Raw genomic sequence first — 288,358 nt, 5'->3', positions numbered from 1 at the left:
CTCATTGGTACGCCAATACCCTACATGTGGCTGTTATCAGCTGCCTAGGCACGCAGCAGGACTCAGAGGGGAAAGACGAGGGGGGGATAAGCTGTGCGGAGTGCATCAGGGTAAGTAAAACTGGGTTAGATTAAAAATCAAGGGATGTATGATACATTTTGAAGCACTCTTTCATACGGAACCTTAGTTTTTCGAGACACGTGTCACATTGATATATTGTGTCCTTCCTTATCCCCCTCTTATAGCAGACTTTGTACCTCTTTTGACATTTTCCTTTCTTGCCAGTTTGGGGAACTTCTCCTGGAAAGTGTTGCCCTGGTACGATGCGTGTGACCTCGCCTCCAGAAGTACTGGGTGCCCCCCTTTCTTGGTCCCTAAAAATTAGTTTCTTGATAACCACCTCTTGAAATTCCAGGAAAGTTCCCGTCTGGCCTGTACATCGATGTAGCACGTACGCGTTGTACAAAGCCATCTGTATGATGTGCCCGGCCAGCTTCTTATACCACACCGCATGGCACTGTAGGGCTTCAGGACTTGATCTGACAAGTCCACCCCTCCCATGTACCTATTGTAGTCCAGGATGCAGTCTGGTTTGGGGGTCTCTGTACTGGTACCTCGTACTGGTACATGGGTACTGGTGTGACATCTCTCTTGTCCTTGTACTTGACACATAATATGTTGCTGCTAGATTGTGCCCTACTCTCAACCCTTCTGAGTGTTTGCCCCAGCAGAGTCTTAGGGACGCCCCTCAGATTTCTTCTAGCAGTGCCGCATGCCGCAGGACTTCTGGGAGCGAGGCAGTTGAAGAGTGGGACGCTGGTATAAAAATGATCCAGGTAGAGGTGGTAACCCTGGTCCAGCAGTGGGTACACCAAATCCCCCACAATTTTTGCATTAACTCCCAGTAAGGGGGGGGGGGAATTCTGGGGGCTGAGCACTGGTGTTCTTCCCTTCATATATCCTAAATTTGTAGGTATACCCTAATGCACTCTCGCACAGGTTATACATCTTTACGCCATACCTTGCCCTCTTACCCGGCAGGTACTGGCGGAATTGAAGCCTCCCTTTAAAATCTAGTAAGGACTCATCAATAGAAATACACTTCTCGGGGGTGTATGCTTGGGAAAACCGGGCACTGAAACGGTCTAATAGGGGTCTCCATTTATACAAACGGTCAAAACTGGGGTCATCTCGGGATGGGCACGGCTCAGTATCAGTATAATGTAAGAAGTGAAGTATTGCCTAATTTATTTATTTTTTTAGGTTCCAGTTCAGTTCTGAAGTTGCTTTGAGGGGCCTATATATTAGAAACCCCTTATGAAACACCCCATTTTAGAAACTAGACCCCTCAAAGTATTCACAACAGCATTTAGAAAGTTTATGAACCCTTTAGGTGTTTCACGGGAATTTAGAGCAAAGTAGAGGTGAAATTTACATCATTTTTTGTCAGAAAATCCTTTTTATACCATTTTTTTTTATAACACAAAAGGTATTACCAGAGAAACACAACTTAATATTTATTGCCCAGATTCTGCAGTTTTGAGAAATATCCCACATGTAGCCCTAGTGCGGTAATGGACTGAAGCACCGGCCTCCGAAGCAAAGGAGCACCTAGTGGATTTTGAGCACTCCTTTTTATTAGGCACCATGTCCGGTTTGAAGAGGTCTTGTGGTGCCAAAACAATGTAAACCCCCCAAAAGTGACCCCATTTTGGAAACTAGACCCCTTGAGGAATCCATTGTAGTTTTCATGGGGTGCAAGAGACTTTTTGATCAGTTTTTATTCTATTTTTAAGTGGCGCGGTGACTAAAAAACAGCAATTCTACTATTGTTTTTTTATTCTATTTTTTTTACAGTGTTCACCATGCGCTATAAACTGCAAATTCACTTTATTCTGCGGGGCGATACGATTACGGTGATACGAGATGTTTATAGTTTTTTTTATGTCTTATGGCATTTGCACAATAAAATACGTTTTGTAAAAAATAATTTACTTTTTGTGTTACCTTATTCTAAGAGCCAGAACTTTTTTATTTTTCCATCAATAAAGCCGTGCGAGGATTTATTTTTTGCGTAACGAACTGTAGTTTCCATCAGTACCATTTGTAGGTACATGCGACTTTTTGATCTCTTTTTATTCCATTTTTTGTGAGGTGAAGTGACCAAAGAATTGTGATTGTGGTACGGTTTATTATTATTTTCTTTTACGGCGTTCACCGCGCGAGATAAATAATGAAATAATTTTGTAGTTCAGGCCGTTACGGACACGGCGATACCAATTATGTATAGTTTATTTGTTTGTTTATATTTTTTTATTAATAATAAAGGACTGATAAGGGAAAAGGGGGGAGTTTTACTTTTATTACTTTTAAATCTTTTATTTTCTTATTTTTACACATCTTTTTTTAACTTTTTTTTTTTGTTTTTACTTTGTCCCACTAGGGGACTTGAGGGCAGGAGTCCCTGATCGCTAATCTAATACACTGCACTACATGCGTAGTGCAGTGTATTAGAGCTGTCAGCTACTCACTGACAGCAAGCATAGTGGATCCTGACTTCGTCAGGACCCACTAGGCTTCCGTTGATGGCATAGCCGGACACCATTGTTTGATGTCCGGTTGCCATAGTCACCATCGCCAGCCGCTATCGTATAGCAGGCTGGCGATTGTAGATTAACCCCTAAAAAGCTGTGATCGCTATTGAACACAGCTTTTCAGGGGTTAATCAGTGGGGACAGAGCGATCGGTCCCCGATGTAGGAGCTGCGGCAGCTGCTGTACGAGACAGCAGCTGTCACAGCTCCTGCATGTGTCGGGAGGACGGCCGAAATGGCCGTTACTCCCGCGACGTTCTATTCCGTCGCTGAGCGCGAACGTATTGGTTAGCGCGATGGAATAGTACGTCGCTGAGCGCGAAGGGGTTAAACCTGTTGGAGTCGTGTTGTGCTACCGGTTCCTCCTGTTGTGTTATACCACATCTGCTGTAAAGGTTCCATCTGTGCCGTTGATACTGTCTGAACCACTACAGGTACCCTTGTGCTTGGACTATTTATATATTGACTTGGTACTCTGTTGGCCAGCTGCTATCCCGCTACGGCGGTACATTCCAGTGGGTCCAAATACCCACAGATCGTGACAAATGCCTAGGGATTTAGAATGGGATGTCATAAAAGCTTCTGTAGACGTAATGTGTAGGCGTCCCAATACTTTTGTCCATATAGTGTACCATGGGTTAGGGGCGTAACTAGGAAAGACTGGGCCCCATAGCAAACTTTTGACTGGGGCCACCCTCCCCTGGGTGTCACACAACCCCCCTCTTGTAGATAGTGCCTTTGTTCACACTGCACGTCAAAAAACACATGATTTAAAGAGGCTCTGTCACCAGATTTTCAAACCCTTATCTCCTATTGCAGCAGATCGGCGCTGCAATGTAGATAACAGTAACGTTGTTTTTTTTTTCAAAAACGAGCATTTTTGGCCAAGTTTTGACCATTTTTATATTTATGCAAATGAGCCTTTCTTAAGTACAACTGGGCGTGTTTAAAGTTAAGTCCAAGTGGGCGTGTATTGTGTGTGTACATCTGGGTGTGTTTACTTGTTTTACTAGCTGGGCGTTGTGAATAGAAGTGTATGATGCTGACGAATCAGCATCATCCACTTCTCTTCGTTACCACCCAGCTTCTGGTAGTTCAGACACACAGCGTGTCCTCGCTCATCCAACGCGATGAAGTTCCTGTGGGAGGAAGTGAGTGACGTCACAGCGTGATCTCGCGAGGACACGCTGTGTCTGTGAACTGCCAGAAGCTGGGTGGTAACTAAGAGAAGTGGATGATGCTGATTCGTCAGCATCATACACTTCCATTCACAACGCCCAGCTAGTAAAACAAGTAAACACACCAAGATGTACACACATAATACACGCCCACTTGGACTTAACTTTAAACAAGCCCAGTTGTACTTAAGAAAGGCTCATTTGCATAAATATAAAAATGGTCATAACTTGGCCAAAAATGCTCGTTTTTGAAAAAAAAAAACAACTTTACTGTTATCTACATTGCAGCGCCGATCTGCTGCAATAGGAGATAGGGGTTTGAATATCTGGTGACAGAGCCTCTTTAAGCTTCCCATTGACATCAATGGGAAAGTGCGCCGTTAATGCATACAACACGTTTTTTTCTGCGTGCGTACGCTTGCGTTTACACATAGGTTTTTTTCAGCGTCATGTCAACAAGGCCTATGGGAAAGGACCTTAAAAAGTAAAGTAATGGAGTACATATCATGCAGAATGCAGCGAGCTCAGGAACCTTTATTACACCACTGATAGTACTAGATTTTGGGGACTAGAACTGCAGTGTTGCCACACAAAACTCCTTATGAGTAGGTTAGATCTGATATTAATTGGTGGTCCTTAGGCCAGTATGGCCTGCCCTGGGCTTACATTGAGTTGCATGCAATCTTGTGAACTGCAGCTGTCACATTAGGGTATGTGCACACGTAGTGACCAAAAACGTCTGAAAATCCAGAGCTGTTTTCAAGGGAAAACAGATCCTGCTTTTCAGACGTTTTTTGACCAACTCGCATTTTTCGCGGCGTTTTTCGCGCCGTTTTCGCGGCGTTTTTTATGTCCGTTTTTGGAGCTGTTTTCATTGGAGTCTATGAGAAAACAGCTCCAAAAACGTCCAAACAAGTGTCCTGCACTTCTTTTGACGAGGCTGTATTTTTACGAGTCGTCGTTTGACAGCTGTCAAACGACGACGCGTAAATAACAGGTCGTCTGCACAGTACGTCGGAAAACCCATTCAAATGAATGGGCAGATGTTTGCCGACGTATTGTAGCCCTATTTTCAGACGTAAAACGAGGCATAAGGGCGGGTTCACACATAGCGGAATTTCACTTAAATTCCGCTGCGGACACTCCGCAGCGTTAATCCGCAGCGGAGCCGTTTCTCCATTGACTTTCACTTTAATTTAGCAGTGTTCGTTTACACGATGCGTACAATTCCGCTGCGGAGCATAGGCTGCGGAGCGGAATTTGGTGTCCGCAGCATGCTCTGTCTGTTGCGGAGCAGTGGCGGACTGGTTGCGGACTCATGGCGGAATTTCTCCATTGACTTCAATGGAGAGTCAAAATTCCGCAATGAAGTCCGCAGATCTTATGTGTGCTGCGGAGCGTATTGTTTTTACTACCATGACATTTCTTCATTCTGGCTGGACCTATGTATTTCTAGGTCTACAGCCAGACTGAGGAAGTCAATGGGGCTCCCGTAATGACGGGAGCGTTGCTAGGAGACGTCTGTAAATAGTCACTGTCCAGGGTGCTGAAAGAGTTACGCGATCGGCAGTAACTGTTTCTGCACCCGGGACAGTGACTACCGATCTCAATATACATGTATCTGTAAAAAAAAATATAAGTTCATACTTACCGAGAACTCCCTGCGTCTGTCTCCAGTCCGGCCTCCCAGGATGACGTTTCAGTGTAAGTGACGGCTGCAGCCAATCACAGGCCAAGCACAGGCTGCAGCGGTCACATGGACTGGAGCGTCATCCAGGGAGGTCGGGCCGGATGCCGAAAGAGGGACGCGTCACCAAGACAACGGGCGGTAAGTATGAATTTCTTTGACTTTCACTAGGGAAAGTGCTGTCCCTTCTCTCTATCCTGCACTGAATAGGGAGAAGAGAAGCACTTTTCCTGCAGTCCGCAGCGGCCAGTCCGCATCAATTTTCTGCACATTTTGTGCAGATCCGCTGCAGAATCTGCAACGCAGATTCTGTGCGGCATTGATGCGGACAGTTGCGGAGGAATTCCGCCATGTGTGGTCATGCCCTAATACGCCTCGTTTACGTCTGAAAATAGGTCGTGTGAACCCAGCCTTAAAATCAGTCAGTTGTGCTTTAAAAAGTCTCAGCGTAGCCAAATACTGATCTACTGCACAAATAGCAAATGGCTAGTGGCAAATAGCAAAACCAGAGCTGTCATCTTTACTGCCTGGCATGTAACTCTATCATTAGCGGGATCCACTATCTATATAATTGACATGACTGTTACTCTTATGGCGTGCTTGTGATCTGTGATGCCGCAGGGTCTTTTATGTGGTCACAACCAGACTAAAGTTGAAAGCAAAACTCGTAGGACACAGCCGCTTATTATTAAGTGAGCAGCGTGATCGGAGCTGCTGTTTCCTTGTTCTAATCATGTGGTTACCTGTTTTATTTGATCCTGTTACAAAGTGACATCCTCACTTATCCAGAAATTATAGCTTAGAAAGTATCAGATTAACAGCTAACTTCCAAGTTTTACTTAATTATTTAAGCTCAACTAATTATTTCTCATTCTAACAGCCCATAAAGTGAAATTACAGGAGTTTTATTGTAAACCCCCTCCTCCAAGACGGTCTTGTGCAATACCACCAATGCATATGCAGAAAACGTCACAATCCACACAAGCTTCAATGGACATCTGATAAGTGCCGTGTAGTTATGTGACCTGAAAAGAAACTAATTACACAAAATATAAAATCTCTTGGTTACTATTAGGATCCGACAGTTACCTGACATGAAACGGAAGCAGTGGCACCTTTGATCTCTATGGTGTTTTCATGCAAATTACCAGAGGCTTTTTGAAGGCTGATGCAGGAAAGGTCTGCAAAACAGAGATTTCCTTCTGATACATAAACCCTCAGCTTATTCTTCATTTATTTTAACCCCTTCCCTCTTTGGCCACTTTTCACCTTCCTGACAGAGCCTAATTTTTCAAATCTGACATGTTTCACTTTATGTGGTAAAAACTTCGGAATGCTTTTACCTATTCAAGCGATTCTGAGAATGTTTTCTCATGACACATTGGACTTTATGCTACTGGCAAAATTTGCTTGATACATTCAGTATTTAATTGTAAAAAACACCAACATTTTGTGAAAAATTGCAAAAATTTGCATTTTTCTAAATTTAAATATATCTGCTTGTAAGATAGGCAGTTATACCACACAAAATTGTTGCTATTTAACACCCCCATATGTCTACTTTAGATTGGCATCGTTTTTTGAACATCCTTTTATTTAAGAACGCCAACATTTGTAAAGCAATTTCTCCAGAATAATACCCCATACAGCAATACCCCATATGTGGTCATAAACTGCTGTTTGGACACACGGTAGGGCTCAGAAGGGAAGGAGCGGCATTTGACTTTCGAGTGCAGATTTTACTGGATTGGTTTCTGGTCGCTATGTTACATTTGCAAAGCCCCTGTGGGAACATAACAGTGGAAACCCCGCAGAAGTGACCCCATTTTGGAAATTACACCCCTCAAGGTATTCACCTAGTGTTGTAGTGAGCATGTTAACCCCACAGGTGTTTTGCAGAAATTAGTGTGCACTCGATGTTGCAGAGTGAAAATGGGATTTTTTTCCATAGATATGACAGTATGTGGTGCCCAGCTTGTGCCACCATAACAAGACAGCTCTCTTTATTATGCTGTGTTTCCCGGTTTTAGAAACACCCTACATGTGGCTCTAATCTTTTGCCTAGACATTTGACAGGGCTCAGGGTTGAAAGAGTACCATGTAAAATTGAGGCCTAATTTAGTGATTTACAAAGTATTGGTTCACAATTGTAGAGGCTCTGCTGTGAAATAATAAAAGAAACCCCTGAGAAGTGACCCCATTTTGGAAACTGCACCCCTCAAGGCATTTATTAAGGGATGTAGGGGGCATCTTCACCCCACTGGTCTTTTCCATAAATGATTGCACTGCGGATGTTGCAAAGTAAAAATTTCAAATTTTCCCTAGATATGCCATTTCAGTGGCTAATATATCGTGCTCTGCTTGTGCCACTGGAGACACACATCCCAAAAATTGTTAAAAGGATTCTCCCGGGTATGGCGATGCCATATATGTGGTAATAAACTGCTGTTCGGGCACGCTGTAGGGTTCAGAGGGGAGGGAGCACCATTTGGCTTTTGGAGCGTGGATTCGCTTGGTACATCAGGGGCATAGTCAGGTGGTATTTTAATTGGGTTATTAAAAAATAGTAAAATAATCCATAGACGTGTGTTACGCTGTGACACAATCCTTTCTACACAGGCCAGTGTTGCACTGATAAATGTCCTTCCTTATTCCCCTTTTATTCCACATAAAATAATCCATAAATATTTGTTACGCTGTGGAGCAATCCTTTCTGCACAGGCCGGTGTCGCAGTAATAAATTGTGTCCTTACTTATTTCCCATTTGGTTCACACTCCGCACCTTTGCAATTTGGGGAACTTCACTGAGAAGTGTTGTCCTGGTATAATACGGGCACCCTCGCTTCCAGCAGATATGTTTGAGCCCTGTTTCCCTAATTTTAGGGCCTTGATAATTTGCCTCTTGAAACAGAATAAATGTTCCCCTCAGCCTGCACAACTGCATATTTTTATTTCCTGACTTATGGAAGCCTTAACTAATTTTATTTTTTCATAGGTAGTAGTATGAGGGCTGTTTTTTTGCGGGACAAGCTATAGTTTTTATTGGTACCATTTTGGGGTACATGCGACTTTTTGATCACTTTTTATCCTATTTTTTGGGAGGCAAGGTGACAAAAGAACTGCAATTCTGGCATAGTTTTTTAGTTTTTTTAATACAGCGTTCACCATGCATTAGAAACTACATGTTAACTTTATTCTGTGGGTCAGTCCGATTCCGGCGATACCTAATTTATTGCACTTTTTTGTTTTACAACTTTTTGCACAATAAAATTGCTCTTGTAAAAAGAATGTATTTTTTCTGTCGCCAACTTGTGAGAACCATAATGTTTTAATTTTTTCATCGACGCAGCTGTATGAGGGCTTGTTTTTTAAGAAACGAGCTATAGTTTTTATAGGTACCATTTTTGGATACATGCGACTTTTTGATCACTTTTTATTCCATTATTTGTAAGGCAAAGTGACCAAAAAACAGAAATTCTGGTATAGTTGTTTACGTTTTATCTTACGCTGTTCACCGCGTGAAATAAATAACATATTTTTATAGCTCAGGCCATTACGGTCGTGGTGATACCAAATATGTAAGTTTTGTTTGTATTTTTCAATAATAAAGGACTTGATAAGGGCGATTGTGTTTGATTTTATTACTTGAAACTTTTATTATATGTTTTAAAACTTTTTTTCACACTTTTTTTATACACTTTATTACAAGTCCCACTAGGGGACTTGAAGGTCCAACTATCCGATTTATTTTTTCTAATACATTGCACTACCTACGTAGTGCAATGTATTAGATCTGTCAGTCATTCACTGACAGCAAGCCAATTAGGCTTCGCCTCCCGTCTGGGCCTAATCGGCTTCCGTAATGGCAGAGCAGGAGGCCATTGTTAGGCCTCCTGTTGCCATAGCAGCAGTCGGCAGCCCTGGTTGCATGGCAGGGCTGCCGATCTGCTAGCAACCTCTAGGATGCAGTGATCGCTTTCGATTGCTGCATCTAAGGGGTTACTTGCAGAGATCAGAGCTAGCTCTGGTTCCTGCTGTTACAGGTGGATGTCAGCTGTAACATACAGCTTACATCCACCGCTGATCTTGCCGTCGGCTATGGAAGCCTTTCAGGCTCTGCCTCTGGGCGGGGCCTAGAAGGCTTCCATGCTAGGCAGATCAAGAGACCAGTATTAGGCCTCCAGTTGCCATTGCTGCCACCGGAACCCCTGCAATTTCATTGCTGGTGTGTCGATGAGCTGCAAACAACTTAAATGCAGCGATCGCTTTTGACCGCTGCATTTAAGGGGTTAATGGTAGGGATCAAAGCTAATTTCGGTCCCTGCCATTGCAGTCGGATGTCAGCTGCAATACACAGCTGACATCCGGAGATGATGGCACCGACTCAGCTTCTGAGCCGGTGTCCACCATTTGTCGTATGGATACGGCAAAATGCGGGAAGCACTAGCTTTTAATGACGTATCCATACGGCAAATGTCGGGAAGCGGGTAAAGGTTTGACATTTTTCTCTAAAAATTGTCTCAAGGCCCCTTTACATGCAACCACTTTCAAACCAACGATGAACGATCAATGATTAGAAAAATCGTTGGCAAAGATCTGATGTAAATTTCCATTAGGATGATCCTTTCTGCCGGTGGGGAAGAATTTCCTCCCAGCCAGAAGAGAGGAATCATTATTGGCTAGCCATATGCCATCAGTGATGCCTATTTTTAAGACTGGCGTTTAGCTTGACATATCATACTGCTGACAATGATGATTTTTGCAGCGTCATAATCAAACAGTATTTTAGCGTTTAGCGTTGATCTTTTATTGCTTTAACACTGGCCATTGTTTTGATCGCTGATAATAATTGTCCAGTGTAAGTCCAAAATCTTAGATAAATGAAATCTCAACTTAAAAGGGTTGTCTGGGATCAGAAAAAAGGGAATGCTTCTCTTCCAGAAACCGTGCCACATCTAGCCATGAGCTGTATTTGGTTTTGCAGCTCATCTCTATTCATGGCTGGCAGACTTGGGTCCATTTCTGGAAGAAGAAAAAAAAGCAAACCCTATTTTCTAAACCTGGACAACCCCTTTAACTTCTCAGACTTAAATTTGAGAAAGCAATCATTTTCTCCTATCTGACACAGTAGAATAAGTTAAGATTAATTCTAAAAAACATATATGCAAAATATTCTGTAAGAATATGTAAAGATTCTCCACATATCATTGCAATGATCAAGGCCAGCATCAGCACAGTGTGAGCGAGTAAGGGAAATGAAGGGGAAGCAGCTCTCGTACGAGTGCTGCGGCCCCTTCAAAACAGCTGATTGGCCGGCTCCCGGGAGTCGGACCCCGGCACATCAGCTATAGATGGCCTATCCTGAGGATAGGCCATCAATGTTTAGGGACTGGACAACCCCTGCTACGATGTAGCAGGCTTAGTGTGCCCATGAGACAGGATCACAGTTTGTGTGATGCTGTCTGCTGGGCCCTGTATCTAAGCCAATAACATGGTAGGTTTAGATACAGGGTCCCAGCCCACAGTAATCTGATACTGTATAAGATTACTGTCTGCTGGACCCTGTATCTAAGCCTACCTTGTGGTAGGCTTAGATACAGGGTCCCACAGACAGTATCACACATGGGCCCTGTATCTAAGCCTAACACATGTGTTACTAATCGTTTTTTGTGTGTTTTCTTACAGGTTCGGTCGTTGGACTACGTCTACACTAACCCCCGCTATTACCCCGGTACCCACCGCCACCGGGGTTGCTGGGAAGAGCCGGGTACGATCCAGTACTTCAACATCTGTAGTGATGGTCGGGCAATGGGCCGGCCGCAGGCTGGTATCAGTATAGGAAAGCCCAGAAACAGCGGCCCTTCCACCCTGGTAATGCTAGGCTGCTGCTTTCTCGTAACTGGCTGGTTATGAAAAATGGGGGGACCCCACGTCATTTAAAAAAAAATAAAAAAAAAATAAGTGGAAAGAACGATGTGGGGTCCCACCGAATTTTCATAACCAGCCAGATACAACACAGCTGCAGCAGGCAGCATTGCCAGGGTGGAAAGGGCCACTGTTTTTGTCCTTCCCCAGACTAAGACTACCAGCCTGCGGCCGCCCCGGTGCCTGACCATCACTACAGATGGTCGGGTACTGGTTCGTACAAGGCTCTTCCCAGTACCCCTGGTGGAGGTGGGTATCGGGGTAATAATGGGGGTTAGTGTTAGCCTCTGCACCTGCTAACATTAAGCCCCACCTTAGTAATGGAGGTTGTCAATCAGCCAGCACAAAGAAAAAATATTTTATTGAAATAAAAAAACACAACCCCCATTAACCATTTTATTGAGAATAAAAAACCGCTGTCATTGAAGTAGTCCACGAATCAGAAGTAGTCCAACAACCGAACTTGTAAAAAAACACAAACACACGAAAATAAATCCAGTGCTGGAGTCGCAATGTCAGCGAGCTGGGCCCTATATCTAATCCAATCATGTGTGAGACTGTCTGCTGTGCCACTGTATCTAATCCTATCATGTGTGATACTGTCTGCTGAGCTACTGTATCTAATCCCATCATGTGTGATACTGTCTGCTGAGCCACTGTATCTAATCCAATCATGTGTGATACTGTCTGCTGGGCCACTGTATCTAATCCTATCATGTGTGATACTGTCTGCTGAGCCAATGTATCTAATCATATCCATAGTTGATAGGGTCGTAGTGCTATAGATATGCTGTCTCCTATACACACACACACATTTTTTTTGGGAGGACACATATGTATTGGGGCTATTTCCCCTGACAATTTAAGTCCTTAGTGACGCCCCTGGCTGCAAGTGCTGCATTGTTGGGTCACTTAGGAGACCCAGCGATGCAGCTGAAAGCTGCGGACCGTCGGCCATGAGAAGTTTGCGGGGGGAGGCCCAATAAGAAAGTTTGCATCGGTGCCCATGACCCTTTAGCTACACCCCTGCGCACACCTTATATACCCACCAAGCCAGCCCACGAGACATCACTTCCTTCATGGGCTACGCGCTGCCGACGTCGAAAGTAAGGGGTGGTCATAATAATGTGACTCGACTGTGTATATCTATGTAGGGGATTCGGCACTAAGTATCAGAAAAATGGAGCACAGACCGCTATGTGTATGTGTATATATATATATATATATATATATATATAGAGAAAAACACATAGACCACAGCAACTGCACCAGGACTTCAGAGTAGATGAAAGCAAAAAGTGGATTTATTCACCTCAATACAGCAACGTTTCGGTTCAACAGGAACCTTTCTCAAGCCATGATGGCTTGAGAAAGGTTCCTGTTGAACCGAAACGTTGCTGTATTGAGGTGAATAAATCCACTTTTTGCTTTCATCTACTCTGAAGTCCTGGTGCCGTTGCTGTGGTCTATGTGTTTTTCTCTATTTTATTGGGGAATTGATTCACCCCCAGGTAACGAGCACATGGCCTGATTTTTTGGAAACCATTGGAGTGCTGTGTTCATCTACCATTGGACTGTATATATATATATATATATATATATATATATATATATATATATATATATATTACGAAATTATTCAGTGCAGAATTTTGGACCTTTTTAGATAAAGAAAAACCATTGATATTCAAGGGTGAACATTCACTTCAAAGATAAATTCATTGTGTCCACCTTTCTCCCTGGGACATTTTCTCTAATCGTATTTACAATTCAATAGTGCGTACCACAGTGCAGTGAGACCCCATTACAGAAATGTAGTCAGCACCATGTAGGTACAATGTAAGGCTTCGTTCACATCTGCCCTAGGGCTCCATTCCGACGTTCCATCTAAGCTTTCCGTCGGAACGGAGCCTAGGGTAGTTGACTGCGCTATTGAATCCGTCAACCGAGACAAACGGAAACCGGATCCGTCAGCATTGAAATCAAGTTTCCGTTTGTGTCAGTCAGGGTCTCGTTCCGACGGAAAGCCCTGACGCAACGTCGGAACGGGACCCTGACGCAGATGTGAACGAAGCCTAAAGCAGAAGTTTCTCTGCCACGCAGACCTGTCATGTCAACAGGTATAAATTTTAATGTCTCCTAGGCATCTTGTGAAGAGTTTACACTAATCTTTTCTGTTTGAAAACTATACTTTGTGCTTTAGGGCAAGTTTCCTTAGTGACATGGAGCTAGTGTCGCAAAAAAAGATTCACGCTCCACCCAAACGCCATCTCCGTTAAAATAACAACTAGTATGGATGGCAAAAAGTGAAAATTTGTGTCTTGTTATGTGGTAAATGTGCGAATGTAAATAGTCATGCTAGTGACGACATTTCTAGTAATGTTAACCCTTTAGTAACAGCCTATTTTGGGCCTTAACGACATGGCGATTTTTTTGTCGTTTTTTTTTATCATTGCATTTCGAACACTACAACTTTTTTATTTTTCCGTAAACATAGCCATGTGAGGGCTTATTTATTGTATTTTTAATAGCACCATTTTGGGGTACATATAATTTATAGATTAAGTTTCATGTACTTTTTTGGGGGTCTTATATTTACACCGTTTACTGTGTAATATAAATAACGTAATAACTTTACTCTGTGAGTCGTTACAATTACTGCTTTAACAAATTTATATCATTTTTTTATTTTTTTTCTGCTTTTGAACAATAAAAACACTTTTTTAGATAAAAGTATTTGTTTTTGTATCGTCATATTCTAAGAGCCATAAAGATTTTCTGCTGATGTAGCTGTATGGGGGCTTATTTTTCTTTGTGGGATGACTTGTAGCTTTTTTTTAGTATTATTTTGGGGTACATACAACTTTTTGATCGCATATTTTGGAAGGCAGGATAAAGAGAAAACAGCAATTCTGGGATTGCTTTTTATTTTATTTTTACTTTATTCACCGTGCATGTTAAATAACAATAGTTTTATAGTTTTGATCACTACGGATGCAGCAATAGCAACTATATGTAGGGGTTTTTTTAAAAAAATAAAATATTTCATAATAAGTATTTCGTAATGGGAAAAAGTGTTTTTTTTACTTGTGATTTTTCATTTATTTATTAGTAATTATATTAAACAATTTTTCATTTTTTTTAGTCCCACTATAGGACTTCACTATGCGATTATTTTACCGCTTTTAAAATGCACTAATATACTTCTGTATTGCAGTGTATGATGCCTGTCAGTGTAAAACTCAGGGCTCGTTTACACGAACATGATATACGTCCGTGCAACGCGCATGATATTCACGCGTGTCGCACGGAGCTATATTAGTCTATGGGGCCGTGCAGACAGGTGCGTGATTTTTACGCAGCGTGAGTCCGCTGTGAAAAACTCACGACATGTCCTATATTTGTGCGTTGTTCGCGCATCACGCACCCATTGAAGTCAATGGGTGCGTAAAAATCACGCATGCCACACGGAAGCACTTCCGTGGGACGAGCGTGATTCGCGCAACAGCTGTCAAACTATGAATGTAAACAGAAAAGCACCACGTGCTTTTCTGTTTACAAACATCCAAACGGAGTGTCATAATGATGGCGGCTGCGTGAAAATCACGCAGCCGCGCATCATACGGGGCTGACACACGGAGCTGTTAAGTGCCTTTTGCGCACGCAAAACGCAGCGTTTTTTGCGTGCGCATAACGCACATGCTAGTGTAAATGAGCCCTTACAGTCAGTCATTCTATTAGGCCCTGCCTCTAAGAGGCATACACTGAAGGCAGGCCTGCGGCCCTTTGTTAGGCCCCCGACTGCCGTAAAAACCATCGGCACCCTGTGATTGTGTCGCGGGAGTGTCCATGGGTTGAAAGAGGGAGACCCCTCCCTCTGAAACCACTGAGATGCCGTGGTCGTTATGGACTACAGCATCAAAATGGCTAAGCGGCGGGATCGAAACTAACTTCAATCCTGCCGTTAGAGCAGGAGTCCGGCTGTCTTTAGAAAGCCCAACACCCTCTCTACCCAGCATGGGACATCCGTGCCAGGCTTGTGTCACAGCTGATCAGAAATAATCTGGGGGCGGATTTTAAAGTATGAAATACATATAATATTCATTAAAAGACATATGGTTGTCATGTAGTTATGCTGCATTTTTGTGATGTGGCAATAAAGTCTCTTTATCCCTTAAAGGGAAGGTGTCATGAACTTTTTTTTTTTTATCATATTGCTTTTAATATGATATTAACATAAATTTTATTTATTTGTGCTCTCATGTTCTACTTTTTACTTTGTTCTTACTTTTACTTCTCTATGGGGGCTGCCATTTTTTTTTCATCTGTGTATGTGTCGATTAACGACACATACAGAGATGGAATACGGCACATAGAACCCCATAGAGATTGCAAACGGGAGCCGTTCCATTCTCTGAAGTGTACGCCATCTGTGTGGGAACAGACCAAAACGAAGCTCGTTCGCAGAGCAAAATCCGGCGCCATTTTCATATGGACCGGAAGCTGCTGCCGGACAGTAAGATGACATGTGTATTATGTTCGTGTTATACTGTCTGCTGAGCCCTGTATCTAATCCTCCTACACTGTGCAGTCGCTCAGAAAATGGCGGCACACAGTGTAGGAGGTTTGAAGATTCAAACCCCTCCTTCTCCTGGCACTAGCCAGAAGAAGGGAGGGGGGATTGTGTGAGGACACTAGAGAGAGTGTGTCCACCCCAAATTTGCAGCATAAATCAATGACGTTGCTTTACCACATTGACCATGCTGCAATTTTGGGAACTGCTCCCTCTAGTGGCTAACACATGAAAATGTTATAAATTAGAATCTAATTTATATTATTTCCTGACTTGTGAAAAAATTAAAAAAATTAAAACAATGTGTAATCACTTAAATAATAATTGTTTAACTGAAAAAATAAATAAAATTCTAGCGACACATTCCCTTTAAGACAACATTTTTGTAAGATGAAACTGCAGATTTTTGAGCCAAAGCCGGAAGTGGCAGCAGATTCCAGATGGAAACTAGTGGAGAGCCGGCTGTGCATGCTCGCAGCTCCCTCCATTTTCCTTTATGAGAGTTAGGGAAACAGCTGAGCAAGCGCTGCTCGACTGTTTCTGTATCTCCCATAAAACAGACTCGGTGCAGTACAACTCCAATACCACATGACACTTTAGACCAGGATAACACGGGATACAGGTACAGGTAGCAGGAACAGGGAACACTGGGAACTGGAAGTGACCTAAGAGACCATTTGCATAGACAAACATAGGATAACGACAACAAGGCTCAGCCCAGGCAGGAAGGGGCTGGGTCCCTCTTATAGTCCAGGGTGCCCATGGGCTAATTTTGACTTTAACTCTGGTGCGCACGCTGGCCCTTTAAGAGCGGGCACAAGCGTGCGCGCACACTCTACGGGACCCGGCCGAGTTAAAAAGAAGTGAGTGCTGGCGTCTCCTGAGGAGGAGACTGGGGCCAGCGCTCGCAGATCCATGGCTGCGGCCGTCGTCATGACAGCATCTATCAGACATTTATGGCATATCCACAGGATATGCCATAAATGTCTAAGTTGGGAATACGCCTTTAATGTAACATCTGACGGCAATGAAAAAAAATGCAATAAAAAAAACAAACTTTAAAAACGCCAAGAAACCCCCCTCCCCACACACACACACACAAAAACACAGCAAAATGCTGTGTGTGCATCTAGTTTAACACGTCTTGTGGGTTTTAATGAAAGCTGTTTACCACGAGGCATGGTTCAATCTTTTCTTGAGAGGAACAGATTTGTCAGTAAGTAGGCTTTGTGTGCCTTTATATAATGGGCAAAGCACCTGTGATACCCACACTTCCAACCTCATCTCCTTAATTGTAAAACCTTTTACCAAATAGCTCTTGGTGAAGTCATTAAAGGGGTTGTCCACTTTTGAAGAACAATCCAGCAATACCTATTAAATATTTATGAAAGTATTTCTTAAATATACTTACCGTCTGAAAGTTGCAGATGTCTTCTAATTCCGTCTAGTGTCACGTGACTCCGCCATGGTCTGAACTTTTCTCTTCCGCTGACGTCTCGTTCTGTCTTCTTCAATCCTGACTTCCGGACGAGCTTCTCTTCCGGTCTTCTTGCTTCTTCTGAATGATGTCTTCTTCCCCTTGTGCCGACGCGTGTGCGCAGTAACCTACAATATTTTGCGCATGCGCATTGAAAGCTATTTCATTGCGCATGCGCATTAACAATAAGTTAATTGCGCCTGTGTTAGAGGCATCCTAAGCCCCGCCCCGTACTTTCTTATTTGCATTCATGGTATCCCTCAGTGCCCGTGCCCTGCAAAGATGGTATCTACAGTGATAATGGCACTGAGGAATAACATGAACGAAAATAAAATAGTGCTCACATTGAGACGTAATCTAAGAAACAACGGGGTGGGTATTGAGTAGGCTTAGGATGCCTCGAACACAGGCGCAATGTACAGACTATTAATGCGACTTGTGCAATAAAATTGCTTTCATTGCGCATGCACAAAATATTGTAAACAAACCACAATATAAACAATACAGTGTAAAGCCGATTTCAATAAATTAAATTGTTTAAACTATAGTCAGGGGACTAAATTACAAGGCAGCAGCATTGCAATGATTTAAAAAAAATAAAAAAATAAAAATAGTAGTGGAAAACCCCTTTAAACACCGGCGACGGGTCCCTCTCCTGCCGGTGGTCCCCGTTGCCTGCTAGAGTCTTCTGTTGGCCTCTGTTCGTGGCCGCAATATCCCTAGTTCGTGCTTGCCAGCCGCCTCTTAAACAGTCCAGTGCGCGAAATTCTAAAATCACTCCAGAAATCCTTGTTGCCCCCAGGATGAATTAAGGCACCTCCACTATCCAACTGGTGACTGAACAACATTGGAATGACTTAGTGTTATCCTGCGAAGGTTCCTGTGTGCATTGGATTCCAGTCCGCTATAGCTATTCTTTGTCAGCCTGTATCCAGTTATCCATTACCAGCCTGTATACATTCCGCTATTGCACACCCTAAACTTTATTTTTAGTAGGTTTTGTGTGTATTAGGCTCTGCTTTGGATCTACGTCTGTGTCAGAAATTTTCTGCCCATGGGGAACAATTTAAGTGGTGTTGTGATCTTGACTTTAGAACAATTAGTGCATCATTTTATGTTGCTGTGTAGCCCGAGCCTTAATTGCATAATAACATATTCTACATTCCTATGAATTGCAATGTGAGACAGAAGCATATCTAAAAGAGAAGATTTCATAGTAAATGCTGCAGTTTCATTTGTTTCGTTTTTATCGTTAGTGCCTCTTAGGGTAAGGGTATGTTCACACGTGGTCATTACGTCCGTAATTGACGGACGTATTTCGGCCGCAAGTACCGGACCGAATACAGTGCAGGGAGCCGGGCTCCAAGCATCATAGTTATGTACGACGCTAGGAGTCCCTGCCTCGCTGCCGGACAACTGTCTCGTACTGAAAACATGATTACAGTAAGGGACAGTTGTCCGGCAGCGAGGCAGGGACTCCTAGCGTCGTACATAACTATGATGCTAGGAGCCTGGCTCGCTGCACTGACACCGGTCAGTCATAAACTCTACGTACTTTGAAGATTTCATTTTCACATCGTCAGGGACCCTAAAGGGGGCTACCAGCTCTCTCCCCATGATTCCAGCCCAAAACATGACTTCGCCACCTCCTTGCTGATGTTGCAGCCTTGTTGGGAAATGGTGGCCATTCACCAACCATCCACTACTCCATCCATCTGGACCATCCAGGGTTGCACGGCACTCATCAGTAAACAACACGGTTTGAAAATTAGACTTCATGTATTTCTGAGCCCACTGCAACCGTTTCTGCTTGTGAGCATTGTTTAGGGGTGGCCGAATAATAGCTTTATGCACACTTGCAAACCTCTGGAGGATCATACACCTTGAGGTTCGCAGGACTCCAGAGGCACCAGCGGCTTCAAATACCTGTTTGCTGCTTTGCAATGGCATTTTAGCAGCTGCTCTCCTAATCCTATTAATTTGTCTGGCAGAAACCTTCCTCATTATGCCTTTATCTGAACGAACCCATCTGTGCTCTGAATCAGCCACAAATCTTTTCACAGTACGATGATCACGCTTAAAGGAAGGGTGACACGAAAAAAAATAATTTTTATATCAATTTGCTTTTAGTGTTTTATTAAAAAAATAATTATTTGTGTGTTTGTGTTTTACTTTTTTTTATTTTCTAACTTTTTCTTCTCTATGGGGCTGCCATTTTTTTTTTTTCATTTCTGTATGTGTCGATTAACGACACATACAGAGATGGAATACGGCATGCGCATGCCGTATTCCATCTCTGTATGTGTCGTTACTGTGTGATTACCACTGTATGCAAGCCTACTACACTGTGTATTCGCTCAAAAAATGGCGACACACAGTGTAGGAGGTTTGTACATTCAATCCCCTCCTTTCTCCTGGCACTAGCCAGGATAAAGGAGGGGGGATTGTTTGAGGACGCTAGAGCGAGTGTGTCTTCTCAAATTTTGCAGCATAAAGCAATGTGTTTGCTTTACCACATGCCAATGCTGCAATTTTGGGAATTGCTCCCTCTAACGACCAGCACAGGGAAATGTTATAAATTAGAATCTACTTTATAATATTTCCTGACTCGTGAAAACATTAAAAAAATTAGAACAATGTTTAATCACTTATATACTAACAGTTTAACTAAAAAAAAATAAAAAAAAATTCTAGCGACACATTCCCTTTAAGTTTTCTTGAAATATCCAATGTTTTCATACCTTGTCCAAGGTAATGCACTATTTCATACTTTTCGGCAGCAGAGAGATCCATTTTCTTTCCCATATTGCTTGAAACCTGTGGCCTGCTTAATAATGTGGAACGTCTTTCTTAAGTAGTTTTCCTTTGATTGGGCACACCTGGCAAACTAATTATCACAGGTGTCTGAGATTGATTACAATGATCCAAAGTGCCCTTAGGCTGGGTTCACACGACCTATTTTCAGGCGTAAACGAGGCGTATTATGCCTCGATTTACGCCTGAAAATAGGGCTACAATACGTCGGCAAACATCTGCCCATTCATTTGAATGGGTTTGCCAACGTACTGTGCAGACAACCTGTCATTTACGCGTCGTCGTTTGACAGCTGTCAAACAACGACGCGTAAAAATACAGCCTTGTCAAAAGAAGTGCAGGACACTTCTTTCAGACGTAATTTGAGCCGTTCTTCATTGAACTCAATGAAGCACAGCTCAAAATTTACAGCTGTCCGAGAAGCCTTGCAAAATGCGAGAAGGAGCATTTACGTCTGAAACGAGGCAGCTGTTTTCTCCTGAAAACAGTCTGCCTTTTCAGACGTAAATGCCTGCTATCGTGTGCACATACCCTAAGACACAATACCATCCATGAGTTTAATTGAAAAACTAATAATTAAAATGTTTATGACACTTAAATCCAATGTGCATAATAATTTGGAAAACGGTGTAGGTTTAGAAGGCATAGTTTGTAATTGGATTGAGAATTGGCTCAAGGACCGTATCCAGAGAGTTGTGGTAAATGATTCTTACTCTGAATGGTCCCTGGTTATAAGTGGTGTACCCAAGGGTTCAGTGCTGGGACCACTATTATTCAACTTATTAATTAATGATATAGAGGATGGGATTAATATCACTATTTCTATTTTTGCAGATGACACCAAGCTATGTAATATAGTTCATAATATAGACTGTGGAAGATGTTTGTGAATTGCAAGCGGATTTAAACAAACTGAGTGTTTGGACGTCCAGTTGGCAAATGAAGTTTAATGTAGATAAATGTAAAGTTATGCACCTGGGTATGAACAACCTGCATGCATCATATGTCCTAGGGGGAGCTACACTGGCGGATTCACTTGTTGAGAAGGATCTGGGTGTACTTGTAAATCATAAACTAAATAACAGCATGCAATGTCAATCAGCTGCTTCAAAGGCCAGCAAGATATTGCTGTGTATTAAAAGAGGCATGGACTCACGGGACAAGGATATAATATTACCACTTTACAAAGCATTAGTGAGGCCTCATGTAGAATATGCAGTTCAGTTCTGGGTTCCAGTTCATAGAAAGGATGCCCTGGAGTTGGAAAAAATACAAAGAAGAGCAACGAAGCTAATAAGGGGCATGGAGAATCTAAGTTATGAGGAAAGATTAAAAGAACTAAACCTATTTAGCCTAGAAAAAAGATGACTAAGGTGGGGACATGATTAACTTACATAAATATATGAATGGCACATACAAAAAATATGGTGAAATCCTGTTCCATGTAAAACCCCCTCAAAAAACAAGGGGGCACTCCCTCAGTCTGGAAAAAGAAAGGTTCAACCTGCAGAGGTGACAAGCCTTCTTTTCTGTGAGAATGGGGAATTTATGGAATAGTCACCGCAGGAGCTGGTCACAGCAGGGATAGTAGATGGCTTTAAAAAAGGCTTAGATAATTTCCTAGAACAAAAAAATATTAGCTCCTGTGTGTAGAATTTTTTTTACTTCCCCTTTCCCATCCTTTGGTTGAACTTGATGGACGTGTCTTTTTTCAACCGTACAAACTATGTAACGCCGAAAACGGCGCAAAATACACACTGGAACGTGGATCCATAAGACACCATGGTAAATAAACACATTTTTAACACAGGTGTATATTATAATGGTTTATTTCACTGATTAGCACTGTATGCACTTTATGACTATATTAAAAGCACTAGTACACTTTTGTATTTGTTCTAAATACTAGTTGATTACTGTGGACTACTATGTCTAGTTTTAAAACGTACCATAATTTGTAACATTACTGTATTTAAAAAAAAAATGTATTAAATCACTTTTAATAAGGACCAATTGCAATTTCCTTATTTAAACCACTGCTATGTACACATGAATTATGCTGGACAAAGGCTCCAGTGTTAGAGCCAAAACATCGCACCAGGGCGAGTAACGGAAACTTTTAATTGGAGTGCTGCCTATTTATGTATGTGTATATATATATATATATATATATATATATGTATACATACAGACATACATACTCACAGCACAATTACAGCTCAGTACAGAGATGATTTGCAAAGTTGGTTAATCCCTGCCATATAAATTTGTACAGAGTGAAACAACAGCTTCCAGTATGGCCTGAACAATGGTAAGCATATGCTGGGTGTTGCGGTTTCACAAAAAAATAATTATACCACCAATCATCTTGCTTCAGATCAAACAGCAAATACAGTACTGATCGGTCAGAATAAACATTTATATTAAGTGACTCACAGGCGACGTCTTCTTAGCTTGGAGTCATTCTATTTTCATTTCATCGCCATCTGGTCCAGATGGTTCCTGGATCTCCACCCTGCCATGCATGTGCACTTTCTTCTGCTGCTGTGTTGCTGGGTCTGCCCATAGGGCGGGCGCGCACTCACTTTGTGCATCTTATAGGGCCATCGCGCACACCCAAATCCTTCCCCAGCCTATTCCCGTCAATTACCAGGTATATTAGTCTGCTTTGCTGGACACATCCTGCTTGAGCAATAATGGAACAACCTAGAGCTATCCAGCAAAGGTTCTTGTATGCACCTGATCTTGTCTGCTATAGCTACCAGTTATCAGCCTGCATCCAGTAATTCACTACCAGTCTGCATCTAGTAATCCGCTACCAGTCTGCATCTAGTAATCCGCTACCAGCAATTCGCTACTAGCCTACATCTAGTCATCTGCCTGTGTCCGGTTATCCGCTGCCAGTCGCTACTCTTTCTGGTGGAGTAGCCAAGTGGGTCCACAACCCGCTGGTCATTCTATGCTTTACTGCCATGCTACTGCAGAGATGCTGCTTCTTCCTGACAACCAGGGAAGAAAGCTATATCTATTGGCTGCTCTGCAGTGAACGGAGGATCACTATGCAGGCGTAAGGGACAGTGACTGAGCATTCGTGTCCATTCAATGGGTGGTCAGAGGCGGAAACCACGACAAGGAAGGACATGCCACCTTTTTTTCCGGCGAGCGGCCAAAAGTTTGAAATCAATGGGATTCGATTTTGGCCATTTTTGGCACGGATTCCAAAAAACTCTGCGTGAACTGACCCTTAGGCAACACATATTTGCTTGGGCAACTTATAAGTTCCAATTTATACAGTTTTCTTTCTGAAGCCCAAAAAAATCTTCAGTCTTTTAAAATATTTGCCTGCCACAGTACATTTTGTTCAGACATTTTAAAGATAAAATATACGGATGAAAATGGTAAAAAGGAGGAATAAAGTACCAATAAAGCTGTCTACACAGTCATTTTAATGTTGTGATGTTCTGATTTTTACTAAGCTCATCTTCTGTTTCCTCCAGGTGTGCAATCATGGAACAAAGATCTTTCGATGCCTAATATCTACTATTTCTGGGCCCCTTTTTACTGCAGGGTGATTTAATAACGGAGCCTGAAGGAATAGGAATGGGTCATAAGTCTCAAGGCAGCATAGGACTCTGTGATGACAGAAGTTGCAAGAGGATACTACTTAGACATTCCAAGCTGGGAGAACTTGACAATAGACGCCTGTTAAATGCAGACCAGGTGGTGGGATGCATCTTCAAAAGACAGTAAGGTTATTGCTGTAGGGGTAAAAAAAAAAATGACATGGGCAGAGGGTACGATTAACCCTTCGATTGCATTGCATATACCTCTGGAAGCTAAGGTTCTAGAAAATGACATCCAAGGTAATGAAAGGAATGCAAAGATCATTATCTGAAACTTGAGTACACATGTCCAAAAACATTACCAATCACTTATAATATTGAGAAATAAAAAAGGGGGAAAGACCCGCGCCTGATAGAATAGAAGTTTTATGCAATTAGCCAGATAAAATGCCAGCACTTAGTACTTACACAATCCCATAAGGGAAAAACAGCTTGTCTGGTTCTCATGGACCTCGCTGTTTCACCTTCTCCTCTGTATGTGGTGGAGATAGAAGGAAATACCAAGTCTCTATACTCCCATATGGGAGGGAAAAAAAATGTTATTACTAAAAATAATAACAACACACCCAGCGCGGGTTACTCTATTTTTCTACTTGTAACATTAGCTGATGTTATGTATCAAAGTACCAAAATGTTTTAGGAGATATATTTTCTGGAAATAGAAAACATCATGCCATACTCTGAATTACTAAATTTGACATTCACACTTTATATGCTCCACTTTTTTCATGAGATTATAAACTGTGGACTAGGGAAAATATGTACTATTGGGAATTAGGTGGCCCAGGTGAGAAGAGAAGGCAGCTGGCATCAGCAGTCAATTGCCTCATCACCAGAAACAATCGTGGGTTGTCTCCTCATTGTTACAGAACTGCAAGCCTCCAGTGATGCCATAATATTACTGCTTCTGGGGCTAGACTTTTTTTAGCATGAGTTCTGACTAATTATGGTCACTGGAGGTAAGCATAAAGTCATGGGCAACATGGTGGCTCAGTGGTTAGCGGTGTTGCTTTGCAGTGCTGGTCTGCTGGATTTAGACCTGACCACGGGCAACATCTGCAATGAGTTTGTATTTTCGACTTGGATTTGCATGGGTTTCCTTCGGGTACCCTGCTTTCCTCCCACACTCAAAAACATATTGACCCTAGCATGTGCGTCTGAAATAAGATATATTAGATTGTGAGCCACAGTGGGGACAGTAACTGATGTGAATAGAGAAAATCTCTAGACAGCGCTCCAGAATATGTTGGCACTATATAAGCAACATTAATAAATATAGAGTGTTGTGTAAGTAAGAAGACCATTTTGATAGTAAATGATACTAAGTCTCTCTTCTTCCGTATCAGATTATTTTGTAGTGGTCACTATTCCTACTACAACATATACCGTATAACGCGTATGCTGCCTCCAAGCATAATGCAATCTTAAAACATAAACCTAGAAATTGATGGTAAAAGTAAACAGGAGATTATTTTGCTCACACTGTTCTGAATCTACAGTGTTATAGAAATCCTGCAGAGACACAGGTGTTCATTTCTTGCTGATCAGTTCCATTTTTGGCTAGTAAAGGGACGGGGCTTAATTATCTGTGTCTCCTACTGTAGACAGGGTGGGGAAGGCTCCTGAAGCAGCCAGTTGTCTTACAGTCAGACACATCATGCAAACGGTGTAAAATGTGTCGTTAAATCCAAGTTAATATTAGTGGAACATATTTCTTTTAGTGCAGAGTATGATTTGCCTATTTTGCGTACTGTGACTTTTAGTCCTTTGTTTCCGTAGCTTTCCTTTGCCAAATGACGTTTTCCAAGAAGCAAATGTATGTTTATGCACTAACGTTATCTTTTGTGGCAGGTGCATGAATGTAGATATGAAATGTCTTTATAAGTTATGTGGAATCTGTGCTAACTTGCTTTCTCCCCAGGTCTGGAGTGGAAAACATGTTCCTGCTGCTTAGTTTATATTCCACATGTTGATGTTGACATTTGTTGTGATGCTATGTTACTGCACTGTGTTATATGGTGCCAGGACCTGTGGTCACGTGATCATTCTCTGCTGGTCTTCAAGTCTGTGGTGTACATGACATGCTGCTGTTCTCAGACCAAAATGACAATAAAAGCTGCAATGTTTCAAAAAGACCCTTATGTGGGTTGAAACATTGGAGCTTTTTTTGTCATGCTGGAATAAATACCCTTTTGATATACTTCTACACTTGAATGGATGCGATCGTCTTCTTCCAAAAACTCTTTGTGTTTGGTCCCAAGGGATTCCTGGACATTGCGACTTTCTATCCCTATTTTAACCCCTTGAGAGGGAAGCCATTATGAAATGAAGTGTGCTGTGGACACCATTTGTTTTTTTTTATGCTGTTGTTCTCAGGCAGCGATGGTTGGCTTGGTGCAATGTCCAAATTGCTGGGCGCTGGGAGAAATAGCCCAGACTCCTTCCTGGTAGAGGTAACTGCATTCCAGAACAGTGGGGAGGCCTGGATCAGCATAGCTACACTGTGTCTTCACCTTTGGGTCAGGGCTTAGTTCATGAAAGGCCACTCTTCCTGATGTTTCAGGTTCAGTATGCAGGCAAATCCCAGGAAGAAGCAGACTGCGTACAAGTGTTGTGCTGGAGGAAAAACAAGCTTCTGTGCATGAGTGCGGGCCCTGAGAGTCTGTGTGTCCTGTAGCTGCTTGCAGGTGACAGGCAGGAGTATGTCTGTCGAGTATGCAGCGGGTGTGACGGGTAGGAGCCTCGTCACATGCGCAGCTATGGTTCGTGGGTTACAGGCAGGAGCCTTCCCACGTGAGGCAGTGTGACTGGAGCAGAAAGTAAGCAGCAAGCCAGATTGAGGCCTGATGCAAGGCCTGAGTATTTAAAGAGTACATGCCACTTTATCATGAAGGAGTGCCCCTGTCTTTGTCCTTAAAGGAACAGTGTCATCACAAATAATTTTTTCATATGTTAAAGATGTTAGTGCTTTATTAAAAACGTTTATATTTATTTGTGTGTTTGTGTTTTACTTTTTCTTATTTTTACACTTTTTCTTCCCTATGGGGGCTGCCATTTTTTGTTCCATTTCTGTATGTGTCGATTAACGACACATACAGACATGGAATACGGCAGCCACAGTCCCATAGGGACTGCGAACGGCTCCCGTCCCATCCACTTCAATGTACGCCGTCTGTGTGGGAACTGCGCATGCGCCGCTCCCACACAGTCCAATTTGAAATGCGCGCCGTCCGGCGCCATTTTCGTGTGGACCAGAAGTCGCGCCCGGACAGTAAGATTACTACTTCCGGTCGCGGCTTCCGGACTTGTGCACTTGGACCAGCGGCAGCAGACGGAGCGGACGGGCCGGAGGGAGCCGCGGCGGCAGGAGCAGGTAAGAGATTTATATGTATGTTCGTGTTTGTGTACGTTTACTACTGTATGTAAACCTACTACACTGTGTGTTAGCTCAAAAAATGGCGTCACACAGTGTAGGAGGTTAGACCGTTCAAACCCCTCGTTTATCCCGGCACTAGCCAGGATAAAGGAGGGGGGGATGCTGAGAGCTCACTAGAGCGAGGGCTTTTTACCCAATTTTGCAGCATAAAGCAATGTGGTTGCTTTACCACATGCAATGCGGCAATTTTGGGAATAGCTCCATCTAGTGACCAGCAATGGGAAATATTATAAATTAGAATTAATTTATAATATTTCCTGACTCGTGAAAAAAATAAAAAAAATTTGAACAATGTTTAATCACCTACACACTAAATGTTTAATTTAAAAAAAAACAAACATGTTTTTCTGGCAACACATTCCCTTTAAAGGGAATGTGTCGCAAATTAAACCTTTTTTTTTAGTAAGTTACTTATTTATATTATACTTTTTTGCTGTATTTTTTTTCTTCCACATGGTGGAAAGTATTACAAATTAAATAATAATTTGACCTGTTTTCCTATGTTGGCCACCAGAGGGAGCACTTCCCAGAATTACAGCAAGGTGAATAAGGCAAAGCAACCTGACTCATGTTCTGGAATGCAATTTTTGGTCCCCGGATAACCACTTTAAAATTACTTAGGGCTAATGATATCCCTCACCTGTAATGTTTGGGCATGCGCAAATAAGTTACTAGAACGCCTGGTGCCAGGGTTTGGCATGTGGTGGAACGGGTGGACAAATTGCTGGGAGGGGCTGGTGATGATGCAGCTGTCGTGGTCCATGTGGGTACCAACGACAGAATAAATGGTAGGTGGAAGAGCCTTAAGAATAATTTTAAAGAACTAGGCTACAAGCTGAAGGGAAGGACCTCCAAGGTTGTATTCTCAGGAATACTGCATGTGCCATGCGCATCACAGGAAAGACAGCGGGAGCTCAGGGAGTTAAATGCATGGCTTAAGTCTTGGTGTAGAGGAGAAGGCTTTAGATTCCTAGAGCATTGGGCTGACTTTTCATTGGGGTACAAACTGTATTCTGCAGATGATTTGCACCTAAATGGAAGGGGGTCCGCTGTGCTGGGGGAAAGAATTCTAGCTGGGGTGGTGGAGTATTTAAACTAGGACTGAGGAGGGAGGCCAATGTAGAAAATAAAGGGGTAGTCAGGTTAGAGTGGGGTCAGACTATATTGGTGTGGGGAGAGTACTAGGCAACAAGATAAGGAGATCCTTTTCGTTACAAAACAGCAGTGAAAATAAAAATGCCCAAATAATGTCAAATAATCACATTTTTGATGCTGAAAGTGAAACATTTAAAGGCAAGTTAAAGTGTATGTTCACAAATGCCAGAAGTCTAGCAAGCAAAATGGGGGAGGTGGAGGCCTTGGTACTGGAAGAAAATATAGATATAGTTCGTGTTGCTGAAACATGGCTGGACTCTTCACATGATTGGGTTGTAAATCGACAGGGTTTTACACTGTTTCGGAAAGACACGGCGAATAGGAAAGGTGGTGGTGTATGTCTGTATGTGAGAAGCGATATGAGTGTGAAAGAGAGAATAGTGGGTGAAGACTGTGAGGAGGTGGAAACCTTGTGGGTGGAATTACAAAGGGAGGTAAACACTGAAAAAATTACTTTTGGTGTAATCTATAGACCCCCAATATAACTGAGGAGATGGAATGTCAGCTATATAAACAGATGGAGCGGGCTGCACAGGCGGGTACTGTAGTGATAATGGGAGATTTTAATTTCCGGGATATTAATTGGTGGTATGGTTCGGCTTCAACTGCAAAGGGGAGACATTTCCTCAACCTGTTGCAGTAAAATTTTATTGGCCAGTTTGTGGAAGACCTGACTAGAGGTGAAGCTCTGTTGGATCTGGTCATTTCTAATAATGCAGAGCTTGTTGGGAACGTCAATGTTCGTGAAAACCTCGGTAACAGTGATCATATTATAGTTATATTTTACATATACTGTAAAAAACAAACGCAGGCTGGGAGGGCAAAAACACTTAATTTTAAGAAGGCCAATTTCCCCAGGATGATGGCTGCAATTCTGGATACAGACTGGGAAGAACTAATGTCAAATAATGGTACAAATGATAAATGGGAGATTTTCAAACCTACTTTGGGTAATTATAGTGCAAAATTTATTCCTATAGGTAACAAGTGTAAACGACTACAATTAAACCCCACATGGCTTACACCTTCTGTAAAAAGGGCAATACATGACAAAATAATGGCATTTGAAAAATACAAATCTGAGGGTACAGCTGTAGCCTTTGTAAAATATAAAGAGCTTAATAAAATCTGTAAAAAGGTAATAAAATCAGCAAAAATACAAAATGATAGGCAGGTGGCCAAGGATAGTAAAACAAATCCCAAAAAATTCTTCAAGTATATAATTGCAAAAAAGCCAAGGTCTGAACATGTAGGACCCCTAGATAGTGGTAATGGGAAGTTGGTCACATGGGATCAAGAGAAGGCAGAGTTACTAAATGGGTTCTTAAGCTCTGTATATACAACAGAAGAAAGAGCAGCTGATGTAGCTGGTGCCAGTGCTGTTAATATATCAGTTGATATACTGAATTGGATGAATGTAGATATGGTGCAAGCTAAATTAAACGTACATAAGACGCCGGGACCAGATGGGTTACAACCTAGAGTTCTTAAGGAGCTTAATTCAGTTATTTCTGTCCCCCTCTTCATAATATTTAGAGATTCTCTAGTGACTGGTATAGTGCCAAGGGACTGGCGCAGGGCAAATGTGGTGCCTATTTTCAAAAAGGGCTCAAGGTCTTCCCCAGGGTAATTATAGACCAGTAAGCTTAACATCCATTGTGGGGAAAATGTTTGAGGGGCTATTGAGAGACTATATACCGAATTATGTGACAATAAATAGTATTATAAGTGACAGCCAGCACAGTTTTACTAAGGACAGAAGCTGTCAAACAAATCTGATTTGTTTTTATGAAGAGGTGAGCAGAAGACAGAGGGGCCGCTGTCGATTTAGTGTTTTTGGACTTTGCAAAGGCATTTGACACTGTCCCTCATAGATGTCCAATGGGTAATTTAAGGACTATACACCGCATTCCAAATTATTATGCAAATGTTATTTTTCACTGATTTTCCTAAATAGTCGATGCAAATGACAGTCAGTATAATCTTCAAGCCATCAACCATTGGAGTATAATGTGAATTTTATTGAACAAATCGCCTAATGATAACAGATTTTTTTTTTAGAAGTAAAAAACTCAAAATGCACGGTTTCAAATTATTATGCACAACAGAGATCAAAACATTTTAAAGTTTATAAAGAGAACTAAAAATGGTAATTTGTTGAATTTGCAGCATCAGGAGGTCATATTTACAGAAATCAAAAGCTCTTTCAATCAAAAAAAAACGTAACAGGCCAAGTTACATGTTAACATAGGACCCCTTCTTTGCTATCACCTTCACAATTCTTGCATCCATTGAATTTGGACTGTTTCTGCTTGAATATCTTTGCAGGATGTCAGAATAGGCTCCCAGAGCTTCTGTTTTGATGTGAACTGCCTCCCACCCTCATAGATATTTTGCTTGAGGATGCTCCAAAGGTTCTCAATAGGGTTGAAGTCAGGGGAACATGGGAGCCACACCATGAGTTTCTCTCCTTTTATGCCCATAGCAGCCAATGACACAGAGGTATTCTTTGGAGCATGAGATGGTGCATTGTCATGCATGAAGGTAATTTTGCTACGGAAGGCACGGTTCTTCTTTTTGTACCACGGAAGAAACCGGTCAGTCATAAACTCTACGTACTTCATTTTCACATAGTCAGGGACCCTAAAGGGGGCTACCAGCTCTCTCCCCATGATTCCAGCCCAAAACATGACTTCGTCACCTCCTTGCTGATGTTGCAGCCTTGTTGGGAAATGGTGGCCATTCACCAACCATCCACTACTCCATCCATGTGGACCATCCAGGGTTGCACGGCACTCATCAGTAAACAACATGGTTTGAAAATTAGTCTTCATGTATTTCTGAGCCCACTGCAACCGTTTCTGCTTGTGAGCATTGTTTAGGGGTGGCCGAATAATAGCTTTATGCACACTTGCAAACCTCGGGAGGATCCTACACCTTGAGGTTTGCGGGACTCCAGAGGCACCAGCTGCTTCAAATACCTGTTTGCTGCTTTGCAATGGCATTTTAGCAGCTGCTCTCCTAATCCTATTAATTTGTCTGGCAGAAACCTTCCTCATTATGCCTTTATCTGAACGAACCCGTCTGTGCTCTGAATCAGCCACAAATCTTTTCACAGTACGATGATCACGCTTAAAGGAAGGGTGTCGTGAAAAAAAAAAAATTATATCAATTTGCTTTTAGTGTTTTATTAAAAAAATAAAAAAATATTTGTGTGTTTGTGTTTTACTTTTTTTTATTTTCTAACTTTTTCTTCTCTATGGGGCTGCCAGTTTTTTTTTTCATTTCTGTATGTGTCGATTAACGACACATACAGAGATGGAATACGGCATGCGCCGCTCCCACACAGTCCAAATGGAAGGTCTTCGGCCGAGCGACATCCGGCACCATTTTCTTGTGGACCATAAGATTACTATTTCCGGTCGCGGCTTCCGGACATGTGTTCTGAAGCAAGCACTAGGAGCGGAGGGAGCGGACGGACCGGAAGGAGCGGCGGCGGCAGGAGGAGGTAAGTTATGTCTGTGTTTGTTAGTGTTTTACTGTGTGATTACCACTGTATGCAAGCCTACTATTCGCTCAAAAAATGGCGACACACAGTGTAGGAGGTTTGTACATTCAATCCCCTCCTTTCTCCTGGCACTAGCCAGGATAAAGGAGGGGGGATTGTTTGAGGACGCTAGAGCGAGTGTGTCTTCTCAAATTTTGCAGCATAAAACAATGTGGTTGCTTTACCACATGCCAATCCTGCAATTTTGGGAATTGCTCCCTCTAGTGACCATCACAGGGAAATGTTATAAATTAGAATCTAATTTATAATATTTCCTGACTCGTGAAATTTTTTAAAAAATTAGAACAATGTTTAATCACTTATATACTAACAGTTTAACTAAAAAAAAATAAAAAAATTTCTACCGACACATTCCCTTTAAGTTTTCTTGAAATATCCAATGTTTTCATACCTTGTCCAAGGTAATGCACTATTTCACACTTTTCGGCAGCAGAGAGATCCATTTTCTTTCCCACATTGCTTGAAACCTGTGGCCTGCTTAATAATGTGGAACGTCCTTCTTACGTAGTTTTCCTTTGATTGGACACACCTGGCAAACTAATTATCACAGGTGTCTGAGATTGATTACAATGATCCAAAGAGCCCTAAGGGTATGTTCACACGGCCAAATTTCAGACGTATACGAGGCGTATTATGCCTCGTTTTACGTCTGAAAATACGGCTCCAATACGTCGGCAAACATCTGCCCATTCATTTGAATGGGTTTGCCGACGTACTGTGCAGACGACCTGTTATTTACGCGTCGTCGTTTGACAGCTGTCAAACGACGACTCGTAAAAATACAGCCTCGTCAAAAGAAGTGCAGGACACTTCTTTCAGACGTTTTTGGAGCTGTTTTCTCATAGACTCCAATGCAAACAGCTCCAAAAACGGACGTAAAAAACGCCGCGAAAACGGCGCGAAAAACGCCGCGAAAAATGCGAGTTGGTAAAAAAACGTCTGAAAAGCAGGGTCTGTTTTCCCTTGAAAACAGCTCTGGATTTTCAGACGTTTTGGTTGACTACGTGTGAACATACCCTAAGACACAATACCATCCATGAGTTTAATTGAAAAACTAATAATTAAATTTTTGGACACTTAAAACCAATGTGCATAATAATTTGGAACACGGTGTAGGTTTAGAAGGTATAGTTTGTAATTGGATTGAGAATTGGCTCAAGGACCGTATTCAGAGAGTTGTGGTAAATGATTCTTACTCTGAATGGTCACCGGTTATAAGTGGTGTACCCCAGGGTTCAGTGCTGGGACCACTATTATTCAACTTTTTAATTAATGATATAGAGGATGGGATTAATAGCACTATTTCTATTTTTGCAGATGACACCAAGCTATGTAATATAGTTCATAATATAGACTGTGGAAGATGTTCGTGAATTGCAAGCGGATTTAAACAAACTGAGTGTTTGGGCATCCAGTTGGCAAATGAAGTTTAATGTAGATAAATGTAAAGTTATGCATCTGGGTACGAACAACCCAGGGGCGGACATACCGCATGTGCAGCCGGTGCAGCTGCACAAGGGCCCCGCGTGGGAAGGGGGCCCGTTCAGTGGCGTAACTACCACAGTAGCAGCCGTAGCAGCTGCTACGGGGCCCGCGGCATGGGGGGGCCCGTGTCGCCCTGACAGGCACATTACATTTTATGTACCAGGCCTGGCGGCACGGGCCCCCTCATGCCTAGTAGCATCACAACACTAGGCATGAGGGGAGGGAGGGGGCGGGGGCCCGGTGATAGCCGCCACACTGCACTACCAATCGGGAGGGAGGGGGCGGGTGCCCGGGCCCGGTGATAGCCGCTACACTGCACTGCCAATCTGGCACAGATGAATAGGACAGGACGGCGATGCTGGTGGTAGGAGGAGCGCTCAGGCAGGGGAGAGGACAGGGGGCGGTGCGACGTAAGACTTCGGGCGGCTGGACAGTACAGTCAGGACTGCCGGAGAACTCATAGGATGAGCGGAGGACAGACACAGGACGAGTGGAGGACGTGCAGACTGCAGAGGACAGGTAGATGAAGTTAAAAAGTTCATGTCAGAAGGGAGAAGTTTTTATGTAGAAAAATCTGCCTCATAATTCCTTCCGGAATTTTGAGGCATATTTTGACCTGCCGGTAGAACACTTCCCGCGTTTTTCATTGCGTTTTTTTGTGGCGTTTTTCGGCCATCGGGCCGTGGGCAGGGAAACGCAGCAAAAAACGCATTTTCTGCCTGCCATTGTTGTCAATGGGAAGTCAGAGACAGAAACGCCCGAAGAAAGGGCATTGCGCTTCTTTTTCCCGCATGCGGTTTTTACTGCTCGCAGGAAAAATTTCATGGATTTCAATGGGAGGCACTTTCTGACGTTTTTCGCGAAAAAAACCTCAGTGTGAACTCCCCCTAACACAGGGGCGTAACTACTGCTATAGCAGCCGTAGCGGCTGCTACGGGGCCGCGGCATGAGGGGGCCCGCGTCACCTGCCGGCACGGGCCCCCACCTTGGCCGGAATCTCCGCTAGCTGCCGCTATGGCTGCTACAGCGCGATGCCACGGAACACTACGGCAGAGCAGGGAGTATCTCCCCGCTCTGCCATTAAACATAAGACATGTATCCCCTATCCACAGGATAGGGGATACGTGTGTGATCGCTGGCATTGATAGGGAGAACGGGGGACCGAAAGTCCCCTGAAGTTCTCCATCACAAACCTCGGACTTCCGGGGTCTGTGTCGGCAGCTCCGTAGAAATGAATGGAGCGCCGGTCACACTTGAGCTGCGCAGACACCGGAAGTCAGAGGTGAGTGATGGAGAACTTCGGGGGACTTTCGGTCCCCCGCTCTCCCTATCAATGCCAGCGATCACACATGTATCCCCTATCCTGTGGATAGGGGATACATGTCTTTTGTCTTTTCACACTGTAGGTCGCATTTTTTTGAGTGATTGGGGGTGTATGGCGTTCCCTACAGGGGGGGGGCTGTATAGCGTTCCCTACAGGGGGGGGCTGTAAGGCGTTCCCTACAGGGGGGGCTGTATAGCGTTCCCTACAGGGGGGGCTGTATAGCGTTCCCTACAGGGGGGTCTGTATGGCGTTCCCTAAAGGGGGGTCTGTATGGCGTTCCCTACAGGGGGGGGCTGTATGACTTTCCCTACAGACCCCCCCTGTAGGGAACGCCATACAGAACCCCTGTAGATAACGCCATACAGACCCCACTGTAGATAACGCCATAAAGTCCCCCCTGTAGATAACACCATACAGCCCCCTGTAGATAACGCCATACAGCCCCCCTGTAGATAACGCCATACAGCCCCCTCTGTAGATAGCGCCATACAGTCCCCCCTGTAGATAGCGCCATACAGTCCCCCCTGTAGATAGCGCCATACAGTCCCCCCTGTAGATAGCGCCATACAGTCCCCCCTGTAGATAGCGCCATACAGTCCCCCCTGTAGATAGCGCCATACAGACCCCCCTGTAGATAGCGCCATACAGACCCCTCTGTAGATAGCGCCATACAGTCCCCCCTGTAGATAACGCCATACAGCCCCCTCTGTTGATAGCGCCATACAGTCCCCCCTGTAGATAACGCCATACAGCCCCCTCTGTAGATATCTTGAGATTCAGTCCTGCTTGATAGGTAACAGTGCAGTAAGCTAAGCATGATAAGATCATCTAAATTATTGCATCTCAGTTGCATGAGTGCTTTGTGTTATATTCAATGATTCAATTTAACCTAAGTCTCTAAATGTGGGCAAAGAAAATAAAAAAACTATACTCACCTCCTCCCTCGCCTCCGTTCACCCGCCGCAGCCCCCATCCTCCTGTCTCGGTCTGTGTTACAAGTGTACAAGGCTGCACTGGTGACGCGCTGCCGATGGCACGTGACCGCTGCTGCCAATAACTCCTCATTGGTGTGCTGCTGAGGACAGTAGTTCCACAGCAAATCGCTGTTGAGGGCATTGATTGGCTGCAGCGGTCATGTGCCATCGACCGCGCGTCACCACAGCAGCTTTGTAAACACATAAAGGGATAGGGGCTGCGGAGGGGGAACGGAGGCGCCGGAGGAGGTGAGTATAGGTTTTTCATTTTCTTTGCCCACATTTAGGGACTTAGTTTAGATAAGAATTTAACCCGGAAAAAAATGTGTTACTTGTGTTCTAAACTGGTAATAAAATGTACAATATAAATCTTCCTTCATAATTTTTATTAGTAAGGTTTATTTTTATATGCATATATATGTTTAGGTAACTTTGTCGGTATTGGGGGGGGGGGGGGGCGGGGGGGCCCTGGCACATTATCTGCACAGGGGCCTTTTGCAGTCTGTGTCCGCCACTGGAACAACCTGCATGCATCATATGTCCTAGGGGGAGCTACACTGGGGGAGTCACTTGTTGAGAAGGATCTGGGTGTACTTGTAAATCATAAACTAAATAACAGCATGCAGTGTCAATCAGCTGCTTCAAGAGCCAGCAAGATATTGCTGTGTATTAAAAGAGGCATGGACTCACGGGACAGGGATGTAATATTACCACTTTACAAAGCATTAGTGAGGCTTCATCTAGAATATGCAGTTCAGTTCTGGCTTCGAGTTCATAGAAAGGATGCCCTAGAGTTAGAAAAAAATACAAAGAAGAGCATCGAAGCTAATAAGGGGCAAGGAGAATCTAAGTTATGAGGAAAGATTAAAAGAACTAAACCTATTTAGCCTTGAAAAAAGACGACTAAGGGGGGACATGATTAACTTATATAAATATATGAATGGCACATACAAAAAATATGGTGAAATCCTGTTCCATGTAAAACCCCCTCAAAAAACAAGGGGGCACTCCTTCCGTCTGGAAAAAGAAAGGTTCAACCTGCAGAGGTGACAAGCCTTCTTTTCTGTGAGAATGGGGAATTTATGGAATAGTCACAGCAGGGACAGTAGATGGCTGTAAAAAAAAATGGCTTATATAATTTCCTAGAACAAAAAAATATTAGCTCCTATGTGTAGAAATTTTTTTACTTCCCCGTTCCCATCCCTTGGTTGAACTTGATGGACGTGTCTTTTTTCAACCGTACAAACTATGTAACGCCGAAAACGGCGCAAAATACACACTGGAACGTGGATCCATAAGACACCATGGTAAATAAACACATTTTTAACACAGGTGTATATTATAATGGTTTATTTCACTGATTAGCACTGTATGCACTTTATGACTATATTAAAGCACTAGTACACTTTTGTATTTGTTCTAAATACTAGTTGATTACTGTGGACTACTATGTCTAGTTTTAAAACGTACCATAATTTTTAACATTACTGTATTTAAAAAAAAAATTATTAAATCACTTTTAATAAGGACCAATTGCTATTTCCTTATTTAAACCACTGCTATGTACACATGAATTATGCTGGACAAAGGGTCCAGTGTTAGAGCCAAAACGTCGCACCAGGGCGAGTAACGGAAACTACTTTTTTCACTTTCAATTGGAGTGCTGCCTATTTATGTATGTATGTATATATATATATATATATATATATATATATATATATATATATATATATATATATACACATACATACATATACATACTCACAGCACAAATACAGCTCAGTACAGAGATGATTTGCAAAGTTGGTTAATCCCTGCCATATAAATCTGTACAGAGTGAAACAACAGCTTCCAGTATGGCCTGAACAATGGTAAGCATATGCAGGGTGTTGCTGTTTCACAAAAAAAAAAGAATTATACCACCAATCATCTTGCTTCAGATCAAACAGCAAATACAGTACTGATCGGTCAGAATAAACATTTATATTAAGTGACTCACAGGCGACGTCTTCCCAGCTTGGAGTCATTCTCTTTTCATTTCATCGCCATCTGATCCAGATGGTTCCTGGATCTCCACCCTGCCATGCATGTGCACTTTCTTCTGTTGCTGTGTTGCTGGGTCTGCCCATAGGGTGGGCGCGCACTCACTTTGTGCATCTTATAGGGCCATCGCGCACACCCAAATCCGTCCCCAGCCTATTCCTGTCAATTACCAGGTATATTAGTCTGCTTTACTGGACACATCCTGCTTGAGCAATAATGGAACAACCTAGAGCTATCCAGCAAAGGTTCTTGTATGCACCTGATCTTGTCTGCTATAACTAAAAGTTATCAGCCTGCATCCAGTAATTCACTACCAGTCTGCATCTAGTAATCCGCTACCAGTCTGCATCTAGTAATCCGCTACCAGCAATTCGCTACTAGCCTACATCTAGTCATCTCCCTGTGTACTGCTATCCGCTGCCAGTCGCTACTCTTTCTGGTGGAGTAGCCAAGTGGGTCCACAACCCGCTGGTCATTAGAATCAGTACATAAATACAGTACCATAACCAAACTCAGTACATAAATACAGCACCAGAACTAAGCTCAGTACATAAATACAATAGCAGAACCAAGTTCAGTAAATATATACAGCACCAGAACCAAGCTCAGTACATAAATACAATACTAAAGCCAAGTTCAGTACCATACAGCACCAGAACCAAACTCAGCAGATAAATACAGTACCAGAACTGTGTTCCCTACATAAATACCACAAAATTAACTGATTTGCAATGAAGCAAAGAAATTCCCTTGTTTCCATCTAGCTAATTTGATGTAAGGTAAAATATAACTTTTATTTGAATATAATTAAATAGACCAAAACAAAAAAACACACTTATTAAAAATTAGCCAATGCTCACTGGCAATGAGAGATTTGCATGGCAGATTGCCAAGAATGCATTCAATCAGTGCATGTATTAGGACAGCACCGGAAAGTTAGCCGGAAACAAGGGCATTTTTTTGCTTCATTGTAAATCAGTTAATTTTGTGACATTGTAACGCCTGCTGGCTAACAGGGTCTCCTCTTGCTTAATACCCTACATAAATACAGCACCAGAACCAAGCTCAGTACATAAATACAGTAACAGAATCAAACTCAGTACATAGATACAGCACCAGAACCAAGTTACGTACATAAATACAGGACAAGAACCAAGCGCAGTACATACGGCACTAGAACCAAGCTCAGTACATATATACAGCACATGAACAAAGCCCAGTACATAATGACGAAAAGAGATCCAAGCAGCACATCCAAAAAGGAACAGGTTTTATTCACCCATATGACATTTAGCTCCTCAGGGCCTCTCTCAAGAATGGGCTCTGAGGAGCTGAATTGTTGCATGGGTGAATAAAATCTGTTCCTTTTTGGATGTGATGCCTGGGTCGCTTTTCTTCATCGTTGTTGGGGACGGTTGGATCCAGTCCCATTGGGCTTTGCACTTTTATTTTTTGCTATACCATTCTAGTGCTGTTATTGCTTATTTGGCAGTACATAAATATAGCACCAGAGCCAAGCTAAGTACATAAACACAACACCAGAACCATTCTCAGTACATAAATACAGCACCAAGACCAAGCTCAGTACATAAATACAGCAACAGAACCATGCTCAGTACATACTGGGAGTTGTTGTTTCACAAAAAAAGATTTATACCACCTATCATCTCGCTTCAGATCATACAGGAAATGAAGTACTGATCAGTCAGAAAAAAAAAAACATTCAGTGACTCACAGGTGATGTCTTCTCAAATTGGAGTCATTCTCTTTCCTTTTAGTCTCCAGACCTCCATGACGACTTTTCCCGAGCCACGACTTCTGTCTGAAGAGTTTGCCACTCAGATGTCTTCAACTCCTCACTATCTATAAACTAACACAAAATCCTCATAGTGTCACACACAGTGTCTCTGAACATAATAGCACCATACACTGTGCCTCTGAATATAATTCAGTCACACATTGTGCCCCCGATATACCACAGTATCACACACTGTGCCCGGTGTAAACCAAAAACCATATAAACATTGTCCAATACAAATATTGTCACAAGCAGTGCCTTATAAAAAATAGTGCCACAGACTGTGCCCCGTGAAAATATAGCACGACACACAGTAGATAGAGTAAAACACAGAGTGCAGCTTGTAAATAGTGCCACACAGTGCCCTCTGTAGAGAGCGTCGCACACAATGTTGCACACTGGGACCCCTATTGAAAGTGGCATACACTGCCCCTGTAAAGGATCTGCCAGGCACAACTTCTGTGTATACGCCCATAGATAATCAGTCTGCACCTGAGTCTATGTCTCTGAGACTGACTCCATCTTCCACCACTCAGGATGGCAGGCTTAGTAGTGGGAGAGCCTATCGCAGCCTGGCCAGACGGAGCTAGCTCCCGCCCTCTGTCTATTTATACCTGCCTTTCCTGTTCCTCCTTTGCTTGTGACTCTTCTCGTGTGGTTTCCTGGCCCAGCTACAGCTTCTACTATTTGATCCTGCTCCATACTGACCCTGGCTTACTGACTACTCTCCTGCTCTGCGTTTGGTACCTCGTTCTCTCCTGGTTTGACTCGGCTCGTTCACCACTCTGTTGCTCACGGTGTTGCCGTGGGCAACTGCCCCTTTTTCCCTTAGCTTTGTGTACCCTTGTCTGTTTGTCTCGTGCACTTACTGAGCGTAGGGACCGCCGCCCAGTTGTACCCCGTCGCCTAGGGCGGGTCGTTGCAAGTAGGCAGGGACAGAGTGGCGGGTAGATTAGGGCTCACTTGTCCGTTTCCCTACCCCCATCATTACATAATCACAAGCACATATACCTAGTCTACCCTGGTCCCTGACACTACTATGGACCCCCTTGAGACCCTGGCCCAGCAAATGCAGGGTCTCTCCCTACAGGTCCAGGTCCTGGCTCAGAGGGTCAACCAGCCTGACACTGCCATGGTAGTACCCCTCACCTCACCTCTTGAACCCCACCTCAAGTTGCCTGACCGGTTCTCAGGGAACCGGAGGACTTTTCTCTCCTTTCGGGAGAGTTCTAAGCTCTACTTTCGCTTAAAGCCCCACTCCTCAGGTTCTGAGAGCCAGCGGGTGGGTATAATTATGTCCCGGCTCCAGGATGGGCCCCAAGAATGGGCCTTCTCCCTGGCTCCTGACGCCCCTGAACTTTCCTCCGTTGACCGTTTCTTTTCTGCTCTCTGACTCATTTATGACGAGACTGACAGGACTGCCTTTGCCGAGAGTCAGCTGGTGACCTTATGTCAGGGTAAGAGACCTGTGGAGGAGTATTTCTCTGACTTTAGAAAGTGGTGCGTAGATTCTCGGTGGAATGACCCTGCCTTAAGGTGCCAGTTTAGGTTGGGTCTGTCGAACGCCCTGAAAGACCTGCTAGTTAGCTATCCCTGTTCTGACTCCTTAGACCAGGTTATGGCTTTAGCGGTACGACTTGACCGACGTCTCAGGGAACGACAACTTGAACGGTTTTGTGTTTTCCCCTCTGACTCCCCCATGATGCCTCCCGAGGTCCCGTTGCTTCGCTCCTCCACGGAAGACTCGGAGGTACCTATGCAACTCGGGGCCTCCGTGTCCCCCCGACAACGTAGAGAGTTCCGCAGGAAGAATGGTCTCTGCTTCTATTGTGGGGATGACAAACATCAAGTGAACACCTGTCCTAGGCTTAAGAATAAGCAGCCGAAAAACTTCCGCGCCTAAGTGATCATCGGGGAGGTCACTTGGGTGCACAGGTATTTCCCGTAAATATGAAACGTAATAAAATCTTGCTCCCATTTCAGGTCTCTTTTGGTGGTAGGTCTGCTACCGGCAGTGCCTTCGTGGATTCAGGGTCTTCTGCTAATATCATGTCTGTGGAATTTGCTATGTCTCTAGCCATGCCTTTGATTGATTTGCCTAAACCTGTCCCGGTAGTGGGTATCGACTCCACACCTCTTGCTAATGGTTATTTTACACAGCATACCCCTGTTTTTGAACTCCTTGTTGGCTCCATGCATTTGGAGCAGTGCTCTGTACTGTTGATGCAGGGATTATCGTCCGATTTGGTTTTAGGCCTTCCCTGGTTCCAGTTGCATAATCCCACGTTTGACTGGAATACTGGGGAGCTTACCAAATGGGGTAATGAATGCTTGACATCATGTTTTTCTGTTAATTCTATTTCTCCCCCTGAGGAGGTGAACACGCTACCTGAGTTTGTTCAGGACTTCGCTGATGTTTTCTCTAAGGAGGCCTCCGAAGTGTTACCTCCTCATAGAGAATACGATTGCGCTATCGAATTGGTACCAGGAGCTAAGCTCCCTAAGGGTAGGATATTTAATCATTCTTGTCGCGAACGTGAAGCCATCAGAGAGTATATCCAGGAAGGCCTGGCCAAGGGTTACATTCGCCCCTCTACTTCTCCAGTAGGTGCTGGCTTCTTCTTCGTAGGGAAGAAGGATGGTGGTCTTAGGCCATGCATTGACTACCGTAACTTGAATAAGGTCGCTGTAAGGAACCAGTATCCCCTTCCTTTGATTCCGGATCTCTTTAATCAGGTTCAGGGGGCCCAATGGTTCTCTAAGTTTGATCTACGGGGTGGCGTATAACCTTATCCGCATCAAAGAGGGGGATGAGTGGAAGACTGTGTTTAACACGCCCGAAGGTCACTTCGAATACCTCATCATGCCCTTTGGGTTGTGTAATGCTCCTGCGGTCTTCCAGAATTTCATTAATGAGATTTTAAGAGATTACCTGGGGGTATTTCTTGTAGTGTACCTTGATGACATACTGGTGTTTTCCAAGGACTGGTCCTCCCACATTGAGCATGTCAGGAAGGTGCTCCAGGTCCTTCGGGAAAACAAACTGTTTGCTAAAACCGAAAAATGTGTGTTTGGGGTACAGGAGATACCATTTTTGGGTCAAATCCTCACTCCTCATGAATTCCGCATGGACCACGCCAAGGTCCAGGCTGTGGCGGAATGGGTCCAACCTGCCTCCCTGAAGGCGTTACAGTGTTTCTTGGGGTTCGCTAATTATTACAGGAGATTTATTGCTAACTTCTCGGTCATCGCTAAGCCTCTTACGGACCTCACTCGCAAAGGTGCTGATCTCCTCCACTGGCCTCCTGAGGCTGTCCAGGCTTTTGAGGTCCTTAAGAAGTGTTTTATCTCGGCCCCGGTGCTGGTTCAGCCCAACCAAATGGAGCCATTTATCGTGGAAGTTGACGCATCCGAGGTGGGAGTGGGGGCTGTCTTGTCCCAGGGTACCAGGTCCCTCACCCATCTCCGCCCCTGTGCCTACTTCTCCAGGAAGTTTTCGCCCACTAAGAGTAACTATGATATTGGCAACCGCGAACTCTGAGCCATTAAATGGGCATTTGAAGAGTGGCGCCACTTCCTGGAGGGGGCTAGGCACCAGGTAACGGTCCTTACCGACCACAAGAATCTAATTTTCCTAGAATCTGCCCGGAGGCTAAACCCGAGACAAGCTCGATGGGCACTATTTTTTACCAGATTCAACTTTTTGGTTACCTATAGGGCTGGGTCTAAAAATATTAAGGCCGATGCACTGTCGCGTAGCTTCATGGCCAGCCCTCCTTCGGAGGAAGATCCTGCTTGTATTTTGCCTCCTGGTATAATAATTTCTTCTATTGATTCTGATTTAGTCTCTGAAATTGCGGCTGATCAAGGTTCAGCTCCCGGGAACCTTCCTGAGGACAAGCTGTTTGTTCCCCTGCAATTCCGGTTAAGGGTACTTAGGGAAAGTCATGACTCCGCACTATCTGGTCATCCAGGCGTCCTGGGTACCAAACACCTCATTGCAAGAAACTATTGGTGGCCTGGGTTGCCTAAAGACGTTAAGGCCTACGTCGCCGCTTGTGAGGTTTGTGCTAGGTCCAAGACTCCCAGGTCCTGACCAGCGGGCTTAGTACGTTCTTTTCCCATTCCCCAGAGACCTTGGACCCATATCTCCATGGATTTTATCACCGATTTGCCTCCATCTCAAGGCAAGTCGGTGGTGTGGGTTGTGGTAGACCGCTTCAGTAAGATGTGCCACTTTGTGCCCCTCAAGAAACTACCCAATGCCAAGACGTTAGCTACCTTGTTAGTCAAACACATCCTGCGTCTCCATGGGGTCCCTGTCAATATTGTTTCGGACAGAGGGGTACAATTTGTTTCATTGTTTTGGAGAGCCTTCTGTAAAAAGTTGTAGATTGATCTGTCCTTCTCCTCTGCCTTCCATCCTGAAACTAATTGCCAAACGGAGAGGACTAATCAATCTCTAGAACAATATTTAAGGTGTTTTATCTCTGACTGTCAATATGATTGGGTCTCATTCATTCCCCTCGCCGAATTTTCCCTTAATAACCGGGTCAGTAATTCGTCTGGGGTCCATTGGAGAGGATACGGGCCTGAGGAGAGGACTTGGGTACCCACCCGGGATGTTCACGCTGGGGTATTGGTCAGGAGGCTCCACCTTAGTTTCCCCAATAAACCAGGTCCACTTAGAAAGGGTCCGGTGGCCCCTCATAAAAGGGGGGGTACTGTAAAGGATCTGCCAGGCACAACTTCTGTATATACGCCCATAGATAATCAGTCTGCACCTGAGTCTATGTCTCTGAGACTGACTCCATCTTCCACCACTCAGGATGGCAGGCTTAGGAGTGGGAGAGCCTATCGCAGCCTGGCCAGACGGAGCTAGCTCCCGCCCTCTGTCTATTTATACCTGCCTTTCCTGTTCCTCCTTTGCTTGTGACTCTTCTCGTGTGGTTTCCTGGCCCAGCTACAGCTTCTACTATTTGATCCTGCTCCATACTGACCCTGGCTTACTGACTACTCTCCTGCTCTGCGTTTGGTACCTCGTTCTCTCCTGGTTTGACTCGGCTCGTTCACCACTCTGTTGCTCACGGTGTTGCCGTGGGCAACTGCCCCTTTTTCCCTTAGCTTTGTGTACCCTTGTCTGTTTGTCTCGTGAACTTACTGAGCGTAGGGACCGCCGCCCAGTTGTACCCCGTCGCCTAGTGCGGGTCGTTGCAAGTAGGCAGGGACAGAGTGGCGGGTAGATTAGGGCTCACTTGTCCGTTTCCCTACCCCCATCATTACAGCCCCCTTTAAAGAGAATCACACACTGTGCCCCCTATGGAGTGTCACACGTTTTCCCCTGTAGAGTGTGTCACACAGGGTGCCACCTATACATAGTGCCCCCTTTAGATAGTGTCACACTGTGACTTCTGTACATATTGTCCCACACAGTGCCCCCTGTGGATAGTGCCACATACACAATGCCCCCTGTAGATAGTGCCCCCTGTAGATAGTGTCACACAATTTCCCACCTGTAGAAAGTGCCCCCTGTGGATAGTGTCACAAAGTGCCTCCAGTAGATAGTGCCCTCTTTAGACAGTGTCACACAGTGCCCCCTGAATATAGTGCAATGTGATTTTAGGTAAACCTTCACTATGCACCTTCTGTAGTCTGCATAAAAATGCGGTAGATAAGCACTGAGAAGGCAACCAAAAAATAGAAAATATGTTTACAATGAAGTACAGTATTCAAGTTCGCAATAATGGTAACCTGTTATATGGTATCACACACACACACACAACCTTTTACCACCAAATGCCTCTTACAGCAACAGATCCTCAAGACACACAAAACTGTATATCCAGGTGTGTACTTCTGGTTGGGGCAAAGTCATGAAGTGGTAAGTAAATGGTGGTCTTCAGTTGGGAAGATATATGGTTTTACCAAAGAGGGTAAGAATAGATACAATATAATGGAACTGATAAATTGGTTACCGAAAAATCTGGTCTGGATGATAGAAGTCTTCTGAAAGAGGTGGTCGTTTCTAGAGGTTTTCCTGTATACACCAAAGAGGATTGGAGATCTGTTGAGTGATAGCCCCCGCTATGTCACTTCGATTAGAAGACTAGTAGATACCACTACCCATTCTAATTGCTGAATTTATTTAGTAAGTTTCTGTGAGCTACTGGCAATCAATTTATTTGCCACCATAATCTCATTTTAGGTCAATTAAACAAGTTTGGGATACAACAGAGCTTGCAGCTTACACACAATATACTAGCTATCCTGTAATACTTTTTAAAATGTACTGAGCTCCCTGATAAACAATTTGAGTGATCTCTGAGTATTTTTCTTGTGCCAATAGGTCTTGTACTTGCTTACATCTGTTTACAAATCTTGAAAAGTGCCAAGTAGTATAATCTTTCGGAATCGATAGTGAAATCTACTTTTCCTAGAATTGCTTGCAATTAAAATATAATCTTCATTTCAAAAAAAATTTGCTTACTGAAAATTATCTCTCATAATGCCTGTGAGGAAATAGGACAGATGAGTGTGGGTCAAGGGTTAAAAGGGTTGAAAAACCTAATGTGTCCGTATATGAGCTGTATAATTAGCACCAAGAACAGGATTTGATTCCGTTAGTAGAAAGCAGGGAATCCTTTCCTAAAGGTTTTGTTTCAGAGAGGTTTCCCACTTTCCCTGTTTTCTCGTGGCTTGCACCCAGACCTACCTACATTACAGCCATGTGGATGAAACCTACTGCATGAATACTACGCAGTCAGTAAGTTGCTGTTACAGTCTTCTTTCTGGCACAATCTGTTCTACCACATCCCACTACACATGTATTTCATGAAACCCTGATTCTAAATGTGTGTTTACTTTAGGAATCATGATCTTTTGTCTTAAATAGAAAGTCGAAACAAATGGAAAAAAATAAGAACACGATGTACAGAATGGCCATATTGCTATTGTTGTGGTTTATTTACATCCACAGCACATGAATATCTTATATTCACATATTCGATTGATGCTAAATCTACATTAGTTTTTAACCTCAAATTAGGTTTCAATCGTTCCACTTTAAAGGTCAATGTTAGCCTTTTCAGGCTAAGTACAGCTTTACATCCCCATACTGCACACCACCAGTTGTCACCTAGTACACACAATTAAATCAATCCCAGTGGGAGAATTTATCTGAACAAATAAAGCTTGTCCCGATAAGGAAAGTTTTAATACACAGTCTAAGGCTCCATGCACACGACCGTGCCCGTAATTACGGCCCGTAATTACGGGCACGACCGGCCGCGGACAGCCGGCTGTTTTTACGATCCGTGCTCCTATTATAAAGTATAGGAGCACGGTCTGTAAAATGAAAAAATAGGACATGTCCTATTTTTTTCGGCAGGTTTCTACGGCACAGACACTCTCCTGTAGACATACGGGAAGGTGTCCGTCGGCCATAGAAATGAATGTGCCCGTAATAATAATTACAGTAATAACCAATAATTATACAATAAGTCTGCATACTTGTTTTCTACTGAGTACAGTAAAGAATTTTAAAAAATGTATGCGGAGGATGCTCTTGCTAACCTTTTAGGAAACGGATCTCCTTTTGTTTCGAAAGTAGCCGGATCCGTAGGAGCGATTTTGCCTTTAAGCTATTTTAGCAACAAGAATGAAACATCCACTTTGTTAAAGTATAGAGGCTTCTGCAGCCAAGTAAGATGTCAGGTATGCGCTCAGGGCCGCCATCAGGAATTTCAGGGCCCCCTACAGCTAAATTTTCTGGGCCCCCCTACCGTGGCACCGCCTGTTAACGGTACTCCGTCCAGCACTATATCATGGTACCCAGGGCCGCCTTCAGGGGGGTATTATGGGTACTGATGTGAGAGGCCCGGCCAAACCTAATTGAAAGGGGGGCCCGGCAACTGCCGCGACTTGCCTTTGGTAGAAAAAAAACAGGCCCCTGCAATGGGGCCCGTTTTTTTCACCAAAAGAATGTCGTGAGCTGCGGGCCCCCCTTTCAATTATGTTTGGCCGGGCCTCTCACATCAGTACCCATAATACCCCCTCCTGATGGCGGCCCTGGGTAGCATGGGGGTCGTCATGGGGGCCGTCAAACACTGCCGCCCGTGCGACCGATCGCGCGCACCAGCAAACTCCCGCGCATGTGCACCCGCGACCGCCTGGAACCGCGCACCGAATTTTGAGGCAGATTTTGACCTGCCCACACTATCTTGCCGCGTTTTTTTGCGGCGATTGAAGACAGCAGACAAAAAACGCAGGGAAAAATGCATTTTCTGCCTCCCATTGATTTCGATGGCAGGTCAGAGGCAGAACCGCGGCAAGAAAGGACGTGCTGCTTTTTCTTTTTTCCGCGACTGGCTCCCATTGATTTCCAATTAAATCAATCGGAGGCGGTTTTGGAAGTTCTTTGGTGCTGATTCTGACGCAGTGTCCGAGTCAATATCAAGGGCCAAAAACTCTGTGAACTGGGCCTTATTGTTAGGGCTTATTCAGACTAACGTGTAATACATCCGTGCATCGTGCGTGATTTTCACGCGCCTCGCACGGACCTATGTTACTCTGGGGCTGTGCAGACTGTCAGTGATTTTCACGCAGCGTGTGTCCGTGTGTCCGCTGCGTAAAACTCAAGACATGTCCGATATTTGTGCATTGTTCGCGCATCACGCACCCATTGAAGTCAATGTTATGGACCTTTTGCATGTGCAAAACGCCACGTTTTTGCGCACACAAAAAGCACACGCTTGTGTGAATCCGGCCTTAGGGTAGGAACACACTAGGCATGAACACTGCGGATTTTATGCAACACATTTTATTGTGGAAAATCCGCAGCGTATTACAGTCGCAGCAGAGTGGATGAGATATGAACAAATGTCATCCACACGCTGCAAAAAAAATGGACCTGCAGTGTGGCTTTTTAAGTCGCAGCGTGTCAATGTATTCTGTGGAATCGCTGCTCCTCTGTTGCGGAAATGCTGCGGTTCTGCCGCAAAAATCACACATGAGAAAAAAAAAAGGCACTTTTTTAAATTTATAAAAAAGTTTAGACTTGCCCCGGCCGTAGTCCTGGTGACGCGATCCTCTATTCTTAGCGCAGCCCGGCCTCCTGTCACGACGTTTCATCCCATGTGACTGCTGCAGCGGTCACATGGTCTACAGCGTCATCCCAGGAGGCGGGGCTACGTTCATAAGAGAGAGATGCGTCACCTAAACTACGGCCGGGGCAAGTCGAAACTTTTTTTTCCCTGAAGGATTCCCGCAGCGGACATGCCTCACGAAACCTGCGCCACTATTTGGTGCGGTTTTGCTGGCGGAATTCCCTGCGGCTACCGGGGGCGGATAAGCTGTGTAGTTTTAGGGCATGACCACACGTGGCGGATTTCCTCCGCAACTGTCCGCATCAATGCCGCACAGAATCTGCGTTGCAGATTCTGCTGCGGATCTGCACAAAATGTGCAGTAAATTGATGCGGACTAGCTGCTGCGGACTGCGGGAAAAGTGCTTCCCTTCTCCCTATCAGTGCAGGATAGAGAGAAGGGACAGCACTTTCCCTAGTGAAAGTAAACAAATTTCATACTTACCGGCCGTTGTCTTGGTGACGCGTCCCTCTTTCGGCATCCAGCCCGACCTCCCTGGATGACGCGGCAGTCCATGTGACCGCTGCAGCCTGTTATTGGCCTGTGATTGGCTGCAGCCGTCACTTAGACTGAAACGTCATCCTGGGAAGCCGGACTGGAGACAGAAGCAGGGAGTTCTCGGTAAGTATGAACTTCTATTTTTTTACAGGTAGCTGTATATTGGGATCGGTAGTCACTGTCCAGGGTGCAGAAACAGTTACTGCCGATCGCTTAACTCTTTCAGCACCCTGGACAGTGACTATTTACAGACGTCTCCTAGCAACGCTCCCGTCATTACGGGAGCCCCATTGACTTCCTCAGTCTGGCTGTAGACCTAGAAATACATAGGTCCAGCCAGAATGAAGAAATGTCATGGCAAAAAAGCAAGACGCATCCGCAGCACACATAACATGTGCATGACAGCTGCGGACTTCATTGCGGAACTTAGAATCTCCATTGAAGTCAATGGAGAAATTCCGCCATGAGTCCGCCACTGCTCCGCAACAGACAGAGCATGCTGCGGACACCAAATTCCGCTCCGCAGCCTATGCTCCGCAGCGGAATGTTACGCATCGTCTAAACGAACACTTCTAAATAGAAGTGGAAGTCAATGCAGAAACGGCTCCGCTGCGGATTAACGCCACGTGTGAACCCAGCCTTACTCAGCATATCCGCCTAGTGTGTTCCTTATGATGTCGCTCCTGGAGCTGCTGCCGGTCTCTAAATAGGCAGTTGGTCCAGTAGAATTTGGAATTCTTTTTTTTTGTGAACCAGCTTAAAAAAATACAAAACTTTTGTGTTAGGGCCTGTTCACATCACCGTTCGCTTCCGTTCCGTCTGAGGTTTCCGTCGGGTGAACTCCGCAACGGAAAGTGAAAGTGACAGCTTCCGTTTCCGTCACCGTTAGCGCAGTCGACTACGCTATTGATTCCGTCCGAAAACCTGCCAGGATGGTGACGAACGGAAACCATTAGCGATGTTTCCGTCACCATTGAGATCAATGGTGACTGAAACGGAAGCTGTGCTGTCACTTTCACTTTCCGTTGCGGGGTTCACCCGACAGAAACCTCAGACGGAACCCCGGAGCGGAAGCGAACGGTGATGTGAACAGGCCCTAACACAAAAGTTTTGTATTTTTTTAAGCTGGTTCACAAAAAAAAATAATTCCAAATTCTACTGGACCAACTGCCTATTTAGAGACAGGCAGCAGCTCCAGGAGAGACATCATAAGGAACACACTAGGCGGATACGCTGAGTAAAACTACACAGCTTATCCGCCCCGGTAGCCGCAGGGAATTCCAACAGCAAAACCGCACCAAATAGTGGCGCAGGTTTCGTGAGGCATGTCCGCTGCGGGAATCCTGCAGGGAAAAAAAAGTTTAGACTTGCCCCGGCCGTAGTTTAGGTGACGCATCTCTCTCTTCTGAAAGTAGCCCCGCCTCCTGGGATGACGCTGTAGACCATGTGACCGCTGCAGCAGTCACATGGGATGAAACGTCATGACAGGAGGCCGGGCTGCGCTAAGAATAGAGGATCGCGTCACCAGGACTACGGCCGGGGCAAGTCTAAACTTTTTTATAAATGTAAAAAAGTACCTTTTTTTTTTCTCATGTGTGATTTTTGCGGCAGAACCGCAGCATTTCCGCAACAGAGGAGCAGCGATTCTGCAGCATAAATTGACATGCTGCGACTTAAAAAGCCACACTGCAGGTCCATTATTTTTTCAGCGTGCGGATGAGATTTGTTCATATCTCATCCACTCTGCTGCGACTGTAATACGCTGCGGATTTCCCACAATAAAATGTGTTGCATAAAATCTGCAGTGTTCATGCCTAGTGTGTTCCTACCCTAAGGCCGGATTTACACGAGCGTGTGCTATTTGCGCGCGCAAAAACGTGGCGTTTAGCGCATGCAAAAGGTCATAACCGCTCCGTGTGTCAGCAACGTATGATGCGCAGCTGCGTGATTTTCGCGCAGCAGCCATCATTATGACACTCTGTTTGTATGTTTGTAGCACGTGGTGCTTTTCTGTTTTCATTCATAGTTTATACTGCTGCGGAAGTGCTGGGCATGATTTTCACGCACCCATTGACTTCAATGGGTGCGTGATGCGCGAACAATGCACAAATATCGGACATGTCGTGAGTTTTACGCAGCGGACACACGGACACACGCTGCGTGAAAATCACTGACTGTCTGCACAGCCCCAGAGTAACATAGGTCTGTGCGAGGCGCGTGAAAATCACGCACGTTGCACGGACGTATTACACGTTCGTCTGAATAAGCCCTAACAATAAGGCCCAGTTCACAGAGTTTTTGGGCCTTGATATTGACTCGGACACTGCGTCAGAATCAGCACCAAAGAACTTCCAAAACTGCCTAAATCAATGGGAGCCAGTCGCGGAAAAAAGAAAAAGCAGCACGTCCTTTCTTGCCGCGGTTCTGCCTTTGACCTCCCATCGAAATCAATGGGAGGCAGAAAATGCATTTTTCGCCGCGTTTTTTGTCTGCTGTCCTCAATCGCAGCGGGCAAAAAACGCAGCAAAAAACGCGGCAAGATAGTATGGGCAGGTCAAAATCTGACTCAAAATTCTTTAAGGAATTTTGAGGCAGATTTTTTCGGCCTGCAAAATACTCTGTGTGAACAGGGCCATACATAAACAGCACTTTGAGACACTTTACTCCCGTGTCAGAAGAGCTGCTCCCACTCCAGTCCTCTTCAGGCGATGTCTTCGGTCCAGATGTCGTCCTTCACCTCCAGGCTCCAGAAAATGGCGGGGATCGTAGAACTGCCGCCGCGCAACAACTAGACTCCTCCCCCTCTCCTTACGCAGCCACGCTCTGGAGAAGAAGGAGGAGGAGGCGGAGTCGGACGAGGACGAGGAGGCGGAGTCGGAGGCGGACGATTTGGAGGCGGGCCAGCAGGTAAGTAGACTGCGCCGCTGCCCAGTGTGGCTGTCCTTCCCCCTAGATCTTGTGTTGCGGGCGCACCGCCTCCCTCTCGGCGGCGCGCCTGGTCATTCGCGCGTGGGCGCGCGCTTGCTTGCGGTCGTTCGCGCGCGGTCACGCGCTCGCTCGTACGCGCGCAAGCGGGCGGTGTTTCGCGGCGGTGATAAGAGGGGGGCCCGCAGCTCACGGCGGTGTTTCACGAGAGGGGGTCCCGCAGCTCACATTGTTTTGGTGAAAAAAACAGGCCCCATTGCAGGGGCCTGTTTTTTTCTACCAAAGGCAAGTCGCGGCAGTTGCCGGGCCCCCCTTTCAATTAAGTTTGGCTGGGCCCCCTACACTACTACCCCTAATACCCCCTGATGGCGGCCCTGTATGCGCTATATAAAAATCACCACCACTTTTTCCTTTTTAATAATATGTTCTCATAAAATCTTAAACGTCATAAATTGTAAAATCAAATATGCGTTTTATGTTATTGTGTACACTACCTGTCATTTAAAATATGTAGGATGCACTATCAGGAAACTTAACCCCTTCAGGACTGAGCCTGTTTTGGCCTTGTGGCACAGCCAATTTTTTCAAATCTGACATGTGTGATTTTATGTGGTAATAACTTGGGAATACTTTTACCTATCCAAGCGATTCTGAGAATGTTTCCTCGTGACATATTGTACTTTAGGATTTGGTCGATAAATTCAATATTTATTAGTGAAAAACACCAAAATTTAGAGAAAAATAGCAAAAATATGCATTTTTCTAAATTTAAATGTATCTGCTTGAAAAACAGAAAGTAAGGGTATGTTCACACGCAGTAGCAAATTACGTCTGAAATTACGGAGCTGTTTTCAGGTGAAAACAGCTCCTGAATTTCAGAAGTTTTTGCAAGTACTCGCAATTTTTGACGGTGTCTTTTAAGGATGTTATTGGAGCTGTTTTTCAATGGAGTCAATGAAAAACGGCTCCAAAAACGTGCCAAGAAGTGACATGCACTTCTTTGACGCGGGCGTCTTTTTACACGCCGTCTTTTGACAGCGACGCATAAAAATACACCTCGTCTGAACAGAACTTCGTAAAACCCATTGCAAGCAATGGGCAGATGTTTGCAGGCGTAATGGAGCGGTCTTTTCAGGCGTAATTGGAGGCGTAAAACGCCCGAATTACGCCTGAAAATAGGTTGTGTGCACATACCCCAATACCACACAAAATAGACACTAGTTAACATTTCCCATATGTCTACTTTATGTTTGCATCGTTTTTTTAACGTCCTTTTATTTTTCTAGGATGTTACAAGTCTTAAAAATTTAGCAGCAATTTCGCACATTTTCAAGAAAATATCAAAAGGCTATTTATACAGGTACCAGTTTAGTTCTGAAGTGCCCACATTTTGAAAACTGCACCCCTCAAAGTATTAAAAACAGCATTCAGAAAGTATCTTAACCCTTTAGGCGTTTCACAGGAATTAAAGCAAAATGTACAAATGTAATTTTTTTTGCCGAAAATAATTTGGAATATTTTTTTTATGCAACACAGAAGGTTTTACCAGAGAAACGCAACTCAATATTTATTGCCCAGATTCTCCAGTTTTTAGAAATCTCCCACATGTGGCCCTAGTATGCTACTGGACTGAAGCACAGGCCTCCGAAGCAAAAAAGCACCTAGTGGATTTCAGGTCCTCCTTTCTTTTAGAATATATTTTAGGTACCATGTCAGGTTTGAAGAGGTCTTGTGGTGCCTAAACAGGGGAAACCCCCCAAAAGTGGCCCCATTTTGGAGACTACACTCCTCAAGGAATTTTTCAAGGGGTATAAATAGCATTTTGTCCCCACAGTTTTTTTTTTGCAGAATTTTGTGGAATTAGTTTGTGAAGATGAAAATCTACTTTTTTTCGGAAAAAAAACATAGAATTTTTTCATTTTTACAAGGAATAAAGGAGAAAAAGCACCCCAATATTTATAAAGCAATTTCTCCCCATTACGGCAATACCCATATGTGGTCATAAACGGATGTTTGGACTCACAGCAGGGCTCAGAAGCGAAGGAACCCCCCAAAAATGGCCCCATTTTGGAAACTACACCACTCAAGGAATTTTTCTAGGGGTATAGTTAGCATTTTGTCCCCACAGGTTTTTTGCAGCTCCTGAGGTACCAGTACAGTGGAATCACCCAAGAAGTGACCCCATATTGGAAACTGCACCCCTCAAAGAATTTATCTAGGGGTGTGATCACTTTTATGACCCCATATTTTTTTGGGTTGAATTTAGTAGAAATCTGGCATTAAAAATAAAATGTAAAATTTTTCACAAATGCGTCATTTATAGGACAGATTTTTCAGACACAGCATGTAAGTGAAGGAAGACACCTCAATATTTATTGGGATTTTTCTTCTGACTTCAGAAATATCAGTGGTCTAAGTATGTTGTCTGGACACCTAGCAGTGCCTGGAAGTGAAGGAGCACCACAAGGATTTTCAGGCCTTATTTTTACTTAGATGATTTTTAGCCAAAAGCATAGGCCTAAAAAAAAATTGTGCAGGTCATACACATTTGTTAGAGTATTAGGTATTCATCTATGAGTATAATGAGGGTTTTTAGTTTTTTTTTTTTTTTTTTTTTTTTAGAGTGTCCAATTTTAAAAATGGGTAAAAGACCAGAATGATAAAGGGAGGGGTGGGGGTTTTAAAAGTGTAAAATTTTCAATCCAGGGAGGTGTGGTAGATTGCGGAAGCAGTCCTTTATGCACAGTCCGGGTTTAGATGGGCAAGTATCGCACTCATATGTGGTATCCTTACAGATACCCCTTTTTGTGCAGACACGGCACCTTTTTTGTGCCCTGCCTTTTTTTTCCTGTTCCAGGCACTTCACTAGGAGAGTGCTGCCCGGGAGCAATTCGGTAAACATTACTTGGAGCAGCAGACGTTTCCCCCACCTCGTCTCCAAGTAAAAGAAATGTTATAATTTTCTATTATAATTTTTCTTATAATTGGTACTCCATGTATAGTGAAGGAAATAAGTATTTGATCCCTTGCTGTTTTTGTAAGTTTGCCCACTGTCAAAGCCATGAACAGTCCAGAATTTTTAGGCTAGGTTAATTTTACCAATGAGAGATAGATTATATAAAAAAAAAAAAAAGAAAATCACATTGTCAAAATTATATATATTTATTTGCATTGTGCACAGAGAAATAAGTATTTGATCCCCTACCAACCATTAAGAGTTCAGCCTCCTCCAGACCAGTTACACGCTCCAAATCAACTTGGTGCCTGCATTAAAGACATCTGTCTTAAATGGTCACCTGTATAAAAGACTCCTGTCCACAGACTCAATTAATCAGTCTGACTCTAACCTCTACAACATGGGCAAGACCAAAGAGCTTTCTAAGGATGTCAGGGACAAGATCATAGACCTGCACAAGGCTGGAATGGGCTACAAAACCATAAGTAAGACGCTGGGTGAGAAGGAGACAACTGTTGGTGCAATAGTAAGAAAATGGAAGACATACAAAATGACTGTCAATCGACATCGATCTGGGGCTCCATGCAAAATCTCACCTCGTGGGGTATCCTTCATCCTGAGGAAGGTGAGAGCTCAGCCGAAAACTACACGGGGGGAACTTGTTAATGATCTCAAGGCAGCTGGGACCACAGTCACCATGAAAACCATTGGTAACACATTACGCCGTAATGGATTAAAATACTGCAGTGCCCGCAAGGTCTCCCTGCTCAAGAAGGCACATGTACAGGCCCGTCTGAAGTTTGCAAATGAACATTTGGATGATTCTGAGAGTGATTGGGAGAAGGTGCTGTGGTCAGATGAGACTAAAATTGAGCTCTTTGGCATTAACTCAACTCGCCGTGTTTGGAGGAAGAGAAATGCTGCCTATGACCCAAAGAACACCGTCCCCACTGTCAAGCATAGAGGTGGAAACATTATGTTTTGGGGGTGTTTCTCTGCTAAGGGCACAGGACTACTTCACCGCATCAATGGGAGAATGGATGGAGCAATGTACCGTCAAATCCTGAGTGACAACCTCCTTCCCTCCACCAGGACATTAAAAATGGCTCGTGGCTGGGTCTTCCAGCACGACAATGACCCGAAACATACAGCCAAGGCAACAAAGGAGTGGCTCCAAAAGAAGCACATTAAGGTCATGGAGTGGCCTAGCCAGTCTCCAGACCTTAATCGCATCGAAAACTTATGGAGGGAGCTGAAGATCCGAGTTGCCAAGCGACAGCCTCGAAATCTTAATGATTTACAGATGATCTGCAAAGAGGAGTGGGCCAAAATTCGATCTAACATGTGTGCAAACCTCATCATCAACTACAAAAAACGTCTGACTGCTGTGCTTGCCAACAAGGGTTTTGCCACCAAGTATTAAGTCTTGTTTGCCAAAGGGATCAAATACTTATTTCTCTGTGCACAATGCAAATAAATATATATAATTTTTACTATGATTTTCTTTTTTTTTTTTTATATAATCTATCTCTCACTGGTAAAAATTAACCTAGCCTAAAAATTCTAGACTGTTCATGTCTTTGACAGTGGGCAAACTTACAAAATCAGCAAGGGATCAAATACTTATTTCCTTCACTGTATGTACCCGGATGGCCAGCTTTCCTGAAAATTAAAAATGAATTATATAATGCCATCTGGACAAAGTATACTGCCAATTTCTTGTACCAGATTTTACACTTTCTCATGGCACTATATGGTTTCAACACCTGATCATTCAGGTCAACCCCCCCATGAATTTTTTACATGCCTGAATGCACACAGGCTTCATCATGGATGATGTGAATCCATGTGTGGGGACAGGGGTGCAGCTGGCGTCATATATAGATGTCAGCATACAGACCTCTTTTTTGTCTCTAAATTTGAGACACCGGATCCTATCCTGAAGCAATGCCCTGCTTTCGACAATTGATAGTGATTGGCCGATGAGGGTCTTGGGAAGGTGCCACTGATTTTTTCGCACCGTCCCACAAGCCACTGTGTTTTGTCTTTTAGACATTTGAACAGGGGTACACTCGTGTACCTGTTATCAAAGTACAAGTTGTACCACTGATCAAGCAGTGGGTGCAGGAGGTCCCACACTATCTTCCCTGTTGTGGACAGGACGAGGGGACAATTTGGGGGCTGTATTGTCCTGTCCTTCCCATCAAAAATCCGGAAAGAGTGTGTGTATCCGGTCTCTGATTCACACAGCTTGTACATTCTTATCCCGTACCTGGCACGCTTATTTGGTAGATATTGGTGAAACTTCAGCCTGCCCTTGAAGTGCACCAGAGATTCATCTATGGATATTTATTTTTGAGGGGTGTAGACTGGTGAAAAATGTTGTGATAAAATGTTAATGAGGGGCCTATTTTTAAAAAGGCTATCGAAATTGAGGTCATCCTGGGGGGGGGGGGGGCATTGGGAATTGTCACTAAAGTGCAGAAATTTATGGAGGGCCTCAAAGAGTCTGGTGATAGTATTGTAGTACAGTGGACAATGATAGAGAATGTCCGTGGACCAGTAGAATCTCACTTTGGGCTTTTTAGTGAAACCCATGTTGAGGACTAACCCCCAATACTTGTGCATTTCTTCACAATTAGTCAGTTGCCACTGATTGGGCTGGGCATGAAAGGCATTGGGGCGTTCTGAAATAAACTGCTGGGTGTAAATGTTAGTTTGATCCATGAGCTTGATCAAATTGTCTGTCAAGATGAATAAGAAAAATGCAATAATACGCAGCCCTTCTGTATGTACGTGAATGTCTGCTGCAGCAGTAAATTCTGGGATTTGGGGGTGTAATTGGTTGGGGTTGACCAATCACTGCTGGGTGTACCAGGGTCAGGCATAACGGCAGTTTCAGGGTCAGGAAGAACATGGGCACTAACCATCCGGCGACTACGAGGTTCCTCACGGTCACTGGAAGGGGAGGATGAGAGAAAGAACTGTGGTTCCTCATCGCTCGCCGAGTCCGTATCGGATGCGATCATGGAATACGCCTCTTCAGCGGTGTAAAGTCTCGCTGGCGTTTTATATGTGTGCGTGTGTGTATGTATGTATGTATGTATATATATATATGTAGTGTTTACACACACGCAGCTCAGAGAACTGTAACAGAGTATAACAAAGATTGTTTGTTTTTTTCACAAATAACACTAACGCTAACACTGAAACACTAAGTTTTTTGTCGCTTTTGACATTTTTCTCACGTAAACCACTAACACTGACAAACAATTATTTATTTTTTTATAACACTTAGTAAAACCTACTACACTTACTAACTGACACTGAGGGTGACTGATGCTGCCTGACAAGTGACGCGATTGACGCTGACTGACACGGATGCTACGGATTGACACTGACTAAGGCCTCATTCACACGGCAGGGTTTCCCGGCCGGGTGCCGGCCGTTCATAAATCAGCCGGCACCCGGCTGCATTAGGAATAATAGACCCCTAATGGGGCTATTCACACGACCGATTTTTTGACGGCCGGGAAAACCGGCCGTCAAAAAATAGGACATGCTCTATCTTCGCCCGGGTACCCGGCCGCCCGGCTCCCATAGAAGTCTATGGGGCCGGGTAATACACAGCCATCACCGGGATGTGTCCCGAGTGATGGCCGGGTTTTCCGGCGCTTGCGCTCTATCTCCTCTTCCTCACAGCGCAGAGTGCATGTGAGGAGGAGGAGTTGATGCCATTCTGACGAATGGCATCGCTGTACACTGTGTGGCAGGGCCGGGGTGTACAGCAGGTGGAAGGGAGCGCTGCGCTGGCTCCCTGCCCCTGCTTGTTTTAAAAGCACCCTGGCCTGGCGACACCTTCGATGGCGCCGCTAGCAGCTGCAGCTGCTGCGGCTGCTACTACTGTAGCGACGCCACTATAGCAGAGCGGGGAGGTATCTCCCCGCTCGGCTATGTGCTAGCCGCACTTTAGCTCCTTGAAGGAGCGGAATCCCCGTGTTTTCGGGGATTCCGATCCTGGACAGAGCGCTTGATGTCTCTGTCCATATCTGGGCAGTGACATCAGGGGAAACTCCTGAAGCGGAATCCCCGAACACATGGGGATTCCCCTTCAGGAGTTGCCGCTGATGTCACTGTCCGGATCTGCCCGGCCCGGCACGGATGCAAAACTTAATGCAAACCGGCCGGGCAAAATGGCCGATCTTACCGGCCGACACTCGGGCTCGGGAACGACACGGTCGTGTGAATCCCGCCTTACTGACTGTTTGACTGACACTTAGGGTATGTATGCACGACCTATTTTCGGTCGTTTCTCGGGCCGTATTTAACCTGTATTTACGGACCCGTGCCCGTAAATACGGGTCCATAGTTACCCGCATTTACGGACCCGTTTTCTCTGCTTCTCTTTATTCAAAAATTCAAATCAGGCATGAGCCTGCAGACAGGGGAATCCCCTGACATCACCTAACAACGCTTCCATAATTACGGGTGCGCACACCTAGCCATCCGTAGACTTCTATGGGCCTGCCCGTGCCGTAATTACGGCCTGAAATGGGACATGTTCTATATTTTTCAACGGCCCGGGCACCTTCCCTTAACCCTTTCAAGACCGAGCTCATTTTGACCTTCATGACCAGCCCCATTTTCTCAAATCTGACATGTGTCTCTTTATGTGGTAATAACTCCGGAATGCTTTTGCCTATCCAAGCGATTCTGAGATTGTTTTCTCGTGACATAGTGTACTTTATGTTAGTGGAAAAATTTGGTCAATAAATTCATTGCTTATTTGTGAAAAACACCAAAATTTAGAGAAAATTTGCAAAAATTATGATTTTTCTCATTTTAAATGTATCTGCTTGTAAAACAGATAGCAATACCACACAAAATAGTTACTATTTTATATATTCCATATGTCTACTTTATATTTGCATAGTTTTTTGAACATTATTTTATTTTTCTAGGAAGTTACAACGTTTAGAACTTTAGCAGCAATTTCTCACATTTTCAAGAAAATTTCAAAAGGCCATTTTTACAGGGACCAGTTCAGTTCTGAAGTGGCTTTGAGGGCCTTATGTACTAGATAGACCCCATAAATCACCCCATATTAAAAACTGCACCCCTCAAAGTATTCAAAATAGTATTCAGAAAGTTTCTTAACCCATTAGGCGCTTCACAGGAATTAAAGCAAAGTAGAGGTGAAATTTACAAATTTTATTTTTTTTGCTGAAATTAATTTGTAATACATTTTTTTCTGTAACACAGAAGGTTTTACCCGAGAAATGCAACTCAATATTTATTGCCCAGATTCTGCAGTTTTTAGAAATATCCCACATGTGGCTCTAGTGTGATAATGGACTGAAATACCGGCCTCAGAAGCAAAGGAGCACCTAGTGGATTTTGGGGCCTCCTTTTTTTAGAATATATTTTAGGCACCATGTCAGGTTTGAAGAGGTCTTGTGGTGCCAAAACAGTGGAAATCCCCCAAAAGTGAGACGGTTTTGGAAACTGCACCCCTCAAGGAATTTATCTAGGGGTATAGTTAGCATCTTGACCCCACAGGTATTTTGCTATATTTATTGGAGTTTGTCTGTGAAAGTGAAAATCTACTTTTTTTCTGAAAAAATATAAAAAAAAATTATATTTGCAAGGAATAAAGATTAAAAAGCACCCCAGAACTTGTAAAGCTACTTCTCCCGATTACGCCAATACCCCATATGTGGTACTAAACTGCTTTTTGGACCCACGGCAGAGCTCAGAAGTGAAGGAGCGCCATTTGGATTTTGAAGCGCAGATTTTGCTGGATTGGTTTTCAGTTCCATGTCGCGTTTGCAACGCCCTGGAGTAAGCAAAACTGTGGAATCCCCCCAAAACTGACCCCATTTTGAAGACTACACCCCTCAAGGAATTGTTCTAGGGGTATAGTTAGCATTTTGACCCCACAGTTTTTTTGCTGAATTTAGTGGAATTAGGCCGTGAAAATGAAAATCTTTTTTTCTGAAAAAACATAGAAATGTTTAATTTTTACAATGAATAAAGGAGAAAAATGACCCCAAAATTTGTAAAGCAATTTATTACAGCAATATGCCATATGTGGTAATAAACTGCTGTTTGGACTCAGGAGGGAAGGAACAATATTTGGCTTTTGGAGCTCAAATTTAGCTGGAATGGTTTTCGGGTGTCATGTCGCATATGCAAAGCCCCTGAGGTACCAAAACAGTGGAAACCTCCCAAAAGTCCCTTTAGGGGACTGGAACGAGCGATCATTAGGTTGCTGGTACAATACACTGCAATACTAATGTATTGCAGTATAATGTCATTTTACAGGCTCCTGTAACAGCGCGATCACTGTTCCTGTCCGTTAGTCCCGGGTGTCAGCTGTAATACACAGCGGACACCTGCAGAATATGGAGCGTGCACAGCGCATGAGCCCGCTCCATAAATAACCCCTCGCACCACGACATGCTATTAAGTCGTGGTGCGCCAAGGCGTTAATGCGCAGCGGATGGTGCAAAGTGAAAATTACAATTTTACATTGATGTGCCATTTTAATGCACAATATATTGTGCCCAGTTTGTGCCACTAAAGACAAATACCTCATACAATGTTGAACGGGTTCTCCCGGATATAAAATGTCATATATGTGGACGTAAGCTGGTGTTTGGGCACGCTGTGGGGCTCAGAAGGGAGGGAACGCCATTTGGCTTTTGGAGCGCAGAATTTGCTTGGTAACTGTTCTGTTTGGGGTTTTGCTGGTATTTCCGTTTATGATGTGGGGGTATATGGAATCTGTGCGGAGAACATCAGGGCATAATAAGAGGGTATAATAATGGTGTAAATAAATAATAATCCGCAGATATGTGGCCGGTGTCGCACTGATAAATGGCGCCCGATCTTATCCGCTTTTGGAACACTCTGCACATTTTGCATCGCCATATTCTGAGAGCCAGAACTTTTTTATTTTTTGTCCAACGGAGCTGTGTGAGGGCTTATTTGTTGCGGGACAATCTGTACTTTTCACTGGTACCATTTTAGGGTACATGTGATTTTTTTAAATCACTTTTTATTAGATTTTTTTGGAAGCAAAGTGACAAAGAAACATAAATTCTGACAATGTTTTTTGTATTTTTTTTTTCATAGTTTTCACCGTGCGGTATAAATGACATTTTACTTTATTCTGCGGGTCGGTACGATTACGGCGATACCATATGTATATAGGTTTTTTATGTTTTGTGGCGATTGCGCAATAAAATCACTTTGATAAAATAATTTATTTTCTGTGTCCCCATATTCTGAGAGCCATAACGTTTTTATTTTTCCGTCAAAAAAGCGGTGTAAGGGCTTGTTTTTTGCGGGACGGGTTGTAGTTTTTATTGGTACTATTTTGGGGTACATGCGACTTTTTGATCACTTTTTATTCTATATTTTGGGAGGGTTGATGACCAAAAAAAAGTGATTCTGATTTTTTTTGCGGTGTTCACCGTGCGGGAAAAATAATATTATAGTTTTGGAGTTTGGGTCGTTACGAACGCGGTGATACCAAATATGTGTACTTTTTTTAACATTTTCATTTTTTTCCTATAATAAAAGACTTATTATAGGAAAAAAAGCATTCTTTTTTTTTGTAACTTTTATAACTTGCTTTTACACTTTTATAAAACTTTTTTATTACTTTATTTTTTACTTTTTACTTGAAGACTGGCAGCACTGATCGCTGCTATAATACATTACACTACCTAGGTAGTGTAACATATTATAAACTGTCAGTGTGACGCTGAGAGTCACACTGACAGGAAGCTTATGAGGACCTGCCTCCGGCTGGTTCTCATAGGCTGCTGTGCATGGCAGACCCGGGAGCCGTTATATGGCCCCCGGTTCTGCCTTGTAACCGACTGCAGCACCAGCAATCGGTCCCCAGGAAAGTTTGTTGTAGCAACAAACTTTCCAGTTCGTTGCTACAACACACTTTCCCTGCGATCACATGACCGGGACCTGAACTAATCAGGTCCCGATCATATCTCCGGGACCAGAGGTAGGTGATAACAGCGCGATCCGGGTGTCAGCGCTACTCTGAGACACCCGGATCGCGCTTTTAACACCCACCGTGAATTCACGTCGGCACTGCACAGAGCCCAGCAAATGCCGACGTGAATATACAGTGGGCGGTCGGGAAGCGGTTAAGCAAACAGGAAGGTGCCCGTGGCCAATAGAAGTCTATGGGCCCGTAATTACGGGCATATTAAACGGTCGTGTGCATGGGGCCTAAGAGATCAGAGCTTGTATCCTGTATTTTTCACCCGCCCTGCAAGAAAACACACTGCGATTGGTAGGTCTGAACAGACCCATCAATCACAGCAATTGCCGGCAATCGACCAATAGCAGCGGTCCATTGCCGGTCACATGGGACATGGGGAATGGAGCACAGGAACAGTTTTTATAACTTTTAGAATAGTTTTTACAACTTTTAGGGAGGATCGGTGGATCTGTATAGATCCACCGATCACATCGATCGCCGGCATTGGACCACTTTTACGGGTCCGTTGCCGGTGACTGAGATGTGTCAGCTGTTGGGGGGGATTTTATAACCCGCCCCCGGCTAAAAGCGCACTGTGATTGGTGGGTCTGAACAGACCCTCCAATCACAGCCAAATCGCTGGCAATGGACCGCCGCTATTGGTCCATTGCCGGTCACATGGGGCAGGGAGGGTGACCTTTGTAATCGTTCCCGGACTTAACTACAAATCCCGGGAACAGTTTTTAAAACTTTTACAGTAAAAACAATGTGATCGGTGGATCTGTACAGATTCACCGATCACCGGCATCGGACCGCTAATCGGCTTCCATTGCCAGTGACTCAGGAGTGTTAGCTGTCAGGGACAGCTTCTCTCCCTCTTCCCGATGCACACAGTCACCGGCTGTGTACACCTGGAACAACTCAGTAACTATACGTGCTCATGCGGGAAGTAACCTCCCGCGACGAGGTATAGTTACTGACTCGTGCAGGTAGGGGTTAAGTAAACCACAGTGTAATGTCCGTGGCTGCGGGCTGTCAGCTCCGTTCCCCCGACAGCCGCAGCCACCAGTCGGCAAGCGCTGGCCCCAGCCTCCTCCTCAGGAGACGCCAGCGCTCGCGTCCACTCACCTCAGCCAGATCCCGTAGGTTGCTCTTAAAGGGGCAGCGCGCACACCGGACCTTGTTGATGAACTTTGACCCGTGAGTACCCTGGACTATAAGAGGGGTCCAGTCCCCTAGTTCTATGCCTGAGCATTGTTGTGTTCCCTAGTTTGTCTATGTGATGGCCTCCTAGTGTATTCCTATTCCTGTACCGGTTCCAGTTTCCTGTTCCTGTACCTGTTCCAGTTCCTGTTCCTTGCATTTCCACACCATCCTGGTAGAGCACTGTGCTGTGCCAAAGTCGTGTCGTGCTGTATCCACGTCTGACCTGCTTCACTTCGCCTGACGTCTACCTGCTGCCTAGTCCAAGCCGAGCCTGCCCTGCTGCTGTCTGAGCTGCCACAGGTACCTTTACGAACTATAGACTTTCACCTGCTCCCTGTTGGCTAGCTGCCTTACCGCCAAGGCGGTACGGTCCAGTGGGTCCACAGACCCTTCGTGAGTCACAATGGACATATAAACATGTTTACATAATACTGTTGTTATTTCAAATCTTAACCACTTAACAACCGGCGTATAGTGTTTTTACGTCGGTCGTTTAGGGTAGTTCTTCTGAAGTGTCGGCTTTTCACGTTGGCACTTCAGAAGAACTTTTCTGCCATTGTGCCGGGATCTCGTGAAGAGACAGCCTCGGGCTTCAGAGCAACGATCGGAGACCACTAGCAGTGGTCTCCGATCCTTTTTAACCCCTCAGATGCGATGCTGAATAGCAAGTGCTGCATCTGAGTGGTTTGGGAGGGAAGGGGCCGCATTGGAGCGGTTTCAGAGGGGATCTCCTGAAGTCCGGGCTGCTGGTAACAGCCTCGGGCTTCAGGGCAATGATCGGAGACCACTAGCAGTGGTCTCCGATCGTATGTAACCCCTCAGATGCGGTGCTGAATAGCAAGTGCCGGCCACATCTGAGTGGTTTGCGAGGGAGGGGGCCGCATCGGAGCGGTTTTCTCGGGGATCTCCTGAAGACCGGGCTGTTAGTAACAGCCTCGGGCTTCAGGGCAACGATCGGAGACCACTAGCAGTGGTCTCCGATCAGTTTAAACCCCTCAGATGCGGCACTCAATAGCAAGTGCCGCATCTGAGTGGTTTGGGAGGGAGCCGCATTGGAGCGGTTTTCCCGGTCATCGGGTAATCTGCTTTTGAAGCCAAGGCTGTTATAAATTCAGCTCTGGTGTAAAAAGGCCTCCAAAAGCCAAAATGGACTCCTATTATATGCCCTATAATGGGTCCATATAATAGATTAGACACACATATTTGGTATCGCCGTACATGGGAGGAGTAGCAGAATGTGGAAAGGTGTCACCAGTGGCGGATCCTCATATGGGCGGTTCGGGCGGCCGCGTGGGGCCCACGGCTCCCAGGGGGCCTATAGCTGCCCAAACCGCACACAAGTGAAAATAAACTCTCCAGGGCTGCTGCCGGCCGCATTCTAGCGGTCATCGGTCCCACGTGCTGATGAAGAGGAGGGGGGGGTGTGCAGGGGGAATCAATTGCGGCCAGGGAACAGCACATCAGCTGTAGAGAGCAGACTGTCAGAGATTGTGATGGGCAGGTGCTGGAGTCTCCCTGACAGTCAGCTCCTCTGTGCTGCTGTACACTGTCCCTCCTGTCTAAACCTCCAGCAGCTGCCTGATAACGGCAAAACTGAAACTAGAGGGTGAAGGACCTGTGGTGACGTCACAGTCACATGATTAAGGTCCTGGAGGCTGCCAGAGACAAGCACCGCAGAGGAAGAGACTCTGGTAAGTGTGTGTGTGTGTCATAATGTAAGTCTATATAGTGTGTGCTGTGTATATAGTGTGTGCTGTGTATATAGTCTATATAGTGTGTGCTGTGTATATAGTCTATATAGTGTGTGCTGTGTTTATAGTGTCTATAATGCAAGTCTATATAGTGTGTGCGCGTGTGGTTTGAATATATAGTGTGTGGTGTTAGTGTGAATTGTATATAGGGTGTTTAATTTCAAATTTTTTGTGTGCAAAATAATTTCCCACCCATAGAGCCCTCTGCAGTACGTCAGATGCTCAGAACCCCCCCCATGCAGTATAATCTCCCCCATAGAGCTCTCAGTAGTTATTATACTGCAGGGGGGGTCAGAGCGTTTGATTGACTGTTGAGGGTTCTATAGGGTAATAACTCCTTCCCCCCAGAGCCATAAGGGCGGGTTTACACGAACGTGTAATACGTCCGTGCAACGCGCGAGCTTTTCACGCGCGTCGCACGGACCTATGCAAGTCTATGGGGCAGTACAGACGGTCAGTGATTTTTGCGCAGTGTGAGTCCGCTGCGTAAAACTCACGACACGTCCTATATTTCTGCGTTTTTTGCGCATCACGCACCCATTGAAGTCAATGGGTGCGTAAAAATCACGCATGCCACACGGAGGCACCTCCGTGGGACGTGCGTGATTTGCGCAACAGCAGGCAAACTATGATTGCAAACAGAAAAGCACCAGGTGCTTTTCTGTTTACAAACATACAGAGTGTCATAATTATGGCGGCTGCGCAAAAATCACGCAGCCACGCATCATATGGTGATGACACACGGAGCTGTTAAGTGCCTTTTGAGCGCGCAAAACGGCGCATTTTTTGTGCGCGCAAAACACACACGCTCGTGTAAATCCGCCCTAAGTGTCAGACGTTTAGACCCTACCATAGAGCACTCAGCAGTCAGTCAGATGCACTGGGGAGGGGTGTCTGACTGCTTAAAGGGTAACTAACAAAACTTTTTTTTTTTTAATTACATGTCATAGTGACATGTCAAATGTTCTAATCGGTGGGGGTCCGGGCACTGAGACCCCACCAATCGCTGAAACAAAGTGGCAGAAGCGCTCAGGTGAGTGCTGTGCCACTTTGTTTCTGATCGTCTTTCCTCTGATAGCTGAGCATGCGGTGTATGGGCACAACAGAAAGTCTATGAGTCCGTACACCGCGCCGAGGAAAGACAATCAGAAATTAAGTGGAACAGCGCTCACCCGAGCACTCCTGCTGCTTTGTTTTAGTGATCGGTGGTGGTCTCAATGCTGGGACCCCAATCGATCAAAACTTCTGACATATCACTCTCACTATGACACACCAAATGTTTTTTAAAAGTTTAGTTACCCCTTGGGGACTGAATTTATTGGTTTGAGTTAATGTATGGGCCTGGGTCTTAATTTGCTTAGGGGTCTGGGGTATAAGACAATTTATAGTGTTTATTTCTGAATTTTTATGTTGCTATAGACGCTGAAAATGGCTACAGAATCAAGGGGAAAAGATTTCTCATCAGGAAACACTGCAGTCATCAGGAGAAGTCGCCATAACGGTTTGTGTCAGATGGAGAAGAAAAGAGAACGACCCATCAGTGAAGACATCTCCTGTGAGTCATTGCATTTATAGATCTGTCACCTCTCTTGACATTTCTGTTATCGGAAATCCTTGTATTCCACATAAAGTCTTTGTGTACCCAGGACTAATAGACAAATGCGTGTTACCATTCTCCTTGTCAGGAGGATGTGTACCTACACAGTGTGATACGGTCAGCGATGGTTGGAGACTGTCAGTATGTAGGGACACAGAACTTTGACAAGGGGAATGGTAGCACTCATTTGTCAATGCTCACACAGAAAGGTGGTGTTTAATATAGACATGACGTGGCAGGGCGGTGGTGGAGAAGGGGGCCCAAGCTTGTGGAACAGCCCAGGGCCCATGGTTTACTTAATCCGCCACTGGGTGTCACTTTTACCAGTATGTCATATGGTGTTTCGAAATGGCTTAAGAAAAGTGACACTTTTGTAAAAAAAAAAAAAGCAATTTACATTTTTTTGGCCCAAGTTTGGACAAATTCTGTAAAAAGTGTGAAGGGTTAAAACAGAAATTGAACTGCTAGAAATAGACTTTCGAGTGTCTAGTTTGTAGAACACAATGTTTTTTTTACCATTATTTATTGGACTTCAAGTCCATTACCCATACATTACTACCATGGTGTAAGAAACGAAATTGAGACATTTTAGTGCGCAATTGAAAAAAGGGGCACTTGTGTTTTATACTATATTTCTGGTCAAAAAAAATAAACTACACCTCCAAGTCAGGTGTCCTTATGATCAAGATAAATGAAAAAATATATTTCAATACATTTGTATGATACAATTACTTTTATTTTCAAACGGTTACATTTTAAATAATGAAAAATCAAAATTTTTCTTTTTTTTCTGTCTTTCCACGGCTATAAAAAAAAGTAACAAAAATATTACCTATACATACATACCACAAAAAGGAGGCACAACATGTCCCAAGAAAACAGTGCAAAATTCACATCGATACATAAAACACATACAGAGTTATACTACGTCGCATCTGTGAATAGCAAAACTGTGAAAATTGCTCTGGTCACTAAGGTTTAAAACACCTTCGGTATTAAGGGGTCAAATGCACAATTATACAATTGGTCACTAAAGGATCAAACCAAGCGAAGCTGAAATACACGAGGCATGTGCTGGATTTTCTACTATATATTTGGATATTACCATGGCCTGAGGTCAATTAGGCCCTCTGGGCACCCTCCAGCTATCCAGGAGCCAGTGCCATGTCTGTTTGGGTGGGCTAATAATAACTTGATTATATTTACATTATCCACAGCATATGGCCTAAATAAGGTTATCCTATTAGTTATAATCTATGCTTAACCCCTTCAGGACCCAGCCTGTTTTGGCCTTCAGGACACAGCCGATTTTTTCAAATCTGACGTGTTACTTTATGTGGTAATAATATTGGAATGTTTTTAACTATCCAAGCGATTCTGAGATTGTTTTATCGTGACATGTTGTACTTTAAGTTAGTGAAAAAATTTGGTCGATAATTTCGGTATTTATTTCTGAAAAACACCAAAATTTAGAAAGAATGTGCAAAAATTAGCATTTTCCTAAATTTAAATGTATGTGCTTGTAGAACAGATCAGAATACCGCACAAAATAACTAGTTAACATTTACCATATGTCTAGTTTATGTTTGCATCATTTTTTGAATGCTCTTATTTTTCTAGGACGTTACAAGGCTTAGAACTTTAGCAGCAATTTCTCATATTGTAAAGAAAATTTTAAAAGGCCATTTTTTCAGGGACCAGTTCAGTTCGGAAGTGGCTTTGAGGGCCTTCTATATTAGAAAATCCCCAGAAGTCACCCCATTTTGAAAACTGCACCCCTCAAGGTATTCGAATTAGCATTCACAGTGTTTTAAAACTTTAGGCGTTTCACAGGAATTAAAGCAAAGTAAAGGTGAAATGTACAAATTTTATTTTTTTTGCCGAAATTCATTTCTAATACATTTTTTTTTTTTTGTAATACAGAAGGTTTTACACAAGAAATGCAACTCAATATTTTATTGCCCAGATTCTGCAGTTTTTATAAATATCCCACATGTGGCCCTAGGGAGCTAATGGACTGAAACACAGGCCTCAGAAGCAAATGAGCACCCAGTGCATTTTGGGCCTCCTTTTTTTTTTTAGAATATATTTTATGTCACCTTGTCAGGTTTGAAGAGGTCCTGTTGTACCAAAACAGTGGAAATACCACAAAAGTTACCCCATTTTGGAACCTACACCCCTCAAGGAATTTATCTAGGGGTATAGTTAGCATTTTGACCACACAGGTTTTTCGCTAAATATATTGGAATTAGTCTGTAAAAATGAAAATCTACTTTTTTTCTGAAAAAAACATAGAAATTTTTAATATTTACAAGGAATAATGAAGAAAATGCACCCCAACATTTGTAAAGCAATGTCTCCTGATTACGGCAATACCCCATATGTGGTAATAAACTGCTGATTGGATCCATGGCAGTGCTCAGAAGGGAAGGAGCGCCATTTGGATTTTGGAGCACGGATTTTGCTGGATTGGTTTTCGGTGCCATGTTGCGTTTGCAACGCCTTGAGGGGACCAAAACAGTGGAAACACCCCAAAAGTGACCCCATTTTGGAAACTACACCTCTCAAGGAAATTATCTAGGGATATAGTTAGCATTTTGACCATACAGGTTTTTCGCTAAACATATTGGAATTAGTCTGTAAAATTGAAAATCTACTGTTTTTCTGAAAAAGCTAGAAATGTTAAAATTTTCAAGGTATAAAGGAAAAAAAGAACCGCAACATTTGTAAAGCATTTTCTCCCGATTACGGCAAAACCCCATATGTGGTAATAAACTGCTGATTGGACCCATGGCAGCGCTCAGAAGGGAAGGAGCGCCATTTGGATTTTGGAGCATGGATTTTGCTGGATTGGTTTTTGGTGCAATGTCGCGTTTGCAACACCCTGGAGGGACCAAAACAGTGGAAACCACCCAAGTTACCCCATTTCCGAAACACCCCTCAAGGAATTTTTCTAGGGGTATAGTGAGCATTTAGACCACACCGGTCTTTTGCAGAATTAATTTGAATTTTCTCATTTTCACAAGGGATAAAGAAGAAAAAACAACCAATTTTTGTAAAGCATTTTCTCCACGGAAATACCCCACATGTGGTCATGCATTTTTTTTTTCCATTAGAAATGAATTAACCCTTTCAGGACTGATCCATTTTTTACTTTCTTATTTTCGTTTTCCACTCCCTGCCTTCCAAGAGCCATAACTTTTTTATTTTTCCGTCAGTAGAGTGGTGTAAGGGTTTATTTAGTGCGGGAGGAGTTGTAGTTTCTACTGACACCATTTAAAGTGCCATAAAATGTACTGGGAAACTGAAAAAAAAAATATTTGCGGGCTGATACAGCAATAAAATCTGATTCCATTTTTTCGCCGTGCAGTAAAAACGAAAACTTTACTTTATTCTGCGGCTCAATACAATTACGGTGATACCAAATTTATATAGTTTTTTTCATATTATACTACTTTTACAAAGAAAAATCTATTTGTTAAAATAAAAACCATTTTTTGGTTCATAAAAAGTGATCAAAAAGTTGTATTAAATTTTTTTTTTGGACAAAAAAACTGCGATTTTGGCAGTTTAAATTATTTACGTTTTTTACGGTGTTCACCGTGTGAGTTAAATAATGGTATATTGTAATAGTTCGGCCTTTTACGGACGAAGTGATACCAATTTTGTTTTTTTTACATTACTTTAGAAGAAAAAGGGAAAAGAGGGGGTTTTTAACTTTAAACTTTTTTCTTTCCAACTACTAATAACTTTAATTCCTCTGCACATTTTATTAGTCCCCATATTTTTATTACTTACTTTTACTTTTTTTTACTAGTCCCACTAGGGGACATTTATACTTGCAGCTTTGATCGCTGCTAGAGTACTTTACACTACCTACGTAGTGTAATGTATTCTAACTGTCATTGTGACTTGACAGTCACACTAACAGGAAGCCTCGGAGGACCGGCCTCCAGCTGCTCCTCCGAGGCTTCCATACATGGCAACCTGGAGGTCATTGTTTGGCCGCCGATTGCCACGACAAGCATCGGCAGCCCCACAATCACTTCGTGGGACCTGCCGATGTACTTCAAACCCCTTAAATGCAGCGATCGCAATCGCATTTATGGGGTTAATTGCCAAAATCAGCTGCGATGGTCCGCTGACCGGCAAGACTAGAGTATCAGCTGTCGGGGACAGCTGATCTCCCGGTTACCGGACACTGTCTTTTAGGACAGTGTGCGCCGGGAACCGCTCCGCAATTGTACGTCCTGGTTGGGGAACCAAGCCCTCTGCAGGACGTACAGTTGCGGCGCAGCGCGTGAAGTGGTTAAAGGAGTTATATGGGGACCGAAAATTATGAGCAGTGTACTAACTCCAGTATGTGAGTACACTCGCTAAGATACATTCTGGTCCCTCGTCGCGCTGATTATGAGATTTTAATAGATTTTTATAGCGCTGGCCAGTGGATTGGAAGTCTAGTGGTACAGTCTTCCTTGATGACGACACGACTCTTCGTCATGTGACCGGCCCCGCTGCACTCTATGTACAAGCAATATAGCAGTAGTACAGCGATTGCATAGAGTACAGCGGGGCCGGTCACACCTGCTCATAGTAGGTGTAGATTTTCATTTCTGTCACACAGTCAAAGATGTGCCAAACATATTAAGAGGTGAGCACCTCTTAATATATTTGCCGCATTTTGTGCCAACATACATTAGTTTAAGACTGGCGTGTGACATATATATATTTCCTCCAGTGTGCGTACCCTCCTAGAGACATGGCATGTACCCCCTGGGCAGAGGCATAGCTCGGTTCTCCAGCACCCAGGGCAAAGATTCAGTTTGGCGCCCCCCCCTCCCCCGTCTTTCCCGACATCTCCTTCTCCCTCGCCATGTTTGTTTTCTCTACCAATCAATGACGTGTCATTTCTTTTCCAATTTTTTTTTTATGTAACTCGAGCATAAAACCATTTGTACATTTTACAAGCAATATAGTTCTATACACAACACGAGAACCAAGCTCATTACATATATACAGAACCAGAACCAAGCTCATTACATATATAAAAGCACCAGAACAAAGCTCTGTACATATTTACAGCACCAGAACAAAGATCAGAACAAAGCTAATTACATATATACAGCACCAGAACAAAGCTCAGTACATAAATACAGCTCCAGAACCAAGCTCAGTACATAAATACAGTCCCAGAACCAAGCTCAGTACATAAATACAGTCCCAGAACCAAGCTCAGTACATAAATACAGTCCCAGAACCAACCTCAGTACATAAATACAGTCCCAGAACCAAGCTCAGTACATAAATACAGCTCCAGAACAAAGCTCAGTACATAAATACAGCTCCAGAACAAAGCTCAGTACATAAATACAGCTCCAGAACCAATCTCAGTACATAAATACAGTCCCAGAACCAAGCTCAGTACATCAATACAGTCCCAGAACCAAGCTCAGTACATAAATACAGTCCCAGAACCAAGCTCAGTACATAAATACAGCTTCAGAACCAAGCTCAGTACATAAATACAGCTCCAGAACCAAGCTCAGTACATAAATACAGTCCCAGAACCAAGCTCAGTACATAAATACAGCTCCAGAACAAAGATCAGTAAATGTATACAGCACCAACACAAATACAGCTCAATTTAGTTTGCACGAAATTGTTTCCAGCTCCCAGCATGGCCCGAACAATAGTAAGGATATGCTGGGAGCTGCTGTTTCACAAAAAAAATCATATCATAATCATACCACCCATCATCTCGCTGCAAATCATACAGTGACTTCAGTACTGATTAGAGGCAGAATAAACATTTACATTAAGTTATTCACCGGTGACGTCTCAGATTCTTTTTCTCCATCTGGTCCAGATCTCTATGATGACTTCTCCCGGTCACAGTGCATTTCTGCAGTTTGCCGCTCAGATGTCTTCAGCTTCTCACTTTTCAAACATTTCTACACCTATAAACAAAGATAAAGTTCTCATTATACCACACACTATGCCCCTAAATATAATAGCGCCATACATTGCACCTCTAATTATAATAGCACCATACACTGTGTCCCACACACACACACACACAGTGCCCCCTCTAGATAGTGCCCCCCATAGTGCCGCCCATATAGCCAAGCCCTGTATATATTGTGTCCCACATAAAGCTCCCCCTATAGTGCTCCACAGATAGCCCACCGCTGTATATAGCCCCCTGTAGATATAGCCCACCCGTGTATATAGTGCTCCACATATAGCCCACCCCTGTATATAGTGCTCCACAAATAGCCCACCCCTGTATACAGCCTCCCTGTAGATATAGCCCACCCCTGTATATAGTGCTCCACATATAGCCCATCCCAGTATATAACCCCCCCGTATATAGAGCCCCCTGTAGATAAAGCCCACCCTGTAGATAAAGACACCCCCCATAGATAAAGCCACACACTTTTTTTATTAGGATAAAAAAACAAACTATACAAACTGACCTTAATCCCGTTCCCGCGCCGTCCGGCGGCAATGGAAACCTGCTCTCTTCTGCGCAGGTCTCCTGGGGATGAACGACGCAAGCAGCGCGATGACGTGATCGCACCGCTTGTGTCTATGAAAGGCGCTAATTGGCAGGGTAGAATGACTTTCCCTGTCAATCAGCGCATTTCAACGATGCAATCGGCACAAAGTATCGCGGCGCTTCACTCGTAGAAAGGCACTGAATCGCCGGGCACGGAATGTACCCGGCCATTCATTGCTTATAATTGTACCTGTGTCCTATAGAAGCAGGCACAATTATAATGCAGGAGGGGGTGGCGGCAGCTGGAGCTGGCTTCAGTGGCGCCGCCGACCCCTCAGAGTGGCAGCAGGCCGCCGTCATGGACGGTGCGGCCCCGCCTGCCCCCCCTAGCTACGCCCCTGCCCTGGGGTACACGTACCACAGGTTAAGAACCTAGGGTCTAGGATGTTTGGAAACGCAGTACTTATTGTGAACAAATGTATATGTATTAATATTCACACTTCAAGAACTCAAACCTGAACTGGTTCCATCTTGGAGATCACCCATCATTGTGTGAATAACTGTATAGTTTTACATAGGATGGCCTCGCATTCCAGCTAAGACTGTATTCACATAAGACTATGGAAGAGCTGCTTTCCTCTTCCCCTGTGACATGGAGAGAACATGGTGGTCACAAGTTGATCTCATTCCCTATCACAAAGTAATAACTCTACAGGAGTTGAAGCTGCAATGTCACTATTTTGTTAGTTAGCTCTCACACATACAGACCGTGAAGCAGCAAACAGAGTCCGTTGGAACATACAGCATCAAATAAAGCGTTCCACGAAAAAACCTCTGTATGAAATCAGAGGCATATGCAAAAACAGTAAGGTCCCATGCAGCTCTATGAAAAAGTAATATGGCCATGTGTATAAAGCCTTAGTTAAAGAAATGAATTAATTTAGCTTTTTACCTTTATGAGCTTCAGTGAAAAGACCCTGCAAACAGCAACATACATCCCGTCTTTTTGGAATCCTATAGGACTTTTAATCCTATAGGCTTTAAAATGCTCAGTATAGGTCGTGGCATCACTCTGTTTTCACAATTAATAGACAAAATTATATATTAAAAAAATTTAATTACTGCCATTTGAGGTTAAACAACAAAGTGCAATACATAAAACAAGCATCAAGATTAGGATTTAATGACGTATTAATCAGCCTTAATAGGTAATTGTACTATAAATAATTGTACTCAAACAGAAATGCTGTAAGAACGTTATAAAATACTTAAGCAGCTAGTTGATAAGGCCACAATTAAAAAGGGTAAAAATAATGAATAATTAACTTCCTCGGACTTGCAGAATGCAAATTTTTGGAAAACTACAGTTGGCTAGTCACCCCTCCGTTTTAATAACCCATTTTATCAGTCCAACTGATATGATAATCTTAAAGTTGACCGCTGCAGATTTATGGTTACACATACCACTAAATAAAAATACTGTAAAACCATAATTAATTTTTTTAAACAATAAACTTTAATATTTAACCTTAGGTCCAATAAGGTGAAGGTTTTTTATTAAGGCAAAGGTGTACAGGTGTAACAGCAAAATATAATAAGTTAGTACGTTCTGACATTGCTGGTAGGCCACACATAGGATAGGATATCTGACATTTGTTTTTAGTGTCTTGTCCAGCAACAAAATCGGCCGCGTGTGTATGCACCCTAAGGGTCAGTTCACATATTGAGTACATACTGCAAATTCGTTGCGGAAAATCCACAGCAAATACAGTAGCAGCAAAGTGGATGAGATAAAAACAAACCTCATCTACACGCTGCATAAATACGGAGTAGAAAAAACGCTCAGAAATTGACCTGAGGTGCGGAATTTTATTCTGCAGCATGTCAATTTTATTTGCATAAATGCTACTTATTTGTTGCAGGTTTTCCCCATTGAATTTAATAGGGAGGTGAAATCCGCAACTAATAAAAATGGTTGCGTTTTTGTGGCGGGTTCGCAGCGATTCCGAAAAAATGCAACTCAGAAAATAAATAATCTTATAATTACCCAAGAGTCTGTTTCTTCCTCCAGGCCGGCCTCTTGGGATGATGTTTCATCCCATGTGACCGCTGCAGCCAATCACAAGCTGTAGCGTTGGTCAAATTTTTCTGCTGCGGACATTCCGGGCAAAAACTGCACCACAGTTTGGTGCAGTTTTTCGCCCAGAATTCCCTGCCGCGCACAGGGCGGATACACTGCATATCCGCCCGTGTGAACTCAGCCTAATAGTTTGCCTGTAAATTTCACAGAGACAGGCAATAAAGCTTTGGAATATTAACCCCTTCACGACTGCCAAACGGCTATATACGTTCCAACTGCCGATGCCCTGCGCAGTTGCCACGTATATAAACGTTGACAGCCTTGAGGACTGATTCAGTGTGAGCAGCGCTGCATTCTCATGTCTGCCGGGGCTTTAAGGGCCCCGGACTAAACCCCCCACTGTAGATAGCGCAAAAAAAACCTGCAGATAGCGCTACCTAAACTCCCTCTAGGAGCGGAATCCCCGGTCAGCTCTCTGGCCGGGGATTCCCCTCCTAGAGTGAGCCCCTGACGTCTCTCCATCCCCGCTGTAAATAGTGCCCCCCCTGTAGATAGCAACCCCCCTGTAGATAGCGCCACCTAAACACTACTCACTAGGAGTGGAATCCCTGGTGTCAGATCGCTCTGTGCCTGGGATTCCACTTCTAGAGAAAGCCCCTGACGTCACCGTCCACTGTCAGGGGCTCTCTTGGAGCGGAATCCCTGGCCAACACTCTGACCGGGGATTCCGCTACTGTAGAAGACCCTGGGCTCACTATCCATATATGGAGAATGACGTCAGCGGTTCTCTCTAGGACCGGAATCCCCGGTGTCAGATCGCTCTGTGCCAGGGATTCCGCTCCTGGAGAAGCCCCTGGCGTCACTATCCATATATGGACAGTGATGCCAGGTGCTACTCCTGGAGCGGAGTCCCTGGCCACAGCGCTGCTGAAGCTGAGGCAGGGGATTCCGCTTTTAGAGTTAGCCCCTAACATCACTGTCCACATATGGACAGAGACATCAGGGGCTCCCTCTAGGAGCGGAATCCCCGGCCAGATGGATTCCGCTCCTACAGGGAGCTATTTACAGGAAGGGGGTGCCAATTACAGGGGGGGGGCTGATGATACATACAGGGGGAGTGGCACTATCTACAGGGGAAGTGGCGCTATCTACAGGGTGGGTGGTGCTCGCTACAGGGGAGATGGTGGAATCTGCAGGGGGAGGTGCTATCTGCAGGGGAGTGGCAATATCTGCAGGGGGTTGCGATCTGCAGGGGGTGGCACTATCTACAAGGGGTTTGGTGCTGTCTACTTTGGGTGCTATATACAGGGGGTGTGGCTCTATTTACATGGGCACTGTGGCATTATATGGGCACTACCTGCAGGGGACGCTGTGGCTCTATCTACATGGGCACAGGGGGTGTGGCACTATGTGGGCACTAGCTACAGTGGGAACTGTGGCACTATTTACAGTGGGCACTATCAATGTGGGCACTGGCACTATCTACAGTGGGCAGTGTGGCACTATCTACAGTGGTATTGTGTCACTATCTACATAGGCACTGTGGTGTTTTCAGGTGGCTGCGACAAAAAACCCCTAATGAATAAAATATATCCATTTATTTTTTTAACGTCCATAAAAAATGGATGGCAAATGTCGATGAAAAACGGTTAGACGGTCGGGAAATAGATTCAAATTTTGACACACATTGATGCAAAACAGCCATGAAAAACTGACAGTTGATCCGTTGTTAACTGACCTTTTTTTCACGTCGTGTGAATAAAGCCTTATAGCCCTCTTATCCGCTCACAGTGATACAGGGTGACAGAGTGTGCATATATATATACACACACACACACGCATATAATATAGAGAAATATATATATATATATATATATATATATATATATATTACAAAAAAGTGTTTTTTTTCACAATTAGTGATTTGTCTGCTCAGAATAATAATTTAATGGAATTAAACTAATCTAGAAAATGAAAGCCTCATAAGTCTTAGAAAAACAAAAGTAAAAATAGTTGTGATATTCGAAGCGGTTGCAAAGATATTATCGTTTAAAGAAGTTCATATCAGAAATGGAAAATTTTACCTGGACACAGGGGTATCAATGACCCTTGGTCATGGAAGGGTTAAGCATTCCAAAGCATTATGCAAGCGATAGTGAGAGCAAAAATGTTTAATTTTTTTAAATATATAACAATAAAAAAAGCACCCCTAAAATGAAACATTATTTAAACCGCACACATTGCACATGCAGTACAAAAACAAACAAAAAGCAATGGCGAAATTTCAGTTTTTGCCCCATTCCCCCCATAAAAGAAATTGTAAAAATCAAACAATAAATTATATGCACCCCAAAATGAGGCCAAAAAAATAAATACAACTGGTCACACAAAATGCAAAGAACTGAAAAGTTATTAATCTCGGAAAATGGAGCGCCAGAAATTATTTTTTACCAATAAATCATGCTTTTATTCAGAAAAAGAAGTAACCTAGAAAAAATATATATCAATTTGGTATCACCGTAACCATACAGACTTATAGAATGCCATATGGTTTGTCCATGGGTGGGCTTTAATGTTATACGCCAGAAAACGTGAACATAAAGGCTTATTTAAAGAGCAACTATATATGTTCTAGAAATGTGACATTGAACTGCTGAAGAACAGAGCATGACATATATTCTCTAACAATTTATTAAAGATAAAAGGCATCTGACATTTCTTGCTGTGCTACAAAGTATTAAAGGACTTCTACACTTTTCTCTAATTATTAAAGTTGTGATGTCAGAATAGGAAAGAAGTAATATACGCCTTATGCACAATATGACTGTTCTCTAAATGCAGCACAATGTAAACAATGGATTTGCTTGCCATGAATTTGTCCATATATGTACACTTTTGCCTTCCAGTTTATAGTAGATAAACAAATATTTTATAGTACGCTTGTGAATGTTTAGTAAGCATGCAGATGTTGCTTCTCTCAAAATGTAACTACATATATACATAACATATACATTGAAGGAAATAAGTATTTGATCCCTTGCTGATTTTGTAAGTTTGCCCACTGTCAAAGACATGAACAGTCTAGAATTTTTAGGCTAGGTTAATTTTACCACTGAGAGATAGATTATATTTAAAAAAAAACAACCAGAAAATCACATTGTCAAAATTATATATATTTATTTGCATTGTGCACAGAGAAATAAGTATTTGATCCCTTTGGCAAACAAGACTTAATACTTGGTGGCAAAACCCTTGTTGGCAAGCACAGCAGTCAGACGTTTTTTTGTAGTTGATGATGAGGTTTGCACACATGTTAGATGGAATTTTGGCCCACTCCTCTTTGCAGATCATCTGTAAATCATTAAGATTTCGAGGCTGTCGCTTGGCAACTCGGATCTTCAGCTCCCTCCATAAGTTTTCGATGGGATTAAGGTCTGGAGACTGGCTAGGCCACTCCATGACCTTAATGTGCTTCTTTTTGAGCCACTTATTTGTTGCCTTGGCTGTATGTTTCGGATCATTGTCGTGCTGGAAGACCCAGCCACGAGCCATTTTTAATGTCCTGGTGGAGGGAAGGAGGTTGTCACTCAGGATTTGACGGTATATGACTCCATCCATTCTCCCATTGATGCGGTGAAGTAGTCCTGTGCCCTTAGCAGAGAAACACCCCCAAAACATAATGTTTCCACCTCCATGCTTGACAGTGGGGACGGTGTTCTTTGGGTCATAGGCAGCATTTTTCTTCCTCCAAAAACGGCGAGTTGAGTTAATGCCAAAGAGCTAAATTTTAGTCTCATCTGACCACAGCACCTTCTCCCAATCACTCTCAGAATCATCCAGATGTTCATTTGCAAACTTCAGACGGGCCTGTACATGTGCCTTCTTGAGCAGGGGGACCTTGCGGGCACTGCAGGATTTTAATCCATTACGGCGTAATGTGTTACCAATGGTTTTCTTGGTGACTGTGGTCCCAGCTGCCATGAGATCATTAACAAGTTCCCCCCGTGTAGTTTTCGGCTGAGCTCTCACCTTCCTCAGGATGAAGGATACCCCACGAGGTGAGATTTTGCATGGAGCCCCAGATCGATGTCGATTGACAGTCATTTTGTAGGTCTTCCATTTTCTTACTATTGCACCAACAGTTGTCTCCTTCTCACCCAGCGTCTTACTTATGGTTTTGTAGCCTATTCCAGCCTTGTGCAGGTCTATGATCTTGTCCCTGATATCCTTAGAAAGCTCTTTGGTCTTGCCCATGTTGTAGAGGTTAGAGTCAGACTGATTAATTGAGTCTGTGGACAGGAGTCTTTTATACAGGTGACCATGTAAGACAGCTGTCTTTAATGCAGGCACCAAGTTGATTTGGAGCGTGTAACTGGTCTGGAGGAGGCTGAACTCTTAATGGTTGGTAGGGGATCAAATACTTATTTCTCTGTGCACAATGCAAATAAATATATATAATTTTGACAATGTGATTTTCTTTTTTATTTATATATATATATATATATATATATATATATATATAATATCTATCTCTCACTGGTAAAATTAACCTAGCCTAAAAATTCTAGACTGTTCATGTCTTTGACAGTGGGCAAACTTACAAAATCAGCAAGGGATCAAATACTTATTTCCTTCACTGTACATGTCCCTAGATGTATACATGGCATAGTAATAAGCCCAATATAAGACGGTAATGGCTTACAAAACCCCAACCCATCCTCTGTCAGGCTGGGAAGACGATACCTGTGGTGCATTCACTGTACTTAAACAGGTTTTTTTTCACAGACACCCAAATATTAAATTTAACCCAGACTTGTGATCAGCTGTGGGTCCAGCTTCAGAAATCCCCAGCGGTCAGGTGTGATTACCAAGGATTCTGCAGCCTGCCAAACATTTCCAAATAAATAGGCGATCATGTAATACATAGTTGGGGTAAGTCCGCAGGAGCCTCTATTCATGAGCGGCCTTTCTGCTCTGGCTCATATAGGGGATTCCACTTTGAGCAAGACAATTCGATATATACACAAGGGGTTGGGGTCTCACTTCTGACATTTTGCTGAATACTTATACAGCGTTTCTGGCAGCAGCTACTACTAGGATAAACTTAACATACCAACATACATGGGAGCTTTATAAATCCATAAGCAATAAGGCAGCCAACATTTTATCATTTAATGACTCTGGCTATGTAAAGGAATAAGGGAGCTTGGAGAGAGCTATGAAAGAAAGATTACAATATCTCAAAGACCTCTAAAGATAGATGTTCTACCCATTTACCACTTTGATGCCCAAGACCACCACATATTATATTCATACTCTCTGTTGGAACAATTGTGTACAAGAGATAGTGTGTTAGCATTGTTGTTAATGGAAGACACTCTGCTGGCTATATAAATGGGGGTATTCTGATGGTGCTGTCACGGGTACACGGACTATATGGTTATATGGGTGTGTTATTTGAGCATTGTATAGCATCATTATTTATTTATGGATACTGTATGGTAGCACAAGTCGTGTACGGCATGGCAGCATTATATACATACATTGCATGGTGACATTTGCTTTATTATGAGGGCATTGATTTGTGTCTATGAAGTGCTAATGCATCTATTTGTATTGTGTGAGCGCACCACATATGCATATCCCTACCTGTGAATCCCCCTTGACAAAATCCGGTGAATGTCCCTGAGGACAATACATTAGAATTTCTTAAGAGTCTTCATGAATCATGAAGATCTCAAGCCCATCAAGTGCTAGACTAAAAGCATCCACAGAAGACATCAAGAGCTTCTGAAATTGAATAAAGGGGTTCTATGAGATGAGCAAAAAAAAAAATCTGACTTTTTTCCAGAAACTGTGTCTCTCTTTTCCACAGCTTGGTTTGGCATGGATACAAATGGTAACGAAGATGTCAGGAAGCTACTGCCTAGAAATGACATGCACATTTGTCTTGGGGGAGGGGCAGGGGTGAAAATTGACACCCATCATCTATGACATGTGTGCGGGGAGCTTAGAGGAGTATCATTGTAGGTGTTTTGTGTGCTTAGTTAGCTCCTTTGATCTCATGTGTATAAGCCATTTGCCTACGTTTTCATTCCTATATATGTCGCTGAAATACAGATTTTTATCAAGCAATGAATTTTTGTGTGTACAGCAATGACCTCTTGCTTGTACACCCCAGCCTTGCTAGACTTTTATTCATTTCGCCTGTCAGGATATTATGTGTCCACAGTCCCGCTGCTTATTCTTCAAACCTGCAAATCTTCATTCTTGTGCAGGGCCCTTGTCACTATGGTCATATCAAATCCAATGTTTTGCAACGTTTCCTGAGCAAAGTGCACAGGATATTAGTGAAAAGACTGATATGTTGTCACCTGTATTTATACTTAGCAGGTAGTTAAAATGACAAGTTTTATGGCAGCTGATGAAATAAATCACAAAACTGGAGTCATGTGATTCAATGTAAACATTTCACACTAGTACAACAAAGTTCTGAAGCTGCAGAATAAGTGTCAAACTTTTAACCTTTTCGATATTTACATTATAAAGAACTCCACCCAGCAGTAAAACCTTCTATTGAATAGACTCCAATCTCCACACCAGGGCAGCTGCTTTCCTGAAAGGTACAAAGAGGTTTACACAGTAAATAGTCCTTTATGGTACATATCATCAAACAGCTTGAGAATATACACTATATGGACAAAAGTATTGCGTCTCGAACACATTACACCTACAGGAGCTTTTAGGACATCCTATTCTAAATCCATAGGCATTAATATGGAGTTGGTCCCCCCTTTGCGTCTAAAACAGCTTCCACTCTTCTGGGAAGGCTTTCTACAAGATTTTGAAACGTTTCTGTGGGAACTTTTGCACATTCATCCAGAAGAACATGTGTGGGGTCAGACACTGATGTTGGATGAGGGGGCCTGGCTTGTAATCTCCATTTTAGTTCACCCCAAAGGCAGAGGCGTAGCTAGGTTCTCATGCACCCGGTGCAAAGATTCAGATTGGCGCCCCCCCCCAACTTATTTCCCGACATCTCCTTCCCCCTCGCCATGTTTTCTTTCCCTACCAATCAATGAGATGTAATTTTTTGTTCACAATTTTTTTAATGTAACTTGAGTATAAAAGCATTTCTACATTTTACAAGCGATATAGTTCTATAATGTAATTAACATAAAAATAAATTAAAAGAAAATAAGTTAAAGAGGCCACACACAGCCCCCTGTAGATAGCGCCACACACAGACCCCTTGTAGATAGCGCCACACACAGACCCCTTGTAGATAGTGCCACACACAGACCCCCTGTAGAGTGCCACACACACAGCCCCCAGTAGATAGTGCCACACACAGCCCCCCTTGTAAATAGTGCCACACACAGCCCGCTGCCCCTTTGTAAATAGCGCCACACCCCCCCCCTTTTAAATAGCGCCACACTGTGAACAGACCGGTGAGCGGTAGCCATACCGCTACCACTCTCCGCTCTGCCTGGTGTGACTTACCGGAGGAGCCGAGGAGGTCATTCGGCGCAATCAGCGGCGGAGTTTCTTCTGACTAGGGTTGGTGACAGCCAGGGCCGGCCTTAGGTTGGATGGCGCCCTGTGTGGGACACTCTATTGCCGCCCCCTACACAAACCAAAAATTAACCACATATATAGACACGCTGGAACATATAGACTGTACATACATAAAGACAAATATTTAGACATACAGGCAAATATACATACACACATTCTGGAATATATACATACAGGTAAATATATAGACGTACAGACATATATACACACACACACACACACACACACACACACACACACACACACACACACTGGCAGATAAATACACAGACAGGGACATATGTACACAGCACAGATAATGTAGTAGATGTTACCTGCAGTCCTATGTAACAACACGGATAACACAGTGATAACTCTCTGAGTACAGATAATGTAGTAGATGTTACCTGCAGTCCTATGTAACAACACAGATAACACAGTGATAACTCTCTAAATACAGATAGTAGTGTTACCTGCAGTCCTATGTAGCACCACAGATAACACATTGTATCAGAGCTGAGATTGTAATTTAGCACAATGTGTTATCTGTGGTGTTACATAGGACTGCAGGTAACACTACTATCTGTATTTAGAAAGTTATCACTGTGTTATCTGTGGTATTACATAGGACTGCAGGTAACACTACTATCTGTATTTAGAGAGTTATCACTGTGTTATCTGTGGTGTTACATAGGACTGCAGGTAACATCTACTACATTATCTGTACTGTGTAGCAGAGCGGAGATTGTAATTTAGCACACAGTACAGATAATGTAGTAGATGTTACCTGCAGTCCTATGTAGCACCACAGATAACACATTGTAGCAGAGCTGAGATTGTAATTTAGCACAATGTGTTATCTGTGGTGTTACATAGGACTGCAGGCAACAGATACTACATTATCTGTAATCAGAGTTATCCCTGTGTTATCTGTGGTGTTACATAGGACTGCAGGCAACATCTACTACATTATCTGTATTGTGTAGCAGAGCTGAGATTGTAATTTAGCACACAGTACAGATAATGTAGTAGATGTTACCTGCAGTCCTATGTAACACCACAGATAACAGTCATATCTCTCTGAGTACAGATAATGTAGTAGTGTTATCTGCAGTCCTATGTAACACCACAGATAACACAGAGATAACTTTGAGTACAGATAATGTAGTAGATGTAAGAGACAAACACATGCAGAGACACACACACACACACACACACACACACACACACACACACACACACTGTAACATATACACATACAAACACAGAGACACACATTACACACAGACACTCACCATGTCTCCTTGCTGAAAGGTCAGGACGGGCTGTGGGCGGAGCTTCCTCTCCGCTTCTCGGCAGAGCACAGAGTAGAGGCAGATGCAGGGAGGCTGCAGCACGGGAGTGGACCTGTCCCCTGACCTGAGTCATCTGACCTCATGTCACTGACGTGAGGTCGGGTGACTGGACTGGTCCACTCCCTGGCCGTCACAGACCCCAGTCAGAACGCTGTAATGTCCTGGCTCTTCGTAAGCTGCTGCAGGTGTCCCACATACGGGGCGCCTGTCAGCAGCGATCAGCTGCTATTCGGCGCCCCCCTATCCGTATCCTCCAGGTTGCGCCCGGGGCACATGCCCCGCCTGCCCCCCCCCTAGCTACGCCCCTGCCCAAAGGTGTTGGATGGGGTTGAGGTCAGTGCTCTGTGCGGGCCAATCAAGTTCTTCTACACCAAACTCACCCAACCATTCCTTTATGAACCTTGATATGTGCACTGGGGCACAGTCATGCTGGAACAGAAAAGGGCCTTCTCCAAATTGTTCCCACAAAGTTGGAAGCATACAATTGTCCAAAATGTCTTGTTATGTTGTAGCATTAGGATTTCCCTTCACTGGAACTAAGGGACCTAGGCCAAAACCTGAAAAACAACCCCATAGCATTATCCATCCTCCACTTTACAGTTGGCACAGTGCAGTCAGGCAGGTAACGTTCTCCTGGCATCCATGAACTCCAGACTTGTTTATCTGACTGCCAGATAGGGAAGCGTGATTCGTCACTCCACAGAACACGTTTCCAATACTCCAAAGTCCAATGGCGATGTGCTTTAGGCTGTGTTCACACGACCTATTTTCAGGCGTAAACGAGGCGTATTATGCCTCGTTTTACGCCTGAAAATAGGGCTACAATACGTCGGCAAACATCTGCCCATTCATTTGAATGGGTTTGCCGACGTATTGTGCAGACGACCTGTAATTTACGCATCGTCGTTTGACAGCTGTCAAACGATGACGCGTAAATTGACTGCCTCGGCAAAGAAGTGCAGGGCACTTCTTTGCCACGTAATTTGAGCCGTTCTTCATTGAACTCAATGAAGAGCAGCTCAAGATATACGAGCGTCACAGATGCCTTGTATATTACAAGGAAGAGCATTTATGGCTGAAACGACGCAGCTGTTTTCTTCTGAAAACAGGCTGTCATTTCAGCCGTAAATGACAGCTAGCGTGTGAACATACCCTTACACCACTCCATCTGACACTAGGCATTATGCTTGGTGAATTAAGGCTTGAATTCAGCTGCTCGGCCATGGAAATCCATGCCATGAAGCTCCTGAGGCATAGTTTTTGTGTGGATGTTAATGACAGAGGAGGTTTGGCACTATGCTCTTCAGCACCCAGTGACCCAACTCTGTAACTTTATGTGGTCTCCCACTTTGTAGCCGAGTTGCTGTGGTTCCTAAACGCTTCTACTTTGTAATCATATCAATCACAGTTGCTCGTGGAATATCTAGGAGGGAGAAATTTCACAAACTAATCTATTGCAACGATGGGGTCCTACTACAGGACCACACTCTAATTCAGTGACCTCTTCTAAACGACTTTATAAAACACCTGAATTCAATGATTAACCCCTTCCCCCTGCCACTTTTGACATTCCTGACAGCCTTATTTTTCAAATCTGATGTGTCACTTTATGTGGTAAAACTTAGAATTGCTTGGATAGGTAAAAGAATTCCAGAGATTGTTTTCTCATGACACATTGTACTTTAAGTTAGTGGTAAAATTTAGTCGATACATTCAGTTTTTAATTGTGGAAAAACACCAAAATTGAAGGAAAAATGTTAAAAATTTCCATTTTTCTAAATTTAAATGTATCTGCTTGTAAGACCTATAGTAATACCACATAAAATATTTGCTCATTAACATTTACCATATGTCTACTTTATATTGGCATCGTTTTTTCAACATCCTTTTAATTTTTCTAGGACGTTACAAGGCTTAGAAGTTTAGCAGAAATTTCTCACATTCAAGAAAATGTCAACAGGCTGTTTTTACAGGGACCAGTTCAGTTGTGAAGTGGCTTTGAAGGGCTGAGACAATACAAACCCTCCATAACTGCACCCCTCAAAGTATTCGAAACAGCTTTTAGAAAGTTTCTTAACCCTTCAGGCGTTTCACATGGAAAACGGCTCCAAAAACGTCCAAAAGAAGTGTCCTGCACTTCTTTTTTGTGGCTGTTTTTTTACGCGTAAAAAAAATCAGCGAAAAATGCTCCATCGGAATAGAACGCCGTTTTCCCATTAAAATCAATGGGCAGATGTTTGGAGGCGTTCTGCTTCCGATTTTTCGGCCGTTTTTCGGGTGTTTACGGCCAGAAAAACTGCCGAAAATAGGTCGTGTGAACATACCCTTAGAATTTGGACTTTAAAATTAAAAATTTTTCCAATAAGATGTAGTTTTAGCTAACAAAAAAAAACACCAATGTCCACAGGGAATAAAGAAGAAAAAGCCCCCAAACATTTGTGTAGCAACTTCTCTGGAGTACGGAAATACCCCATATGTGGGAATAAATTGCTGTTTGGGCACACGGCAAAGCTCAGAAGAGAAGGAGCCCCATTTGGCTTTTGGAGCACAGATTTTGCTGGCTTGTTTTCTTGGGACAATGTAGCTTTTGCAAAGCCCTTATGGGACCAAAACAGTGGAAACTACCCAAAAGTGACTCCATTTGGGATAGTACACCCCTTGAGGAATTAATCTAGGGGTGTAGTGAGTATTTTGACCACTCAGGTGTTTCATAGATTTGATTAGAATTGGGCAGTGAAAATAAATTTTTTATTTTTTATCCAATAAGACGTAGTTTTAGCTCAAAATTTTTCATTTTCTCAACAAATAAAAGGAGAAAAAGCACCCTAACATTTGTAAAGCAATTTCTCCAGAGTACGGCAATACCCCATATGTGGTCACAAACTCCTGGGAGCGCCATTTGGATTCTGGAGTACAGATTTTGCTGGATTGGTTTCTGGGCGCGGTGTCACATTTGCAAAGCCCCTGTGGGACCAAAACAGTGGAAACTTAACAGAAGTGACACCATTTTGGAAACTACACCACTCAAGGAGTAGTGAGTATGTTAACCCTGCATGTGTTTTCCAGAAATTAGTGTGCACTCGATGTGGCAGAGTGAAAATGGGAATTTTTCCATAGATATGGCAATATGTGGTGCCCAGCTTGTGCCACTATAAAAAGACAGCTCTCTAATAATTCTTATGCTGTGTTTCCAGGTTTTAGAAACACCCTACATGTGGCTCTGATCTTTTGTCTGGACATTCGACCAGGCTCAGGAGTAAAATAGTACTATGCGAAATTGAGGCCTAATTTGGCGATTTACAAAGTATTGGTTCACAATTGCAGAGGCTCTGATGTAAAATAATAAAAGAAACACCCAAGAAGTGACACCATTTTGGAAACTACTCCCCTCTAGGCATTTATTAAGGGGTGTAGTGAGCATTTTCAACCCACAGGTCTTTTCCATAAATGAATGCACTGCGGATGGTACAAAGTAAAAATTTGAATTTTTCCCTCGATGTGCCATTTCAGTGTCCAGCTTGTGCCACTGGAGACACACACCCCAACAATTGTTAAAAGGGTTCTCCCAGGTATGGCGATGCCATATATGTGGAAGTAAACAGCTGTTTGGGCACAATGTAGGGCTCAGAAGTGAAGGTGCACCATTTGGCATTAGGAGCGTGGATTTTGCTTGGTAGTTTTGTTTGTGGGGTTATATGTAAGCCGGGCAGAGTACATCAGGGGCATAGTCAGGTGGTATAATAATGGGGTAAAAAAAACAATAAAATAATCAATAGATGTGTGTTACACTGTGGAGCAATCCTTTCTGCACAGGCCATTGTCGCACTGATAAATGGTGTCCTTTCTTATCCCCCTTCTTGTACATACTCCGCACCTTTGGAGTTTGGGGAATTTTGCTGGGAAAGTGTTGTCCTGGTATAATATGGGTGCCCCTGCTTCCAGCAGTTATGTTTGGGCCCTACCCTTCCTGGTTCCCTAATTTTAGGGCCTTGATAAATCACCTCTTCAGACAGAAGAAATGTTCCCCTCGGGCCGGCACAACAGCATATTTTTCTTTCCTGACTTATTGGAGCCTTAACTAATTTTATTTTTTCATAGACGTAGTGGTATGAGGGCTGTTTTTTTGCGGGACGATCTGCAGTTATTATTGGTACCATTTTGGGGTACATGAGACTTTTTGATCACTTTTTATCCTATTTTTTGGAAGGCAAAGTGACCAAAAAACAGCAATTCTGGCATAGGTTTTATATATATATATATATATATATATATATATATATATATATATATATATATACACACAGCGTTCACCATGTGTTATAAATTACATGTTAACTTTTTTATGTTTTACAACTTTTTGCACAATAAAATTACATTTGTAAAAAGATTGTATTTTTTCTGTCACCAAGTTGCTAGAACCATAACTATTGAAATTTTTTGTCGACCATGCTTGTTTTTTGCGATACGAGCTGTAGTTTTTATATGCAACTCTTTATTCCAAGTTTTGTAGGGCAAAGTGATCAAAAACAGAAATTGACAGTTTTTCATGTTTTTTTTTTTTTTACGACGTTCACCGCATGGAATAAACAACATGATATTTTTACAGTTCAGGCCGTTACGTGGCGATACCAAATATGTATGGTTTATTTATTTTTTCAATAATAAAGGACTTGATAAGGGAAAAAGGGCAATTGTGTTTTATTTTATTACTGGAAACTTTAATTATTTTTTACACCTTTTTTTACACTTTGTTTAAGTTCCACTAGGGGACTTGAAGGTCCAACTGTCTGATTTATTTTCTAATACATTGCACTACCTAAGTGCTACCTATTGCTACTAACCTTGCTACATTGCTACCAACCTCTAAGATGCAGCGATTGCTTTAGATCGCTGCTGTTACAGGAGGTTGTCAGCAGTAAGAAACAACTGACAACCATCGCTGATGACGCTGGCTCAACTACTGAGCTGGCGCCATCTTGCCGTCGGCTAGAGAGGCCTAGGAGGCTTCCGTACTGGTCAGTCCGGGAGGCCAGTATTAGGCCTCTGGTTGCTGTTGCAGCCACCGGCACCCCGGCAATTATATTGCAAACAACTTAAATGCACCGATCGCATTTGACCACTGCATTTAAGGGGTTAATGGTGGGGATCAGAGCTAAATTCGCCCCCCGCCATTACAGCAGGGTGTCAACTGTAACATACAGCTGACACCGGGGGATGGTGGCACCGACTCAGCTTCTGAGCCAGTGTCCACCATTTGTCATATGGATACGGCAAATTGCAGGAAGCACTAGCTTCCCATGACGTATACACATGACAAATGTCGGGAAGGGGTTATGTGTGTCCAAATACTTTTGTCCATATCGTTTATCTTGAATACATGTTTTATACACCACTGAGTTCTTAGATTACATGCATAAGACTGTTTTTATTTTGTAGCCCGTAAACAACAGATTCGTTGTCCGTTTTTGTGGTGCGTGTCTCATCAGTGTCCACCGCATCTGTTCTGTATTTCGGAAAACACAGTCCGTATTGCATCTGTATGTCATCTGTATTCACGGATCCGCAAAAAAAAATGGAAGGCAGTACATTATGTCAATAGCTTGCCACAATCCCCTGAGAAGGTCACATGATTTCTCAGGTGTCATTTTCTTTTGTATTTTTGCAGTTTCCTGAAGGCTCTTCTGTGTGGTGTAGGCCTCAGAACTTTTCTGAATAGGGAATTTCCTGTCGTCTAGCAACTCATCTGCAAAACACAGACGGCATACGGACAGCACACGGATAGCATCACTGTCTATATATGGACAGTGACATCAGTGGCTACTCCTTGAGTGGAATCCCCGTTGCCGATGATCTGGCCGAGGATTCCGCTACTAGAGGAAACTCCTTAGGTCACTGTCCATATATGGACATTGAAGTCAGGGGCTCCTCCTGGAGCGGAATCCCCAGCCAAAGTCAGCAACAGGGATTCCGCTCAAGGGGTAGCTACTGACGTCACTGTACATATATTCACGGGGACATCAGCGCTTCCCTCTAGGAGTGGAATCCCTGCCCTATGCTCTGACTGGGGATTCCACTTCTAGAGAGAGTCCCAAAGGCACTTTCTACAGGGGGGGCACTATCTTTTAGGGGTGTGTGGCAATTTCTACATGGAAACTGTGGCACTATATAGGGGTACCATCTACAGGGGACACTGTGGTGCTATCTACATGGGCAATATCTACATGGGCACAGTGTCACTATCTACAAGGGCACTGGCACTACGGACAGCTAAGGGGGCTGTATGCTGTATGGAGGTAGCTTTGGGGGCATTAAGTTGTATGGGGCATTATGCTGAATGGGGGAATTTGTTTGGGAATTATACTGCATGGGGGCATCTGTATGGGCATTATACTGCATGGGAGAATCTGTGTGGGCATTATACTGTATGGGGGCATCTGTGTGGGCATAATACAGTATGGGGCATCTGTGTTGGCTATATGCTGTATGGGTGCACCTATGGGGCAGTATACTGTATGGTGGCAGCTATGGGGGGGCATTATACTGTTTGGGGGCAGCCATTTGGTATTATATTGTGTGGGAGGCACTATGGGAGCATGATACTGTGTGGATTGAACCAGGTGTGTATGGGCGGGTTTTGGGTGGAATTAGAGGCATGGCTTAAAAGAAAGTTTGCTGCGACGCCCTACGCACGCCACATTGGTTGGCCCTCTCTGTGATACTTGAGAGTTGGGAGGTATGGTTCTATTACATGTGTTAAATGTCGGATGGGACTCTGAGATGACACTATTTTCGTACTGTATTTAAAGATGGTTAACTCCCTTTGTTACTATGTATTTGCCTGTTCGCATTGTAACTGTTCTTTGTTGTACAAACTTCAATAATTTTTCATTAAAGAGAAAAAGCACACTGACAAAAACAACGTGCATGTAGCCTTAGATTGTAATGATTTATTTTTATGGATGGGAACATTGGACAAAAGAGAAGCAGAACCAGATAAATATTTATGCCTTTGAACTTTGCGGTTGTGAAAACTTTAGAAACTATTTTATATTGAATATTTTAAATTGTAACTAAACCTTCTACAAACTTCAGACATGTAAGGCCTTGTTCACACAGAGTTTTTTGCAGGCAGAAAATTCTGCATTTTGAGGCAGATTTTGATCTGCCTGCACGCCATATGCAGGGATTTTTTTCTTGCAGCGATTGAGCGCCGCGGGCAAAAACGCCGCAAAATACGCTTTCTCTGCCTCTCATTGATGTCAATGGGAGGTCAGAGACGTAAGCGCCTGAAGATAGGGTATGTCGCTTCTTTTTTCCAGCGAGACGGTTTTTCCGCCCCCATTGAAAGGCCTCCGCCTCCCATTCAAATCAATGGGAGCCATTTTTGGCAGTTTTTTGGCGCGGTTTCCGCGTCAAAAAAACTCGGTGTGAACAGAGCCTTATAGTGACATGTCAGAAGTTTTGATCGGTGGGGCTCGAGCACTGAGACCCCCACCGATCGCTAAAACGAAGCAGGAGAAGCGCTCGTGTGAGCGCTGAGCCGTTTATGAGCCGCTTTCTATTGAACAAATAATAATCAAAATAGATATGTTCCATTATGAGAAGTATATCTCTCACGGACATACAGTAGCTGTAGTGGGTGCAGAGGTAGCAGTCACACCCTGGGCCTTGTTCCGGAGATGCCCAATGGCCCCTCTGCCACATAAAAGGCATCTGTATTACAAATGGCACGTGGCAGGTGAGGGATAGAATTAGCACTTTGGCCCAGGAGCTTTAATTATGCCTCTGATATCACTCATAGATTGCGGATGTTTTTATTAGGCTCTGTTCACACTGGTATCATGCATTTTGTTTTAACAGAATGAATGACAGATTTGATCCTATTTATAGGATCTCATTAATTTAAAATGGATCTTTCGGGTTTCAATTATAGCACGTCAGGGGCAATGGGAGCGTGACAAAACAGAACCTTAACGCCAGTATGACTGGAGCTCTACTCTTTATTAACTGCATTTTTCCTTAACTATCGTAGAAGGGACAGACATTATCGTTATAGGATAATGTCAGTAGACAGTCGAAAAATTCTGAGCACATTTTTCAATTGTTTTAGGTGCAGAGTTTAGATTCAGATTGCCGAATGAGTTCACAAATCGATAATCCATATTATATTTCTGCTGTGGCAGATAACCTGCATATATGGTTCCTAGCCATAGATTAAACAGTTTAAAATTATAATCTTCAGTAAATATATTCCCCTAAATTGCCTTGCTGCTCATAGCAAATAATCAGCGCTCAGTTTTTATTGATATAACGCCTGTAGTAAAAAAAAAGTTGAACTGTGAACGGTAGCTATGGGCGTAAAGTCAGTGTTTAAGTTTTGACCAATGAGATTCTTGTATCCACTCAATGTAAACGCTTGCATATACAACCATTACTGTAATCAAGGACGTTGTTATTTTTATTTACCAGTAACACGTACTATTTACGTGGAATATCCTTTTTTGTCCTCTCCCATTGACATACTGATACTGAATAAATATATAGGTTATGTCAATGAGAACCTAATATAATAGAAAATGATATTCCTGCTGTGATCCAAAGATTTAATCATATTGAGTAATGGTTACTTCATTCGGCTGTATTTAACTTCCATATTCCCAACAATATTTGTTGGGCCAAAAACAGGATGGAATCTCAGCAGAGAGGAGAATGAAAGCTTTTCTCTTGCTCTACACAGAAATCATAACGCCCCATTGCAAAACTCGGAATGAGTCCTACCCTCCACTGAGTGCTCTGCGAAATGCACTAATGCCCACCATCATTTTGTAAAATATCTTTGACGCGGTTGGAATTCTGGTTTTCACACATAGAGCTTTAAAATCCCCTGCTTCCCTTTATACAGTAAATTATTAAACTTTGGCCACTTGCAGCCATCACTAGGTGGAGCTCAGTGCATAAAGACTTATACAGCTACTATTGAACACAATGGGAGCTGTAAAAATTGCTATACAGTGAGCTACCCTAGTGGCAGCTGCAGGCAAATTCCATCATTGTGTGCTGGGAAGCAGAAATTCTGTGCCAGGACCACTCCAAAGGGTCCCATAGCAATTGCGTAGTCTGCCTCTATGCAAGGTACATCTCTGGCCCCATGAATAAGTCCTAAATAGTATTTGTAGTCCTTGCAAACACCTTCTAAAAGGTTTTGTTTTCCCTTCTTCTGGATCAACAAAGAACAAAAATGTTGGGTTGATCTTTAAGGTGAGTCAACAGTTGCACATCCAGACAATTGTACCATTAGATTTGCGGAGAACTGAAATCAGAGTTTAGTACATTACTGAGCTTGCCAGGGAAGGGCATTTAAATAGAAATATGCTTTTTATTTAGGTTTTATAATATTAGCTGAGAAACATATGGTCACCTAGTAATGTTGGGATAAAGTAATATATGTTCTAGACTTTAGTTAGTATAAAAAGCCCACGACCAGTTAATTTAGTTTAAGAGCTCAGAAAATGATACTGCTGTGTCAGGTCAGTGGCATACTACTGTGGTGCCTGGCCCTAAATTCTTGGCATATGTTGGGTGCACCGTTTTCCAGGATAATTAAGTTCATATGGAATGATTGAAGGCATTCTACTGAAGATTGAATTACAGGTCTGAAACCAGTTGGGTTGTCCTCATACAGCCTCCAGGAACAAATCTTCCATCTGACTCATATGTCATATTGTATTAGGAGGAACTAAATAATATACTTAAGATCTTAAGACTAACTTTGTGAACTTTTCTTTTTTAAAGAACTTGTGGAGTACATTTTCATCAGTTTCCTGCAGAAACTGACTAGCAGAGCAAATCTAACAGCACATAGATAATCTGAAATGGTCCTATACATTCCCCTATCTGACCCCACTGAGAGTTCATCAGCGGTTATGTTTTATTTCCCTACTTTCAGATAACTAGAGATTTATTATGCAAGTAAATTCATACATTCTTCTATAAAGTGTTTGGCTTTTGTATGGTTCAGAAATAGTCATAGACAAAATAATCTAGGTACAGGAGACTACAGAAGCGGAACAAAAAGTCCCTTACTGGTCCTACCCTTAGGCCTCCTGTTAAGCCATGTATTTATAAAAAAAAAAAGTTTCAAAAAATCTAGCATTGGATCATGGCCAACATTTTCACATACTTGGCACCTATGAGCACTTCATTGCTATGTGAGTGACAATGACAGACCTGCACAGACGCATGTGCATCTACTGTTGTCACTTACAGGCCACATCTGTTACTAGGAAGTGGTATGAACATTTCCAAATTATTTTTTTGTATATATTTCTCAAGTCGTCTGGATGATTTTCTAATAAATTATAATGGGTAACTACTTTGTAAAGGAGTTTCCCTTTAATTAAAATTGTAAGCACTTTGTAAACATACACCAAGAGTAAGTTCACACGTAACGTAAATACTGTGGATTTTCCGCAACGGATTTTGTTGAGGAAAACTATCAGCATTATACAGTAGCAGCAGAGTGGATGAGATTTGAACAAACTTCATCAATACGCTGCGTAAATGAGCGGAAAAAATGCTCAGAAATGTATCTGTTGTGCGCTTTAAACAGGGCAGAGCTTGGTAGGAGACGGGGCCACAAATGTAACACAATCAAATCAAATTAGTAACCTGGCTTAAATTATTGCGCAAATCTACACCAGCTAAGTGGAAGATGAGCCCAATTTATTACGAGGCATTAAAAAATACGCCAGTCTATTTAATTTTCCCAAGTTTTCTGCAATTGCATAAGTAGCAACTGCCTAGTATAGAATTATTAGAATCTCTTCTTTTGGAAGTGGGAACAATCCAGCAATCCAGAGCCAAAGCTAAACCCAAATTACAAACTTTTAAAAATCTCTTCGCAGAATCATAGAGAGTATGGGAATAAATTGAATCATCATTTATTTGATTCCCTTCTGCACAGCCGGGAGCAGACCTCAGTCTGAAGAGAGAAAATGACGCAGAACTTTCTGTTTGAGTTGGAACGGAAATCTCACTGGTTAGACAGAAAAGCCATTGATAGCGGAATAATAAATAAACAGTGCCCTCTAGTGGTTAAATCACAGAAATTTATGGTCATTATTTTTTGACTGGTGTAAAGCCAGTAATCCTGTTGCCAGTAAATGATGTAAAAGTCTGTGGTAAAGCAATGTCTGCTGACTATATTCCAAGACATCTTTCTGTTGTGTTTTAGCTGGGCTTTATCCGAAAATCTTAAAATGTCTGTTAAACATAGCATTACTGGGAGACAATACAAGGATAGAACGTTCTACATAATAAGGAAGTTGGTTACAAGGCAGCTTCTTGCTTATAAACGTTACACGTACCTGGAATTGCAACGTCGTCTATAGTGGGTTGATTTATATCCTGTCAACATTCTGGGGGGCATAAATATTACATTGCCACCAGGGCACCATAACTTTAACCCTAATGTCGGTCACACACTAAAAGGTCAAACTGCATATTGTATAATTATACGACACAAGGGAATTGTATTTATATGGCCTCAAGGTTCTGCAAACAGCTATTGTATCCGGTCAATCCTACAGCAATATACTAGACATAACACAAGGGTAATCATAAGAGTAATTCAATATATCCCATGTGGGGGCAAAACAACACAAGGAAGAAGGCAGCTACGTGTGACACGTGCAGCACTGATACAGACTAGTGTTCAGCTACAGGATGTCAAAGGTGGTCACAAAGGCCCCTGCTGCTTTGGTTTAAGGAGAATTTCCAGCTAATAAACTATTTAGTATAAAATAGAAGTCTAATTTATTTAAGGTCCTGAAATTCAAGATCATGAGGCTTTGTGCTGAGGTAATACAAACTTGCCTCCCCCTTAAAGAGATGGGGAGTGTTTAATCCACAGAGTTGCGGTTGTCACATCTACAGTGCCACCACACTACAGTTTATAGGGACTGTACACTAGCCAATGTTCCTTTTATTCCTCTGTGGCTAACCTCACAACCAGAACTATTGGTATATAGCATAGATATAGCTTCAAGGCTCGGGGAACCCGTTGTCATGAAGTTGCATACAAATGACAATAAAATTGTAGTCACAGTGCAACTTCAATGGTTCCAAATGAGAGGAAAATATAGTGAGTGACATTGCGACTATCTACAAAACTCTGACCTTGGACTTTTCTCCCATTGGGAACTACTGAAGTTGCATCGCTATTTGTTAGCCAGGATTCCTACCTATCCCCAGAATAAAGGGGCAACAGCGGTACTCCTGATGTGCAGGGAACTACAACACAGACCCACTCGGCTCCGTCACCAGATTATAAGTGCCCTATCCCCTACATAATCTGATCGGCGCTGTAATGTAGATAACTGGTTTTTATTTTGAAAAACTATAATTTTTGAGCAAGTAATGAGCAATTTTAGATTTATGCTAATTCGTTTCTTAATAGAAAACTGGGTGTGTTTTTACTTTTTACCAACTGGGCGTTGTACAGAGGAGTGTATGAGGGTGACCAATCAGTGACCAATCAGCATCATACACTTCTTATCGTTCCAGCCCAGCTTCTTTCACTTCACAATCACACTGTAACAATGGGCTGGAACAATGAAACAATGAGAAGTGTATGAAACTGATTGGTCAGCGTCATACACTCCTCTGTAAAACGCCCAGTTGGTAAAAAGTAAAAACAAGCCCAGTTGTATATTAATAAACTAATTAGCATAAATCTAAAATTGCTCATAACTTGCTCAAATATTATCGTTTTTCAAAATAAAAAACACTTCTGTTATTTACATTACAGCGCCAATCAGATTATGTAGCAGATAGGGCACTTATAAACTGGTGACAGAGCCTCTTTAAAGGGAACCTGTCACCAGCATTACAACTATTAAACTAGGAATACTTGGTGGTAGTGGATGAAAAATCATTTTTATGTAGCCTATAATAATCTTCTAAGTCGCCTCTGTACCTTTAGTATTCAGTTTTTTAGTGTTCCTGTGTCGTATGCTAATGACCATAAAAGAGTCATATCTTCGTTCGAAAAGAGTCATATCTTTATTCCTCAAGCCTTTCCGAGTTAACCCTGCCTTCTTACTTTTGATTGACAGCTCCTCGCCTCCCCCAGCACACATGAAATCCTGCGCTTGCGCATCGATGTCCTGGTGCATGTGCACAGCGGAACACCGTAGCTACGCATGCGCGGTAACTTTGAGGCCTGGACCAAGCAGGGAAAAGGCGTTAGACTATACATGATGGACGCATGCGCACTCAGCCGAGATTTTGGCATTCAGGGCGGGCCAGTTTTTGGCGGTGGGCTGCTTAAGAAGAGGAACAAATGAGAGTACCGTATTATTACAATAAAAGGCGCAAAATGTTTGCAGACCGTTATTTACGTGTCGGAGGAGTTTAGGAGCGGGGATAATGACAATGAACTTTTGACAGCAGCGGCCAGGGGTGAGTATAGGTTCAATAGGTGAAATGCTGGTGACAGGTTCCCTTTAAGGGGAAGTGCTGAATGGACCTTGTTCTCTTTATTCTCAGAATCGTGGGGGGTCACAAAGCTCAGACCCCCACCAATCAGAATGTTATGGCATATCCTAGCGATATGTCATAACATTAAAAGATAGGATTACGCTTTTAAGAATAGAGTCATTTACCTTACATTGCATACAGCTCTTTGTGCTTGTAAGCTTTCATCATCGCATGAGATGGAAATCTTGGCTCTATGGAGAAGCGCTTGAAAAGTAACATTACAGGATAGTTTGAAGTAAGAGGACATACAAGATTTGAAGAACTTCTTCAGAAATAACCAAGACCATATCATTTTGACAAATACTATTTATTGCAGGATGTCGGCTACACTTTCCAATACAGTTGAAAAAAGGTATACGGATGCAGAATGCCCAGGCATAAGACAAAATGACAACTATAATACACGTGAATAGAACGTTTCCACTAACCTGTATGTATACATTTGTATAAACATCATTCTAATATTAGAACCTGATGATTATACGAAGTTCCTTCTCCTGTGCCGACCACTCCTTGACACGCAATGCTTCCTCTTTCTGGAGTGCTGCAGTTTGTATTAAACAGTTCTGTGCCCCCAGCTGCTAAAAAACAGAATACAACTGCTGCAGACCTTCTTTATCAAAAGGATGAGGAGGTCTCAGATCAATTACTAAGGGGTGGAGAGAAAACAACTTTTTTCTCTTCACAATGAGGTTCTGCAGCAGATGAGGCGTGTATTATAAGTAATAATGTACTTCATACTATAGATTATAAAGAATACTATAAGTCACCCAGGATTTCTGTAACCTACAGTTTGTTTTTTTATGGTCACTTTACTCCTCAGTGACTACTTTTAATTAACAGGAGGGTAAACATTATCCCATATATAATTCATGTTCCAGTATAGACAATGGGCCTTATTTGCAAAAACTAGAGGTACAGCGGTTCTATCCTTAGTGCTAGTTAGAAGATTAAAGACCTTTTTGGATTATGTTATGCTCCACATTTTGTCTGCAGCCACTCTGAGCCATTTAACCACAATTTTGGCACAATTTGCGGAAAAACCACACCATTTTGCCGTGATTTTATAATAATTGCAGCAAAATGGCCTGGGTTTTGCCACAATTTGCAGCAAAAACGCATTTAAACTGCAACATGAGATCCCAGTCTTAAAGAGGCTCTGTCACCAGATTTTGCAACCCCTATCTGCTATTGCAGCAGATCGGCGCTGCAATGTAGATTAAAGTAACGTTTTTATTTTTTAAAAACGAGCATTTTTGGCCAAGTTATGACCATTTTTGTAGTTATGCAAATGAGGCTTGCAAAAGTCCAAGTGGGTGTGTTTAAAAGTAAAAGTCCAAGTGGGCGTGTATTATGTGCGTACATCGGGGCATTTTTAATACTTTTACTAGCTGGCCGTTCTGATGAGAAGTATCATCCACTTCTCTTCAGAACGCCCAGCTTCTGCCTGATCACGCTGTGACGTCACTCACAGTTCCTGCATCGTGTCAGATGAGCGAGGACACACCGGCACCAGAGGCTACAGTTGATTCTGCAGCAGCATCAGCATTTGCAGGTAAGTAGCTACATTGACTTACCTGCTAACGCCGAGGCTGCTGCAGAATCAACTGTAGCCTCTGGTGCCGATGTGTCCGACATGATGCAGGACCTGTGAGTGACGTCACAGATCTGCACTGCCAGAAGCTGGGCGTTCTGAAGAGAAGTGGATGATATTTCTCGTCAGAGCACCCAGCAAGTATTAAAAACGCCCCGATGTACACACATAATACACGCCCACTTGGACTTTTACTTTTAAACATGCCCAGTTGGACTTTTGCAAGCCTCATTTGCATAACTACAAAAATGGTCATAACTTGGCCAAAAATGCTCGTTTTTTAAAAATAAAAACGTTACTGTAATCTACATTGCAGCGCCTATCTGCTGCAATAGCAGATAGGGGCTGCAAAATCTGGTGACAGAGCCTCTTTAAGGCCCGTTTACACTAGGTCAAATTACCGTTACAATTCGCTTGTGACAATGATTTCTCAGAGAATGCGGAGGAAGAGCACCGATAAACAATAAAATAGTTTTTTCCGAGGCATTGTGAAACCCTATATAACTATGGCATACTTTTTTCTTTGTAGTTCCCCTTTTTCTGTACATCCTGAGAAAATTTGTAAAATACTGTTTAAACAAATATATTGTTTTTCCACTGTAAAAATTATAGTTTATCTGTGGCACGATTGGTAAACCTAAATGCTCTTTGTAGCAATATATACAACAGCTATTGCTGCCTAGCACATGGGTATCCTGAAAGCTACGCTACAATGAAACTCATTTGTCTCGATTTAAATGTCCATCAGATCCTCGGCACCAATTTTTATTCGTAGGAGTTTGGAGAATGGTTGCACGTTAAGGAGCCTTTATACATCAGGTCTGCCAAAGTTATTCAATTTCAATTACAATTTATAGTCCAAATCCATAGAATATGTCTTTTACTCTTGGATGTATTTGTCCTACTATTTTTCTTTTCTTTTCCATTTTTGTGATTCAGTCTCCTGCATTATTTTACATGCAAACACACAACACAAAATGTTGGGTTAAATAATGCAGAATTGTAACAGCCATCTTTTAATAACTTCTCCTAATTCTTTTCTGCTATTGCTAAAATTGTTCATTCCAAAAATTTGGAAATTTAAATATTCACTTCTGTAATTATATTTGTAAACAATTTAGTCATACACAGAAGTATTAAAATCTAATGCATTTCCCTTTTGTAGGTAGCCTGTTTCTGCAGGCTTCAGAATCTCTTGGGAATATTCTCAAAACTATTATCTTGGAAAGGGATTTTTCCGTGTTCCAGGAAAGGATTAAAGAAAGTAAATTTTTCTAGGAAATGATTCATCGGCCTCAGTCCAGTTATACAGTGGGAGGTGTGTGCAGGGACTTGCAATTACAGAATCAATGGGCCTTTGATGATGCAGGGCCAGCAAGCAAACACACTACACAAAGTTATATTGAGTAAACTGTTAGGTCAGAATTGCTTACAGATTTCCTTTTAATTGGGGGTTGGTTGTCAGAGAAGATCAAAGCTCTTGATGTGGCGCCTTAAATCACCCTCTGCAACACATGAAAGTGAAAATAGCTGAGAAAAGCAGCAACATAAAGGATTTCCATGTCACTGTTGGGGAGGATCTTATTTTTATCCATTTAAAAATCTCAGATTACAAACAAGGCTTTACATATTATTTTTTTAATTATTTATTTTAACATCATTGCAGTGATTCAATTTGAAAGTTTTTTTTTAAAGTAGGACTGTCCCAGTATATACTGTAAGCATATATCAGTTTGGCTTAAAGGGAATGTATGCAATTAGAAGAAAAAAAAAGTAATTTTTGTTCCCCAGAAACAGTGCCACTCTCGCCCATGGGCTGTGTGCAGTATTGCAGCTCAGCCCAATGAATAGCTGAACCTGTTTCCTAATCTCATAAAGCCCCTTTAATCTATCTGTGGAATTAGACTCTAATGCATATGACAGCATCTCTTGACTCTGTTGGGTTAATAGGATGAAGGGACTGAGAAAAGTCTTACAGTAAAGCTTACATCCAGATAGGGCGCAGTGACCTAGTCATTTTGTTTATACACAGATACTTTACACATCCGGGAAGTCTCAGTCCAGAATTGATTAATCTGTAGTCAAAGATAACGCTCCAGTGGAAAATTTGCACTGCACGCTATGATACACACTAAAGGCACGTCTCTTTAAAAGGGGTTTTTATAACAACATTGCAGCTTTTAACACAATCCAGCAGCCTCACTTAAGAAGCAATATTTCCCTCTCATATGTTTCTTCTGGTTAAAATAAAACAAAAGTCCAGACAGTTCTGAACATCTGTCAGACTCACAGAAACATGTCACAGCAGACCAAATGCTTGGCAGACTCTTCTTAGTTCGAGAATAAAAGGACTCAAAACACAATATAAAATGAGTCACAAAGCTGCACACAACAAAGGTAATTAAATGATGGTGGTATAGTGTATGTGTTGAGGTAGAGACAGAAAATCTGCAGCTCTCTGAGTGTATGTTAGGGAATTTTGATTTTGGGCCATACCATAGTTTCAGCATGCCTTATTCCTCAGTTTTCTTTTGGTAATGTTGTGTGTCCCCCCCCCCCCATTGACTTCAATGGGGAATAATGCAACTACTTGGCCCCTTCACACACAGTAATGCATGCAAATATGGCATGTGTTTTTTATGGCTTTTTTTTTAAATTTAGTCAGTTTCTACAGTTGTTTTTATTGCCGTTTTTTAGGTCTTATATGGAAGTCTATAGAAGAGCATGGATTCAAATACAAGGTGATCCAGCACTCAAGTGGTAAACACCTTATATTTTAGACAGGAATAATGAGCTAAAACCATCAGATGACTGCTGCCCTTAATCACAGAATCATTGGGAAATGTGTATGAGACAATGACCAATGAGACAATTATTTGTTCTTATATTCGTCACATTTAAATCTCAGTGAATAGAAATTGCTTACCATCACTTTTGGCACCATATATAGAAGTGTATTTGTCAAACTCTTTGCTCAAATACCACACCAAGATAGCCTATATAAAACCAAGCCGGGTATATGACATACACATTGAGTGGGTAGCCTACACCATCTACCGTCCAGTCTAGGAGGAAGTAAAGAGATGCGATGATTTATGTCTTCTCCTGCGCTATGCCAAATATTTCAATGAATCATAAATGTCATGTTTAAAATGTACCTGTACTTTCATAAAACGTTTGACATGTGATAGTGACTTGTCAGAAGTTTTGATCGGTGGGGGACCGAGCAGAGACCACCGCCGATCGCTAAAACGAAGCTGCAGCACTCAGGTGAGCGCTTAGCTGCTTAGTTTCTGATCGGCTCTGCTCGGCTTTCCTCGGACAGCCAGATGAGCAGTGTACGGACTCAAACTTTCTAGTGAGCCTATACACCGCTCGCCCAGAACTGACAGAATTGGCTGAAAGTGAACGATACAATTTCCATGTATACAAGAAATATCGAAGCTGTATTGTAAAAAGTTAATTTAAATTTTTTTTTAAGTCAATTAGAAAATTGTTTCAAAAAACAAACATTAATTTAATTTAAACAATTCCATTCAAAAGTGTAAGTAGCCTTTAACCCGTTAGTTGTTATCTGTAAAAAAAATGTAACAAAAAGGTGCCTCATGGTGCAGAAATCCCAAAAGTAATGGTGCTAACAGACATGGTGTTAGGCTGGGTTCACACGACCTATTTTCAGGCGTAAACGAGGCGTATAATGCCTCGATTTACGCCTGAAAATACGGCTACAATACGTCGGTAAACATCTGCCCATTCATTTGAATGGGTTTGCCGACGTACTGTGCCGACGACCAGTAATTTACGCGTCGTCGTTTGACAGCTGTCAAACGAAGACACGTAAAATGACTGCCTCGTCAAAGAAGTGCAGGACACTTCTTTGAAACGTAATTTGAGCCGTTTTTCATTGAAGTCAATGAAGAGCAGCTCAAGATATACGAGCGTCAGACGCCTCGCATAATGCGAGGAGCAATTACGTCTGAAACTATGGAGCTGTTTTCTCCTGAAAACAGTCTTTCTTTTAAGACGTAAAAGCCAGCTAGCGTGTGCACATACCCTTAGGCTGGGTTCACATGACCTATTTTCAGACGTAAACGAGGCGTATTAGGCCTCGTTTTACGTCTGAAAAGAGGGCTGCAATACGTCGGCAAACATCTGCCCATTCATTTGAATGGGTTTGCCGACGTACTGTGCCGACGACCAGTAATTTACGCGTCGTCGTTTGACAGCTGTCAAACGAAGACGCGTAAATTGACTGCCTCGGCAAAGAAGTGCAGGGCACTTCTTTGCAACGTAATTTGAGCCGTTCTTCATTGAACTCAATGAAGAGCAGCTCAAGATTACAGGCGTCAAAGACGCCTCGCATAATACGAGGAGCTGCTTTTACGGCTGAAACGAGGCAGCTGTTTTCTCCTGAAAACAGTCTGTCATTTCAGCCGTAAAAGCCAGCTAGCGTGTGAACATACCCTAAGAGTTGCTCTCACCTGGGAAAGTTGTGCAACATCCTGGCACAGCTCGGATTCAGCGCATAGAAGTGATGTGGTTGCAGCTGCTTCCTGGCCGGTAGATTAGCAAGACTCTATTGCATAGTTTTACATCAAAGAAGAAAAAGAACGACGCTAAGTAGCGCTACTTCACCCGCAGAGTCAAATACTCACCGTGCTTTTTAGTAATAATCCAGCCTTTATTAGGTGACGCGTTTGACACCGTACCGGTGTCTTCGTCAGACCATATACCATATATAAAAAGTTAAAGAAATGTGTGGTTTTATAAACACATAAAAACCGCCAAAAGAACATAAAATGATGGCAGTAGCATCAGCCACTAAAAAGACTTATGATAAGAGCTGCATGCAAATGTAAAAGCCATGTTATGCAAATTATACATTGTGAAGTTTAGAAGTGATAGATAAATGATATATTTTTATTATAATAAAAAACAGCGGTACTTAAAAGAAGAAATGTACACACACACACACACACACACACACACATATATCATAAGTGTGAAAACCCTCTTATAATTGGGGATGTGGTTGTGTTCAGAATTGGCCAATCACATTTAGGCCTTATTCACACGAACGTGTTTAACGTCCGTGATACGGACCTATGTTAGTGAATGGGGCCATTCAGACAGTCCGTGATTTTCAAGCAGCGTATGTCCTATACTTGGCAGTTTTTCACGCATCACGCACCCAAATTTTTTTTTTATAGCAGACAATTTTTATTTGTTTTATAGAAGTTAGTGATTGTTTTCAGGCGTATTTCTGGGCGTTGTCACTTCTTGAGCCATTTTTGGAGCCGTTTTCATTGATTCTATATAAAAACAGCTCCAAAAACGGTCGTAAAAAACGCGAGTATGATTAAAAAATGGCTGAAAATCAGGAGCGGTTTTCTCTTGAAACCAGCTCCGTATTTTGAGACGTTTTTAATTTGTGTGTGTGCACATACCATTACAAGTCAATACAAGTAATGCACAACATATCTGGTCAGTTATAAATTATTAAATTGAGGAGAGTAAGGGCATGTTCACACACAGTGTTTTCAGACGTTTTTCGGGCCGTAAACGTCCCGGAAAATGGCTGAAAAATTGGAAGCAGAACTCCTACAAACATCTGTCCATTTATTTCAATGGGAAATAAGGCGTCCTGTTCCGACGGGGAGTTTTTTTTAAGGCTCATTTTCGAAAAACGGCACGTAAAAAAACACCCGCGAAAAAGAAGTGCACGTCACATCTTGGGACGTTTTTGGAGCCATTTTTCATTGACTCTATAGAAAAACAGCTCCCAAAACGGCTGTAAAAAACGTCTGAAAATCAGGTGCGGTTTTCCCTTAAAAACAGCTCCGTATTTTCAGACAGTTTGGAGTTTGTGTGTGCACATACCCTAAGGGTATGTTCACACGGAGTGTTTTCAGCCGTTTTTCGGGCCATAAACGTCCAGAAAACGGCTGAAAAATCGGAAGCAGAATGCCTCCATACATCTGCCCATTGATTTCAATGGAAAAAACGGCATTCTGTTCCGACTGGGCTTTTTTTACGCGGCCGTTTTTCACAACGCCCGCGAAAAAGAAGTGCATGTTACTTCTTCAGCCATATTTGGAGCCATTTTTCATAGACTATAGAAAAACAGTTCCATAAACGGCCGTTAAAAATGCCGCGAAAAACATGACTTTCTTCACAAAAATTCTGAAAATCCCTTGATAACAGCTCCGTATTTTGAGACGCTTTTTATTTTGTGTGTGCATATACCCTAAAAAGGTACACATGCCAAAACACATGGAGAAAACAATTCCGATAGAACAAAAGAAGCAAAAAACTTGTAGCCTACAAAGAAATCCTAATCATAGGAAGTTTGTGTACACTTCTACGGAGTACAAATCAACTCACTTTAGTTATGAGTAAATGTATCTCCCAGAAGAATCATAAAAAGGGTTGTCCCAGTTGACATTCATGGAGTCTCCCAATAACCAGCTGAAAATTGGATCCAGTTATCACAACCAGAGAGAAATTTAGTGGTGTTGCCTAACCTTATCGCTATTTGCCTTTCCCTATTAAAGTTACGCTGTACTTTAGATATTATTTCCGGAATAGCCGGAATGGCACTACTTTTCCAATTACGAGCCACTGCAGCTCTAGTTAGTGAGTAGATGGGAGATAACCGTCAGATCAGACCTAGGTAGATCCTCTAAAGTTAATGACAGAAGAGCACCTACCAAGGAAAGGGGGTACGTAATATACTGCCTAATAGAGTCCTAATTTGTTTCCAGAAATCTCTTACCGCAACACCGTCCCACCATACATGTAATAAACAGCCAATTTCAGAGTTTTATATTCTTTTGCAGTAACAGACAAGTATCTCATTTCAAATATTAATGTTTCTTCAAAAATTAAACTACAGCCATCTGTTTTCATTCAGTTTTTAATACACATTAATATTTGTACGAAAAGTTACTTTCTTAAAAAAAACCAATAGTGCATCAATAAATGGGTGGCAGTGGGGCTCCATGGAATAATCTACACGCTGCTGTCACTTCCAGATACCTGGCTGTAACTCCTCTGCAGCCAGAACATTAGTGTACAAAATGTGGCCGTCAGTTCAAGCGTTACAGTCTCCCACATGACAAAACATGAGAAGAAACAGCTGGATACAGCAGTAATGTGGGAACCCGTTGAAGCTCACTGCTGAAAGTGCAGCGACACCACGAGCATGCATGTCTCCCAATCTTGACAAGGAGGGCGCGAGAGCTGCTCACATTCCCTGGAAGATGTTGCTTGCACCAAGTAAGCGCCTAACAGGCAGGGTGGTTTGATATAAGCCGTACGTTTACAAATAGCAAAACCAGTCTCTCTGTATAAAGATTTGCATTCCAGCGCAGCTAGTGCAAAGAATAAATGATCTTTTAAGTCTACATGGAAGCGTTCGTAAAGGCTATTGAAGTGAAGGAGTCCAGCAATAGCTGAGCAAATAGCTTAGAAACTAATAATAATCAAATCCTAACCCTCAGCCAAAGATAATAAGGTGGTCAGTTCATAACCCGAGATACAAATATATTTATATTGCATTTTAGTGTCATCACTAAAAATGGTTGAGATGATGAAATCTTGGATGCTTTCTGGAAAACATGGGCAGATAGAGAAAAGTTGTTCTTACAGGACACATCCTTCTGAACTTCCCTTCCCCTGTGCTACATTCACAGCGTAGGCACTACTTCTCACAATTTGCAGAACGTATCCTTACCAAACTTTCTCCAGGGACGTAGCTAGGGGGGCTACTGGGGCATGTACCCTGGGTTACGGCTGCCAGGGCAGGTGCTAACAAGCCACTTTTTTCCCCGGGTGCGGGAAAGCCTAGTTACGGCTCATTTTTGTTCTTCATAATGCACTGGATTCTTTGACGAAGAAAGAGAGGAAGCTGCCGTGAGATGCAAGGCTTGTGGGCAAAATATAGTTGAATTTTGTTTTATTATGCTACCTCCTCTTCCTCATGCAGGTCTCAAGTCTCCTCAGTTCATCAGCTGAATGATAGAAAATGTCAAACTCTGCAGCTCCCCATCCCCTCCAGACAGATAGACACCAACCCAGAGCTTCACTCTGCAGACAACAAACTACTGAATCCTTAGACACAGCCGCGGCCTCCACACAGACCCTAAAAAGACAACAGGAAATAGATTACTGAACCAGATCAAATACAATGCAGGGCTGCAGATCCATCATCGGACTGGAGGTAGCTCTTTATGGAAGCCAGTAGTCTTTGAATGCAGCAGATTGCAGACTGTCAGAAAAGGGAAGCGTATTATTTTAGTTCTATTTGCCAAACTCACACAGATTACTTTTATGCCTGATTGACATGACATAAAGGTCTTTTTTTTTGGGGGGGGGGGGGGGGGGGGGGAGGAGTCATAATGCAAATATAAAATATTATTACCAGTGACCCTTTTTAAAAACTGTCCATCTGTGAGGTTTGGCTGTTTATAACTATAAAATGATTGTCACCAAGTTCAAAACCAAAGCGGATCATCATTGAATGTGTTAAACCTTGTATACAGTTATCCTTCAACTTAAAGTACAAATGCAAAGAGAAGTACAGTGATAAAGCGGACCTCCAGATTGAGTTGTAGGATATGGCCTTGTATGTCCAGGATAAGCAGAATTTACAGGGTACCCGTCATTCTCCTAACCCCAGAATACGCAGAGATTCAGATAAAGAAAAGTTATACGGACTCTTTTCCCACAGAACTATATATTAATCTGCTCAGCTCCTTCTGCTTTATAACATGATGCCTGCAGATAGGACTGTTTATTCAACATCACAGGTTCCCTTTAACACATACAATCCCTTGAAAAACAGCAATACAGGAGGAAATGTGGTAAATTACTATTGTTTAAAAGGAATTTACCTCTGGGTGGAGGATACGCTGCACAAAGAAACGAGAGTTAAAAAATGTCCTTATGGGAAACCTTTATTGACCTGCTCCCACCCGGGATAAAACAGAAACTTAAAGGGAAGGTTGGAAGAAGTATTCGGCACACAGACGTCAAAATCAAGTTTCTTGAAATTTTTATTATTACGATAGATGCCAAGGGTTTGGTGCGTGCAACGTAACGTTTCGGTCAAACGACCTTCGTCGGGCACTGATTACCCTGGTTGCTGGAGTTTCCAGAAGGATGGCGCTGCTTGTAATGGCGGATTTCCGCTCGTTTTGGCGCCAAAACGAGCGGAAATCTGCCATTACAAGCAGCGCCATCCTTCTGGAAACTCCAGCAACCAGGGTAATCAGTGCCCGACGAAGGTCGTTTGACCGAAACGTTACGTTGCACGCACCAAACCCTTGGCATCTATCGTAATAATAAAAATTTCAAGAAACTTGATTTTGACGTCTGTGTGCCGAATACTTCTTCCAATATACGATTGGGTTGGGACCCTATTCGAGCACCTACTCTGATCTTGTGCATTCCGAACCTACCTCTACTCTTAAAGGGAAGGTGTCATGAATTTTTTTTTTTTTTTTATCATATTGCTTTTAATATGATATTAACATACATTTTATTTATTTGTGTTCTCATGTTCTACTTTTTACATTGTTCTTACTTTTACTTCTCTATGGGGGCTGCCATTTTTTTTTCATCTCTGTATGCATCAATTAACGACACATACAGAGATGGAATACGGCACATACAACCCCATAGAGAATACGAACGGGAGCTGTTTCATTCTCAGAAGCGTACGCCGTCTGTGTGGGAAGCTCGTTCGCAGAGTGAAATCCGGCGCCATTTTCATGTGGAAGCCGCTGCCGAACAGTCAGATGACGACTTTCGGCCACATGTTCAGGCGCAAGCAATAGGAGCGTAGACCAGCGGAGGCGGCAGGTAATTTATGTTCGTGTATGTGATGTGTGTATTATGTTCGTGTGATACTGTCTGCTGAGCCCTGTATCTAATCCTCCTACACTGTGCAGTCGCTCAGAAAATGGCGGCAAACCGTGTAGAAGGTTTGAAGATTCAAACCCTTTCTTCTCCTGGCACTAGCCAGAAGAAGGTAGGGGGGATTGTGTGAGGACACTAGAGAGAGTGTGCCCACCCCAAATTTGCAGCATAAATCAATGAGGTTGCTTTACCACATTGACCACGCTGCAATTTTGGGAACTGCTCCCTCTAGTGCCCAGCACATGGAAATGTTATAAATTAGAATCTATATTTATAATATTTCCTGACTGGTGAAAAAATTAAAAAAATTAAAACAATGTATAATCACCTAAATAATAATAGGTTTAACTGAAAAAAAAATTTTCTAGCGACACATTCCTTAAAGAGGCTCTGTCACCAGATTCTGAAATCCCTATCTCCTATTGCATGTGATCGGCGATGCAATGTAGATAACAGTAACGTTTTTTATTTTTATTTTAAAACGTTCATTTTTGGCCAAGTTATGAGATATTTGATATATGCAAATGAGGTTTGAAATGGACAACTGGGCGTTTTTTTTTCGTTATGTATTGTGTTTTTAACTGGGCGTGTTTACGTGTATGATGCTGACCAATCAGTGACCAGTCAGCATCATACACTCATCTCCATTGATTTACACAGCAGCGATGTGCAGCCATATAAACAGAGATTAAGTGTCCTGATAATGAATACACATGAAATCCAGCCTGGACGTTATGTGTATTCAGAATCCTGACACTTCTGAATCTTTTCTTTGAGATTTCTAGCACGGGAAACGAAATCTCGCGAGATTTCGGAGATAAACGAGATTTCGTTTCCCTTGCTGGAAATCTCAAAGAAAAGAGTCAGAAGTGTCAGGATTCTGAATACACAGGACGTCCAGGCTGGATTTCATGTGTAAACATTATCAGGACACTGTAGTAACGTTACTCTCTGTTTATGTGGCTGCACATCGCTGCTGTATAAATCAATGGAGATGAGTGTATGATGCTGACTGGTCACGTAAACACGCCCAGTTGAAAACACAATACACGCCCAGTTGGACATAACGAAAAAAAAACGCCCCGTTGTCCATTTCAAACCTCATTTGCATATATAGAAAATAGCTCATAACTTGGCCAAAAATGAACGTTTTCAAAAAAACAAAAATGTTACTGTTATCTACATTGCAGCGCCGATCACATGCAATAGGAGATAGGGATTTCAGAATCTGGTGACAGAGCCGTTTTAACACCTGCTTTGAGTATACCACATGGTATCTTGAAAAGTCGGTAGCCTTTGATGAACGGTTGTGTAGTTGCCTACACTATACTAATCTAATGATTGAGCCTTTCGCCTGACTCTAAGTGACTCGCGCATCTTCCTCTACTCTCTCCCGTTGTCAATATCTACCTTAATGACTTCTCATTTCTAGGTTGCATATGTTGAACGCATCTACATATATTTCTGATTAACTATTGTACTGCTTATATTTGGATCTTACGAATCTGCTGGTCTTTCTGCATGTGATGTCTGACTATGTATTGGATATGTAGATGTACAATACCAATGTTGATTTGTGTCTTCCCTCCTTCTCTGTTCCCCCTTCCCTCTTCTTGTTATATACCTTTATTCATGACTTATTCCTTTCTAACTCTCTCAAACTTCTGGCTCTTACAGAAACATGGCTACACCTGTCTGACACTGCTTCCCCTGCTGCTCTATCTTATGGTGGTCTCCAGTTCTCTCATGCCCCCAGAACTGAGAACAGGCAGGGTGGAGGAGTAGGTATACTTCTTTCCCCACACTGCACTTTCCAGGTCATTCCCCCGGTCCCCTCACTCACATTTCCCTCTTTTGAAGTCCACACCCTCAGACTCTTTCACCCTTTTCCCCTCCAAGTGGCAGTTGTCTACCGCCCCCCGGGCTCACCCCGCCAATTCCTGGATCATTTTGCTGCCTGGCTTCCACAATTTCTATCCTCTGAAACACCCACTCTCATCATGGGTGACTTCAACATCCCCATTGATAACCCAATCTCCTCATCTGCCTCCCAGTTTCTATCTTTAACCTCGTCCCTCGGTCTGTCACAACTTACTAACTCTCCTACACATGAAGACGGGCATTCACTTGACCTGGTCTTGTTCCGGCTCTGCTCAGTTTCTGACTTTATTAACTCTCCTCTCCCGCTTTCTGACCACAATCTTCTCTGCTTTACTATCAAATATTCTCTGCCTCCTCAGGTCATCCCTACATATCAGACATACAGAAATCTACATGCCATTAACACTGTGAAACTCATAGACAGTCTACAGTCCTCATTGTCCCCTATCTCTTCCCTCTCCTGTCCCAATCTGGCTGCCAAACTTTATAATAACACTCTCAAAAATGCATTGGATGAAGCAGCCCCCACTACACTCCGAACCACCCGACAAAGACGACGACAACCCTGGCACACGCCTCAATCCCGCTTTCTTCACCGGTGCTTGAGATGTGCCGAACGACTGTGGAGAAAATCGCATTTAGATGCAGATTTCCTCCATTACAAATTTATGCTCAAAACTTACAACTCTGCCCTTCACCGCGCCAAACAAGTCTACTTCACTTCTCTCATCTCCACACTATCTAATAATCCAAAACGCCTCTTTGATACTTTTCACTCCCTCCTTAGTCCTAAAGTGCAGACGCCAATCACAGATCTCAGTGCTGAAGACCTGGCCAATTATTTTAAAGTTAAAATTGACAACATCCGGCATGATATTATCTCCCAGTCCCCTAGTAACATCGATCCCCTTCCCCCCCGCACTCCCTCTTCTTCACTCTCAGCATTTGACCCAATAACTGAAGAAGAAGTCTCGAGGCTCCTCTCTTCTTCTCGTCCTACTACCTGCCCTAGTGATCCTGTCCCCTCACACCTCCTCCAGTCCCTCTCCCCAGCTGTCACTAGTCACCTGACTAAAATATTTAACCTCTCTCTTTCCTCTGGTATCTTTCCCTCCGCTTTTAAACATGCCATTATAAACCCATTATTGAAAAAACCAACACTTGACCCATCCAGCGCTGCCAACTACCGACCAGTCTCTAATCTGCCCTTCATCTCCAAACTCCTGGAACGCTTGGTCTACTCTCGCCTTATCCGCTATCTCTCTGCCAACTCCATTCTTGACCCCTTACAATCTGGTTTCCGCACTCTACACTCCACAGAAACTGCCCTTACTAAAGTCTCAAATGATCTCTTGGCGGCTAAATCGGACGGTAAATCCTCTCTCCTGATTCTTTTGGATCTCTCTGCAGCCTTTGACACTGTAGACCACAAACTCCTACTTAACATGCTCCACTCTATTGGCCTCAAGGACGCGGCTCTCTCTTGGTTTTCCTCCTATCTCTCTGACCGCTCATTCAGTGTGTCATTTGCTGGTTCCACCTCTTCTCCTCTTCCCCTTGATATCGGGGTTCCTCAGGGATCAGTCCTAGGTTCGCTCCTCTTTTCTCTCTACACAGCTCCTATTGGACAAACCATCAGCAGATTTGGCTTCCAGTACCATCTCTACGCTGATGACACCCAATTATATACCTCTTCCCGTGACATCACCCCTGCTCTAATACAGAACACCAGTGATTGTCTGTCCGCTGTCTCTAACATCATGTCCTCTCTCTATCTGAAACTGAATCTTTCTAAAACTGAGCTCCTTGTGTTCCCACCATCTACTAACCTCCCTAAACCTGATGTCTCCATCTCTGTGTGTGGCACTATCATAACTCCTAAGCAGCACGCCCGCTGTCTCGGGGTTATTTTTGACTCAGATCTTTCCTTTACTCCTCACATACAATCACTTTCACGCTCCTGTCATTTTCACCTCAAAAACATCTCCAGAATCCGCTCTTTTCTTACGGAGGAAACTGCCAAAACTCTCATTGTTGCTCTGATTCACTCTCGTCTTGACTACTGTAACTCATTACTAGTCGGTCTTCCCCTCACTAAACTCTCCCCTCTCCAATCTATCCTCAATGCAGCAGCCAGGCTCATCTTTATGACCAACCGCTACACCAACGCCTCTAATCTGTGCCAGTCACTGCACTGGTTGCCCATCCCCTTCCGAATAAAATTCAAACTTATTACTCTCACCCACAAAGCTCTCCACAGTGCTGCACCTCCTTACATCTCCTCCCTCATCTCTGTCTACCACCCTACTTGGGCTCTACGTTCTGCCAACGACCTTAGATTAAAATCCTCCATAATCCGAACCTCCCACTACCGTCTCCAGGATTTCTCTCGTGCTGCACCCGTCCTCTGGAATGTGCTACCCCAGACAATCAGATTAATTCCCAATATCCACAGTTTTAAACGTGCCCTGAAAACACATCTATTTAGACAGGCCTATAACATTCCCTAATCTGACTCCTTTCCATGGCCCTCCATTTAGATTAGTCATCAGAATAAGATTCCCTCACACTCCTTCTCTTCATGTACGTCATACACGGATAGTGGCTGGTGACCGGCTCATGCAGCTTTATGTTACCACCGCATGTGTATAAAAATGGCCGGACTATTGTACAGAACAAACACTGTTACACTTTGTGTCTCCCTTATGTCCTCATAGATTGTAAGCTCTTGCGAGCAGGGTCCTCACTCCCCAGGTTTGAATTGTAAATGAACTTTGTCACTATGTAATGTCTGATATTGTTTGTTTCATGTTCCCTCTAAATTGTAAAGTGCTGCGTAATATGTTGGCGCTATATAAATAAAGATTATTATTATTATATACTTAAAATTTGTTGAAACCAAACAAAAACATTTTCTGATTGTATATGTTTTTTCTGTTTTCTGTACACCTTGCCTGAGCTCCTGTTCTGAGCTGTGAACAGCAGTTCAGGGGTTTGTTTTACGGCAGCCATGTGGACATAAGAAACCTTATATTTGAATGATTGATTGTTATGGGCATGCTCTGTCACATGTACAGAGGTCACTGTGCAGAGAGGGGGGGGGGGAATGTCTGTCTCCAGTGTTAGGATAGACGTGTTACATTTCATTGTAATTCTGCCTGGGATGAGAATGAGCTGAATGCTCAAAAGTGATCTCTTTAAAGTAGGAAATGTCAGCATATTGTGACTGAGTGGCCAGTGTGGAAACTGCAAAATTTCAGGGATGTAAAAAAAACCAAACAGATAGATTCCCTTTTAAGTGCATGGATAAGAAAAATAAATCCCATGAGAGTAACTGTACTTTCAAATTTTTGTTATGTTAGAGAGACATATCAAAAGATTTGATCGTGGAGATACGGGTGCTGAGAAGCGCTCAGCACCTTCGGCGGTGATCGTACTCCTTGTTTGGCTGAAGACGAGATCACATAGAACGTCTAATGAGCCCGTCTTCAGCCTAACGAAAAGAGACGATCACAGCTGAGGATGCTGAGCGCTTCTGCCCTTTAGTTTCAGCGATGATGTGGGTCTCAGTACACGGGCCCCTACGATCAAACCTTCTGATACGGATGTCTCTCTGACATAAAAGTTTTGTGAAAGTGCAGTAGCTCTTTAAGAAGTTCACCATACAGATGTTTTGTTTTTTTTAAACGTACCCATCTTTTGCTAGTTCTTCAGATTGTAACACTGCAATGACTCGGCCTCTCTGTCCACCACACTCCTTCTCCAGTCCTATGATGATAATGTCGCCTCCACGTCTGAAAGAATTCAGAACCAATCTTGTTTTAATGTGTATCATAAATAAGAAAATAAAATCCCTCTAATTCCTGACAGGACATACAAATTGCCTTATTTATAAGAGGACATTTCTTCACTATTTTAGTGCTTAAAGCGGATCTATCACATATTTATGTGGCCCTGTCTGAGGGCAGTATAAAGAAGTGACAGCGGTGTGTCACTTAGTTAAGGTACCAGTTTCTCAGTATTAACTAGTTATACTTGCAGCAAGCTCTCTCTAAAGTAATAAGGAGAAAAGTGTCAATCAGTGGCTGGAGCAGCATGAATATACTTGGACTCAAACTTGCAGCGCTGGCCGCGTGCCACAAGTATATCTACTAAATAAGAGACTATGGCACATTACCTAATAAGTGACAGAATGCTGAAATCGGTGCGTCGGTCACTTTTTTATGCTGCCCTCAAACAGGGCAGCAGAAATATGTGAAAAATCCGCTTTATAACCCAATGTATCAGACAGGCATGTGCTTATAGGTGGCCCTGGGGGAATTTCTAAGATGTGGCCTACCTGATGGTTGCAGTGTATGGCGACAGACTATCTGTACCTAGAGACTCCTGAGATAAAAAATCCGGTACTGGTCCTAGAGCTTTCCGAAACAGCAACAACAATAGAGTACCATTTTGATGAGTCCAGACTTGTGCATGCCAAAAATGGATGAGATTCTGAAACTTTTGAATGTTTTTCCACAAAATTACTGTGCTAATGAACCATTGGAGGATGAGACATCGGATGAACCTGCATTCTTCTGCGCTTGACTCAAAATCTAGCCAAACATGGTAATATGACTACATCATAAGATATCCCACCCCTTAAAGTACTTCGTTTAGTTTGGTCTGTGGTTTAGATTAGTCACAGGAGTCAAGATGTTTCGCAACCACTTATATGTTTTTATATTTATGCTGGGTGAATCTGCTAATGTATCGAAGTAAAAGAGAGGAATATCCAGCAACTCCATGTGGTAAAAAAAAATCAATGGAAATGGAAACCCATGGTTTCCGTTGGTGTCTGTCAGGGCTCCAATCCGACGGAAAGCTCCGACAGAATGTCGGAACGGAGCCCGAGCGCAGATGTGAACGATGCCTCAGAGAGACGGACAAAACATATAGCTTACGTGTTTCGGATTACACTAACCCTTACTTATATAGATGCTATAAGTAAGGGTTAGTGTAACCTGAAATGCGTAAGCTACTTCTTTTGTTCGCCTGTCTGCAGGCATGTTTTCGGTCTGTACATTTTAAGAATAAAGACAGAGATTTTTTATCACATGGAGTTGCTGGATATTCCTCTTTTACTTGGATATCTTACTTAGATCCCCACCCTCCTGCATCTGTTCACCTGTGTGATCTTACAACCCATGGAGCTGGTTGGCAAGCGGGTTTACTTTGTTGGATCTGCTTATGTAAGGGTGCGTCTGTGCCCTTTTGCAAATTAATGCGTAATTTAGATTCCATTAAAGGGATTTTCCAGCCAATAAAAATGAATGGCCATCCATAGCTCAGGATAGGCCATCAATAGCTGATGGTTTAGGGTCTGACTCTCGGGACCCCTGCCGATCAGGCCACAGCGCTCGTATGAGGATAGGCCATTAATTTTTACTGGCTGGAAAACCCCTTTAATATTGAATGAATTCACAACATTGTGAAAAGGTATCATTTTAAGAGGAACACTAAACAAAAAAAATAGCAATTTCCCCTTTAGCTTCTCTAAGCATTACTTCCTATTTTGTTTTATATCGCAATTAAAAATGAGAAATTGTAAAGACAACTCTGTGTCCACTATTATGTGTCTGGATGGTAAGACAACTGGCTGCAGAAGGAACCTTCCCCAGCTGTTCTGTCTGTGAGGACACTAGGATCATTTAGCCCTGCCCAATTGCGAAGCCCTGCCCCCTGGCCATTTAGAAGTCGAAAATGGAAGCGATTAGCAGGAAATTAACCCAGAGTTTTCTGCAGGATTTTTATAAGACTGTTTGTTTCAGCAACATGCAGCAAGTACTACAGACTGGGCTAGATTATCTCCGGTTTACTTTTAGCATTCATTTCTAGGCTTCGTGTTCCTTTAGGCAGGTCTGTATATTGATATAGTGTAAAATATGATCTGATCATTGCCCTTATCATAGTCTGCAAAATAAAACTGTCTTTACACTACCAAGCAAATCTACGCGGTGTGCTACCAATGTGCATTCAATGCCTATCTCTAATATGCAAATGACACTATTTTGGCAATAAAAGACGTCAATTCAGGTAAATGTATACAATTAGACAAGAGGCAATGTGGAGAAAAAAATCCTCTCTCTATACTTTAAAGGGGTTGTCTCGTCATAGACAACCCCTTTTATATGGAAGTCCAAGACCCACGGTGAACACCTACACTTTCTGGAGGAAGATACAGTCAGATGACGATCGTCACAAGTTAGGCAGAGTGAAAATCTCGCTCATTCACGGGGGGGGGGGGGGGGTCCCAAGCCGGGGACCACACCCGGACTTCTTTTTTCCATAAAAAGAAAGTAATTTATTTCCAGAACAGGTGCTGTACCGATAGTTAAAACGTACTTTCCCCATGACTTTATTATTTATTGTGGAGGTTGCTCTTACTTGGGTCTGATTCATTTCCATTCAGCAGCATTTTACATATTGCAATTCAATTTCACTAATCTATGTACTTGGACATGTGTTGCGCCAATTTTCATGACTTGCAACTATGGTGGAATATACTGTAAACTGGTGGTACGTTTTACTTGAAAAGTATTAAATTCCAGAATATCTCTAATCCTGAAAATTCTATAATCTGGTATTAGCCTAATTCCAAAATTATTGGATCAGAAAGGTTCAACTTGCAGCAAGATTTGGTTGAGGAATATAGAGATTTAACTAAATTGTAAAAGGCCAATTCTCTCATGGTGTTACTTTTATAGATGTAATAAAGGGTGAAATGTAAAATAGAAGTTCATCTCATTGATAACCTGCAGTAAATCCCAGAGCTACATTCACAGTACTGCAGGTTGTAACTGGAAACAGTCGACAAGCTTGTCAGCAGACACAACCCTAGAAGCTTAGCTGAAATCCTATGGGGCAGAGGAACACTTAGTCTCTCCTACATCAGATACTGTATAAAGCCTGGTATAAAGACTACACTTTAAAGAATGCAAATTACCAAGGCATGCTATATGCAGACACTGCTCCGGCAGGGAGATTTCAACTCTAAAGCTAGCAGAATTGTGACTGCAGCTCTGGACTAGAAGATTGAAGGAGATAAGTAATGCTATGGATTTACGACTTTCTACTTACTATATCATGTTTGTCCTTTAGTCAGAATTTGCCTAGTTCGCAGAATTTTTTGACAGGCAGAAAAAAATCTGCCTCAAAATTCCTTCAGAAATTTTGAATTGCCTGTGTTGTGTGACGCTTTTTTCACATTTTTATGGCGTTTTGTGCCCACGGCTGTTGAACCGAATGCAAAAATCACCGGAAAAAAAACGATCCAAACGCAGGATTTTTCTGCCTATTGATTTCAATTGGAAGTCAGAGACTAAAACCACTTGAAGAAAGAGCATGCTGCTATTTTTTCCTGTGAGTGGCTAAAAGCCGTCTGGAAAAAATGCCTCTGCCTCCCATTGAGAACAATGGGGGGTGATTTGGGGCGTTTTTTGGCGCGGATTCCGACCGTTTTCCGTATGTGAAATGACGCTTTGTATGAAATAAGACTCACTGGGGGAGAAAATAGCCTATGGAAACTAATCAGGTTGTTGCTTTCATTTTCCAAATGTCCTCTCAAAAATAAGAGCTGGAATCCGATTGGTAAATATAAAACGGCTCCATTTTTCCTTTGCACTGATTTTGATACATCTCGGTTACACTTACTACTTTGACACTGGAACAAGGCTCACCTTGGAACCCAAAGCAAATCCTTAACGGCAAGGATCCGCACTGCCTGCAAGCGTAACTTCTCCTCTTCAGAGGGTGGGGCTCTGCTACCCCAGCTCTCACTAGGTATTCTGGGCCTTTGTTCACGTGACATCTCAGGTTCCTCACTGTCCGTGGAGAAAAGGACACTACTGTAACTGACTGGCGTACTGGGCAGGCTGGAGGAAGACTTTGCTGCCCCTTGAGGCACAGAAGAAGAGGACAATGATGACAAAGAACAATAGTCCGTTAATGAGTCCTGGTGGCTGATGAGCTGTGTCCCTCTATCCTGGCTGTAGAGGATATTAATATTTGCCTGGCACTGATTGTCACAATTTTCCTCGGGCAAGGTGATCGGTGCAAGTTCAGAATTAGCCTTTACTGTAAACATGTCTCTTAAAGGACTGAAGTCACCACAGAAGTATCGGGCACAGAACTGGTAACTGGCAGCATGATACATAACTAATGTGTTTGTCCTATCGTCTAAGCACCAAACAGTCTCCTCTCCTTTGCAATCTGAACTAGTCGCCATAGAGATTATGGACGATGGAGCATTGTAAGGCTCAAGCCTTTTAGTAATTTCCAGCGATGTACAATCCACTATCAATATACCCGGTCCATTGCTGTACCAGACCTCAGATCCTCCATTGGAGATTTCCATGGCCACTACTGAATATGGATTCTGTCTGGGGTCCTCATCTCCTATTTTGAACATGATATGGTTGGCTGTACGAGAACAGATATATGAGCAATCTGTGTTGGGAATGCCACCAGATATTGGGAATACAGAAATAAGGCTGTCTGCCAGGCCAGCAAATACCAAGGAGGAGCTCTGCATAAAAAAACAAAGAAAAAAAAAAGTGTACAGTAAATGGTGGTAAACAGGTTAACTCATGCTACAATCTCCTCCTTGCTGGATTCATATTTTATTGCAGTTTAAAAACTAAAGAGAAAATCAAGTAAATAGGTCTGTAAAATGCATAGTATTAAAGAGGATATATAATTGGGATAGAAAAATGTACCTCTTCTCCTTGTGCAAACCAGTTTATTGCTCTGGAATGTTTCACAGAGATGACGCCAGCATAGAGGGGTCAGTCTTGATACTTATTGTGCACTTGTGCAGGTAGTGTGCAACTTTACAATGGTACCTTAAAGGGTTTTATTCAAGGATATTTATGGTATATCCAAAGACATTTATGGCAAGAGGTTGCCGCACATGTCCACAGATCTCTCTCCATTTAAGTCTAAGGGAATAATGCAAACACCCAAACAAGGGCCCGAGTCAAAGCACCCCATTCTCCTAATGGACGAGGTCCCAGAGATACACTTGGATATGCTATAAACATCTTTGGTGGAAAAAATATTTAACTTACATATAGCCTTTTTAAAAGGTCTGAGGCTTCTCGCTCCGCACCCGATCAAAGATGCGTTGTGGGATCAGGTATTACCGAGTCCCAGTGATATTAGCTTTATTAAAGGAAGGGTGTCGCGAAAAAAATTTTTTTTAGATCAATTCGCTTTTAGTGTTTTATTACATTTTTTTTTTTAATTTATTTGTGTGTTTGTGTTTTACTTTTTTTTATTCTCTAACTTTTCCTAGTCTATGGGGGCTGCCATTTTTTTTACATCTCTGTATGTGTCGATTAACGACACATACAGACATGGAATACGGCACATAAATCCCCACAGAGAATGCGAACGGGAGCCGTTCCATTCACTATGGTGTACGACGTCTGTGTGGGAACGGCGCATGCGCCGCTCCCACACAGTCCAAAAGTAAGGTCTTCGGCCGAGCGACATCCGGCGCCATTTTCTTGTGGACCGGAAGCCGCACTAGGAGCGGAGGCAGCAGACGGAGCGTACGGACCAGAGGGAACGGTGGCGGCAAGAGCAGGTAAGTTATGTCTGTGTTTGTTCGTGATTTACTGTGTGATTACCACTGTATGTAAGCCTACTACACTGTGTATTCGCTCAAAAAATGGCGACACACAGTGTAGGAGGTTTGAACATTCAATCCCCTCCTTTCTCCTGGCACTAGCCAGGATAAAGGAGGGGCGATTGTTTGAGGACGCTAGAGCGAGTGTGTCTTCTCAAATTTTGCAGCATAAAGCAATGTGGTTGCTTTACCATATGCAAATGCTGCAATTTTGGGAATTACTCCCTCTAGTGACCAGCACAGGGAAATGTTATAAATTAGAATCTAATTTATAATATTTCCTGACTCGTGAAAAAATTAAAAAAAATTAGAACAATGTTTAATCATTTATACACTAACTGTTTAACTAAAAAAAAAAAAAAAAAATTCTAGCGACACATTCCCTTTAAACTTTACCTGTTATTTTATTAGTTTTATCTGTATTGGTATAATAATCTTAGTAAAAACAATTAGAAACATGGCACAAAAATATTTGTCCCTGTAACTACCTTTACCATAGTAAGTGTCAGGAAGCAGGTCACAATTGCTGGTGTGTCGATAACTTTCAGGGGAGCACTTAGTGGACACATGCCCTGCAGACTGTATATTGATATTCTTTGGTCCTGCAAAATTAGATAAATGGAAATTAGAATAACATTCCACGGTTTGTCTCCTTAAAATATATTTACTTGTTTGTTCTGTGGTGAATCAAATGACTAAAAATACTATATCCTTTACTGAATTGTTGTAGGGTTAAGTGTTTGTATAGTACAGCTGTTAAGACATGAGACATACATTTTTTTCTAAAATATAATTTTTCAAACTTAATTTTTGGAATTAGTCCTATCACACGTGTTGTGAGCTAGATTGCACATTAGTGTCTTGTTCTCACCTCAGTAGAAATCCACAATGTATTTTGGACTTTCAGCTGACTGCACATTCTCAGCCCAGGACTGCTCAGCCCCCGCACTTCCACCTGACCCTTCCCCACATCCACAACTGTGTAGTTCCTGCAGAAATAAAAAAAAGTAATTTTTGCACTTCCATTAATCAGTGATATTATTAGCCAAAGCTGGCGTGCAGGAGTAAAGGAATTACCGAATTAAAGGAATTTTACTGTAGATGCTGTTAGAATAATGAAACCTGATGCACGACCCACTGATCTGGTTGTAGAACGCTTACACATTGCATAATGAAAACACACACAACTTTCTCTTGCGTTTTAATTAATAACCATTTGTCAGATCTCACATTGCTAAAGTGGAAGATAAAGGCAGCACAACTATAAGCTAGCAGTTTATTGTGATTGTTTATGGGGCAGTTGCGAGACAGCTGTTAGCTAAAAGCTCAGCTATGTAATGTGTATGGCCAGCGTCACACTACACAAGTGTTGGTATGCTGTTCCTTTCCCAATCTTGCTGGCTGTTTATGAATGGGAAGATTCGAACAGTTAAAGATGAAAAATGCATACAAACATAATACTTTTCACAGCTAAAAGTTTGCTACGATTGTATCTAGTCTAGGCAATAGTCTGTGAGCTACCCGGACACCATGCGGATATACTGATTATAGCAAACTATCAGGAACAGGAGAAAGATTTGCGCTGCTGTGAAATTTAGCTCACAGAGGATTACCTACACTCGATACAATTGTATACACCTCACATTTTGTGTGAACTATCTGGTTTCCAATATAAATATTAAATATAGAATTTCCTGAGCTTATTCATACTAAAAAGATAGGAGATGCAATAAATAAACAGTGATCAGAGTTGAAATTGTTCTGTAGCCGGTAGGTACCTGGCTTCTCCACTTCCTGCCCATAACACCACGATGTTGTCTTGCTCTCTAGATGCACAAAAAGTCTCCTGCATTCCACACAAGACATGATACTTAAAAACGGAGAAACTCGGGTCATTCATACGTCGGACCACTGATGCAGCAAGAGGGCGCTATAAAATAACAGGCAACAAGGTCAGGGTTCATGTCTATATTCAATGGCAACAATAAAAAAAATTGTAAAGATTGAGCATGACAATAGTTATTTTTTTAAGTATTCAATCATACATGAATAGAACATTATATTATAAGAATTAAAAAGGAAAAAGCATCAAACCAACTATACATGTACTGGAGTATATAAATGCTCCAAAAAAAATAGATAAAAATGTGTCTATATAAGCAGAACTCCACACTACATGTCAAAAAGTTGCTGTGCGGACCACATATGAACCTATCCTTCCTTCCACATTGACAGTAAGCAATAGATTAGTTTGCAGTAGAACTGACTATTCTTGAAATTCGCCTAAAATTTCCTAAGGCCTCATTCACATCGCTTTTGTGCTATCTGCCAAGTGTATACGTTTTTAAACACTAAAAAAGTATTGAAAACGAATAGCTCGGCGAATTCATAGACTATAATGGGTCAAACCTAGACCAAAATAGCATCCGTTTGGTCTAGGTTTGTCATGGTTTATGTTGGGATACGGTTTTTTGAAATTACTGAAAAGCGTAGTTTGCTACACTATTCTGTACTTATAAAAAAAAAAAAAAGGTATACGCGATGTAATTTTTTTTTAGCATTAATCTCAATGGACGACGTATGCAAACGTAATGCTATACATTTGTATCAGTTTACATACGGTGAATCTATCAGTTTTTTTTTCTATCAGTGTTCACTTAAAAAAAACAACTTTTTTTTAAAGGAAAAAACGGACATGTATACGGACGTATGAGTATATGCTAAACGTACATGCTATAAAAACACACAGACGTAAACAGAAAATGGTACACGTTTGTATACGTTTTCAATGGTCCACGGTTTTATAAAAAAAAAACATATACGCTCGGCGAATAGCAAAAATGCGATGTGAATGGGGCCTTACTTCAACAATGTAAATGACAGTGCAATAAAAAAAAAATGTTACAAGAGCGAACATGGCTCCACACAAAATTGTTACTTTGTTATGAAGTGTTTTGTCAATGCTATGATTATTCATCTTTTAGTCTAAAGTACTTTGGTATTCATTTGTATGTTAGCATATGGTGCATGAAGATGTTAACATTCAGACGCTCTTCCCTCATGTGAACGTATATAATCATTTAGCAATATTATGTGAGGGTATGGAGGGCTAATCTCTAGCAGATGGTGACAACGAAAAGTGCAACAGTAAGTCAATATTAGGACACTAGCAGCTGTGCTATGAGGACATTACACATTACAATCCTTCCTAGGCTCATTACACCAGAATTAGGAAAATAAGATTTACAATATTGTCAGTATACAAACATGCCTTGGGAAGTTATACACAGAGCTGAATCACAGCTGATTCTTATATTCCAAATATGTACATTTTTATAGAGACAGAATATAAATTTGCAATGAGGGGCTATAAAGGGGCTACACTGCAGAAAATATCACCTAGTTACCTGAATACTAGGATTGATACCAGTATGGCAATATACCGGTGTTAAATTCAGTCGCAGGTTATGTGGACTGTTTGATAAGGCAGCATAAGATAATATGGTGTTCAGAGGAATGAAAACTGGACACATATCTAACCTTCTCTGGTTTTGTGTCCCAACACTCCATCATCAGCTCTTGCAGCCTGGAGAACTGGACCTCCTCTGGGCGCCCCAAGACAGGACGGATGCCTTTGGACAGCTTCTTGGAAATCTGCAGCTGATGCTGACCTAAAGATGGTCGCTGACCAGATAGCAGCTCATAGAGAACCATGCCGTAAGAGAACATGTCCACCTTAAAAAAAGCAATACAAAAGGATACACTTTATAGAAGACTAACCTTAAAATATTTATTACTTCGTAACATAACATTAGAGTTTAGAATTAATTCTACAATCTCATTTTGCCAACAGAATTGGAAGCACAAACAGACTGGGGCCAATTCTAGATATAACCAAGTCGACTTGCCAGTAGGTTCTTGAATATAGCAGGAACTTGACGGACATAGGACATCCGTATGGAGTAAAAAGTGAAGCTTGGTAAGTCTGGACCAAGGGCCCCAAATCAGCAAGGCATCAATTCTAACCAATGTATGATTATATGATACATTATTTGCTTCCAGAACCTTTAATTCAAAATTAGTAGAGCTATATACTGTCTTCAAGTGAGTTCTGCTGTGTGGTGGATTAACAGAACATTCTGAGTACTGGATGTTTATAACAAGCAACCAAAATTCAGGAAAATATAACTTAGAGGATGTCCGTCAGGGAGGTCTTTATCCTACGTCATCTATGGTCTGTCCAGAGATGTATTAACTGTGTTGAATGTGTTATCCAGTCTTATGTACATAAAATTAGTTCTGTATAATGAAAAGATGCGCAACTTTCTAATACAATGTGGACCTCATGCATAAAAACTGTTCTAACTAAACATGTAAATGTTGCCTATAGCAGCTGGACTCTTACTGGTTGCTGTGGGAAACACTAACATTTGGAACAGTTTTATGCATTAGGTAGCTTTTCTGCTTTAATTCTTCAACATTTTCAAGATCTCTGCTCTCTGAAAGTCAATGCAAACATTATATAATTTTTTTTCTTAAACCTATCCTGTCATTACTGCTCGAATTGTTATAATGTATTAATGTGGCCAATCTTCTGTCAACTACATGATTGCTCATACCTATGCTAATACATTGTAACAACCCTGCCAGCTGTGTGAGCCAGATTAGGTCAGGATGGGTTTTCAGCCTTCATTGAAAGAAAAGATTCTGAAGACAATAAAAGGCAGTAAAAGCTTTTCATTATACAATAATTACATCATTATGCATAAAAGGGGTTTTCCCACTGAGAACATTTATCAGCTATCCATAGCATAAGTGATAAATACGTGATCACTGGATTCTCCCAGAAGGAAGGACAGCCATCAGCTGCTTGCGTCAGCCCCATAGGAATTGAATGGAGCAGCAGTGCGCATGCGTGACTGCTTCTCCATTCAATCTCCTCCTCACTGCGATCGGGAAGTGAGGAGGAACAGGGGGTTCAGAACTAGTGTTCTAGTGATCAGTGAGGGTCCCAGTGCTGGGGCCAGCAGCGATCATACATTTATCGTCTACACTGTATAGGTGATAAATGTTCTTAGTGGGGAAATCCCCTTTAACTCCTCCCGCCCACCCCACATAACTCAGCAGGCTGCTGCTGCTACTACTTAGATTTCTAGGTTTTTTTATTCTCTTCTTTTGACAAACAGGCATCTTACAAATGTATAGGCACAAATTTAGTTCACGGATATACAAAAACAAATGTATTTTCCATATGGATAGCTAATTAATAGAAACAAAGCTGCATTAAATGAGCTGGTCCTAAATGCCATTATGTATTAAAGATCTACAAAAGAAACATACATGCCAGAATGGAATTTTATTGAAAGTTATCGGAATGTTTGGTAAATGAAGAGAAAAGACGGTATGAGAATAATAAACTAGGAAGGGAGACTGACTAATGGGACAATTAGAGATTGAAAATGTTAGATTATTCCTTAATTAAATTATAACTATGTCAAAAGAAGAGTATAATTTAAAATGGAATTCAAAACATGAAATTGTTGGAATAATGGACACGACTTAATATAAATTTCTTGCCAAAGATAGACAAAACAAATAGAATGTATATCATACAGCTGGCTGCAATAACAGCCATTCTGAAATCATTTATAGAGGATCTGTCACTAGTTTATTCATAGTCTATCTCCTAACTAATCTTATAGGCGCTATTATATATCACATATATAGAAGCAGCAGCAGAAGCATGGAGTAGATTATACAGCAGTAAGAAGTAGTGAACTGTGAATCCAGCACTGGGATACCGTTTGTGTAGTCTCATTCACTGTGCTCCCCTCCTCTTTCCATAGAATTCTACGGGCAGCATGTCTCCTTCCTACCAGAAGCTGCAGCACATCTGTGTAGTCTCATTCACTGTGCTCCCCCTCCTCTTTACAGACTTCTTTGGGCAGAATGTCTCCTCTCTGTTCCTGCTCCCTTCTCCTGCTTCCCCTCCCCTCTCCATAGACTTCTATGGGTAGGCAGTAAAGAGAGACATCCCCACTTCCTGTAGTCCATCTCCTCTGCTCTGGAACTAGATGAATTTTTCTTAACAGGGGGTGGACAGCAGATTACAGGAAGGGAGACACCTAGTGGCAGTAAATTCTCATAGAATTTGCCTGTATAAAACTACATTTTAACAGTAAGTAAATTACAAAGTTGATATATATCAGGTATACTATTAAATTAGCATGCATTGTTTAGAAAGTTAGTGTCCATTTAATATATGTGGTGAATGTCCAAACCTAGTCCGTTTAACTGCCTATACCTACCACTGAATAGTGGAGAACCTTCTTTTAGACAGCAGATGTCACTAAAAGATTTAGGAAGTGACCAGATCTTTCAATACACATGATTATAGCTGCCATGTGCATCCTACATTCCGTGATAATTTTACAGTAATTTTACCCTAATAATAATATCTTTTTGAGGGACATGTTTATTATTATTATTATTTATTTTTTTAAAGGAGGTCAATTATGCATAGAATAGAATACAATGAAAAATACACATAGTTATCATTTGAAATAACATGGATGACCTATCCCTAACCTTTTCATCATAGACGACCCGAGGACGGATTTCAGGTGCTTGGTATCCTGGTGTGCCCTCCACACCTAGAGCTCCTTCATGGAAAGAAAGACGCGAGATACCATAGTCTGAAAGTTTTATGTTCACAGTTTCTCGGATATCCAGGGACCAGACGAGGATGTTGTCTGACTTGAGGTCACAGAAAATGACGTTTTTCCTGTGTAGGTATGAGAGACCAGTAGCAATCTGATAGGACATACGCTGTGTGAGCATGTGACCTAAAGGCATGAACGAGGGGGACCCTGTGCCAGTATAAAAACAAAATATGTTTACATTCTCAAAAGGTATTAGATATACGTACTATACATAGGGCAGGACCTTGCCATGCATTAAAATCTAGTTTTATTATATCAATATATGACAAGAGAATGCAACAACTGATGCCAAAACATGGAAATATTACCAGTTTTAAATATTTGGCCATGAGTATCTTTCAACTCTAAGGCCTCATGCACACGACCATAGTTTTTATCTGCAATTACGGATCCGTAATTGCGAATAAAATACTGACACATTTATTTCTATCGGCCACGGACACCTTCCTGTGTATTTATGGGTGTGTGTGTCTGGGCCGTAGAAATGAGCCGCAAAAAATAGGACATGTCCTATTTTTTGCACTTACGAACCGTGCTCCTATACTTATCGCAGAGCATGGTCCGCAAATGCGCATGACACTCTGTAGCCTAAGTTTGTTTTTACTCTTATCACTTGACAGAAAAACGTCAATTGCTAATTGTCTGGTACAATTTATTGCATAGCACATTCAATTCTTATGTAACACCTAATAATAGTGTCTGAAATGTTCCCAGGCTTAGAGACACAAGCTAAGTGTCAAGTCCTTGTCGTCATATTGATCAGGAGATACGTTATTTAGACCTTAGGCCTCATGCACACTTCCATCACCATTTTCACAGCCGTTTCTCACGGATCCGTGTGTCAGTTATGGTTTCCGTGTGCACTCCTTGTCCGTTCCGTGTTTCCGCTTCAAACGGACGTTGTGCTTCCAGTTGGCTTCCATTAAAAAAACGGAAGGTATTGAACTTTATTTGAACTTATCACATGTCCCAGTTTGTGAACTTTGGCACACCCTGCCGTTGCTAGGGCAACAAATCCGTCAAAAATGGACGGCACACGGAAGTCTCCCGTGTGCCGTCCATTTTTTTGACGGACCCATTGACTTCTATGGGCCCCACGGTCACGGAATCACTGACCAAAGTAGGACATGCTCTACTTTTGACGGATTGGAACAACGGATCTGTCAAAAAATAACGGAAGTGTGCATAGGCTCATTGAAATAAACGGGTTCAGGGTGCCATCAGTGACAAAAACGGATAGCACCCTGAAGGAAAAAACTGAAGTGGGCATGAGGCCTTACGGGTCGTAATCACGACCCGTAATAACGGGCTCATAGACTTCTATTGGCGACGGGTGCCTTCCCGTTTTCTCACGGGAAGGTGCCCGTGCCGTTGAAAAAGATAGAACATGTCCTATTTCAGGCCATAGAAGTCTATGGAGCTCTCGTAATGACGGGTGGCTACATGTGTGCACCCGTCATTACGGCAGCGTTGCTAAGCGACGTCAGTAAATAGTCACTGTCCAGGGAGCTGAAAGAGTTAACTGATCGGCAGTAACTCTTTCAGCACCCTGGACAGTGACTACCGATCAGTATAAACCTGTAAAAAATAAAAATAAAAGACTTTCATACTTACCAACAACTTCCTGCTTCCTCCAGTCCGGTCTCCCGCCCGTTGCCTTGGTGACGCGTCCCTCTCGACATCCTGGATGACGTTTCAGGCCATGTGACCGCTGCAGCCAATCACAGGTCAATCACAGGCTGCAGCGGTCACATGGACTGCCGCGTCATCCAGGGATGTCGGGCTGGATGTGAAGAGAGGGACGCGTCACCAAGACAACGGCCGGGTAAGTATGAATTTCTTTAACTTTTATTACAGAAAAGGCTGTCCCTTCTCTCTATCCTGCACTGATAGAGAGAAGGGGCTGCCAATTAGTGCAGCGCTATTTTGCCGCCAAAAACGTGCCCGTAAATACGGGTGGAATACGGGTGACACCGGACCCATATTTACGGGCACGGGTTCGTAAATACTGGTGCAAAACGGGTGGAATACGTGTGACACCGGACCCGTATTTACGCCAGTATTTACGGGTGGGAAAAAATACGGTCGTGTGCATGAGGCCTTAGTCTGCTGGAACTCACAGGAAGAATAAAAAATATGAATGGAGATTACTCTTCCTACCTCTAGTGTACGGTGATAAAGTTAATGACTACAGAGAGTGTAAGCTCTTCAGACATAAGGCTCTTATCATTACGGACGGTTTATAATGTGGATGAAAAAGTAAAGCAGTAGGTTACCTTGGCTGTTTTCCGTGAGAACAGTATTCAGGCTGCCCAGTGGAGCCAGCTCTAGTGCAAAGCATAGAGGATGGATGCGGATACCAATTAGGGACACTATGCAGGGGTGCTGCAATGAGTGGAGCATGCTGGCCTCCTGACGAAATTCTGAAAAGTTTCTCATAGCATCCATAGCCTGCAAGTGCTTGAACATTGTATCTGTGTGTGAAGATGAAACAGAAGGTGAGCTGAATGATGAAGACCAAGTCAGACCCCTCAGATTAGAAAAGACTCATACACCGAGTTCAGTGACATATTAAACTAAACAAATATTAATAATTATATTACCCCTCTATAAATCCATTGTAAGGTCACATCTTGAATATGGAATTCAGATTTGGGCTCCAAATTCTAAAAAGTATATAGGAGAACTGGAGAGGGTTCAGAGGTGGGCGACTAGATTATTAAAATGGGATGAGAGGTGTCCTTTACAATGAAAGGCTAGAGAAATTAGACTTGTTCAGCTTGGAAAAAAAGATTCCTTAGAGATCATCTTATTACTATGTAAAAGTATATGTGTGGTCAATACAGAGAACTAGCACATGATTTATTATTTCTAAAGACTTTACAAACTACTGTCCCGTACTGTAATCAGGTTTTCAGTACGGGACAGTTGTCCTGTAGCGAGGCAGGGACTCCTAGCGTTGTACATAACTATGATGCTAGGAGCCCGGCTCCCTGCAGTGTGTTCGGTCCGGGACTTGCGGCCGAAATACGTTCCGTCCTTTACGGACCGAACATGCTCGTGTGAACCCAGCCTAAGGGCAAAGGCCCACTAGTAACCCATCCTTTCGCTAATAGGCCAATAAAATACAACTTTTATTAAAGCAACATTAAAATAAATATATGGTCAATGGGTTCATAATACAGTAAATGTCAAAACTTAACAGTGTGCCTGGTGTTTATATTGTACCTTCATTATACCTGAATAGTATCACAAATGATATTGGAAACAAGGAAATGGATTGTCTGGACTACACTTCTTAGTATATATTATCAATTGCACCAAACACATGGTGTCTTAGAATACATCTGATATTTCCCCTAGGGGATCCAATTTTCTAAGGACCTGTTCGCACAGTGTTTTTTTTGCAGGCAGAAAAAAAAAAAAAAAAAAAAAAAAAATCGGCCTCAAAATTCCTTCAGGAATTTTGAGGCAGATTTTGACCTGTCTGCAAATTCTTGCCGCGATCTTTGCAACGTTTTTCAGCTGCAGCCATTGAGCGTTGCAGGCAAAAAATGCCGCAAAACATGCTCTCTTTGCCTCCCATTGATTTCAATGGGAGGTCAGAGGCGGAAAATACAACAACTCCGCCTCCCATTGAAATCAATGGAATGCGGTTTCTGCCGTTTCTTTGCCGCTGATTCAGACGCGGTTTCTGGATCAAAATCAGCGTTAAAAAAAACTCTGTGTGAACTGAGCCTTATAGAATTTGTAATACGAATACAGTTCACTATGCACAATGTACAGGGCCGCCATCAGGTCAGTACCACTGGTACTGCCGTCAGGGGCCCAGCCACAATAATGAAAAAATAGAGGCACGTCCGCTTCTCAGCTGTTTTACACATTTGAATGGGGGCCCCAGAGTCACTTGGAGAAAGGAACGGACCCTGCAATGCAATGTATTGCAATGTAGCCCGTTCCTTACGCTGAAGTAACTAATGCTGGGGCCCTGAGAGGACTTACAGAAGCGGAATGTGCAGAATGAGAAGCAGAAGCTACATGTGGAGAGATCCCGCTCCCCAGACACGTCCTTCTCTACGCAGCCAACTGGACCTGCAGGCTGATGAGTGCCCCCCCCCCCCCTCTCCATCCTGCTTCCCATTCCTCCTGACCCACTAGCAGAATATATAAAGTGTGTTAAAATGGTTTTTTTTTTTAGTTTCCCTGGCGTAGTTTTGTCGCGATTATATAAAAATTGCGGCAAAACCGCGTGATTTGTGCCACAATTATGAAAATTGCATAAAAAAAAGGATACAAAACATGAAAAAAATAGTGCTGTTAGGCTATATTCTCACAGTGCGGTCAAATCATGTTTTTGCCACCATTTTGTAAAAATGGTGGCAAAAAAATGGGATTTGACCGTACTGCGTAACTAGACTAAAGCCTTTTTTAGACGGTTGTGTTCGGTCTGTGATATACGGAGCGTGTAATGGCCGTATTTCCCAGGCCGACCACAATTCAGGGAGCCGGACTCCTAGCATCATAGTTATCTCTGCCTCTCGGCAGGAATACTGCCCCATACTGTAACAATGTTTTCAATATGGGACCAGGGATAGTATTCCCACAGGACGGGAGGGACTCCTATGATTATAGATAACGGTGATGCTAGAAACCCGACTCCCTGAACTGTGGTCGGTCTGGGAAATATGGCCGAAGCACGGTCCATATATCACAGACCGAACATGGACATCTGAATAAGGCCACTTGTCTCCTATTTTTGGTGAGGACTGCGCACTGAAAATTCACTACAAATTACAATATAAGGCAATATTCAGACGAACGTGTGTGAAATCAGCCGTGAATAACAGACGTTTTTCACGTCCGATTTGCACCCGCGCAGGACCCGTTTTCACAGATCCCTCATAGACTTGAATCTATTGAGGGATCCGTGAAAATGGACAAAAATAGGACATGTCCTATTTTTTTCACAGGCCCCTAACACGGTCCGTTAAAGCAACGACTATGTGAATAACCCAATAGAAATACATGCAGCCGTGTGACAGCCATTAAAAAAAAAACGTCCTTCACAAGGACGATTAACACGTTGGTCTGAATAAGCCCTAACTCATGTGAACAAGGTTTTCAAAACCCTATTCACATGCACAGAAAAGAAATCTGCATGGAATTTAGGACATGCTGATTTTGAAATCAGCTAAATGGCTATTATGTTGCAGAATTGTAACATATTTCATCCTTTACAACGCAAAGGGTTAATTTGCTGTAAATCCCTAGCAAATTCACGCACACACTGAGGAATTTGGTGCACAAAATTCACATCAAAACCGAAGGTAAAATCTGCACCTAACAGTACGGTTTTTTTTTTATACGTTTTTACATTTTGATGTGGAAATAGGTGCAGGTTTTATGCTGCAGATTATTATTTTTTGGTAATTAGTCAGAAACAAGTGGAAAAGCAAGATAAATTGACATATTTTCAAATACGAACTGCAGGTCAATTTTTGTGCAGAAAAAATCTGCGACATGTAGATGAGATTTCTTGATCTCATTTACTTTGCTGGTACTGTATTACACTGCCGATTTGCTGCACGAAAATACCCGTGCACGTAATAAGTGTGCATTTGACCTAACAGAGGCCCCGTTCACACATGTTGAATTTGATACGGATTCCGATGATTCTAAATCTCATGCATATGAGGTGTAAAGTATCTGCCAGACACAGCTTCTGTGTCGACGCCCGTGGGTAATCAGTCTGCACCTGCTCCTAAGTCTGAGAGAGTGACACGATCTTCTACCAGTCAGGCTGGGAGGATGAGGAGTGGGAGAGCCTATCACAGACTGGCCAAACGGAGATAGCTCCCGCCCTCTGTCTATTTATACCTGCATTTCCTGCTCCTCCTTTGCCTGCGATTCTTTTGTTTCCTGGCTCTGCTGCTCCTGCTATGATTATTGACCTTGCTTCATTTTTGACCCTGGCTTTACTGACTACGCTCCTGCTCTGCGATTTGTACCTCGTGCACTCCTGGTTTGACTCGGCTCGTTCACTACACTTGTTGCTCACTGTGTTGCCGTGGGCAACTGCCCCATTTCCCTTAGCTTCTGTGTACCATTGTCTGTTTGTCTGTCGTGCACTTATTGAGCGTAGGGAACGTCGCCCAGTTGTACGCCGTTGCCTAGGACGGGCCGTTGCAAGTAGGCAGGGACTGAGTGGCGGGTAGATTAGGACTCACCTGTCTGTCTCCCTACCCCGTCATTACATGAGGTTTCCGCAACCCAGTTCACATGCAAAAAAATTTTTCCACGTGTATTTTTGTCCGCACAATGAAAGGAAATCCACCGCAGCAATAAGTAGCATGCGACTTATATTACATGGAAAAGCCGGGAAGCAACTTCGAATGACAATGAGCCTTGTTCACACAGTTTTTTGCAGGCAGAAAAATCTGCCTCAAAATTCCTTCAAGCTTTCTGTGCCTCCCATTGATGTCAAAGGGAGGTCAGAGACGGAAATGCCCAAAGAAGGGCATGTCGCTTCTTTTTCCCCGCGAGTGTTTTTCCCACTTGCGGGAAAAAACACGCCTTCGCCTCCCATTGAAATCAATAGGAGGCGATTTTGGCCGTTTTTCGCCGCAGTGTCCAATGCGGTTTCCACTGCAAAAATCTCTGTGTGAACAGGGCCTTATTCTCGTGCCGATCTGCTACACACTTGTGGCACATCTGTGTCAGAAATCAAAGGGAAAGCCTCCGATTTTTGCTGTTGAAAAACACATTGAACTTTAATGGCAACATAAGAATAGAGCATTAGTTCTCCTTACATCCTCACAAGCGCTTTCCCCCCCTTAAGCCTCCCTTCACATCACGTTATCGCCCTAAGTTTATCGTGTACGTCAGGAAATCTCCTAACGTACACTATAAACAACGTAGACTATAATTCACAGGGCACCATTATGTCCTTTTAGACTCTGTTGGACTGGTAGCCGTCGGTATACCTTATTTTTGAAGGATGGAATAGCGTAGTAGACTTTGCTATACCATCCTGAGAGATTCCACAAAAAAGCGTATACCGCTCCTGACATTACTATATGGACAGTGACGTCAGGAGCTTCCCAATGTCGGAGTCCCCAGGCAGAACATCACATGTGCTCTACCTGTGGACTTTGTCCCTGGGAAAGCTCCTGACATCACTGTCCATATATGTAAAGTGACATCAGGGGATTCTCCAGGGCCAGAATCCCTGGCCAGAGAGTTGCTGACTCTCCGGCCATGTACTCAGGCTTTGCAAAGCTTGTGACGTCACTTTATGTATAGGGACAGCAGGAACAGCACCATAGTCCCTGGGCAGAGCGCTAGTAGAAAGCTCCAGCCCTGGGAAAGCTCCAGACGTCACTACCATTCATGGACTGTTACTTAAGAGTTTCCCCATGGCCATTCCCCGGGCGACGTATCCCTCGTTATGCCATACAGTCGGATAAGTTTTGGCTAAATAGATCAAAATTCAGGGCATTAACCAGTCACTGCCTGCTCCATGGTTTCGTTCACTGTAATGGACATCAGCACCAAAATTAGTTAATACGTATAACGTACAAACGTGAGTGCCACACTTTCCGTTGCCCACCTCCGGTAATGGAGGGGTGGGGCCCAGAGATGTTGGCTGTATGGGGTCCAGAAATTCCTGACAAAGGAGGCACAGTATAATAACCAGGTACACTGTTAAGTTTTAACATTCACTGTATTATGGACCCATTCACAATACAGTATATTTATTTTAAAGATGCTTTAATAAAAATTGTGTTTTATTGACCTGTTAGCGAAAGGCAGGATCATTAATGGGGCTTTGCTCTTAGGGTATGTTCACATGCACTAGTAAAAACGGCTGAAATTTACGGTGTTCTTTTCAGAGAAAACAGCCTCTGATTTTCAGCCATCTTTGAAGCTGAAAACTTTTTTGGAGGAGTTTTCTCTAGACACAATGAAAAACAGCTCAAGAAGTGACAGAGACCTTCTTTTTACGGGGTGTCTTTTTACATGCCGTTTTTTAAAACAGCGGCGTAAAAAACAAATTGTCAGCAAATAACGCAGTTTTTCCCATTGAATTCAACGGACAAATGTTAGTAGGCGTTCAGCTACCATTTTGTCAGGCGTATTTCGAGACATTTTTGCCACAAAATTACCCCTGAAAACCCTGCGTGTGAACATACCCTTATAGTATTTTTTGTGCTTTTTATACAAGGTAATTAAATACCTTTGATGACATCTGCAGAGGTCCGATACTTCTTAATTTGGAACATCTTCAATGCCACTGGCTTGTGTTTGTACACGGCTCGGTAAATAATGGTTCCACTCCCTCCCTGGCCCAGGATATTAGTGTGCTCTTCTGAATATTCCAGGTCCACAATGTCAAGAAAGAGCCTGAGTAGGGAAACCAAAAATACTCTTTTAATACACAAATTAAAAACAGATAAGGTAAAAAAAAATATATATATATATATACACATAAACATACACATATTTAAAACATTAGAGTTCCTTTAACTGGTTGCTGACACAGGACGAGTATGCTCGTCCTGAGCGGCGAGCACTTCGCGCATTAGGACGAGCATACTCGTCCTGTGTGACAGCCGTCCCTGCGCGCGATCGAGAGCGGGGCAACGGCTGTAATACACAGCCACGGCCCCGCTCTGACAGCGGAGAGGAGAGAAACATCTTCTCTCCGCTGTTAACCCTTTGAACGCCGCGATGACAGCTGATCGCGGCGTTCAAGGAGAGGGGACTGCACATTGATCGCGTCACAGAAGATAACTGTGACGCGATCAAAGCCCACAACTTGTATGGCCAGACAGCCCAGGGTCCAGTGAAGGACCCCAGGGCTGTCTGAACATATTTCCTGTTGTTAGGGCATACTGAGGTCTTCCCTAACAACTGCCTGTGTACAATCACTACACAGGCTAATGTACTGGCATATAGATCTATGCCAGTACATTACAGCTACAAAATCAAAATGCTAAATTCCTTTATGGGATTAAAAAAAAAAGTTAAATGAATGTAAAAAAATAATAATGGTAAATAAATAAATAAATAGTAAATAAAATACACAGAAATACAAATTTTTTATAATAAAATCAACTTTTTAAAATAGAAGTCCCAAAACATGAAATAATATAGACATATTTGGTATCGCCACGACTGTAACAACCTGTACTACAAATGTATACCATTATTTATTATGATCGGTGTATGGTGTAAAAAAATATTAAAACTGCTGCACAACTGCTTTTTTTCTGCATTTTAATATAATTAAAAATTTATAGAAATTAAACGATAATGTATTTGTACCAAAAAATGGTACGTACATAAAGTACAACTCGTCCCGCAAAAAACAAAGTCTCATACAACTACGTCGTACAAAAAATAAAAGCGTTATGAGCGTCGGAATGCAAAGAGGGAAATGTAAAAAAAATTGCTCTGTCCTCAAGGCCAAAATTGGCCGTGTCCTTAAAGGAACAGTGTCATCACAATTTTTTTTTAAATATGTTAAAGATGTTAGTGCTTTATTAAAAACGTTTATATTTATTTGTGTTTTACTTTTTCTTATTTTTACACTTTTTCTTCTCTATGCGGGCTGCCATTTTTTGTTCCATTTCTGTATGTGTCGATTAACGACACATACAGACATGGAATACGGCAGCCACAGTCCCATAGAGACTGCGAACGGGTCCCGTCCCATCCACTTCTGTGTACGCCGTCTGTGTGGGAACTGCGCATGCGCCGCTCCCACACAGTCCAACTTGAAATTAGCGCCGTCCGGCGCCATTTTCCTGTGGACCGGAAGTCGCGGCCGGACAGTAATATTACTACTTCCGGTCGCGGCTTCCGGACTTGTGCACTTGGACCAGCGGCAGCAGACGGAGCGGACGGGCCGGAGGGAGCCGCGGCGGCAGGAGCAGGTAAGAGATTTCAATGTATGTTCGTGTTTGAGTACGTTTACTACTGTATGTAAACCTACTACACTGTGTGTTAGCTCAAAAAATGGCGACACACAGTGTAGGAGGTTAGACCGTTCAAACCCCTCGTTCAAACCCCCACTAGCCAGGATAAAGGAGGGGGGGGATGCTGAGAGCTCACTAGAGCGAGGGCTTTTTACCCAATTTTGCAATGCTGCAATTTTGGGAATAGCTCCATCTAGTGAGCAGCAATGGGAAATATTATAAATTAGAATTAATTTATAATATTTCCTGACTCGTGAAAAAAATAAAAAAAATTTGAACAATGTTTAACCACCTACACACTAAATGTTTAATTAAAAAAAAAAAACAACATGTTTTTCTGGCAACACATTACCTTTAAGGGGTTAAAAGGCAAGTATTCCAATCATCAAAACAATCTAAATAGTATTATATATCCATTTTATAAAGCATAAATTCTACCACCGATTAGAAGGTCTAGAATTTTTAGGCTAGGTTAATTTTACCAGTGAGAGATAGATTATATAAAAAAAAAACCCAGAATATCACAGTCAAAATTATATAGATTTATTTGCATTGTGCACAGAGAAATAAGTATTTGATCCCCTACCAACTATTAAGAGGTCAGCCTCCTCCAGACCAGTTACACGCTCCAAATCAACTTGGTGCCTGCATTAAAGACTGTCTTACATGGTCACCTGTATAAAAGACTCCTGTCCACAGACTCAATTAATCAGTCTGACTCTAACCTCTACAACATGGGCAAGACCAAAGAGCTTTCTAAGGATGTCAGGGACAAGATCATAGACCTGCACAAGGTCACATTCAGGGTATGTTCACACGGCCTGTTTCAGACTTTTTTTGAGGCATAAACGGCCCGAAAAACGGCCAAAAATTCGGAAGCAAAATGGCTACAATCATCTGCCCATTGAATTCAATGGAAAATACGGCATTCTGTTCTGACGGGCCGTTATTTTACGCCTCATTTTCAAATAACGGCGCGTAAAAAGACGCCCCGTAAAAAGAAGTGCATGTCACTTCTTGAGCCGTTTTTCATTGACTCAATAGAAAAACAGCTCCAAAAACGCCAGTCAAAAAAGCTTTCCCTTGAAAACAGCTACATATTTTTAGCCCTTTTTTGTTAACCGTGTGAACATAAACTTATAGAAATTGTGGTTTTACCTGGAGGGAAAATCTGTCATAAAAATCTCCGGGACAAGTTCCTGCAGGGGAACAGGGTCCTCAGGGTGATTGGGACAGTCCAAATAGTCCTTGTCTACAGCAGCCAGCACGCAATCCTCCATGTTGAAGTAGTAAGGCTCCTTTCCATCTTGTTCACCTTCCTGATTAGGTAATAGAGCAGCACATGAGTTGCAAGGGACATACTGTTCCATCAAAAGGGTCCCATCACTTTCTGTAGCAGTCAGGGCTGGAAAGAAGGTGAACGTAGTAAAAAAAACAACACTACACAATTACAAAGTTATAGCCTTTATTAACGAATCTTGACAACAGCGAATAATTAATTCTTCTCACTTTTACCGATCCAGTAATATTCCCAGTTTTCCTGTAATGCATTATAGGTAACGGTCATCAAGTTTGCCCTAAAAGTGACTATTTTTTTCCACTTTCAAACATAGTCAGCGTTATAAATTTTTTTTTACAGACTGTCCCTGTTATGGGTATACCTAGTGACGTTGTTAGGCCTAGGAACCAGTTCCGTCTTTTTGGTGCCCCAGGGCAGTAATCACCACTTTAAATTGCATCCCGATGCGTCAAACCCCCGGGAAAACCAGTGCCAACAAAGTGCCTCAGGTGTTTTCAGTTTAGCAATACTCCTATGTATAACGGTCATCATAACCATAGACATATACTGGCAATTACCGCTCAGATTTCATTAGTCCCCAGTACAGTGAGCATCTAATATCATGCTTAAAGATGTATAGTCATACAACATTACAGCACGTGCAGTCACAGTTGGGCAGTTGTTTTTTTTTTACCTTACACACACAATACAATACATTTTGTATTTTTTAGCTTCTAATTTATTTTATAATTTTTTTTAAAGACTTGAATTACTCCATAAAGATAAATTACCTGGAAACCACTGATCAATCAGGGAGTTGACATGGTCTGTAATGAATGCCATTGCAGAGAAATCTCTGACTTCCGACTGGCAAATGATCTTTATGCCGCCACTCTTCTTCTTCTTCCAGTTAACATCTGATGATTCCACACTGAGGGGCATGGAATACAGACATTTCACAGAACAAGGCAGTATCTTGATGATATGATCTGGTTTTATTACTTTTTTTTTATCCATATTAGTGAGGTTTTTTTATGGTTATTTTTAATTTAAAAAAAACTGTTATTGTAAATTACGATTTTATTTTCCACATGCAACTAAAGAAGTGTTTTTTTTTATTCAAATCTATTCAATTTTATTTAAAAATAAAAAGTTTAGTTGGAATAAAAAAAACGCTATCAGTACTGCTGAAATGAAGCTTAATGCGGTCTTCACTGTTGTATCTGTTGTCTCATACCTTAGGTAACCACCCTCAAAAGTGACCATCAGCCCCTCCTGCCAGTAGATGGTTTGGTTCCGTTTCACCCGGAAGGTACTACACCGGTTTCGCTGGTTGCCCGTGAAGCTGTACACTGCAGATTTCCTGTTCCGTGGCTTTGCATTTTTCTTGTTCTCAAACAGCTAGTAAAAGAAAAGTGAACTAAATAGTTATTCCCATATCCCTAGTAAATTTTTGTTGTTTAGAATATTACGGAATAGAAAAAATTATATATTACACAACACCATGCGTTTCTCCTACCATGATCTTCTTGGCATCCATGCACTTTGTTGCTTCTCATTCCTCTTCAGCTTCAAAATTGTGGTTGTGAGACTTACCTTTCCTTAGCGTCACCAGCAAGTGGCACCATGATAACCTCACAGAACCGCTTTCCTTTGCATGCACACTGCTAATGCTACGATCTAAAATACTTGTAGCAGCATCGGGCGTACAAACACCCTACATACATGCCGCAGTGAGAAAGTCAGACTCTGTGTCTGCTCCAAAATCCACAATGTTATCTCTATATCTGCATATAAAGAGAACATTATAATCGGAGAAAACACAGTGTCTCTTCCCTGATAAGTGCCCTGCTATGCTTAAAGGGACTGTCACCAGTTTATCAATTACCCATCTTAACTAATCTAATATGATAATGTGGCTCTAAAAGCCAAATAGGAGGTGACTTTCTTTTCACTCTGGGCTTCATGCTGATAGGACGGCGTCAGAGGCTGTGAGGTAGCTCCACCTCAGGAGAATCGCTGCGGTTACCTCCCACTTGTCTAATAAAGGCTTATTTACATATTTAGAAAAATGCTCATAACTTTAGAAATAATAAACGTTTTTTTAAAACAAATCACACAGTAGTTATCAGCATCATATCGCCTATTAGATTAGTTAGGAGATAGGGAATTAATGAACTGGTGACAGAGTCCTTTTAATAAGTGGAAAGTGAGCCAATGGGTCCAGGGCTAGTATGCATACCCTGGATCCGTCCTATTGATTTAAATAGAAAGAGCTAGAGAAGAAGAGTCAATAAAATAGAGGTATCTGTGCAAGCGAGGCCACCGCTGCTGGACTGCGGCGGTGGCCATATCCATAGGTGATGGCAATAAAACAGAGCAGGGGACAAGGGTGTAGAGCATAGAACATCTGGATAATTTAGGTATTTACAAAGATGATTATGTTTACATTAGGGATGACATGGACATTGATCATTAAGTTGCGAATATCCCCTAATAAGTTAAATCTTCTAGAAGATAACTGTAATACATCCTTTATACACAATATAAGGCAGTGAGGTGACCATAAACCAGACCAATTCAATTCAGTCTATAAAAGTAATGCAACCCTGGGTTGCCGTGAGAACCTCCTCTGAACCACTGCCACTCTTTCTCTCCTCTACCCCAGAGTGCGAAGTGCCGCGACTCTACTCTGAACCACTGCCACGGCCGTGCTTTCTCTCCTCCTCCTCCTCACAGCACGAAGTGCAGCCCCCTTGTAGATAGCACCCTCCCCCCGGCCTATACATTGCGCCACTGTAGCTCCTTGAATGAGCGGAATTCCCCTGTGGCCTTCTTGATCTCATTCATCTGCTGATTGTATCGTTTATGCTGCCAGAAATATTATCGTTGTTGGCAGCATATCTCCCTGTGTAAATAGAAAGATGTGCTGCCAATATGATATAAATGTATGGGGACGAGAAATCGTAGGAAGGTGCGCTCGTCCCCATGCACTGCTCCTTGCAAAAGGAGCAAACGAGCACTGATCTACGAGCTGTCTCGCTGATCGGCGCTTGTTTATATGGCCCATGTTGGGTCGTTTAAAAGGACCCTAAGTCACTTACATGCAGGAATTATTGCTAGAAGTAACTGGACATAGTCCAATCACAATCTTTTTATTTTTTATATTCATTAATTTATAGAATAGGAAATCATACAGATTTCGAATATACATTTAAAAACTCTGCTCACATACCTTTCTTATATCAGTGCAGTTGTCTCCGTCTAAAAATAAAACAAAATGGTATAGGCCACAGATTTGTCCATAAAAACACACCCATATGATAACTGAATGGACAGTCATGTGACCCACATCATGTGACCACTGGCATTCAAGTAACACTGTCCAGGTATCCAACAGGTAAATAGTAGATTATTATAGGAGGAGAAGTTATAAAGTATTTCTACCTCCAGCAGAATCTTGTCATCATGTCTGTCGGTGTCTGTGAGGAGCAGCTCTTACATTCTTCTCCCTGTCTCCTCTGTGTGTTGTGTGTTTTTAATTTAACTTTATTAACAACATAATAACATCCACTAGAGACGGGCAGTTATTCTATAAATCATCTAGAGACAGTGAATACACACCATTAGTCCTATTCACATAGTCCATGTTGCCACATTGTGGGGGGGGGGGGGGGGTGTCACACGACTGATGCCATGTGTAGTTATATTCCGTTACCCTGTGGATGCATTACACAGGACTAATCTGTGGGCTATACCATTCCACTGTGACAGGGGCCTCATGCACTATAAGAAATGTATGTGAGCAGAATTTATAATACATGTATATTAGAAAACTGGGATTTCCTATTCTACAAATAAATACAAAATATTTCAAAACTGGACAACCCTTTAATCTAAACTAACCTAAGACATACACTCTTGTAAAAAGGCATCTGCCAGTCTTTTGTAATGAAAACAGAATGAGGAAGAAAGACAAGCGATCGCACAAATGATCGCAGTTATGAAAAAACAACAACCGATTATTGTAAAATAATGCAAATCTTGGGAATGTTAATGACTTGCTAATATCGGTAATTGGCGTTTTTTTTTTTTTAGCATTCCTGCTCATCTGGCTGGTCTCTGTACAGCCGGCTTTCTGGGATGTTGTTTCATCCAATGTGACCACTGCAGCCTGATACACTGCAGCGATCAAATGGGACGAAACGTCATCCCAGGAGACCAGCCGGGGTTAGCAGGGATGCGTCGCTATGGGAACGCCAGGGGAGAAAAGTCTGGTCTTTTTAAAGTGGAAATAGGATTTTATTTTTTTTCTACGTAACATTTTTTCTGCATATATATGCGGCTATTCCACAGCAAAGAAAATTCAACATTTGCCATTTGTTTCAGATTTTCACTTCCCCATTGGATCTAAAGGGGAAAATCTGCAACAAATCTGCAACCATTCTGCAGCATAAATGGAAATGAACCGCAGGTCAATTTCTGCATAGAAATTTTCTGTAGCGCGTGGATACGATTTGTTCTGATTGCGCAAATCCAGATGTAAAATCTGCAGCAATTGCGCTGAGTGTGAGCTTAACCATATCGTTTTAGTACAAACAAATATAATATAAATAAGATGCATGTACCAAGATATAGCATAGAAATAACAGACAGCCTGCTCCATATTGCTTCTAGTTTTTAGAGCACAACGATATTCTCACCTGAAGGTCCATCTCAGACAAACTGATTAACATCCGAGCTATGAATCTCTGCCAGAATCCTACAGGAACAAAACTCATCTTGAACACCCTCTGGACAGTGTTACCAGTAGACTGCTGCAAAGAGTGGATATCAAGCCCTGGCTTGGCTGGCAGGAGGTGAGGTAAGAGGTAGCTGCAGGGAACAAAGCAACACACATAATTAATCGATCACATAACAAACCTTGATTTAGCTGAAGTATGTTATTACACAAATTACTTCTTGGATGGAGGAAATACTTTTATTAGTACGTCAAATAAAACTGGCCTAAAAGTCCTCTTACACCAGACCATTTTGGTTGGTGCAACGAGTGCCGATTAACGAGACAGCTCGTTGATCGGCGCTCGTTTGCTCCTGTCACACGGAGCTATGGATGGGGACGAGCGGTCATTACTCCGATCGTTCATCCCCATACGTTACCATCACGTCTCCCTGTTTACACAGGGAGATGTGCTGCCGACAACATTTTTCATTTATAAAATCATATCAGCAGATGAACGAGCGTTTTGCTCGTTCATCGACGGATCGCTGCCCTCTTTACACAGGACAATTATCGGCAACGAGTGTTCTATGAAAGCTTGTTTGCCTGATAATTGGCCAGTGTAAAAGGGCTTTTAGACATGAGCTTTAAACAAGCTATCATACGACTAATTGGTCTTCAAACTGTTTTTGAATGATAGTAGAACAAACATTTAAAACAACAATCTGCTCCATCCATCTTACAAGTGACTACAGTTAGAAAAAAAACTATCAGGGCAGTTTAAGGCTGGGTTCACACAGAGTTTTTTTGCACACCGATTTTCGACCGCGGCCATTGAGTGCCGTGGGCAAAAAAACGCAGCGAAATACGCTTTTGTCTGCCTCCCATTGTCAATGAGAGGTCAGAGACATAAACGCCCAAAGATAGGGCATGTCGCTTCTTTTTCCCACGAGCCGTTTTTGTCCGCTCGTGGGAAAAAACGTCTCCGCCTCCCATTGAAATCAATAGGAGGCATTTTCGGCCGTTTTTTGGCACCTTTTCCCTATGCGATTTCCGCGTAAAAAACACTCTGTGTGAACTGACCATAACACTTCGACAAATTGTCTCTCACAACTGCTCATTTGAAAGAAATGTGACCAGTTAATGGCCAATAAACGGGTAAACAGTCTAAATTGGCAATTTTAACCAACATTTTTCTCACATACAGTGAAGGAAATAAGTATTTGATCCCTTGCTGATTTTGTAAGTTTGCCCACTGTCAAAGACATGAACAGTCTAGCATTTTTAGGCTAGGTTAATTTTACCAGTGAGAGATAGATTATATTTAAAAAAAAAAAACAGAAAATCACATAGTCAAAATTATATATATTTATTTGCATTGTGCACAGAGAAATAAGTATTTGATCCCCTACCAACCATTAAGAGTTCAGCCTCCTCCAGACCAGTTACACGCTCCAAATCAACTTGGTGCCTGCATTAAAGACAGCTGTCTTACATGGTCACCTGTATAAAAGACTCCTGTCCACAGACTCAATTAATCAGTCTGGTCTTGCCCATGTTGTAGAGGTTAGAGTCAAAGAGCTTTCTAAGGATGTCAGGGACAAGATCATAGACCTGCACAAGGCTGGAATGGGCTACAAAACCATAAGTAAGACGCTGGGTGAGAAGGAGACAACTGTTGGTGCAATAGTAAGAAAATGGAAGACATACAAAATGACTGTCAATCGACATCGATCTGGGGCTCCATGCAAAATCTCACCTCGTGGGGTATCCTTGATCCTGAGGAAGGTGAGAGGTCAGCCGAAAACTACATGGGGGGAACTTGTTAATGATCTCAAGGCAGCTGGGACCACAGTCACCAAGAAAACCATTGGTAACACATTACGCCGTAATGGATTAAAATACTGCAGTGCCCGCAAGGTCCCCCTGCTCAAGACGGCACATTTACAGGCCCGTCTGAAGTTTGCAAATGAACATCTGGATGATTCTGAGAGTGATTGGGAGAAGGTGCTGTGGTCAGATGAGACTAAAATTGAGCTCTTTGGCAGTAACTCAACTCGCCGTGTTTGGAGGAAGAGAAATGCTGCCTATGACCCAAAGAACACCGTCCCCACTGTCAAGCATGGAGGTGGAAACATTATGTTTTGGGGGTGTTTCTCTGCTAAGGGCACATGACTACTTCACCGCATCAATGGGAGAATGGATGGAGCCATGTACCCTCAAATCCTGAGTGACAACCTCCTTCCCTCCACCAGGACATTAAAAATGGCTCGTGGCTGGGTCTTCCAGCACGACAATGACCCGAAACATACAGCCAAGGCAACAAAGGAGTGGCTCAAAAAGAAGCACATTAAGGTCATGGAGTGGCCTAGCCAGTCTCCAGACCTTAATCCCATCGAAAACTTATGGAGGGAGCTGAAGATCCGAGTTGCCAAGCGACAGCCTCGAAATCTTAATGATTTACAAATGATCTGCAAAGAGGAGTGGGCCAAAATTCCATCTAACATGTGTGCAAACCTCATTATCAACTACAAAAACCCGTCTGACTGCTGTGCTTGCCAATAAGGGTTTTGCCACCAAGTATTAAGTCTTGTTTGCCAAAGGGATCAAATACTTATTTCTCTGTGCACAATGCAAACAAATATATATAAATTTTGACAATGTTATTTTCAGTTTTTTTTTTTTTTAAATATAATCTCTCTCTCACTGGTACAATTAACCTAGCCTAAAAATTCTAGACTGTTCATGTCTTTGACAGTGGGCAAACTTACAAAATCAGCAAGGGATCAAATACTCATTTCCTTCACTGTATATGGCCAATGTAAAGAGAGTGTATAATCAGAAAATGTCATAGTATTTAAGGTCAGGTTTTTGTTATAAAAATATTTGTTAAAACATTTTTAGTGTTTTGTTTTTTTTAATATACAGTGAAGGAAATAAGTATTTGATCCGTTGCTGATTTTGTAAGTTTGCCCACTGTCAAAGACATGAACAGTCTAGAATTTCTAGGCTAGGTTAATTTTACCAGTGAGAGATAGATTATATTTAAAAAAAAAACAAAAACTGAAAATCACATTGTCAAAATTATATATATTTATTTGCATTGTGCACAGAGAAATAAGTATTTGATCCCTTTGGCAAACAAGACTTAATACTTGGTGGCAACTCGGATCTTCAGCTCTCTTACTTATGGTTTTGTAGCCCATTCCAGCCTTGTGCAGGTCTATGATCTTGTCCCTGACATCCTTAGAAAGCTCTTTGGTCTTGCCCATGTTGTAGAGGTTAGAGTCGGACTGATTCATTGAGTCTGTGGACAGGAGAGTCTGTGACCTTAATGCGCTTCTTTTTGAGCCACTCCTTTGTTGCCTTGGCTGTATGTTTCGGGTCATTGTCGTGCTGGAAGACCCAGCCACGAGCCATTTTTAATGTCCTGGTGGAGGGAAGGAGGTTGTCACTCAGGATTTGACGGTACATGGCTCCATCCATTCTCCCATTGATGCGGTGAAGTAGTCATGTGCCCTTAGCAGAGAAACACCCCCAAAACATAATGTTTCCACCTCCATGCTTGACAGTGGGGACGGTGTTCTTTGGGTCATAGGCAGCATTTCTCTTCCTCCAAACACGGCGAGTTGAGTTAATGCCAAAGAGCTCAATTTTAGTCTCATCTGACCACAGCACCTTCTCCCAATCACTCTCAGAATCATCCAGATGTTCATTTGCAAACTTCAGACGGGCCTGTACATGTGCCTTCTTGAGCAGGGGGACCTTGCGGGCACTGCAGGATTTTAATCCATAACGGCGTAATGTTTTACCAATGGTTTTCTTGGTGACTGTGGTCCCAGCTGCCTTGAGATCATTAACAAGTTCCCTCCGTGTAGTTTTCGGCTGAGCTCTCACCTTCCTCAGGATCAAGGATACCCCACGAGGTGAGATTTTGCATGGAGCCCCAGATCGATGTCGATTGACAGTCATTTTGTATGTCTTCCATTTTCTTACTATTGCAGCAACAGTTGTCTCCTTCTCACCCAGCGTCTTACTTATGGTTTTGTAGCCTATTCCAGCCTTGTGCAGGTCTATGATCTTGTCCCTGACATCCTTAGAAAGCTCTTTGGTCTTGCCCATGTTGTAGAGGTTAGAGTGAGTCAGACTGATTAATTGAGTCTGTGGACAGGAGTCTTTTATACAGGTGACCATGTAAGACAGCTGTCTTTAATGCAGGCACCAAGTTGATTTGGAGCGTGTAACTGGTCTGGAGGAGGCTGAACTCTTAATGGTTGGTAGGGGATCAAATACTTATTTCTCTGTGCACAATGCAAATAAATATATATAATTTTGACTATGTGATTTTCTGTTTTTTTTTAAATATAATCTGTCACCGGTAAAATTAACCTAGCCTAAAAATTCTAGACTGTTCATGACTTTGACAGTAGGCAAACTTACAAAATCAGCAAGGGATCAAATACTTATTTCCTTCACTGTAACTATCCACACAAAAAAACAACTTCAAATATTTCAGTTTTCACACTAATCACTAGAGCAGATTCAATAGGCTGATGCTTTCTGTTTTCTATAGCTGACTTGGCAGTTTTGCGGTGTAGACTGGGACGTTATGAACAGAGTCATCTCACTACGTTTAGAGGCTGGGGGATTTAATGATGGTATATTGTTCTATTAGAAAGGGCATAGATAAGGCAGGATAGAAACACTATACACACTCTGTATTCATCTCCCCTGTCACTCCTTGGTCTCTGGGGAAGAGACATGTACATGTCTAGGTCAATTGATTCTCATTAAGTTCAGTTGACATAAGGCAGACACACCCTGCAGTACTGTCTACACAGATAATACAGGAAGGAAGTGTGTGTCTCCAATACAGTCACCCCCCATTATTTTATTTTTTTAAAATAAATAGCTACAAAAAAGGATAAACACATTATCTTGTAGATGTTCTTAAAGGGGAATATTTATGTTGGTCCGAGGGGAGATTGCAATCTGACATTCTAACATGAGATCACGTATACCGAACAAGGCCAATTGTTTAAGGATATGATGTCTGGGCTTAACTATAGCAGCGAAATAGCCAAAGCAATAATGCAGCATTTTCCCCTGGTTAGGACTCGCATTTAACGTCCTATTTGAAATAAGATGCTCATCAAAATCTATTCCAGTGAATTGAGCCGTACTGCAGTTTTCAGCACAGCCGGTGGCCGGGAGCACCACTGTGCAGGGAATAACTCAGAAAAAGATGCAGCGCTAAAATTAGCACTGCGGCCCCATCAATCCCAGGGATGGCGAGGGTCCCGTAGTTGTACCCCCACCGAATATCGCATATGCCATCACTTTGTGTGATGAGGATACCCCTTTAATCATTTTTAACAATGGTTATTCCTTTGAAGCCTGGAAAATTGTTAAATTGGACATATGTCCTTTGTTAGAATTCCAACTTCAATAAAAGTTATAAGCAACATCACAAAACACAGTTGCCCTCAGCTGAGGACTTTTCTTTTCCAGAGCATACAATTTCCATCGTCCTTAAATGTCACTAATTTCAAAAGGAGTTCCAGTTACGTGATAAAGATGAAAACAGGCCACCAAATTTATCAGATTACATTTTCCATCTGTTTTCTTCAAGACCAAGCAGAAAAAGGACTCAAATGCAAATATACATTCATAATAGTAGAAATAATTCCTCCTGGTCTCCTTATACAGCGTTTGGCCATAGAATTGGACTTACCCAACAGAGATAAAAGTCTCTCAGCTGACATTGACAATCAATTTAAGGCCTTATTCACACGAACGTGTCCGTTTTTCGTCCACGAAAAACGGACATGCTTGCCATGTGCTGCAGTTCCATGTGGCATCCGTGTGTGTTCCGTGTGGCAGTTGTTGTCTTTATGCGCACACTTGTTTATTTTTTTTCTTCTTTCATTTCTATGATCTTGTGCATAAATCACGGACCGCACTCAGATGTGCGTCCGTGTGCTGTCTGTGATTTTCACACACCAATTGATTTCAATGACTGCGTGATGCGCTAAAAAACGCACAAGAATAGGACATGCAGTGAGTTTCACGCAACGGAAACACGCTGCATGTCTAAATGGCCCCATTGAATTGCACAGGTCCGTGTGACGTCCATTGTTTTAACAGCCATCACGCGAACTTCTTACACGTTCCAGTGAATAAGGCCTTTATTCTTATACAACAGATTTCAGTTGAATCTAACCAGACAGATCTTTCTTGTAGAGAATTAGTTGAAATCAGCACTTGGAAAATAAAACTTTACATTTTATTGAAACGTATTAAAAGTAAGAAGCGTAAAGGTTCCCAAGTCTTGCGCGTTTCCAGTGCTAAAACGCTCTTAGTCGTAGCAGTATGAAGGGAACACCCCGTAGGTTTAAAAACGTATAACCCCGCCTGATGACAGATGAAACAATCAAACCAGGGGCAAACAAACGCACCTGGTAGGTGTTACAGTACACGTCATACAAAGAAAATCACGAAAATTTTATAGAAAAAAAGAACACATCAAATGGGAAAAGTGAAATATATTGTTATACAAGAGGTTTACCAAATATTCACTTCTGATAAACAAATAAGATCCAAAAAATAATAGAGACAAATAAATGAAAACGGTTGCCACAGGATGCCTACATCGCTTCCTTGCAATAAAATGAAAAAATACATAATGTGTATGTTTATAAAATGGTGAATATATAGGCTATATGATTGCCCAATCATATATGAACTATAAAAAATAAAATAAAAATGTGAGTGATTTACATATGCCTAAAGAAAATTAGAAACTTTCAATTTTCATGATTTTCTTTGTATGACGTGTACTGTAAAACCTACCCGGTGCATTTGTTTGCCCCTGGTTTGATTGTTTCATCTGTCATCAGGCGGGGTTTATGTTTTTAAACCTACGGGGCGTTCCTTTCATACTGCTACGACTAAGAGCGTTTTAGAATAAGACTTGGGAACCCCCTGCTTCTGACTTTCAATAAAATTTTAAGTTTTATTGTTCAAGTGCTGGATTCAACAATTTCTCTATTGAAATTACCCTACACCAGCCAGTCCAGCTGGTTCATCTGTGCTCTGAACTCCCGCAGTCTCCACAATACCTTGATGTTGTCTGTGTGAATTGTTCAAGTACTCTATTTTGTTAGATCATTTTTTGTGACTACTACGGATATTGTTATGCAAATTCTTCAGTCACCATTAAGACTCCCCAGTTTTTCTACCCTGTCTTTATGATAAGTGCGATGTTCTGTGAAATACTAAGGTGTCTGTTGATGACTACAATATGAACTATCCTTCTTGCAAACAAGTGCCCAAAGCTGATGTGCCATATGAAGAGATACTAGTGGTTCATGAAGAAATACAAATGATTAAGACAATCATTAGACCTATATTTCATCTCTGTTAAATAACGAAAGGAGGTGAAGGATGTAGGGTCTTATCAGAAGTGATGATACTTGGGATAAGTTCTGATCATGGACTTGAAATATTAGAACTAGATATAGCAGAAGATCTGTCAGAATTCCCATTGTATAATAATGTGCCTTTTCATGGCATGAAATTACTGACAGAAATTTGTGACAAAGTAAAATTTAAGGGGTTAACTAGGATTTTTCGCTTTAAAGTGTTGTCTGGGATTAGAAAAAAGGACAGTCCCCCGTCCCCCCCCCCCCCCTCCAGAAACAGCACCACTCGTGTCCATGGGCTGTGTCATGTATGGAAGTTCATTCTTATTCAAGTGAACACAGTCCATGGACAAGATTGGTGCTGTTCCTGGGGGAAATCTTTTTTGTCTAATCCAGACAACCCCTTTAACTGGCACTACTAATGGTTTCCGTTTGTCACTGTTGTCTAAGGGTTACGTCGTTTTGACGGAATCAATACCGTAGTCGACTGCGCTATTCATTCTGTCAAAACGACGGAACCCCTGCACAACGGTGACAAACGGAAACCATTTGCACCTGGTCAGTCACCATTGAAATCAATGGTGATGCAAACGGAAACCTGTGGTTTCCGTGTTGATTCCGTCCATGGGTTCCCCAGACAGAAAGGTCCGACGGAACCCATGAATGGAGTCCTGACGCAGATGTGAACGAAGCCTTATATAAATACAATGAGAAATATACCAAGCTCTTATACTACATGGAATGTTTTATACAGAGATGAGGCTGATAAAGGCTATCATATTAATATTATGGTAATGTTACAATCAGACTGAGAAGTGGACGAAATATGTTGAACTATTGGGTGTTTTGACAATCTGAAGGACTTGATACAGCACAAAACCTTCTTGTGATTAGGTCATGCTTTCTATTAGAGAACGAAAGATCAGACCTCTATTTTGCTGCTAATGTATACTGCCTGCCATTAAAGTAAGTGATGGTCACATCTGTATTGTAAAAGGAGGCTTTAAAACAGGCTGGTATCTCACATTTGTCACCGAAACATGCAGTTTCACTAAGCAAAACATTAGTAGTATAGTGCTGTACAGTGCGAGGTAGGTTTAGATAGCACCAGGCGATGAAGTGTAGTGTTGTACAGTGTTAGGCTCTGTTCACATCTGCGTTGGGTCCCGTTCTGATGTTCTGTCGGAGGTTTCTGTCAGAACGGGACCCTGAGCAGACACAAACTGACACCGACGGAAACCAGAGGTTTCCATCACCATTGATTTCAATGGTGACGGAGCCGGTGCTCGTGGTTTCCGTTTGCCTCTTTTGTGCACCGGACCCGTAGTCGACTACGCTATTGCTTCCGTCAAAACTACGGGTTCGGTGCACAGAAGAGGCAAACTGAAACCACAGGCACCGGCTCCGTCACCATTGCAATCTATGGTGATGGAAATGGAAACCTCTGGTTTCCGTCTGTGTCAGTTTGTGTCTGCTCAGGGTCCCGTTCTGACGGAAACCTCCGACAGAACGGGACCTCATCGCAGATGTAAACAGAGCCTAAGTCATCCATAGAGACAAGAATTGTAGTTGTATGATACCTATTTTATTGGCTGAGTAGATTACAGATCCAAGCTTTCGAAAGCCTAGATCTCATCATCAGGCATTCTGTGGTCAGAATGCCAAGCTGCCTCAAAGGCTTGACCCTAAGCTGACTCGAAAGCCTGAATTTTTTAATCTTCATACAATTGTTAAGTCCAATATGTATTTGTATCTGTATAATAATTTTTTGCATTGTAATAAGTGATCACATTTAGTTGCACGGTGAGGTTTAGAGTAACATAATCAGATAACCAGTTACAGAGCTAAATGCCTGGTTTAAAATTTGTGTTTAAAAGGCCAAATGCAAAACGGTTTGATCGTACATGCTTTTATACCTGTGGGCAACAAGGTAGCAAGTTATAGACCAAAGCACACCCATATTTTTTATTACAAAAAGAAAAAGGATAACTGTATAACTAAAACTGGAAATACTCACGCACGCTGTATGTGAGACAGCCATCAATAAGTAAAGGGTGGGTGGAAGGTGGCTTCCCAGTGCCCCTTCCTGTATTACCTGATACCTGCATATAGGGGAGTATGCAGAAATATCCACCTTAATAGCTATGTATACATTTTCAAACAAACATTTTCTTATTTCTCCAAAGCATCTAAAATAAAAAACAAAGCAAATTTGCAAATAATTTTTATTAAAAATGTCCTATCACTTTGTGTCTACGGCTTCTATGCTGACCTACCAAATGTATATTAGCAGAAAGTAGAGGATGGATGGAAGGGAGTATGACTGAAGAGTCAGACTACACACCGCTTGATGTAGTCTGTTACCATGGAGACTCATAGGCCTGTAGGAACTGTGTACACGAAATAGAAGGACATCTTTAATCCAGTCCATTTGCTAAGTTTCTTTAACTCTTATTATAGATGCATTAGGACAATAAAACATTTAGTTGCGAAGGTGTACATAGCCTTTAAGATTGAGCACCTTATTATGAGAAAACAAAACAAATTGTAATAATTAGTGTTTCCTATGGATGACCTTGTTCCTGTCCTTTTCTCCACCTGTATGCAAAGCTGTAGACAAAGCCATGTGGTATTTACCTATTGTTGGCAACAGGAAGGGCAATCTCAAACTTTGCCAAAAACTGAAAGTACTGTTCTTCTGTCTGCATGGTGAACCCAGTGCCAACTAGCAGCATCCGGAGGTCCTCCGCTTTGATGACCCCATTTCTGGCCACAGACTTGGAGCTTTTAATGTTGATGATCCTCTCCAGACATTCAGAGAGCCAGACAGGGTCCAGGAAATAGAGGTTCCGTAGTCCATGGCTAGTGTCTGGAAAGTGAAGCAAGGTGCCAGTCTCTATAAGAAATCCCATCGCTGTAAAGATCAGAAATGATTTAATGAGAGTGATATATATTAACTGCTTCTATATAATGACACCAATATTACCTCTTAAGCTGGCCATAGACATGAAATATTTATCTGCCGATCATTGGCACATCCAGCTTATTTTAGTACCATCTGCTGCTAATATGTGTATGACCACTATAAACACCACATTGTGAGCAGATCTCAACAAATTTAAGGTGTAGCTAGTCTTTGAGATTACTTTTCAGAATAAGCGGTCATATATATGTGTACATGATGGATAACATTATTTCTGGCCATTATATGACTTGTATTCTGCATTTTTTTTTTACCAGTTTTCCCCTCTGCAGGCTCTAAGGCCTTATTCACACGAGCGTGTCAGTTTTGAACGCAACGAAAAGCTGCGTTTTGCACGCGCAATAGTTCAGTGTGACGTGTATATGGTGCGTGGCTGCGTGATTTTCGCGCAGCTGGCATCATTATGACACTCCCTTTTTATGTGACGACACAGTAAAGAAGGAGGGGATTTTATATTTCCCTTCTCTTCTTTACCAGCTGTAGCGCGAATCACACGCGTCGCCCGGAAGTGCTTCCGTGTGCCATGCGCGATTTGCACGCACCCATTGACTTCAATGGGTGCGTGCTGCGCGAAACAAGGACGTCGTGAATTTTACGCAGCGCACATACGCTGCGTGAAAATCAGACAGTCTGAACGGCCCCATTCACTAACATAGGTCCTTGCGCATCACTGACGTATAACACGTTCGTGTGAATAAGGCCTAATTCTCAGTAGTCTCAAAGCTAGTGGGCGGAGCCTAACTGCTATCATGTCTTCTATACAATGCATACATAGAAGAGGAGAATCCTGCTCTCCTATCTATCTAGCCGAGAGTCAGTCTTGTCTTTTTGCTTATGTTGCGTTTTTAACATTCATTTTTTTTTGGGTTTTGGTTGATGAACTCCCAATGAGAGACATGATTATTATGTTTATTAACCAAAACAAAAAAATGCAAGTTAAAAACACAACAAATACGCACACAGTGTGAACCCAGCCTGAGGCCTCATGCACACGAACGTAAAAACGCCCGGAATTACGGCTCGTAATTAAGGGCCCATAGACTTCTATTGGCCACATGTACCTTTCCGTATGCTTACGTGAAGTTGCCCGTGCTGTTGAAAAATATAAATAAATATAAAAATATATGCTGTTGAAAATATGTCCTTTTTCAGGCCGTAATAACGGCACGGGCAGACCCATAGAAGTCATTACGGGTGGCTACGTGTGTGCACCCGTAATTACGGGAGCGTTGCTAGGCGACGTCAGGGGATAGTCACTGTCCAGGGTGCTGAAAGAGTTAACTGATTGGCAGTAACTCTTTCAGCACCCGGGACAGTGACTACCGCTGGAGTTAATAGTATTAAAAGTTAACTTACCTGCTTGTTCCTCCAGTCCGGCCTCCCGGGATGACGTTTCATCCCATGTGACCGCTGCAGCCAATCACAGGCTGCAGCAGTTACATGGACTGCCACGTCATCCAGGGAGGTCGGACTGGATGTCAAAAGAGGGACATGCCAGACTAAACTGACAGATCAAGAAAAAAAAAAAGTGTAATACATCAAAATGCGCTTTTGGCATAATTGGCTGATCATGCCGTACGTGCCTATTTTTAGCAGACGGACGAAAAAGTCCAACACCATAGATCACTTTTTTGCAGGCAATTGCCTGCTGTCGCCCATCGTGAGCGGTCGCTTATAATTTTTAAATGATGATTGGTCAAAATCTACCGACTTTCATCTTATGTGTATGGTCATACTTAAAGAGGCTCTGTCACCAGATTTTGCAACCCCTATCTGCTATTGCAGCAGATCGGCGCTGCAATGTAGATTACAGTAACGTTTTTATTTTTAAAAAACGAGCATTTTTGGCCAAGTTATGACCATTTTCGTATTTATGCAAATGAGGCTTGCAAAAGTACAACTGGGCGTGTTGAAAAGTAAAAGTACAACTGGGCGTGTATTATGTGCGTACATCGGGGCGTGTTTACTACTTTTACTAGCTAGGCGTTCTGATGAGAAGTATCATCCACTTCTCTTCAGAACGCCCAGCTTCTGGCAGTGCAGACACAGCCGTGTTCTCGAGAGATCACGCTGTGTCGTCACTCACAGGTCCTGCATCGTGTCAGACGAGCGAGGACACATCGACACCAGAGGCTACAGATGATTCTGCAGCAGCATCGGCGTTTGCAGGTAAGTCGATGTAGCTACTTACCTGCAAATGCTGATGCTGCTGCAGAATCAACTGTAGCCTCTGGTGCCGACACGATGCAGGACCTGTGAGTGACGTCACAGATCTGCACTGCCAGAAGCTGGGCGTTGTGAAGAGAAGTGGATGACACTTCTATACACAACGCCCAGCTAGTAAAAGTAGTAAACACGCCCCGATGTACGCACATAATACACGCCCACTTGGACTTTTACTTTTAAACACGCCCAGTTGTACTTTTGCAAGCCTCATTTGCATAAATACGAAAATGGTCATAACTTGGCCAAAAACGCTCGTTTTTTAAAAATAAAAAAGTTACTGTAATCTACATTGCAGCGCCGATCTGCTGCAATAGCAGATAGGGGTTGCAAAATCTGGTGACAGAGCCTCTTTAAGCTGGGGCTGTAGATACATATCTCCTGCCTATGGCCAACTTTACTCCAGTTGATCTTCAAACCTGCTTGCATGTCCTCATAGCCTCGGATGTCGTTCCCAGGACTTTGTTCTATGATCTGCTCTATCTGCTCATCCGTCAGATATTGTACCTCATCCTCATGAGCTCTTATGTGCTGTTCTCGCACTACTGCTTCTTGCAGGTTCAGGTAGCTTTTGGGAATCTGCATCAAGAAGATGTGTATCAGACTCTTACATAGCATGCCCCATCTTAAAAGTAAATAAATAGTGCTCCATAAGGTACCCAAGTATAGATTGTAACAGTGGCCTCCTGTTAAGTGGAAATGCCTTAGCAACGAAGACATGAATATGCCTTATAAAACATATAGACAAAGGATATAGACAAGGGATTTTTAATGACAAGTCACTATTATATTGACTTCTGTTATTATATACCAGAAAGTGAATATAATGTCATGGACATTTACAGAACCTCTCAAATTGTCAGCTTGGTTATGAATAGTAAATTCATAACTAAATGGATAGGACCATCCTGGTACCAAGTAGATTTAGGTAATAACCTGGCTGCAGGTATAAGAATACAAATATTAGCTGTAAAAAAACAAAAAAAAACACCCTCAGGTGCAGGTACAGACAGGTACAGGGTGATTTAGTGTACTAAAAAGAATGACATAAGAGGCAGAAGTAAAAACATTCAAAGATGAAATATTAAAACGGATTTGCCACCTTACCAGTCTCCCAACCAGTTTCTGGGACCCAATAGTGCTGCCCACATCTTTCATATTGCAGGCAGCATAGAATATCAGCTGTCGTAAGCCTTCTAGGCCTTCCAATGTCTTGCAGGAGAGTTCGCTGTGAACAAAATATAGTTACAAGCCTTATATGCTGTTGAAAGAGAACAAAAGATAACCAACAAGCCATTTTAATTGGGCATCTGGGATGTATACACTACCAGAAGCGGTTTTCTATATATAGGCTACCTTATTAATAAAACATACATCACACAAAACCATTGTACCAATATGGATGTTCCGATACAAGATGCTCAGCAGAAGAAAACACATTTTATGGGTTTTTGCAAGGTCAATCAGGAACATATCTAATATGTCGTGAATATTTTATTCAGCCTTGTAAGCCTAACTTAATCAACTATTAAAGTATTGCGGTCAATTCAGCTAAAAGATATGGATTAGAATATAAGAGAGCAATGATTGTCTCAGCAGCGTGCCGAATATACTCACTGCAGGTGCTTGATGGTAATATCTGGGAATCCCGTGGCTCTAGACCCAGAAGGAGAGCGGCAGAGAGCCAATACATAGGCACGTAGAGTGGCAATTCTTTCTAAACGGAATTTGGTTTCAATGAAGTCCAGATGTGTTCCCACTACTAAAACCACAGAATTTGGTGCTTTGGCCTGAAAAAAACGCAAAAATTAAAACTAAAATATAAGAATTTAAAGGAGCTTTTGGTAGAACTCCTAGTATCCTGACCTTCAGAGTATGTTTACATGGAGAAAAATTGAGGCGGAATCCGCCACAAATTTCCACCTCCCATTCATTCTGTTTACCCACTAGCTGATTTTTTACAGCTAGAACGAAAAAGTAGCGTCCTGCTTGATCTTCGTGCGGATTCCGCCCCAATTCTCCCATTGGAGTCAATGGGAGGAATCTTCCTGCCAACAGCAGGAATAGTTCAGGAACATATTTTGCAGTGGGGCCCGCCCCGCAAAATCCAACGTGTGAACATGCCCTTATAGTAGAATAATTTCTCCTCACCTCAATGTTTAGAAGCCAGAACTGAAGATTAGATACAGCCTCCTCCCCCAGAGCCAGGTTCCACACCACTATGTACAAGGCCTTGTCGGTAAAGAAGCACTGGTTCACTGCTGACATTGTAGAAGAACCTCCCATGTCCCATACATGAAAGTGCACAGAATCAACCTACTTAAACAAAAAAGGAAATAAAAGAAAGAATAAAGCAATCAGTGCATCTATTAATAACAACACTTTCTATAAGCACAAGAATTTGGTGGCTGTAGGACAAGCCTCAGAACACTTCACCATAATCCGCTGTCATGACTCCAGAACTGGATCAAACGTCATTTATTTTTTGTCTAAAAACAAAGCGATCCAGGTTTAAAGATATATCCGCATAGTCCCTGCCCTTCTCTATTATATCCTTCCATACTTAACATGGTAATTGTTTTGTATCAGATAGTCTTCCCATATATGATAAAATACATATGGAAAAATGCTCATTAACCCCTTCAGGATGCAGCTATTTTTGGGCATTGAGGATGCAGCGATGCATCTTGGTTTTTTCATCACTGTGATCTGGGAGCCATAACGTTTTAAATTTTCCCTTGACGTAGCCGTATGAGGGATGTTTTCTGAGAGACAAAATTTTATTTTTGAATAGCTTTCTTGTGGAGTACACAATAAGCTATTTTTTTGGGAGGAGATGGAGCAATTGCCATTGTTTTTTTGGTTTTGTTTTTTCGGCATTCACCATGTGGTAAAAATGACGTTAACTTTATTGTACACTTATTGACACTGTCTTTTGCGTTTTACGTTGTTCATCCTTTCAACATAAACAATGCGTTACCTTTATTCTATGCGTTGGTCAGATGACGGCGGTACGAAATACGTGTAGTTTTTTCATGTTTTACTGCTTTTGCACAATAATAGCACATTTCATGGGAATTATTTTTTATGGCGCTGCATTCTAAGACCTATAACATTTTTATTTTTCCGTATATGTAGCGGTATGTGGGCTTTTTTTTTTTTTGCGAGACAAGTCATATTTTTTAAAATAACCATTCTGGAGTACAGATACAAATTTTATTACATCTTATGAATTTTATTTTGAGCCGGGAATGGTAGTGCAAAACCAAAACAAGAGACAAAAGCATAATTATGTGTGAGCTGAGGTTAGGGCTCAATCTATGCACAGGTTAGGCAGCAAACAGATGGAAAGCCAGAGATCAAGACAAGTCACACGAGAGAGACAAAGCACAAATAAAAACACCTTTGTAGAAGTAATGGTACCAGAAAGACCTATTGTTCAGACACAGGGAAGAGTCACAAGGGGGCTCATATAGACAGAAGTGCATAGCCATAGGCTGACCACTATATGAATTTCATGCATGCTGGCCCTTTAGGAGACAGTGTGCAGCATGAACTGCCCCCAGCAGAAGCCTGGTGACAACAAGAAGGCCAGCCACTGGGATGACGTAAGCAGCCAGTGTCCTGTTATACAAGTATTCAGATGTGACCAATGCCTGACAAATGGTTACCTTTGCCTTAATCCCCACAGGTTTCTGTAGCTCCCATCGAGTAGTTCGAATAGTACTTTCTCCTTGCATTTGCTGGGACATTTTCCCGGTCTGTAGAACCTCAAAAAGAGACGATTTTCCTTGGCGTGGTGGACCAACAATGATCATCTTGACAAGTGGACACCTCTCTGCTTTCCTCAGCTGGGCACGCAGGTATGCCAAGATTGTCACAGGTCCTTGACATAACAAGGTGTAAATATACATACCACATTTATATTGATTTTGTCATTAAACATGTAACCTTAAATGACTAACCCTCTTTCCTGATCTCCGCAGGTAAGTTTGTGATGTTCAGGTCTTCAAGGTCCAGCTGCCATAAAGATGCAAGCTGGCCAAGTTCAGGGGGAAGCTCTCTTATTCCAGGATTACTATATAACGAAATATGAGGTCAATAAGATTGAGAGGAATATACTTTGGAATATGCAGATGTATTTCTCATGATTGGTCCTATAAACAGAACCACTCACTTTGGTCTCATAGACTACTTTAGACTTAACATATGGATAATCCAGATTCCAGTGTGATATGTACTTCGATTGCTTCTGCAAGTTGGTGCATATCAAATAATTAATTATATATATATATATATATATATATATATATATATAATTATTATATTTTTATTTTCTTTGCTATAGTCCTGCCAACCCAAATTCTGCTCCAATGACTCGTGCAGATTGAAATAAGTAGTGACATCGTTGCAAAGGAACACTTTCAGCCACCTCTGGACACATCTATCCAAGTCGTATTAAAAAGCCTGGTATATAGGATATTAAGATAACTATGCAATATCCTGACACTATATCATTTTACTTACTTCCCCAGGTAGAGTTCCGTAAGACCCTTCAGCTGGCACACTGACTGTGGAAAGGCATCTAGTTGATTATCATTGAGGTATAAAACTTCTAGAGAATCTTTCATACAAGAAGGAAACTCCACAGAAAAGCCTAGAATACAAGAACATAACACATGCATCTGTCTGTTTCTATATGTTATTTAGACCTTCTATGTTACCAAATTTACCCGAATCGGTTCCTGCTCGTGTTCTATACTTGGTTGAAAAAAATGGAACCCGTCTGGTCTTGATTCCCTCCTCATTTCTGCAAAGTAATTGAGCAACATTTCATTTATAAAAACATAAATAAAGGTGGCTATATGAAATAGATTAGTGGAGTTAATAAAAGAAGAAGACATACATTTACATTAACTATACCTATAAAATATAATAGAAAGTAGTGTTTCAGACTGTAATAAAGACATGACTGACCTTCCTAGCTGATTCCTGGATAAATCCAAACACTTAAGATACTTGCAGTTCCAGGTGTCAGGAGGTGGCAGTAAAGTCAGCTGGTTTCCGGACAGCTTCAAACACTGCAAAGCCTGGGGGAATCAACAAGCAACAACTCAGGTACAAATTTTTTTTGCAGGTTCTAACTACTGTGAATTGGGATAATCCCCCCCACCTTTTTAAACGATATGACGAATTGACAGGGCTCTTCATAATTCTAGGTCTAGGATTATTTTGCAATGCGATTGGTAAACTATATATACTTAGATCACCTCCTTGTGGTGACATTAGTGTGCTACAACTATAAAATGACTAGACTGGGAAAATGTGTCAGCCCTTCTTGAGGAGCAGCATGCTGCAATAACCAGTATAACAGTAATGGATCATAAACGATAGAATCCATTATTTCAGCATCCAAATATTATGTGCTCGCCTCACTAGGTTTCCACAAAACATTTTGGTTTAATAAGAACTACAACTTTCATGTTTAAAAGTGTATTTTATATATAAAATATCTGTTTTAGAAATCACCACACTAGTGCAATGGCAGGTCAGAAATTCAGATTTATAGCTTGAGAATAAGTAACACATTTTTCCATGTTGTCGAGTGAAAAACATAGGGGGAATTTATTACTCAGTAATTGAGTGACTTTTGCATTTTTACACGACCTCTTCCACTTTCTAAAAAGGTGGTCTGGCTTAGTGAGAGGGGGCGTAGTCAACTGCGGCCTGATACATTCCCTAAAATTTATACCAGAAACTGGGGTAAATTATAGCAGAAATCTACTCCAGCTTATAGCTCGCATAGATTTCCCTTATGACAAACGGACAGCCAGAGAAGCAGCTAATTTATTAAAAGGCGTGCACCTCTTAAACAGATTTTGAATAAGCCTAATTTTATTATTATGTTTTTTCATTTAGAAATACAAAACAATTAACCAAGCCAACAAATGGTGGCGATTGTACTGGTACATCAAATAAAAGAGATTCAGAGAGATGGTAGTAATTTCACGTATGCTTGGGAAAATAAAACGTCACATCATTAAAGAGGTGCAATGCACCACAAATAGGGACGGTGGGGATCAAAGGAACCATCATATAGTATATTAGTGATTATACATGCACAGTAACATATCGGTCCATAATGTCCAAAGAGTATTGCCAAAAACCTGAGAGAGAACAAGGTTAACACAACAATAAGCTGATAGAAGGGGGTCACCCACCAGTTCCCTTTCTAGGTACCATGTGGTCCAGCAGAAACGTTGTTTGATTTTAGTTTGTATTGAGGATGGCAATGTCTTAATAAAGGATGTCTAAATATTAAAGAAATGTCATACCTTCTTGTCCTTACATATATATGTTTCCACCCAGTTAATTTGAAAAAGGAAGAACAGTTTCTCTAAGAATAATTTCATGGGGGGGGGGGTTATATCCTAAAATATAGGATGGATTTTTATGTCGCAGGTGCAATACAATATTATAATTTCCTAACCACCTTAGAACATTGGTGTTTAGATGGGTCTGTCCAACCAAATGATGGGTCAGATGGTACAAAATCTGTTAGATGTTTGCGTGTAAAAAACAATTGGAGCAGAGTCCAAAATGTCTGAATTGGACCGCCAATCTTAATAAATTCCCACTATAATCTATATTAGTGAAACCAATTTTTAACCCCTTCCCGCTTTGGCCACTTTTGACCTTCCTGACAGAGCCTCATTTTTCAAATCTGACATGTGTCACTTTATGTGGTAATAACTCCGGAATGCTTTCATCTATCCAAGCGATTCTGAGATTGTTTTCTCGTGACACATTGAAGGTTATGTGACTGGCAAAATTAGCATTTTTCTCATTTTAAATGTATCTGCTTGTAAGACAGATAGTTATACCACACAAAATAGTTACTAGTTAACATTTCCCATATGTCTACTTTATGTTTGCATCCTTTTTTGAACATCCTTTTATTTTTCTAGGACGTTACAAGGCTTAGAACTTTAGCAGAAATGTCTCAAATTTTCAAGAAAATTTCAAAAGGCTATTTTTACAGGGGCCAGTTCAGTTGTGAAGTGGCTTTTAGGGCCTTATATATTAGAAACCCCTAATAAGTCACCCCATTTTAAAAACTTCACCCCTCAAAGTATTCAAAACAGCATTTAGAAAGCTTCTTAACCCTTTAGACCTTTCACAGGAATTAAAGCAAAGTAGATGTGAAATGTCCAAATTTCATTATTTTTAGCAGAAATTCATATTTAATCCATTTTTTTTTGTAACACAAAGTTTTACTAGAGAATTGCAATGCCATATTTATTGCCCAGATTCTGCAGTTTTTAGAAATATCCCACATGTGGTCCTAGTGTGATAATGGACTGAAGTACACGCCTCAGAAGCACCAAGTGAATTTTGGGGTCTCCTTTTTATTAGAACATATTTTAGGCAACATGTCCGGTTTGAAGGGCTCTTGTGGTTCCAAAACAGTGGAAATACCCCAAAAGTGACACAATTTGGGTAACTAGACCTTTCAAGAAAATTATCTAGGGGTATAGTGAGCATTTTGACACCGCAGGTTTTTTTGCAGAAATTATTAGAAGTAGGCCGTGAAAATTAAAATCTACATTCTTTCAAAGAAAATGTAGGTTTAGTTTTTTTTTTCTAATTTCCACAAGGACTAAAGGAGAAAAGGCACTTACAAGCTGAGATCTCTATTGAACGCAGCATCTGAGGGGTTAATCAGCCGGATTGGAGGCTAGCTCTGGTCCTGGCCGTTACATCAAGGGGCCAGCTGTAACATACAGCTGGCACCCGGCGGTGATGGTGCAGGCTCAGCTCCTGAGCCCGCACTATCACTGTGAAGTAGTGGTACTGCGCTTTGCGGGAAGCCCTACCCGACAGCACCGTAGATATACGGCGGATGTCGGGAAGGGGTTAATGTTATGTTATTTACACATATTTAACAACACAGTGCCAGAGAATAATAAACCCCTGGCCAGAGAATAACAACATCAGTGTTTACCTCCACCTGAAACAAGTCCCTGGGAACATCCCTCAGGGCATTGTCTGAAAAGTCCACTTCTAGCAAGTGATTCCTCCAAAAGACGGCCAGGTTATCTGGGATAATTTCAATGCAATTTCTAGAAGCTTTACAGTATTTCTGAAAAAGAAAGGGTTACAAGAAAATCATATAAAAAAAATAAATAAAAAATTATATATATATATATATATATATATATATATATATATATATATATATATATACATACATACATACATACATACATACATATACATACACATATATATATGACCAGTGTCCCTAGATACTTAAGGAACTCCAAAATACGAGACAGCACTCCACAGTTAGTGAAAAAGTGGATTTATTCACCACATGCGACTTTGCAGCCCTACTCCATGGGGCCTTTCTCAAGCATTTTGAGAAAGGCCCCATGGATTAGGGTTGAAACGTTGCATATGCTGAATAAATCCACTTTTTTACTAACTGTGGAGTGCTGTCTCGTATTTTGGAGTTCTTACATACACATTATATATATATATATATATATATATATATATATATATATATATATAAACCATTGGACAAAATAACGGCACCAGGACTTCCTGGTGCCGTTATTTTGTCCTATGGTTCTTATGTATTCAAGTTGGGGAACTGATTCACCCTCTGGTAACGTGCACATGGCCTAATATATAGCTGCGTGGAGTGCGGTGTTCATCTATAATTATATATATATATACACACACACACACACACACACACACACACACACTGCATATTATATGCTGAAAATATCATTACAATGAGCATTAAAAAAAAGAAAAAAATAGCAGAACATGTGATATGTTAGAATATCCTTTGAAGTCATAACATAATAATATGAAATAATATAATATACACATGTATTGGCTTCCGCTCTCACTTACAAGTGGGCAGGCCCAGGGCTCCGGGAAGATTTTGAGCTTATTGCCAGAGACATTCAAACTCCTCAAAGACTTGAGACTATGCAGGAAAGAGGATGGGAGCTCCGAGAGCTTGTTATCCGACACCTCTAGATCCTGTAACCTCCGCAGACCAATCCAATTGATTCCTACGGATGAAACTTTTTTTAGATGATGAATAATATTCTACAATCCAGTAAGTGAACACCTATATAAGAAATCACACATGAACCATTATTAGCGAAAAATAGACAATATTTCATTGAAAGACAAAATCTTTAAAAATACGCCATAATCCATTAAGTGTTGAATGTGGTTAAAGGTGCAATGTTACTTCATACGACTCCTAAATTGCAAAGTATTCTCTGGGACTCAAACAATATTACTAAGACACTATATAGCAAACTCAGTACGCACAGTTTGCCATATAGTGTAAGCATCAACTCAGGCATTGAGAGCAAATCTAGGGAATTGTAGCTATACGCACTGCTCTGGAGTAACTGTAATGGCAATTCTCTAGATCTGCTCTCAGGGACCAAATATCTTTTTTTTTTTCTGCTGATGCTTCTCGAGTTAATGCTATAGGAACTCTTTATCTAGGATGAGTATTGTAAACTTCCAGATCCTTTGCAAACTTAAAGAGGCTCTGTCACCAGATTTTGCAGCCCCTATCTGCTATTGCAGCAGATCGGCGCTGCAATGTAGATTACAGTAACGTTTTTATTTTTAAAAAACAAGCAATTTTGGCCATGTTATGACCATTTTTGTAGTTATGCAAATGAGGCTTGCAAAAGTCCAAGTGGGTGTGTTTAAAAGTAAAAGTCCAACTGGGCGTGTATTATGTGCGTACATCGGGGCGTTTTTACTACTTTTCCTAGCTGGGCGTTCTGATGAGAAGTATCATCCACTTATCTTCAGAACACCCAGCTTCTGGCAGATCACGCTGTGACGTCACTTCCCCAGGTCCTGCATCGTGTCAGACGAGCGAGGACACATCGGCACCAGAGGCTACAGTTGATTCTGCAGCAGCATCAGCGTTTGCAGGTAAGTAGCTACATCGACTTACCTGCAAACGCCGATGCTGCTGCAGAATCATCTGTAGCCTCTGGTGCCGATGTGTCCTCGCTCGTCTGACACGATGCAGGACCTGTGAGTGACGACACAGCGTGATCTCTCGAGAACACGCTGTGTCTGCACTGCCAGAAGCTGGGCGTTCTGAAGAGAAGTGGATGATACTTCTCATCAGAACGCCCAGCTAGTAAAAGTATTAAAAACGCCCCGATGTACGCACATAATACACGCCCACTTGGACTTTTACTTTTAAACACGCCCACTTGGACTTTTGCAAGCCTCATTTGCATAAATACAAAAATGGTCATAACTTGGCCAAAAATGCTCGTTTTTTAAAAATAAAAATGTTACTGTAATCTACATTGCAGCGCCTATCTGCTGCAATAGCAGATAGGGGCTACAAAATCTGGTGACAGAGCCTCTTTAAGCATTTTCTCTCATGTGGAAATTACAGAATATGTCAAATAATAGGGAGCCAGGACTTAAGAGACTTGGTAAAAACATTCGACTTTGTACTAGTATAAGGACAATGCGGTTTCTCTAATTCAAGCCTCTTTCCTAAATGAAACCTTATATAATTTTATAAATAATCATTACTTTATATTGTAATTACTTTCTCCAGTAAACTTTAAACTGGAGTGGGGAGAGCTCTCATATACGCTCCTAATTCGGACGTAAATAGTATTTGTATAAACATCACATACTGAAGTCAGAGCCTGACAATTATACAGAAATATGTGGTGCTACATAGGCGCTAATCACTTTTGCAGGAAGTTCCTTTTCCTGTGTCAATCACTGATTGACTGACATGAAGCGCTTCCTCCGTGTTTAAGAAGGGGTTCTTCAGCAGCTGCTGCTGTGTATTATGCAGTTCTGTGTTTCCCTGCTGCTGCAAAACAATATAAGGCTACATTCAGACGTAGAGGAAATGCCAAATGTTGCTGCGGATTGAAAACCGCAAGTAGAATTTTTTTTCCACTTTAAAATAAAAAGACTATGCTCACCTCCCCTAGAGACGCGTCCCTGCTCCCCCAGCTGGTCTAATTGCAGCTGGCCTCCTGCGATGATGTTTCCAAACACAGCGGGTCTCATCTGACGAAACGTCTTCACCGGAGAAACCAGCCAGGGGAGCAGGGACAGCAAGTATAGGTTTTTTTTCAGATGCTGATTTCCGCAGCGTTAAAGGTTTGTTTCCCGAGGACTTAAGAAATGGGGAGAAATACCATAAAACAATAAAAAAGAGAGTCATCACTCGCCTGAACCTGGTGTTCCACATCAGCCGGTCCAGTGCTCCCCGCCACCCTGCAGCCATGACAAACCCATATACCCACGTGATCGCTGAGGCCAGTGATTTGCTGCAGCGGTCTCGTTCCATATACCACTGAGGCCAGTGATGGTCTGCAGCAATCATGTGGGTATACAGGCACGTCATCACTGCAGCAAAGAGCGGAGTTGGAATCTTTTATATTACTTCTGGATAAATGTTAAGAGAATAAAGCTGCCCTCTGCTACTAATACAAGTGTATGAAGACATAATTGTATATAGGCGCATGTGTAAAGATATAGTAGGTCCGTACCATCTTCTCTAACAAGATTCTCCAAGAAGTTCTTGGATGCACAGAGTTTCTGAAGCCGACTCAGATGAAGGAACCCGGTAGGCAGACATATCAGCTTGTTACTAGAGACATCAACTTCAAGCAATCTAAAGACAACAGGGACACAGAGATAAGTCCCAAAGCCAATTACAAAATGTGTCATATCCAGCATGTAATGACATACAGACCCTGAGCAGATGATTTCATCTGAGCTTTGGACACTGGGTAGATCACATAACTGGTTGTCACTTAAATTCAGCTTTTGTAAGTTGAGAAGCCCCCAAGGAACAACTGATGGAAGGGAAGCCAAGCAATTAGAAGAGATATCCAGCTCTCTTATCTGGCAGGAAATATCTATAAACCAGTCAAAATCTACCCAAGGCAAGCGAAGGCTGGACCACTTCACACAGACGCTCTGCAGAGAGACCAGAGTATTGTTCCATTATTATCAGATAAATACCAGGTGAACAATAAAGAAAACCATCTGTTTATTACCTTCTTTACCTTTAGCACAGTTTTCCACATATTAAAAAATACGGTTAATGATTTTTCGTGTGACATTTTGCATAAACAATAAGGGTGTGTTCACATCAGCATCCATTTCCGTTGAGGGGTTCCATCTGAGGTTTCCATCGGGTTAACCCCTTAGCGGAAAGAAAAACGGAAACCTCAGCTTCCGTTTCCCTCACCATTGAACTCAGGGGTGACGGAAACCTAGCTAATGGTTTCCACCTATCACCGTTTTGACAGGGTTCCGTCGTTGCAGTTGACTGCGCTATTGGTTCCGTCAAGAACAACATATATAATCCCACTAAGCAGAGTACTATTTTCCTAGGAAACATCTTTTTTTTTTTTCTTTTAAACGGATGGACACATGATTACCAACCCTGTCTATTTACCCTATTACGGTCAGTGGGTGTCATAGATGGGGGACCCCCACTCCAGATTCTCATATGAGCCAAAATGGCAAGCGAGTCACAAACAGTGGCTGTCGCGGTCTCAGCGTGTCCATGTCTTACATGGTAAGCCATTAATTTCAATGATTGCATGTAATACTACAATTCCACTGCAACGGTCACTGCAGGGGAAATGCATGACCAAACGTGGCCTCCCTGGGCAATAACAGTTGATCGCCATGGGTTACATAAGGTGGACAGAACTGGTTAACCCTCCACATATTGGATCACCCCTTTCCCGTAATGTTCCGATTGATTATAATAGTTGTGGAGTAAGGCCTCTGTATCAAATATGGGAGCCTGAGGCCATGTTCACATGTGGTGTATTTGTTGCAAATTTTGAAAGCAGATTCTGCACCAAAAATCCACAGGAGTGATCAATACAATGCAAGTGAATGGGGTTTTAGAAAACCTCATTTACATGCTGCAGAAAAAAAATTTGTGCGGATTTTAGGACATGTGTATTCCATAAGAGGAACTTTCAATTTTTTTAATTTTAAATTAAACAGGAATTAGACTTTAAGGCATTGTCAGTCTTACATGAGAACATTTTCTTTTGTCCATTTAAAGGTTCTGTTCACAATAGGGATAGTGATGCAGTGTATAATGGACACCAGCTTCTTTATTTCTGTTTATAAATAATGTCCATTATTTTTGCCTAGTCTTGTTCATTTTAACTGTAACAGACACACATTGATACGACTCAAGGAATCTTTACACCATGCTGTGAAAATGCAAAAAGTCCCTGTTGTAAATGAACGGTTAACATTAAGGAAGTGAACTTCTGCACTGTCTGGGACTTTCCTTACTTTTAATGTAAATTTCATATTCGACAACCCCACTTTTATTTTATGCATTAGATCCCTGATCGGAGGTCCTAAATGGATTCTCTGGAACGGTCTATAAAATGTTTTTATTTTTTTTATTTTAACAGTGCTTAGATTTTGTAATACACAAAATGTTTAAAAATTTGAAGCTATAGGAGTTGCTGTGTTCATCTACATAAAGGGCATTGATGGATAAATGGAAGACAATACATAACTCACCCAAAACAACAGATAATGCAGATTTACTAAGATTGGCGCTCCATATGCCAGTCCTAATCTCAAGCCCGTAAGAGTAAAAGGGGTTTTACACAGGGCGATTATCAGGCAGACAAGCGTTCATAGAACGCTGGTTGCCAATAATTGCCCTGTGTAAAATGGGCAGCGATCAGCAAATGAACGAGCAAACGCTCCATCATCTACGGAACGGTTCGTTTTAAAAAAGTAAAAATTTTATCGTTGTTCGCAGCACATCTAACTGTGTAAACAGGGAGACGCGCTGCCAACATAACGTATGGGGATGAGCGATCGGAGTAAAGACCGCTCATCCCCATCCATAGCTCCGTTTGACAGGAGCAAACGAGCACCGATCAGCGATGTCTGGTTGATCGGTGCTCGCTGCACTGACCAATTATCAGCCAGTGTAATGGGGCCTTAAGATGCAACAGATTTATTAAAGGAGTTGTCCAGGCTGGCGGCGGTTTTTCGTACTGATGACCTATCCACAGGATAGGTCATCAGTATATGATCGGTGGGGGGACCCGGTACTGATCAGCTGTTCCGTCTGCCTTTGGCACCGTTTATGCAGCGGTGGGTACCAGAAGCAGATGGCTCCGACCACCATATAGTGGCCATGCTGCAACACTGCAGCTCTGCTCCTCTATAAGTGAACAGGAGCAGAGCTGCAGTACTGCAGTTATACAGTGTACAGAGCTTTCTGCTTCCGGCACTCACCACTGCGTAACTAAGGGTGCTGGAGGCAGACGGAACAGCTGATAGGTGCGGGGTCCGGGTGTTGGACCCCCACCGATCATATACTAATGACCTATCCTGTGGATAGGTCATCAGTATAAAAAACCGCCCCCTACCCGGACAACCTCTTTAAGGGGTGCACGCCTCTTAATAAATTTGTCACATCTTGTGCTGTCCGGGCACCACAGCATTAAACCTATTTAATCTACTTTTGTACAAATTACGACTTTTCTGTACCAGACAACTGGTGTAGATCATTTGATAAATTCCCCCCTATAAGTATTCGTGAAAAACGGGCAGTAGATTTATCAGACATGTTACAAAACACTTCTCCAGTTGTTAGGAAATTCTGTTGTTGCGAGTTTAACCTTGTAAATGGTAATTGAGCCAACAACACCTTGAGCAGGGAAATTCAAAGGCAAATTTCTTCCAAAAATTGTAAGCAAAAAAACCCCACACATCTACTGCAAGATTTAGAAAAAGTTTAGTGATCTGGGCAGCACAGTGGCTCAGATAGATGGTTAGAATTGTTGCTGTATTTGAATCCAGTATTGAATATGGTGTTTTTATGTTCTCCCAGTTTTAGCGTGGGTTTCCACCCACACTCTAAAAACATACTGATTCTGTAGGCCTTTGTTTCCTATGAAATTGGCCCTAGTATTTAATTGAAATAGGGATTATTATATTGTGAGCCCCATTGGAAACAGGAGCTGATGTAAGTGATGACATCTCTATACGTTGTAGTTACATAAGCAACAGGAAATAAATTTAACTGCTTTACAAAGGGATCCATCAATTGTCAGATACATATATCAGGTACAGGGCGAAACAAGCTAAATGTGTCAAAGTCAACGGATTTGAATTTGCATTAATAATCTATGTATCTATGGTAAACATTGGTCAGATGATCAGATTTGTGACGCTCTTTAAATATATATCTTTCAAACACTCGCTGCAAAAACAGGATGTACCTGAGCGTGAAAAAGCTAGAGACAACTATTCATGTCATGTGCCCTAAGCCATTATAGAAGAAGAAAACAATTTTATCCGCCGCACCCACATTCAAAGCAAATGTAATTTAATATTTTATTACAATGGTGAGGAAGACTAACTCTTAATGCCTCTAATAATACTTACGGATGCAGCCTGGTCCTTGGGTACAGAGGAGTCAGTAAGGCTTCTCTTCCTCAAAAGTTTTTTGGTCAGCTCTGGGTTGTCCATCAATATGTACGAACAGAAACCAGCTCCATTCTGAAGTAAGAACTCGGCAATGTCTTCATGTCCTGGAACAACCACCAAAATAACAAAGCTATAACTATAAGCAGCGATCCTTCCTTTTCACAGATGTGCACAATCGAAAAGGGAACAATAGCAGCTTCATTTCTTCCCATAAAACAAACCTGCAGGGAGGTGGCTGTACTACGCTCCTGACAATCTGCTCTCTATTTCATTCTCTCTCCATAGATAATACAGGTAGAAAGTGCAGACAGATCGGTCTAGTTATCTCTTATAACAGAGCATATACACTAAGTCAAGAGACCACTATGATGTTGTCCACTGCAACAGTCTGTCCATAAATATAAAAAAAAAACTCTACAATAAGCACAGAACGATAATGTGTGGGGATAGAATTGAGGCAATAACTGTAGAGAAATGTTTTTGGATACCATCAATAGATTATACGAATAACTTAGAGTTGAGCCAGATGGTATGTTTCTGAGAATTGAGAATCAAGTGGGAGGGATGTGTTGTTTTTTTAACATTTTATCCTTCTTTGGTTTTGGGGGGAGGGGAATTCTGAGTTGGATTGGTGTGAAAAGATGATACATAAATATCTGAGCTTGTAATTGCTTAAAACAAAAATAATCAGGTGGAAAAACGTATATACATCTGCACCCATAGCACTTCCGCGCACAAAGAAACCCACTGGGTAACTGATTCACTCAATTGAATCTGATCTTATGCATATTACTTATAGAAGGAGATTTGTCACTACTTTATTAATAGCCATTAGATATGGCTATTTGCAGTGATCCCTCTTCCCTCTAGCCACTCACACTGCGTGAAGCAGCTTCATACTGATAGGACAGAATCAGAGGCTGTGAGGTAGCTCCACCCCAGAAGAATCGCTGGTGTTGAAGCAGACTTGTCTAGTATAGCCTCATTTTCATATTTAGAATAAAAAAAAGCTCATAACTCTTAAAATAATAAAACTTTTTCAGACCCAATTTTCACTAGCATGTTCAGTGTGACCACGCCTATTAGATTAGCTAGGAGATTGGGCATTACTAAACTAGTGACACATCTCTTTAACTGGTTGCCGACACAGGACGAGAATGCTCGTCCCGAGTAGCGGGTACTTTGCGCATTAGGACGAGCATTCTCGTCCTGTGTGACAGCCAGTGTCCGCGCGCAATCAGGAGCACGACAACAGCTGTAATAAATAGCCGAAGCCCCGCTTGAAGGTCGGAGAGAAGAGAAACCTCTTCTCTCCACCGTTAACCCCTTGAATGCCACGATCAAAGTTGACCGCGGCGTTCAGAGGAGGGGGTACTGCCCTTTGATCGCGTCACAGAAAATCCCTGTGATGCGATCAAAGCCCATAACTTGTATGGCCAGACAGCCCAGAGTCCTTTGAGGGACCCCAGGGCTGTCTGAACATATTTCCTGTTAGGGCATACTGAGGTATGCCCTAAAAACTGCCAGTGTAAAATCAGTTCACAGTATAATGTACTGGCATATAGATCTATGCCAGTACATTACAGTTAACAAAAAAAATATGAAATGAAAAAAAAAAAAAAAAAAGGAAAAAATAATGTTAAATAAAAACAATTTAAAAAAAAAGTAAAAAAAATTAATACAAAATGTTTACAAGTCCCAAAACATGAAATAATAGACATATTTGGTATCACCACGACCGTAACAGCCTGAACAACAAATGTGTAACATTATTTATGATGATCAGTGGATAGTGTAAAAAAAAAAAAATATTAAGACTGTAGCAGAACTGCTTTTTTTCTGGATTTTCGCCAAAAATAAAAATGTAAACGATAATGTATTTGTACCTACATAAAGTACAACTCGTCCCGCAAAAAACAAAGTCTCATACAACTACGTCACACAAAAAATAAAAAAAGTTATGAACGTCGGGATGCAAAGAGGGAAATATAAAATATAAAAAAATTGTTCTGTCTTCAAGGCCAAAATTGGCAGTGTCCTTAAGGGGTTAAAGCTTATTTGCGGATATCTGCTAGTTCAGTAGTGAAACAAATACCCTTCCTCTTATTGTATCACACCCAATCCTTGTAGATTGTACCTGGTTATAGTTGTATGCCACTGTATCCAGTAACTTATTGTACAGCACTGGGAAAAAGTTGGACTATATTAATAGTATATAGCATTTCCTTATCATAATCAGAAAAGAGGCAGATAAAGTTCAATGGATTTGGCAGTTTCAGCAAATATAGCTTATTCATCATAAAACGTTATGCAATTTTCTAATATAGTTTGTTCATCGATTACTTTGGTTTTCCAAACGTCTGATTGAAGTTACACTATATTCACACAACAGTGAAAGACAGGCATGTGACGGCCGTTTTCAGAATAATGAAGTTAGATGGGTATTCACACGGCCGCTTTTTTTTAACCGACTGCGAATACTTGCCGTAGAGAACATGTTCTATTTTTGCCCGTTTTCACTGCCTGACGACCCCCATAGAACTCAGTGGAGCAGTTTTTATCAGACTATTTGAGAAAGCAATCCATGTGACTGCAATTAAAAACTGATCGATTGCTAAAAATGGCTGAAACTCCCCTTCTGAGTCCCCTCACAAGAGGACACACTTGCATCCGCATCATTAGGACACAGATACATTTGAGAGCGCAGACGAGGCAAGGGAACCATTGGTTCCCTTCCCCACCATTCAACACTTCTTTTGTTGGGTTGCAGACATCATCGCGCCACCTGCGTCGTTCCGCTAGAGCAGGCCTGGTCAGAAGAGATCAGTGCTGCATTCCTGGAAGAGAGCACAGCGCAGCAACGGGGACACGTGAGTGTGGCATTATGTACAGGAGGCAATTTGGCGATATCTACTGGTGGGTACAGCAATATCTAAAGGGGGTAGTGTGGCACTATCCACAGTAGACAAGGTGGCGCTATCCACATGGGCACTGTGCATGGCACTATATATTAGCACTGTAGCACTGCCTAAATAGGGCAGTGTGTGGCACTATCCACATGGGCACTATCTACAGTGGGCACTGTGGCGCTATCAACATGGGCACTGTGGTGTTTTCAGGGGGTTTGGACAAAAAAACTCTGACAAATGAAATTCATCAGTTTTCTTAACGGAAATGAAAAACGGATGACAAAACAGCCATTAAAATGGTCAGGGCCGGGAAATAGATGAAAAATTTGAGATACATTGATGCAAAACGTCCATTAAAAACAGCCAGTTTGACCTTTTTTTACACTGTCGTGGACATGTGATGATAACCCAGTTGCACGGCTTGTCACAAGACACAGATGCACGTTTTGTTACAGTACAGCCATCAGTCTGTCCAACACATGACCGAAACAGTTTATCAGCCTTTAGATGTAAACAATGACAATTTCCATTCAGTGACTACAAGCAGGGCCGTGTTTTCCACTAGGAACTGGGGGTCCGACAGTGCCTAGGCCGGTCACTTTCTCACATTGTGAATCAGTAAGGAAAATGAAGGGGAAGCAGCGCTAGTACAAGTGCTGCACCCCCTTCAAAACAGCTGATTGGCGAGGGTCCCGGTAGTCGGACCCCGACCGATCAGCTCCAGCAGAAAAGGAAAATTAAGGGGAAGCAGCGCTAGTACGAGCGCTGCACCCCCTTCAAAACAGCTGATTGTCGGGGATCCCGGGAGTCAGACCCCGACCCATAAGCTATTGATGGCCTATCCTGAGGATAGGTAATCAATGTTTGGAAACTGGACAACCCCTTTTAAGCCTACCATGTGTTAGGCTTAGATACAGGGCCCCAGCAGAAAGTAATCTTATACAGCTTTGAGGGAAATACAGTGCAGAGAACTGCCTGGTTTCCCGGCACCAGCAGGGGGTTGACTAGGTTTTAAACAGGCTGACAACCCACCTGCAGCTAAAAGATAGAAAATAAATAAAATTATAAATTATATAAATTATATTAGATTAAAAAAAATAGCAGCAGGCTTGAGTATATCTACGGACACTAGGCAAATACTGATTAAGCCAGTGTCTGTGGGAAGGGAATGGCTTGCCTGGGCGGAGCTAGGACTTTCCCTACCTAGTGTCAGCCTCCTAGTGGCACGGGCCCATACCCATGGTGCTGTATCCCCCCAATGATATAAACAAGAAATAACCATATAATGACTCTCTGTGAGATGTTACAGCAGATGGAGAAGTATGGACTTTACATTACCTGCCATACAGGTGGCATAAAGTGGCAGCTTGCGGAGAACCGGGAACTCGTTATTTCTTGTTGCATAACAATCCGGGTCAGCGTGATATGTGAGGATCAGAAGTTTTACCAGGCTAAGATGACCCTGTTCACAGCAGGTGACAAGAATCCAGTTCAAGAGAGGGTTAAAACTGGATGCATCTGCAAAGTAAGAAAATTAATATCAAGATCATCATTTACAGAATGCTAACCTTTAAAAAGGCTATGCACACCTTTATAAAAGGAAATATTTTTTTTACTAAAATCTATTTTTATGTGATTTTAAACAAAATTTTAAATAGACTTTTATTGAAAAAAAAAATTATATCTTCTATGTATCCTGAATACTTAAAAGCTTTATCGTTCCGTCAAAGCGGATTCCGTCAGTTCAGCTGAATTGATGGCTCAGTTGATAGCTGGTCCTGCGTGTCCCTACAAGACAGGATCCAGCTAATAAACGATCACATCTAAGTTATTAAGTTAGATGTGAATGTTATTGGCTGGATTAAAAATGTAATTTGGATTTTGTGCCTACAGCTCCTATGCAGACATGTGTCTCCATGAAAACGGACAACAAACGAACTCTGTGTAGCCTGATCCTGCAGTGATACTCCCTTCTGTGCCCTACTTTTCTTTAAAGGCCTTTGATCGGGCAAACGAGCGTTCATATGAATGCTCATTCCAGTTTATTGTCCTGTATAAGCAGCGCAACGATCAGCCCATGAAAGAGCAAATACTCGTTCATCAGCTGATCATATCATTTATGGTGCAGAAAATATTATCGTTGTTGGCAGCACATCTTATGTAAACAGGGAGATGTGCTACCAACATGATGGAAATGTATGGGGATTAACGATCATAGTACTGCTTGAACTTCCCCATACATTACTTATCATTGCTCCTTGTGAAAGGAGCAAACGAGCGCCGATAGGTTGTTACATCCAAAATTGGCCTGTGTAAAAAGGACCCTAAGTTACATTTGGTGTGTTAGCAAGAAGTATGGAACAGATGGAAGAGCATATCACTGAAGCATCACACTACACAGGATTTATTTTTATTTATTTTTATCGGTTTATGGAGATGCCTAGGTCTGCATAGGAGCTGTAGACACAAAATGGAAGGACATTTTTAATTGACTATTTACAAAGTTGCTTAATTTTTCATTTCAGATGAATTAGGACAATGAAAAAACTGAAAGCCATGGGAATGCCTAATGTCTTATGTGAAACCACACAACAGAAAGATATTTACCACAAGCTGTCCTTCACACAGGAAATGGTGAAGACATCTGATGATCTTTTTCAGATTGAACCAATCCAAAAATGATTCAGTACCTGTGTTCTTGCAGAATATCCAATATTGCATTCATACTATGACAATGTCAATGCAATGAATATTTAGCAACTAAATAGGGCTGAGATCACATGTGCTGGTAACAGGGCCAGTACACAAATTAGATTATATTTCTTAAGTAAGGAATATATCAGGCACCCGCTTACTCTATACATTGCTCCAGTACAGCAGAATGTTCACCATTAATTAGCTATGCAGATTTGGAATACATAAATGTACAGTATGACATTCTAAGAAGCCAGGAATAGTAACAGCGCTGTGGTATTTCAAGCTCTCACTTCCTGAACATCTGCGCTTTAAACAACTTTTTTTTCTTCATTTATATCCCCAAATAATACAACAATCTATAAATTGCAAAAGCAAAACACATTCCTGTTGCATTCTGTAGTAATTTAAAAATCAGTACATAAATTCAAATAAATAATAAAAATAATAATATGGTCCTTAAAAAAATATTTTATTTGCACCTGGCAAGGAATCAAGCAACAAAGTTACAGTCTCTCCGTGACCAAAATGAGCCGCCATAACAACTGGATTGTCGTCGCTGGGGTCAGTTGGTAAAACCACTTTGGCTTCATGAAGCAGATACCGAACCGAAGGCACATCCCCATAAGCAGCTGTGATTCGCAGGAGGTGGAGCTGTGCAAAAAGACAAAATAAATATTTTCACTTTAACCGACTTTGCAATATATTTTATTAGGTGCTGAAGCCCAGTTATGATTTCTTAGAACTACTGGGGCTCATTACCCCTCACAAGAAGCATAATTTTGGTGGCTAAGGGACTGATCTGTATTCAATTTCCTACCATTTTGTGTCTACAGATCCTATGCAGAACTATGTGTCTCCATAGTAACAGACTACAAACACGGTGCAGTCTGATCCTGCAGTCATTCTCCTTTCCGTGTGTCCCCTTCTTCTTGGTGGCATAACAAATGTAAGGATGGGCTTATTCAGATGAGCGTTGTTAAACTCGTCCGAGTTCTGTCAGTTAAAAACGGACGGGTTTGCAGCAATTTTTTCTGCAATTGCCTTCAGTTTGTCGTTTTTTTCCTGCCCTGATGGCATTAGAGTGCAGTGCTATCCATTTTTCAAGTCAGTGAAAAGAGACGAAGAATGTCCTTGATCGTTCCAAGCCACTGAAAACCCCATATTCCATTACTTATGGCATTGAGAATTGTGAGATTTTTCTCATTTGTATTTTTGTCTTCTGCCCAGGTCTTATATTCAGGACCACACTGTTCTTGCTCTACTTGCTGGTTTCACTTGTCAAGCGTCTCCAGGCATCCATCCATGAAAAATGGAAAGCATGGCATCCGTGTGACAAAGATAGAGCACAATAAGACCTTATTCACACGACAGGGTTTCCCGGCCGTGCGACGGCCGTTCATAAAGCGGCCGTCACACGGCCACAGTAGGAACAATAGATCCCTAATGGGGCTATTCACACGACCGATTTTTTGATGGGCCGGGAAACCCGGCAGTCAAAAAATGGGACATGCCCTATTTTCGGCCGTTCTCCCGGCCCCCATAGAAGTCTATGGGGCCGGGTAATACACGGCCATCACTGGAATGTGTCCCAAGTGACGGCCGTGTCTTCCGTCGCTCGCTCTCTCTCCTTCTCCTCCTCACAGTGCGAAGTGCATGTGAGGAGGAGGGTATTTTTTTTTGCTCGCTTTAGGAGCGGAATCCCCGGCCACAGCTTCGGCAACGCTGTGGCCGGGGATTGGGGATTCCGCTTCAGAAGTGCCTGACTTCACTGCGTCCATATATGGACACAGTGAAGTCAGGGACTTCTCCTGGAGCGGAAACACCGGCCACAGGTTCGGGGATTCCGCTTCAGAAGTGCCTGATGTCACTGTGTCAGGGATTTCTCCTGGAGTGGAAACACCGGCCACAGGGTCGGGGATTCTGCTTCAGAAGTGCCTGACGTCACTGTGTCCAGTGACGTCAGGCACTTCTGAAGCAGAATCCCCGACCCTGTGGCCGGTGTTTCTGCTCCAGGAGAAGTCCCTGACTTCACTGTGTCCATATATAGACACAGTGACGTCAAGCACTTCTGAAGCGGAATCCCCGGCCACAGCGTTGCCGAAGCTATGGCCAGCGGATTGGAAATTCCGCTCTTACAGGGACCAAAAAAATACCCTCCTACTCCTCCTCCTCCTCACATGCACTTCACACTGTGAGGAGGAGAAGGAGAGCGAGCGAGCGACGGAAGACATGGCCGTCACTCGGAACACATTCCAGTGATGGCCGTGTATTACCCGGCCCTATAGACTTCATGTCCCATTTTTTGACGGCCAGGTTTCCCGGGCCATCAAAAAAAAATTGGTCGTGTGAATAGCCCCATTAGGGGTCTATTATTCTTACTGCGGCCGCGTGACGGGCATTTTATGAACGGCCGTCACACGGCCAGGAAACCCTGCTGTGGCTAGGGATTGGGGATTCCGCTTCAGAAGTGTTTGACGTCGCTGTGTCCATATATGGACACAGTGAAGTCAGGGACTTCTCCTGGAGCGGAAACACATATATGGACACAGTGACGTCAGGCACTTCTGAAGCGGAATCCCCGACTCTATGGCTGGGGATTCCACTACAGGAGAAGTGAGTGACTACACTGTCCATATATGGACACAGCGACGTCACTCACTTCTGAAGTGGAAACCCGACCCCGTGGCCGGGGATTCCGCTACAGGAGAAGTGAGTGACTACACTGTCCATGTATGGACACAGCGACGTCACTCACTTCTGAAGCGGAATCCCCGACCCCGTGGCCGGGGATTCCGCTACAGAAGAAGTGAGTGACCAAACTGTCCATATATGGACACAGTGACGTCACTCACTTCTGAAGCGGAATTCCCGACCTGTGGCAGGGAATTCCTATCCAGGAGAAGTCAGTGACTACACTGTCCATATATGGACATCGAAGTCCGTTAATTCTCCTGGAAAAGGGGGGGGATGGGTGAAACCTACAGGGGACTTGGTGGCATTACATACAGGGAGCTGGGTGGCATTACCTGCAGGGGGCTGGGTGGCATTATCTACAGAGGGCTGTGTGTGGCAACAAATTTAAATGAAATTCATCCGATTTTAAAACGGACAGGGAAAAAAACGGATGCAAAACGGGTCAAAATCGGCCGTTAAAAACGGCAACACGGCTTGGAACGGAACGGATGCAAAACGGATGCAAACCGGCCGGGAAAAACGACCGTTTTGGGCCGTTTTTATCAGGCGACACTTGGACCCTGTCGTGTGAATGAGGCTTAATTTTTTGCAAAACACTTCCCTCTGTAGATGCCACACACTACCCTCTGTAGATACTGCCACAGCCCCCCTGTAGTTAGTGCCACACAGCCCCCTGTAGGCAACGCCACACAGCCCCCCCTGTAGGCAATGCCACACAGCCCCCCCTGTAGGCAATGCCACATAGCCCCCCCTGTAGGCAATGCCACATAGCCCCCCCTGTAGGCAATGCCACATAGCCCCCCCCTGTAGGTAGTGCTGCACAGACCCCTTGTACACAGTCACCCCCCCATAAATGGCACCCCCCCCTACTTTCCTGTAGGGGACGGCTCCAGAAGTCCCTCACTTCACTGTCCATATATGGACAGTGAAGGCAGGGACTTCTCCTGGAGCAGAATCCCCGGCCACATCGCCGGGGATTCCGCTTCAGAAGTCCCTGACGTCACTGTGTCCATATATGGACAGTGAAGCCAGGGACTTCTCCTGGAACGGAATCCCCGGGGATTACGCTTCAGAAGTCCCCGACATCACTGTGTCCATATATGGACACCGTGAAGTCAGGGACTTCTGCTGGAGCGGAAGAGAATCGCCGAAAATAGGGTATGTCCCATTTTTTGATGGCTGGATTTCCCGGGCCGTCAAAAAAAAAAAATCGGCCGTGTGAATAGCCCCATTTCGGGTCTATTGTTCCTACTGCAGCCGTGTGACGGCCGTTTTTTGATTGGCCGTCACACGGCCGGGAAACCCTGTCGTGTGCATAAGGGTTCAGGCCAGGTGATGCCCGTTCCACACTCAGACAGCCCACTGCTGTGAAAATCGTTCATCTGAATGAGCTCTAGGCATTAGTTTGTGGAGGAGACAGGAGAAATGGATACACATTGGATACATTTATAAACTAGAGGAAAAAAAAAAAAGTGAATCCGAAAATGTCAAATATTAGGAAAATAGAAAATCTTTATTGATCAAAACATGAGAATCTAAAACAAGTAAATAACTGGAACAATGAATGAACATGAATTCAAAGTTATATACAAACAGTATATGGCATAAGTAAACACTTATTTATTTGTATCCCTATAAGGAAATTATCCATATAGGTAGGTGTATGTCAGGACAGGACAGAGGAAAGAAAAGTGAAGAGTTTTTTTTAAAAGAAGGCTTACACCTGGTAAGCATGAACAGTACAGTGACTGTATGTAAAGCCTGACAGGACCGCAACTATGTGCTTACCCATATTCAATAGCGTAGTAATTTCACCCAGTAGATAAAGTGGCGCCCCGACGCGCGTTTCGCGTGCTGATTCCCTTTGAGGAAGCAACACGCGAAACGCGTGTCGGGGCGCCACTTTATCCACTGGGTCAAATAACTACGCTATTGAATATGGGTAAGCACATAGTTGCGGTCCTGTCAGGCTTTACATACAGTCACTGTACTGTTCATGCTTACCAGGTGTAAGCCTTCTTTTAAAAAAAACTCTTCACTTTTCTTTCCTCTGTCCTGTCCTGACATACACCTACCTATATGGATAATTTCCTTATAGGGATACAAATAAATAAGTGTTTACTTATGCCATATACTGTTTGTATATAACTTTGAATTCATGTTCATTCATTGTTCGTTATTTACTTGTTTTAGATTCTCATGTTTTGATCAATAAAGATTTTCTATTTTCCTAATATTTGACATTTTCTCTAGTTTATATATCAATGTTTGGAGTTCTTGTCTTTGATAAATGTAGCGGGTGGTTGAGACTCTTTGCATCCCACCCTGATATTTCTGTGTCCTGTGAGACTCTCTGTCAAATTACATTGGATACATATGTAGTTTCTACAAAATACAGCAAACATGCATTAAAGTTGGGGATCTGATCCACACAAAAGAAGGCCAAGTAGCACTCACTGAATGCCAGCTCCCATTGGTTTTCAAAGCATTGACTTGAATAGTTTATTGAGCTACTTTTCAATGATTTAAAAATGGTTGTCCTGTCTGACGTAAGTTAAAGCTTTATTACTGTATAATGAAAATACATTCAAGTTTTTTCATTTTCTCACAATTTGAAAGATCACTAATTGCTTTCTATGAATCAAAACATACTTGTTCACATCCAGAGGCTAAAAACATATCTAGTACTGCTCGAATAGTTGAATATATTAGAATAAAACCTCAGCTGTGTGCGCAGGACTAGGTCAGGACCTTTTCTGCTACAACATAGAAAGGTGGGAAAAAGAAACACAAATCATATTAGATTATAGCATAAATTCATCATACCTTGATGAAGATTTACTCAGGACTGGACAACCTATTTAAGGGAATATTAAATGTATACAATACACAGAAAATTATTTTGAAAATCCCAGCAATTCCTCCCTTGATATCCTCCCTTCCTTGAATCCTATTCGATCTCATACAGAAAAATAATCTGGGAGAAACATATAAAGAATTGTTCTGTCCGTCTTTGGAGATCAGCCATTTTCCCCTCATCCTTCTAACAAGCCTGTGTGTGTGTATGTAAGGCTTCGTTCACATCTGCGTCAGGGTCCCGTTCTGACGTTCCGTCGGACCTTCCTGTCAGTACGGAACCCTGACTGAAACAAAGGGAAACAATAGGTTTCAGTTTACATCACCATTGATTTCAATGGCGACGGATCACGTGCAAATGGTTTCCGTTTGTCTTAGTTGTGCAAGGGTTGTCGTTTTAACGGAATGAATAGCGCAGTCGACTACGGTATTGATTCCGTCAAAACTACGGAACCCTTGCACAATTGGAACAAACTGAAACCATTTGCACCGGATCCGTCACCATTGAAATCAATGGTGATGCAAACGGAAAACCTATGGTTTCCGTTTGCTTCAGTGAGGGTTCCATTCTGACGGAAAGCTCAGAGGGAACGCCAGAACGGAACCCTGACACAGATGTGAACAAAGCCTAATCTGCGCATAAACTGTGAGTATGTAAATACCACCAATAAACAGAGAAGACATGCCAATTCCCTAATATACCCTATTTTATAATCTAGTCCAAGGGAGCTGGGGCTACAGGTTTGTTGAGCATATATGTTTTTTATTAATGCCTTGTCCATGGAGTACCAGGTATACTAAAGCCATGCACATTTGATAGCGGTCAACTATCTCCCCCCAGTAAGGCCAAACGTACATGTTCATTTAATGGCAAGATAAAAAAATAAGCCATAGACAGACCACTCTGGTATCATTTATCTCCTATGGGGAACAGAAGATCAGGCATGTTAAATACCAACATGCCCAATCCTTCTTTCTCCCGATGGCAGATGTTGAATAACTGTTGAGATGCCTCCCATTCACATTAGATTTTTGGTGAGCAATGCCAACTTTATTCTAATGTGAATGTCCATCCTAAACCCACTAACAAGATGTAAGTAAACAAATAATCAATCCAGATATCAGTTCTTGTGGAATGAAGAGTAACCAAGAGTATGTCCTCTATGCCCATTATAATTTATGTATATTGCCTGGTTCCAGTCACATAAATCATACAATATAAGTTGAACTCAATTCATCTCACAGTTAATATCACTTAACCTCTAATTTGTTTATATCTAAAATATACAAACTGATACTTCCTGTTGTACCTTGTTCTGTTACACAGAGTTTAACCCCTTAATGACCGGGCATGTTTGTACCTTAATGACCAAGCCAGATTTGTCAAATCTGGTATGTCTGACTTTATCAGAGAATAACTCTGTGAAAGTTTTGAATATCCAAGTAATTCTGACATTGTTTTTTCGTCACATGTTGTACGTTATTTTAGTGGTAAAAGTAGACTGATACGATTTGCGGAAATTAATTAAAAAATAGAAAAATTGAAGAAATTTTGTAAAAATTACCATTTTCCCCTATTTTTAACTGCAATATGTCACATATGTACACACATACTGTACAATTTTTTTAATTAAATATATATTTCTATCTCTTTACTCCATTTTGGCAGCACTTTTGAAAAAATAAAATAAATTTTCAGCAATTTAGAGGACTTACAAATTAAATAATAATTTTATCAATTTTGAAGTACATTTTGTTTTCCGGCACCAAGCCAGGTTTTCAGAGGCTCATAGGTCTCAGAGTGATGGAGACCCCCACAAATGACCCCATTTAGAAAACTAGACCCCTTAAGGTATTTACCTAAGGGTATAGTAAGTATTTTGACCCCACAGTTTTTTGCTAAATTTAATACATAGCAGGTAAAAAAAAAAAAATTTCACTTTTTTTCATAAAAGTATCAGTTTGAAGACCAATCTCTTTGTAAAGCGACCATGAGAATGAAGAAACACACCACAAAATCTATCACCCTCTTTCTCCTGTTTTCAAAAATGCCCCCATTGTGACCATAATGCGCTGCCTGGACACACGGCAGGACCCAAAATGAAGGGAGCACCCGGAGGCTTTCAGGACTCTTATTTTGCTTGAAAATGTTTTAGGCCCCACTGTACATTTGGAGAGGCTTTGAGCTGCCAGAACGATAGAAACTCCCCATAAACGACCCCATTTAGAAAACTAGACCCCATAAGGTATTTATTTAGGGGTATAGTAATTATTTTGACCCCACAGTTCTTTGCTAAATTTAATGCATATCAGGTGAAAAAAATAATAATTTCACTTTTTTCATAAAAGTATTTGTTTGAAGACCGATTTCTTTGTAAAGCGACCATGAAAATGAAGAAACACACCCCAAAATCTATCACCCTCTTTCTCCTGTTTTCAAAAATACCCACATTGTGGCCCTAATGCGTTGTTTGGACACACGGCAGGGCCCCAAAGGAAGGGAACACCCGGAGGCTTTCAGGACTCATATTTTGCTTGAAAATGTTTTAGGCCCCAATGTACATTTGGAGAGGCTTTGAGCTGCCAGAATGATAGAAACTCCCCATAAACGACCCCATTTCGAAAACTAGACCCCTTAAGGTATTTATCTAGGGGTATAGTTAGCATTTTGACCACACAGGTTTTTCACTAAATATATTGAAATTAGTCTGTAAGAATTAAAATGTACTTTTTTTCTGAAACAACATAGAAATTTTTATTATTTACAAGGAATAACGAAGAAAATGCACCCCAACATTTGTAAAGCAATGTCTCCCGATTACGACAATACCCCATATGTGGTAATAAACTGCTGTTTGGACCCACAGCAGGGCTCAGAAGGGAAGGAGCGCCATATGGATTTATGATTTTGCTGGAATGGTTTTCGGTGCCATGTCGCATTTGCAATGCACTGGAGGGACCAAAACAGTGGAAACCCCCCAAAAGTCACCCCATTTTGGAAAAACCTTCAAGGAATTTTTCTAGGGGTATAGTGAGCATTTAGACCCCACGGGTCTTTTGCAGAGTTTATTAGAATTAGGGCGCGAAAATTAATATCAAAATTTTTTCCACTAAAATGTTGCATTTTCTCATTTTCACAAGGGATAAAGGAGGAAAAAAACAACCATTTTTTTATAAAGCAATTTCTCCCGAGTACGGAAATACCCCACATGTGGTCATACGTTTTTTCATTAGAAATGAATTAACCCTTTCAGGACTGATCCATTTTTTGCTTTCATATTTTAGATTTTCACTCCCCGCTTTCCAAGAGCCATAACTTTTTTATTTTTCCATCAATAGAGTGGTGTGAAGGCTTATTTGTTGCGGGACAATCTGTAGTTTTCATTGGTACCATTTTGGGGTACATGCGATTTTTTTTTATCACTTTTTATTCAATTTTTTTGCAATCCTGAGCAAAAAACAGGAATTCTGACACCGTTTTTTTAGGTTTTTTTTTTGCGGCGCTCACCGTACGCAATAAATGACATTTTTAATTTATTCTGCGGGTTGGTACGGTTACGGCGATACCATATGTATATAGGTTTGGTCCTTTTTTTTAGCGTTTGCGCAATAAAATGACTTATTTATAAAAAAAAAAATTTCTGTGTCACCATATTCTGAGAGCCATAATTTTGTAATTTTTTAGTCAAAAAAGCTGTGTAAGGGCTTGTTTTTTGCGGGACGGATAGAAGTTTTTATTGGTACTATTTTCGGGTACATGCGACTTTTTGATCACTTTTTATTCTTTATTTAGGGAGCGGTGGTGACCCAAAAAATTGCGATTCTGTCGTAGTTTTTTATTGATTTTTTTTGGGGTGTTCATCGTGCGGGAAAAATAACATCGTTTTATAGTTGGGTTCGTTACGAACGCGGTGATACCAGATATGTGTACTTTTTTAACGTGTTCATTTTTTTTCTATAATAAAAGTCTTATTATATGAAAAAAAGCATTTAGTTTTTATAGAACTTATAACTTTTATTTTTACACTTTTTTTAAAACATTTTTATTACTTTTTTAACTTGTCCCACTAGGGGACACTTAGACTTGCAGCTTTGATCGGTGCTAGAGTACATTACACTACACACGTAGTGTAATGTACTCTAACTGTCATTGTGACGTGACTGTCACACTGACAGGAAGCAGAGGAGGAACGGCCGGAGGCTGTTCCTCCGAGGCTTCCGTGCATGGCAACCCGGAGGTCATTATCTGACCTCCGATTGCCGTGACAAGCATCGGTAGCCCCCACGATCACTTCGTGGGGGCTGCTGATGTGCTTCAAACCACTTAAATGCGGCGACGGCAATCCGTCGCCGCACTTAAGGGGTTAACTGCCGAAATCAGCGGCGATGGTCCGCTGTCCGGCAAGACTGATGTCTCAGCTGTCGGGGACAACTGTCAGCGCGGGTCTGTCACTCTGTGTTTACACAGAGTGACAGTTTGAAATGCGGACGAAAATGTACGTCATGGTGCGGGAACTAGCAGCCGACCATGACGTACATTTTCGTCCTTGGTCGTTAAGGGGTTAAACTGTGTTATTGTAAATATACTAAAATATTTATTGTGAAATAACCAAACCTAAAAAAACACTTACAACCTTCTTCTCCGTGCTAATTCAGTAAGTCCAAACTGTCCAGAACAACTTCCTTTTAGTTCTTCTAAACTTACAGTACATTTAGAATTTGTGTGTGTTTATGGTCAAAATTACCTGCTCATATTTTTGTTCATTGTTATTTCTACCGCCATGTAGAATGTGGATGTAGAGAGTAAAAGGTGACATAAAAGTCAGATTAAAGGGAATAGCAAGATATTATTTTGCTTTAAAAGCTCATCAATGTACCTACGTGTAAATGGCCATAGAAGATGGTTGCGCCAACAATTAATTATTGGTACTTCAGTCTCATTTGGGGCATAAACAACACATGGAAACTGAGCAAAAGGACATATCACCCTATACATAGTTATCACATATAAGGTATCCTACAATAGAATGACACAATACTTGCGAGCACACCAACAATTGGAAGATTATATATAAAGGGACACCAAACCTAGCATTGAATGATCAAACTAAAACAGAAAACACATTTGCCCACAGTGTTTTTTCACACTGACCACTAGAGCACACACAATAAGTGGACACGTCCTGTTTTCTGCAGCTCACTTGACAACCTTGGTGTGTACATGAGGAAGAGATCAGTCCAACCCTGTGAAGCATAGTCAAAAAAATAACACCATTGATGTCCTTCTAAACTGGTTGAGGGCCCAAGAAAACCCTCCATTGTTATTGATCCACATACGCAGTCAGTACTCTACACGTATTTTGTTTAGAAGGAGCGGGGTTGGAGCAGCCACCTGGACCTACATTCTACAATTACAACAGTGGTGTGTCCATTACAACACAACAAGGTCAGGAATATTCCCCCTTCCTTTTAGCCAATAAAGAATACCTCAGTGTGGAACTACTACCCTAGTGGTGTGCGGCTTCTGTGTTTTATATTTCTTAGCTTTGGTGTGCAGACTGCGACAGCATGAGAGGAGTCATCTCATTATCGTTAGAAGGTGGGCAAGTTAATGACAACTTTATTGTACTCCTGGAGTCCTAGGTAAGACAGTAAAGAAGGATATAATGCTACACATTATACACACAAACAAGCCTCACTGTTCTCTGAGAGGGGGCTGTACATCACTTCCCAGAGACTGTAATGACATTTGTCTGTCAATTATCTCCCATTCATTGCTGCGACCATAAAGCACACACACCCTGCTACACTGTCTACACAGACAGCAGGAACAAAGTATGTGTTGCCTATATGGAAATATAAAAAAAAGAAACTAAAATTAAATTTATAAAACATTCCCTTTAATTTCTTCCTGATTCGATCCATTTATTTGCTGGCAGATGGTAGAGGAGACAGCCTTAATATCCTTGGTCTCCTACTGCAGACAGAGATGGGGGGGGGGGGCTTTCTCTGTGGCCAGTTGTCTTAAAGTCAGACACATTGTAGGATGGAGAAAGAGGTAAAATGTCTGATCTCCTAGAACACATATGAAAGCTCTATAATTGCTTAGTTTTAATGAAACGTGAGACAAAATAGAATCTAAGGAGAAAATATCTTTTATTTTAGGCGTATATTCTGGGTTTATTGTTCCTTTAAAATACCACCCTAATTCTTACGGTTATGTTCACAAATGAACGCACAAATCTGCACCTTTTCTGGCCGTGGAAGGTTTTCCTCACAGGCGGTTTTTACCAGGTCCTTTGCTTTGGCTCTCTCTCCTTCAGAGTATGCAGCCTGAATCTCTGCTATCGCTGGGCTCTGGTTCACCACTAGCTCCCCAGGAATGGACTGCTTGTTTCCCATACCTGTGGAGCCTAAAGCAAAAAACAAAAAAAAAAACATATTAATGTAAGTAAAAGTCCACTACTTAACTGCCTGAAGACCATCAATATAACAATGGATCTTATTCATTTCTAAACCCTTTAGAACCAGCCTATTTTGGGCCTCTAGGACGAAGCATCTTTAGTCGATTTTTCATCGTTGCATTCCAAGAGCCATAACTTTTTTTGTTTTTTGCAGGACGAGTCATATTTTTTAATAGCACCATTTTGGGGTACATATAAAATTATTTATTAACTTTTATTCACATTTCTTTGGAAGGGATAAAAAAAAACAAAAACAATTCCGCCATTGGTTTTTGCTCCGTTCACTACATAAAAAATTAACGCGCTACCTTTATTATATGCGTTAGTACGACTACAGCTATACCAAAAACGTATATGTTTTTTATGTTGTACTACTTTTGCACAATAGCACTTTTTTTTATGGGGAAAACAATAGTTTTTAGGTCGTCGCATTCCAAGAACCATAATTTTTTTTTCAATCGATGTAGACAATATATGGGCTTGTTTTTTGAGAGACGAGTCATATTTTTTTAATAGAACCATTTTGGTGTACATATAAAAGTTAATGATTAACATTTATTCATTTTTATTTATTTTGTTAAGAAAATAAGGCCTTATTCTCAAGACTGGGTTCGTGTGTGGGCTGATAAAAACAGCCGTTTTTCATCCGTTCCCGGCTGTGTTGCCATTTTTAACGGCCGATTTTGACCCGTTTTGCATCCGTTATTTCACTGTCCTTTTTAAAAATCGGATGAATTTAATTTGTACATTTTTTCCCACACTTCCCTCTGTAGATACTGCCACAGCCCCCCTGTAGGTAGTGCCACACAGCCCCCCTGTAGGTAATGCCACACAGCCCCCCTGTAGGCAATGCCACACAGCCCCACTGTAGGTAATGCCACACAGCCCCACTGTAGGCAATGCCACACAGCCCCCCTGTAAGCAATGCCACACAGCCCCCCTGTAAGCAATGCCACACAGCCCCCCTGTAGGTAGTGCCACACAGACCCCTTGTACATAGTGACACCCCATAAATGGCACCCCCCTACTTTCCTGTAGGGGACGGCTCCAGGAGAAGTCCCTCACTTCACTGTACATATATGGACAGTGAGGTGAGGGACTTCTACTGGATCGGAATCCCCAGCCACAGGGGTGGGGATTCCGCTTCAGAAGTCCCTGACGTCAGTGTCCATATATGGACAGTGAAGGCAGGGACTTCTCCTGGAGTGGAATCCCCGGCCACATTGCCGGGGATTCAGCTTCAGAAGTCCCTGATGTCACTGTGTCCATATATGGACACCCTGAAGTCAGGGACTTCTGCCGGAGCGGAATCCCCAATCCCCGCCCACAGCATTGCCGAAGTTGTGGCCGGGGATTGGGGATTCCGCTCCTACAGGGAGCAAAAAAATACCCTCCTCCTCCTATGCACTTCGCACTGTGAGGAGGAGACGGAGAGAGCGTGATCAACGGAAGACACTTGGAGCACATTCAAGTGATGGCCGTGTATTACCCGGCCCCATAGACCTCTATGGGAGCCGGGCAAACGGCCGAAAATAGGGCATGTCCCATTTTTTGACGGGCGGGTTTCCCGGGCCGTCAAAAAATCGGTCGTGTAAATAGCCCCATTAGGGGTCTATTGTTGCTACTGCAGCCATGTGATGGACGTTTTTTTGAACGGCCGTCACACGGCCGGGAAACCCTGTCGTGTGCATAAGGGCTAAAGCAATTCCATTTCTTTATGTTATTTTTTTATGCCGTTCGCATACGTTTCAAATAATGTCTTTACTTTATTAGATTATTTTATATATATGGTTTTTTTTCAGTTTTTTGTAACACTTTTGAAGTTGGCCATTTTGTATCCAACTTTAGTTTTTTCAATGGGAAGAGGGTCATGTGACATCAAACTTATAGAGAATTTCACAAGAAAAACAATGATGTGCTTGGTTTTAACGTTACTTTATTCTTTCATGAGTTATTTACAAGTTTCTGACCACTTATAAAATGTGTTCAAAGTGCTGCCCATTGTGTTGGATTGTCAATGCAACCCTCTTCTCCCACTCTTCACACACTGATAGCAACACCGCAGAAGAAATGCTAGCACAGGCTTCCAGTATCCGTCGTTTCAGTTGCTGCACATCTCGTATCTTCACAGCATAGACAATTGCCTTCAGATGACCCCATAGATAAAAGTCTAAGGGGGTCAGATCGGGAGGTATTTCTTCTGCGGTGTTGCTATCAGTGTGTGAAGAGTGGGAGAAGAGGGTTGCATTGACAATCCAACACAATGGGCAGCACTTTGAACACATTTTATAAGTGGTCAGAAACTTGTAAATAACTCATGAAATAATAAAGTAACTTTAAAACCAAGCACACCATTGTTTTTCTTGTGAAATTCTTGATAAGTTTGATGTGTGACATGACCCTCTTCCCATTGAAAAAACTAAAGTTGGATACAAAATGGCCGACTTCAAAATGGCCGCCATGGTCAACACCCCCCTCCCATATACTAATGTGCCACAAACAGGAAGTTAATATCACCAACCATTCCCATTTTATTTAGGTGTATCCATATAAATGGCCCACCCTGTATAATTTTTAAGAATTTTTTAGTCTTACTACAAGAATTTACAATGTGATTGTTTGATAGTATACCAAGGTATTCTTGCCCGTCACTGTACAATTGTAAGGCAATGTATTAGGCTGTGCCATGGCACAGCCTAATAGGCATACAGACATGGCTGGCCTGGGAGTCTTTGCCAGGCCTCCAGCTGCCAAACAGCCAGCACTCGCAGATGATGGCGTGGTCCCAGCTTCTGTGCCCACAGTATCACCACAACGTAACTGTACATCGAGGTGCAGGTAGTTAGTCTCCACCACAACAGCTGCGTCCTGGTGACGGTATGGGTTAATAGCAATCTATACACATACTTTTTTTCAGCATGGCAATTATATTAGTCCAGAACAGTACTCAAAAAAGCCTATGAGTTCTGCTTCTTCTGCCCACATAGAGTGACGGACATCTGACCCTGCATACAAACGCATACATGAAAAGCTGTCAATCACAGTGTGTGGGCGGGGGAAGAAAGACTCACAGGCTTTACTAGTCCTGGCAGCATTTAAATAGCTTTTTACATGAAAATACTGAAAACTATAAATCCCTGAGCTCAGTATCTCCCCCTCCATCCTAGTAATTCTGCAGGTAGGGTAACATAGGTGACTGCAACGGAATCATTACCATTGAAAATAATAGTAATGCAAACGGAAGCTATAATTTCCGTTTATCTGTTCCGCTGACGGAATAGATGAATGAAAACCCCAAACGGAAACCGATGCTTATGTGAACAGGTACTAACAGATAAAATATTTCTACTGCAAGGTTGATAAACACGGCGATGGCAGAATTAACATAAGGAGGGATCTTTGGGGCATGTTTTCAGTTTTTGTTCAAGTTCAATACTATAGCATAAAAAAAGACAGCAAATAACGTGACATAATGTTGGGGTGACCTTGGCACAGCTACAAGCTGAGGATATAAACAACTTTTGTAGAAAATAAAGATTCTGACAGATGGAGTTCTTCTTAGTACCCATTATGGAAGCTTTTGAGTGCAGATAATAAACCACAGGAATTTGATATCACACTATGTATTTCTGGTTATCTTACAAGAAAAGAGCCAACTGAAAATACTGACAAAACAGACAGGGATTTGTTATAGAAAGGACGGTACTTTTATGTAACTAAACGTTGTGGATTCAGGCTAAGTTCACACTAGCGTTACTATATGTTTACCTCTCTTCCGTCAAAGGAAAAAAAAACAGAAACCTAGCGAACGGAGACAAACGGAAAGCAACTGAAACAAAATTACCAATAGTACCAATCAATAGTAATTCTAACGGAACCGTTGCTTTCCGTTTAATCTTTCGATCCTCTCTTTATCTGACGGAAGAGAGGTAAAGGTATAGTAACGGTAGTGTGAAAGAAGCCTAAGAAGGGTCCCAGGATTGCTAGTACGGGAACAGTCACTGCTGAAATTTCAACAGAAGGGGAACAGAAGCTTTCCTCTAGTTTTAGGCTTACATAATGCAGACATATCTGGTTAATTATTCAGCAAGTCCCTGAGACATCTGAGAGGACTCCTGAGGTTTATATCAACAACAGCAGCTTCTGAGCCTCTAATATCAGTTCTGAAGGACAAATTCATTCTTAACTCTTGACACCCCAGAAGAGAACATTTGTTCTGCCAATTCATTTCTCATGAGAATCTAAGACTTAGTGGAATTCGAATATCATCAATAGATTCATATAAATTATATGAAATAATAGTAATGAAAATAAAATAAAAAAATGAATATTTTATTATCATTATTTCTATTATTAATATGGCTTCAATGTCTTGGGTAGCTCTATACATTGTAACAATTTACAAGCAATGCAATGTTAGTGAAGGGCAATTGCTGGAATTTTAGTGACAATTGAGATTCCAATTCTAATCTACTAGGAATGTTGACGTATAATAAAAAATACCCTGCAAATATCATGAATACATTTTTGGGTGATATTGATGCAATTTTCACCAGATTACCTATGGTTGACGGTGTATAAACAAGGCCTTGCAGGGGTACAGAAATTACAACGACTGGGGAGAAAAAGAATATTAAGAGAGATAAAATCACCCCGAGCCCTAATGCACACACACAGGCATATTACGGCTCTATCCAACCTTCAAGTTGTATGGAGCCATAATACAATACCCAGACTTCAATGCGGCCCTACTGCCCAATTTCAAACAGAGGTATAGAGTTTTTTTGCTAGATTTCTATAGAATACCTCCATAAATAGCATAGTGAGGCACACGGCAGGTCTATAGCTCCATAGTAAGGACTTCATGTGCCTCCATACTAAAAAATTGTTGAATAAAATAAAAACACACAACACAGAACACATTGTACTCACCCACAAAATCTCATGTTATCATGAGAATAATAATCCATTTCTCATACCACGTCCAGAGCTGCATTTAATATCAACAACTTAATTTTATTATGGATTTATAGTGGATGCCCCTATCCACGACCTTCAGCGCAAAGGGGAGAAGATATTTCGGACGTGCATACATGGAATATTATGATGAGATTATTCAGAACAACTCTGTGTTCTCCACGGCAACGCATGGGAATAAATGGAGTGGAATTACACAGATTACATAGCGTTCATGCAGAAATCCTCTGCTTCTTGCACAACAAGCACATGTGATGAATACCATGTAATACAGGTAGGATCAAAACACAGGAAAACAACTGACCTTTTCATCATTCAGAAGCATCAGCTGGTTGAATGGAACCGACTACATGAAGACAAGCATCTTCCATAGAGCACATGAGTCATTCTCAGTATGGATGTAAATGACCTTCCTGCAATGAAAGCATCTTTGGATACAAGGACCTTGTGCTGAGGCTCGCTCACCTCAGACAGGCGGAGATAACAGAGAAGGAGGGGGAGACAGCTTCGTCTGAAATCTTCCTGGCAATTTTCAATTCCCTGTCCCATTATAGTGTGACATAAGCTTCCGACCCTTCAGAGGGATTTTAGGAAGAAAAGATAGGTTAGTGCTGCTGGTGTTCTCCCGTTATGTCAACATTGTTTTCTTCTGCTGAAATGGAATGCTCAATTCCACATATTTTGCCGGAAAAGGGTCGATTCTTCCCAATGTTATACCTCTTTGGCAAAACCGGCATGCTGATTCTCTGCAGTCATGCAAGAGCAGCTCTCAGGCACCTGTACAATTCACTCCCACAATATGAGATGTCAGGCAAGGGGCTGACAGTCTCCAAAGAGTAATATAAGATTGTCGACAGGATCTGCTATGTCCATGGACAAAAAAAAAAGACCTTTAACGTTACCCCTACCTTGACCCATCAACGGTTCCTTTCTGTATAATTCTCCAGCATTTCACTTCTATTTCTTTCTATTAGATTATCTTGTAATGATAAACACAGGAAAAATAAGATGCTAATTTAATGAAAGTAGTCTTCTGGATTTCTACTTGTCAGCAGTGTATAGGTATATGCCCTTAGGAATGTGTTAGGATGTTCATGTCCACCTTCAACTCAATCAAGGTGTAAAAAAGAAAAAGAAAAGTATTCTTCCACATTTCCATAGTTCCCCCACATACCGGTCATTAACAGGACCCACTAACTCCAGCCGATACCCCCTAGCCCAGACATGGGCAAACTACGGCCCGCGGGCCACATACGGCCCGTTAGGCTTTTTAATCCGGCCCGCCGAACTTGTCCAAATTATAGTAAAAACCTCCTTTTTTTTCCCCTTTCCCTGCAATGCCCACGTTTTCCCAATAGATGGCGCACTCAAAACACATTGACCGTTGTTAATGTGGCGCGTATTTCTCTTTATTTCACTTTAATTTTCACTTCGTTTCACGTCACCATTAAGCCCTTCAGCTGCAGGTAGGATATTTAATACAGCCTATGTCTGTGTGCTTGGCAACGATACACGTGTACTGTTTGCGCGTGAAGGCGAGGGTGTCCGTGGCGAGTTTGTAGAGCGTGCGGTCAGGACAATCCATCCATGATTTTGCGGAGTTTAACACAAGTAGATATTATTGAGCTTGAGTATTTCGTTGTGTAATAATATGTTTTGAATGTTGAAAGTGATTCCATTTTTCAATAAATGTTGATTTCTTTAACTTTGCACCTTCGATTGAAACTTATTAAAAACAGACGCAATCTTGATAAATCACAGTGCGTATGTTATTTTAATCTATTTACATTTCCTCCTCCCAGTATCTGCGAAATAGTATGTAAATGCCATATCTTGCATATTCCTTGAGACAAATTTATTAACTGATAAGGGCTATTTTTCACATTTGAAAGACAGTTAATAAATTGGGTTGTAGTGTTCTTACTGTGCTATGAGGTTTGCACACACTACATTTAATGCTTTAGTATATCCGGCCCAAACACTCCCTCCAAATGCTCCTGGCCCGGCCCCTCTGTCAAATTTTAGAACCCATTGTGGCCCGCGAGTCAAAAAGTTTGCCCACCCCTGCCCTAGCCAATGTACAATTAAAGGGGTTTGGCCACGTTGCATTGTCAGACCAAAACCTTCCAATAATATTTCAGAGACAAAATCTACACTAACCAAGTCATTTGTACCTGTACGAGTTCATATTTCATTTATTTTCAGCCCTCCGTATCTACCCCTTCGTCTCACCGAAGGAGCGAAGCAGGGCAGGCAGGCAGATGATACGGCACATGTGACTGCAGCTCAGGCACTTTAAGTAGGACTCACATTTTTTATTCTATAATGCTAACTCTCCAGCAATATTCCAGCAGTGTCATTTGTTTATTTCCAGCTCAGTTGCATCTATACAATTTGAACCCTTTCATTATGGGCGGCTGTGTCACGCGTTCTTAGTCTGACCACCAGAATAGACCATGCTCTCACGTGTAGACAGTAGGTCACTCTCCCCTTTGTGGTTGACTTCCGGTGAACTACAGGATTACATGATCACCAATCAAATCTCTCCTGGCAGCTCTGAGACTCCTCCCCTTCCCACTCTCCTGTATGTCTCTCCATACATATAGTGCTACTGAAGAGATTATTTCTGCCCTAAAGGAGCAGGAATGAAGTGATATAATAGGTGAGTCCATACAATGATTAGCTGCAGAGAGATTATACTCCTATGACTCACTCTGTTTATACCAACGGTGAGTACTGTGCGCAGAATCCCAGTGAATTTCTATGAGACGCTGCTCCTCACTGCCTCTCGTGTAAAAAGTGACGGAGAGAAATACTGTATATCGCAAGCAGGAGATAGGAGAGACAGGCTGACCTACATAGGATACACTGAGACTGCAGTGTGAGGACAAATATCACTTGCTGCACTTATTTAGGAGCAAGTGCAGTGTTATGAAACTCCGCCCCCTCTGCAAAGCCAGATGCATTATAGGAAATTAGGTATGCATTAGAGGAACAATTTTAGAGGGGAAGAAGGAATCAAGATGGCAGACAACCCATAAATGGTACATCAAATTAACAAGTATACACAAGGAATACACCAGAGCCTTTACGTTTTTCTTTAATAATAGCCTATGCTGCACTATATAGGCAAAATCCTACAATTCTCAGCATGCATTAGCAGTCGTCCCCCCCCACCTCCCCTGCGGCCAGCATTCCTGTGTTCTTCTACCTTATATTATAGTCCATCCAGATAGGTCCCAGCATGTACTATTCAGTAAATAAACAAAAACACACGTCTGCCTGCAGGAACTATACTATGCACATGACATGCCTCTTCTCCAGCTGCCAGACAGCCAGCAAGAAAGACGATTTGCTCAAGTGGGAATCCTTGTGCCGTGGAACAAAACGTAGCATCAACGGTGTATGTGTAACCGGACCGATAGACATCATATCTGTTACGTCTATGGCCGCGGCCCGTCGTTCTGACTTACCCCCCTACGGCCGCGGCCATGGACACTAGAGTTCTCTGCGGCGTCTCCCTCCTGTGAGACGCTGACACTCACTTCCTGGATCTGAGACGGTCTCCCGCAGGGAGCGCGCACGCCCGGCCTTAAAGGGCCAAGGCGTGCACAATTGCAGGAAGTCTGCAATCAGTCCAGAATGCTGCTTGACTATAAAAAGGGCTCTGCCCTCTTGATCATTGCTTGAGCTTTGTTGTGTACCTAAAGTTTATCTTGCAAATGGTCTCCTAGTGTTTTCCAATTCCCAGTGTTCCTGCTGCCTGTACCCTGTATCCCGTGCCTCTGTGCCATCTAGAGTTGAAGTCAAGTTGTGTCTTCCGCTTCATCTACTGTGTCACACCCCGCCAGGTGTCTGTTTACTGGCGGAGCCTTATCTTCAGCCTGAATCACCGCTACTGTCTACATTGCCTCAGGTACCCTTTCTGGACTATAGACTCTGTACTGTACCTGTTTGGCCAGCTGCTATCCCGCTACACGGTACGGCCCAGTGGGTCCACACCCCGCGCCGTGACAATATCATTATTTGACAAAAGGTGGCAAATAAGGAAAAAACTTTTTTAATAACTGTAATCTACATGTTATTTGATTTTGCATTTCTAGTTTGCTTATGGGCATTTCTGATAATGGGATAATCACATTAATACTGTGAGTATTTATCGGCTTTGCTATAATGAATTACTTTTGGAATATCGTTAGTTATTATTTAGACAGCAATTTTCCTTTTTTCAAGCTGCCTCAAGAATCGTAAAGAGTAAGAGGATGACATTACAGTGGTACCTTGTCAGTGCACTATGCTGTCAAATCAGGAGAAAGAAGGGCATTAGAAGAGGGAATTCTTTGCTATATTAACAGCTTCTAGCTTTATGGATGGAGCCCACATGCTTATTTATCTCCCTGGATCCTATTTGAAACAGAGGAAGTCAGGCAGTACTCTCCCCAATAGTTTGTTTTATGTTTAACAGAGTGCACAAACACAAGTGGCTGAACCTTTTAGCCAGTAGAACATGTAAACCGGTGTTAAAGAAATGGTCAACACTTCAATATAGGTGTGATCCTGCACAAATTAGTTTATAAAAGACATCCATGTCAGGCAACACGCCACTGTGTAACATTAAAATGTGTTAACAACGTTTCATGTGAAAAGGCTACCAAACACAAAAAAAAAAAAAACTATAACAAAATATGTATTACAGTAGAGGTTTTATAGCAATCATTATACATGCATAAAATAATGTACAGTAATCTACAGAGGCGCATCATAAGTTATAGAGAAATGCATATCCTGGCTAGGGATGTCACGATACCAGAATTTGGACTTCGATACCGATACTTCGTGTAGTATTGCGATTTCGATACCAAAACAATACTTTGCCAACAGTAATAAAAAAATAAAAAAAAATGTTCAATTTTCTGGTGTGATGAATTTTGACTGTGCCTCACAATAGTAATTAACCCCATCATGTTTCTCAGTCATAATGGGTTAATGGATAAGGTACATGATGGGGTTAATTACTATTAATGTGAGGCACACATAGGTTAAATTCATCACACCTCGTGCCCCCCAATAAGTGAAAGAAAGTCGTTTTCATTCAATTTTTTTTACAGCGTACACATCATAAATGATGCAAAAAAATTGTTGCGAAGGTTATTACGTCCGCGCCATATATATATTTTATTTTTATTGTAAAAAATGTGTATGTATTTTTTTAAATGTAATATTACTTTGTTTTTACTTTATTTTTAAACTTTAATGTACTGGCATATATCTATATACTGATAGTACACAGGCAGTTGTTAGTACATACCTAAGTATGCCTTAACAACAGGAAATATGGTAAGACAGCCCTGGGCTGTCTGCCCATATATAGTATGCCCCTCAATCGAGTCACAGGGATTCCTGTCATGCGATCCAAGGGGCATCCCCCCTTCTCATTTTCTCCTGAATGCTGCAGTCAGCTTTGATCGCAGCATTCAGGGGAATAATGGCGGAGATGAGAGGTTTCTCTGATCTCTGCCGTTATAGAGCAGGAGTGTGGCTGTGTAATACAGCCATTGCCCCGTTCCGGACAACAAGTGCACGCGGTCAGCATGAGGTAATGCGGCCGGCACTGCACTAATGAGCGGCGGCGCAGGAACTGAAGACAGAATGTGGGGGGTGTTTTGCAGTGCGCCCGCCATATTCTGTCTTTAGTGCAGCCCCTCATTTGCGCAACGCTGGCCGCATCACATCATCCTGACGGCGCACACATCTCAGGACTCCTGAGAGGGGCAATGACTATCACATAGCCGCAGTCCCGCTCTCACAACATTCATGTGTTACTATACTTAGCTGTGCAGCCGCACAGCTAAGTGTCGAAATACATGAAATAACGGTATCGAACCGTGTGCGGGTACACGGTATCGTAGTTTCGATGCACCGTGCATCCCTAATCCTGGCATCATAAGTAAATGCTTAAATGGGACCATTCACCTCTTCTGAAATGTCTATTCTAGTAAATACCTGTATTCCCCATAAAATACAATTTCTTGAACATATTATCTTACTACTCTGGGCTGTTTCTGTTATTCCTTTTAGCAATTTATAAATAAATTAAAACTGGATGCTACCATTCCCCTTGTCAAAGAGGCGTGTACCTACAGTCTCACTCCGTCGGCATTGATTGGACAGTGTCAGACTGTGTAGGGACACCCCCCCCCCCCAACTAGTAGCACCCTGTTGTCAATTTATTCATAAAATTCTAGGAGGAATAATAGAGGAACGCCATAACTTAGAATTCTAAGAAAATATATTCCAGAATTGTTATTATATGGGGAATACAATTATTTACTAGAACAGACATGACAGGAGAGGTGACATGTCCTCTTTAAAAAAGTGTAATTGCTTAGTAGGTACTTAATATAAACAATAGGGGGTATACCAAAATGTATAGGTGTATAAGTAGAGATCCCCAATGTGTAGTAGACCAGACTTTAAGCAAAAAGTGGAATATCTTTTTGTCATTCAGTGCATCAGAGAGAGAAAAAATTGGGTAATTTCACTGCTTCCACGGAGTGTAAAGAAGTCAGGATTAGAATACGGAATTCTTTGAGTGTAAAAAAGAAATAGGCGAAGTGCTGGCAAAAATCCCCAATTCTTTCTCTCTCTGATAAACACATGTAGATCGGTTCCTGCACCGAATCCCGGGAAGGAGAAGCCAGGCTGCAGCCCACCTTCTGGAACGAAACCAAGAAGGGATTGATTACAGGAGTTGCACCCGCCAACACAACCACCATAGGGGAGTATACTTCTCTATTCAGACCTTCCTGTTGGGAGTATTTTAAACAGTTTTTATCATAATTTCACTCACGCTTGGTTGACCAATAGTGTTAATGAATGGGTCAAAAAATGAGAAACAATGAAATAAATATATGCTTGTATTCTGGATCATGTTCTATCCTGTGAACATTTCATTGACCTAGTTTTCTGTGTATTCCAGAATCAAAAATATACGTTTCATTTGCAATAACATCTATTGCTCTGGAAAAAAAATGGCATTCTATAACAACGTCCCAGTGTTACACAAACAGACCATTAATATCAATGTGAACTGCGTAATCTTTAATTTCTTCCCTCACAAATTGCAACTAAATATTGAGGGTCCAAGGAGTGGGCACCCTATCATTGTCACAGGACACTAACAAAAAGGGATTGTCAAGAGCTGCCAGCCACTTAAAATAGTAACACCGCCTGTTACTTTAACAAGTTGAAAGAAAAATAGAAGATATTGGCATAGCAACTATAGAATAATAAGCCTTAAAGGGGTTGTCCACCTTCTGACAACTGATGACCTATCCACCGGATAGGTCATCAGAATATCATCACTGTGGGTCAGACACCCGGACTCCGCACCGATAAGCCGCTCCGGCACTGCAGTTCAGCCGCTATTCCGTGGCCGGAGCCAACTGCTTCCGGCATGAACGTCCGGTGCACGTAGGCACCAGACCAGCAGATATGTGCGGGGCCCGCGTGTCTGACCCCCACAGATCATGTACTGATGACCTATCCAGGGGATAGGTAATCAGTTGTCAGAAGGTGGAACACCCCTTTAATCCTCATAAGAGAGATTATCAATCTAGACATGTATATAATTCAGTAAATGTCTCTGTAAACCAATTGTGTTGCAAAAACTATACAAATAAAGTATAAAAGGCAAGTATGTGTAAGGGTGTTGCTTCTTCTGAAACATTAACTATTTGGCTGAGCTGTATAACTGACATCTATGCCGACGGACTTAATACAGTATAGTGACAGCCAGCATGATGGCCGCATATCCATATATAATGTTCTACTACAGATTCAGGTTAGTTTTTTTATACTAACCCCATTCATTAAAACAAATAAAAGACAAGGACAATGTAAAATTATATCTGCGTTGTGTGTGTGGACTGCATAGGTTAAGTTGAATTGAATTGTTGAGTTTAAGTGTCACAGTGTAAGGCTCTATTCACTTCTGCGTTGGAGCCTACGTCACATTTGACGGAAAAAATAGCGGAGAATGCAGACTTTTTTTCTTGGCAAACGACAGGCACCATTACAGAACCTGATGGACACTATTATAAGTCAATGGGGTCGGTTGGGCACCATGCTGTCCATCACGAGACGGTTCATCTACAGCTTGAATTCACTTTTTCTGCTCCTATGAAAGAACAGAAAAGCGGAATTCACACTGCAGATCTGAACTCAGCCCTACAAGTTAAACCAGGTTACAGCAAAGAACAAATGCTCCAGTATAATGAAGGGGTGGACCTTGGCTGGCATGGAAACTTTCCTTTGTAAGTGGTAGTTGACACCACAGAATGTTCCTCATATCCTGGAATTGAAATCAACTGAATAAGGCTTCGTGCACATCTGCGTTGGGGTCCCGTTCTGACGTTCCGTCTGAGGTTTCCATCAGAACGGGACCCTGAACAGACACAAACGGAAACCAGAGGTTTCCGTTTCCATCACCATTGATTTCAATGGTGACGGATCCGGTGCCCATGGTTTCCGTTTGTGTCTGTTGTGCACCGGACCTGTAGTTTTGCCGGAAGCAATAGCGTAGTCGACTACCACAACGCAGATGTGAACGAAGCCTAAAATGTTCCCTGTATTGTTAGAAATGTTCCCTGTACGGTTTTTCAGTTTGCTCTGGGAGCGAAAACTTGTAACATTTTCCCTTCCCAGATGTTTATATTAGGTAGTCATAATAATGTTGCACTCCAGCACAGTTTCCACCAAGCAGCCTCAGGCTCTGTTTCTAAAAGAGCCATGACAGATAAGGCTCTGTTCACATTTGTATTGTGGCTTCCTTTAACCCATTAGTAACCGACCCATCGTGTTTCTACGTCGGTCACTAACGGGCCTTATTCCGATGCCATAGACTTTTTACGTCGCGGCATCGGAATAAGTAAACAGAGCAGGGAGCTGTCAAATCTCCCTGCTCTCAGCTGCCAGAGGCAGCTGAGGGCTGGGAGCGTCCCTGCTCTGCCGGGTGAGATCGATATTAGTATCGATCTCACCCGTTTAACCCCTCAGATGCGGTGCTCAATAGCGAGCTCCCTCTCTCTCCCACCGACACCCGGCGATACGATCGCCGATTGTCTGTGTCTCTAATGGCAGCCGGTGGCCTAATAAAGGCCCCCAGGTCTGCCTGTAATGAATGCCTGCTAGATCATGCCGCAGGCATGACCTAGCAGATGCCTGTCCGTTTTAAACGGACAGGCATAATACACTGCAATACAGAAGTATTGCAGTGTATAATAATAGCGATCGCAGAATCGCATATTATAGTCCCCTAATGGGACTAGTAAAAAAGTAAAAAAAAAAGTTTAATAAAGTTAATAAAAAAAAAAAAGTGTAAAAAAAAAATGAAAAACCCACTTTTTCCCCTTACAAACTGCTTTAGTATTAAAAAAACAAAATAAAAAGTAAAAAAGTTACACATATTTGGTATTGCTGCGTCCGTAACGACCCCGACTATAAAGCTGTTACATTACTTAACCCGCACGTGAACGCCGTAAAAAATGAAATAAAAAAAAAAGACAGAAAAATTGCTGTTTTCTGTGAATCCTGACTTTAAAAAAATGTGATTAAAAAGTGATCAAAGTCGCATCTACTCCAAAATGGTACCAATAAAAACTACAAGTCGTCCCACAAAAAAAAAGCCCTCATACAACCGCATAGGCGAAAAAATAAAAACGTTACGGCTCTTCAAATATGGAGACACAAATCATTTAGAAAAAAAAAGCGTTTTTACTGTGTAAAAGTAGTAAAACATACAAAAACTATACAAATTAGGTATCGTTGCAATCGTAACAACCCGCTGAATAAAGTTATTGTGTTATTTATACCACACGGTAAACGGCATAGATTTAGGACGTAAAAAAGAGTGGCGAAATTTCAGATTTTTTTCTATTCCCCCCCCAAAAAAAGTTAATATGTACCTCAAAATGGTGCTATTAAAAAGTACAGAGTTATAGCTCTTGGAATGCGACGATTGAAAAACGTAAAAAATAGCTTGGTCGTTAAGGTCTAAAATAGGCTGGTCATTAAGGGGTTAATAATACCGTGGGGTATAGTGTTTATTGTATACAAGTGTATTGCACTTTTGGACACAGCTGGAGTTGCATATTGTCATACGTTTGCCCATTAAAGTCTTGCGCACGTCAGCGTATATGGTGGTATGAATTGAGCCTTACATTTGTCCTTTAATTTGCAGACACACTTTACATGTTACCTGGACCTGTCCGCCAGCTTTGTTAGTTTTGCCAGACCTGATGACTGTAGTTTAACTGGTTGCCGACACAGGACGAGTATGCTCGTCCTGAGCGGAGAGTACTTTGCGCATTAGGACGAGCATTCTCGTTCCTGTGTGACAGCCGTCTCTGCGCGCGATCGAGAGCGGGGCAACGGCTGTAATACACAGCCACGGCCCCGCTCTGACAGCGGAGAGGAGAGAAACATCTTCTCTCCGCCGTTAACCCTTTGAACGCCGCGATGAAAGCTGATCGCGGCGTTCAAAGAGGGGGGACTGAACATTGATCGCGTCACAGAAGAAAACTGACGCGATCAAAGCCCATAACTTGTACAGCCAGACAGCCCAGGGAAGGACCCCAGGGCTGTCTGAACATATTTCCTGTTGTTAGGGCATACTGAGGTTACAATAAGTACACAGGCTAATGTACTGGCATATAGATCTATGCCAGTACATTATAGTTACAAAATAAAAATAAATCCCTTTATGGGATTAAAAAAAAAAATGAATGATAAATAAATAAAAAGGAAAGAAAATACACAAAAACACAATTTTTTATAATAAATGAACTTTTTAAAATATAAGTCCCAAAACATGAAATAATAGACATATTTGGTATCGCCACGACCGTAACAACTTGTACAACAAATGTATAACATTATTTATGATGATCGGTGTATGGTGTAAAAAAAAAAAAATATTAAAACTGCTGCGCAACTGCTTTTTTTCTGCATTTTCGTCAAAATAAAAATTTATAGAAATTAAACGATAATGTATTTGTACCAAAAAATGGTACCTACATAAAGTACAACTCGTCCCGCAAAAAACAAAGTCTCATACAACTACGTCGTACAAAAAATAAAAGCGTTATGAGCGTCGGGATGCAAAGAGGGAAATTTAAAAAAAATTGCTCTGTCCTTAAAGGAACAGTGTCACCCAAATTTTTTTTTTAATATCAGTTTGATGTTAGTGTTTTATTAAAAAAGTTTGTATTAATTTGTGTGTTACTTTTTTTTATTTTTACACTTTTTCTTCCCTATGGGGGCTGCCATTTTTTTTTCCATTTCTGTATGTGTCGATTAACGACACATACAGACATGGAATACGGCAGCTCAGTCCATAGGAGTCAATGAACGGGACCCGTCCCATTGACTTTGCACTATGGCTCTGTCCTGCGCAGACGCAGGTCAGAGTCAGACAGAGCAGAGCAGCTGTTTGCAGGGAGAGAGCAGGCGCCATCTTGAAGACCAGCTGCACTGCAGGTAAGATGTGTCTCTGCATGTCCCACTCTCTACCTCACAGACCCCCGCTCTCGTGACCCCCGACGGGCAACCCCACCCGACGCCCCCCTCCCCCGAAACGCCCCCCCCCCCGACGGCCCCCCCTCCCTTGTGTGAAGCCCGTCCATTCAGCCCTTTCCTGGTTATATCTGCGTCTGGGAAAGCTGGGTGACCACCATTACCCCTCATACTGGAGTGTTTAGGGATGTGACTAATGAACCTCTCACACTCCAGTAGGAGGGGTAATGGTGGTCACCCAGCTTTCCCAGACCCCTGAACGGTAAATCCCTCTAGTTGTTCTGAGACTGTTTGGGGATGTGACTAATGAACCTCTCAGTCTCAGCACAATTAGACAGATTTACCGTTCAGGGGTCTGGGAAAGGGGACGACCCCTTTAAGACTTTTCCCGTGTGTGTGTGGCAGAGTGGAGTGTGCACGGGCGCCGCTGATACTTCATAGCCACTTATCAGCTGTTTTGAAGAATTAGCGGCGAGAACACACACACACACATCCCCCAAACACACAAAATCAAGTGTAATCAAGCGTTTTTTATGTGTTTTTTTTGCACGTAAAATGTGCAAAAAAAAAAAAAAAATGTCAAATACACGGCGTGTGAACCGGTCAACTGAAAAGTCATTCACTTCACTTTCATCATTCTAAGGCTGGGTTCACACGACCTATTTTCAGGCGTAAACGAGGCGTTTTACGCCTCGATTTACGCCTGAAAAGACGGCTCCAATACGTCGGCAAACATCTGACCATTCATTTGAATGGGTTTGCCGACGTACTGTGCCGACGACCTGTAATTTTACGCGTCGCTGTCAAAAGACGGCACGTAAAATAACAGCCTCGGCAAAGAAGTGCAGGACATTTATATACATTATATGCAGGACACTTCTTGGGACGTAATTTGAGCCGTTTTTCATTGAATTCAATGAAGAACAGCTCCAAATTACGGCCGTAATTGACGCCTTGCAAAACGCAAGTACGAGCAATTACATCTGAAATGACGGAGCTGTTATCTCCTGAAAACAGCTCCGTCATTTCAGACGTAAATGCAGTTAGCGTGTGCACATACCCTAGGGGTATGTTCACACACAATGTTTTCAGCTGAAAAATCGGAAGCAGAACGCCTACAAGCATCTGCCCATTGGTTTCAATGGGAAATACGGCGTTCTGTTCCGACAGGGCGTTTTTTACGTGGTAGTTTTCCAAAAACGGCACGTAAAAAGACGCCCGACCAACATGAAGTGCACATCACTTCTTGGGACGTTTTTGGAGCTGTTTTTCATTGACTTAATAGAAAAACAGCTCCAAAAACGGACGTTAAAAAGCGTGTGAACATACACTTAGCTTTTTGGTGTGTCCTATAAGGCCTCATTAACACGAGCGTGGCGTTTTTGCGCACGCAAAAACGCTGCGCTTTGTGTGCGCAAAAACCAATTAACAGCTCCGTGGGGCAGCAGCATATGATGCGCGGCTGCGTGCTTTTCGCGCAGCCGCCATCATTATGACATTCCATTTGGATGTTTGTAAACAGAAAAGCACGTGGTGCTTTTCTGTTTTCATTCATCCTTTTGACAGCTGTTGCGCGAATCACGCTGTTCGCACGGAAGTGCTTCCGTGCGACATGCGTGGTTTTCACGCACCCATTGACTTCAATGGGTGCGTGGTGCGCGAAAAACGCCCAAAGAACGGACATGTTGTGACTTTTTTTCAGCGGACTCACGCTGAGTAAAAATCACGGACATGTCAGCACGGCCCCATAGACTAATATATGTCCGTGCAACGCGCGTGCAAATCACGCGCGTTGCACGGACGTAATTCACGTTCGTCTGAATAAAGCCTAACTTCTTCCAGCTGCAGAATCACACCCAATATGGCTGCCAGACACTGCTTAGCAATTTGAAGACACCTTTACCTGGCTTGTGAGAGGGGGGGTGAGGTTCCCTCCCACATTTACAGCAGCTGTGAGTCAGGTTGCTTTGCCTTATTCACCTTGCTGTAATTCTGGGAAGGGCTCCCTCCCTCTGGTGGCCAACATTGGAAAAAATGTCAAATTATTATTTAATTTTTAATACTTTCCACCATACGGAAAAAAAAAAAAAAATACAGCAAAAAACGTAAAAAATATAATAGAAATAAGTAACGACACTTAAAAAAAAAAAAAGTTTCATTTGCGACACATACCCTTTAAGGCCAAAATTGGCCGTGTCCTTAAGGGGTTAATGCTCAGCGTTCCATCTTCCAAGAGCTGCCTGACATTTCTTCTGACCTGTGAGCTGGTCTCTATTTTATTGATATAAAAAGTGTTAAACCAAGAATTAAAAGGACAGTGTGTTTACCATTGTGTGAATCCATGCTTCCAGCGCGACTTCCAGCACATGCTTCTGCCCCAACACACCAATACATCTTTAATAAGCTTGTTGGGAGTGTCACCGGTTCAATTCCAGTTGGAAATGTCCATCTGTTAGAAAAAAAAAGAGATTATCTATTAACATGTCCTGTTTTTTGATAAAGAGTATATAAGGCAGGGTGGTCCCCTAGATTACAACAATCATGCAGTCAAGGTAGTCCGGATGATGCAAAGAATAACCAATATTTCTGGTTTTTGCTGCAAATCAGTACTCTGCTCACAATTCATAGCCAAACATTAATTTGATATTGTCGAATAGAACATGCTGAAGGCCATCATGACAGCCCATCTTCATCGGCAGAGCACAGGGGTCGTACTGGACCCACATTCTACCGACAGCACCAAGATAAGCAGCTGCATAGAGATTGATTTCCCCACAGCAGCTCGGTCATAATACATGAATACAGAAATGTGAGTATCTACTGGATAGTGGCCTCTTGTCTTCAGCTTGTAGTTACATTAGCTACAAGAAAGGATGACACAGCCTGAAATAATCAAAAAACACGCAAAGATGGCAAGAAGTGGGAATAATGGAACAGTAATGTATCATGAAGCATGTACAATAACTCTAGTTTACAAACACGACAAATCAAATTATTAGGAGGGAATACGCCTAATGGGTATAGATTGCTGCTGCTAGGAGCACTCAGATTAATTATTCATGCTTGTAGTTCTTGTTGGTTAGGAACTGGGTAAGCTTGTCACATTCAAGGCTAAGTGGTGCCATCACCTAGATTTACCCCATTGTGAACTCAGGTAATAGCTGTTTATTACATTTCACAATTAAAACTAAAACCAAAAATGAAGGTTTTGATGCAAAATTGGTCAGAAGTGGCTCCCCCTCCTTGTAGTGGATACATTACACTATCCGTTACTGGCACACAGCTCATGTAGCTTCCTGAGGATAAAGTGAAAAATCAGATCCTTTTTTCTGGCGCCACTTGATAAACAATATTCTGTTTTTGAACAGATTAACAAATTGTTCAGAAACAATTAGTCTCAGAGGTTTATTGTATAATATAAAACAACGCGTTTCGGGGCCGGAACGGCCTCTTCATCAGGTAAGATACAAATACAGTACTAAAAGAAATTACATCGTCTATATAGGGTAAAAGATGGAAGAAACAGGGATTATCGAGTGAGGGTCAGAGGTCTCAGACCTTGCAATCAAAACTGGATCTGAGCAATGCATCACTTGTAACAAATTGTAAGTACAAAAGCTACATATTCTATAATATATATATATACACACACACATATACAATTTATCAATATCATCTCTTGTGGTATTTAAATAACATGGATATATTGGAAAAGAATATATTAAAAAGGTAAAAAATAATTTGTATATACTGATCTGTATGAGTCCCATCTTAGATTGCAATCTCGGGTGTAGGTATTGTTAAAACTTATTTCTGCTGATAAAACATCTTTATTTCTATATGGTGGTAATGTAAAATTATGGATTTAACGAAATCTAAAAAAATGGATTGAATTATAGTATGAAAATGTAGTTTTATAGAATCAGCGGGACAGCGGCAGATAAGATCAACAGAATGAACGGTCGTCATAGTGATCTGACGCTTCGGAGTGGTATATTGCAGTTCAGCCTCTAATTTTTACTAATCTTACGTAGTCTCAGTAGTGTTGTATAAAGAATTAATCCAATTTATTTTAGATTTTGCTTATTTTACATTGTAAGATTGATTTTCAAAAACAAACGTGATCGCGGTAGGCGAGGTAGGCAGAAACAGTGGTCGCCACAGTATCCGGACGCTTCAGGGCAGTATATTGCAGCTTAGTCTAGAATTTTTACTAATCATACGTAGTGTCAACAATAAGTAGTTAGGAGATCAAAAAGTTGTTCAGAAACATTGAGACCAAGTGGGTTAGGATTTAATTATCTAGGATCATTTATCTCACTAGGTTTATGCAACTGGAGGAGCAGCTGCAGACTGGAGGGACTAGTATAAAAAGCCGGCATATTGACCGAACGAGATCTGACTGTACCATATATATCAGTGCATATGAACAGGCAAAAATGGGGAGTATAAAGATTTCTGTAGTTAGTCACTTGTATTATGTTGGTTTAGTATATATTTCGACACTAAGAGGATATAGGCTACTTATTAATTTGACAGCGTACAAGCATCCACAAATCCATATCTTCAAAAACTTTCTTCTTATCAATATACTAAAACCTTACAACCCTTTATTAGGTCTAAAACTTAAAATTAAAATAAATCTAGTTAAAAAATGGTCTCTGTAACTTCATTCAGGCCTGATGGTACCAATGTATTTAATTTATACATCCAAAAAATCTCACGTGTACACAAGAAATTGAACCGGTCTGGGTGTTTTTTAGCTATCTGTTCTATAGGTAGATTGGAATAACAATTAAAGTTCCCTTCGGGCATAATTGTACAATGTTTTGAGACGCTGTGTAAAATAAATGTATTATGGCAATTTGACCTATGCTTGTTGAGACGACAATGAAGTGGCTGGTTAGTTTTACCCACGTTCCATATGCCGCAGTTGCAATTTATTAAATAGATCACAAACTGTGATTGACCGTTTCTTTTTTTTCTTGATTTCAAAACTTTTTCCTGTTCTTTGGGAGTGAAAACTGGATACATTGTTAGCAATAGCCTGACAGCATAGGCATCTTTTTGTCCCACATTTGAAACTCCATACTTTCTCAAGATTTGGGATCTCACTCCTATGGTGGGGTTGTTGTTGAGATGTTGTAGGAAACTTTAACCTACTTGGGGCCAAGATATTTTTAATCGTTTAAACTCTTAACTGTGGTTTACAAGGGATTATGGATAGAAGGAATGGATCGTTTAGTAGAATATGCCAATGTTTATATAGACATTTTCTGATCCTTTGGTGAACAGAACAATATTTTGTGACAAAAAATTGAAAATAAAATTGGTACTATTCTTTTCAACAATAGAATCCTGTACTTCCGCAGTGTTTTGGCCAGCAGTTTTACTAGTGTTACGTAGATATTCCTCTTGTGTAAAATTTATGATTCTTTTGTATGCCCCGGATCAACGTTTACTAGGATAACCCCTTTCTTTGAATATTTTGTATGTATCCTGCTTTGATGTTTGAAATCTGTCTGTAGAGGGCAGTTTTTCCGTATTCTCTTATATTGGCTAAATGGAATGTTTGTTAGCCCTTTAGGTTAGAGATGTCACGATACCGATACTTCGTTTAGTATTGCGATTTCGATACCAATTCGATACTTTGCCAACAGTAATAAAAAATAAGTTCTTCCATTTTCTGGTGAGACGCATGGTGTGATGATGAATTTAACCTCCACGTGCCTCACATTAATAGTAATTCACCCCATCATGTTTCTCAGTCACAATGGGTTAATGTGTGAGGTACATAATGGGGTTAATTACTATTAATGTGAGGCACATGGAGGTTAAATTAATCATCACACCTCGTATCCCACAACAAGAGAAAGAAAGCAGTTTTTCTTTTCTTTTTTTTTACAGTGTACACATCATAAATTATGCAAAAAAAAATTGTTGTGCACGTTATTACGGCCGCGCCGATAGCTAATATGTGTATATTTTATGTATTGAGACTTATTTTAATGTTTATTGTAAAAAAGGAGAAGGTGTATTTTTTTTTAAATGTAACATTGCTTTAGGTTTTTACTTTATTTTTTAAACTTTAATGTACTGGCATATATCTATATGCCAGTACATTAGCCTGTGTACGGATAGTACACAGGCAGTTGTTAGGACATACCTAAGTATGCCCTAACAACAGGAAATATGGTAAGACAGCCCTGGGGTCCCTCAATGGACCCTGGGCTGTCTGCCCATATATGGTATGTCCCTCAATCGCGTCACAGGAATTCCCTGTGACGCAATCCGAGGGGCATCCCCCCCTTCTCATTTTCCCCTGAATGCTGCAGTCCACTGTGATCGCAGCATTCACAGGAATAACGGCGGAGAGGAGAGGTTTCTCTGATCTCCGCCAGCAGGGCTGCGGCTGTGTAATACAGTCATTGCCCCGCTCCTGACAGTAAGTGCGTGCGCGGTCCGCATGAGGTGATGCAGCCGGCTTCCCCCTCTGAGTCACAGTTCAGGCACTGAAGACAGAACATGGGGGTGTTTTGTAGTGCGCCCGCCATGTTCTGTCTTCAGTGCCACTGCTCATTCGTGCAGCGCCGACCGCGTCGCATCATCCGGACTCCGCGCACTTGTTATCAGGACTCCGGAGCGTGGCAATGACTGTATCACACAGCCGCAGCCCCGCTCCCATACATTCATGTGTTACAATACTCAGCTGTGCGGCCGCACAGCTAAGTATCAGAATACATGAAATAACGGTATCAAACCGTTTGGGGATGCAGAGTATCGAAACAGTATCGGAGTTTCGATGCATCGTGCATCTCTACTTTAGGTAATTATACGGGTCTACTTTTTTTAAATGTGTGCGTGCACTACATTTTTTGGGCAGTTATAGATATTGTGAGATCCAAGAAATCTATCTCTTTGTTTCTTATATTAAAAGTGAAATGAATCCCCCAGGTGTTTTCATTTAGGGAGTGGCAAAAATTGGTGGCACTAGTGAGATAATCATCCCAGATGATGAATAAACTCTTATATATATATATATATATATATATATCTTTTGAATAGACGAATATGGCCATGGTTGGTTCCATACGTATGAAGATGTTTGCATAACTAGGTGCCACTCATGTAGCTTCCGGGTCTTGTGCACCCATTAGCTTACAAGAAGAGACGAAGCTAGGTCCGCTGCTGGGCACACCACTGGATAGCAGGGATAACATCTAAAGTGAGTCTTGCATTATCCTCAATGGACAGTCAGGAAATACAAGGCTTCTGTAAGGGTCTTCACCAGAGATAATACTGCTGACTATGAAGTGCCAGACGCTGACTGTACCTTGAACCATTCTGCACTGTTCAGCATCTGCTACCAAATACTAACACAGATAACACGTAGTCTCCTAGAAGTAGGTGGCTAAACATCCAGATGCACTGCTCAGCAGACCCCTACAGAACATAATACTGCACCCATATAGATCTACCACATCCTCAGAGTGGCATTCATTTTCATTGGCAGCGCAGGTGACCTTAAAACTTAGGCCCTGTACACAGAGGATTTTGCATGGCAGGTCCCGCCACGAAATCACTGCGGAACTATTTTTGCCGTCAGCAGGAATATTCCTCCTCCCATTGACTTGAGGATCTGGCGGAATCCACCTGAAAATCAAGCAGGACACTTCTTCTTCCCACTAGCTTAAAAAAAAATCAGTTTGCAGGAAAAAGAAGCATCCGACTCCCATTGAAATGAATAGGATGTGGAATTTTGCATCGGAATCCGCCTCCGTGTGAACATACCCTAAAGGAGGTTGCTAGGATCCAGAAGGGTAAATATAAGACTGCTTCGTAAATTTGTAATACACTCGCCTAACATTTTAGCATTGTAACTGGAGAATTTCTTTAGGCTGCATTAGAATCAAATGGAAGTATACGAAGAAAATAATAAAATGGAATGTATGTATTGTACTTCTTTTGCTTACTAATTAAAATAAATACTGAAAAATATTAGGGAGATTTATCAATACCTGCGTACCATGTGACAGGTACCTGGATGTAAGAACATTTACTCAGAAAATTGCCTATTTGACTTAAATTACAGGAAAAAAGTGTCGTGGGCATGCTCTCTGACATGTGAAAAGGTAACGGTCTAGGGAGGGGGTGGAGAGAGTAGTGACGTGTCCCCATCACCTATTCTCAATGGTATGATCCTGTGTATTATAAAGCCTCCAGCTTTAGAATACACACATCACCTTTCATTACAACTCCGCCCTCAAATAATAATGAGATAACTGTTAACCCTTCCCCAAGTGCACACATAACAAGATGATCTCTACAAAACAGGAAGGGTCAGCCTATAGTGGTCAGTGTAAAAGCTTCAAGATTTTAGAAGCAGGTAATTTTCTGATAATAGATTCTATTTATAGTGAGTGATCGATGGTGCAACTTATAAAAAAAAAAAATACGTTTCCTTGATGCTTTTTTATAAATGTGTTTTGCAATTGTTACATAAAAGTTCTCCCCATACTATTATATCCATTCTAGACAATGCTCTGTGAGCTAAATACACCAGCAGCAGATGAAGAAAACTCTCTGATAGTTTGCTACAATGCACCGTTCTGCAGTCCAGGCTGTTTAGCGCACAGAGCATTATCTAAACAAGAGGTCTCGAACACTCGGCCCGCATGCGGCCCCTGAAGCAGTTGTCTGCGGCCCGTTGACAGTGGGAGAGAGCAAGCCAAAGGAGTAGCGCCGCACACACCCCCCTGTATATAGTGCCACGCCACACACCCCACCCTGTGGACAGCGCTTCACCCCCCTCTCTATAGATAGCTTTATTGGGGCTCCCTCTAGGAGTCGAATCCCCAGCCAGAGCCCTCTGCTCGGGGATTCCGCTGATAGATGAGACCTCTCACTATGGACAGTGAGGTCAGGGGCTCCTCCAGTAGAGGAATCGCCGGCCAAAGTGCCAGCAAAGCTTTGACTGGGGATTCCACTCCTAGGGGGAGCCCCAATGGATCTATCTATAGGGGGATATGTGTGGCCTTACCTGCAGAGAGCACTGTGGCCTTACCTGCAGAGAGCACTGTGGCCTTATCTATGGGGGTGGCAGTATTTACAATGGGCACTCTGGCACGGTCTAAAAAGGGGCTGTCCAAATTTGACATTTGTGTGTCTGCCAAACGCTGCCAATTGAACTGCCAGACTGAATTTAGCGACACAAACGGAAAACCTGGATTGATCAAATAAGCACGTGGAGTAAACTCGCAAATTTTAATGTAGTATTATTATAGTAATGTAGTACCGTTATAGTAATGTAGCACTATTATAGTAACGTAGTGTTATTATAGTAGTCTTGTATTATTATAGTAATGCAGCACTGTTATAGTAATGTAGTATTATAGCAATGTAGTATTATTATAGTAATGTAGTATTATTATAGTAATGTAGTATAGTAATGTAGTATTTTTATAGTAACGTAGTATCATTATAGTAATGAAGCATCATTAATGTAGTATCGTTATAGTAATATTATAGTAATGTAGTATTGTTATAGTAATGTAGCATTATTATTATTATAGTAATTAGTATTATAGCAATGTAGTATTGTTATGGTAATGTAGTATTATAGTAATGTAGTATTATTACAGTAATGTAGTATTGTTAGGCTGGGTTCACACGACCTATTTTCAGACGTAAACGAGGCGTATTATGCCTCGTTTTACGCCTGAAAATATGGCTACAATACGTCGGCAAACATCTGCCCATTCATTTGAATGGGTTTGCCAACGTACTGTGCAGACAACCTGTCATTTACGCGTCGTCGTTTGACAGCTGTCAAACGTCGACGCGTAAAAATACAGCCTCGTCAAAAGAAGTGCAGGACACTTCTTTCAGACGTAATTTGAGCCGTTCTTCATTGAACTCAATGAAGAGCAGCTCAAAATTTACGGCTGTCAGAGAAGCCTCTCAAAATGCGAGGAGGAGCATTTACGACTGAAACGAGGCAGCTGTTTTCTCCTGAAAACAGTCTGTCTTTTCAGACGTAAAAGCCTGCTACAGTGTGCACATACCCTTATAGTAATATAGTAGTTTTATAGTAATGTAGTATTATTATTGTAATGTAACACTGTTCTAGTAATGTAGTATTATTATAGTAATTTGTATTATAGCAATGTAGTATTTATATGATAATATAGTATTATTGTCATGTATTATTGTTATAGTAATGTAGAATTCTAGTAATATAGTAGTATTATAAGAATGTAGGATTGTTATAGTATTGTAGCAGTAGTAGTATTATAGTAATGTAGTATTGTTATAGTAATGTAATATTGTTATAGTAGTTCAAATAATGAATTGATTAAAAATAATTTGGTATTTTATCAAATTTTAAAGTAGGCGTTGTACAGAGGAGTGTGTGACGCTGACCAATCAGCGTCATGCACTTCTCTCCATTCATTTATTCAGCGTATAGGGATCCTGCTAGATCATTATGTGCTGTCTTATACTGACACATTAACGTTACTGAAGTCTTTAGACAGTAAAACATTCCTTCCAGCCAGGACGGGATGTCTATTCGCAATCCCGACACTTCGGTAACGTTTGTGTTGTACTTGTAGCAGAGCAACTGTAATCTCGCAAGATCACACTGTAAATTACAGGTTAGAGCGAGATTACGCTTGCTCTGCATAAAATTATCTCTAGGTGGTATCGGGTCCCTACTGCCCTTCATAAATGGTACCCATCCGTACCAGAAAATTATTACTGCTGTGGAGCCACAGGTGGCTCCATGTCTCACATTTTGTGGAGTTGCCTCTCCTTGCGTAGCTTTTGGGGTGTAGTACTCAAAATCATATCAGAAGTCACCGAGGTGTTGGTCCCCAGTTCCCCCGAGGCGGCTCTTCTATTCGTGTTTCCTATGTAATTATCCATATATAAACGATCCCGAACTAGACACCCCCTCCAGGCTGCCAAGTCAGTCATACCACGTAAATGGAAAACAGTGGCTCCTCCAACGCTGGACGAGTGGTTCCAGGAGGTGGCCATGATGGAATACCTGATGTCACAATCCCCAGCTGCCTCTACACGATACATGTCCACATGGTCCCACTCGACTACATTTCTCTCCTCTCCCACATATCTCGCTCTAGTGACTTGAGACTCAATCCTCCCTCATATCAATCTACGTTAGACTAGGGAGACCTCGATCGCCACTTTGTGTGGATGTGCCCTTATCAACCATGCCCATGCCATACTAATAACTGCTCTCATCTTTCTTTAGCTCGGATTATCATGAGTAGAGTCCAGGGTCACCACGACCTTTGCCCTATCATATCCCTCTTCCACCCTTGTTTGTCCTCCTCCTGTTTTATCCTTCCCCCTCCTAAAGCAGTTCTGCAAAGTAGAGTGGGCCAAATGGTGACACAACGAGATATTATGTTTGGGGGGGGACAATTCTTTTTCACACAGGGCCAGTTGATATTGGGTAACCTTTTTTCCTTCGAAAAATTAAATGATCCTTTCATTACTGTATTTTATTCAGTTTGTCTTACTTAAAATTTTGTTTGAAGATCTGAAACAATTAGGTATGACAAATATGCAAAAATAGAAGAAATCAGGAAGGGGGGAGATGTTCAGTGCTCCGGGCTCTCCCTACTGACTGCTGCCAGCTCCTCCGCTCTGAGTGACGACTCTACATCCAATCAGGAGTCCACTAGAGTAGTCATGCAACTTGCGTGACCAACAACATAAGTATGGTTACGCTGCACCCAGTTTATAGCGCGGTCAGGAATTTAGATGGCTCAAAACAGCTGACCGTTTCCCTGTCATCCAGCCACAATGGCGTTTTTATCAGGATTAATTTCAATCACTACTGCTCATTTACATACAGTTATCTGTAAGGGATCTCTGACACCGTATATACATAGGGGTGCTGTGGTTGGAAGTGTGACAAAGGCCATTCATTTTACCAATCGTTGGGGTGCCAGTAATCAGATCACCAATGATCTGACATTATGGCATATTGATATTTGGTGGGAAAACTCTTATAATTTGAATCTACTGCATGGCGGAAGTCACTGACAAGGTGAAAGCCATAAAAAAAAAAAATATGAACCATTTTACTTGGTTAAGCTTTAAATACAGTACTTGTTTGCGGAGTGAGATAAGAAGCTACCTGACACATCTAGGGCTTGTCCACACACAACGGAATTGCTGCAGAAAATGTCTGCAGCAATTCCGTTGAAAATAGCAAATATTCCGCTGCTGCAAAAACGCACCATTTCCTGCGTTTTTTATGGCAGAAAATTGTGCGTAATTTGCTGCGTTTTTCACAATCTTAGGAGATGGAAACATTTCCTCTGAAAAACGCAGCAATTCTGGACACTTTCCATAGCAGGAATTGACATGCTGCAGTCTGAAAATTACGCACCCCAGGTCAATTCCTGTACAGAATTTTCATACAGCATGTGGATGAGATTTGTTAAATCTCATTCACTATGCTGCTACTGTATTCTGCTGCGTTTCTTCCATCCGAAATTCCGGACGGAAAAACTAGGCAATTCCGCAGCATGTGAATGAGCCCCTAGAGTCGCTTATCTCCCAGGGAATCAAAGACTCAGACAGGTTAAAAATCCAACCTATCAAACCCTTCCATGACAGGAGACCAGGGTGCAGCTGAGCTGTCCCTCTAGATATTACATTGTTGGATGATAAATATCTAATGTTCTGTTCACATCGAAGTTGGAGGGGTTAGCCCTCATTCACACGACAGGGTCCGAGTGTTGGCTGGGAAAATCGGCAGTTTTTGGCCGATTTTCCCGGCCGGTATGCATCCAGTTTGCATCCGTTCCGATTCTGTTCCGGGCCGTGTTGCCGTTTTTACCGGCCGATTTGCATCCGTTTTTTTCACTGTCCGTTTTAAAATCGGATGAATTTCATTTAAATTTGTTGCCACACACAGCTCTCTGTAGATAATGCCACACAGCCCCCTGTAGGTAATGCCACCCTGCCCCCTGTAGGTAATGCCACCCTGCCCCCTGTAGGTAATGCCACCAAGTCCCCCTGTAGGTGATGACACCAAGTCCCCTGTAGGTGATGACACCAAGTCCCCTGTAGGTGATACCACACAGCCCCCTGTAGGTTGCACCCATCCCCCCCCCCCACATTCCAGGAGAAGTCACTGACTTCAATGTCCATATATGGACAGTGTAGTCACTGACTTCTCCTGGAGAAGAATTCCCTGCCACAGGTCGGGAATTCCGCTTCAGAAGTGAGTGACATCGCTGTGTCCATATATGGACAGTGTAGTCACACACTTCTCCTGTAGCGGAATCCCCGGCCATAGAGTCGGGGATTCCGCTGCAGAAGTGAGTGACTTCGCTGTGTCCATATATGGACAGTGTAGTCACGCACTTCTCCTGTAGCGGAATCCCCGGCCTGGGATTCCGACTCCTACAGGGAGCAAAAAAAGAGCCTCCTCCTCCTCACATTCACTCTGCACTGTGAGGAGAGAGTCCGCGAGCGACGGTAGACCCGGCCATCACTCGGGACACATTCCAGTGATGGCCGTGTATTACCCGGCCCCATAGACTTCTATGGGAGCCGGGCGGCCGGCCAAAAATAGGGCATGTCCCATTTTTTGACGGCCGGTTTTCCCGGCCCGTCAAAAAAAACGGTTGTGTGAATAGCCCCATTAGGGGTCTATTGTTCCTAATGCAGCCGGGTGACGGCCGATTTATGAACGGCCGGCACCCGGCCGGGAAACCCTGTTGTGTGAATTCCGCCTTAGGGTCTTCCTTCTCATATTCGGCAGAGATTACCTAAAACAATAGCGCAGTATGCTGCGCCATTGTGTACAGTAAAACCACGGACCCCCCGACAGAACTCATTAAAGTCCATTAGTTCGGTTGGCTGCTATAGTGGTGTCCGCGGTGCAATGGAACAGTCGGTTCCGGTTTTCCCTTGTTCTGCCCTGAAGAGAACAACGGAAAGCCCCACCACAGATATGAACAGAGCCTAATGTCTACGATGCTTTAGTTGTGCAAACAATAATGTAAAAGCTAATAATATAAAAGACAAGCAAATATTCTCTTTCTATATTGTGCACGCCCAGAAAGTCATAAAAGTTCCCCTTTCATGTCTTAGTTTCAGATTCCACAATAAACTGACAGGAGGTAAATTCTGCAGATCTCAGCAGATAAACTGGACCCTGCAGACAAGAAATACACAGCACCTTTGGTAAACTGACTTCATGGGTTATTTGCTACGGAGCTCTATAAAAGTTATTATTGTCTTTATCACTAAGTAGGTCAAAGTGGCTGGTAAAGTCTACTGTATTTTGTCCATAAACACCAGTATGTGTTCAGGTGACTGTTTCGCAGTCCACAAATAGGCAATCTGACCATAACCACTGCTATGAAGGACGTTTACCACATAAACTTTAGGCCTCATCCACGCGACCGTAAGGGTTTTTACTGTCCACACATACGGATCCACAAATACAGATTCACATACGTAGCCATCTGTAATTGCGTAAGTGGCCATAGAAGTCTATGGGTGGAGTCCGTACCGCAATTGTGGACAAGAATATGACACGTTCTATATTTTGCGGATCATTTCTATGACCAGGACACACATTCGTAAACATACAGAAAGGTTTCTGTGGCCAACAGAAATTAATGGGTCTGCAATTTCATCCGAAATGATGTGATCCATAATTACGGATCAAAACTACGTTGTGTGCATGGGGCCTTACTGGCATAGTAAGAAATTGCATATACAGTGCTGTGAAAAATAAATACAATTTCTTCTATTTTTGCATATTTGTCACTCTAGAATAGATCAGATCAAACTACTTTTAATATTAGACCAAGAATAACCCAAGCAAACATTAAATGCTGTTTAGAAATAAGGATTACATTTATTGGAGGAAAAATGCTGTTCAGCCCCACATGGCCCTACGTGAAACTGCCACTGATGCTACTTAATCAACCGGTTAACCAAATTAACAGTTGGGTTAAATTTCACTAGCCACACCTAGGCACGATTACTGCCAGGCCTGTTGAATCTAAACCACTTAAGTAGAACCTGTCTGGCAATGTGAAGCAGACTAGAAGTTTTCAAAAAGCAGTACATGATACCACGTTCTAAAAAGACTCAAATATAGATGCCAAACAAAGTCATTGAAATCTACTAGTCTGGAAAGGGTTACAAAGCCATTGGTAAATCTGTGGGACTCCAGTGAACCACAGTGAGAGGTATTATCCACAAATGGAGAAAACTTGGAACAGCGGTGAACCTTCCCAGGAGTGGCCGGCCTACCAAAATTTGGCCAAGAGCTCATCAACAACTAATCCATTAGGTCACAAAAGAACCCAGACTAACATCTAAAAAACTGCAGGCCACACTTGTCTAAAGTCAATGTACACGATTCCACAATAAGAAGGACACTGCACAAAAATGACATCCATGGGAGAGTTGCAAGGCGGAAACCACTGAAGACCAAAAAGAACACAAAGGCTCGTCTCACAATTGCCAAAAAAACATCTAGATGACCACCAAGACATTTGGGTTAATATTTTGTGGCCTGAAGAGTCAAAGGTGGAACTTTTTGGAAGACATGGATCTCTTTACATCTGGCTTAATGCTTACAACGCATTCCATCATAAGAACGTCATAACAACTGTCAAACGTTGTGTTGGTAGAGTGATGGTCTGGGGCTGCTTTGCTTCTGCAGGACCTAGACGACTTGTCATAATTGATGGAACCATGAATTCTGCTATCTATCAGAAAATCCTGAAGGAGAATGCCCCGCCCGTCAGTTCAAGTCCTAAAGCTTAAGGCCTAATTCACACGAGCGTATTTCACATCTGTGTTACGCGCGTGAAAATAACGCACGTCACACGGACCTTTGCAAGTCAATGGGTCCATTCAGACATTCAGTGTTTTTCACGCAGCGTGTGTCCGCTGTGTGAAACTTACTGCATGTCCTATACTGGTACGTTTTTTGCGCATCGCGCACCCATTGAAGTCAATGGGTGCGTGAAAATCACGGACAGCACACGGACGCTTTATTTTGCGGACATGAAACACTTGACATACGCGCGTAAAAAACGCAGCCACGCACCATACATTGATGTCACACGGAACTGCAACGCAGGAAAAATGATGCATTTTTTACGCGCGCAAAATGGACACGTTCGTGTGAATAAGGCCTAAAGAGGATCGCTCACCAGTTTATTAATTCCCTATCTCCTAACTAATCTAGGTGCTTTGCTGCTGATGACTACAATGTGATTGGTTTTTAAAAAAAAGTTTATTATTTTAAAAGTTATGTTCATTTTTCTATCTATGCTAATTTGGCTCTAATAGCCAAATAGGCGGATATATTTTATTTTCGCTCTGGGCGGTGTAAAGACAACTGTATGACACTATCCAATAGATCTCCTCTTCACAGCCCAGCATGATCTCAGCTTTAAATGTGAGATCACTCCGTGTTGTCACTTGTGGCCGCAGGTCCTTCACCACATCGACTCAGCGGTCCAAGTCGACGGTCCCTACATCGCCTCCATCCGCCATGGCTGGAGGAGTTGTAGGGACCGTCTTCCTGGACCGCTGAGTCGATGTGGTGAAGGACCTGCGGCCACAAGTGACAACATACACTTGAAATAAGCCTGCAGACAGTTTCCCATTGATTTCAAAGACAAATACAATATACTGTACATGAGCCATATTTTTACCCTGCTGAATGCAAAAAGCACTTAGTAAAAAGAAGCTTTGAAAAAAGAAAGTACCATGTCACTTCTTGCGGCGTTTTTGGAGCGGATTTTCCATTGACATTACAGGAAAAAAAAAGTGTCTCAAAATAGGCTTCGTATTCGAAAAAAAAGCTTAATTTTCAGCTTCAAAAACGTCCTGAAATCAGAGGTGGTTTTCCTTGAACAGCCTTGTAATTTTCAGCCACTTCTTTTTGTACATGTGAAAATACTCTTTGGTACCGACACACGTAGCAGATGTGTTGCATATTTTCGAGGGGTATCTACAGCAAAATCTGAACATGTTATGTCTAGAATTAAAAGGGTGAAATCTGCAGTAAAACCTACAGGACACAATGAACATGCTCTGATTTTCATGCAGAAAATGGATAGCAGCACGTGGACGAGATTTTTTTAGTTCACATCCACTTGGATGCAACAGTCTTCCTAATTTTCCTCCTATACTGCTGTTCCATTGCTACACTGTAAATGCCACGTTCATATGAAATGGAAAACGTCCTCTGTATAAATGGCAAGAAATACCCTGTATAACATGCAAATCTTGCAGCGGATTTTACTGTGGATTTGGCCGTGGATTCCACCATTTGCACGTCAGATAGGGTAGGGGTACGGCTCATTTTCAGCCGTTTTTCGGGCCGAAAAATCGGGAGCAGAACGCCTCCAAACATCTGCCCATTGATTTCAATGGGAAAAAAGCCACTCTCTTCCGACGGGGCGTGTTTTTACGCGTTCGTTTTGAAAAAAACGGGACGTAAAAAGAAGTGCATGTCACTCCTTGAGACGTTTGTTTTTGGAGCCTATTTCCATTGACTCTATAAAAAAAAAAAAGGCTAAAAAAAAATAAAATAAAATGGCCGTAAAAAAAGCTGTGAAAAAAAGCGAGTTTGCTTAAAAAAACGGCTGAAAATCAGGAGCGGTTTTCCCATGAAAACAACTCCGTATTTTCAGACGTTTTTTACTAAGCGTGTGAACAAAGCCTAATTCTGCAGCATGCCCTTAAGTCTCCATGGATTTATTCCACAATGTGCAAATAGGCTTCTATGAGGGCGGATTTACACAAACGCGATATACGTCCGTGCCACCCACGTGATTTTCACGCGTGTCGCACGGACCTATGCAAGTCTATGGGCCAGTGCAGACGATCCGTGATTTTTGCGCAGCGTGAGTCCGCTGCGTAAAACTCACGACATGTCCTATATTTCTGCGTTGTTCGCGCATCACGCACCCATTGAAGTCAATGGGTGCGTGAAAATCACGCGCACCACACGGAAGAACTTCTGTGGGATGCGCGTGATTCGCGCAACAGCAGTCAAATGTATGTTTGCAAACAGAAAATCACCACGTGCTTTTCTGTTTACAAACATCCAAACGGAGTGTCATAATGATGGCGGCTGCGCGAAAATCACGCAGCCGCACATCCTATGTGATGACACATGGAGCTGGTAAGTGCCTTTTGCTCACGCAAAATGCCACGTTTTTTGCGTGCGCAAAAACGCACACACTCGTGTAAATCCGCCCTCACACCCCATTTACATGTATTGTAGTAAACTCAAATCCGCCATGTGTGAACATGTACTAAAGCTGCCGATAGATAATTATTGAGCTGATTAGATTAGTAGATTATTTGCAGATAATATAAATTTGGTTTTATAAATAACGGGAAAGAAAGTTAGTGCATGGCATCACTTTTTTTAATATACATTTTATTTATATCCCATAATGTTAAATACACAGTTAGTTTTTAAGGCATCTATAAATATCAGTACTGAATGCAGCAAAGGAGAGGATTCTCTGATCTCCACCGTCAGGCCTTATCCACACACTGCAGATTTGCTGCTGATTTTGCATGCATTTTTTAAGCCAAAACCAGAATTGGATCCGGGAGAGCAGACCAATTAGTCCATCCTTCATATATTTCTTCTGTTTAGGTTTTGGCTTTAAAAATACATGCACAAAATAAACGTATGCACAGTCTGTACAAGGCCTGAAAAGGAAGCACGGCTATGACTGGCAGCCACACAACCAATCCTGATCACGGTTAGTGCTGTAAAAGTATGGTGTTGTGTGGGGACGTACTCTTGTGCCGAACTATTACAGCACTGTGTGCCAAGGCATCTATAAGGCACCGTCTACAAAGTCCTTCAGTTCTTGTATTCTGTCGTTTTTTACTAATATTGGTTTCTAGGGAGGCTGCCTGATAACCAATATGCTCCCACAAGGGTAGTCACCCAGCGTCGCTACAGTCCTAAACAACATAACTAAGCGGTTTTGCTATCAGTATTTAATGTTCTAAAATAAAATGAGAACTAGGAAGCAGTCCTGGTCTGTAAACCTCCTACATGTGCTGGTATTTTGCTACATTAACGCCTCACTGTTGCATGTTGAACTGCAATGATCTGGAATGCTTAGTGGTATGAGGGATTAGTGCTCAGTGCAGAAGTTACATACTCTGGTCTACAAGGGCTTCTTTCTGCGCCAACTACCATCATATTGCTTCATAATTCATTCTAGTTTTACTAAGGAAATACATTGGCATTATGTCACTTTTACAGCACGATCACTGGTCAAAACAGATTCTCAGAGCTGCTACAAAGCTCCAGTTAGAGCTGGGTGATATGGACGATTTTTTTTTTCATGTTTATCGATTATTCTCTTTTTTAATCTTGATTTTCTTGTTCTTTGCTAAAATAAATTTTTAAAAAAGTTTAGTGAGCTAGCGCCGGAAGAAGGGTTACATATATATTTGATGCAGGTTTCTGTGTCCATCCATCCAGCTATGATAAAATATAGTGAAGAAGGGCTGGTGGCAGGAGTATGAAGCCCGCACTGAATATATCGCACTCCTAACGGCACCAGCTCACTGAACTGTGCATGGGAAGTCAGCGCCTGAACCAGCCACATTAGGTAAAAATAGGGCATGGTTTTATAGTAGGCATGACAATAATGTAAAAAGAAGGGGTTCAATAAAGCATTATACACATGACTATGTCTTATTGAACCCTTTTTACATAAGGAAATTGCATGCAGAAGCAATTCCTTAAAATGATATACGGTTTATCCACTGAATGTGTATATTACTTTATTGAACCCCATCTTTTTAACATGAATGCAGCATAATAAACTTTTTTGGCCTAGATCCTTTATAGAAACTGATAGGCCATATACTGCACTGTTACAGCACTGTTCTCTATGAATTTGCAAAGTAAAATGGTAAAAGTTCCAATAGTGATCTATGGCTCCCATGGGACAACATAGGTATTTCTTCATAGACTAGCCCCTATAGATACTGGTAGGACTGGTCTGTGCAAGAATGCTTTCCTTATCCCAGGTGGACAGTCACCAGGGCCTAAACAGATTCTCAGAGACCAAGGGGCTCTATTCCTGGCTGGCTGCCGAGTGTGGGTGACATTCATCTGCAGTGGGGCCGGCAGGCCAGGCTATATGCTTTTTATTTAGCCCTCTTGTTAATTAAGAATTAGGGTAAGTTCACACAAAGCGTAGACAATTCGGTATTCCCAACAGTTTTTTTCTGTGTGGAAATTCTGAAGTTTTCACAAGAGAAATTGTTATGCTATAGATTTAGAATCCGCACCGCTGGTCAATGTCTGCACTTCTTTTCTGCATATTTTTAAGGGCTTATTTAGACTAAAGTGATATACGTCCGTGCAACGTGCGTGATTTTTACGCGCCTCGCACGGACCTACACTACCGTTTAAAAGTTTAGGGTCACTTAGAAATGTCCTTATTTTTGAAAGAAAAGCAGTTTTTTTCAATGAAGATAACATTAAATTAATCAGAAATACACTCTATACATTGTTAATGTGCTAAATGACTATTCTAGCTGCAAACGTCTGGTTTTTAATGCAATATCTACATAGGTGTATAGAGGCCCATTTCCAGCAATCATCACTCCAGTGTTCTAATGGTACATTGTGTTTGCTAACTGTGTTAGAAGGCTAATGGATGATTAGAAAACACTTGAAAACCCTTGTGCAATTATGTTAGCACTGGTGTAAACAGTTTTGCTGTTTAGAGGAGCTATAAAACTGACCTTCCTTTGAGTTAGTTGAGAATCTGGAGCATTACATTTGTGGGTTCGATTAAACTCTCAAAATGGCTAGAAAAAGGGAGCTTTCATGTGAAACTCGACAGTCTATTCTTGTTCTTAGAAATGAAGGCTATTCCGTGCGAGAAATTGCCAAGAAACTGAAGATTTCCTACAACGGTGTGTACTACTCCCTTCAGAGGACAGCACACACAGGCTCTAACCAGAGTAGAAAGAGAAGTGGGAGGCCCAACTGAGCAACAAGACAAGTACATTAGAGTCTCTACAAATAGACGCCTCACAGGTCCTCAACTGGCAGCTTCATTAAATAGTACCTGCAAAACGCCAGTGTCAACGTCTACAGTGAAGGGGCGACTCCGGGATGCTGGCCTTCAGGGCAGAGTGGCAAAGAAAAAGCCATATCTGAGACTGGCTAATAAAAGGAAAAGATTAATATGGGCAAAAGCACACAGACATTGGACAGAGGAAGATTGGAAAAAAGTGTTATGGACAGACGAATCGAAGTTTGAGGTGTTTGGATCACACAGAAGAACATTTGTGAGACGCAGAACAACTGAAAAGATGCTGGAAGAGTGCCTGACGCGATCTGTCAAGCATGGTGGAGGTAATGTGATGGTCTGGGGTTGCTTTGGTGCTGGTAAAGTGGGAGATTTGTACAAGGTAAAAGGGATTTTGAGTAAGGAAGGCTATCACTCCATTTTGCAACGCCATGCCATACCCTGTGGACAGCGCTTGATTGGAGCCAATTTCATCCTACAACAGGACAATGACACAAAGCACACCTCCAAATGATGCAAGAACTATTTAGGGAAGAAGCAGGCAGCTGGTATTCTATCTGTAATGGAGTGGCCAGCGCAGTCACCAGATCTCAACCCCATACAGCTGTTGTGGGAGCAGCTTGACCGTATGGTACGCAAGAAGTGGCCATCAAGCCAATCCAACTTGTGGGAGGGCCTTCTGGAAGCATGGGGTGCAATTTCTCCCGATTACCTCAGCAAATTAACAGCTAGAATGCCAAAGGTCTGCAATGCTGTAATTGCTGCAAATGGAGCATTCTTTGACAAAAGCAAAGTTTGAAGGAGAAAATTATTATATCAAATAAAAATCATTATTTCTAACCTTGTCAATGTCTTGACTATATTTTCTAGTCATTTTGCAACTCATTTGATAAATATAAGTGAGTTTTCATGGAAAACACAAAATTGACTTGGTGACCCCAAACTTTTGAACGGTAGTGTATGTTAGTCATGGGGCCATGCAGACCGTCTGTGAGTTTCACGCAGCGTGTCCGCTGCATGAAAATCACGACATGTAAGATATTTGTGCGTTGTTCGCGCATCACACACCCATTGAAGTCAATGGGTGCTTGAAAATCACGCGCAGTACACGGAAGCACTACCGTGGGACGCGTGTGATTCGCACAACAGCAGTAAAAAGTATGAATGAAAACAGAAAAGCACCACGTGCTTTTCGGTTTACAAACATACAAACAGAGTGTCATAATGATGGCGGCTGCGCGAAAATCACGCAGCCACACGGAGCTGTTAAGTACCTTTTGCCCGCGCAAAACACACACGCTCGTGTAAATCCGGCCTTTAAGCATACTCTTACATAAGGTCCAAAAAAAACAACAATTGAACATGGTTCAATACTCCATTAAAATATTATAAACTCAAAATCGACCTGAACGGAGTTATACAAACCGAGAAAAGACAAAATGTGTAAATGTTAAAAAATATACCTTTTTATTAAATATATAAAATAAAAATGCAGAGAAAAATATAAAAATAGAAACAACATGAAGCTGGTAAACATGAGATATAAGATGTACTATACAGCTACGGTAGTATATGAATGTATAGATTTATCTAGAACTTTAATAATATGTAATGCATGAACACCCTATACTATAAGTGATTATAATGCATGTGATATACGGTGTGATTCATGTATACATGGATCCTAACAAATGGACTCCTTCGTTTGCACACTATAGTGTAGTAACAACTAAGAAGGATACCAAAGAAACAAGGTCAACAACAATAGTATTTAACCACTTGCGGACCGCCCATAGACGATAAACGTCCGGGCGTTCTGCAATTAACTCTGCAGGGCCGTTCTAGAACATCCTGCAGAGTTATACATTTTTCCATTCTGTGGCAGAATTTAGCTCCGTGATACATCGGTTTCCAGACGGAGCTCTGCTCAGAGACCAATCAGTATGGTCTCTGGGCATGTGATCATTGTGACAACCCGTCACAATGATCACAATACTATCCCCATCGGCGGCACTTCCCCATACTCGCAGCACCCCCTGCCCCCCTATCTGTCTATCTACAGCACACAAGAAAATGGCGACAGCACACTGCGAACACCAATGTCACCTAAGCCACTAAATATAAATAATATGCATTACTGCTGAATCTAATTACAATAGAGAGGTTCTTAGCCCACATTTTGATCAAATTATGTTTGCCGACCTACCACGACAAGGCGTCCGGTGTGTCTATCCATCTGTGTATGTATCTGTCCATCTGTATCCGTCCATCTATCTATCTGTGTGTCATGTCCATGGCCGCGGGCTGTCAGGCTCACTCCCCTCCTTACGGCCGCAGCCATGGGTCTGCGAGCGCTGGCCCCAGTCTCCTAATCAGGAGACGCCAGCGCTCACTTCCGCTTACCTCGGCCAGATCCCGTAGCGTGCGTGCGCACCCTCGTGCCCACTCTTAAAGGCCCTGAAGTTAATGTCAGAATTAGCCCATGGGTACCCTGGACAATAAGAAGGGCTCAGCTCCTTCCTCCCATGCCTGAGCATTGTTGTCGTACCCAAAGTTTGTCTAAGCAAATGGTCTCCTAGTGTTTTCCAGTTCCCAGTGTTCCCCGTTCCTGTATCCTGTATCCCATGCTAACCTGGTCAAGTGCCGTGCTGAGCGGTAGTCGTGCTGTATACCACGCCTGTCCTGCTGTACCACGCCTGACTTCTGACTGCTGCCTAATCCCAGCCGAGCCTGTCTTGCTACCATCCGAGCTGCCACAGGTACACTATATGAACTATAGACTGTGACCTGCGTCCTGTTGGCCAGCTGCCATACCGTTAAGGCGGTACGGCCCAGTGGGTCCACGTACCCAACGTGACACTGTATCTATCTATCTCATATATTGGATTTATAGTATAGTTTTAGGCTGGGCTACACGGCATCTTTGGACACGACTGTTCTGTAGCGTACATTGCAAGTAATGAAAGTGAATGTGGTTGCGGTAATCTTACCGGACAAAGCGATTTTTGGCCATTGGATCGGTGTTGTGGCCAAAGTCGTCGTGTAGCCCCAACCTAGAACTATACTATATATCAATATATATGAGATAGATAATTATAATATCTATATATACACACACACAGATCTACCTATCTCTTTATCTATATCTTTCATGATAGATAGATGTACAGTTTTAGGATCAAAGTATTGACCCATTACGGGAAGGTCTGCGGGCCGCAGAAATGACCCGCAAAAAAAAAAAAAAAAAAAAAGGACATGTCCTATTTTTTTTATTTTACGGACCGTGCTCCTGATTTTACGGTCCACAAATGTGAGTGTCTGTCCGTGGCCGGCCATGCCTGTAATCACCGGCCGTGATTACGGGCACGGCCGTGTGCAGGGGGCCTTAGGCTGGAGGCTACATACACAAAGATCGCTTTGGAACCAGCTTTGAATAATTTGCTCTCCAAAAGCCAGTTTGCGCACCATTCATTGTAAGCTCCGCCTTGCGCCCAGCGTGTATGACATGCACACATATTTGGTATTGTTGAATTCGGCAGGAGTTGACAAATATGTATTCAGGTGTGTTTACCCAGTGGCATGCACCAGATGTCAGAAAAGATCACCTGAATTCACATATTTGGAAAAAAAATGAAAAGGAAAGTAAATGAGTTGTCTGGAAAAAAACAGAGGGCTAAATTCTTTTATATGTCACTAATCGAACAGCTTGGGGGGTTTAATTTCCCCAAAAGAGTAATTTGGGGGGTGTTGACAGTGTTTTGGCAGTTTACAACATCTGTAATAGTCGTATGGTGTCAGCAAATCAGCTTTCGAAAATTGGCTCTTCAAAAGCCATTTCATTGTAAGCTTACGCCCAGTGTGTAAGAAATGCACACACATTTAGTATCGCTGAAGTCGGCAGATGTTGCCAAATATGTACTCAGATGTGTTTACCCAGCGGCATGCACCAGATGTCAAAAAACATCATCTAAATTCACATATTCACATTTTTTTAAAATTTATTTCCCTTTTACATTTTTTAAAAAGTTAAATATATTTATTTCTTTACAAAAAATGGAAGCTGAACATGTTCTGAAAAAAACAAGACCAAATACATGAAGATTGGAAGAGTAACAGAAGAACAATTTGCTTTTAAGTTGGTGCATGGCTAAAACTTGAAAATGGGCCTGGTCAGGAAGGGGGGTAAAGCCCCTGGTCAGGAAGGGGGGTAAAGCCCCTGGTCAGGAAGTGGTTAAGAAGCTATAGGGGCTCACCTAGCTGTAAGTCTTTTGAGTGTTCCCAGCTGCCTCGACGCGCGTTTCTCAATGATATTCCTCAGGAGTCCTGAGGAATACCATTGAGAAACGCGCGTCGAGGCAGCTGGGAACACTCTCAAAAGACAGGCCCCATGCACACGACTGTAAAAATTCTCAGTAATTGCGGACCCATTCAGTTTTATTGGCCGCGGACACATTTCCGTATCGCTATGGATAGGTGTTCGTGCCGTAGAACTGTACCGCAAAAGATAGAACATGTCCTATCTTTTGCTTTTTACGGGCCGTGCTTCCATACTTTGCAATCGCGGCCACTCCATGTGAACCCTGCAGCGGCACTCCGGTCAGTACATGGCATCCCTCTTACTCCCGACATCCGTATATTGCACAGAGAGTGTGTCCCTGCTGCGGCCGTGTCACAAACAGTCATTGAAAATAAAAAGAAATAACATGAATGATGTGCAAAGTAAAGTCCGAGTCTTCCATTGCCATTCCACAACCACACAAAATACATAAAAAAGAAAATAAATTGTGTGCAATACTGTAGCAAACTTTGCTTTTCCTTTTCAAAGAGACATTTCTAGGAATTGTCCCCAGAACTGCTTGAATGGTACGCAGAGATCCGTTACTGCACGTAGGACGCGGCATTTTTCGGTCTATCCCTCTTCATACAAATACAAGGGGAGAGTTTGCCGCAGTTTGATAGACACGTAGGTCTCGGTCACAACATGAAGATTGGATTTTTCAGGAATCCACGTTCACTAAGGATAAATTCACATTTGCGTTGTGTAATCCGTTACTCTGATCCGTTTTTATATTAAAATAACTGATGTGTTCACATCACCGTCTGTGTTCCGTCGAGTTAACCCCTCAGCGGAAAGGCAAACGGAAACCTCGGCTTCCGTTTCCCACACTATTGAACTCAATGGTGACGAAAACATAGCTAATGGTTTCCGTCTATCACCCTTGTGACAGGTTGCCGTCGTTTTGACGGAATCAATAACGCAGTTGACTGCGCTATTGGGTCCCTCAAGAACAATGGAACCCTGTCACGAGGGTGATAGACGGAAACCATTAGCTATGTTTCCGTCACCATTGAGTTCAATAGTGAGGGAAACGGAAGCTTAGGTTTAAGTTTGCCTTTTCGTTGAGGGGTTAACTCGACGGAAACCTCAGACAGAACCCCCCAACGGAAGGGCAACGGTGATGTGAACAGGCCCTTATACAGCGGAGACCCGGTTCTATGGTTGAGACCTGAACTCGGAGCATGTATAGAAGAACACGGAGTCCCGATGGCTCCATACTATGAAGCGGTAGGCAGTCAGAGTCCCGCAGTAAGATATTTCCGTTACAAAACCGTATTCCAATTTAGACACAATACTTCTAGGGGAGAATAGCGCTGTAATGCGGCGTCTGATAACATATCAATATTTTCCGTATGCAGTCAGGTACATACAAAAGTACAGTATGGCCCCATAGTTTTCTATAGGTGCTGTATTACAACTCACGTCTAAGGAACCCTAAATCTACTCGGTGAAAATCGGTAATTCCAATGCTGGAGCAAACAGGGATTATCACCTCATGTAACCCAATAGTAAAAGTAGAACATGATTATCTTGCCAACTAAAATAGTAAAAAAAAAAAAACGACAGAATATTTTTCCCTTTAAAACAATCCTAGCTGATTATACGCCACATGCGTTCCTGCGACGTTTCGGCTCTCACCTGAGACTTTCTCAAGTCCCCAGTCACTGACTGACCTGTCACTCCACCCGCCCGGGACACTCCAGCTGTGGATGGCGGGACGTCTCCTCCCCGGAGTCCTCCGCAGCAGGTCAGTCAGTCGCAGGTCTGTCTCTCTCACAGAACTCCGTCTTTACTTCCTCAATCCTTATGGGGAGGAGCGAGTGTCGCGATTTCCTAGAGATGTAGTAGGAGGCGGGAGACGGTCAAGACTGCGGCTGACGGGGAGTGCAGAGCCGCTATGAGGTGCCGGCCAGAGACTGCTGGCTGCCATGTCTCTCGCCTCTATCTCTAGGAAATTGCGACACTCGTGACAGCTCTGATATGTTGTTCCCAGACTGCCATTAATGCGCAAGAACACATTCCTACCTGACCAGATAATCGCATCGTCAGAATACATGCATAGAATATCGGTGCGATCATATCGACCAGTTTTGGAGATTGGGGGGGGGGGCATGCTGAAATATTCCTTTTCAGAATGCCCCTTTTTAAACGCCACAGCGCCCCCTAAGTCTTTCCTTAGACTTTAGGTTTTAGATCTCGCAGATTTCTAAGGGCTTCACCATTGCTGTAATGTGAGCCCAAAGGTCTAATGTATCTGCCACCAGGGTCCAGTGGGTTGGATTTTACCTTGTCTGATCCAAAACAAGACATATAAATCCAGTATAGACCAGTCATTAGCAGTGCCCCCGTGGGTATGTTCACATGCAAAAGAAGAAACGACTAAAATACGGAGCTGTTTTCAAGGCCTCTGATTTTCAGCCGTTTTTTAAGCATCAAATGTTTTTTGATGCGTTTTTTGCAGCCCTTTTTGGGGCTGTTTTTCCATTGACACAATGAAAAACGGCTCAAGAAGTGACATGCACTTCTTTTTACGTTGCGTTTTTTTATGCGCCGCTTTTTCAAACGGTCAGGTAAAAAAAGCCCCATCAGAACGAAACACAGTTTTCCCCATTGAAATCAATGAGCAGATGTTTGAAGGCGTTCAGCTTCCATTTTTTCAACCGTTTTTTTTGGCGTTCACGGGCCGAAAAACGGCTGAAAATAAGCCGTGTGAACATACCCTAATTCAGATGAATGTATTTTACGTCCGTGTGCTGTCCGTTGAAATAACGAACAGCACACGGACCCATGCAAATCAATGGGGCTATTCACGCAGCGTGTTTCCGTTGCGTGAAACTCACTGCATGTCTTATTCTGGTCCGTTTTTGCGGACCATGTTGCCCATTGAAGTCAATGGGTGCGTGAAAAACACGGACAGCACATGAACAACCTCTTTTTCACGCACCAATTGCTAAAGAAATGATGAGAAAAATAAAATCAAGAACACTGATGCCACACAGAAACCACACTGATACCACACGCAACTGAAACGCATGAGATACAGTCAGTTTTTTGCGGATGCAAAACGGGCACGTTCGTCTGAATCAGGCCTTAAAGTGTGCATCCTGTTGCGATCTCCAGCATGATGTGACATCAGGCGTGGATAGACACTACTGTGGACTAGGAGGTACAGTGGCCGTGGCAACGTACCACACCTGTAGCGTGTCTTGCACAGGTCCTACTGCCACGACAATTACACCACGCAGGATGCAGTATCATCCACGCCGATGTCGGTTACAACTAGGGCTACATGGCGATTTTGGCCGCAACACAGGTCGCGCATCCAAAGATTGATGTGTCGCACTGTGTACTTCGCAGTAATGTAAGTGAATGTGGTCGTTGCCGCAACATCACAGTCACAATTAAATTACATTGAATTTCTTGCGATGAGTTCAACTTGCGAGTCGCCAAGCGACCACATTGACTTTCACTACCTGTAATGCAGGCAGGGCGACACAGAAATCTTTGGCCACGTGGCCAATGTCGCTGTGTAGCCCTAGCCTAAGGCGGGCGATGTCAATTGGAGGTACACTTTAAACAAGGACAACCAATGTCCATACACCTTATTAGGACATATAGACGTCATAGCGGGGAGTCCTTGGGACCCCCTTCTATGAGCCAGAACAGAGGAAAATGTATGGCAGCTGATTAGAGTAATGATTTCGAAAACAGGGCCGGTTAAATTAATATGCTTCATCCAAATAATACTGCCCTTAGGAGCCCACATAAACCTGCCATATAGTTCTCACATGTTAATGCTATTCAACCTGCAAATAATACCACCATACACCGCTAAATATTACTGGGTTGTTAGGCTATGTTCACACAGAGTTTTTTTGCAGGCAGAAAATTCTGATTTTGAACTGCCTGCATGCCTCTTGCCACGTTTTTTGCTGCGTTTTTCACACACAGCCATTGAGCGCTGTGGGCAAAAAACACAGTTAAATACGCTTTCTCTGCCTCCCATTGATGTCAATGGGAGGTCAGAGACGTAAACGCTCAAAGATAGGGCATGTCGCTTCTTCTTCCCCGAGACGGTTTTTACGCTCGCGGGAAAAGAACACCTCCACCTCCTATTGAAATCAATAGGCGTTTTTTTACGCGTTTTCCGACGCGGCTTCCGCGTAAAAAAAAATGAAAAAAAACTCTTTGTGAACAGGGCTCCTGTCTTCCCAGTTTGCCGCCACCTAAAACCGGCGCTGCCTGAATAATGCTATAAAGTCCCATTTGCAACAATATAACGTGCAGCATGTATATACGGCCTGGGAGTGCTGCTTGCTACTATCTGTCACTGAACTGTTTTTGGGAATCACTAGGCTGATAAGATGAGCATACAGGAAACTGACCTCTGTAAAACCAACAGGGGCCACATGGGATTTATTGTGATGGTTCCTTCTATTCCCCCTCCCTCACTCAAGGGTTTTGGTACTTACCTTTCTTGAGGTTCTTGAGTTTACTTTAACTCCTTCCCGACCACCCACCTTCTTTTGGCATCGCTGTAGATCAGGCTGATGAGCGCTCATCCTCTAAGCAGGAGCTGTAACTAATAGCTCCTGATCCTAGAGAAGCCTCCTGAATACAGCTGGTGGGGGATCGGAAAACATTCGGACCGATTTCTCAGTCGTTTCTTTTATTATTTCACATCAGAGCCTTTGCAATACTTTGTAAGCCGCCAAATTAGGCCTCAATTTCGTATGGTACTCTTTTACTCCTGAGCCCTGTTGAATATCCAGGCAAACGATTAGGGCCACATATAGGGTATTTCTAAAACCAGGATACACAGCATAATAATAATTAGGGTATGTTTACATGGCAAACCAAAAACGTCCGTAAAATACGGAGCTGTTTTCAAGCAAAAAAAGACCCTGGTTTTCAGCCGTTTTTTAAAGAGGCTCTGTCACCAGATTATAAATGCCCTATCGCCTACATACTGTGATTGGTTCTGTAATGTAGATAACAGCAGTGGTTTTTATTTTAAAAAACGATCATTTTTGACCAAGTTATAAACAATTTTAACCCCTTCCATCTTTGGCCACTTTTGACCTTCCTGACAGAGCCTCATTTTTCAAATCTGACATGTTTCATTTTTGTGCTAATAACTTTGGAATGCTTTTACCTATCCAAGCGATTCTGAGATTGTTTTCTCGTGACACATTGGACTTTATGTTACTGGCAAAATTTGCTAGATATGTTCAGTATTTAATTATGAAAAACACCAAAATTTTGCGAAAAATTGCAAAAATTTGCATTTTTCTCAACTTAAATGTATCTGCTTGTAAGACAGGCAGTTATACCACACAAAAATGTTGTTAACTAACATCCCCCATATGTCTACTTTAGATTGGCATAGTTTTTTGAACATCCTTTTATTTTTCTAGGACGTTACCCCATTTTAAAAACGTCACCCCTCAAAGTATTAAAAACAGCATTTAGAAAATTTCTTAACCCTTTAAACTTTTCACAGGAATGAAAGCAAAGTAGGGGTGAAATTTACAAATTTACAAATTCCATATTTTTTTGCAGAAATAAATGTTTAATCCAATTTTCTTTATAACACAGAAAGTTTTACCAGAGAAATGCCACCCAATATTTATTGCCCAGGTTCTGCAGTTTTAGGAAATATCCCACATTAGGCCGTAGCGTGATACTGGACTGAACCCCCGGCCTCAGAAGCAAAGGAGCACCTAGTGGATTTTGGGGCCTTATTTTTATTCGGATATATTTTAGGCACCATGTCAGGTTTGAAGGGCTCTTGCGGTGCCAAAACAGTGGAAATCCCCCAAAAGTGATCCCATTTGGGAAACTACACACCTCAAGGAAATTATCTAGGGGTATAGTGAGCATTTTGATCGCACAGGTTTTTTACAGAAATTATTGGAAGTAGGCCGTGAAAATTAAAATCAAAGAAAATGTAGGTTTAGCTAATTTTTTCTCATTTCCACAAGGACTAAAGGACAAAAAGCACCACAAAATTTGTAAAGCAATTTCTCCCGAGTAAAACAGTACCCCACATGTGGTAATAAACGTCTGTTTGGACACACGGCAGGGCTTAGAAGGAATGGAGCACCATTTTTGGCTTTTGGAGTTCACATTTAGCAGGAATGGTTTGCGGAGGCAATGTCACATTTACAAAGCCCATGAGGGGACAAAACAGTGGAAACCCCCCACAAGTGACCCCATTTTGGAAACTACACCCATTGAGGAAATTATCTAGAGGTATACTGAGCGTTTTGACGGCACAGGTTTTTTGCAGAAATTATTGGAAGTAGGCCCTGAAAATAAAAATCTACTTTTTTCAAAGAAAATGTAGGTTTAGCTAATTTTTTCTCATTTCCACAAGGACTGAAGGAGAAAAAGCACTACAAAATCTGTAAAGCAATTTCTCCCGAGTAAAACAGTACCCCACATGTGGTAATAAACATCTGTTTGGACACACGGCAGGGCTTAGAAGGGATGGAGCACCATTTGGCTTTTGGAGTTCACATTTAGCAGGAATAGTTTGCGGAGGCCATGTCACATTTACAAAGCCCATGAGGGGACAAAACAGTGGAAACCCCCCACAAGTGACCCCATTTTAGAAACTACACCCATTGAGGAAATTATCTTGGGGTATACTGAGCGTTTTGACGGCACAGGTTTTTTGCAGAAATTATTGGAAGTAGGCCCTGAAAATAAAAATCTAAATTTTTTCAAAGAAAATGTAGGTTTAGCAACTTTTTTCTCATTTCCACATTGACTGAAGGGGAAAAAGCACCACAAAATTTGTAAAGCAATTTCTCCCGCGTAAAAAAATACCCAACATGTGGTAATAAACGGCTGTTTGAACGCACGGCAGGGCTTAGAAGGGATGGAGCACCATTTGGCTTTTGGAGTTCACATTTAGCAGGAATGGTTTGCGGAGGCCATGTCACATTTATAAAGCCCCTGAGGGGACAAAACAGTGGAAACCCCCCACGAGTGACTCCATTTTGGAAACTACACCCATTGAGGAAATTATCTAGGGGTATACTGAGCGTTTTGACCCCACAGGTTTTTTGCAGAAATTATTGGAAGTAGGCCCTGAAAATAAAAATCTACATTTTTTCAAAGAAAATGTAGGTTTAGCTAATTTTTTCTCATTTACACAAGGACTGAAGGAGAAAAAGCATTGCAAAATTTGTAAAGCAATTTCTCCCGAATAAAACAGTACTCCACATGTGGTAATAAACGGCTGGGATTAGAATGGAAAGAGCGCTATTTGGCTTTTGGAGATCACATTTAGCAGGAATGGTTTGCGGAGGCAATATCGCATTTGCAAAGCCCCTGAGGGGACAAAACAATGAAAACGCCCAAAAAGTGACTCTATATAGGAAACTACACCCCTTGAGGAATTTATCAAGGGGTGTAGTGAGCATTTTAACCCCATAGATGTTTCATAGAATTTATTAGAATTGGACAGTGAAAATAAAAACAATCCTTTTTCTTTAATAAGACGTAGCTTTAGCGCAAAGTTTTTCGTTTTCTCAACAAATAAAGGAAAAAAAGAATCCAACATTTGCAAAGCAATTTCTCCCGAGTACGGCAATACCCCATATGTGGTCATAAACTGCTGTTTGGGCACACGGCAGGGCTCAGAAGGGAAGAAGCGCCATTTGGAGTGCAGATTTTGAGGGTTTGGTTTCTGGGCGCCTGTGGGACCAAAACAGTGGAAACCCCCTAGAAGTGACCCCATTTTGGAAACTACACCCCTCAATGCATTTACCTAGTGGTGTAGTGAGCATGTTAACCCTGCAGGTGTTTTGTAGAAATTAGTGTGCACTCGATGTTGCAGAGTGAATATAGGATTTTTTCCATAGATATGCCAATATGTGGTGCCCAGCTTGTGCCACCATAACAAGACAGCTCTCTAATTATTATGCGGTGTTTCCCGGTTTTAGAAACACCCTACATGTGGCCCTAATCTTTTGCCTGGGCATTCAACCAAGCTCAGGAGTGAAAGCGTACCATGTGAAATTGAGGCCTAATTTGGCGATTTACAAAGTATTGATTCACAATTGCAGAGGCTCAGATGTGAAATAATAAAAAGAAACCCCTGAGAAGTGACCCCATTTGGAAACTGCACCCCTCAAGGCATTTATTAAGGGGTGTAGTGAGCATTTTCACCCCGCAGGTCTTTTCCATAAATGAATGCGCTGCGGATGGTGCAAAATAAAAATTGATATTTTTCCCTAGATATGCCATTTCAGTGGCAAATATGTCATGCCTAGCTTATACCACTGGAGACACACACCCCAAAAATTGTTAAAAGGGTTCTCCCGGGTATGACTATGCCATATATGTGGAAGGAAACTGCTGTTTGGGCACACTGTAGGGTTCAGAGCGGAGGGAGCGCCATTTGCCTTTTGGAGGCGGATTTTGCTTGGCAGTAGATTTGTTTGAGTATTACTGGTGTTTCCATTTATAATGTGGGGGTACATGTAAGCTAGGCAGAGTACATCAGGGGCATAGTCAGGTGGTATAATAATGGGGTAAAAAAACAATAAAATAATCCATAGATGTGTGTTACGCTGTAAAGCAATCCTTTCTGCACAGGCCGGAGTCGCCCTGATAAATGGCATCCTTTCTTATGCCCCTTTTGGTCCACACTCCGCACCTTTGCAGTTTCGGGAATTTTGCTGGGAAAGTGTTGTCCTGGTATAATACAGGCACCCTCGCTTCCAGCAGATATGTTTGGGCCCTCCCCTTCCTGGTTCCCTAATTTTAGGTCCTTGATAAATCGCCTCTTGAAACAAAAATAAATGTTCCCCTCGGGCACACCTGCATATTTTTTATTTCCTGACTTATTGGAGCCATAACTAATTTTACTTTTTCATAGACGTAGTGGTATGAGGGCTGTTTTTTTGCGGGACGAGCTGTAGTTATTATTGGTACCATTTTGGGGTACATGCGACTTTTTGATCACCTTTTATCCTATTTTTTGGGAGGCCAGGTAAACAAAGAACTGCAATTCTGGCACAGCATTTTTAGGTGTTTTTTTTATACAGCGTTCACCATGCATTATATATTATATGTTAATTTTCTTCTGCGGGTCAGTACGATTACGGCGATACCTAATTTATAGAACTTTTTTTATGTTTTACATCTTTTTGCACAATAAAATTACTTTTGTAAAAACAATGTATTTTTTCTGTCGCCAAGTTGTGAGAACCATAACTTTTTAATTTTTTTGACGACGGAGCTATATGAGGGCTTGTTTTTTGCGAGACAAGCTATAGGTTTTATAGGTACCATTTTTGGATACGTGCGACTTTTTGATCACTTTTTATTCCAATATTTATAGGGCAAAGTGACCAAAAAACAGAAACTCTGGTATAGTTTTTTAAGTTTTTTTTTTACGCTGTTCACCGCGTGCAATAAATAATATAATATTTTGATACCTCAGGTTGTTACGGTCGCGGCAATACCTAATACGTATGTTTTTTTTAAAAAAAATTCAATAATAAAGGACTTGATAAGGGAAAAAGGGCGATTGTGTTTTATTTTATTACTTGAAACTTTTATTGTTTTCAAACGTTTTTTTTTTTTCACTTTTTTTTTTAGACTTTTTTTATCCTATTTTTTACACTTTTTTTCAAGTCCCACTAGGGGACTTGAAGTTACAACTGTCTGATGTTTTTTTTCTAATACATTGCACTACCTATGTAGTGCAATGTATTAGATCTGTCAGTTATTCACTGACAGCAAGCCGATTAGGCTTTGCCTCCCGGCGGGGCCAAATCGGCTTCCGTAATAGCAGAGCAGGAGGCCATTGTGTCTCCTGTTGCCATAGCAGCAGTCGCCAGTCCTGATTGCCTGTCAGGGCTGGCGATCTGCTAGTAACCACTACGATGCAGCAATCGCATTCGATTGCTGCATCGAAGGGGTTAATGGCAGGGATCGGAGCTAGCTCCGGTTCCTGCCGTTACAGGTGGATGTCAGCTGTAACATACAGCTGACTTCCACCGCTGATGACGCTGGATCAGCTCCTGAGCCGGCGCCATCTTGCCGGCGGCTACGGAAGCCGATCAGGCTCCGTCGCCGGGCGGATCTTGACCGACTTCCGTGCTAGGCAGACCGGGAGGCCAGTATTAGGCCTCCGGTTGCCATTGCAGCCACCGGAACCCCGGCAATTTCATTGCTGGGGTTCCGATGAGCTGCAAACACCTTAAGTGCAGCACTCGCGTTTGAGCGCTGCACTTAAGGGGTTAATTGGGGTGATCGAAGCTAATTTAGGTCCCCGCCATTACAGCCGGATGTCAGCTTTAAGATACCGCTGAGATCCGGCGATGATTGCACCGGCTCAGCTTCTGAGCCGGTGCCAAACATTTGGCATATGGATAAGGCAATTTGTGGGAAGTCATAGCTTTCCATGGCGTACCCATACGGCAAACGTCGGGAAGGGGTTAAATTGATTTTTTATTGAGTCAATGAAAAACGGCTCCAAAAACGGCTCAAGTAGTGCTGCGTAAAAAACGCCCTGTGGGAATGGAACACCGTTTTTCCTATTGAAGTCAATCTGCAGATGTTTGGAGGTGTTCAGCCCCTGCATTTTCAGCCGTTTTTTGGGGCGTTTATGCCCCGAAAAACGTCTGAAAATAAGTTGTGTGGGCATACCCTTAAAGAGCTGTATTTTCATGGTAGCGCAAGCTGGGCACCACATATTGACATATCTATGGAAAAATTTACATTTTCACTCTGCAACATCGTGTGCGCGCTAATTTCTGGAAAACACATGCAGGGTTAACATGCTCACTACACCCCTAGGTGAATACCTTGAGGGGTGTAGTTTCCAAATTGAGGTCACTTCTGGTGGGTTTTGACTATTTTGGTCCCACAGGGGCTTTGCAAATGCGACATAGCGCCCAGAAACCAATCCAGCAAAATTTGCACTCCAAAAACCCATTGGATAAGTGTTGCTGAATGTATGCTCCAGATGTATGCAACTGAATTTTCTGCCTACATATAGTTATATACATGTGCCATTGCTTCCCTTGTAGTCAACTATGCTTTTCAATATAGTTAAGAATTATACCAATGTATACCAGGCAAATAGATACCAAAAGGAAATCTGTGGGCACATTAGGCGTACAGTTACATTGTTAGATAGTTACATAGTTAGTAAGGTTGAAAAAAGACACATGTCCATCAAGTTAGGTCCAGAATTATTTGGACAGTGACACAATCTTCATGATTTGGGCTCTGTATGCCACCACATTGGTTTTGAATTGAAACAACTGAGATGCAATTGAAGTGTAGACTTTCATGTTTAATTCAAGGGGTTGAACATAAATATCCTGTGAAATGTTTAGGAATCGCAATCATTTTCCTACACAGCCTCCTCATTTCAGGGACTCAAAATTAGTTGGACAAATTAACATTACCATACATAAAATGGTTTTCTTAATACTTTGTAGAGAATCCTTTGCAGGCAATGACTGTCTGAAGTCTGGAACCCATGGACATCACCAAACGCTGGGTTTCCTTCTTTGTGATGCTTTACCAGGCCTTTACTGCAGCTGTCTTCAGTTGTTGCTTGCTTGTAGGTCTTTCTGCCTTAAGCTTTGTCTGAAATGCATGCTCGATCGGGTTGAGATCTGGTGATTGACTTGGCCATTGCAGAATATTCCACTTCTTTGCCTTAAAAAACTCCTGGGCAGTATGTTTTGGGTCATTGTCCATCTGTACTGTGAAGTAACGTCCAATCAAACTTGCTGCATTTGGTTGAATCTGAGCAGAAAGTATATCCCTCAAACACTTCAGAATTCACTGGGCTGCTTCTGTCTTCAGTCACATCATCAATCAACAATAGTGACCTAGTGCCTTTGGCAGCCCTGCATGCCCATGCCATCACACTGCCTCCACCATGTTTTACAGAGGATGTGGTGTGCTTTGGATAATGAGCCATTCCAAGCCTTCTCCATACTTTCTTCCTTCCATCATTCTGGTACAGGTTGATATTAGTTTCAACTATCCTAAGAATTCTGTTCCAGAACTGAGCTGGCTTCTTTACATGTTGTTTGGCAAAGTCTAGTCTGGCCTTTCTATTTTTGAGGCAGATTAATGGTTTGCACCTTGTGGTGAAGCCTCTGTATTTGCTCTTATGAAGTCTTCTCTTTATGGTAGACTTAGATACTGATACACCTACTTCCAGGAGAGGGTTCTTCAATTGGGTAGATGTTGTGAAGGGGTTATTCTTCACCATAGATAGGATTCTGTGATCATCCACCACTGTTGTCTTCCGTGGACGTAAAAGGCCTTTTGGAGTTCACAAGATCACCAGTGCGCTCTTTTTTTCAAGAATGTACCAAACTGTTGATTTGGCCACTCCTAACATTTGTGCTATCTGTCTCATGGATTTCTTTTCATTTTAGTCAGCCTAACGATGGTCTGTTTCACTTGCATTGAGAGCTCCTTTGACCTCATGTTGTGGGTTCACAGCAACAGCTTCCAAATGCAAATGCCACACCTGGAATCAACTCCAGACCTTTTACCTACTTAATTGATGATGGATTAACGAGGGAAGAGCCCATGCAGCCCACTAAATAGCTTTTGAGATAATTGTCCAATTACCTTTGGTCCCTTGAAAAAGATGCAGCTACATATTAAGGAGCTGTAATTCCTAAACCCTTCCTCAAATTAGGATGTGAATACCCTCAAATGAAAGCTGGGAATCTGCACTTTAAGCCCATATTGATTATATAACTGTATATTCAATATGTTTTGGTAAACAGCTAAAATCCCAAAACTTGTGTTACTGGGCGGCGGAGCTTGCCTTGCTGTGTGATGGTCACTTTATCCCGGTGCTCCTCACAGAGACACTGATTTCTACAGCTGGAGGGCTGATTATTACCTCACGATGGTCCGCACGAATCGAGACAAGTCCAGTGAATCCCGGGGGACGCCGAAGTCCGGAAAATCTCAGTCTGAGATGGAGAAATTCCTCCATAAGAAGCATGTTTCCCCGTCCGGGAAAAGCAAGATGGCGCCGGAGACGCTGATCCCACCAGCGGAGTGTCAGGAGACGATTCAGACGATGACAGTTTCAGCACTCATTCTGATGCCATAGGTGGGTCGGACCCCCTCCCTATCACCAGAGCATTTCTGAAAAAGGCTCTGGCCAGCCTAATGACTCCGGTCATGAAGGAATTATCCTCCATTAAAGCGGACATACAACATGTTGGGCAGAGGGTGGCGATCCTAGAGGACGCTCAATCTGCCATTATCCAGCATGCTGATGCATTGCAAAGCGCTGTGACCTCTCAATTTACTCATCTGAACCATACTTACCTGCAGCTTGAGGATCAAGAGAATCGCAGCAGGCGGAAAAATATTAGGTTGCTTGGCATTTCCGAGCTTATCTCTATGGAGGAGATTTTGCCTACAGTCAGGAATATTTTTGCTACACTCTTGGGACAAGACAGAGCGGAGCAAGTTATTATTGAGCAGTTTCATTGCGCATTGCGACCTAAACCGGCACGGGATGATCCTCCCAGGGATGTCATATGTGGCTTGCTTAATTACCTTGACACGGCTGCCATTTTAACAGCCGCGAGAGCGACTCCAGACCTGAAGTTTGAGGACAGCAGGATTATGGTTTTTCAAGATTTGGTGGCTAGTACTCTAGCTAAACGACGGATGATGAAGCCACTGACTGAGGCCCTTCGAGCGAAGAAGATACCCATACGTTGGTTGATTCTGTTTGGCTTGGCTATTTTGAAAGAGAGTCGGCAGATAACTATCAGAACACTGAAGGATCTTTCTAAGGCCTGGTCGAAACTTGGTATTGAAAAAATTTACTTGGCGGACTGGATGCCGATACAAAAGGATACTCTACCACCGGGGATTTCTGATCCTCATGCTTGGCAAGGCTCTCAGAGATTCAAAGCTCCACGCAGCAGAAAAGCCCGGACCAACAGTCGAATGCTTGATGAGTTTTTTCTGCGTTCCCTAGATTGGGATTATTACATTGTTTATTCTTCTAGGTGGTGATAGCGTGTGTTTAATGTAATTGTCATTTGTAATTGTTACCCTTACTTTAGGGGTTTCATGTTCTTTCTCAGATGCAATTGCTGATGCTCCAAGATTAGTGGGAGCCAGTTGTTATATAGGCACTACGGCCCTTATCCACTGTGTAAATATTTTGTGAAGTGTATTACCAGGGCCTTTTTCTCTTTACCCTCCTTATATTGCTTATGTTATTAAGACTATGCAGGAGTCAGTGTTCTCTATATTTGTTTCATGAGGCTGGTTTCCTCATCTCGCCCACGCCTAATCCTACCTTCTGGCTACTGCATACTTGTTTGTGGGGCGTCCTCTGTGGGATAGGAGGCGCCTTCTTAATATTACATCTTTCACGGTGTCGTGGAAATCCATCGCTCAAAATATATTAGACTGAAATTTATATGAGTCCCAACAGACTCTTTTAAGGCCAGACTCCATTAGTCAGTATCCTAATTAGGATATTTCACCGATATATATCGAGAGAGGAGAAGAAAACACACAGACACTCTGAAATGTTCAAACTGCTCCTCTGAAGGATTTATTACCAAACTCAAACTGTTAAACTGAAATTCAGAAGGGGTGTAGGCTTGAGGTAAACCAATCAGAGACAATGTAACAATATTTGTTATTCAGTAAAAAGCATACAATAAAATACATCATTATAATTCTTCACACATTATGTTTACAAGTGTCTTATCTCTCTCTTGGACAGAATATTCTCGTGGAGATGGGGGAGACCTTCCCTCACGCATACTTGCCATCCTCCCATCTCACTCCCTGTCCATCTTCGCATGGGAACCAAGGTCAAAGATAAAACATACGAAATCAACATTACTTGTATTAAAGGAACAATGACTTTTCTATTCACTACAAAAGAACCAAGATGGGAACTCCAGACAAGATGGCTGCTGCACGAAACTAAATCATTTAAAAATTATCATCACTTTCACATATTACATATCTTAGTAATTCGGCCTCCTGCTTGATAATTCACAATGTAATTTCATACAGAGAATATAAGCAAATAAATCATCCTTCACAAACCTCCCTTTTTCTCATATTAAATTACAGAAATTATATATTATGATTATGAAACTCAAACAATATATCAATAGGGCCACAACTAATATGATGCCATCACCAATGTCCGGTTAGGGTATGGGGCCCCACCAGTGTATTGACAAGTCATGTACATCATCGTCCTCTTCTTCTCCTGTATTCTGATTAGAACACTTGATACTGCTGACGGATTCACTCAGGTCTTTGGTCTTTACTTGGAACTTTGCTGATGTCATCAGGACTTGGTTTGGTCCTTCTCATCTTTCAGATGAGAAGTTTTAGTTTAGTCTTTTAGTTTACGTCACCGGGCTGTACACTACACCTCATGCTGTGAGCCTGGTGTGAGATCCCACGTAGGCGGATTAGTGGAGTGTTATTATGACCCCCAAACCCTCCGCTAATCTGTCTTCTTCCTCCGGTAAGTTACTTGTCTGGGCGGCTGCTTGGAATTGGGACACTGCTGTCAGTTCATGACAAACGCGTTGTACTGGCTCCGGCTGCGCCTGCCGCACCTCAGTAATGGAGTTCATTGTATTAAAAATCTTTTAGTTCACTTGCTGGGGAACCCCAACCCTTGTCAATTGTTACTAATCTGGTGATAACATCTACGTACTATAAAAGTTGTTCTAAGTACATACAATAACAATGTCAGGCCTTTAAACTAAATCAAACAAACACCTTTTATATAAGAAAAACGTCTCTGTTCCAATGGACAGGGCACCTAGAAGATGTGTAATTATTGGGTACATTTCATTTGCACTTGGTGTCACGCTTTCCAGCAGGATTTGTACCTTGATCTGAGCTGATTGCCTGGTACATTTCCAGCTCACCAAAATATACACAGATTCCACATGTTTATCTGACAAATATATACAAAAAAAATGGGACATGGAATGTAATTAAAACCACAGAAAAGGCCATACTCACAGATTAGGTGGTGGGTAAAATACCCGTTCCAAACAGGACGCAACCAGGTCAGAGAATGCTGTTGATGGGAAGTGCCCAGGTGTGTTTAAATAATGATAGCCACTCCCACTTACCTTAAGGGGAGTGGTGAGTTTGGCATGGAAGTAAATGTGTAATAATAAATAAATAATAAAGTACTGTGTATAGTGCACATGTGAGGTATAGGGGACATGACTAAGTGTAGTGTGTAGAAATCAGGGCTGTGAGTGAAACAAAAACGTGAGTGTAGTGTGTAAAACATGGAGGCATAGTGTTTGGATAGTGAGGCACAGCATATATCGCCGAATAGCAGCCTATTTATAACGCCCATATTGTAAGAGAGCGGGCTGCCCTGCATGCAGTGCCAAACATCCGCACACCAGGCTATCCCAGCATCATAAGACCCGGGCGCGTCCTGAAAAAAAGTATGTACAATGTAAGTAACCATGAGAAAACATGGGGTATTAGTTGTTGTTTTGGCCAAAAAAAAAATGTCCCATTTTTTTTGTATATCTTAGATTTTGGAACGAAAAGTTCTAGGTAGGGACTCGCAAGTGTGGGGATCCGTGACGTGGATTGCGAGCTTGCGTTTTTTTGGCCAAAACAACAACTAATACCCCATGTTTTCTCATGGTTACTTACATTGTACATACTTTTTTTCAGGACGCGCCCGGGTCTTATGATGCTGGGATAGCCTGGTGTGCGGATGTTTGGCACTGCATGCAGGGCAGCCCGCTCTCTTACAATATGGGCATTATAAATAGGCTGCTATTCGGCGATATATGCTGTGCCTCACTATCCAAACACTATGCCTCCATGTTTTACACACTACACTCACGTTTTTGTTTCACTCACAGCCCTGATTACCCACCACCTAATCTGTGAGTATGGCCTTTTCTGTGGTTTTAATTTATCTGACAAATGTCGCAAACCAATTTTTCTTACTCTAATTTGTATTGCATGGGAAGGCCTCTCAAGGTCTGTTCTCTTTGTGGGAGGCGGGTATGATAAGGTTGGCACCGGTCTGCCAGGACTGTTCTGTAGGCAAATCAAACAGCTCTAACAGAATTTAGCAGCAACAGCTGTAAAGCCTGGGACATACCAATTAGATCTAACCAAATCGATCCTTGCAGTCTTGGGGCATATGTGAGGTCATACACCATCAATGCAAAAGCCATCAAGAGTGCCTTGGGTCTTACCGGTTCACGTTCCCTTATCCGTCCACATTCTGTTAGAATCTGGTTCTCACGCCTTCCGCTCCCAGTTGGACTCTTCCTGTGGAGAACAAACTTTTTCATTGTATAAACATTCATTGATCTTAATCAAATAATTAATTTGAAGAAAAACATTAACAAATAACATCTTTACATCAAACGTTCACATTGAGCAATAACTAGAAATGATACATGCAAACTCATTTTTCTTCTTTTTATATATATATATATATATATATATATATATATATATATATATACACACACACACAAACACTGCACAGAATTTTCCTTTCACAATAACAACGACAAAAAACAAATAACTAAAGATGTTTTCAAATGGGAATATTCCACTTCTGTACCTTTTATCTGACACATGACTCTAATAGTCCAATGCTAAGGCTGGTCCAGAACTTTACATGAAACTTAACTTCAGTATTTAATATTCCCACAACACTTCTTAAATACAATTATTAAACAAACTAATTTTGGAATAACATCTAGAGAACTGCTGATATCTTATTGTACAAACATCAGGTCAATACTTGGGATAACACTATTCCCCTGTCACTTACACACAACGTCTGCAGTGGGGAAAATACAGGCCGGGCTTCAGGCCCCCCTAAGAACAGGTCTACACACACAAACACATTGTCATACACTTCTACCTCGGCTAGTTGTATGTTCTGCAGTCGCTGGGACTGTTAATCTGGCCGGGCTGCACTTTTCACAGGTACCTTTGCTGTTTTACCTATGTCATGCCGTGCGCACATCATGCCGGCTGCTACAAACCTAGTGGTGGCATTATTGTATCCAGGGACAAGCCAATTTACTGATACCTGGCTGCATATACCCTTGTTGTCAGTTCTGTTTTCTCTTGCTCTCTCAATTGGCTTACCCGATGATCCAATAAAGTTCCTACTACCAATGGGCCCATAATTGTGGGCGATGCCAAAAGCGTACCTAGAGTCAGTGTAAATGTCGGCCGTCTTACCTTCTGCCAGGTTACAAGCCTCAGCGAGCACCTCCAGCTCCGCTCCTTGAGATGAACAAGAAGGTGAGAGTGGTTTCTGGGTAATTTACCTTGTGCCTCGTATCCTGTTCTACACATGCTATATATGATAAAGTATGTCTACATTACAAATTTACATTGGAAACCCATGTCACATATAGATAGAACATTTCAAAAGGGTGGAGTTTTATTGTTCCACATTTATCTGATGATCCAGAACACTTGTAAATCCCACCCACCAGGTCCTGTAAATACCTGATTAATACAAAAACAAACAAAATATAAACAATATTCAAACAATTTTTTTGTTTTGACTTCTCCCCATCTAAATCTGTAAAGACTCATCTGTGAGTGACGTCACCTCTGCCTCCTGTGTAAATTGGCTGGAGGGGGATGGTCTCTTACACAATACCTCATATTGGGTGGAGACTACAGCACAGCATACCCAGTGCCATATTCACCGTTCTGGAAGGATCTGGAACCATCTACACAGAAAAACCTCAAAATGTAGGTTACCGTCATACACATTTAATCTGGATTACTCATTGAAGCTCATACACATTTTGTAGATCTCCTAGAACCAAATTCATTAATTCAAAACAAAATAAAACACAAAACAAAACTACCTGATCAGTCCCTTCACCATTCCCTCCTATTTGGACTCTGCAAAAGTAATGTAGCAGGGTTCAAAACTACATATTAACATAATGAGATTAGGCACTCTATCGGGGTGGCACTAATTTAACCCCCTGTAATACACAACAGCCTGGAACAAAAAAAAAAGGATTACTTTCTCCTGACAAAAATACATTTTATCTTTAAAATGACCTGCAACCATTTACCTGTAAAATATCTCACATTTTCAAAAATAACATTTAGGCAGCACCATAGCACGTGCCTCATGTGTGAAAGCAAAAACAAGACAAATGTAATTAGTTATTCAATAACACAGAAAATAATATATCTGGTAATATTAATTACTGCAAACCAATAAGCTGTACATAAGAATAGGGAACAGAGGGGGCACATACATCATCAAGACCCCGTGTCTCACAATATCTGTATTTTAATTCATTTGAATCAACATCAAAACATTCCAACATTAAATCTTATCACATTATAACACATTAATCTGCAGTATAGCTTTTATCTTTCTACAAACAGATCCAGCCGGCTGTAATATTTTTCTCGCTTGGTGTAGTTACAGACGACTGCGCGTGCGCGTGAGCGAAGATAAGACACGTTGCATAAAAAATGAAAAAAGTGGAACTGATTTTAACCCCATACACAAAACACTAACATTTTTAGACATTACTGCTGTTAAAAATAGGAAACATACAATATAGTTCTGCTTTTATTGTGGCCATTAGTTTCAAACTTCAGACATGTTACATTACACACATCACACAGATGTCTCATCACATCACACATGTTACATTACACACATCACACAGATGTCACATCACATTACATATGTATCACACATCACACAGATGTCTCATCACATCACACATGTTACATTGCACACATCACACATCACACAGATGTCACATCATATTACACATTACACTCCCCCCGTTCTGACCCACGTTAGTCACTGCAATGTACCTGGCTGCTCCGTTTTCTTCACTCTTCCAATTAAAATTTACACCTGTATTTAAATTGTTCTTTCTCACATCATCTTACTTGTAATTACCTGTAATCACCTGATCACATGCAAACATCCTTCTTACCGCTGCCAGCCTCTTCAACAATTTTTTTCAGTGTGTTATTTTGCCTTCACATACTTTACAATTAAAGCCCCAGCTCCTTTTGCTCATTCTAATGTTGGCCGGGACCAGTGCCCCAAAGCATCTTTGTCCAACTTCCTCCTGACCCCATGGTCGGAGAGCAGTAGGGTGATTTCCGGTAAATCCCCCACCTCCAGGCAAACAGGCTACGCCACGTTTGCCGACAGATATCTCAGACCAGTCTACCTCCTAGACTGTCTTACCAATACGATATCAAAAGTCGTTCCTCCAGACATTCTAGCAGTACGATCCTCTGATCCCTCACTGTATTGAACATCAAGAACAGACAAAATGCTGCCAATCAGCAATTACAAGAGCAAATTCTTCAACACAATCGACATTCATGAACCTCCATTGATTCAAGCAGGAGTTGGTCACTTCACTTATGCAGAACACTTGCTGCCGGGGTGTGTCTTTCGGTTCATACAGTCCGTGATGTAGCATATATCCCAAACTCTTTCCTCTAGCACTTTGCAATGGTTTCACATGCAAATTAGGTTTGGTAACATATATATATATATTATCCTCCCCGCTCAGCCGTTCACTCTGTGGGTTGTAGTTTAGGGGGCTGTTATCTATGTTGGTGATAATTTCTTTACGGGCTATGGGTCTGAGCCAATACCAATGTTCTTCACTGTAATTACTACTACGACACAGGTGGCACCTGGGATAAGTGTCAGGGTCATTCAATGAATACAGGATGTTATATTACAACGGTATTCAATCCAGCGGTCTGATGTTATACTACTACAGACTTAATTACTTGGATGTTATTTTACATCAAAGTGTATATGCCGGATTATCATGTGCTAGAAATCAGTCTGTACTGATTCCCACCTTATGCCAGTCTGGCAATGCATACAACTGGTTTATGGACCCTTACACACAATATCACTGTCTGGCAATGAGCCAGGAAAATATAAATGATTTTCTAATACAGTATTCAAAGTTTTCCCTGTTGCACTGGGTAATGGTATTGAGTGCAAATTCAATATAGACACAATTGCTTCTCCTTGCACTGGATTCTACATTATCAGGACTTAACCATTGAAGCCCCTGTGGTACTACATGATATTACTCACAACTATCTCACCTACAAACAGTCAATACCTCCCAACTATAATCCCAGACAAACGGGTAACAGAACAACTATTAATCCTCAACAATTTTACACAACTAAATAACAAATGACGCTTTGTTTTTTTCTGCACAGTCCAGACTACAATCTTTTCATTTCAAATACTTCACATGTGAGTTACGACTTCTCTCTGCCATGCGCTACGTCACTGCATTCCAAAGGCGGAGGTCTTACAATTTTCCTGGTTAACAATATAATTGCTGGCAAAAATTCTCTCATGTCTTTCATATCAACAGTTTAAGATCACGTACACACCTGCAATCCTTCATCACACAAAAAGCTTCAACATACCTTTTTGGATCCATCTTTCAACCCACTGACTAAGGAGTCTCGTCCATAAAGAAGTGACGTCTGTAAGCTAGATTCCAAGGCTTACGCAATACATGTGTGAATGGTGTAAGAATAAGCTCCTTACCTACCGCGGTTTTTTGTAATTCACAGATGCAAAGCCAGTCCTCTCCAGTGACAGCTTATCAGACGTGCAATCTTCCCGGGTTTTATCGGCACCATTACTGTCGTGGAAATCCATCGCTCAAAATATATTAGACTGAAATTTATATGAGTCCCAACAGACTCTCAAGGCCAGACTCCATTAGTCAGTATCCTAATTAGGATATTTCACCGATATATATCGAGAGAGGAGAAGAAAACACACAGACACTCTGAAATGTTCAAAATGCTCCTCTGAAGGATTTATTACCAAACTCAAACTGTTAAACTGAAATTCAGAAGGGGTGTAGGCTTGAGGTAAACCAATCAGAGACAATGTAACAATATTTGTTATTCAGTAAAAAGCATACAATAAAATACATCATTATAATTCTTCACACATTATGTTTACAAGTGTCTTATCTCTCTCTTGGACAGAATATTCTCGTGGAGATGGGGGAGACCTTCCCTCACGCATACTTGCCATCCTCCCATCTCACTCCCTGTCCATCTTCGCATGGGAACCAAGGTCAAAGATAAAACATACGAAATCAACATTACTTGTATTAAAGGAACAATGACTTTTCTATTCACTACAAAAGAACCAAGATGGGAACTCCAGACAGGATGGCTGCTGCACGAAACTAAATCATTTAAACATTATCATCACTTTCACATATTACATATCTTAGTAATTCGGCATCCTACTTGATAATTCACAATGTAATTTCATACAGAGAATATAAGCAAATAAATCATCCTTCACAACTGTATGACGATGCCTTTCTTTTTCTTATTTCCTATTTGTATATAGTTACTTGTGTGTCTTTTATGTGTCCGGTACTCTCAATTACACTTCATATGGTAGCTGATAGCGTTTATACTGTTATATGGCTCCAATCACTTTTCTGATGTTTAATGTGAACGGGTTCAGTACACCGCAAAAGCGATCCCAGGTCACGTTGGTTTCGTTCAACGGAGGGAGGGCAAAAGTAATATTTCTAGAGTGATCTATGCGATACATTTTGCACGGGGAAGAGGAGTACCTCTTGTTCATTTGGGAAATGATGCCGAAAAGGCCTTTGGCAGGGTCAGCTGGGATTATATTTGGTCTGCCTTGGCAAAATTTAATTTTCCCCTGCCCTTTATAAAAGCTATATTTACATTATACTCTCAACCTACAGCAAAAATTTGTGTAAACTGATTATTGTCAGCCCCCTTATCCATAAAAAATGGCACTCGTCAGGGTTGTCCTCTCTCTCCGGCCCTTTTCATACTAACATTGTAACCATTATTGTTACATATTAGACAGCATGACGATGTTAAAGGCTTAACTGTAGGCGCTGTAGAACATAAAATCTTCTTTCTTTGGAATTCCAAGCGTTCCAGATTAGCATACTCTTCTCTCATACAGAAAAGAGAGCAGGGGGGCATATCTCTACCTGACTTGGAAACGTATTTCATAGCTAACCACTTATCTAGGTGGACGCAATTAGCAGATAGGAGTAATACCTCATTATCCATTGTTATGGAGAGAGCCCTTTTGGGGTTGGACATGCTTCATTTGCTCTGGGTACGTAATGGGTTGCACCTTAAAAGAGGGGATTTGAGCCCCATTACCAGGGGGATCTCTAAGGTGTGTCAAAATACAGTAGCTCTTAAAATGTCTCGGAATTCCCTTTCTCCACTTGCTTCATTGAGTGTTTTGACCTCCTTCCTTGGTAGACAACCTGATAGAACGGCAGATTTTTGGCGGAGGTTGAGTTCGGTACGAATATCGGTTCTTTTGGATCCAATGGGACCGCCTGATCTAACGTCTGTATTTAGGGAGTTGGGGTTGAGTCATCCAAATGCATTACAATTGGCAGATCATACAGCTACCATTACTAATTTTAGTTCTGATTCCACGTTCACTCCGGTCGATCCGACTTGGTTAGAAAATTACGTCTTATTGCCGGTTACTCCTGATAAGATCCTGTCTAAATTGTATAAAGGACTTTTATTGGGGATGTCATCACAAAAAAACCATTATATGGGGACTTGGGAGAAGGAACTGGGGAGGTCTTTTTCAAAATATGATTTAGACTTTGTATTAAAGTCTGCCCATGGTTTTTCCAAATGTGTGCGTATACAGGAAAATTCCTACAAACTTGTCGCACATTGGTACCGAACTCCAGAATTCCTGGCCTCTATAGGTCTGGTTACTGATAGTTCTTGCTGGAGATGTCGAGAAGGAGTGGGCTCCTATTTCCATATCTGGTGGTCCTGTCCCAGAATACTTAGTTTTTGGAGGGGGGTTGAAAGATCTATTACTACTATATGTTCTACAAATATAAAGCTGACTTCTGAATTGATACTGCTTTGGCTGCCTCAACCGGGTTTTACCCCTTCTCTACATAGTCTTCCAACTCTGATGATCTCTGCAGCTAAACTGCTCATTCCCACCCTCTGGAGACAAACTGACCCACCTATGGTGGAACTTTGGTTAAATACAATGCATCATATTTGCAGGCTTGAGGAATTAGCAGCTTGGGTGAATCATTCTAGAGATAAATATCTGAGGGTGTGGGGTGCATGGCTGTCTCATGGCAATGGTACGACCAGTTCCTCGTGATATGACATTTCACTCTGTCTTATTACTGTTATTTTGGTTTCGGTACAATTGTCCTGTTTAGTATTTTTACACTATATCTGGGATGGCTTTGTGCCCTCCCCTTTCTGGGGTGTAAGTGCTTACTTAACTAAGTTTGTGAACCCTCCTATTTTCTTTTATGTATATCATAACGTAATGTTTATATTTGCTGAATATTTTATATGTGTTGAGATACCGGAAGTAGTTGTTTCTTGTGTTTTTTGTTGTCTTCTTATGCTTGACTTACGTAATGTGTATTACTTGTCAGAACTTATGGCTCGAGAGGTAGATACGGTCTTATTTTCACTTGGGTATTGCCTGTTTTTGATAGGATGTTATTACCTGTGCACCGCTGATAGGGCGGTTTATTATGATTTTGTATGTATGTACCCATATATTTTGTTTGTTGCACAATGTGTATGACCTGTTCTGTCTGAATTTTGACATGCATTACGGTCTCTGATTGTATCTGTGCAATGTTTTATTGTTTAATAAAAAGAGATTTTGCAAAAAAAACAACAACTTGTGTTACTGTTCAAATAATACTGGACCTAACTGCATATGTCGGAGTCATGTAGTACCCAAACGCATTGTAAACCTACCCTAAGGCTGGTAGTGTGCAGTCACGCAAACCTAGAGACTTATATTTGTAAGTCCTCTTTTGGCTTTCCATTGTTCTGCTTCGTCAAAGGAGTAGATCAACGGAAAAACTGTAAGTGCCTGTTCCATTGCAAGATGGACAACATCGGTGGCCGATGGAACCTATTGTTGGGATTTTGTTGGGATGCCCGTAGTTTGACAGGAAAGTTTCCGATATCCTCGACCGGATCTGCGACGGAGGTCATTTACGGAGCAGATTTGAACAAGATCTAAATAGAGCCCTGATTCCAGTGATGCTACCGTACAATTAAAATATTTGACTCAATCATTGAAACTTTATATAGCATTTATTTTGCACTATGAAAATACTAAAACATAGCTGACTAATTGGATTCTATTCCATAAATATATAATCTTTATATTTTACTGGTTCATAGAAAAAAAAAGCGGAATACAGTCTATCTTATCACAATATAAAATATTCTGTACCCAAAATTGACATATTATAGCAACATTTGTGGATATTTAACAATATTGATGGTGGAACATATACATGTCTGCTGGCATTATGGTTCAATCTTATGCTGGGTTCAGTCTGGTTTTAAGGAAAACCTGGAATTAAACCTTAGCTTTATACTTATTCTACCTTTTGGTTCCATTCCCAATATTCCCTAAAAATAGAATGCATTCATAGTGATGTAACCAGTCTATGTGAACCAAGCCTTATGGATATGATTTAACATGTTAGTGAACCAGGGACGGAACAAGGTGTCCAAGGTGGTGGTTTCAAAATACGCTCCACTACCCTCGGTCCCATAAATTCAGCATGATCGCTGAATTTACCCCTATGGCACCTTTCCTGACCTATCCCTAGTGTTCTTGTTTATATACAGGTTGGTGAAAAATTTGCAGTCAGAACTTGCACAGCCCCCTCTTCATAGGCGCCCTAGACAACCATTTACTCCGCCTACCCCTTGTGCTACCGCTGTAGTGGACCTGTCCTCTATACATGATGGACTCCAGTTGAAGTGCAGTGCAAAACTCACTTTTGTTGCTACTCAGTTTCCATAAAAAGCCATTTCAGAGCTAAGATTTCCATTGTGAGGTCCCACGCACACGACCGTAGATTTCGTCCGTAATTACGAACTGTAATTATGGTCTGAAATTACGGTCCCATTTATTTCTATGGCTGACGCACACCTTCCTGTATATTTATGGGAAGGTGTCCGTGCCATAGAAACCCTCCGTAAAAAATAGGACATGTCCTATTTTTTTATTTTACGGACCGTGCTCCCATACTTTATAATGGCCCACAAATGCAGGTGGCTGTCCGTGGCCGGCCGTGCCCGTAATCACAGACCGTGATTACGGGCACAGTCGCGTGCATAGGGCCTAAGATGAAAGTGATTATAGGAGTACTCCGTCTATGAGACAAGGAATGTTACCTTCTTTGACTGAAGTAGGGCAGCATATTATAAGGTAAGTCAGCCATCCCTGAACTTAACAATACACTGTTGCAGCAATATAGAGCCCCTCCTGCTGCAGAACATCTTTCTCCTGCACTAGAACTGGAAGTTATGTACAACAGCTGCTAAAAAAAGCTGATCATATGCAACTTCCTGACTGCTTACATTGGCAATAGTGTGGGAACATGGAGCAAGAAAGTGTGTTGTGCTTTACGATGAGGCTGGCACTATAGCCTGTATGATAAAGTTGGCATTATAGGTATTACTAGGAGGCTGGCACTATAGGCACTACTATGAATATTGTCAGTATAATCTGGAGGGTATGACCAGCAGTGGTTTAGAAGTTATGACTTGAGTATGGAAAAGGTGAGGCTTACATCGCCACATGTGCCCATTTGTTTTTCACATCTCCACTTTGGTGAAGGTTCAGGCAGGAGAAGATCTAGAATCGCCCCTTCTATCTAAGATGAGTGGTTTAGAGCGTGTTCCAGGTTTAAATTTTACTTCTTGGAGGTAACAATAAAATGTCCTTATAGCAGGCCAAGATTATTCTAATGACACGAAGGGATGGCACACAAACGGATGTTTCTGTAAACCCCAATTTAGCTATACAGGCATATTATGTGCTGGGCAGACCAATAAGTGCAAATGGTTAAAACCTGCCTTAGAAACGTAGGTTGAGTTTTTTTTTGTTAGGAACTAGCAACATCACTAACGCACAGACGTACATTGACTACATTGTGTTCATGAAACCTGGAATACTCAGACAAAATTATCACAAAATACACACCTTAAAGTTAATTACTGTAAAGGGGCAGTACGGGACTTTAAAAAAAAGAAAAAGTGCAAAAGTGGCGCAGGAAAGTTAATAAAAAATAAAATAAAAACTCACCTGCTTAATCCACCCACTCCCCAGCGCCACCGCTCCGCTCTGGACCCCGCCAGTCTCTGTTGACTCTTCCTGCAGTGATGATGTGACAATAGTGGATGTGAATTCTGCAGCCAATCACTGGCTTGATTGGTCTCGTGCTGTACTTGCTAGCATCACCGCTGAGGCCAGTGATTCGCTGTAGCGGTCACGTGCAAGAACAATACGTCATTTCTGCAGGGAAGTCAACATAGATCGGTGCAGACCACAGGCGGCGCTTGGGCTGTGGGAGGATTTTTTTTTTTTATCCATTTTCTCACAGTGGGGTATTTTAGAATTAAAGCTGTCTCTTCTGTATCTGTAATATGAATAGATTATAAAAGAAGCGTGGGCAGCAGGGCCCAGGGCAAGGGCGTAACTAGAAATCATTGGCTACTATAGCCCCCACCACCTAGTGACCGGAAACTGAAACAGCAGCATAAGTAGCAATTATTGCAGGTATGGATAATATTGTCATATATCATAGAACCCACAAAGTAGTGATAGTTATCAGAAAGACACCGACCTGTTATTCCCCATAAAAAGGAACAATTTTCTTGCACCTTATTGGGCTCATCACCCTCTGGGCCTCATAGCAGCTGCTATGGCTCTAGTTACGCCTATGGCCCAGGTAGCCCTGAGGTTGGCATTATAAACAACCCCTGCTCCCTGTAAATGTACAGGATCTGCATACAATTTGGCTTTCATATTTAAGTCATAATATGATCTTTCAGTTTATTTTCTATGGATTTCTTTATAAGATGGTTAAATCCTTCATATTTGCCTATTATATCCTTTTACTATGTTTTAGATACCGTTTTCTTACCTTTGTTTAAAACCATCACCAAGACTTGTGTCAGAGCTATATAAACAATATCAATTATAAATGGTCATATAAATATTTTCAATATACGTGTAAAAAAAAATTAAGGGAAGCCATAACCATACAGACTATACCCAGGAACATACCATTTCTGGGTAACTCCAGTTTACATGCTCTTTGCCCTTCCAGGATATCTCTATTGCTATGTTGCTTTAAGGGGGTATTCTTATTTATGGTAAACCTGCACCTATCTAGAACGGGGCCCCCTTATCACCGTTCTACCTTGTCCCGCTGTGGCTGCTCTTTGGCTACTGAGTTACTTACTAAGTGGCCAGGAGTACGGAAACAGCGGAGCTTGCTGTGCTACGCTGTTCCCGTAACTCTCATTCATATCTATGAGATGAGAATACCCCTTTTAGTCATTGTTAAGCGCATTTTGAAAGTAAACACATAACTTTATGCAACATGTCTAGTAGCGCTACTAAGATCAATCTATAACCACCCCCCGCCCGAGGGCAAATTGATTTTTAAAGGGGGATTATTCCAAGTGTATTGGTGCACACTATGGAGACACCAAAATGCCCCAATTATACAGCCTTTGCCAATGATACACTTTTACATAGGGTGGTTTTGTGGTTAGTGATAGTCCTCCTATCATAGTCCTGGTGGTTTAGTGGTTAATACCTAATATCTCTGGTGGTCTAAGGTGAAGAAGGGGAAATTATATACATTATACATAGTGGTTATGGGATAATATCTAATATCCCTGGAGTTTTATGGTGCTTTAGCGGTTAACACTTAACCATTTATTGTAATTATATAATTATATAATAGTATTATATTGTTTGGGATGGTGCAGAGGTTAGTGGTGGTCTTGGGCGAGAAAGTACCTATAATGTAATTTTACTTAATAAATAGGTCCAGAATTCTTATAAAGGTCGGGGCTCTGTTTTTATTTTTTCTGATAAAAGATGGTTTCCCTCATCTATAGTGTAGCATAAAATTCTATTCCTGCAGCTGCCACTAGGGAGAGCTCACTGCATAGGAATATTTACAGCTCTCATTGAACTCAATAAATTAATGTGCAGTGAGCTCCCCCTAGTGGTGTCAAAAAAATGTGAGCCTTTAACTGGATTTTTTTTTACCTGAACTATTTAGAGGGGGTTTCCAGAAAATCAGAAACCCCCCTTAAGTGCCGCCCTGCCCCCGAGTTGACCTTTCCTGTTTACTGAAGTTTTTGGGTGCAAGTGCCCTAAGACAGATCTGCTTTCGGCAATTCCGTTGTTGTACTTCGTCATAGGAGCAGAACAACGAAATTGATGGAATGCCAGATCTGTCGCATAACGGACACCAACAAACCCCATTGACTTACAAAGGGATCCGTCGTTGTGTCTGTCATTCCCCCCCCCCCCCCCAAATTATGCATGCTGAGCTATTTTTCCCTCAAACGTGACAGAATCTGCCACGGAGGCCTCCAACGCAGATGTGAACAGAGCATAAGGCATCATGCACACTACCATTTTCATTTTGCGTACTGCAAAACGCGGATCCGTGTGCTGTCCAGTTTTTTTGCGGATCCATACACTAGAATGTGTGATACCGACCGCAAATGTAGACAAGAATAGGACCTGTTCCATAATTTGCAAAATGGGCACACGGATACTTAAAAAAAACCAAAAAAACGATGTTAACATGGCCCCATAGAAATTAATGGTTCAGCGTGTTATCCACTAAAAAAAACAGATAGCCCACTGAACAAACGTGTGTATGAGCCCTAAGGCTTGTTATATTTAAGTACTTATTTAGGAAAGAATGGCTAAAAGCAATTTAAAGGCGATTGTCTCTAAAATCACCTTTATGACATATCAATCTAAAAAATCATAAAAGAGTGATTGCTGGGGGTCTGGACATTGGGATCACCACTAATGCCCAAAACAGGGTCATGGCCATCAGTGGAGAAGTGGTCACACGCCACTGAAGTAAATGAGAGTTATGGAAAACTCCTAGTAATAGTCTGTTTGAAACAAATGTCTACATTTCTAAATTATATTCGCCAAAAATCTTCTGCATTTCAAATATTTTATCCAAATCATGAGGAGGGCATGGCAGAGTTCAGTAAGCAAGTATCAGGTAAGTTTAGGGTTGATGCTTGGTGAACTTGAATCCATGCTTCCTAAACTGCGTTCATGTTGTGATAAGGCACTCAGATGGCTTGTACTCTGACCACAGATTATCAACACTGTAATAGAGGTGAAGCAGGGGGTACAAGAAATGATATACCCTCCGATGAATCACAGGGATTAAAATACTTCCATAGCCAGGGGTCAAATTGGTGAAGATGAGATTTCTGGAATGTTTCATAATAAAATAATATTCCGCTAATTTAATGAGTTCTTTATAGTATTGTGTCCTGCCGCAGCAGAATAATGTACCAAGTCCTCATTATTCTTTCTCTGTTCTCTTCACAGTGTCTTCGGTGATAATTTGATTGTCACAGTTTTGATTTCTGTGTATTCTGCCAGGGCGTATTCACCACTACAACGAAAATAATTGTTAGATAGAGTATTATGCAGCATGGATGTACACATGGGTATCCACTGTTACGGACAAGTTAATCAATGAGCAACCACAAATCCACTGTCTAGAGTCTAGACTTTACTAACTCAATATATATACAGTATATACAGTGAAGGAAATAAGTATTTGATCCCTTGCTGATTTTGTAAGTTTGCCCACTGTCAAAGACATGAACAGTCTAGAATTTTTAGGCTAGGTTAATTTTACCAGTGAGAGATAGATTATATAAAAAAAACACCAGAAAATCACATAGTCAAAATTATATATATTTATTTGCATTGTGCACAGAGAAATAAGTATTTGATACCTTTGGCAAACATACTTAATACTTGGTGGCAAAACCCTTGTTGGCAAGCACAGCAGTCAGACGTTTTTTGTAGTTGATGATGAGGTTTGCACACATGTTAGATGGAATTTTGGCCCACTCCTCTTTGCAGATCATCTGTAAATCATTAAGATTTCGAGGCTGTCACTTGGCAACTCGGATCTTCAGCTCCCTCCATAAGTTTTCGATGGGATTAAGGTCTGGAGACTGGTTAGGACACTCCATGACCTTAATGTCCTTCTTTTTGAGCCACTCCTTTGTTGCCTTGGCTGTATGTTTCGGGTCATTGTCGTGCTGGAAGACCCAGCCACGAGCCATTTTTAATGTCCTGGTGGAGGCAAGGCGGTTGTCACTCAGGATTTGACGGTACATAGCTCCATCCATTCTCCCATTGATGCGGTGAAGTAGTCCTGTGCCCTTAGCAGAGAAACACCCCCAAAACATAATGTTTCCTCCTCCAGGCTTGACAGTGGGGAGGGTGTTCTTTGGGTTATAGGCAGCATTTCTCTTCCTCCAAACACGACGAGTTGAGTTAATGCCAAAGAGCTCAATTTTAGTCTCATCTGACCACAGCACCTTCTCCCAATCACTCTCAGAATCATCCAGATGTTCATTTGCAAACTTCAGACGAGCCTGTACACGTGCCTTCTTGAGCAGGGGGACCTTGCGGGCACTGCAGGATTTTAATCCATTACGGCGTAATGTGTTACCAATGGTTTTCTTGGTGACTGTGGTCCCAGCTGCCTTGAGATCATTAACAAGTTCCCCCCGTGTAGTTTTCGGCTGAGCTCTCACCTTCCTCAGGATCAAGGATACCCCACGAGGTGAGATTTTGCATGGAGCCCCAGATCGATGTCGATTGACAGTCATTTTGTATGTCTTCCATTTTCTTACTATTGCACCAACAGTTGTCTCCTTCTCACCCAGCATCTTACTTATGGTTTTTTAGCCCATTCCAGCTTCGTGCAGGTCTATGATCTTCTCCCTGACATCCTTAGAAAGCTCTTTGGTCTTGCCCATGATGTAGAGGTTAGAGTCAGACTGATTAATTGAGTCTGTGGACAGTAGTCTTTTATACAGGTGACCATTTAAGACAGCTGTCTTTATTGCAGGCACCAAGTTGATTTGGAGCGTGTAACTGGTCTGGAGGAGGCTGAACTCTTAATGGTTGGTAGGGGATCAAATACTTATTTCTCTGTGCACAATGCAAATAAATATATATAATTTTGACAATGTGATTTTCTTCTTTTTTTTTTTTATATAATCTATCTCTCACTGGTAAAATTAACCTAGCCTAAAAATTCTAGACTGTTCATGTCTTTGACAGTGGGCAAACGTACAAAATCACGTATATTTCCTTCTGTAAAGGATCTGCCAGGCACAGCTTCTGTGTCAACGCCCATAGGTAATCAGTCTGCACCTGCTTCTATGTCTGTGAGACTGACTCCATCTTCCACCACTCAGGATGGCAGGCTTAGGAGTGGGAAAGCCTATCACAGCCTGGCCAGACGGAGCTAGCTCCCGCCCTCTATCTATTTATACCTGACTTTCCTGTTCCTCCTTGCTTGTGATTCTTCTCGTTTGGTTTCCTGGCCCTGCTGCAGCTTCTGAACTATTTGACCCTGCTTCATACTGACCCTGGCTTACTGACTACTCTCCTGCTCTGCGTTTGGTACCTCGTACACTCCTGGTTTGACTCGGCTTGTTCACTACTCTCCTGCGTTTGGTACCTCGTACACTCCTGGTTTGACTCGGCTCGTTCACCACTCTTGTTGCTCACGGTGTTGCCGTGGGCAACTGCCCCATTTCCCTTAGCTTTGTGTAATGCTCCCGCGGTCTTCTAGAATTTCATAAATGAGATTTTAATAGATTACCTGGGGGTATTTCTTGTAGTGTACCTTGATGACATACTTGTGTTTTCCAAGGACTGGTCCTCCCACATTGAGCATGTCAGGAAGGTGCTCCAGGTCCTTCGGGTAAACAAACTGTTTGCGAAGACCGAAAAATGTGTGTTTGGGGTGCAGGAGATACCATTTTTGGGTCAAATCCTCACTCCTCTTGAATTCCGCATGGACCCCGCCAAGGTCCAGGCTGCGGCGGAATGGGTCCAACCTGCCTCCCTGAAGGCGTTACAGTGTTTCTTGGGGTTCGCTAATTATTACAGGAGATTTATTGCTAACTTCTCGGTCATCGCTAAGCCTCTTACGGACCTCACTCGCAAAGGTGCTGATCTCCACTGGCCTCCTGAGGCTGTCCAGGCTTTTGAGGTCCTTAAGAAGTGCTTTATCTCGGCCCCGGTGCTGGTTCAGCCCAACCAAATGGAGCCATTTATCGTGGAGGTTGACGCATCCGAGGTGGGAGTGGGGGCTGTCTTGTCCCAGGGTACCAGGTCCCTCACCCATCTCCGTCCCTGTGCCTACTTCTCCAGGAAGTTTTCGCCCACTGAGAGTAACTATGATATTGGCAACCGCGAACTCTTAGCCATTAAATGGGTATTTGAAGAGTGGCGCCACTTCCTGGAGGGGGCTAGGCACCAGGTAACGGTCCTTACCGACCACAAGAATCTGGTTTTCCTAGAATCTGCCCGGAGGCTAAACCCGAGACAAACTCGATGGGCATTATTTTTTACCAGATTCAACTTTTTGGTTACCTATAGGGCTGGGTCTAAAAATATTAAGGCTGATGCACTGTCGCGTAGCTTCATGGCCAGCCCTCCTTCGGAGGAAGATCCTGCTTGTATTTTGCCTCCAGGTATAATCATTTCCTCTATTGATTCTGATTTAGTCTCTGAAATTGCGGCTGATCAAGGTTCAGCTCCCGGGAACCTTCCTGAGAACAAGCTGTTGGTTCCCCTGCAATTCCGGCTAAGGGTACTTAGGGAAAATCATGACTCCACACTATCTGGTCATCCAGGCATCCTGGGTACCAAGCACCTCATTGCCAGAAACTATTGGTGGCCTGGGTTGCCTAAAGACGTTAAGGTCTACGTCGCCGCTTGTGAGGTTTGTGCTAGGTCCAAGACTCCCAGGTCCCGACCAGCGGGCTTACTATGTTCTTTGCCCTTTCCCCAGACACCTTGGACCCATATCTCCATGGATTTTATCACAGATTTGCCTCCATCTCAAGGCAAGTCGGTGGTGTGGGTTGTAGTAGACCGCTTCAGTAAGATGTGCCACTTTGTGCCCCTCAAGAAACTACCCAATGCTAAGATGTTAGCTACCTTGTTTGTCAAACACATCCTGCGTCTCCATGGGGTCCCTGTCAATATTGTTTCGGACAGAGGGGTACAATTTGTTTCATTGTTTTGGAGAGCCTTCTGTAAAAAGTTGGAGATTGATCTGTCCTTCTCCTCTGCCTTCCATCCTGAAACTAATGGCCAAACTGAGAGGACTAATCAGTCTCTAGAACAATATTTAAGGTGTTTTATCTCTGACTGTCAATATGATTGGGTCTCATTCATTCCCCTCGCCGAATTTTCCCTTAATAACCGGGTCAGTAACTCTTCCCCTTTTTCTGTAATTTTGGGTTTAATCCACGGTTCTCCTCCGTTTCACCTGGTAGTTCCAACTATCCCGAGGTAGAGGTCGTTCATCGGGAACTGTGCACAGTCTGGGCCCAGGTTCAGAAGAACCTAGAGGCGTCCCAGAGCATACAAAAAACTCAGGCAGATAGAAGACGTTCTGCTAACCCCTTGTTTATGGTCGGGGATCTGGTGTGGCTATCGTCTAAGAACTTGCGCCTTAAGGTCCCGTTCAATTAGTTTGCTCCCCGGTTTATAGGGCCGTACAAGGTCATTGAAGTCCTCAATCCTGTCTCCTTCCGACTGGAGTTGCCCCCATCTTTTCGAGTACACGAAAAGGAAACCTCCTGTCCCCGTTCTCACCCCTGAGGGGGTGGAATTCAAGGTGGCCAAGATTGTGGACAGCAAGATGGTCCAAGGCTCCCTCCAGTACCTGGTCCATTGGAGAGGATATGGGCCTGAGGAGAGGACTTGGGTACCCGCCCGGGATGTTCACGCTGGTGTATTGGTCAGGAGGTTCCACCTTAGTTTCCCCAATAAACCAGGTCCACCTAGAAAGGGTCCGGTGGCCCCTCATAAAAGGGGGGGTACTGTAAAGGATCTGCCAGGCACAGCTTCTGTGTCAACGCCCATAGGTAATCAGTCTGCACCTGCTTCTATGTCTGTGAGACTGACTCCATCTTCCACCACTCAGGATGGCAGGCTTAGGAGTGGGAGAGCCTATCACAGCCTGGCCAGACGGAGCTAGCTCCCGCCCTCTATCTATTTATACCTGACTTTCCTGTTCCTCCTTGCTTGTGATTCTTCTCATTTGGTTTCCTGGCCCTGCTGCAGCTTCTGAACTATTTGACCCTGCTTCATACTGACCCTGGCTTACTGACTACTCTCCTGCTCTGCGTTTGGTACCTCGTACACTCCTGGTTTGACTCGGCTTGTTCACTACTCTCCTGCTCTGCGTTTGGTACCTCGAACACTCCTGGTTTGACTCGGCTCGTTCACCACTCTTGTTGCTCACGTTGTTGCCGTGGGCAACTGCCCCATTTCCCTTAGCTTTGTGTACCATTGTCTGTTTGTCTGTCGTGCACTTACTGAGCGTAGGGACCGTCGCCCAGTTGTACCCCGTCGCCTAGGGCGGGTCGTTGCAAGTAGGCAGGGACTGAGTGGCGGGTAGATTAGGGCTCACTTGTCTGTTTCCCTATCCCCATCATTACACCTTCACTGTACAATCACACACACACACACACACACACACACACACACACACACACACACACACACACACACACAATGTGGTGTGGCTTGCAGCTGTAGTACCTCAATGGAAAATCAGTGTCAGGCCCCCCTCAAATGACATGGGCCACAGTGGTGAACATAGACAGCAGAGGGCCCTCATGCAAGAATAGTATGTGGGCCCCTTACTCTCTATTAGCTCACCAAGGAACACCCTGTTGTCATGTGCCATTGTCAATAGCTCAGTCCATACATGCAATCCAATAGACAGTAAGAAGCTGCTTTTAAGGTGGCAGTGGACCCCCCCTCCCTACTTGCCCACTGGGCTGCTGCACTGGTTGCACCAACGGTATGTCTGCCCCGGATGAGCCATGTATAGTTCCACCAACCTCTCATGTGGCAGAGAGACCATTTGGCCTCCTCAGATTTTAGAGGCTTAGAGTTCTTTAACCCGTTAGTGACCGACCCATCGTGTTTCTACGTCGGTCACTAACGGGCCTTATTCCGATGCCATAGACTTTTTACGTCGCGGCATCGGAATAAGTAAACAGAGCAGGGAGCTGTCAAATCTCCCTGCTCTCGGCTGCCAGAGGCAGCTGAGGGCTGGGAGCGTCCCTGCTCTGCCGTGTGAGATCGATATTAGTATCGATCTCACACGTTTAACCCCTCAGATGCGGTGCTCAATAGCAAGCACCGCATCTGAGTGGTTTTGGAGAGAGGGAGCTCCCTCTCTCCCCCACCGACACCCGGCGATACGATCGCCGAGTGTCTGTGTCTCTAATGGCAGCCGGGGGTCTAATAAAGGCCCCCAGGCTGCCTGGAGTGAATGCCTGCTAGATCATGCCGCAGGCATGACCTAGCAGATGCCTGTCCGTGTTAAACGGACAGGCAGTAATACACTGCAATACAAAAGTATTGCAGTGTATTATAAATGCGATCGCAGAATTGCATATTATAGTCCCCTAATGGGACTAGTAAAAAAGTGAAAAAAAAGTTTAATAAAGTTAATTTTAAAAAAAATGTGAAAAAAAATGAAAAACCCAGCTTTTCCCCTTACAAAATGCTTTACTATTAAAAAAACAAAATAAAGTTAAAAGGTTACACATATTTGGTATCGTCGCGTCCGTAACGACCCCGACTATACATCTATTACATTATTTAACCCGCACGGTGAACGCCGTAAAAAAAATAATAAAAAACTATGGAAAAATTGCTGTTTTCTGTGAATACTGACTTTAAAAAAATATAATAAAAAGTGATCAAAAAGTCGCATCTACTCCAAAGTGGTACCAATAAAAACTACAAGTCGTCCCACAAAAAAAAGCCCTCATACCACCGCATCGGCGAAAAAATAAAAACGTTACGGCTCTTCAAATATGGAGACCCAAAAACAAATAATTTAGAAAAAAAAGCGTTTTTACTGTGTAAAAGTAGTAAAACATACAAAAACTATACAAATTTGGTATCGTTGCAATCGTAACAACCCGCTGAATAAAGTTATTGTGTTATTTATACCGCACGGTAAACGGCGTAGATTTAGGACGCAAAAAAAGAGTGGCGAAATTTCAGATTTTTTTCTATTCCCCCCCAAAAAAAAGTTAATAAAAGTTAATCAATAAATAATATGTACTTAAAAATGGTGCTATTAAAAAATACAACTTGTCCCGCAAAAAACAAGACCTTATACAGCTATGTCGACGTAAAAATAAGAAGGTTATAGCTCTTGGAATGCGACGATTGAAAAACGTAAAAAATAGCTTGGTCATTAAGGTCCAAAATAGGCTGGTCATTAAGGGGTTAAGTTTCATTCTTTTTAATGGTTCATTTTTTATTCCTTATAGATTCCCCTGTGTAAGAACTGTATCCTAATGACAAAGTCTCTTTAACATAATATAGTGAGAAATATCACTTTTTCCATAACCCTAACCACAAAAAAACTGCTTTAATCACATGACATATGCTATACTAATCTCTGCTTCGTCTGCTTGAAACACTTATTAGAGTGAAATTGGGAAATTAAAATATGATCTCATATATTTGTTAAACAATGCTGACTGAAAAGAAGAAAAACCATCATAATGGGTTTGATTCTGTGCCAACATACAACACTTACAATATACATGCAATATTTAATTAAATAGAACCCCTCCTATAGAAAATCAGTATCCCCATATAGCTTGAACAAATAACTTACAGTTCTCTGCCATTTCCTGACATCTTGAAGCCTCCAAATGGCGTCTGTGCATGGAGAGCGTTGTAACAGTTAATCCTGCAAAACACGTACGAAGGAAAAATTATAGGCTTATGAAATTAATGGTCCATTTACCAAGCCACCCATGGCAGTCTTGATGGCTATTGTTTTCTTTTGCCTGGTCCACAGGACGCAGAAACAGTTTAAAACTGACACGTAAGCCTATGGCTCGCTGTCCCACCGTACAGCCCCACAGGCCACTTCAGGCCTATAGTCTATGAAAGGGTAGGTCTACGGTGCAGGTGGAGCAATGATGTAATCGCTCCTGCCAGCGTCGGGCTGAAAGAGGCCTGTGGCATGTATCACACCCTGACGGTGACATTGAATGAAATTTCGGAAAATATTGGATTTCTTCTATTTTCCCCTCTGTGGTACACTTAATTTTGGGGGCAATATGGGCAAGCACTATTACTAATGGGGCACTCTGGGGGAGCATTATTACTAATGGAGGCATAGGGGAAACAATTACTAATGGGGGCACTCTGGGGAAAATTATGACTATAGGGAACTCTTGCACAGTTACATTTGGGGGCACTATCTTGGCATGGTTACTTTGGGGGCACAATTATTATGGAGAGGCATCCTGATAGTTATTTTTTCTGGCATTGTAGGGGAGAACTATTACTGCTGGAGGCACTCTACTTGACACAATTATTTTTGGGGGTATTGTGTGGGCACTATTACTATTAGGGTATGTTCACACGGCCTATTTACGGACGTAATTCGGGCGTTTTTGCCCCGAATTACGTCTGAAAATAGCGCCTCAATAGCGCTGACAAACATCTGCCCATTGAAAGCAATGGGCAGACGTTTGTCTGTTCACACGAGGCGTATATTTACGCGCCGCTGTCAAATGACGGCACGTAAATTGACGCCCGCGTAGAAGAAGTGACCTGTCACTTCTTTGGCCGTAATTGGAGCCGCTATTCATTGACTCCAATGAATAGCAGCGCTAATTACGGCCGTAATTGACGCGGCGTTCAAGCGCCTGCACATGCCGGTACGGCTGAAATTACGGGGATGTTTTCAGGCTGAAACATCCCCGTAATTTCAGCCGTTACGGACCCCCGCCGTGTGAACATACCCTTAGGAGCACTTTGCTATGAACAATTATTTTGGAAGTACTTAGTGGGCACTATTATGGTCAGGGCACTATTTGCTTAGTGCATTTATTTTTGAGGGCGCTATGTGTGACACTAAGTATTTTAGGGGGCCCTTTGTGTGTAATACTAGCATTTACTGAGTGATTAACTGTATGGTACTGATATTTCCGCATTACAGTATTTGGGGCCACCTAGCAGCACAGCAGGTACTGTATTTTTAGTAGAAACATGATGGCACTTTAAAGTGGGTACCAGTATTTTGAATTTGTGTAGAGAAGGTGAGGATTTACTGGAAAAGCGAGGAGCCAAAGACGTCTGGAGGCAAACTTTGCAAGAAGATGTCACCTTTGAGTCGCTGAATGTCATTGTGCCTGCGTCTGCGTTCGATCAGTACTGGATTCACTTGTATGATCTGCAGCAAGATGATCGTCGACTTTTGATGTTCCTTGTATAGTGGTAATATTTAATAACTGTATGACTCATATAGATTATTGTTTATGACAATGGCAAATTATTTAGGGCCAGTTATTATGTGGGATACATTTATGGATACAGGTTTCAGGCCTCACAGCGCTGAATTTCATTATAAAGTAATATTCAGGGACAGTGTACTGATGAGGTGGTGTATCTAAGCCTAGTATGGGTTTAAAAATTGTCTTACTATGCTATTTTCAATATATATATATACTTTGAAGACCCTAGCAACGCCCCTGATTTGGACCAGATTTGCCTCACCCAGTGTAAGTATACATGCACTATTAAGGTTTTACATGAATAAACCCACAAGTCTATAACACATTTAAATTCAGGTTGACCGGACATCTACTACTTCACCCTTAAAAGGGTTATCTCATCAAGACAGCCACTTTTGAGATTGTCGCCGTTAGGATGACTTGCTGATTCCACGGGTCCAGTTTCAGAAACCCCCGGCCACAACAGCTGAAGCCAGCCATATTTTTCCCCTGCAGTGACCTAAATGGAGTAGTACATGCTGGCCATTCAAAGAACCCCCCTCTAAAGAGTTAACTCATATTTGGGTCAGGAAAGCAAGATATTGGGTGCTGGGTCCTAACATTGGAAAGCTTTTGTCCTGATGTCTAAGGAATGAAATGGATGGAGCACAGTGGTTATTAGTGATCCCTGTTTCCTGACTTCCTCTGCAGGGACTTCTTTCGACTATTTGGTTAGTTAGAGAACAATGTTCCACGGAGGCTGCCTAGTTTCCTTCCTGTCAGTTTGGCAAACACTGAGACGGACACAGTGTCTTCTCAGTGTGAAGACCGTGCTGAAGAAAAGTCTACTGGTCCCCCAAGGTTATAACTTGTGGCTAAATGGGAGATTGGAATTCACTACAGTCAAACTAAAATGTAAAATAATTCTGTATCTATTAGAGAAACAATTAGTAGTCAATAAAGGAACCATATATACCAAAAAATGTATAGGAAAGAAAATCCCCAAAACACACCATACTGTTCCAGACTGCAAGGCAGAGGCGACGCTGAGCGCTTTGTCCAGGCTCTCCGTGAACACAGCGGCTGTCAGTCCATATTCTGTGCTGTTTGCTCTCTTTATCACTTCTTCTATGCCTTTGAACTTCAGAATTGACTGGACAGGTCCAAAAATCTGCAGTAAACACAGACATAGACTATTAGATTTATTTATGTCACATTGAGGTGCAGAGGTGGCCTGATCTACCAGAGCACCAGATGATTATCCAGTGGGACCAGGCTCCGACATGATAGTCAGGTCCAGCCACGACTAGTCCTATGATGTAAATTTTAAGTAACATTTCTATCTCTCAGAACACTGATAGGAGCACATTAGCTGCATCTACTGTGAACTGTAAAATGATAAAAATTACAATCCCAATGATCTGCACAAGCTCCTCCAAGCTTTTTTTTTTTTTTGGATGTCTCTAAAATTCCCCTTTTTTTACGAACTGTTCAGGAGTTTACAGACTGTTGGCAACCCTCCTGCTGGGGTAATCATTATTTGGGTGAATAACCTATTAATGTACTGGAGACATGGTCTGTGTGTGCAGTAATAAAGCAGAAGTTACAATTATAGTAAAAGTGGTCATGCGCTTATTCTTTATCTCTATGGGGTGGGCTCTCATAATAATTTTCTCCTCCAGTTTACAACAGACTGACACCGCTGAGAAGGAAGTTGGACTGTCTACTTTATGAAACAAATAACTAATTTGCTGCGGGTTATGTAATTCTGTCCAACAGGTCACTTACTAATGCTACCGGTATTTATGATCTGCTAATCATTTACTTTTAGTAACCAACCAGTAAGTTCATTAGTTCTTATAAAACATGCAATTTATAGTCTCTTTTGCGACCTGCAGCTATGCCTTGCCAAGCCTCCTTGTACTATGGCTACCACCTGTGCAGTGGCATTTCTTCCTGGATAATATGAGATTGACTGGTTGCTAGCGATGTGCTGGCTGACAACCCTATTTGAATGGCTGTAGTTGTTAGGCTGTGTTCACATCTGCGTTCCGGGTTCCATTGTCCTGCTCTGTCATAGAGGCAGGACAACAAGAATACCGGAAGCTACGGATCTGTCGTATGATGGAAACAAATGGCGTCTTACGGATTTAATTGACTTTAAAGGGTTGAGTCAGGTTTCCGTCGCTCAAAATAGCGATGCGTGCTGCGCTATATTGTCCCAAAAAACGTACAGTATCTGCGTCAGAGGCCCCTAACCGAGCCTTCGACGGAGATGTGAACAGGGCCTTAGGCAGTGTTTCACAAGGAACCAGCCTGTCGGACATGACTCAAGCCATTCAGCTAAAAGATTGGTTGATACTCTTATGAGATAAAAGAAGTGGGAAATTAGCATGACAATAATCAAGTCATACCAATCCTCATTATAGGCTGCAGTATTAATCCGATTTTTCTAAAAATACATTGGGGGGGGGGGGGGGGGGGCAACTTTTTGATCATGTCCTGCCAGGGTTTTCAACGAAACTAACATCTCCGAATGGTGAAGCCATTTTATAGTTCTGACTTGGCTATGTAAAACAGGCATTATATATGTAATCATTTCCAACCTTTGAACCCAACATTCTAACAATATGCCATAACTTAAAAAATGCTATCTACGAATCTGAGAGGCAGACCCAGCATCATCATAGCAGACACTTTTATCCCTTTAGACTTAGGTCACTTTGCCACTGCTTTGCCACAGTGGAGGGGGTATCTCCTGCCTGTCTTTCAGTCTCATGGCAACATGTTAGTTTGTCTTTAAAATTGTGTCACGTTTCTTTACTCCTTTGCTTTATCTTTTTTTTTATTTTAAAGACTTTATTTTAATTTTGGTAGTACAAAAGCAAGTACACAAGAAAATAACATTCCTTAACTTAATTTGGCAACAGCTAAGGCACCAATACTTATCATATTATATTATTGAATATCAACAGTTAATAAGCAAGTACAAGAGCAGCATATTTATGCATGAAAGAACTAGTTAAACAGGAGGTCGAAGGCACCAGTTATTGTTGCCGAACAATAAGGAACCCACACATTCCCACTACATTCAAACAAGTTCTCCATTTATCCACAACTTTCCCCATCTCCACTAGCAGTTTAGGCATAAGTTAAACCGCAGTTTCTGAGGTCTCCAACCACTTGGACCATATCTTTCAAAATTTATCAGGACATTTCCTGTTGAGATACAATTTTTGTTTACAAGTTGCATCCAGTGTACCAAGCTCGGACATGTTTGTGGCTTTCCAAGCCATAATTCTAACCTTCCTAGCACAAAACCATGGATTGTTCTTTAATAGAGTTCTAGAGGAGTATAAGGGAACAGTATTGACCTGTAATATAGCTTCTGCTGCCTTCCAGGCCCTAGCACAGTCCGGAGAGGGAGTAGTGCCTGTCACGGGGACTTAAACCTATAAAGCATATTGGTGAGGCTCTCATAGGAAATCATGAGCGCTCCTGCTATTGCAGTGGCTACATTACTTAAATTGATGTCGATCCACCAATGTGCGAGCACTAGTTGGGATGCCAGGTAGTACAAATAGAGGTTAGGTGCTGCCATCCCGCCAAAATATTTAGGGACCTGTAGTAGACTAAGACTAAATCTAGGCGTGCCACTCTGCCAGTAAAATGAGCGCAGAACACTATCCAGCTGTCTAAAAAATAGTTTAAAGTGTGGAATAAGTAAAGAAACTTAGGTGGATATATAATTTGGAACAGATTAATCCTGCCATATAAGGAGATAGGGAGACATTTAAGAGGCCACCCAAGGGAGTTAGGTTAAGTTCATGGTAGCGTAGTAAATTGAGGGAAACCCGGATCCCAAGGTATGTAAATTGATATACTATTTGTAATGAAACAGGGAGGTTCTGCCGGGAGCAGTATTGTGGGGCGAGGGGAAACATAACTGATTTAGGCCAATTCATTGACAAGCCAGAGAAGGCCCCAAATGTGTCAATAAGTTGTAAAAGACAAGCCAACGAAGGACCATCATCCTCCAGGTTCACCAGTATATCAGCAGCATACAAGAATATGTTTTCAGTTATGGAGCCTCGAGGGATACCATTTATGGAGGAAGATTGGCGTATGGCCAATGTCAGGGGATCTATTGTGAGGGCAAACAGCAGTCATGAAAGTGGACATCCCTGACGGGTACCATGTCCCAGGGAGAAGTATTCGGAAACATCAAGATTCGTTCTCACCCTACCATTAAGACCTTCATATAATAAGCGAACAAGAGCAATAAATCTTGGACCAAAGTTTAATCTGGAAAGGAGTATCCAGAGATACCACCATTAACAGAGTCAAAAGCTTTATACGTCTCCATAGAGAGAACGAATCCCAGGGCAGTGTCATGCTGCGCAGCAGCGATATTTGAAAACAGTCTATGAATATTGATATCTGTGCTATTCCCAAGCATGAATCCAGTTTGATCTGGGTGAACTAAGGACAGAACAACACGGTTTAATCTAGTAGATACGATTTTGGCCAAGATTTGGAAATCTGAGTTAATCAGTGAGATAGGACCATAGGAATCTGGAAAGTTAGGGTCCTTCCCCGGCTTCAACAACACCACAATAAGAGCCTCACACCTGGAGGCGGAAAGAATACCTAGTTCAAGGGCACTGGAGTATATGTCCTGGAGCCAAGGTACCAGTGTATCATAATTAGCTTAATAACAATTGTTCCCTAGTCCATCAAGTCCAGGAGTTTTGTCAGAAGGTAACAGATGAATGGCATTTTCTATATCACTGTCTGTAAGCGGGCTATCTAATTCAGTCGCCTGTGGATCCGACAAGCGCCATAAGTGGAGCGTGTTTAAAAATTGTTCTATTGTTCCTAGGGGGACACAACATTTTGAGCTATACAATAGCATAAAAATTACTAAACACTTTGTGATATCCTTTGGAGCAGTGTATAGGATACCCTCTGAGGAGACAATGGATGGAATAGAGGCACAAGGACGTTCGGACCGTGTCAACTACGCCAAAAGTTTACCATTCTTATCACCAAATTCAAATATGTATGCCTCCATGGCCGGCCTTAGGTACATGCGACCAGTGCGGTCGCAACGCGCATAGCCGGCCGCATTGTAAGGGGGGCGCCACCGGGAGTCCATGCCCCACGCCAGGGCCACTACTCGGGACGCCAGCGGGTCAGGTTCCACTCACTTACTGCACCGACCTCATACTGGCTGTCCCGCGCCCCGGCCAGCGCTCGTCCGCTCACCCTGTCCTGCGTCCTGAATGACGAGACAGGCGTGATGACATCATTCAGGACGCAAGACAGGGAGGAGACACCGCGCTTCCATAGCTGGTAGAGACACAGAGGGAACGTTTTCTCCAGGGCGGCTCCAGCTCCAGCAGGAAGCGTTTGCCGGAAGCCCAGCAGGTAAGTCACTGACTGGACTTTGTTTGAATGTGGGAACTGATGGGGTTCTAAAAAGGGCAATAATGGCAAATGGACAGAGGATTCAGTGCCACCTTGGTGCCCATTTGCCACTTATTGCCCCTTTAGTGTCCTTCTATTCAGTGCCCCCTTGATGCCCATTTGTCATTTTGTTGCCCCATTATTGTTCTTCTGTGACAAAAGATGCTAAAGCCTACAGGGGCAGTAAATGACAAATCGGCATCAAGGGGCCACCAAACAGAAGGACGCTAAAGGGGCAATAGGTGGCAAATGGGCACCATAGTGGAACTGATAAACACTAAAGCGTTAATAAATGTCAAATGGGCACAGAATTCAGTGCCTTCATAGTGCACATTTACCATTTGTTGCCCTTTTAAACCCTGTTCAGATTACGTGAAAAGCTATGTACACCTTTGAATTTTTATATTTTTTTTTCTATAAAAATCAGTGTGTTTGGTGCAACTTTGTAATTACATTTATGGCGTCATTCCCATCTGCGTCAGGGCTCCGTTCAGGCGTTCCATCTGAGCTTTCCGTCAGAACGGAGCCCTGACTGAAACAAACGGAAACCATAGGTTTCCGTTTGTATCACCATTGATTTCAATGGTGACGAATCCTGTGCAAATGGTTTGCGTTTGTCTCCGTTGTGCAAGGGTTCCGTCATTTTGATGGAATCAAAAGCGCAGTCGACTACAGTATTGATTCAGTCAGGGTACCGTTCTGACGGAAAGCTCAGATGGATTGCCTGAACGGAGCCCTGACGCACATGTGAACGGAGCCTTATTAAGCAATTTGTACTTTTTGAGATACAGCTGTTTTGTATTCTGTATACAGAGCAGCTGTATCTAGCGCTGAGACCTGAGTCTGTCTGGTCAGTGGGACTGACGGGTTCAGTGTCAGCGGGTCCTGTGTGTTGACTGTTCATATCTTAGATGTGATCGATAACATGTGGATCCTGCGTGTCACAAACACAGAACCTGCTGACACTGAACCCGTCAGTCCCACTGGCCTGACGGATTCAGGTCTCAGTGCTAGATACGGCTGCTCAGTATACAGAATACAAAGCAGCTGTATCTCAAAAAGTAAAAATTGTTTTTAATAAAAAGTATTTATTTAGAAAGTTGCAGAAAACACACTGATTATTTAAAAATAAATAAATAAATAAACTATTTCAAAGGTGGGCATAGCCTTTAAAGTGGTTGTCCGGAATACAAATTAAACATTTTGTTGAAGCAGCAGGAGGAGTTAAAATAAAAAAAATAACTAATACTTACCGCTCCTTCCTGCTCTGGGGGCTTCTGTCATCTCTGTTCTGTGTGTACACAGAGTGACTGCAACGGTGACATCATGTTGACCGTACACCATCGCTGCAGCCTATTAATAGCCTCAGCGGCGTTCAGCTGAGACCAGTAATTAGCTGCGGTGGTGATGTACTGTCGACGTGATGTCACTGCTGCAGTCACTCTGTGTACACACAGAACAGAGATGACAGAAGCCCCCAGCGTAGGAACATCTGGGAGGAGAGCGGTAAGTATCAGGGCCGGCTCCAGGCTTATGTGGGCCCTTGGGCGACACAAGATTTAGTAGGCCCCTTTGTGGGGGAACTCACGGCGGCAGTAAAATGGCATAAAATGTCACTTTGTGCCCCCATATAGACGTTAGGCCCTGTTTATGCACCCATATAGAAGTTAGGCCCCCAGTTTGTACCCCATAAGTTTAGCACCCTCTGTAGATAGTGCCACACAGCCCCCCTCCCAGGTAGTGCTACACAGCCCCCCTCCCAGGTAGTGCCACAGAGCCCCCTCTCCCAGGTAGTGCCACACAGCCCCCTCTCCCTGGTAGTGACACACAGCCCCCTCCTCCCTGGTAGTGCCAAACAGTGCCCCCTCCAAGGTAGTGCCACACAGCCCCCACCTCCCAGGTAGTGCCACACAGCCCCCTCCTCCCTGGTAGTGTCACACAGCCCCCCTCCCTGGTAGTGTCACAGCCACCCTCCCTGGTAGTGTCACACAGCCCCCCTCCCTGGTAGTTCCACACAGCCCCCCTCCCTGGTAGTGTCACAGCCACCCTCCCTGGTAGTGTCACACAGCCCCCCTCCCTGGTAGTTCCACACAGCCCCCCTTCCTGGTAGTTGCACCTTTGGGGTTCCCTCTAGATTCCGCTTCAGGAAAAACCCACGTCACTTTCCATATATGGACAATGTTGTCAGGGGCAACCCCAGAGGCATAGTCCCGGGCAGAGCACTACTAGCACTCTGCCTGGGACTCCTGCTCTGCTCCTGACATCACTGTCCATATATGTATAGTGTTGTCAGGGGCTTCCCCAGAGAGGAAGTCCCGGAGCAGAGCCACTTCTAGCGCTCTGCCTGGGACTCCTTCTCTCCTCCTGACATCACTGTCCATATATGGACAGTGATGTCATGGGCTTCCCCAGAGACGGAGTCCCGGAGCAGAGCCACTATATATGGACAGTGATGCCGTGACGACGGCAGCGACAGCACCCGGTGGCCGAGTGGGCCCCCCGCAATTGCCCGGGTTTGCTGGGTGCTGATGCCGGCCCTGACTGACGGGTTCAGTGACAGCGGGTCCTACATGTCTCTGACAGCAGAATCGTGCTGTTATTGACGAGATCTAAGTTATGAACTTACATGTGATTGACAACAGTGGATCCTGCGTGTCAGAGACACGCAGGACCCGCAGACACTGAACCCGTCAGTCCTGCTGATTTAAATGTGTACATAGCCTTTAACTTTAAAGAACCAGAAAAGAACTGTATCAACTTAGAAATTCTTAAACATTTGAGGCATTTGTGTAGGGTTTACCACCAGTCTTACTTACATGATGTCCCGTGATGCAGAAAATCTCAGTATGTCTTCCCACCTGCTTCCTCCATAACACACAACACTATTAACACCTGCAGAGTGGTTTCTTCTGTATAAATGAATATTCCCTCTGCTGGATCTTGTAATCCCTAGCAGAGGGAGTATTGACTTTTACAGATGACAATGCAGTTCATGAAACCACTCGGTGCAGGTGGTGTTGTGTTATGGAGGGGATTCCGCTTCAGGAGCAGCCCCTCACGTCACTGTCCATATACAGACAGTGTTTTCCGAGGCAGCCCCAGAGCCATAGTCCCGGGCAGAGCACTACTAGCACTCTGCCCCGGTTCTCCTACTCTGCTCCTGATACATATATGGACAGTGATGCCGTGACAACGGCAGCATCAGCACCCGGCGGCCGAGTGGGCCCCCCAAGGGTAGTGGGACCCCTGACGCCGGCCCTGGTAAGTATGGGCTGCTTTTTTATTTGAAGCCCTCCTCTCCTGCTGCCACATAAAAAGTTTAAACACTATCCATGTATGTATGGCGGATGTGCATTCCAACAATATTGAATGTGCCACTGTGTGCAGGGGCGTAGCTAGGGGGGGGCAGGCGGGGCATGTTCCCCGGGCGCAGTTCAGAGGGGGGCGCCAGCGCCCCCTCCTCCTGCACTATAATTGGAACTGTGTCGCAAGGACACAGGTACAATTAGAAGCAATGAATGACCGGGCACGTTCTGTGCCCGGCCATTTAACGCCTTTCTACGAATGAAGCGACTGGTATCTTTTGTACCAGTGACGCTTCCGTCGATGAAAGGCGCTGGCTGACAGGGAAAGTCATCCTGCCCAGCCAATCAGCGCCTTTCATAGACGCCGCGTTCAACCCCCTGGAGACCTGCGCAGAAGAGAGCAGGTCTCCATGGCTGCCGGACGGCGGGGGAGCGGGAATAAGGTGAGTTTGAATTATTATATATATTTTTTTAATTGTAATAGAAGTGTGGCTGTATCTGCGGGGGGGGGCGGACTTTGTCTACATGGGGGACTTTATCTACGGGGGTGTCTATCTACAGGGGGACTATATCTACAGGGCTGGGCTATATACAGGGGGACTATATCTGCTGGGCTATATACAGGGGGACTATATCTACAGGGGGGCTATATACAGGGGGACTATATCTATAGGGGGGCTATATACAGGGGGACTATATCTACAGGGCTGGGCTATATACACGGGGACTATATCTGCTGGGCTATATACAGGGGGACTATATCTACAGGGGGGCTATATACAGGGGGACTATATCTACAGGGGGGCTATATACAGGGGGACTATATCTACAGGGGGGCTATATACAGGGGGACTATATCTACAGGGGGGCTATATACAGGGGGACTTTATACTGGAGTGGGCTGTCTATAGAGCACCATATACAGGGGTGGGCTATATAGTATATAGCCCCCAGTAGATATAGCCCACCCCTGTATATGGTGCTCCATAGATAGCCCACCCCAGTATATAGCCCCCCCTGTAGATATAGTCCCCCAGTATATAGCCCCCCCTGTAGATATAGTCCCCCAGTATATAGCCCCCCCTGTAGATATAGTCGCCCTGTATATAGCCCAGCCCTGTAGATATTTCCCCCTGTATATAGCCCACCCCTGTAGATATAGCCCCCCTCTGTAGATATAGCACCCCTGTAGATATAGCACCCCTGTAGATATAGCCCCCCTGTAGATATAGCCCCCCTGTGTATATCCCAGCCCTGTGTATATCCCAGCCCTGTGTATATCCCAGCCCTGTGTATAGCCCAGCCCTGTGTATATCCCAGCACTGTGTATAGCCCAGCTCTGTGTATAGCCCAGCCCTGTGTATATCCCAGCCCTGTGTATATCCCAGCCCTGTGTATATCCCAGCCCTGTGTATATCCCAGCCCTGTGTATAGCCCAGCCCTGTAGATATGGTCCCCCTGTAGATATGGTCCCCCTGGAGATATGGTCCCCCTGTAGATATGGTCCCCTGTAGATATGGTCCCCCTGTAGATAGCCCACCCCTGTATATAGTCCCCCTGTAGATATAGCCCACCCCTGTATATAGTCCCCCTGTAGATATAGCCCACCCCTGTATATAGTCCCCCTGTAGATATAGCCCACCCCTGTATATAGTATCCCACAAATAGCTCCCCCTATAGTGCTCCACAGAAAGCCCACCCCTGTATATAGCCCCCTTGTACATATAGTCCACCCCTGTATATAGTGCTCCACAGATAGCCCACCCTTGTATATAGTATATACAGGGGTGGGCTATCTGTGGAGCACTATATACAGGGGTGGACTATCTAGTGGAGTACTAAATACAGGGGTGGACTATATGTACAAGGGGGGCTATATACAGGGGTGGGCTATCTGTGAAACACTATATACAGGGGTGGACTATATGTGGAGCACTATATACAGGGGTGGGCTATATCTACAGGGGGGCTACATACATGGTTGGGCTATCTGTAGAGCTCTATATACAGGGGTGGGCTATATCTACAGGGGGTTATATACAGGGGTGGGCTATCTGTAGAGCACTATAGGGGGAATTATTTGTGGGACACTATATACAGGGGTGGTCTATATGGGGGCACTATCTACAGGGGGCACAGTGTGTGTGTGGGACACGGTGTATGGTGCTATTATAATTAGAGGTGCAGTGTTCTGGCGCTATTATATTTAGGGGCGTAGTGTGTGGTATAATGGTAACTTTATATTTATTTATAGGTGCAGAAATGTTGGTACAGTGAGAAGCTGAAGACATGTGAGCGGCAAACTGCAGAAATGGGCTGTGACCGGGAGAAGTCATCATAGAGGTCTGGACCGGATGGAGAAAAAGAACTAGAATCTGAGACGTCACCGGTGAGTCACTTAATGTAAATGTTTATTCTGCCTCTAATCAGTAATGTAGTCACTGTATGATCTGCAGCGAGATGATTATGATAGGATTTATTTTTTGTGAAACGGCATCTCCCAGCATATCCTTACCATTGTTCGGGCCATGCTGGGAGCTGTAGTTTTACGCCGCACACACCTATACGGCAGGGGTTGCACTAAATTGAGCTGTATTTGTGCTGGTGCTGTATATATGTACCGAGCTTGGTTCTTGTGTTGTGTATAGAACCATATTGCTTGTGAAATGTACAAATAATTTTATGCTCGCGTTACATAAAAAGAAATGACACGTCGATTGGTAGAGAAAACAAACACGGCGAGGGGGAAGGAGATGTCGGGAAAGAGGTTGGGGTGGTGGGGGGGGGGCGCTAAACTGAATCTTTGCCCCGGGTGCTGGAGAACCTAGCTACGCCTCTGACTGTGTGTTATCTGTGGTGTTACGTAGGACTGCAGGTAACACTAATACATTATCTGTAATCAGAGAGTTATCACTGTGTGTTATCTGTGATGTTACATAGGACTGAATGTAACATCTACTACATTATCTGTACTCCGACAGCGGTCGCTGTGTATCTAGGTGTTACATAGGACTGCAGGTAACACATTATCTGTACTCAGAGAGTTATCACTGTATTATCTGTGGGGTTACATAGGACTGCAGGAAACATCTACTACATTATCTGTACTCAGAGAGTTATCACTGTGTTATCTGTGGTGTTACATAGGACTGCAGGTAACACTACTGCATTATCTGTACTCAGAGAGTTATCACTGTGATATCTGTGGTGTGTTTGTGTGTGTGTGTGTGTGTGTGTGTATATATATATATATATATATATATATATATATTTATATATATATATATATATATATATATATATATATATATATATATATATATATATATATATATATATATATATATATAAAATGTATCCCTGTATGTCTAAATATGTTCCTCTATGTATGTATAGTATATATGTTCCAGTATGTGCGTGTCTATATATATATATATATATATATATATATATATATATATGTAGTTAATTTTTTTGTTTTGTGGGGGACAGCAATAGAGAATCCCGCACAGGGCGCCATCCAACCTAAGGCCGGCCCTGGATGCCTCGGTAGACAGCATACGCTTTTTAGATTGTGCTGTAATCAGAGTAAGCAGTTCCCTTTGGGTCCGCGCCCATTGACTTTTAGTATTGGGCTGGGGGTTTGCAGTGTATTCCTGTTCAGCCCTCTGAATCTCGCCCACCAGGAACCTTTCTCTCTCCCTGGACACATTTCTATGTTTTGCCACGCCGGCAACAAATGTTTCTCCAATAGTGGCTTTATAGGTTACAGAACTAGGGGATCGGACTGGGAAGAATTTATTCTCTCAGTATGCAGCATGAGAGGATGAAACCTCAAAGGTGACCACAGGAGAGGTCAGCCATGCAGGATGTAGAGTCAGTTGGAGGTCCAGTTAGGAAAGTCAGGAGAAGTGCCTGAGATACCCCTGGGAGTAATAGTAATAGAGGTGACTGCAGGTAAAAGGTCTTGGGATGCCATAGCAAGGTCAATCCTAGAGAATGTTTTATGAGTGGAGGAATAGTAGGAGTATGACTTATCCATCGGAAATTTCCAACGCCACACATCCGTCAGATGGAGCACTGAGGACCAGGAGTTAAGGTGGGCAGAGGCCGGGTCCGAACCTCCCGTATGGTCTGCCGAGGCATTAGGTACCGCATTAAAGTCTCCAACACATAAAACTGGGCCCACCGGGAAATCTTACAACTTCTGGTCCAGCAGCGCTAGATCTCGAGGTGGGGGGACGTATAGATTAATTATAGTAAAGACTGAGCCATGTATTGAAGAGTGTACAATAACATCCAGTGGCATACTTTTAGCTATTAGGAGCTACAGTCCACAGAGGAGCAGGGGCGTAGCTAAAGGCTCATGTGCCCGGGTGCAAGAATTTAGCTTGGGCCCCCCTACCCCTCCCCAACACCACCATCACCAGATCCCTGCGCGCGCCTATGCCCAACAGCCCCAATAGTATAATGCCCCCACATAGTATAATGCTCCTATAGCTGCCCCCACACAGTATAATGCCCCATAACTGCCCATACAGTATAATGCCCCCCATAACTGCCCCATACCGTATAATGCTCCCCATATTAGCCTCCACAGTATAATGCCCCCCATATCAGCTCCCTATACAGTATAATGCCCCCCATATCAGCTCCCCATACAGTATAATGCTCCCCATATTAGTTCCCCATACAGTATAATGCCCCCCATATGAGCTTCCCGTACAGTATAATGCCCCCCATATGAGCTCCCCATACAGTATAATGCCCCCATATGAGCTCCTCATATAGTATAATGCCCCCCATATCAGCCCGCATACAGTATAATGCCCCCATATCAGTTCCCCATACAGTATAATGCCCCTCCATATCAGCTGCCCATACAGTATAATGCCCCCCATATCAGCTCCCCATACAGTATAATGCCCCCATATCAGCTCCCCATACAGTATAATGCCCCTCCATATCAGCCCCCATACAGTATAATGCCCCCATATCAGCTCCCCATACAGTATAATGCCCCCATATCAGCTCCCCATACAGTATAATGCCCCTCATATCAACTTCCCATACAGTATAATGCCCCCCATATCAGCCCCCATACAGTATAATGCCCCCATATCAGTTCCCCATATAGTATAATGCCCCCATATCAGCTCCCCATACAGTATAATGCCCCCCATATCAGCTCCCCATACACTCTAATTACCCCATATCAGCCCCACATGCAGTATAATGCCCCCCTGCCATATTAACCCCCCACACAGTATAATGCCCCCATATGTGCATAGTAGAAAAATAACATAATTACATAATTACAAAAATAACATAATCCACCTCGCCGGGTGGAGGATCCTTCGCCTCCTCCGGTGTGTGCTATGAATGACTCGGTGCAGACAGGCGCGATGATGTCACTACATCACGCCTGCCTGCGTCGAGCCGCTCAGGGCACAGTGAATGCTGGAGCAAGGAGACGTCAGCTCCTTGCTCCAGCATTGAATGGAACCGGGACCTCGGTGAGTGACTTGCGACCCCCCGGAGGTCTTCACACGACCCCCCAGGGGGACGCGACCCACAGTTTGTAATGTATTGTGTTGTATTGTGCAGTTTTGCAGTGGAGAGAGGAGGGGGACTGTAATTTAACAGCCCCCCCCCCTCTCCACCGCAAACAGACAGCACAATACATCACAATACATTACAAGACAACACAATACAATACAACACAATACATTACAAGACAACACAATACATTACAATACAGACTCTGCAGCTCACCTGGAGTCTTCCGCATCGGCTCTTCCACGCTGGCTGGAAGGCACGTCACGTGACGTCACGGTCACATGGTACACTAAGTGTACCATGTGACCGTAACCAGGAAGTGCCGGCTTCACGGCACTGAAAATGTATTTAACCAGCATGCTGTATGGCAACGGGGGCCCCGTGGGCCCCCCAGGCTTAGGGGCCATTGCAACTGCGACCGCTGCGACCCCTTTAGTTACGCCACTGTAGAGGAAGAGGGCCAGGATTTTTTGTCCGGGAAGATGTGTCTCCTGCAGCCATATAATGTGTGGGGAGTGTTTTTTCACAAAGTTAAAGACAGGAGCCCTTTTAAACTTGGAATTTAGCCCCCGGATGTTCCAGCTTAAGGGCAGATTCAGACGAACGTTGCGTTTTTGCGCGCGCAAACAACGCGGCGTTTTGCGCGCGCAAAAACCATTTGACAGCTGCGTGTGTCATCCGTGTATGATGCGCGGCTGCTTGATTTTCACGCAGCCGCCATCATAGAGATGAGGCTAGTCGACGCCCGTCACTGTCCAAGGTGCTGAAAGAGCTAACTGATCGGCAGTACCTCTTTCAGCACCCTCGACAGTGAATGCCGAACACAATATCGAGAAAGAAGTTAAAAAAAAAGAAAAAGTTCGTACTTACCGAGAACTTCCCTCCCAGCCATTGCCTTGGTGACGCGTCCTTGGTGACGCGCCTCTCTTGACATCGGGCCCCACCTCTCTGGATGACGCGGCAGTCCATGTGACCGCTGCAGCCTGTGCTTGGCCTGTGATTGGCTGGAGCTGTCACTTGGACTGAATTGTCATCCCGGGAGGTCAGACTGGAGTAAGAAGCCGGGAGTTATCGGTAAGTCAGAACTTCGTTTTTTTACAGGTTCATGTTTATTGGGATCGGTAGTCACTGTCCATGGTGCTGAAACAGTTTAACTCTTTCAGCACCCTGGACAGTGACTATCTCCTGACGTCGCGTACCGGAAATTTTTTTTGCCGGGTTCGGCCAAAACGAGTTCGGCCGAACCCGGTGAAGTTCGGTTCGATTGTCCGGGTTCGCTCATCTCAAAGACACTCCATTTGGATGTTTGGAAACAGAAAAGCACGTGGTGCTTTTCTGTTTACATTCATCCTTTTGACAGCTGGTGCGCTGTTTCAGTCGGTTCGCACGGAAGTGCTTCCGTGCGACCTGCGTGATGCGCGAAATACGCGGAGATATTGAACCTGTCGTGTTTTGTACGCAGCGAACAAACGCTGCGCACAAATCACGCACTGTTTGAACTGCCCCATTGACTTCTATAGGGCTGTGCGTGGCGCGCGAAAAATACGCGGCCTGCACGCACGAAAATCACGCTCGTGTGAATCCCCCCTAATACCTTGATTGGAGCCATATTACATCTGAAGTATTGCATGCAGCTGGAGACCTAGCACGACCATAGAATGGGGTGGGGGAGGCGGGAGCACGCACATTCACACACTCAAACATCACACTTAGCATGAAAACATTACAACCAGTATAAACTCCCTAAGAATCCTTCTTTGCTTTATCTTTAATATATATTATTGATAACTATGTTTTACTATACAGCACAGCATTTCAAGAAGTATTTTGGTATTGTGTATGGTCCTACGAATAGTGAGGCTAATACTGTCTAAGGCCCCATGAACACGGCCATGCCCGTAATCACGGCCCACAATCGGTTGGCCGCAGACTGCCACCCGCATTTTCAGGCCGTGCTCCCATACAAAGTATGGGAGCACGGCCCGCAAAATGCAAAAGAAAGGACATGTTCCATAATTTTCGGAACATTTCTACGGTACGGACAACCATCCGTGGCGATACGGAAAGGTGTCCGCGTTCAATGGAAGTGAATGGGTCCGCAAAAACGGAGGTTTTTTACGGTCGTGTGCATGGGGCCTCAGTTTATGACAGCAGAAACTTA

General features: G+C 42.4%; 2 protein-coding genes across 5 annotated transcripts in view; both read right to left on the bottom strand.

Moving 5' to 3' along the window:
* Positions 1–107,271: 107,271 nt before the first annotated feature.
* On the bottom strand, positions 107,272–234,252 carry LRRK1 (leucine rich repeat kinase 1). Of its 4 annotated transcripts, none has more exons than XM_075858257.1 (34): positions 233,972–234,252; positions 209,209–209,330; positions 190,116–190,279; positions 178,796–178,967; positions 176,958–177,137; positions 172,669–172,814; positions 168,968–169,194; positions 168,762–168,886; positions 166,099–166,262; positions 165,173–165,310; positions 162,145–162,257; positions 161,901–161,977; positions 161,695–161,824; positions 161,133–161,245; positions 160,839–161,053; positions 159,319–159,483; positions 158,785–158,957; positions 158,275–158,395; positions 157,587–157,746; positions 154,599–154,875; positions 144,521–144,692; positions 141,055–141,218; positions 140,609–140,748; positions 139,697–139,943; positions 136,795–136,961; positions 130,835–131,032; positions 128,425–128,705; positions 125,377–125,571; positions 123,615–123,766; positions 122,708–122,825; positions 122,325–122,438; positions 119,885–120,732; positions 115,859–115,960; positions 107,272–108,507 (listed from the first exon to the last, which is right to left on the bottom strand). In XM_075858257.1, the coding sequence occupies exons 2-34, from the start codon at positions 209,273–209,275 to the stop codon at positions 108,330–108,332; spliced, it is 6,003 nt and encodes a 2,000-aa protein (XP_075714372.1). In that variant the 5' UTR covers positions 209,276–209,330; positions 233,972–234,252; the 3' UTR covers positions 107,272–108,329. The 4 variants fall into 4 exon arrangements, with proteins under 4 accessions (XP_075714372.1, XP_075714374.1, XP_075714373.1 ...); XM_075858259.1 differs by having other exon boundaries at positions 122,331–122,438; XM_075858258.1 differs by having other exon boundaries at positions 234,007–234,252.
* Positions 234,253–262,785: 28,533 nt separating this feature from the next.
* The window catches only part of ALDH1A3 (aldehyde dehydrogenase 1 family member A3), a 52,955-nt gene continuing 27,382 nt past the window's right edge, over positions 262,786–288,358 (bottom strand). The window contains exons 11-13 of the mRNA XM_075858256.1: positions 272,878–273,035; positions 270,253–270,327; positions 262,786–262,941 (exon numbers count right to left, since the gene is read on the bottom strand). Coding sequence (XP_075714371.1) covers positions 262,869–262,941; positions 270,253–270,327; positions 272,878–273,035 — 306 coding nt within the window. The 3' untranslated portion in view covers positions 262,786–262,868. The remainder of the gene's footprint in view (positions 262,942–270,252; positions 270,328–272,877; positions 273,036–288,358) is intronic.

The sequence above is a fragment of the Rhinoderma darwinii genome, chromosome 3 (assembly GCF_050947455.1).
Source record: "Rhinoderma darwinii isolate aRhiDar2 chromosome 3, aRhiDar2.hap1, whole genome shotgun sequence".
NCBI lineage: Eukaryota > Metazoa > Chordata > Amphibia > Anura > Rhinodermatidae > Rhinoderma > Rhinoderma darwinii.
The sequence above is the reverse complement of the archived record's forward strand: the minus strand, read 5'-3'. Positions and strand labels throughout refer to the sequence as shown.

What these genes read in the sequence shown, in the direction of transcription:
- LRRK1 (XM_075858257.1), bottom strand. Translation starts at nt 209,275, where the DNA reads ATGTATTGGTGTGTTGGGGCAGAAGCATGTGCTGGAAGTCGCGCTGGA. An exon ending in AAGCATGGATTCACACAATG is followed by an intron (nt 190,280 to 209,208) that starts GTAAACACACTG and finishes TTTTTGCTTTAG; the next exon opens with GCTCCACAGGTATGGGAAAC. An exon ending in TCTCACGGAAAACAGCCAAG is followed by an intron (nt 128,706 to 130,834) that starts GTAACCTACTGC and finishes ATACTGGCACAG; the next exon opens with GGTCCCCCTCGTTCATGCCT.